Here is a 243,343-nt window from a genome sequence, read left to right on the forward strand (position 1 = left end):
CAAGACAATAGGAGGTCATCAAAGAATGCAGGGCTTGTCTAAGTTGAATTCTGGGCGCAAGGAAATACAAAATCCTTCATGCATCGAAAACTACAATGACGCAATGGATGTCCTTTGGACAGCTGCATATCCTGCTTCATACACATCGCTTAACACCTGACTCGTCAGGATCCGAAAAGATATAGCCTCAGGTGTTCCCTAAATGTTTTTATGCAGTTCGATAGATTTACTCATTGCAATCCTAACGCACCAAGTCCTTTGCAAGGATTTCGCTGAGATAATGTTTTTTTATGAAAAGGAAATTCTAGCATAGATTAGGTTCGTAAGGACCAATTCCGTGCAGCCACCCTTTGATGTAATTTTCATTCATATTTATTGATTTCTTTATACGCATGTTCATAATACATAATTGCATATTTTATGACTTAATATAATTATATTCCACAATTGTAAATACATTCAATGTGTGTGTGTATGTATGTGTGCTTCAATTGTTTAACATTATAAATGTGTATAGCATATTTATCATATTCGCTTACTTTGCATGTACCCGATCTATGTGTATGTGTGTGTGTTTTATATTATATGGTATAGTTCTGATAGGTAGGACGTGCATGACAACTCGACATGGATATATCCACGCAGTTAACTTAAACATAAAACAAGCTTGGCTAAAATTAGAGGGCTAAAAGGGAAGAGGGTTGGGGGGCAGGTGTTGAACTAAAAACGATTTACAAATAATTAGAAACTATTGCGGGAACTAAATAGTGTGCTAAATCTAATTAGAGTTTAGCTCTGCCAATATTCATGTATATGTGCGTGTGCATTCGTGTGTGTGTGTGTGTGAATGCATGTATGTATGCATGTATGTATGTATGTGTGGGGCTATGATTAATAACTTTTCAACACTTAGATGCTAGTGCAAAGGTGCGGCCTGCCAATACTAAATGTTTAAATATTTAGCTTATTATTATTATTAGTTATAAATTATTTGCGACACTTTCATTTAACGGGTTTTGCTTAAACAGTGTAAATGCCTTTGCCTGTTGCCTGTTTGTTGCATTAGTTGAGTTTTTAAATGTGGTTAATTGCTAGTAATCAATGTTAAATGTTGCACGTTGCATGTTGCACGTACTATTATGCAATAAAATCAGCCTTAGTTATAATAATTGTTACTTGTGAATACGCATTTCTGTGGGTTCATTTGCGGCAAGTGCCTGCAAATACTTGAGAACCTCTTTCAATTTCAAAATTATTATCGTTATATTTGAATTATATTATCTTTATGTGTCTTTCAATTTTACTTTGTAATACTTGCGCAAGTTAAAGATTCTCTCTAAAAAACAATTATACAAAAAGGGCGTTAAAAGTATAAATCTGTAAATTTTACTACCAAAAATGTACGCTTACAAAAGTTTTGCCGCTCGTTATAAGTTATATTAAATATGCTTTTTAAAAATGCGTTCAATTGTTAATTAGTTAATTACTTGCAGTGATTTAGTTAAGTATAGTTTACTGTATTTCATTTGACTCGACTCGACTAAATGCCCAAATTCAAACTCTATTAGTATCATTATTATCATTATTATTATTATTATGATTACTTTTGTTCCTCTAAAAAGTAGCACTAAACTTTAGATTAGATGTGAGTGTTGAATGGTTTGTGCATTCGAACGCGTGAATATTGATGAATGGATGGATATTGAAATGCAGTTGAAATGCACTTGAAACAAAGTTCTAGCTTCTAGTTAAACACTCGATGCTTAGGCTAATGATTAACGCTTGTCACGGGCATTTGTTGTGGAAAACCATAATGCAAACATTTGTGATTGAGCATTTCCACAACAGTTGCCAAAATTTCCACTTGTGCAGCTCGAAAACAAACTGAGTCTTTCGTAATAGGTTCAGTTTGTTTTCAATTTTAAGAACTTAATGTTTAAGATTTACATAGATTGAATTTTACTTAAATATTGCAAACATGTTTCGAATGCTCGATTAAAAATATTTCAATATTTTTGCTTCTTCTTTTCACTTTCCTCTACTTTGCTGCGTTTACGCCGCAAACATAAATTTATATCACACGCAATAAATATAATAAAATAAAAGAACAATTCTTTCTTTTGTTTTTTTTTTTCGAAATTAAACAAATTAAAAATCGTGCTCGTGCCATATTGCGTTATTAACTAATTACCTTTTTGTTATCGTGATTTTTTTAGTATATGTTTTTACATGCTTTGAACTTGAATGTTATTTTTTTATGCTTTTCAATTAAATGTTAATTTTACTAATATACATCGATAGCATTTGCATACATGTTGCAATTAAAATTGATTCGAAAACATGTTGCTGGCAACATGTTGCCAAGGTGCGCATGTGTGTGTGTGTGTGTGTGTGTGTGAGTGTGTGTGTCGTAATTTCGAGTGCAGCTATTCGTTGTGAATGGCAATGACTGTTTGATGTAATTCTAGTTAACGTTTTAACGTTTTTGGCAAATTGTTGAATTATCGATTATATACTATATATCGATTGCTTTAGTGCAGTCTGTGATGATTGGCCTTGGGCATGGCGCCGACAATGCGCACACGGCCCAAGGTGCCCACTGCGCCAGCGCCAGCGCCACCAGACAGCCGCTGATGCTGCTGTTGTTGCTGCTGCTGCTGTTGTTGCTGCTGCTGCTGCTGATGTTGTTGTTGCAGCAATTGCAGTTGCTGCTGGTGACGCTGCTGCTGCTGCAGTAGCTGCTGCTGTTGCTGCTGCAGATGTTGCTGCTGCTGCTGCTGTTGCTGTGGATGGTACTGTGGCGTGTGTTTGGCATCGTTGCAATCACAGAATTGCGGCGGCGGCGCCAGTACCAGATTCTCGGTGCACAGCTGCAGATTGTTGTTGCCCGGCTGCGGCACAGCAGCAGCAGCAGCAACGGCAGCAGAAGGCACAGCCACCAGTTGGCCGCTGGGCAGCATGCCCACAATATGCGTGGCCATCTGCTGCTGCTGCTGCTGCTGCTGGTGGTGCTGTAGATGTTGCTGCTGTGTTGGCTCACCGTCGCTGTCTGCCTCGAGGGGCGGCGGCAACTGGACCAGCGAGACGGCGGTGGTGCGCGTGGCGCCACGCTGCATGGCAATGGCCGCCGCCTGTTTACGCGTGAGCGAATTGTGGCGCTGAAAGGCCTTGGCCGGCGGCGACGGACTTAGCTCGCCGTCATCATCATCCAGATCGGAGCGCTGCTCTAGCTCCGAGTCGTGGCTCTTGTGCAGCTGCTGTTGCTGTTTGGCGACCAGGGCGGCAGTGCTGGCGCCACCAGCGGCCGCTGCTTTGGCTTTGAGTATCTGCTGCAAGTGTTGCTGATGCGCCAGTTGCTGTTGTTGCTGCTGCAGTATCTGCTGCTGTGTGGCAATCAGCTTCAGATTGGGATTCGATTGATGATGCAGCTGCTGCTGCTGCTGTTGCTGCTGCAGCTGTTGCTGGTGATGCACATTGGGTATGCGGCCCAGCACTTGAGGACTGAGCACCGGCTGATTCGATTTGATTTGAGCTGTTGCTGCTGTTGCTGGCAGCTTGTTAGCAACAGTTGTAGCTGGCTTGCTGCTCAGCTGTTGCTGCTGCTGCTGTATGACTGGTGCATGTTGCTGCTGCACTAGTTGCTTAACTGTCAGCGTTGTTGTTGCTGCTGCTGTTGCTGCTGTGTTGTTGCTGCTGTTGCTGTTGTTGTTGTGATTGCCGCTGGCATTGTTGTTGAGATTGCCAGTGGATGTGGACTTGGTGGCCGCCTCGTAGGCAGCAGCAGCGTGGGCTACATTTGTGCCCGCGTTAATGTTGCTGCTAGCTTTTGTGTTGCCAGTTGCTGTTGCTGTTGCTGTTGCTGTTGCTGCACCAATACTGATGGTTGTCTTGGCCAGGGGCTTAGCCGGCGGATCGGGTATGGTCTTGGGCTCTTCGACAATGGTCACGCTTGGCTTCTTCTTGATGGTATCCGTGGGCTTGCCAACGCCCGTAGCCAGTAGCTCCTGATCGCTGCTCACGCCGGAACTGCTGTTGTCGCACTCGTCCTCGCCAGCAGCAGGCTGTGGCAGCAACTGTTGCGGCTGCTGCGCCTGTTGCTGCTGTTGCTCGTCTTCCTTCTTGAGGAAGCCGTTGGGCGAGGACTTGGAGGTCTTAAGATTGCTGCGTATGCGCTGAATTTCCTCCACGGACAGCGAGTGCGAAATGGAGGCACCTGAGCCAGAGGCAGAGCTGCTGCCGCTAAAAAGGAGCAAAGAGAAGGAGTGAGTGGCAGGAGTTCTGTTAACAGCTATTTGTGGCACTTACCTGGCCTGACTGTTGCCGCTTGTTTCCGGCACATCGAAAAGCGCAATTTTCTCATTGAGCTTCGTGTTGCGCGCCACCAGAATCGAGTTCTCATCCTCGCCATCCGACTCGCTGCAGCTGTAATCCGGCTCGGGAATGGGCGGTGCCGCGCCAGCTGTGGCACCTGCAACAGTTGCCGTTGCATTGCCATTCGCCTGCTGCTGCTCTTGTGCGGCAGCTGCTGCTGGCGGTGGTTGTGGCGCCGGCGGTGGCGGAGCTGGCGGCGATTGAGGTGCTGCTGCTGCTGCGGCTTGTGCTGTTGTCGGCTGTGGCTGCTGTAGCTGTGGCGCCGCATAATGGGAGCCGGCTGAAGCAGGTGCCTGGGCACGCAGCTGAGTGGGCGCCGCATATTGACTGACATGTTGCTGCTGCGGCTGCTGCTGTTGTTGCTGTGAGGCGGCTTCCTGCTGCGGCTTCTCCTGCGCCTGCCGTAGCTTCCAGGCCATCACGTTGCGCAGCTCCTGCGGCGAGGCATAGATCTTGGCATTGGCCGATGGATTGAAGCTGCTCTGGACGCCATCGATGGCCGCCGAGGTGACTGCGTCGTTCTCGGCGCGCTTCTTCAGCTTCTGTTGCAAGGATATTGTGCTCTCGTACTCCGATACGCTACTGCGCGTCTCCACCTTGACCACCTGGCCGACGGGCGGCGGCGGCGGTGGGTGATTGGGCGGCGGCAGCACTGCTCCACCAGCAGCAGCAGCAGCAGCAGCAGCTTTGCTCTCCTCCTTGTGGCCCGCCGTGTTGAGGCGCTGTAGCGAGGCGTGCAATGTGGCCACGTCGTCCTGCGAGTGGTGGCCCTTGCCCGCCGCCTGCCAGATGGACGAGGCGGAGCCGTGCAGCTGCGGCCCGTGCAGATCGGGCGTTGAGTGGAAACGCTTCAGATCGCGACCGCTGCCAACAATCGCCCCACCTACTGTGGGCGTGGCCACTGGCTTGCCGCGCAGCGTGCCATTACCGTGCTTGCTCCTGGCCGTCTTGCGCTTCATCTCGGCTACGCTGCCATAGACCAGCGGCCCGGTGCGCATGGGTGAGCCATTGGCAGCTGGGGGCGTGGCGGCACCACTGTCCGTGCCCGACTGGAAGCGCGAGCTGGTCATCATGGTCGCATAACGGCTGGCGCTCGAGGCGCTGCCCTCGCCCTGCTGCCGCTGGAAGAGCTCCTCCAGCTCGGCGGCGGTTATGCGGCTGGATGTGGGCCGCGCCTTGATGCTGGCCGTGCGCAGCTGTACCGGTGTGCCCGGATGTGTGGGTGTGGGCGTTGCAATGGACTCCACCGAATTGGATTTGGTATGCGGCACCTCGTCCTGCTCCTTCTCGCCGCCATTCTCCAGGCCGGCGACCATAGACTTGGCCCTGGCACGTCCCACACTAAGCGTCGTCTTGGGATCACGTCGTGGCGGCATGGGCGCCATGCGCACGCTGCCACCGCCGCCCGAGGCGGAGCTGCCGCTGGCATGACTGCCCGGGCCCATGGACATCTTACGCGGCAGCGTGGCGCACTGGCGGTGCGCGCTCTGCGGCGTGCTGGGTCCACTGTTCAGATGTTGGCTGCCGGCGCGTGCGCCACTCGGCAAGTACTGAGCGCTAGCCTGCATCTGGAGCGGAAACTGTGGCGAGACAACGGTCATGTTGACCAGGGCGCCCGCCGAGCGTATCATCTCGACGACCTGTTCGTGCGAGGCGGCGCTGACATCTTCGCCGTTGATGGTGAGCAAAAAGTCGCCCGGACGCAGTCCGGCCATGTCAGCGACACCGCCGGGATCCACGTCATCCAAGTACTGCAGCGCCGGAAAGCGCTCGGAGGGACGCAGCTGCATCAACTGAGAGCTGGCCTTGGCGCCGCGCAAAATGAAGCCAAAGCCGCGCTTGGCTCGATGCAGCACCACGGAGCGGGGCGCATTGTAGGCCCTGAAAGATTCCAGTATGTGGATTAATACGTGATCTGACATGAATAAGAAAACAAACCAACCCTTTCTTGATCCGAGGCGCTGTGGCGCTGCTGTATTGTCCAATGGAGTTGTTGCCCATGTGGCCGCCATTGCCCTCCGCCAGATGTTGCTGCTGCTGCTGGCAGGAGCCGTTGCTGGTCATCGAGAGCGAGGGCGACTGATGGGGCTGATGAAGCAGCGTGCTAGAGCTGCCCGAGTGCCCGCCCAGGCTCAGTTGGGGCGAGCCCTGGTAGGAGGCGGGCTGTGGCTGCAGCGGCTGCTGCTGTTGTGGAGCAGCCATGCCCGTGCTGGCGGTCATCACATTTGTGATGTGCTTCTGGCGCAGATTCACCTCCTGCACGCAGTCGGCGGGAAAGAAGCCCGACTGATTGGTGCCGCGCACATAACCTTCGAGCAGGCCGCAGTCGGTGCTGCCCACCACCTCGATCACATCGCCCGGCTGCAGCCGTATGTGACCCACTGTATTGCCCGCATAGGGCTCCATGCACACCACCGTGGTGCTGGGATGCCCGATCGAGCAGGCCGCCGAATCCGAATTGGTGCCCACGCCCGACGAGTCGCTGATGATGTCGCTGGTGTCGCCCAGCGATTTATCTGTGCGGATGGCAAAAGCGGAAACTCAAGTAAGTCGGCAGGTCCACGGACAAATGATGCGACCAGCTCCGTGCTGCAGCCGAAGCCACAGCCGGAGCTGGGAGCTGGGCAGAGACAACATTGAGTATGACGATTACATGCGAATGCAGAGAGTGGAAAGTATAATACAGGCGGAAGGAGAGGTGAGCACAAGAAGCAATGCGTTTCGAGACATTTGTGAATGTGGCTGTAATAATTGCGTGGCGAATCGCTTAGACATGGTCGAAATTGCGGGCGACTCATTATTCTGCAGTGTGAATGTGTCTTTAATTAATCTTCAAGTGAATGAGTTGTTCTATTTGCCTGCTATTTGGTAACACTCGGCGTTGCCCGTGCAACGTACTTTTCATATGATTAAAGTCTACTTTCCACCCAGTTTCCGATTCTTGGGGTGAATTTCTCACCTCTATTTATTTGTTCATTATGTCTTAACTGTCGGCATTAAACATCAGTCAGTCAGTCAGTCAATTAATCGGGCAGTCAATCAAACAGGACAAACCGTCTTATTGGTATAGTTAGATATATTAAGTGTAAATATGACTGATTCGCATGATTCACTTGGCCTAATGAATCGTTGAACAAGCTATCGATAACTGAGTCACAGTGTGAATTTGTAATCAATTAAAAACGTGCTTAAGTATATTGATAAAATCGATAAATATCATAAACTGTTTCTTTTAAAAACAGGTAAAAGACATGCACTTGTGGAATTGGATTACATAAAAAATAAACTATATTCTTAAATTAAACTAAAGCTAATATGCATGCTTGAATCGTTGCAAATTTAATACTTGACCTCTTCTTGGGTTTATACATTGATCATTATAGTAAAAGCAGAAAATATGTACAGTAATACCGAAATATATTTGTGTGTTTGTGGCTCTCTCTTAGTAAACCCTAATCCTCAATTGATTAGGCTCCATTTTTAAATTAATTGAAATTATAAATAAACTTAAGGAGAACTTAGGTAAAAGGCGAAATCAAAGTAAATTCCATTACCTGTCACAATGCTGATGTCGTCCTCGTGAGAGCGGTGTCCCGACGAGCCCTCGGATAGGCTCGAACTGGCCGAGCTGTAGGCGCCCAGCATGTGCTCCGATGGACAGGGCGAGGGCGGGCCGTGCAGCTGCAGATGCGGCTGCTGGTGCTGGTGCTGGTGGTGCAAATGCTGCACGTGCTGGTTATGGTTATGGGGCTGGTTCTGGGTCTGGTGCGGCTGCAGCTGCTGCAGTTGCTGGCGCGAGAGCGTGCCCATCAGACTCCCGCCTCCGTTGCCATTCACACACATGCCGCCACCTGGCCCGGCACCAGCGCCCCCTGCACCATCCAGCCCACCGGCAGCCGCAGCAAGCAGCCCAGCGCCAGCGGCCCCGTTGGCGCTCAGCCAGCCGATGCCCGAGCGGCGCTTCGGATTGTAGCGCGGTGGTCCCCGGAAGGGTACTGCGATGTGGATAGTAAGGATAGTTTGCGATTTATACGTGTATATTTGTGTGTGTGTTGTGGTTATTGTTCTTGTTGTGGGAAGAGTTTTGTCAGTCGCAGCTAAAGAGCTGAGTTTATGTGTCGCGGTGTTGGGGGAAAGGGCTCTGATACATATATTTTTCTGTTAGCTATGGTTATGTATTTTTGTCACATTTTGTGGCCACGTTTGTGGAGAAACCATCCAGATTCCAGGTTTATGATAATGGCTTATGCGGGCTTTGCTAGGGATGAGCAAATGTTCGATAAAAGACTGTCATTAGCTAACAGCTGTTAACTAACATAACTGACGCATGTTAGCCAGAATATGTTATTGCTCAACCCTAGCTAGCTCTACTCAATCTAGAATCTAGAATCGGGCATACTCTTAATTAAAAAAAAAAAAAACAAAGAAAATATAAAGACAGAAAATAAAGGAAAAATTTCCTAGACCATTTCCTATGGATGCTAACACTTGGGATCGATACACCAAAGGTTCTTCTGTTACTTACTGTACTTACTGATCTGCTGTATGAATGTGGCTCAAGGCAATTGACCGTAGGATAAAGCAAAATGTAGCAAAAAGTTGACATTCTAATAATGTGCAAAAACAAACTAGCTAAACAATATGATGTATAGGTTATGTATGCTGTATGAATACATCGATAACTATATTTATAAATGGATAACGGTAAAAATTTAACAAAACATTGAAAAAGACAGCCAAGAGAGACACAGACAGAGAAAGAGAGAGAGAGAGATAGAGAGATATATAGACGTGGCAATGAGGTGTGAGAGTCAACCGAGTACACGAGCAAAAATTGAAACAAGTTACAGTTACGAATAAGAACTATGCATATATATATATATATAGAAAGAGAGGTAGTATATATAGAAAATATATCTCAAGCAAATGCAAAAATATGCAAGGCAAATACATATAAAATCTTGTACATATAGCGTTTGTTATATAATAGCAGCCAAATTTGTATGTTAAATAGATATATGTATATGAAAAATGATTTACGATTCGAGGAGACCTAAATGATGAAATGATTTGTTGATATATGATTTTGATATGAACAGTTTAAGTGTCTTTAAGAACTTAACATTTTTTAAGGGATTTTGGGACTAAAAGTGATTAAAACAGAGCATAAAAATCGATTGGAATTGATCTAGGCTATAGATACTATAGATTGAGCAGAGGAAACTCGAGAAAAGTAAAATATAAATCAAGGTGTGACCAAAAAAAAATGGGATTAACTGAGCGGTAAACGGGGCTGAGTATGAGTAAAAAGTACAATATGGCAATGTCAATGTCGAGTACGAGTCGATTGGGATTGGTCGATGCGTTTCAGGAACGTTGATATCATGTTTATTATGCGAAATTGGTCAAAATCACTTTGGCCGTTTTCCACAAATTTGTTGCAAAAAAGTACTCTAGCTCTTACAGTTCGGGCTGAATATGGCACATCCATCAATCGAGTCTGTCATTCGTTCTTTAGATTACGTGAAATGATATCAACGTTCGCTGATTTGTGTGAGTGCGAATGAATGTTTGTATGATTACGATAGGCTCGTTAGCACTCACCAATATCCTCAGATTTGTAGTTCTCAATTATTTCGGCAAGTTCCAAGTTGCCAGCGATGACAGCAACCTGAAGAATAAAGTTATATTAGCCCAGAATGAAACCAGAAGCTTGGCTAGGCACTAAATTCGGATTGACTACAAGCAAAAACTACGTGAAAAGTACCATGAAGACAACTAGTATCTTATAAGTATATACGAGTATATTACGATTAACTGTAGCTAAAAGTGTGTCAGACTTTAATTTGGATTCGTTTTTGTTTTAAATACCTGATAGGGAGTTTGGTTGGCAAAGTTCTGGGCACCGCGTTGTGCGCCGCGAAAGAGAAGCATTCTAGCACAAGCCTCTTGGTTGTTAACAGCGCAAACATGCAACGGGCTGTTACCGGACGCATTGCGTCCATCCATGTCAGCACCGTAGAACAACAAGTGTTCCAAGTGCTGCACCAGGCCATGCCGACAGGCCTGAGCACAGTTTAACAATAGTTAGGCAAGCGTTTAAAGTTAGACAGAAGAGAAGTAAAAATCAATTAGCAAACAAATTTTATATCTTTCCCAGCACCAGCACCAAAGTTTCTCTCAATTTGGATAGGGAGCGGGGGCTTTCACAAGAACCAAAAAAAATATATATCAATAAATAGAAGTCGTAAAGCTATCTGGACCGTCACCGACTTACCTGATGCACCTCGTTCCAGCCCTGGCTGTCCTGTATGCCCAGCGTGGCGTGATCGTGTAAAAGGCTCTCCGTGATCTTGGCCTCGCATTTGCGTGTTATGGAAATGTACAGGGGCGTTATTCCACGTCCGTCACGATAATTGGGCGAGGCGCCCAGCTCCAGCAGTGTGCTGCATAAAATACATATGACAATTAATTAAATGTTTAATCAGGTTTTCGGTCATTATTCGATTCTAAGGTGGGAATATCCCGCTTCGTAGCCAGACAGTCAGTCGGTCAGGAGAAATATATCCCAAATAGTAATAGAGGCCTCACCTAACTGCCTCGAGCGAGTCATGTTCGACGGCTCGATGAAGCGCCGTGGTGCCATCCTTGGTGCGATAGTCCAGCAGAGCACCGCCATTGACTAAAGCAATGAGCAGCTTGTTGGGCTTCTTGGCGCCGGTGGCCACGGAGAGCGGCGTCTCGCCGCTTTCTGAGCAATGAAAATTGGGATCGAGGCCCTTGGCACACATCTTGGCTATCTTCTCGACATGCCCGCCATTGATGCACTCCAGGAAGCGACGCAAATTGGCGCGTGTGTGCAGCGCCTTCAGCTGGCGTTCGTCCAGGGTCAGCATCTTATACACGCGACGCTTGTACTTGAGCTGTGGGGCAAAAGGAGATCGGGTCAGTTGAACGTAAAATATGCAACTGCTGCAACTTACCTCCAGATAGCCAACTGGTCCATTGAATGGATAGTCGCCCAGGCGTCGTTCCTCGTCCAGAAATTTGCCCGCCTTGCCATTGGAGGGCGGCGCAAAGAGGCCATAGTTGAAGCTCTCCTTAAGCTCCTGTAAGATGACAAAGGGAAATAGATGAGTCCAAGTCGCGCTGCAGTGTGAACTGAGTGCTGCTCGTCCATCAGGTGTGCCATTCACGTGCTCAAGTTGTTCACTTTACACACGCACAGCCCCTCATACACCCACACCCATCCGAACACCCACACACAAAAGACTTCCTGCTTGCGTTGGGTGTAGCAGCAGATGCGGGCGCCTCACAATGCTGTCGCTAATGAGCGCGTGACAACAGCGCCATCTAGCGTTCGGCATTGCATGTTTAGTTATACTCTGTTTTTCAGGTGAAAAGGGGTATATTGCTTTCGAGCAATGTGCGTGTTTTAAAGTTACAGAATATAAAGAACGTTTATAACTGCCTTGGATTAAGTATTTATAGCCTCGACAAGTTTTTTTACTATAAACAGAGTATCACGCAGTCGCTTCCACCCGACTTTAACGTTCTTACTTTTCTAACGTTGCCTTTAAGTGGCAATTTCTTCTGTTAATTATACAAAAAAATGCTCTGGCACTAACAAGCAACACAGCCAACTTCCGTAACATTTTCCAACGCAATGGGAAAACTCTCACTCCCCCTGCCGAACCCCCTCTATATATATATATGTATAGGTACTCATGTATATCATTCGCCCTGCAGTCTCAAGTGTGTAACTGGTGACATTGCCAGTGCATTAATTATGCAAAGTGCGTGCTATGTGCACACATGTGTGGCCAGAATTGGGTTCGGATTAGAAATTTGGTATCTGGTTAGGAGTGGAGACCTGACTGTTTCCCTTAGGCAAAGCCCATAATTCGTAATGTGACAAATGTGGCCGTTAAATGTGGCATAGCAAGTGCTAGGGATTTTCCTCTTTTGCAGATGTTGTGTAGTGTTGTCAAAGCATTTTAAAAATGAGAAAACTTTTTATGGTCCCGGAACAAAAATCAAGTAAAAGGTTGGGTTATATATGACGTCTAATTAGACTATGACTATTGTTGTATAAGATGTTAAAGAAGAAGAAGAGAGACAAGATTCCAACTGAATAATTGAGTGTGTGGAATAATGTTGAGATATAGAATTAATCTTAACAATATAAAAAAGTTGTTAGCTTTTGGCTCTTTCTAATTCTTGGTTCTATCAAACTTTCACATTTCGTTTTAAGCTAATTCTATCCAGCTGCCATAAATATGTAAAATGTTAAACTAGCCACACGTAACTCGTCATACGTAAGAGTTATTTCCGGATCTTAACTGCTGCTATGTAGCAACAAATCGTAGCTATGCAGCCATGTCTGTAGAATTCGCCACCCTCGGCGCAATCATAAATTTCCACCACACAAACTAAAACGCCCCCAAATGCCGGGCGCACCCTTCCACCCCTGCCCCTATACACATTAACTGTTGTGCGCCAAATGGGTTTTATGGCGCCCCTCGTTGTCGCTGCTGCTTCTTCTTCTCCTTTAACTTTGGGCAACTCCCCCGTGACATGCGCCACATGCAAATTGCAGACACGTCTCGCCCCGGCCTAAAGCTGCCATCGGATTTGGATTATGTACTTCGACTTGGGGTTTCCTTGCAGGGGCTGTTTGCGGGCGCCCTGCTTAAAGTCAACTTGTTGGCGCAAATTGCATTTTTATGAGTTTTGATTTCGATTTTGCAATCCGCACGGCACGACTTACGGCCCTGGCCCTGGCCCTGGCACTGGCCCAGAGAGCGAGGCTAAAAAGTAATTTAGAATTTTTGCTCATTTTGTTGCGTTGCTGCAGCTCGTAAATTCCGCTGGCTGCAACGAAATTGGGGCACATGGAATATTCCTCTTTTTTTTTTATTTTTATTTTGCATTCGATGTATTTGGTGCTTTGGTGAAAAGGCCATAAATCAATGCAAAGTATCCCTCAACAACGAAAATGGAAAGAAATGGTAAGCTGGCCGAAGTTTAAATACCCTTGCAGACACGTCCACTTTAATGCGTTACACGTATTGTTGTTAAGGTATCTTATAAGAGTATCCGAGTCTGCAAAATAGCCCTCAAAAAAAAAAGGAAAGAAATGGCAAGCATTGCCGAAGTTTGTTTAGGGATCGAACCCACGTAAAGACAAAATATATATTTTATTATTTTAAATAATGCATTTTTTATTTATTCTAGCTGACAATAAATTGCAAGCAACATGCAAATGCAGCCAGCGGGGTGGGAAGTGGGCTTTGATTTGCCTCAGCTGTTTTTCTCAAGAGCGCCAAGAGCGTAAATGTCAATGCGATGCGCACTTGCAGCAAATAAGAGACTTCCTGTTCCAATAAGAAAAGGCAACGCACAATGGCAACAGCGACAATAACAACAGCAACAACAGCAACAGCAGCAACAAAAGGCATTCATTGATAAATTGTCAAACAGTAGTTGTTGCCGGGCCTGTTGCAATTGTTTGCAAAGACGGACAGTTAGATGGAGAGACAGGCAGACAGACAGTCGAAAGGACGGACAGACAGACGGCACGGTCAGCAGGTAAACATAAACACAGTGCCAGCAAAAAGTAAACAGCCAGCCAGTTGGCCAAGTCAATTGCAATTGGGTCGCTACAATTGGCGGCCATCTGTTGCAGTTGCCGCTGCAGTTGCTGCTGCTGCTGTTGCAGTTGCTCGTAATCTCATTCTATTGCAGCAATTAGAGTCGCTGTTGCATTTGCCGTCGCCGTCTCGCGCCACAGCCTGTGTCTTGTGGCAGGCTTTACATTTATGGTCTCATTAGCGTCAGCATTTGCTTTGCTTTAGGTTTTCTTATTTATTTTCGTATTCTATTTGGTTTTGGCATTCACATGCACAGTTTGACAGCCACAGCATAGCTTAAACTTCGGTTTCATTTAGTTTACTGTACGGCCAGGCCACAAACACCCACTGCAAAAAGGTATCGAATTACACGGCACGACCAAATGCCTTGACAAAGTCGACAAAGCCCCAAAGGGAAGAGTCAACCAGATGATAACGGAAAAGATGTCGCCGCACAGTGGGCAAAAATACAGTTTACATGCTGGTTAACATTTTCAATGCGAGCTACTTTTAATAAACCCTCTTAGTCAAAATGTATCTTGTCTAAAATCTGTTGTAAATAAAAATAAATAAATCCAAGACTATTTCAGATCGTATACAAATAAATTGCATTAGGCTGCTCTGGCAATCCTCTGACATTTTGCTTAGATGCATACGAAATCCAGCCTCGTATTTTGAAAAACTTCCAACATTATTTTATTATTATGCAAAAATCGTAGGACGCACCTCGTGCGTGGACCTGAACTGGCCCAAACAAACGCAGCTTTAGGGCTTAAAAACCTAATCGTTCAACCCGTTTGCTGTCTCATTTTTCAAATTAATTCTTGTTTTAGCTAAGCCTTATTTCATCTTCTCTATAAATAAACTCCAAAGAGCTGTTCTTCTCTGACTTCTCTTCATATTTATTTACCATTTCCTGTCCCAAACAATTCTGCTGCGACCTTCCCTGCAAAATCACTTGTGCAAATTTGGCTATCAAAATGAATAAATTCCATTAAGAGTGTCAATAAATTAAAATTAATTTGTTAGTCAAGCAATAAACAAAAAATAAACCATCTGGTTTTAGGTCTGGGAAGGTCAATTAAAGTCTGATAAAATTGTAGAAAATGTTGAATATTTATTATTTATTACATTTGATGGCTGTCAGGGGCACATCATCTTCATCGTTGGGCCATAAACTGGCTATTATCTAATTATATAGTAGACACTCTACACACTCTGATTATCATAATTCTGGGCAGAAATGCCTTTTGATGGCCAACTGTCATTGCCTGCCATTGTGGCAAGCAGAGCCGAAGGCGCATTTAACGCTTCGCTCTGCAACATTTTGCGTCTGCTGCAACGTCTCAAGTTGCGGCCCAAGCGGCTTCAACATCAATTTATGTAATCTGAACAATACACAGAACTGAACAGAACCGTATCGGGAGCAGGGGGAGCCGCGATCGGCTGAATATGCCAGGCACATCATCTTATAAATTTTGCTCGTTGGCGAAGATGCCTGTGGTTAACCGCAAAGCGCAGACGGCAGGCAGCACGGTCGGAGGGGGTCAAAGGGGCTGCGAAGCATCGGAGGCACTTTGAATTAGAGTAAGTTCTGCGGCCAAACAATGTGCAGGCGCAGCCAGAGCCACAGTCCAACACAGTCAACGAAACTAGAGTTGAGCGCGTGTCGTGTTGAGCACAAAATCCAATTCGTGTTTGCAATAAGACTCAACACAAAACCAAAGATCAACAAACTGCTGCTAAATTCCTGCAGTAGCTTATGACAAATAAAAATGCAAAACCTGTGAAGCTTTCCGTTTTGAGAGCTTTCACTGTAGTCCCGACACTCGTGCAGACATCGAGCACGCGCCCATCTCTAGCACAGACGCTCAGCTCAGCTACAGCTCGAGCTGGAGCTGCGTCCTCCCAGCTCGAGCTGGAGCTGCGTCCTCCCATGCTCTTTCCTGCATCCTCCATGTTCAGTTGTTGCTGTCGCGCCATAAAAACGGGTTTCGTTTTCGGTTTCGGCGCTTTGAGTTTAATTGAGTTTTGTTTTGTTGTTTTCTTTGGCTGTTCGCTGTTAGCTGTGTGCTTGGGCGCATTCTTGACCAGCTTTTGGCCAGAATTGAACTTGGGTTGCGGCGTGGGCGTGGCATTGACAGTTGACACTCGCTTTGGGCTCGAGCTGGGCTCTGAATTTTGTTGGTTTAATTTATGCGTGCATTGGCCTCGCGATTGCTGTCATTTTATTCGGCTTGGTTGCAATTTTGGCAGCAGCAGAAGCAGCTACAGTTGCAACAGTTGCCGCTGCAACTGCAACTTTTGCATCATCCGCCTTTAAGTTGGGGTCAATGACGCGTTGCCGCCTGCAGAAGACAAGCAGCAGCCGCCTCAAAGCCCTACAGAACACTAGACAACACAACACAATGCAACAAAAACAACAACAACAACAACAACTTTACAAGCAAAGCAGCCGCCTGGCTGCAAGGATGGGCCTGGCCCAGGGCCTGCCCATGGTTCGCTCCTTGTTGTTTAAGGGGCAGGGCAGTCAGTTCTGTTCTGGGCTTAGTGCCTGTCTTTTTGCTTATCATAAAAAACTAGTTTCGTTGCGCTGCATTTCGTGTTGCAACATGCAACAGCATGCGGCATGCGGCATGCAGCATGCAGCATGCAGCTTGTCATGCCCACCTACAGCTAGCGCTGGGGCCAGGAGCATCTTCGTCGTCTTCTGATTGCCAGAAGAAAGTGTTGCAAGACGCTTTGACTAGTAAATTGGAGGCCGCTCTGCAGAGGCGCTGACTAAACATTTATCAGCGGAGCCCATAGGTGCATTGAACTCCCCATCCAGTAGAATGTGAACGTATGCATGTACACTCGGAGAAAGACACAAGTGTTTTGCACTCAAAGCAAATATAAACGAGGACAAAAGCTGCTCAATAAAATTCTTGTTTACAGAACTTTTTTAAGCCAAGCAATTTCTAAATACAAGACTCGAGATATTTTAAAATCCATTTAAAACGTTTTACCTATTTTTATTTATTCTTAAAACATATTGAAATCTCTGCCTGTCTCACTTGTGGCTGTAGCGCTTTTTCTCTAAGTGTACCTATGCAATTTATTTGCCCCCAGAGCTGTGGGCGTGCCCGCCGCCCATTCGCCATTCATATTTTTACACTCGACTGCATTTAGACAAACATCTTCCCATCAGGTCTGTCTCGCTTCGGCCCACCCCGCACCACACCTTGTCTACCTGCCTCCCTGTGTCGCTGTCTTTCTTGCTGTCTCGCTGTCGCCCTGGGCCAAAGGACATTGACAGCAGCCGTCGAAAGGTAAACTAAAAGTGCAGCAAGTAGTTGCCAAAGGATGCGGACAACATGACAGTCACATAGCCATCAGCCACGAGCCATGGGCCACGCGCTGTAAATGCGATTGCAGGCGACAGGCATTGCAATAAAACAGAAGAGAATGTCACTAGTCTCGGTAGAGAGAGTGAGGGACAATAGAGAAAGGCTTTAAGCAGAGCGGGTGCTAGATTGGCAGACCTTTCAGATATTAACTGTTGATGCCTGACAATAACATCGCCTTCCATCTCAAAATGAATGGAAAACAGGATGGGTATCTAGAATTCTTTTAATTTACACTTGTGCTGATATTTTTTATATGTTCGTCTAACACAGCTCCACTCAGTTTTTGGCCAATTGGGTGCTATACGATATAAAGCTGAAATATATTTTTTCAGATGTGAGGAGCAATATGAGGCACCAATTTGATATCTTAAGATAAAATGGAGTTTATTTGGATCGATAGTAGAAGAGATGTATACTTTTAACTAGACTGTTATTCCTGATTATGAATGGGGTCGGTCAGCGTTATTCATTTAATAAAGAGAAATTGGATTAGTCTCAGCTTGAAGTTATCTTAATAATACAATAAATTAAATATCACCATGCAGTTATTATCTAAGCTGCACTTAAGCTAAACTATCTGAAATTGTTTGCAGTTAGAGTGTAAGCGGTTTTCTCTCAAAATATATGGTCACATTCAACATATTATTTCGAGCCGACTGAAATGTGAACTACCTGCTATTTCCACAGTGTTTCACTGTCGTTTCCCCCTCGCTGATATACCAGCAATATGTATTTTAGCTTCAAAGGTTAAACTAATGCGGCTCACCTAAACAAATTTCTAGCCTGCTTTCTCACATTAAGCATACCGAAAACAGAAAAAATAAAATCAATATTTACACAGACCAACAAGGAATGCTGCTGCAACAACAACAACAACAAAAACAAATGTACACATTAAACAAAAAAAACACACATGTATAACGGTTATGATTGTTGACTCCGGCAATTTTAAAAGGGGAACAGAAGCTGGAACTGGAACTAAAACTGGAACCGGTATGTGAGCGCCGGAAAGTACGTTACAAATTTGTCTAGGTCTGCGCGACGACAACAATATAAGAGTACAACAGAAACAACAGCAACGATAACAACAACGAAGAGACGACAATAAACAGGCGACAAAAGCTGCCCATTTGGCTAAAGCCAGGGTCTGGGGGCAGGGCAGGGCTGGGCACGGGAGCGGCAAAGGGATGTGAACGAATATCAAGATATGCGTCGTTGTTGTCGTGGGGTTAAAGTACCGTTGAAATGCTTTCAGCATTTTTCATATTCATAACACAGCGACAGAGAGGAGGTGCGCCTTGGGGCGAGGGGAAGCGAGCGGGGACGCATTTCTAGCAAACAAACTGAAAATAAATAAAAGGCATAAAGACGTAAAAGCAAAGTAGAAAAAAAAAAAAACAGAAGCAATACGCCGCCAGCAACTCAAGGGATGGTCACAAGCTGCAAGGGCTGGGCCCTCCCCAAAGGTACGGGTGCAATGGCATGTGCTTAAGCTTTGGGGGAGGGCAGGGCAGAGCAAGGTGGGCTTGGAGCAGGCTGGAAATACCTTTAGTCTGCTGCTACTCGCTGCTGCACAGTGAAAGGCCGCTGTGACTTTCCAAGTCGGATCTGCGGCCTGTTTCTATGTCAAAGTCATTGGCCAACGGTCAATGTGGAACAATGAAACGACACACACGACGCAACAACAAAAGCAGCAGCAGGCAGGCGACTGACCGACTAGGACATACTCTGTTACATTTCAGAAAGTCATCTACTCTAGTTGTGTATGGTCTAAATGATAATATACCTAGCTAATTTGCTCTCTCCAGATAGCATTGTACATAAATATTTATCAAATTGAGGAATTCGAAATTAACTATAGTTTAGGGCTGCGTATGATATAAAAGAAAATGTGCTTTAAATTAAATCTCAAACAGACGGATGTCGCTAAAACGACCGTCAGGTCATTCAGCCGTTTTCAATGTGTACAGGGTATTTGAAGAACATCAGACGAAAGTCAAAGCACGCTTAGCATGTCCAACTGCTCATGACTCGCGCTAATCGATTTGATGGCAAACGTGCAACTGCAACAGTCGCAACGATTGGCCAATTCCTATTGCCACTTGGCCACATTGGTTCTGACCACTTGGCTTTCTAACGTCCAACGTTCTGCGTTTTGCTATTTATGTCAGCCGTGTGCCTGGCCACTACTACTACGGGCCAAGCTGATCCGCCCCGCTGTCTATTCTCCCCGCTCTGTTCTGCTCCCACAGCTGCAGCAGCCACCTTGTTGTCAACGCGACGATGATTTCTTGAGCAAACTTTTCCAATTGCTCGCCATGCACAAGCGAGCATTAGACATTAAATTAATTATGGCCAACCGTGAAAAACAATTTACCGACATCTCTATCTCTACTTCTCTCTCTCTCTCTCTCTCTCTCCCTCCCACTGTTTGTTATTTACGCCCCCAACTGGAAAAGTAACCACCCTCCAGCAGCCGCGCAAGCAGAAAATTAAACATGTTTCGTCTATTTTTATTTTTGTATGAAACGAAATGTTTTTGATTACACTCCAGAAATGCGGAAATGAAAACCTGAAAACCTGAAGGAATGCAAGCAGAAAGACAAGCGGCTTAAGAGCTGAACTAAATAAATTAGAGATGGAAATTCTCTAGCTTTAAACTATATATTTTGTAACCTATTTTGGTCAATGACTGATTAAAATTTTTCTAAACCTCTTTGCCCTTTTCTATGCGATTGATTGTGGCAGCATCTGATCCGATACTCGATAGCAGCTATTTGCTGGGTCAATCATTCAATTTGATTGAGCTAAAGCAGTAAATGTTACTGTGTGTGATCAACTCAAGATTTAGTCTGATTAGACTCGCCACAAAAGCGCATTCCCCAATGGCCTGTTTAGCTGGCAATGCTGTTGGTCAGTGTGGCACGAACCGACTGAAGTTCGTTAGCCGCTGGCGTTGCCAGCCTTTCGCCTTGTAGATGCCACATACAAACGGACTGTAAACAAACGAAACTTCCGTCTGGTTGCACTTCAACACGCTGCATGCTGCACGCTGCAGGCGCTGACCCAAATAGCCAACTCGCTGCTCATAAAAAGCGCCCCGGGAAGGTGTGAGCGAGCGGAGGCAGCAACAAGCAGCTGGGGCCACTCTGACAGGCGGCAGGCGAGGTGCAACAAAAAGCGACTGCAATAATGTGTCACCAGCAGGCAGCAATTAAGTGCCTGCAATTGCCATCGATGAGAAATCAAACCGAGCAGCAACAAGCGTAAAGTTGCCCTTAAGTCGTTTGCCAGTCCCACCTCCAATCCACTCGACAGCGACCTCCCTCGAGGTGTCGAGTGGCAACCAGTTCCACTTGCAACACTCAAACAGTCCATCAACTTGGCCATCGACTGTCGCTTATTATGAAATTATAGACGAACACGCATTGCCAACAGTTATTATAGAAGAAAAAAAAAACGAACTAAAGATTGCGTATACGTCACGTTTGTCGCACTCAACGGCAATTACCCGACTTGCTAAAGCGCTTGGGGAGCCGCCAGTGAATGGAAGGGTGCGAGGTGCAGCCATCGGAATGGAGTCGACTCGAGGCGGCGCCGAACAATGCGAAAATATGGAACACTCAACTCTGCAGTTTCAGGTGTGAAAAACAAAAACACTCGTAAATACAATCAAATTCGTGAAAATGGAAAAGCGGAATGGAGAGAAAGAAAAAAAAGGGGGCATCAGTCGAGACTAGCAAATACCCTGTATATATTAGAGATTTTGCAACTGATGACATGTGCGTGTATCAAAAAAATTAAGTCAGGGCTGGAAATCGATGTTTATCGATTTTAAGCTAATGGCAGGCCCTATCAAAATGAGAGAATATTTAGTTAATATTTCTTATGCTTATGACTGTCTAAATCAACTCAGTCTGTTACATAAACTTGCCTAGATGCAACAAACTCTTTACATTTTTTTGGTGTGCAGGGTATACAAATTGCAGATAGACACATATGGGATATGGGATTTGGCATGTGGCATGAGGGGTCTGGTCTGGGCTGGTGTTGCCGCTGCTGATAAAAGCCACCTGGCTGGCGTTACCTTTTTATTGTACGCCTGCAATTTAAGACAAGTCAGTGGCAGGCTAACGTGGCCTAAACGAGCTGGTAGCTGCATTTGCCAGCTGCTGCTACTGAGTTCTTTTTCATTTTTTTTTCCTTCTGTCTATCGGTTAGTTGAGTCCCAATTCACGCAGTCGCCTCAATTTGAATCTCTGCGCTGAGGCGAGCGCCACTTGGCCTGCTTCACTGGCGAATCGCAGAGAAATGCGCAATAGAGAAGGCGGCTGCTTGCCGAAAAAAAAAAAAAAGGAAAAAGAAAATGTGGAAACAAATTCGCGTAGCGCAAATTTGTAGCACAGAACTTAACGGTAAATGTAAAAAGGGTGGCCGCAAAAGGTAAAAGCAACTTGGGATGCGAAATTTATGCGCGCTCAACAGTGGAGGCAGCTGCCAAGCCAAAGTTTTTCCAACATTTTCTTCTCGTTGTTGTTGTTGTTGTTGTTATTGCTGTTGTTGCTGGTCAAAGCAGTTAGAAAACTGACCGCAGCCATATTTGACAACGGCAACGGCAATGGAACGTGCTCAGCTCAGCTCAACTAGGAAGCCAGCAGCTTGTCCGCCCCGCCAGTGTCCATGGCCAATCTGAAATCCCGTTCTCAATCCCATTCCCATTCCCGTGCCGGTTCCGCATTAAATCAATCGCCAGCGAATCGCAGTTTCAAGAACTTTTTTCTTTTTGCCCACCATCAATCGAAGCACTTTAAACGGGAGTGGAAAATGGCAAATGGCCCGTTTGAGGTGCCCTTTTGGGCACGAAGAGGCGGGTGGGTCGTATTTTATAATTGCAACTGCAACTGAAACGAATCCATTAGCAAGTGACAATAAAGAGCTTGAGAAGTATCAACTGAAAAGAATGGTCGATACAGATATAAGAATGTATATAACTTATATGGTATTGATATTTGTAACACAGGCGATTCTCCCTATGAAGTGATTCTCTCAGTGGTTGAACTTTTGTTTGTTGATGACGAGTTAAGAAGTCTTAAGAAACAAAACAGCCTCAACTTATCGTAATCATATTTTCTGAAGATATGTCAAACTATGTTTGCAATCAAGTTTCTATCGGAAATTAATCCCTCAATTAAAACGGACAACTCATTTAGCCTGCGGCTAAATGTCCAAAAACCTGAGAGTATGGAAACAGAAAGCCTGTCTTTCTTATAGGCAGCATTTACTCGACTGTTAATATTAACATGTATATATAAGTATATATAACAAATTAGTTTTCTTTGTAGAAAGGTGCATTGGTAAGTAATATTCTTTGTAAGTACGAATATTTTGTATAACTCCTTGTAGGAATTTCATAAGGACTATAAAAATATATACCTAATGCTCATTAAGCATATGTCTTCTTCTATGTGTTACACAATGCTATGCAAAATTAAAATAGTTCTTTAAAGGCGTAAAGAGGTGCATAGGTAAACAATATTCTTTGTAAGCAGGAGCTTTTTTAGAACCCGATGCAGGAATTTCTTGTGTAACAGCTCGGTAGATTAGTTAAGTGGCTTTGGCTATCAGCTGGCCATCGATGGCGCACAGCTGGCTTGGGGCCAAATGTGGGGCCTGCCGCCACAAAAGCAAAAAGAAAAAAAGAAGCAAATACACATGCAATTTGGCAGGCCATGCACAAAATATCACAGCTCGTAAATCGACAGCACAGCTGAAGCCCCCAACTCCCCCTCGTGCTCTGCCTTTGAGTAGTCAATGTGTCCTCTGTGCTGGTTTGGGGCGTTTTTTGGGGCGTCGGCTGGCGCGCGAATTATGCCACCAAGCGGCAACAAATGAAATGAGCACCAAGACCAAACAAGAAGAAAAATCTGTGGATTGTTTTTCATGCATTGCCAAATTGGCCTGGCCTGGCCTAAGCTTGAGATGCAGCCTTGCAACGAGTTGCCATGTTGCAAGTTGCCAGTTGCCAGTTGCCATGTTGCACGTGCGCCTTGCGCCTGGCTTCCAAACGGGTTTTGCGCTCTGGGTTTTGCGCGCACTTTAATTTGCCAAATGGCAGCAGCGGCAAAGATAACTAAAGCCGCGCTTTGGAGACGGCAACTGGGACTAAGACCACGTCTACAACTGCGACTGTGCTGAAGGACATTTGGCGTCTGGGCAAATGAGCTAGAAAAATTGCGAAAATGCAGCCGCAACAAAGTAGAAAAACGCAGCACACAAATTGTGGCCATGCTTTGACTGTCAGGCCAAAAGGTAAGCACAAAATGCGCGCACACAAAAAAAGCAGAGCCAAGAAGAGTGCTCGACTAACACATACCCTGTTGCCCGGCGCTTTTTAAACCTATGCGTATTCTTAGCCCTATATTCTTTATTACTATGTAAATTAATAAATCGATCGTGTTGAGAGTTTCAACGCTTTAAGATGCTATTCATTAATTCAACAATCAGTCTTTATAAATGTTTATCATAGAACCTAACTTTAATATACCCTTTCTTACACATTTTCAATGCTTGCAGAGTATCGAAAAAAAGAGGCTAAAAGGAAAGGCAGCTCAGCAAAATTGTGGCTAAGTATCTTTGGCTTGTTTAGCTGCCGGCTGAAAGTTGTTGTCGTTGCTGTCGTTGTTGCTGGATGCGCTTGTGCTAAAGTCAATTTTACAAGCAATGAACTCGAAAGATATCGCTGCAGTAACTCCCCCCCCCCCCCCCGCCACTCCTCTCGCTATCCGCGTTTCTGTGGCTGCAGCCAGCGCCTGCAGATAGCTTGCTGGCGTCAAAGTTTTCTACTAGGGCCCTGCCACGCCCACTAAATTGCTAGCATATTTGCAACGCTTACAATAACAAGCAGAGCACAAGGGGCTTCAATTCGCAACACCCAAAGGGGACCTGCTTGGTGTCATTTGGTGCCTTGGCACAGCACTGAAATAGCTCGCGATGGGCAGAGAGAGGGTGAGAGAGAGAGAGAGGGGCGCACCAGCAGAGAGCAAAGGGGCTAAGAATTATTGCGTGTTCTAGTGGGCACTAGTGGGGGGTCTTCCTCCCGAACGTAAACAGTTATGGATCCCCAGTACACAACGATCTACTCCAGTCTGGAAATCTGTCTGTCTGTCTCTGCTCAGTTCTCAATTCTCCGTATGACTTCTTGAAGTGTTTGGCCGGCCCACGCCTTTTGACACTTTCTGGACACGCGATAGGCCTGAAATGTGCCGTTCCACTCATTGAATGTGCCATAAAACCGGGCACTCAACTATGCACTGCGTGGGCTGAAGCCGGCAAAAGTATTCACGAGTTTGATTCGATCGCGTTATGACTATGTACTCACAATCGCACTCAATTAGGCTAGAACACACACTCACAGTTGCTGCGAATACTTGAATTAGCGTTGACGTCTCTTACCTGCAAGTAGAAGGAATGTCGTAAATAGAGATTAATAAAATACTGCGAGAATTCGAGAATTATATTATATTATTACTATAGTTATTAGCTATAGAAGTAGCTATTAAGGCTTTCCACTAAGAAAATTCTACAGCCAAACACTAGTCAGGGGCTTGAAGCGCGAATCTTCGATTGACTGAGTCACTTTGACAGCTCATCCGGCAAGGAATGTGGATTTATAATAAACCCTACCTTATGCTAAGCTTGAACTCCTACTTCTCTGTCAAAGTTAAATAATATTCATGATCTTGGTCATTGTTTATCCTCTAGTTAAATTTAACATTTATGTTTATTTTCCGTTCACGCAAATACAATTTAAATGGCAGCGTTGTAAAACCTATTTAGTCCATCATAATGCTGGTTGAACATCATAACATTTATATATTATTAATATATCCGTTTCTAGAGAGATCGCATAGACCCGCTGCAACATTCATTAGTTGTTGGCACCATTTATATAAATGCGAGCATGAGTATATACATTTTAAAACAAATTGATGCAGACCAATGAATATAATCCACAGAATGTTTGCACACTGGCACACATACAGATACACACACGCACACAGCCACAGACACAAGCACATCTGGTAACCGGAAATGCTTCATTGTTGTTCAACAAAAACAACAACAAGAACCGTAAACACGCCCGACAACGTTGGCGTCGGAAATTGAAAAGCAAACCGAAGCCAACATCAAATTTAAATGGGAAAAATTTGTGCAAAAAAAAAAAATGAAAAATAAGTGAAATAAATGTAAAACAAAATAAAAGTGCCATTAAAAATTTAGTTGGAGGGCAGCTCAAAGCGGCACACACATGCGCAAGTGTGTGTGTGTGTGTGTGTGTTCGTGAATTGAACTTGTGATGCTCAATTTACGCCCGCAGCTAAACAAACACACACTCACACCAACAGACAAACACCAGCACACACACTCGAACGACTTTGGCGCGATTTAAAACGCCCGCAAACAGTTTGACAGCCACTGGGCTAGTTGGGCTTTGTTGTCTAAGCCAAAATAACAGCAATTATTTGCCATTGTGCCAACGGTAAATACTCTGTTGTCTCTTTTGTGTGTGTGTGTGTGTGTGTGTTTTGACCCCGCCCCTGACAGCCTACACTCTTTAATAGCTTTGGCTTGTTTTTTCCGCTTTTGCGCTTTTGTTAAAGCCAATTATTTAGCTTTATGCAACTTTCATTAAAAAAAGCGCTTTGACAATTGTATCGAGCCACAAAAAACGACGTTCAGAGTCAAGGTCATTTGCAGGGCTTGTGAGAGGTCAGCATACTCAAGCTGACCTCTAATGGAGTAATGAATATAAGTATGTTAATTTTTTTGCTGAACCGGATCAAATGTTTTGTAAATTTATTACGTAATCAATAAACAGTTGAAATTAAAGAGAACACCAGAACAAAGCTCTGCCTTTGTCTAATCAAGTTATATTTGACTCGAATTAACACCTAGCTAAAATTTATGGGCGAATCCTAAAGTCATATTTAAGGCATAAACAGAATGTCACAAGTTTATCACAAGATCTTTCGCAACCATAACAATTTTTGCCCCGTCTCGCAAAAACAGACCAAAATTACTTTTTTGAGTTTTGCTGGCCGTGGGGCTAATTGTAAATTGTGTTATTTTATTTTGACATTTTTGGGGAGCTGATACGAGATGACAGCCATTAAGAGAAGCTTTACATTTTTGTACAGAACATGGCTGAAATATAATTAGCTCTGATAACAGGGCAGAAATCATGGAAGCTATAAAAAAAAAATAAATAAATATAACAACAATTGTCAAATGCAAAACAACTGTACAGAACTCGAGTATGAAGTACACTAAGATACCCTGTAAACAGCTCCAAATGAGAGGGTCAAATAGTTATATACGGATTGCCAAAGATAAAATACAACTGCAAACCTATAAGAGCCTGGCATAGCTTATCTCATGTAGCATATTGGAGCTTAAGTTTAAACTGAGATACATTTAACTAATACTCCTCGAGTTTTATTGCACATCTGACACCTCTACAGGGTATGCAAAACACCAACAGCACTTGAACGCCCAGTGACAGTGAGACGTGGACGTGCCAGACAACAGACATGAGAGTCTCTCTTTCTCTTTCTCTCTCTCTCTTGGCATCGGGTCCGCACGCTCCATTTGCTGTGCCCGAAGCGCTAAAATCTCTTTGCATTTTAATTGAATTACAAGCGGAGCAGGCTGACATCCCGGGAAGGGGACAATGGGTAGCAGGAGGAGGAGGGCGGGTCCTCGTCGCGTGTATTGCTCCTGCCCATAAATTTTTTAACTGTTTGCTGTACTTGACACATTTCATAGTTGAAGTTGGAGTAGGAGTTGGGAGTCGAGTGCAGTTCGTGTGTGCCTCATAGACACTACATGGAGGCACACACATACACACACACACACACACACACATACACACACACACACACACACACACACACACACACACACACACTCACACTCACAAGCGCACACATGCAGTTACAAGCGCAACAATTTGCATAAATATTTACGTAGGTGCTTTTGCTCAGTTGTTCAGTTGTCGCGACGTTGAGAATTTGTGTAAATTAATATTAAACTTAAATTAACAACTAAATAAACAACAAAAGTAATAAACATATAAGCAAGTAGGACGTAAAACGATTCGCAGCTGTAATAGCCTAACGGCAACATAATATTAGTTGTTTTCCTTATTTGTTTGCTTTGCTTCAATTACACTTTAAATAAACTTGAAAGTTTAATTTAAATATAATTTTGTCTGTTTTTCTCTTATTAAATTAGATAAACAGGACGAAGGTAACAATATAAAAATATTTAATCGAAGCTATTTTTATGTGCATCCTTAGTTTTTTTCTAGATAACTCATTAGTTTTCACTGTATGCACTTAAAACTAAGTATATATTATATATTTATTTATATAGAAAAAATGACCGACACCAACCTTAAACCAGAAAGCCACCTTTTCCCCATTGTTGTCGTTGTTGTTTGTTGTTGTTGTTGTTCATGATGTCAATTACATTATTTTTATTGTGGGTTCACATTGAACGTTAGGCAAAGGCCCGACGAAAGTGCAAGCGGCCATTTAATGTCATTAAGTATCGCATAATGCCCACAAATAAGTATCAATATCGTAAGCATATACGTATGATTGTGTATATTTGTGTGTGTGTGTGCGTGTGTGTGTGTGTGTGAATTGATTGTTCAGTTTGTTAAATTGTGACATCATTTTTCCATCATGTTTTCATCAGTTTTCATTGCGGATTTTCATTCAATTATAAACGTCGGGCAAGCGGGTCAACGTTTAATATCGAACATTGCGCATTCGCCGCGTTTGCCAGGCAGCATTTCAGCCGTTGTTGTGGTTGTTGTTGTAGTTATTGTTATTAAATTAATTACGCATTTTTAAGAAGTCAAATGTGTTTGGCACGCGGTTCGTTATCCGAACGCAGAACATTGTTTGTTTTTGCATTTAATTAAACGAGAAGTGCGAGCAGCAGCAGCAGCAGCATCAAAAAAATGTGCGTGAAAACAAAACATTTTAATTATTAATAAAAAGCAGCAAAAAATTGTCTTGTTGTTGTTCTTGCTGTCATGCTGAAAAGTCATGTTCTTTATTTTTTTGGATGGAATTATGTACGAAAATCCTGTGACATGTACATGTTTAGCATACAGATAAACAATATTCAAAATATCACGCATACGCCGAGGCTGACAATGCAAATGTCTTTACAACATGAACATGCTTTTATTGGGCTGCTTTATGAGTTTACTGTGGGTGGGTGGGACACATTTTATTTTCAGTATGCAAATTACATTTTCAGAACATGCTGTGAAAAGCGCGCATTTCAAAGGATTTGAACATAAAATAAATAACTTTTTTAATCTGATCGTAAGTCGAAATACGCAAATATGCAAATATACTTAAATAAATTAAAAACAAAATAAATTAAAGCTAAACTTAAAAGAGTTCCCAAAATAAAAGATAAATTTAGACCAATTATCACAAAATAAATAAATGATAAATTTGGCATTTATTGCGCTCCATAAACATGGGCAGGTTTTTTAGTCGGGCATATATCAAAGCAATTTATGAGCATGTACTGCATTCCGTTTATAAATCACAACTCTTCCTATCTAATGGCAATCGGGAAACTATGTTTTACGGGCCTGCTACGCGTCTCTATGTCATCTTTATCACTTCATTTGCCTGACAAGCCCAATCCCCACGTTCTCTTATCTAGCCGAGAAAAGAATTCTCCAACACTGGAGAAAGAAACAGCAGCAGCTGGTGGAACCAAAGAGTTGCCACAAGCCGCACCCCAACTGAAGTAGTTCAGTGCGGTTACGTTGGCGCCTTATCAGTGCCATCTTTATTGTGCCAAGGCGATGTAAGTGAATGTTCAGTACAAAAGCTGCGCAATTGAATAGACGAGGGCGAGGAGTTAGTATGCCACAGAACTATGCCATACTAAAAATCAGGCACGTCGCAGGACTCGAAATGTTCTTTGAAATAGGAGAGAGACGAAAATTATCTGCTCGGGATGCCAGCTATTAAATACCCTTACGAATACAAAAGAGATGTCTTAGCAAATGAATGATTATCATATCAATTTTATATGTAAGGAGCAGATATTGTATAGTAGTAGGGCCATGCTGATAATATTTTGTTCTACGATAAGCACATGTGGTGTCAAAACCGAAACACCCTCGGCAAGGGTATTTGTAATGCTAAAGAACGAGGCGTTCGCTTGTGGCAAGTGCCAAGTTAAGTTGACATACAAATTAACGGTTCAATAGAGAGCGGCATACACACCCACAAACACACACTCGTAAGTATCTCAAACGGGGTCTCTGTGGTACTTGCCACAGGCTCCGGCTGAAGCTCTGGGCCAGAAATGATGTCGTGCGTGCGCAAACTATGCGCTGTCATTAAATCTAACGAGTGTCTAGGGTCTGCGACTTGTCTTTACATTTTGGTAATGGGATGGGGACTGGGATTGAGACTGGGATTGGTATTGAGATTGAGATTGTAGCTGGATTTGGGTACATGCAAAATGTCTATATTCTACATTCTAAGAGACAGGCTGCTAGCTGACAACGTGGTTTTCACATAAGCTCGAGCATTAGCCGAAGCATTAGCTTTGGCTTAATTACACATCTGTGACAGCTTCTTCTTAAACTATTTCTAGGGTACCCATAAATTATGTCCTTATAATGGGCTGGCCAAATTACAGGCTCTGATTTATGGGCCAATTCAAAAAGACAAACATTTAAATTGATTTAAGTTTAACCATAAAATAGCCAGTATCAGCAAAGAAATGTCTAATAAGCTGCTGACTGAGTCGCTGATTTCAAAAGGACAACAAGGAAGAAAATTAAATTCGGGTTGCCGAACTTGAAATACCCTTGCACACATATAGTAACTATATCAGCTGTGGATATGGTATTTCGATTCGACGAACTGCTTATATACAAACTTTTAATAAAAGCCAAAATGCCTTCTGCAATGCCATTCAAACTTGGCCAATAGCAGTCAGCCTTGCCATTACAGCCCGCTCTGGTATGGGACTCTCCGTCAGCCCCTCGCATTTGCTTTGCCACAGAAAGTCTGGCAGCGCTTCGTTTTCAATTGAGCTCAAAAGCTTAAAAGCCAATCAATTCCCAGCGACATGCGTTCTTTCCCTCTTCCTCTCGCTCTCGCTCTCTAGGGGCAGCATTAAGGCAAGTGGCAAGCATTTTGAATACTCTTAGTTTACTTTGAATTTATTATGAGACTTTATTACAGCAAATCCTTAAAGTGAGCTATATTTGTAATTGATTTAAAGGTTTCTCGATACTATTTTCTTTACTTAGATTAATCAAGTTATATTTAGGTAAGGGCATACAAAGTTTCTCTAGTCATTCGATTACTTGTATACATTAGCGAACATGTTAAGTGTGAGTGTACCTGTACCTGATGCCAAATCGAAGTTCAGGCCATAACAGATGGCTGGAATCAATTAAAGTTGCGCATTACACGCAAAACAACTTAGAGCGAACCGGTAAGCTCTATGTGGTCCGCCCACCTAAAAATAAAAGCAGAAAGAAACGAGAAAAAATAAACCCCCATATAGCGATTAAATTGATTAGCAGGCGGAAATCAAGACCAAGACCAAAACCTGACTAAGAACCAAACGCATGGCCCACACGCAGTGCTCAGTCATGCAGCTACAACTGGAGCATTGATTGACTGATTGACTGCCAGTTCGACTGATTGATGATGTGAACTCTAATTGAAGTGCGCTACTCTCGCTGCTGACAAAGGCAATTTGTGGGCCACTCATCAAATTTACGACGATTGCGTACAGGCGCTGGCGATAAGGCAAAGATAGTCTGCGAATCAAGTGGGGCCGATAACACAATGCCCGATAAAGCAAGACAAGTGCTACACACGGCGAAAAATCCTTGATACTTTATTTACATCAGGAGCAAACGTTGCTCAAATCCTAATTTCCGTTTCTTTTGAAAGTCCCACCTAATTGCAGAATATTCAGGAAATATAATATAATAGATGGACAAGTTAGAATTTAAAACAGAGCTTTTCTTTCAGTGTACTCTCATCACCTCTAGCACATAAAATGTGAAAATAATGCACGCTCAACAGATATTTGTCTTGGATTTGAAAATAGCCACTCATAAAGCTGTTAACCAAACAAATGGACTCATGAGCGAGGCATCTGGATGAGCTGGCAGGGCAGCTGGTGAGTTGCAAATATTTGTGCGTTGATAGCACTTCATAAATACCAATGCGAATTGCGTGTGAGCATTATGAATTGTATTTTATAGCACTTGTAAGTGTTTCGATAAGATATATACTCAGGTAACGGGTATAAATATATAGAACAACTGCGTTCTGGCGGAAGTACAGATTAAAATCAATCAACCCATGCTTCTAGATCGAATTCCATAATTTAACTTGTAAAAAGCACACGCCAAGCGCCTGCTTTGGGGGTTCGAGCCCAGCTTTTTGTCAATTCCCATTCAATTCAAACTAAATACATATAGACTAATTGATTCATTAATGCTACCAGACTTTTGTGCCTCTTCTTTGCCGCAAGTAGAGCCCAATCTCACGCCATGCTCAAACAATTTACAGTTTGGGGCCATGTCATGACTTGGTCCGCATGCGTCGCACTCACACGACACTCACAACACTCACGTTTCTCATATGTGATTGGCACTCATTTAGCGCTGGACACCCACATGCCGTTATGCAAAACTAGCGCTTGGTTCCCAGCGAACCGACTCTGCAATGGGTCCAAATACACTTGACAGAGACACCCAAAAAAAAAAAACACCCCCCAACCTGTGCCCCTCACTTGGGCACAAACAAATGCAACGCCCGTCTGTCACTTGTTGTTGCTTGTTGCTGTTGTTTTATTCAGTGAACCCGGTCCGTGCAATTAGCTGGAGGTTGTTTGTTCGGCCAACATTTTGGCTGCATATGTGTGTGTCTGTTGTGTTGAGATTGAAATGGGTGCGGAACGCTGCCCACGTCAGGCAAGCGGACAATGTTTTGGCCACAATTTGTTTAACAAATTGTTATTAAATCGTACAATGTCTGCCAATGATTGGCCATTGTGTCAAGTTAATTGCAAATGGGAGGCCCAAGATTCAAGCTGAAACTGAAACTAAGTTGGGCTGCCCACATTTAGGCCAGCCAGTTTCTGGGCCCTTTTTGGATCCAACCAAAATAAAAAAAATTAAACGAGTTTTCGGCTTTTGCGCAGATTTTCTTTGTTTTTCTCTATTTTATTTTTTAGACAAACTGTCATTCAATTGTCAATATCTGCGCGGCTCGATCGTCGATCGTCACGACTTGCTGCCTTCTGGCTGTCGGAAATTGGTTTTGCATTGAACTTCAATTGAAATTTGCTGGCTCGCTGGCAGCTTGGGCCACGGCCATGGGCGTGGCGGCTGCTGGGGCACGTGGCAGCTGTGAGCGTTACATGCAGCGCAATATTTCAAAAGAAAGTTCAACTACATAAAATAAATCTAATTAATTGTCGCAAAATTGCATTTGGGCATAGACTTTCAAATTGGAGCGTCAGATTCTGTATAAACATATAATATTGGCATGCATGGCAGATTTTTCGACTCAGATACGACTATGACGAGATATCGTTCATACTGTAGATTCAAATTTAATTGTTTTTGGGTGCTTGACACCTAAACTCTTCGCTCAGTGTATCTTCCAGCCCTTACCGTACAGTCAATCAGTCAAGAGACACTCTTACATATAAATTGATTACATGTGCATGTATTTGTTTTCACTCAGTAAACACAGATTCGTATTCTATCTAAAATTTGTCGACTTTCTGAATTGCTCGTCATCAAAAGCAGCGTCAAAGCTAAGCATGAAGCTAAGTAGCTGCTGTTGCTGCTTGAGCTTAAGAATGGGCACTACATTAATATCTTTGATAACGGCTCTAATGTATGCCTCGTCTATGGTGACTATGGCGCTCTTTCTGGCTAACAAGCTGCCAGGTAAGTGTGGGCAACGCCCATATCATAAAGCACATGGCACATCCTCGACTGTCTCTCTCTCTTTAGCCGAGCTGGGCAACGAATATCTTTGCCAGGATACGCAACTTTATGTGCTCATTGCATCATCAGTTATGCTAATAAGCGCTCTCTTGTTAGCCTTTGGCGCACAATTGGTAAGGAACTGTATCTGTATCTGTATCTATATCTGTATCTGTATCTGTAGGAAATTCCGTTCTTTCGCCCTGCCCTGGCTGCTATTCGTTTGCATTCACATCGTTGCTGAGTGCATAACATTAATTTTGATTATTCGCTACGGTGGGCCTTTATATTTGATTCTTATAACATTCACAGCCTTGAGTGAGTGAAGGATATTTAAACCAGGGCTGCACACCCAAGTGTTCGACCTTTGGCTGAGTGTGAAAAATTCCCGTTCGAGCACGTTCGGTTCAGATCCGGTTTGCAGCCTTGATCTTAACCAAGTCCTTAATTACTTGTAATCAAATTTCCTTTCAATTGCAGCTATATACACTTATTTTTGGCTGGTTGTTTTATTCTTTTTTAAAGATATATTGGCCGATTGATGTTCCATTTTTACTATTTCATATTTCATATTTCACATTTCACTCAACCCTGCTTCGCATTCACTGTCAAAATTTTTGGTACACTTAAATACGTATACGTATTAGCACTCTTCTCTCAGCATAAACTTGATCATGATCTTTCGGCGATGTTGCTGCTGTTTTCCACTGCGTTATGGCAGCCTGACTATCGGCATTGTATTTACCTGTCTCTTCTTTGCCGAGATGGCTTTCCATGGTGAACAGTGTATTTTTATATGTAAGTCTTTATATATACATATATATTCCTTTATTCATCCAACATATGGTTTCTACACTGACCTTTACAGATACTAAAACCAACGACTGGAATTTTTTGCAGTCGATCATTTTGGCAACTGGCATTATTTCCTCATTAATGTTGATCTATGGCGCCTATAAGGTAACTTACTCCACATCTACATACTTGTCTTCAAAGAATTTAATAACGTCTTTTACAATATCTGACTACTATTGGCAGCAAAAACGATGTCCCTTAATAGTCTGGATGATAACCTTCCTGATCATATTCGTATTATACCTCGTGATGTCCATATTAGATATAGTATTGTACCATTACTCAATTGAGGGTATAAGCATGCAAGTAATTATTCTACGTAAGTTTGCTGTAGGAATTATCTATTCTATCGTCTATTGTACATTTCAATCTCACTTTATTTACTCCTTTATCAGTAAGTATTGCCATCTCGCTGATGTTTGTGCATTCCCACTTCAGAGAATTCTCGTTATAATGCAGGAAATTATATTCAACTGTCATAAATTGCGTACGTGTTTTATCATTTTTATTATCCATTTTATTGATCTGTCGTTTAAAAATCGATATAAATATATGTATAAAAGAGTGTGACTTGTGACAGACTTACTGACTTTTCAGTTTCCGTTTGAAAATGTGCACCACGCTGGAGTTTTAGAAAACTCGTCCTTCAATAAGGGGAGACAATGGTTAAAGCTTGTATGAACACAACCTCAACAAAAATGCTGCCAAATTCCACAGCAATTTTCAATTTTGGTGTTTGAGTAGAATTTTGTAATATTCTCAGAAGGAAAAGATAATTTTCAACAAATGAAAAGAGAAATATATTAAAAGAAGGCCAATGAAAAGGCGTGTGTCGGAACGAATTTCCCAACTATTTTTGATGCAGTTTGCAACGAAGGACTCTAATTAATTTCTTTTAGTACATATAGATGCATATATATTTTAGTTATTCGTTTAATGTTTGGCTTGAGCAATCGAGTTGACCTTTTGTAAAATGTTATTGTATATCAAATTTGAGGGCTACCATTTACAAAAAACTGAACTCTCCACAGAGCTTAACTTCAAAAAAAAATATAACTTGATTTTTCATTTCAAATATTTCATAATTCCAAATTACGTGAAGACCGGGAGGATCATAGCATATCGAATTTTCTTCTTTTCTGGTTTATTTATAGATACTAACCAAGATGGCTTGTCACTGCAAGTACTTTATAAAGATTTTGAACAAATGCTGCTTCTGTTTCTCGCTGCGCACGGGCACATTATTGTTGGGCTGCATATTCTTGACCTGGTTCGTTTACCTATGCCTAGGCAGCGCTTTCATGATGCGGTGCATCTTCCCCAATGAATATCAGCGTGAGGTTTTTGGTCCTCCGGCAGCCCCAAAGACAACAATGGTCTTCTCGTTCTTCGGCATCATAGCCGCCTCAATGGTCTGCATTGGAGTGCATAATGTGAGTAAAAATTCAGAAAAGCCTGCCGAGCTGCGTATACCCTAGCAATAATACTTCTATGGAGGATGTCACTGTATGGGCATCCCGCATTCACAATCCAATCTTACAGAATCCTATCTCCCACAGAATAACGAACTGTTGTTTGTGCCATTTCTGGTGCTCACTCCTTTCTATATCCTCGTGCACATAATTGCCATGATAGTGTATGCCTGGGTCTGGGTCATCATCGCTCTCTTCATAATTACAATAAGTGAGTGTGTCAAGTTCGGCTGATTCTCTTCTAATTGGTTTTCAACTAACTTACGCAGTTGTTTTAATCTATGCCTGGGTGATAATCTTCTCTTACTTTTCGGAACTGCGCTATGCCTACGATGATGAGCAGCCACACCACACCTACATCTAAGACACAAATTGGTCAAAACGGTTTATTTATGTTCTGCATGTTTTAATTGATTTGCTGGAGTAAAAATTGTTCAAGTGAATATCTCGTTTTAGTCGCCAGTCTAATGAAACTTTTCCATTGGAAAAGAGAGTTGCAACTGTTGTCATTGAAAAATTTATCCCGTGTGTGTGTTGGGAAAATGATTGCACGAATATATTTTCTTTTGTTGTTTCGATGTACAAATTCTCTAAGATCTACATTTCTCAAATAAATCAATTTCATTATGTGGAAATGGATATGGATGCTCAATGAAAATGGAAAATATCAAAAAGATACTTGGCTCGGGGAAATCTGGAGAATAATATCTGATATAATGGCATACACGTATGATTCGGGCTTATCTTTTACACATTCTATTTACACGACTTTCTGGCTGTCATGCATGATGCGTCATGCGGGTTGATCTGGTTGTCTGTAGCTTAAGAGTTGGGGGTCTGAACTTACCTTTGGCAGTGAGGCGAGCACCTGCTGTTTGACATCCCAGACGAGACGCTCCGATGGGAACTGAAGACACTTGTAGACATTCAGCTCCGGCACATGGATGCGCACCAGTAGCCAGCCATCCCGGGGTTCTGGCGGCGGCTCATCGTCAAACGCACCCGGCCCGGATGTGCTGTCCATATTGGCCGGGTTCTGTTTGACTTTGGGCGTGGGTGGGTGATACGTCGTAATTTTGAAGGCTTTTCGCGCACAGCGTCACAGTTTACAAAAAAAAAAAAATTAATTGGCTGAAGAGGCAAGTTTTCTGCCTTCTCTATTCTTTACTGTCCTTTATGCCTATTAGTTTGCTTTGCAGCTCGTATTTTTCGTTGATATTTTAGAAATCTTGTCAATGGCGCATTTATTTGATTGAGCTGGACGTTGCCAATTGTTGAAAAGCGTTTCGCTCAGACATTTCCTCGGGGCTTTTCCGATGAATGGACAGCTTATCAATTGGAATGTGCATTATAATGCTGCTAAAAAGAGAGAAAGGTTTCAACATTGTTAATAAGGTTTAAAAATCAGAGAAAACCAAAATAAGAAATACGAAATAGTTTATTCAATAGTAAAGTTCATACACTCGCTTGTTACGCAGTTTTTGTCTGAGTGTAGCCAATCTTTGCCTCTTTTAGAGCCCAATCTGTATCTGTGAGTACTTCAGTAACCACGCGAGACGTTAAATATGTTGTCACAGCACTTGGTTGACGCAAAAAAAACTTAATTTGTAAATTGGTTTACAATTTTTTTTAGCGACTACATAGTCGACTTGTCCGCACCCCCGCCGCTTTAGGCAGTCAGGCAGTCTGTCAATCGGTCGCTGTCATTGTGTCAGTCGCACGGACACTTCCCCATAAGCCCCATAAATTGCCAAGGCGGGCAAAAAGCAGACACATTCAACATTCGCTGTTGCTGTTGCTGCTATTGCTGATTAGTCGCTGATATTGACATTTTATAGCCGCAGCAGCACACTCACTGCTGCAGTCGGAGTTGGGTTTGCAGTTGCAGTTGCCGCAATTATGCACAAATTAAATTCACACGCTAAGCTCAAAAGCGAAAAAAGCAAACTGGAAGGCGGTTTTTATGGCATCAGCCAGTAAATGTGTGCCAAAGCGAATAGAGAGCGCGGCAGGGGCTATGAGGATCAGGCATTTTATGGCAGCCGTGTTGATTGTTTTAGTAATTGGCTCAGAATGGTTACTAATAAAACTTGCGGGTGGCAGATTAGCTGAAAGCATCTTTAGCGGGAACAAAAAGTGATAGGCGTTCATTTACAGATTGGGTCAATCAATCTGATTGACGATCAACACACAGCACAATGCTAGCTATCTAGGATCTTGTTTGATTAACGAATAAGCTCTCAGACTGCATTCTTACCGCCAGGCTGGAAAGTTGATCAAACAAATTTATAAAAAGCAACCTCACCTTCTCACGCGAGTCTTTTGCTATGCCTAAAACACACAATTGTAGTCGGAACAAATCTTTACAGCAGTGCTCAAGCATAGCTCAAAGTACTTCGAGTGCCACTTCTCTTAGAACACTTAAACAAAAAAAAAAAAAAAGCCAAGTACAACACTCAATTATCTCGCTCGTAAATCATTAAATTGCGCCTAAACGATTCAGATTGTTGCAGTCTACTTATTTCCTAACTACAAATATATATGGCTTAAGAACCTACAAGTAGAAAGCACATTTGAAAGTGAGTTGAGTTTTGTTTTTTTTTTTTTTCTTTTTTAATAGGAGGCAATGCAAACAGAACACACACAGAAATATTTATCCAGTTCAGTGCACTCGAAAAGGGACCCAGAAACACGACAATTGAAAAGATGTCACGGTCAAGAAACTGCGTACACTTTGCCGAAATACATAAATTAAATAAATTTAAACAAGTGGACTGAAAACAAGAGCCGTTCACCTTGACAACCCACCTGTCAATCAAACAGGCCAAGTGAAAATTATCAACAGCTCAACTGCGACTCCAATATTTTGGGACAGATAATAACATGGCCAAGGCAAAGGCAAAGTCAAAGGCAGCTGATTTGGCTAACGAGCAGGCACGACTGTTTGATAAGCCCTCTCTCTCTCTCTCTTTCTCTCTGATAAGAACTGGCTATGAATTCTGGGGCGTTAAGGTAAACAAAACTTTTAATTAACAGCAATTGTCGCCGCATACATTACGCATACGCATACGCCACGTGGTCACAAGTCATTCAACTTAATTAAAAAAGCAAGCGAAGTGTGGCATATCTATGCAATAATCTTTTTATGCGCCTCAAGCTTATCAGCACCAGCAGAAGAAGAAGTGGGAGCAATTGGAATTCAATTATACCCTGCCAAAGGGTATACTAATTCCATCACGGCATGTGTAACGTGTGTATATCCATTATTGCCGTGTCCCTCTGCTTTTATCCGAACTCATCTTACTATTATCCTCTAGAATCCAGATATCATATAGCTGGCAATCGCACTTCCAATTAAAGCTATATTGTTTATCAAGAAAGCCATATGATATGGTTGCTATCTGAATCAGAGAAAATACATAAATATATTGCCCAACTGCTAAGGTATTTAGGACTCAATAAGCTGAAACAAAACTCTCCCTCTCTCTATCTGCCCCTTTCTATCTCACTGTCTCTTTCTCTTTCCTTGTCTTGAATTGAATTGAATTTCAGCGCGCTGAATCTTCGGGTCTTAGCCCAAAGTTTAACGCTGACATTTGCTGCGCTTTTTATGGCCAATCGCTTTTAATTGGAAAAGTTGCGAAGCGAACGTTTATTTTGCAGCTGAATACTTGCCCAGCCACCCACTTTGCTGCGCCTTTCCATCCAACAACTTGGCCAATACTTTTTAATCGCAGTTTAAAGTGCGCAGTGTTGATTTATGAATAGCGCAAAGCAGCAACAACTCAATTATCGCAATTATGGTGCGAACTGCAACACTAACAACCACTAAAGCAATAACATTTGATTATCGCAATTTCCATGCCAGCTAAGTGCTGCGATTTTTCACTTAAAGCGCATAATTTTGCACAAAAAGCATTTAGGCTTGGGGCTGCGCAACCCCTTTTCTGTTGACTTTGATTGAAAAATTATGTTTGACCTTTGCGCTTGTGACATGTGCACAAATCATCATTTATGTTTGCTCTGCTCCTCGCTCCGTCCCCCCCCCGCCTGCTGGTCATTTCGCTCCAATTGTTTTGTCAGTACCTGACAGCTGTCAGTTTGTCGTGTGTGTATGTTTCTGTGCTTCGACCACCAGGTGGCGCAACAGCCAATTCTCGCCCTCAACCCTCAAATCCATCTGACAGTTATGTGCTCTTCACGCCTGACAGGCAACATTCATTGCCGGGGGGTCTTTTATGCGCCCCAATTTCGAAATAAGCTACCTGATATATAGCTGATTCGGCGGACAGCAAATCCCTGTAAAAATAAACAAAAATAAGCGAGGGTGCTTTAATCGAGATTACTCTACTAATAGATACTCTGTGTCTGGGACATTTCCTATAAAGGAAGTAGATGAAGATGGATCCGTCTTCATGCTATATTTTCGCAGCCATTTTTAGGCAGAGGGTAAAGTTCAGTTTTTCCATTAATGTCCACTGTTTCCTTTTTATGGTCTTACATTCATATTTTACGCATTTAGTGCAGACTTTTTGCAACTTAGTTGTTAAACTTGCAGTCAGGTTGTAAAACATGAAAAGCTCTTAAATTTGGACAACCCTGACGCCCACTTGAGCAGCCTCTGAGCTGTATGCACTCGAGTGCGCCGGCTGTCGCAAAGTTCAGCTCAAGTATTTGTGACACTTTCTGACAGCCATCGAAATTTGCCAAAAAGTAGATGAAGAATATTACAAGGAGCAGAGTGTGACTGGCAGAGTGGCCGCCTGCTGTGGCCTAACCCAATGCCCCACAAAGTGCAGCTGCGGCAAGTCTGGGCACACTTGAAAGACACTCAGCTGAAATGATGCCACATCGAATGGATTTTAGTGAAAATTAGTTCCCTGACTGATGGACGGCTGACTATAGCCCAAGGGGCTCAGCGGGCTCAGCGCGATTTGTGGGTCAGCGTGCAACAAAATGTCACTCAGTTGCCGCAGCACTCATGAGTGTTGCGGCATTCGCAAGCAAATACCCTTAGTCATGCATATTTTAAATTGCGTACAGCTTTAAAGCAAATTACTTTTGTCATTTTAATGGCTGAGCTTTAAATGAGGCACTGTGATTTCGGCGACCAGCAGCCTGGGGTGGCAGGGCTGCTGTTGCGTAGGGGTTGGCTTGGGTTGGTGCCGGTCCGCAATTTTGTCGGATGTTGCGAATTATTTGCCTTGGCAACGCAGCACCAAATTGCCAACAAACAGCTGCAGCGAGGCGGACGGCCACGCCCTCACCCACAACTTAATAAATACACAGCCATTTTTCTCGAGCAGTGGCACAGTGAAACGTAATGGGAAAACTGCAAAATGCTAAGAGTCGAACCAGCTTCCCTCTTTATACTTATTAGTTGAATTCCTGTATATCTATTGTCCTAGAGTTTGTGATTTTAGCCAAATTCTTTCATTAAACTGAACCAGCTATTTAAGGCTTAAACCCAACAGATTTTACTTTGGTTTTTTTTTATATATATATATTGTCTCACTGTGCAGCTTGCAGTTTGCAAATCGAATCGCCATTTTGTTTGCGCTCTGCTCGGCTCTTGGTGCACTGTGTTGTGTGTACCGGAAACGGAAATGCGCACATAATTCTGTTAGAAAACGTGGTACAGTCCATGAGCAAGCCACAGGCTCCGCTTGCCGTACTTCATCTGGAATTCCAGAGACGCGCACTTTAATTAAATAATATTAAATACAATTATGCTCTGCGCCTTTCAGCTGAGCGCAAGTTTAAGCTGAAATCTGAAAGTCAGGATAGATTTTAGTCTGTTAGCACAGCAAAACACGTCGCTCAAGTTTGTGGCAATGTCAAAGTTTCTTGGCTAATTTATTTTTTACTATTTTTGTATTTCCAAGGCAAAGAGGAAACAACAGCATCAGCATCAGCAGCAGCAACAGAAAAACAAATCTAAAGAAATACAAAAAAAAAAAAAAAAAAAGAAAAGAAGAACCGAAAACTTGTTTTCCAGTCACGTTCATTTTCAATCAAGTGGCATCATTATATGCCAAACAATTCAGAGAGAGAGAAAACTAATACAATAAGAAAATTAACTCTGACCCATGCGGCTGGCCAAGCCAGCGGCCACACATATGTGGCACCAATGGCTGTTGCCCTTAACCCTTCTTTTGCGCCCTCTCCAAGAGCCGTCAATTGGCCGCCGGTCGGATTCTTTGTCTAGTTGCTGCCTGTGGGGAATGCCTGAATGGTTTCTGAATTGAATACAGTTCAGTTGATGGCAGGAACCACAGCAAATTACGCTAAACTCAAGCTCCAAAACCACAAACTGACTTCCTGTTCTGTGCGAGTCGAAACCTGGCAAATGTTGTAAAACAAAAAACTTTTACCTGCCACTGACAATTTGGGCATCGAGCATCTATTTGATTGAAATTGTTTGATTGTTGTTTCGGTTGCTAAAAGATAGTCCAAAAAGTTTGGACATGAAAATGCAGCAGAACGTTAAATGCACTTGAACTAAAATCCAGACAGTCAAACAAAAGTTGGTTTTGGATTTGAAATCATTTTCGTGCTTTTGTAAAACATTTCCGAAATGGAGTTGCTTTCAGCCTTGGAGTTGAGAAAAATTTAAACTAACATTGATTGATTTTCTTTGATTAAACAAAATAGAATTGAGGTTTCCTATCTGAAAGACTTTAAATTGAGCCACTTTAGATTCAAGTTTAGTTTAAATAATTTTGCTATATTTTAAAATGCAACATAATTTCGCACAGAACGCATTCAATTTAAACAAACATTTTATAAAGGCTTTTACGGCACATGTCAATTGCAGTAAATGCGCAACCAATTGGATTTCACAATATGAAGTGAGTTTTATGGCCAAGTCGCTTACCAGACGCCGCACACACAAATTTCTCGCTAATTTCAGCAGCCGAATTACGTCACTGCGCACAAAATGCGCCATTAAGTCAGAGTCTCAGCGAGATATATAACTATATAGAGATACAAACATATAAAGGTAGTATGGCTCATATGTTAGCTTGTTGCTGCAATCAATGGAAATAAATTAAAACGCCGATTAAAAAAGAACAAAACTCTATGCAAATGCGGCGACTGCTTCGACCGGTTTGAATGCAGCGCAGGTAAAAACAAACGACAGACAGCAAGCACACACAACACACACTCGCACACTCATTCGCAATAACATGAAAATAAATATATAATAAATGAAATCCAAAGCCATTTAAATGCAGAAAAAAAAAAAACTTTATTAAAAACCTCATGTTCAATTTGCAAGCACATGAACGCGTTTTACTTAATAAGTTCCCCTGCTGTGCTTCGCCTCAAGCATGTGCTTTTAGGCGAGTGAAAAAGGGAGCCAGTCTGCGAAATCATCAAAATTTTTAGTTTTTTTTGGAGTTCCTTAATTTCTATTTAACGTGCATATATTTTTTCCTGTCAATTTACTCGATAAACGTAATTTATTTGGCCAGCAGCAGCAGCAAACTTCAACAAGGCTAATTTCATATTTTGCGTCTGGCTTCCCTCCCTTCATGCTAACCAATACTGGCTGCAGGGCCATCAATCATACGCCATGTGAACAGCAGACGCAGACGCAACAGCAAATCAATGAACAGACGCCCACCCCTCCCCCAAAAGAGCATAACATAGTGTTGTACAGCGCACTGCGTAGCCAGCTGTGGGTGGCTGCACAACACACAAAACAAACACAAGCACACACGCGTGCAATGTTGTACAACGCCCACAGTCGCCTGAAAATTGCATGCCAATTGGCAGCAACGGCTAACAAATTTTCGCGCTGGCAGAAAAACGACAACAACAACAACAAGTAGAAGAAGAAGAAGAAGGAGAAATAACAGCAAATGTCTTTACTTGCGGGCAAATTAACGTGCAGCCAATCGAAATACACTTCTGTGGAGCGAGACACAACGCTAATTGGATATAGACAAATGTTCGTCCAGCCTGACTGATTGACTGATTGACGAATAACACACAGCTCCAGATGTAGGAAAATTGGTGAAAACAGTTCTATACATTTTTGAAATGCATTCAATGCGTGTCTCATACTTTTCCAAGGTGTTTTATTGAACAAAAAAAAATTACATTAATGCGTGATTCATTGATTTTTGAAAAGTGAATAATACTTTCCCGTTCAAGGCCGGGTAATACTTGCCAGTATAAACATGAAACACAACGAAACCTCAATTTACTTTATTGAAAATGTAATTGAATGCAGATTATTACTAACCAAAACAAGAGCTGTTCGTATATGGATCGCATAACACACAGTTTAGGCTGAAGTAAACAACATTTGATGCCAGTTTAAATCAAACAATATAAACACAGAGTATTTATAATTCGGCAGGCGTTTAATCTGGCATAAGCTTAGCTAAGTTTTCTTATTTATAGACCCACTGGCGTTGTCAGCGTTGTAATCAGCGTGGTTGTTGTTGTTGTTGTTGTCTTTGACACCAAACAACTTTATAGAAAGACCTCGCTCAGTGCCATTTGAGCCCAATCGCTCAATTTGTGAACCGGGCCTGAGGGTTGGGGGAGTTCGGCTAGTGTTATGTAAATGCTCGTTGAGTGTGGCATCTCCTTGGCTCGGCCACAAGTTGTAACAGCCTCGACTACATAGATAATAATTAACAGCAATTTCGGCTAACACACACACACACACACACAGACACTCGTCACACACACACTCGTGTAATTAGGCTGCAATGAGTGCCAAAAATGGTATGGCAAAAAGCTGTAAACGCTTTTGGGCAACTTTGACTTTTTATGGCCCCAGAAGTGGCAGCTTGGCTAACCAAAAAAAGTGGTCAACAAATGATTTTTAATAACTTTGACACTCATTAAACTCAAATTACATGCATTTTGATTACGCAGGTTTTGCATTTGAGCTCAAGTTAAGCCGCTTATGTTTCTTCATCGGGCCACGTCTCCCCATATGGTATATGCTATATGGCCATAAGACCGAAACGGTAAAATGTCTAGTTACTCTCACACATTATGGTCATTATAAATGAATTTCGATGCGACCAGTTGTAGCCAAAGCTGGCCAAGACTTAAGGCAGGTTTTTGAACAGCCTCCCCTTAAGAAAATCCCAGTGCTTGAATACATTATTCAAGTTGAGATTCTCACAGCTAGCTCCAAGTTTTATACTCTACCAGCGCGCATCTTAAGTCCCATAAAATTTATCTATTCTTGGTCTGTATGCATGGCAAAATAGTTTTTAAATTTTCCTAACAAGTATATATATCGCATTCATCGGAATCAGATTACCGTAAAAGGTATTTGAATGCATTTTTGAATAGGTTCGGTGCATATTGTCCGATCGGGCTTGAAGTATGTATATCTGTATGTATATCTTGTATATCTGACTGCCAACATTTAAGCAACCGCGTATCTAAACTGAAATTTATCGATTTTATTGATATCAAGGCGTTTACTCAAGACGAGATCAACTCAGTCTAATGGCCAGATCAAAAATATTTATTACGTACTATTAGGAACTTGTGCACAGAGCTATCATACCCTTTTCCAGAGCATAGCAACCTCATTTAAATACTCTTTAAAACAGTGATAAAACCTAATCAAATCATGTGGTTAATTAGTTTTTAATTGGCTCAAAAGCGGTCTCTCCCTCGCCTCTGTTGGGCTCATTGAACTGTTTACATAAAAATTGAATTGTTTTTCGCGAGCAAAAACAAGAAGAAGACGAGAATGAAACTCATTAAATCAACTTAAAGTTCTCAAGACAAATGCCGCCGCGATTCTCACCAGCTGTCAGCGACAAGTTATCGGGCCAGGGGTGGGCTCTGGGCAGGAGGGGTGCGGTACTGGGGCACTGGCAGATTAAGATGCAGTGCGTCGAATTAATTACGCATTTCATTGTGGTTTTTATTTTACTGTGTTGTTGCCGCTGGGCACATTAACTTTGACTGGGCCAAGTCGCATTTAAAAAAGAAGCACTTTAACTGACCTGTTCCCAACCTAACCCCTCGTGCAGGCATTACGCCTTTGTCTTTATTTACGTTTTTTTTTTTGCCCATAACCCTGAACTTGACATTTATGAACTCTTTGCTGGACTGGAACCTGCCACTTGGCAGCTGCTCTTTGCATTTATCGCTCGTGTCGCGACCATGTGCTAAGTTCTTTTTAATTGCCCTGCCCCCTGCTAGATTCACACTCCTCCCCCAAGCTGACACATTAAGGTGTGCTACTCGTTATAGTTGTTGTAGTTTTTGTGCCATCGTAAACTTCTTTTTATGACCCATTGCGATCTGGTACGTGCTCGCGGGCATGGAAGTGCAATCTCCTCACCGTCCAGCGTCCACACAAAGTGCCTGATTCTATTAGGCCCTCAACAGCTGTTCATGAATTAACTGTGGCTCACAACGGACTCTTGGGGCCCAGACGGTAGCAACAAAGAAGAAGAAGCGCGACACACCTTCAAATAATATAGTTTTGACTAGTTCTTGGTTTCTCATAGAAGAAAAGTATTGCAACAACTACTTATATATTATGTGCTCTCTGTGCAATCATATTGATTTCTGACTGTTGCTTGAAGATTATTACATATATTTCTCCGATCTTTAACATAGCTTAACCTAAAGAGCTGATGTTCTGCCATGTATCAAGATTTGTAGAGGCGCAGGCAGTATCATAAAATTCCATGTTAACGTCAGTCATCGAGCTGAGAAATGTTTATGAGCCAACAGCGACTAAATTATGACCCGAGCGTACGACAAATTGTCAACTGCGATTATCGTTGTAGAGTTTAGCAGAGACTTTTCCACTTTTCACGTGAATGGGAAATGGGAAATTGTAGCTGGTAAATGCAAAATGCTGACACAAAGAAGCAGCTGTAAAATTGATGGGGCTTCTGCTGCTTGGGGCCTGGCGAAGCACCGTTGCAATGGACCAACGCAAACTCCACTCAGCCCAAGCACATGACGCAGAGAATTCGCAGCACTCAAACCTGTCGTCAAGTCGCGGAATGGCCCAGCAAATAGAATAGAATAGAACCAACCTGAACAGTAGCTAGTTGGCTGATGAAGACTCTTGGCATAAATCTTGATATCGGTACATTATTAACGTCAATTAATTCTAACTGTTGGTATGCCACACGGTATGCTGCCCGCTGGGGTGGCCATTAAACAGTAGCCAAGCAATCGCAGGGCGGGGCTTGCAACAGACGAGACGCGGCTGCCGGAGCTACAGGCCACAGCCAGCAGCGAGAGTGAAGAGCCGCTGCCAGCTCTGATGGATAGCTGCCGAGGAAGTCAAGAGTTCTAATCACGCCAGAGAAGAGTTGCACGCGTGAGTTGCAATCACGGGTACTTATGGGTGGGCTGTGGCGGTGCCACATAAATTTTGGGTGCAGTAGATGTACGTTTCCTAAATATGAACAAAGTAATAATGATGCACTACGGGACTGTAAGGAAAATGGGCTTTAGAGTTTCATAATGTTCCTTTAATATAATTTCCCCTACTTTTTTCCTAAGAACTCGTATCAAACAGTTCCATAAGAAATTACAGAGGCGTTAACTAATTGCAGAATCTGCTCACTTATGATTAAATTCTGGTCATGGTGAAGTACTTTCCGGAATTTCGTGCAGCCAAAATTTGCAATGACTCATTGAGTATGCCAAAAGTATTCGTAGTACGCTTACTTACTCTGACTCAGATTCCTTTATCTATATACGCTTTTAGTGTTTGTCTGATATCTGATATATAAAATATAAGCATATATATCAAGAATTCACAACTCAATTCAGTTTTCAAATCAAAACTCACGCTACCAACGACCCTGTTGTGTCTGTCACGGTCTCATCTCTAGCCCTCAGCTGTTGCAATTGTTTGTGGTATTTTTCTGCATTTGCTGTACTCGCTGTTGTTGTTTTTGTTATTGCTGTTGTCAACCTGTTTAGCCGTCGCTTCCGCAGCAGTCAGACCAAGTGCATCAGCATTTGTTCAAGTATTAGAATTGGCTTCAAGTATTTTGCTGTGGTGTCTGTGTTGGCATTTTGTGCCTCCACGTTGGGCCGCCGCACGATTCCAAAAGCCGATTAATATCAGCCTCACGTGAGTGCAGGCTTTGTTGTAGCTCTTGTTGTTGTTATTGCCTTCTTCTTTTTACAGTTGCTTCTTCTTTGGAAAATTGCTTTGAACTTGAAAATTTCCCACGTGACAGCGACTGTCGCTGTTGCCACTGCCCCGACCCATCGCCCCACCGCCCCTCCGTCCAAATCATCACTCAGCATGTATTTGTGCCACATGTGCGCCTTTTGTTTTTTGCTGCAAGCATACTCCCCTTCCTCCCCTGCCACCCCTACTCTAGGTTACCCTTTAGCTGCACTTTGCATATCATCGTCAGCGTGTCGCCTCCGCTAACGGATTGCCTCTTTATTGTTGTTGCTGTTGCTTTTGCTGTTTTGGTTGACTGGCAGATCTTCAGGTTTAATATTTGCCCAACGTTTTGTGGCAAGTGTCGAGCGTGTTGCATTCGGCCACATTTAATTGGATGGATTTCGTGTGGCATATCTCGCTGTGTCCATCGATTGTTTGCTCCATTGCGGCCGTTTAGCAAATTGTAATTCTCAATATATCGTGAGCAACATTTTAATATATCATTTTATTATAATTGTGGGAATACCACAACGGAGAATGGTTGGGGAAGCCGAGAAGAGCATAGTTTGAACAGCACACAATACAGGATGATTATAAAAAATACTGTAAGATGGGGTTCTCACGGATTTGCAAATATATCGCGCGCAGTTAAATATACAATTTCGTTTTTACAGTTTGAGCATCATGGCAAAGGTTGAACAGCACTTGAGAGAAAGCCCAGTAAGACTGTGTTCTCTTAATTCACAGTAAGTTTACTTGATTATTGAACTGGTGATTCTCAAACTGTAACTGTAAGTGGCAGCCAAACTGTGACTTTAAAATATATATATTTTTTATACACGGTCAATATAGCTTATACCCCCTCTCACCCTGAAAACAGAGCAAAGATAACTTTGAAATAATTAAAAAAAAACAGTACAAGAGAGTTAAGTTGAGTTTGCCACAGGTTTTCCAAACGATTTACATTGACATTAAAATGCAATTTGTTAAATGACAACGGCCACTCGATGCTTTTCCAGCATCTGCACCACCAATTGCACCACTTTCGCCCACTCAGCAGCACTTCCGCAACGTGAAAGCCGCTCGCAAGTCTCTTGGCCACTTGGCCACTTGGCTACTTGCCCTGGCCATATTTTGCTGGACTACAAAAAGCTTGAGTGGGTGGCCTGCTTTAAATACCTGTCAGATGAATGGACTGGGCTACCATAAATAACAAATTTGCCGACAACTTCATGAGGAGCTTCTGCACTCGGCGAAACTTTGTGTTTCCAAATTCCATTACTGAATGAAAGTTCAAGTCCAGCTTTTAAAATATTAAAGATATTCTTGAATAATGCATGAAGTATACTAAAATAAGCAAACTTGATTTAAATAAAGGCAAAACTACTTTGTGCACTTGAAATAAGTTCTTTCAACGGATGCTTACAGTTTCTTAGATGGAAATTCGTATGGGTTTTTCTCTGAGTGTCGCATATAGTACAAGACCTGCCTGCAAGGCGCACACACACAATTAAAAATGGAGCCTCTTTAAATAACTTGAGCTCTGAAACTGCTCCCTAGCTAGCCAACTTGTATGCCAGCCCCCTCTCTGTGGCCCCTATGTAGACCTGCCCGCCTCTGTCGTAAGTCTTTCATAAATATTTGAGCAATCGCTAACCCAAATACAGTTTGCCAGCCAGCACACGTTTGGTGTGCTCGCTGCAAACAAAGGCACAAAAGGGGGAATCACTCGAGAGTTCCTTTAAATGCGCCCATATAATGTTTTTGCCAATAGAACGACAACTGTTGTAGCTGGAACTGTAACTGTAACTGCAACTGCACTTAACGTTCTCTATTATTTACTATATGGCGCGTCATTCTTGGCACCTGCTCGTAATTTAACCGATTGAAAGCTGTTCGCGTGGGCGGCATCTGCTGGCAACATTCCACGGCGCTAATTACGTGAAGTTTACTTTGAAAACAGCGCAGTTGCAGTTGCAGTTGCAGTCAATGTGCCTTGTCTTCTATGCCCTACAGCTAAATGCCCAAAAGGGTAGCTAATGCTAAAAAACTGTATAGCTAGGCCCAGAACCAGCAAATTCCAGAATTGAAATCATCTTATCCCCTTTACTAAGCGTGAACCTGTTGAGAATTACAAGCGTCGAGCAACAAAGCAGTGGCAAAGCGAGCAAAATCAAAATTATCTACCTGTGTGTTTTGTTTGTCAATTTTGAAGATAAACTTGATTGTAAACTTCCTATAAAAGATGAATTCTTGGAGTAAAAAGAGTTTGACTTTCAGAATTAGTATACAAACTAAAGATACATTCTTAAGGTCTGCAGGTTTGTTTTAGAGTGACATTTACTATGATCGACACATCTGGGCCCCTTGTGATACCGTGGACCTGCCCTTAAGCCCTGATACTGATTCAGTCAGCTTCAGCTGACGCTACCTAAAGCAAAAAGAGAATCCGGTTTAAGACAGGACTAATTTGACGTAATTTACTTCATCTGATCTCAGAAGTCGATCTCTTTATTTATCGAGCCTAGACGCTATCAATTGTCGTTCTCTTTTTTTTTTAGCAGGGCATCTCTCCGCCTAGCACTCGCGATGTTTACCTTTTTTTTTTTTGGTTGTGTGCATCTGTAGCGAGTGAATCGAAGCGCCAGTCACTTGTTCGTCTCGTCTCGACTCGAGTCGTCTGCTCGCTTCCTACACGCATTCATTACATGCTGTTATTTTTGTTGTGTTTTTGCTGCTGCTCTTGTTCTATTTTGTATCTGGCCACTTGTATCTTGTATTGTAGTTATCTGCAATTGTAGCGGCAGCTCCTCCGCTTTCACACACACACATGCGCCCCATGGCCAATTGTCTGCATCTACTGCTGCTGCTGCTGCTGCTTCAGTCTTTGCCATGTGAAACTCAGTCATTAATTTGGACGCCGTTTTACTTTGAGCCAGCAGCAGAGAGAACGTGGCATGCAGCAAGCGCTTAGATTTTCTTCTACTCATATTTTGCATGCTGCTCTGTTCTTGCTGCATTTCCATTTGCTGCCATTTCCTTTTGTCTTGCACAATTATGCATTATCTCTTGCATCTGAAGACTTTGCTGTCGCGCTTGAAGCTTTGCATTTAATTACTGTGCACATTTCTCAAATTTCACTGGGGGCTGTCCCGTTGTCATCCTCCTGCTCTCAGGTGTCGTCGCACACACATACACACATAGACACACATTATCATTATCGTGCCGAGCACCAACATTATGCTCATTATATATTTCACTTTGCATGATATTCTCTCTCTCTCTCTCTCTCCCCTCACTCTCTATCTCGCACTCACAACTTTACATTACAGAAAATACTCCACTCTTTCTCCAGCTTGGGAAAGTTCTGCTGCTGACATCGTTTTGTGATTTTTATGGCAAGCTATTTGATAAACGTTTGTGAATGGAACGAGTGGAAGGTGTGTTAAATAATGATTTTCTTCAATCATTAAAAAAACCACAGCTCAGATCTACACAAGTCTTTAGGACTCAATGAGAACTAATAACCATGCCAAATCATAAATTTTTGCTTTGTAAACTCAAGAAAACTTTCATGAAGGGTATTAACGATGGCTGCTAAGACCCAACAAAAAGTGGGATCAATGTCAGCTTTACTTTGCTGCAAGCAAGTTGGCAAATAAATAGCCAACGTGAATAGCCCAATAACAAAAATTGCGAGAAATCTTTTTAGCATATTTTTGTGTGGTAATTACCAAAAAACGAGTTGTGTTCCAAAATTCACGAAATGGCGATTCAGTTAACGTGAAGCGTAAACGGATTGGATGACACGGCGAAGCTATGGCAATACGATTTGCTGATAGATCACTTTTCGCTTAAATCCAGCCAATTACCTGGCCAGTTTAAACTGTTTTTTCCACTTTTAATTATGCGCAACTTGAGCAACTCGAATTGCAGCTGGCAGCAAAGTGCAGTCGCTGCTGGTGGCAAAATGTCCATGTCAAGACAAAGACAACGTTGAGTTGCAGGTGCAACGGCAGCAGCGGTAAAAAGCCATAAAGAGGCTACGCCAAAAGGGGCCGAGAAGCTGCACATGCAAAGTGCCTTAGCTGGTTGCATTTTGTGTGTGCCTTAATTAATTTTGATTGCAGCCAACAACAGCCAGAGCAACCAGATAGATGCAAACCTCAGCGGAAATGTTCATCACACGCCGCACGCTGCAAGAAGCCTTAGAAGAAATGCAGAGTGCTGGCTGGACTGGTAGACACCCTGTACCTAGCTGTAGTTCTTTTTGCCAAGCTGGCTTGGAAAATTCCTTTTTGTATATCTTCTCTGTTTATGCTCGGATCATTGTGCTCGACAGTCATCTACCCTTTCTCAGCCATTTGAATGCGTGCAGGGTATAAAAGTATATGCTAAACGCCTGCTGCTGCACGGCTAGCTAATTAATTGAATTAAATGAAAGGCCGCCAGAGCGCTGAGTGGATTTCCCAGCCCGCATCGGATGCACTCTTGTACTCTGCTATTAGAGGCCACTCGATGCTCTCCACTCGCATGCAAATGAGCCCACTTGCAGGCAGAATGCAGGCCGCAATGCAATTTGGCTTTAATGACCACAAATCACTGAGAGTTACCCTAATAGAATTATTAACTCCCAAATAGTGATAAATATGTTTGTTGCAACTGCTAAAGTGGCATCACGATTTAAGCAACATTTGTCTAAATAGATGTCCATAATTTTGGCCAGAATGTCACATCACATTCGCATTTGTTCGATATGACAAACGTCAAGTCACCGCCCTCCCCCGCCCACATACCCCACTTGCCCTAAGTCTATTTATGGGCATAAGCCGCAATTGGAATGCCAACAGTTGCCCAAAAGCTTTGCCCCAGCTCTGACAATGCCTCAAGCGCTCGACGTGGATGTCGGTGCCTGTCCATATCCATATCGCTGGCAACGCATAATTCGTGCTTGGTACACAGTGCACAGTGGGCGTAGTTGCCAAAATAACCATGTACCCTACGAGACTTCCAACGCCGCCAACTATGTCAAAAGCCAACAGATTTTCGTTAATGATGAAATGTTGTACTCTTTTAATCATTGTTAAAATTGAGCAAAACTTGTCTACGTGTGTTTTTCTATGCATTTCTCAGGTCTTGCTCCACTGTGCATCGCTGGTTGCATTACTGCTTGCCCTGCTGGACACCAACATCACCTCGCTCTCAGTCCATTCCCTCTACACGAAAATGCTGAAATATTGTTCGCTAGCCAACACCTTCTACTACTCCCCTCCTACCCTCTGTAGTTGGGGGTGGGGATGAGAAGTCGCTGCTCGTGCTGGGTTTTTCAAAAATGGGTACTCATTTATTTACGTATTATTTAACCATTTTCAGGAGGTTGCTCTGCCCAGCTCTCAGTTAAGTCGGCAGAGCACGGGCTTAGTTTATAATTTAATTAGCTTTGTCGTCGCTGCCTTATCGTCCGAATCCAGCTCGTTAATTAAAGCGGAGCCCGGCTCCTAGCCGGCATTTACGTAACGAGTTCAAAGTGAAGCGGTCGCAGGTGGGTCACAGTTATCCTGGTCACACCGGGGTTAATTGCCTGCCCTTTTGCCAGTCACGAACTGAATTCGGCAATCAATTTCAATTTGAAAGACGCTCCCAGAGCCTTTCTAACAGGAAATCCGTTGCGCTGTCAGTGGCCACACAAATTTATTTGGGGTCAAGCAGCAAAAATGACCCACTAATTCATATGAATAGATTTCACAGCAACAATTTCGCACCTATGTCAAGACGCCAAGATGAGTCGTCAAATGTTTATGCAAATATATATTTTTAAACACGCTAAGCCAGACACAGAGACCCACAATTCAACGAACAGAATTTGGATAAAGGGCAGTGCAGAGGGGAGCTGCGCTTAATTAACAACCCAAATAAAAATTAAGCTGCAAATATATTCGCTTCGAGCTCGACGCAAACGTGTTCGTGATTTCAATAAACAACCATCGAGACAAAAGCCACCCAGCGACCTTGTCAAATTAGTGCCAAAAACGCCAAAAATGACAAAAATGCCAAAAGAGCGCGTCCCAAAAGACGCGACAAAAGAAAAAAATCATTTGGAGTTGGCTTTTGAAATGTCGCGTTTATAAAGCGTATAATAAAACGATCGTTTATTATGAAAAGCATAAAAAGTAGTTCAAAGTGGGCCCGAAATGTTGGCTAAAGCAAAAGTGAACTATTTAGTTTGTTGTAATTCGCAACATATTTTGACGGCGATTAGGCGAAGCACTATACAAAATTGAAAATGCTTCACAAAATATATTAAAAGAAAATATCAATATTATTGCAATCAACTGAAAAGCATTACGCTCTATTTTTCTTCTAAATATTTATATCTTGGAATTAATTTTCCGAAAAAACATTCAATAAATCTGTCAGCATAATTATCTATAACTTTAAATTAAACATTGTGAACATTGTGTGTGACAAATTGATATTTAGTTGCCCATCACATTACTTTATAAACGAGCGACAACTCTTAAGTGATCCAATAAATTGATGCTCTGAAGGCCTCCCGCTGCTTGCAGTGGCCCCCAAAATTAACTCCACCTGAGCTAATTGACAACACTTAACTTCTAGTGGGGGCACACGAGCCAAATGAGTTCATTTTGGTAACTTTAGGAAGCCATTAGAGCCACATTTAGTTCTACGAGTCAGCCGAGCGTAAGCTGTACAAATAGCCAATTGTGTGGCCGGGCAGCGTCTCCTTTTCAGTTTCCCCAAAGACAAACAAAAGACGAAATGCTAATTCTAAAGTCACACACACACAAATCAATGGCTAAAAGAACCTTCAGTTCTCACTGTTTGCATGTCAACTGGCTGGAAATCTTCAGCAGCTGAATGCTAATTGAAACTGGCTAAAGAACTTGACGCCTAGCCTGATCTATGACCTGAGAGCGTGAGCGAGGCATAATCATGTCATAATGACGGAATATGTGAAGCTAGCTTTCTGATTAACAAACGGGCTACAAGCTATTACCTATTAACTATTAACTAGACCAAATGCCGGCAGATAATAGCTAACATTAGGCTGCCCTTTGGTAGTGAAAGTTACACTGAAAGAAAAAACGCAGTAAAGAACATAATCCAGTAAAGATCAAATCTTTTTAGCCAGTAAATGAAATGAAATGCTTTATTAAATCTAATAAAGAACTTCGTTTTAAAACTTATATTTTAAGAAAAATCAAAATAGTTTTTGATGCAAAACGTAACGAATTGGAACCTACTCATGGAACTGTTGTTTAATTTTTGTTCGAGTGCACCAAATGGAGTTTATCACCTGAACTAATCAAGTTAATAACCGCTTTTCTAACCAATAGGTATATAATGCTATCAAGCCAAATGAGAAGAGTCACTCGTGGCTGTTGCATGTCTGGGCCATATTAGACACAGGAAATGTTTCGGCCATGAAAGTGTCGAAACACAGCATGGGGATAGTTTATTCTAAGCCCATTCGAAAGGTCATTAACTCTGGGCCCCCCAGTAATAGCCGAATAGTGAGCGCATTGCATTCTATAGAGACATTAACAAATTGGACATCGTAAAGTGCGGTCTCATGTTTCAACGAAACCTAACAAAAAATTAAAAAGACCCTCCGCCAGCCCCTTGGCAATTTCAGCAAACAAAGGCGAATGGATTTTATGCTTTTTACTCGAACTTTTGTTTGCCATTTGGCAACGTTTTTAACGTGTTCTGCGCATTTTAATAAATGAGCCATATTTATTTAAGCCAACCCACAATTTGGCTGGCTTAATTCCGCGAAATTGTTGAAAAACATCCGTTTATTTACCTGAAAGAGATAGAAAATATGGCAATTAGTAAAAATAAAGTCTCAAGTGTTTTACAATAAATAGAATAACTTGATTTATTTGCCTATATCCAGAAATGGAAGCCGATATTCAAGTAACAACAGAAACGAGGTAAAGCTTTTAAAATCGCCATTAATAAAAATATACATATATATTCATTCCAATATTTAACAAAGCTCCGATTTTCGAAGCTTTATAGAATCATGTTCTTTAAGCTGAGACAATATATATATATCGATTATTATTGATTCGCGTCAAAGTAAATGCTAGAATGGACTCTTTTCTGTAAATCTTAGGTGAAATATATTAGAATATACTCAAATCTAATTTATATTTGCAAATTTACCGACAAGTGCCGATAATATCAAATTAAGTGTCGATTAAAGTTCTTCATTTAGCAATTGATAATGAAATTTACATTTTTATCGCAACTTCAACTTTTGCAAAATGTAAACAAAAATCAACTCTGACCCGCCGGATTGAACCCAGCCTTCAGTGCTTCAGAGCCTGTGCCCGTTCCATTGGCTATTTAGAAATTGTGGCCGGAGCACGTACAGCACAGCAGAGCATGGCGAAGCAGAGCAAACAACGGCAGGGCAACTCGCCAAATCCTCCACATCAGGCTGCCCCCTGGCAACCCTTTCCCTTTGGCTGGGCTCGGCGGCATCCACAGACACCCACAATTACAGAAGACTCGTTTCCATGGCAGGGTCGTCTGTTTATACAGGCGCTGTGCATTCTCATGCGCTATGCTAGATGCAATTGCCTTCCTTCCCTAACCAGCACCCGCCCGCTCTTTAACCCTGACTCGCTGCTTTACACGGCTTTTGTCGCCAGCCGTTTGCTTCGCTTGGTTTTTCCTGGCTGCCTGGTTGGGCTCTCTTTGCTCTCTGTTGGGCATGTTAATGACCCTTGCTGCCTAGAGATTTCTATTTACATATGTATTGTGAGTGTGTGTCTGTGTTTATTCGTGGGCCGCTGCCAGTGCCTGTCAAACTGTGCCCCTTTGGCAGAACGCCTCGTTTGCTGCCGCCTCGCGTCGCATTCAATTTAGGCGTCTGCGCATAAAATTGCATCGCCAGCCGCATCCACTGCAACAACAACAACAACAAAGTCAACCGCATTGGACGCCCCTTTTTTTTGCTAATTTATAAAAATAATACTTGCAGTGACTGCCCCGCCCCGCGGCTTCCCGCATCTCTGATGCGCGTGTGAAACAGCATTAAGAGTTCGCTCAGCTCAGATCGGTTCGGCTCGGTTCAGCTTCATTTTGCCTATGAACTTGACATAGCCACCAGACACGGACGCGGCCAGTGGGTCGACTCAAAGTTGTTGGCCAACAAACACATTCGAGCCATTCCGAATAACTTGTATCTCGAGTGGCCTGCTGCGATTTCATAACTCAAGCTCTGATGGAGCGATATCTGACGCTAAAAAAGTGCTTCAAATACAACTTTTTTTATATTGTTGTTGCAACCACAAACAGCAATCAAGACGAGCCAGAGTGCAAACGACTGAAAGATACCCTGTAAGTGGACAGAAGTATCCAAAAAGTAGACAATTCTGAATGTGTCTTTATTTTACTGCATATTTATAACAAACTTGATATTTCTACCTATTGTCATCCTCGACCAAGCAATATTTAGAGGCGTTTGCTTTGGAAAACCAGCGTTCCAAATGTGAATATACCCTGTTGAAACGAGCTTAGGGTACATAACAAGGTAGACCCGTGCAGCAAACAACATTTGCAACTGTCAGACTTCATGTCGACACTTCAGACTTTGGGCATCCGTCGCTGCACTTCGCTTGTTAATCTCTCTCTCTCTCTCTCTCTCTCTGTCTTTTTCTCCGGAGCCTGGCGTGGGCGATGGCCTGACTGCATCCAAGCAATACGTGGCGCAAACAAAGTGAGTTGTAAATGAGCCCACACATGGCTAAACTTGAGCGAGTTTCATAGCTTTGGCATCTGCAGCATGCATTGCTCAACCAGATTCAGTTCCAGATACAGATACAGATTCAGACTCCAGCTCCGACTCCAACTCCGACTCCGGCTCAGAGACAACTTCACACGCAAATTTCTGCTTTTGCTCTACCCGCTGCAACAACAACAAGGATTTTCAACAAGGCAGCTGGCGTGTTAATTGGAAAATTCATTTGGCTCTGACAATTATTATGGTCATATACATATACTCCTGCAGCCTGTTCAATTTGTTGATTGCTGATTGCTCGATCTATTCGATGATGTCTGGCACAAACAACACTGAGACACATTTACAATCACATATTTAATGAGTGCTGTGCTGCCTAAAAACTGATTGAAGTTGGGTATGCAAGTCGGCAAAGGTAAAGATGCTCTTGACGAGCTGTCATGCCAGTTGCCTTGCAAGACACTCTGCATGACTTGTCAGCAATTATGTCTTTTCTCATGACATGTCGTCATAGTAACTGATTTTCATCAGGTTAGTTAGTCTCCTCTGAGCCCTAAATCTCTCACACACACACACACACACGTGTTAGGCTTTCACAGCTAGCCTTAAACTTCATTCGGTCTATTCAAAGCTCACCAATACGCAGGCAGTTAAGTAGATTTGCTGTAGGCACTGCATTCAGCCTGGAAACCCGGTTCTTTCTCACACCAGGTTAAAGGCCTTTCCCATTTCACGCATTTTAAAGAACCTGCCAGGCATTTAAGCCACTCATATAATTATTTTCCAGCTCTTTTTCCCCTCATCAGCGACTGCATTTTATGTTTTAGTGCCTTCACTTGAGGCAACTTTTCAAAAATAAAAAATAAATTAATAAAATAAAATAAATGTATTGCTTTTCGCCCAACTTTGTTGCAGCAGTTTTCAAGCATTCAAGCATTCAAGCTGTGTGCAACATTTTTGGCCTGTCAATTTTAATTAATGCAAATTGAAACGCACACACACACACATACACAAACATGTGTGTGTATAGAGACACACTCCCCTACACAGGCAATCACACATCGTTGTAAATTTGCCTTATCGACATAATTATGCAATTCCGACAATTGAATGAAGTCGGAGCGAGTGTCTGTTCGGGTTAATGTTAGTTAGTGTCAAAATTAAATATATACATATATTGCATAATCATAATACACATCGGCGTGTTTAAATGCAGCCGCTGCATTCAATTAGTGCAATTTGGAATTTAATTAAATCAGCTGAAATCCTTTTTGCATGCCAGTTTAATTAGTTACATATTTGTGCAATGCAATTAGACGACAAAATCGATTGCATAAGCTCAACCAGCTACAAAATGGACAACTAATTTCTAACAATAATAATAAAATAATAAAAAACACTCAAAATCCCCTGATCAGGGCCGTCAATCAGCGATCCACTTGTTGTCGCGAGCGGGCGGGGTAGGATTACTCGAAAGAAAACATAAAGAAAAAGCGCAGCTCAAACATAAATAACTTAAATGAATTTCAATATAAAACGAAATGTAAATGCTGAGCCATCAAAGCCCACAAAAACGCAACCAGCTGAGCCCAAAGACAGAAGAGGAAACAACACACAGATGCAGATACAAATACAGGTGCAGGTACAGATACAGATATAAATTCGGATTCAGATACAATTTGTGATGCGAACAATACTCGAATAAAGCGAAAACGAAACCAAAACGTAACGAAAACGAAAAATGTCGCTTTAAGCTGGAAAATCTGGGAACAGCAACAAAAAATGCGCAATATGCAAAAGTCTCTAAAAAAATAAACGTACACAAAAGAAACGAAACGAAAGCAGGAAAATGCGGCAGGTGAGGTAAGGAGAAGTGAGGTGAGGTAAGAAGCAACAGCCAGTAGCTGCAGCCAGCTGAAAACAAAGCGAGAGAGTTAGGAAAACCGAGGGGCGACGGGCAAAGGAGGAAATCAATAAAAGCTAAATAAAAAGCACAATAAATCATAAAAATTACTTACTCCGCATGAGAAATGAATTGGGAATTTTTAGAAGAGCGTGTGAGAAACGAAAGCGAACGATCGAACGAATGGGTTAGAAGAGAACCCAACCTAAAAGAAGTGCAGATACAGAGGAAACGGCCCGAACAGTGAGTAATGTGAAAACAAAGTGAGAGAAAAGACAATGAGATAATGAGGCTATGAATAAAGGTATTTATGTGCAGGCCAGCCAACAAAAAAATAAAGGCAAATATTTCGAAGAAGCAGCAGGTAACAAATCCCCCCAACTGCATGTAGAGTATAAATTGTTAGGATGAATAAGCGAATGAGGACACAGAAATATTAGCATGGGCTGCTGCAGATCTAAAGATTCAAAAGTTATCATTTAAGAGGCCTAAAAGACACTTCCAATACACAAGACACAAATATATTGGAATATTTCAAAAACAAGAAGAGCCAAAAACTTTATACTCAAATCAATTTAAGTGTTTAAATTTCAAATAAAACATTAAGCAAAAAATATTGATAGCAAATACTTTAAATTTCACACAGCCCACAAAAATTGCCAATCACCCAATTTGTGGCTTTCGTTTCAACAAAATTTGAATTCAATTAAAAAAAATTCCCAACTTGGCAAATTGATAATGTGAGATCGTTATGTAGAAATGTTTATAATATGCATTGCGACAATGGGGCGACCTTTTTCTGGTTCGTTCAACTTCAGCGTGGCAGACAAATTGAATTCGGCTGCAGACATGTGTCTCTGCATCAATTGGAGCACACACACTCCACACACAGACACCATTAACTAGCAGAAGGTGTTGTCGTAAAACGGTGTGCTAACGGTACTCGGACATGTAAGCGAGGCGCTAAGCGCCAAACGTTCTTCTAATGGCCCAAAAGAACACATTACGCACATTACGTGCAAAGAGACGAAGCACTCAAAATTGATTCCAAACAGAATGTTGCCCCCTTCGACAGACATCAGATTCGTGCCAAAAAAAAAACGTGGAAAACCGGTTACCGACCTTTAGGAAAGTTGTTTTTTTGAAGCCCAACACAAGTTGTCTGTTGTTGTTTTTATTTTTTTCTTACGACTTTTACGCGTTAATTGTTTTGATTAAAGATTCGTGGCGAACGCAATTTGAGCATTGAACTTGTTTTTTTTTTTCGAATGTTTCACACATGCTGAGGGCAACCCTGTCGGCGGGCTGACAGAAAGCTGCCTGCTATGCGCGCAACGCATTTAGTTTTGTGTACATGTCTAATCAATCAATTCGCTAGATATATGAAAACACAAAAATATTAAATAATTACTTATTGGACATTAATTGTCGACATTTTATTTGGCAACAACAACAGCTCAGCCATTAAATGGGAATGCACAAAAATGGAGGTACGAAAATTTGTGCAACGCCTACGAGCGAGCTACCAAAAAAGAAATCAATAAAAGGCCAAGCCGTCTCTCATTTATGGCCAAAACAAAATTAAGCTGAAGTTTCTTACTCGCATGCGATTTATACACATGTACACTCAGAGAAACAACCAACAACTTTTACTTAAGTCAAATGTTAACTTTGTCAAAATTTACCCAAAACGAAGTTTTTATTTTGGGAGCTTTTGAGAATTAAGCCTATTTTCAGTATGCTAATTCCGCAAGCAAGTATTTTATGCCTAGGAATATTAAAAAATGAAGTACACTTAAAATCTTAAGAGCAAATCTAGAATTTATAATTGTGTTTTTCTTTGAGTGTACTTGCATTACGTTTATTTATTTTGCAAGTGGTTTTTGTTGAGCTCGTGTTTCGTTTTATTTTTGCATTTGTCAACTGAATTGAAGTGCACAGCTTTTTTTTTTTTTGTTGAAATATTTATTTAGTTTATGTTTGGTTTTTAGTGCTTGCCTTTCAATTTCGTTGAACATTTTTTTTTTTCGCCGACATTGTGGATCTGGAAAATTGAAGCTCAGCTAGGCGCCTGGCTGGAAAAATATATATACACATGTACAGACATTCATCAATATTTGGTTGTCGCCCAGACTCGTGCGGCTTTTCGATTTCATTTTCAAGGGGCTTGTAGAAAACGGCGGCCATTTTGAAATGCTGAGTGCCTCAAAGTGAGGCAGCCACAAAAAATAAATATATTTATATACATATTTATATATATATATGTGTGTGTGTGCGTGCTTACATATGTTGAATATAGACACAACACACGTGCGAGGGCAGGTCAAGTTATGTTCGTGTTCAGAATGCTCAGCCTTTATAATGGGCGCACACAATTGCTTGGAATTTGTAAATTTATGTTAATTTCTAATAACTAACAAGTGGCAACAAGTTTGAGGAGCAATTAGAAGGAGCAACAGGTATCCAATGAACGTCTAGAGAGTTCTTTAAAAGTGGAATGCAAGAAGATAAGCTGGAAAACAAAGAAATTCCAGCTTTCATCCAGCAATCATCAGTCAATCAGTCAGAGCAAAAAGTATTACATAAAAAAAGCAAAAATACCAATTAGAGCTGAAAATTAACTAATATGCACAATCATTTATTTGCTTTATTCTGGTTACTCAGAGAACTGCCCTCATATCTATCTATACCAAACTCAAGCTAAGGTTTCTCTGATGCCTTTTATTGTATGCCACGCCGCTTAGGCAAATATTTGAGGCCTGTTTCAACAGCAGGCAACGACAATGATGATGATGTTGATGTTGATGATGATGATGATGATGATGAGACGACGCCAGCGTCACCTCTGTGGGACCCGCTGTTCATTCATTTGCGCTTTTGTTTGATGATTTTGACGCACTTGTCTTTGGCTCTGAGTGCGATTTTTGTTGCTGTTGGTAAGACAAATATCACACACACACACAGACACACGCACACACGCATATATATGCACATATATACATTTGTGCATATAAATATATATTTGTATTAGAACCCAAAATGTGTTTCTGAACTTATCAAAAGAGTTTTATTCAAAAGAGCATTAGACAATTGTTTTATTGTTGTTTTATTTATTTCATTTCATGCTATTTTATTTAAGATAGATAACCGGATGTTTTGATAGATAAAATAGCTCCTTGGAGGCAGCTCACATAGTGCATAATCAGACCGCTTGCTGAAAGCCAAAGGCCTAAACAAGCAGCCTTGTTAGAGCCCAAAAGATACAACACAAAACACACACACACACATACAACATCAATAGGAATACAACACGTAATTATGTGCGCGTAAGTGCCTAAAAGTATCTTTTTTTCTTCTGTATTTGTATCTACGTGTGTGCATCTGTATCTGATTACGTATGTATGCTGCCTGCTGGCTGTCGGCCGGGCTCAAATTGCCAGGGCCCATAAGCAGCCAACGGCGTGATTTGCATTTTAATGCGAGTGTGTGCGAGTGTGTGCGAGTGTGTGTTTGTAAGTGTGTGCACAAATATGCCCCGTGGTTCTGCTCTACGCGCAGTTGCCCAGCGTCTTCTGCGCCTCTGGGAAGCTTATGACCCTGGCCAACTGCCCAGAGACAATTTTGTGGACGCAGTAAAAATAAAACAAAAAAGGAAGGCTGGTTCGATAGAAATTCCTTACGGACTTCACAATTTAAACCAACATTTCATTTTAAGTACACAATTTATCAAAAATATAACAACAATTTCCCATTCACGTAACGGTGCGTAATTTTTTTGCAGTGTATCGCACATGTGCTCCAACACGTTGAGACTTGCTCAATGTTATTTGGAATTTATGACAATGTGGGCACAACAACAGTTGTAATAAATGTGGTTTTCATAATTTGCCACAAAAAGCCAAAACCCAAAGCCAAAGCCAAACACAAATTCTGAATCCAATTCGATCTCGATGAACGAAATTTTGTTAAATGAGCTGCAAAATAATTGCCAGAGACTTGTTCACAGTTCGACAATCATTGAGCGACAGCCAGAGGGAGGACATAAAACAAAAAGCTACCAACACAACCCCCTTCCATCCACCAGCCCCACTGTTACATACCCTGAGGCCCCCCGCCTGCTGCCCCGCCCCACTTGCTGTTTATTGGGATTATTATCATGCAGCTGCGAATTACGCAATTTGCTGTTTAATTTTGTGAAAATATTTGTGCTCCGGCGGCTTAGAAGTTGTCTTTTAATTAAAATTCTGGCTGCCCCTGCCCCCTCATTAGTCCGGCCACTGATTGATTACAGTTAACTTGGCTAACTGTTGTTTAACTGCTGCCAGCTTTTTATAACCGAGCAACGCCTCAGAATCTGACACGCCCTTTAAATATTCTATTAACTTCGTTTTAGTGTGAGGCCAAACGAGTTTTCTATTTCTATTTCTCTTTCTATTTAGTGTTGGTTTTCTTCAGCTTCTTCTTGTTCCAGCTACAATCTGCAATCTTCAATCTGGCGAGTTGTTGGCAATGCGGAAGCTCCCTAACACTTATTAAATTTCATGCCTTCGCCCGCCTTGGCCCATTATCTTGGCCCATTCCATCAGACCCGTTTGTGCGGCTCTCATGGCTCTTGATTGTTACATCGCTTGATTGATTGATTGATTGTCGCCCAGTTTGTCGCAAAAGCAGCGCGAAAATGAGTTTAAGCCATCTTCTCCGTTGTTCCCTTCTCCTTCATTTAAAACGATTGCTAACGATATTTTGTACACAGTAAAAAATTGTTGGTTTTAAATTAAAATTATGTCGTTCCCTACTTTAAATAAATTCGTGTATATGGATATGTAACTGACTTTATAAAGAATATGGTAAAAAAAACAAAATGTAATTCTCATTGTTAATTTAAGCAAAATATATTTCAAAATGAAAATTCTTCTGGGCGAAGACTGAAATTCAATTGAATTCCAAAAGCAATCTACATTTAATTTATAGCCTAATTCCATTATTAACATTTCTTAAATTTTTTACGAATGTGAAATATGTTTTTTGTTTTTTCACATTTGCAAAAAAGCAAATCTAATCAATCCGATCAGCTGTTTATTTCACGAAGCGTTTTTTTTGCGATTCACATGTTACCTGCCAATGGAATCGCAGAATGTGAATGTTTGTAAATGTAATATATTTTGAGTACAGTGCATAAGCCGCATGCTGTGAGTTTTTTTGTTTTATTTTTTTTTGTTTTCAGATTCTATTTTCGTTCTTTATGTACGCCGTTTTCACTCTTTTGTTGAACCCTGTTAGTCATGGTTAGCTTACTCCATTTCTAGATCCCACTCTGTGCCAATTTCTTAGACAAATGCCACGCAGCTGTCTTATGAAATATTTAAGCCAATTTTTGTTTTTTTTTTTTCCTTTAGCCCTGGTATTATTCGCTGAGCTGCTTTTGGTCGCGGTGTTCCATCAAAAATTCATTATGATTTGTTTGTTTTTGTTTCTATTGCGGGGACAATATTTAGCTGGCGTCATTAGTTTTAAGTGGTTTTGTTTGATCCCTCGTTGATCCATCATCAATTTTGCAAGCATCCTTCTTGAATACCCTACAAAAACAGCTCTCTTCCTCGCTCCGTCTCCAGCTGGCCACGCCCTATATCAAATAAAAAATTCCTATGCATAGCGCGCTTCGCTTTCATTTTGGCCATCGATTGTATTTTCCATTTCATTTAATTTCTGTGAGCTTTTTTTTTTTTTGGTTTGGTCATAAAAGTGGCATTTGGTATTAATTCAGTGTCATTTGGTTTCTTTTCTGTTTTACTTTCTAAACAAAACAAAAAGCAAATTGAATGCTTTTTGCCGGGAAAATTCATCACCAAGTTTTATATAATTTATTTAGCTTTTTTTGTGCCTCTGCATGTTGTTTTTTTTTTGTTTCTCGCTTGATTTAGCCACATTTTGTTGCCATTTTCTTGAGTTGGCTTTCTTCAGGGCTTAATTCAAGCGCACTTTGTGCTCTTCACAGCGCAGCAATTAGCGTAATTTAGTTGCACTTAGCCAGCGGAAATAAAAATAAAACTTTTTCTGCGTCCCCGACGTTTTGTCGGGTTGAAGAGGAGGGGGGCAAAAACATTGCAAGTGCTTTGAAAATATTATTATAATCGTTTCTCTTGTGGTCTGCTGCTGCTGTAGCTTGTGGTTGGCGGTTTTTTTTTTTCTTTGCTCGTTGGAAATTTCTTCAATACACGTACGTAAAAAAACGCTAATTTAATTATTAATTATTGTTTTCATATTTATTTCATTTAATTTTCAGCACAGCTACACCAAAACTTTTTCATTTCTTATATTAAATTGCCCGCATTTGGCTTGCAGCACACTTTAATTGAATCTCCAACTATTAAGTCCGTCCTCAGCTAGTGTCTTGGCCAAACTTTTGGTGAGCCCAGCTAAGCCAAGTTGGCCAGAGTTTGGCAGGATTTCGCTTAAAGGCGCTGCCACGCCCTACTCGATTGCGTGCTTCAGCTCCTAATGAGCCGCCCCACACTACCTCGAGGCGTCCGCATCTTATTTGGAGCAAACTTTATTGGATTTACACTTGAAGAAAAAAGCGGCTCTTAATTATTGTAAGACTAAGACTAAGAATAAAATTGATAGCATTTTAGGCACAGCTTGTTTCGCGGGGGTTCGAGGTTCTTACTTGGGGTTTTCTCCGGCTGCATTTGGACCTTTGATTCGACGTTATTTGATTTACATAGACAAAAAAAGCTGCTCTGTTGCGAGTGAGCTCAAACTTTCTGCTTGGGTTTTTTTGCGAGTGCATTTGGTCCTCTTTTTTGGCCAAAATTGCGTGTCGTTCGCCGTTAAGTTTCCCTTTCGAGTTATGCAAATGAAAATGTTGATTTGCCCGCACATTTCACCTGCCTTTTAATGGGCCACATAATGTGTAATATTTGTTGTTCCTTTCGTAATATCAGTAATGCCAATTGATTCGCTATTAATTATTCTGGCTCGCAACATTTTGGGCATAAATTCAAGCCCCAATTTTAATGTTGCCCTTATCGAGTTCCCGCCTCGTTTTATTAAAACTCGTTGGGAAAAACTCCCAAATAAATTAAATAAATAAACAAGTTTAAAGTATGCACAAGGGCCAGCCGCAAATTTTTGCATGCACATTTTTGCCAGCAACTTTTTGATAAAGTAACAGAAATAAATAATTTGCACATGAAAAATTCCACAACAGTTCAGCTCTGGATACTGTGATCCGCCCCCGCGTACAGCTATACGATTTATCAACAAATACACAGAATACTTCAATACATGCACATCAAAATATAAACAGTATATGCATTCCGAAATGCAAAAGTAAAACCCCAGCACGATAAGGATTTCCTTCAATGGAAGTAACCGTGCCACAAGCAGCTTATCGAAACACTCTGAATCATTCAGTGCAGCCGATAGCTGGCCTACAATTCTGTACAAAACAATAATAAAACTATGTCACACAAGGCGTTTGTATCTAAGAAGAATATTCTAGTCAAGAGTGCGGCAAAAAAATATACTTTAGCCTTTTAGAATCTATTAACGCCTACTTGATGTCATGAAAATCGCATAGAAAGGCGATGAGTCAATGAGAGAGAGAGAGAGAGCGCGCACTAGTAAGTATATAAATGAGTGTAAGTGAACAAAATAAGAGCGAAAAGTGTGAAATAGACTGAGAAAATTAGTGAATAGGTGAATGATACCCTACATTATTTTCTTAGATTTTAATCTCTGAGAACATGTCCTTTGAATGGACGGACAGAAAGATCGACAGACAATATATTGCCTTAAGTTTCATACATAAATGTACTGTACCTTTTATAACCCTTGCTAAAAAAGTACGGGGTATAAGAATCAGCTAACAAAAATGCCGGCGGGCTGCAACAAAAGGCTGTTAATATAATAGCCGCAACTTCTGTTGACTTTAATATTAGATAAGTTAAGGCAAAACAGTTGGCAATACTCGCTTTCTACAGCTGTATACTATGCGGATATCAATTGGTTAAATTATAAGAAATGCATATGGCATAACAACGATATAAATTATGGAATTGGAACTGGATTTGAAGCATCTGCGAAGGTCGTTTCTTCTTGCTGCTTTGTGCAACAATGCGATGCGTAGTTGCGATTTTCCTCATCTCTAGCTGGCATTAATAATGCAAAAGCTTCATTCTGTGCATCATTTGTGCGGTATACACTTGCCACGCCCACACATTACGCCCGCATTTCATATTTGCAAACCGAGGACCTGCTATGTTTATTATTATCCTTGTGCCAGATTGATTTTAATACCTCGCACTTGCAGTTTGTAAGAGTTACGTTGGCTGCGACTTGTAAATAGAAGAGGGTATCTGACAATATATCTGACTTTCAGTGACATTATTAGAGCCTTCGGCTAGGAAGGCAGGTGTTAGTAGAAGAAATGGTGTTCTTAATTAAATATTAAAAATAATCTTAATTTACTATATTATTTAAGAAAATACAATAAATAGGCAAAAAGAGAAGGATCTTGTTTGATGTCTAGCCAACTCAAAAGACCCACTCAATTATCGGAGCAGGGTATATTACAGGCGGTCTTAGCTTGTATTAGCAGAGCCCTAGTAGCTGTTGTTAGTTTAGTTGTTCTTGTTGCTGCATATTATGTTCGTTTTTCTTTTTCTTTTTTTTTTCACATGCTTCCCTTATTGATTTTTCTTTTTGCGTTGGCAAAGCGCACAAAGAGGAAGCAAAAGGAAAAGCAAAACAAAAGAAAATGTTTTTTAATTGCATTATGCAGGGCGCATTGAAATCACAGGCATTTCCCTGCAAAAGCAGTGGCAAGAGGCGAGGGGCGACAAGTTAATTTCATTTGCTGCGTCGGGCAGGATGCATGTGGGCAACTGGATCAGACTGCGGGGCGGAGGGCGGAGGATGGGCTCTGTGGTTGGAGGCCTCGGCATTGTGGACTTAATAGTTCGAACTTTGATTTGTACTCAGCGAGAGCGAAGAGAGACAGAGAGAGGGGGAGGGAGAGAGAAAGGAACCTGATGGCTTTTCACATTTCCGTTCATTTTCATTTGTATTGTTTCAGGCCTTTACTTGAGTGCGTGTGTGTGAGAGAGACAGAAATTAGTTCAAGGATTTGCCAACGTTTTTGGGATATAATATAATTGCCTTTTATTGCACGCACAATAGCAAAGCCGGCTCAAATCAAAGCCGAAATTTTTAGCCTGAAAGGCGCCCAGTGCCGAGCAGCTTTCCGCCAAGAGTTGGCTAACAGAGTAGCCGAGAGTGTCGGCTAGAAGATATCCTGGAGGTGTCATCCTCAAGAAAGTTTATGCTTTATGGATTGGAGGATGCCTGTTTCCTTCCCAATTGCAATATACAAAGATTATACGAGAGAATGCTCCCCTTTAACATATCCTTTAAACGAATTGCCACTTTTATCTGCTCCTTTATTCGCCGGTTCATAAATCAGCTCTTCTTTCTGCGTGAGCATCATCAATTTGAAGCGCTTAAGGGTGCTCGCAGATGAGGATGGCCAGGTGGCAACGGGGGAAAGCCTAAGACCGCCCGCACGCCCGCAGCTCCAGCTTAACCACACGGAACATAAATCGTTGACGCGGCACGTGGCCCGTTCTTATCGCGGCTATCAGTGCAGCAGCTGGCAACAGGCCGCATCTCAAGGAACTATTAACAAATGGCAGGCCAATAAACTAAGGGCTCGGACAGTTCAATTAACTTGCAGCGCGGCAGGATTTATGCGGACTGCGCAATGCGAAACTACTTCAAGGATTTGCCCGAAAAATGCTAATCATCTGCTCATTAAATGCGCATCAGGCCGCGCTGTTCGTTCCAGCTCGTGTTAATGGCAAGACACCAGCCACGCCCACTCCAAGCCGAGGCCCTTGGCCCGGACCCGGGCCCGGGCCACAGCTGTTGAAAGTTGGCTGTTGGCTGAAAGCTGAGCAAAAATTTGGCACACAGCAAATGTGGGCGGGGCGGGGCAAGCGGCGAAGGCAGGCGGAAGGACAACTGAGGGACGTTCGTTGGGCTCTGCCCTTGGCTGAGCGTGCACAGTGAGCCCTCGCCCTGTGCGAATATCTTAACTGACTGTGAAATGTGTCTCAGCCCGCCTCCTCCTGCTCCTCATACTCATTCCGGGCGTTCAGCTAGCAAAAGATACGGATACATAACTGAAAGGCGGCTGCTGTCAAATCATCTGTTTTAAATCGATTTTCCTTTTGTTTGTTGTTGTTTCTCCGGGCTACTGTGTGCCTGTGTGTGCCTGTGTGTGTGCGTGTGTATGCATTATGGGCGTTCTCTTTTTCCCTGATTTTATGAGTGAGAAAGTGGAAACTCGACCGAACAGAACTTTTCACTGCAAAACTTTTGTTTGCCTGATGAATGCAACGCGTTCAAGAATTTTACCTTTAGAAAATAAGAACTCAAGTCTGATTAGCCCGAAAGGCAACGGCCATACAAAAAAAAAAAAAAATGGGACAAAAGCAGCTGAAAGCCGCGAAAGAAACGCTCGGCAATAAAAAAAAAATGAAGTATAATAATGCGCAAAAAGGACATAACATTGAAAGATGGCAAAAGGAGGATTAAGCAGAGAAAAGAGGACATCAATAAGCGGAGTTGGGGAAACTGAGACTTTGGGTAGTTATTCCAATAAAGATTTTTGGGCAACATTTAAAATCAAACATATATACCGTTAAGCTGGCATCAAATCAAATCAAGCGATTTCAACGAATTCGCGTCGTCTAATTTAATTGACCCCAAAAAAGCAAAAAAACAAAAAGCAGCGCCGAAAATTGCCTCAAATTTGTAAGGCACAAAAATCAGCAGCAGAAGAAAAAAATAATCTGACCAACAAATTTGAGTCCAAATCGGAGATCTGCGACGGCCGCCTTCGGCCGACAATTTTTGCTCATTAAATAAATCAAAATTGCTGTTTTTGCGAGTTTTTTTTTTTGTTTTTGCAATTTAAATAATCAATTTATGCAAATTTGGTGAAATGATCAACAAAAATAATGTCAATTTGTGGGCCAAGCAAATGTGGCCCAAGAGTGGCTGTCAAACTGTGACAAACGCTTGACGTGTACTTCAAGCTCGACTAAAAAAAAAAAACTAAAAATAAATCCATGTCTTTGACAAATATGAACTATATGTTTATTATCTGATTCGAGCTGATCAAATCTGAGTCGCAGCTGTACGTGATGTGAAAAACAGACGAAAATTCCTCAACGAGGCTGCGACGAGCGTTACGTGACCCGAAGCACATGTGTACAAAATAGTTAATTGGCGTGTTAAAATCTGATAAAAAAAAAATAAATAAATAACTAAATACTAACTCATTTAAAAAGCCAAATATTACGAGCAAACACGCAAGATCTTCAATATCGCTGTTATGCAAGCCAAAAGGCGGGGGCGGATCGGGTGACGGGTTTCGGTGGAGGCCAAGATCAAAAACTGAAGACTCTTCAAACAATTTTGTATTTATAATTTGAGCTGAGCCCGAAATCGCAGCTGTTGACTTTACTTTCACATCGAGTAACTTTTATTTTTCGCTATCAACTAAAAGTGCCGATAAGAACAGCTTCTATCGCAATCTTTTTGTTTCTTTCTGCCGGCGCCATAAAATCACAAGGGAAGGTCACAACTGAAGAGCTATAAAAAGTTGTTGTAGTGTGCGATAAGACCGAAATTTTGGAGAGCATGAATGATCAGCACTGGCTTAATATAAATAATGGGAACACATTTAGTTTCCTGCACAGTTATTTTGCAAAGTGTTCCCAATTCTGTTAAAGTATATGGACATATTTAAATAAAAGAAAACTAAATCACAAGCGAAGGTCACAACTGAAGAACTGTAAAAAGTTGTTGTAGCGTGTATGGCAGAGCATGTACCCCAAATGGTAGAGCATGAATGTGGCTTTTAACGGGAATACATTATTTTAAAGTGTGCCCAATTCTGTTGCCTCCCACACATGTTATTCGTTCAAATGTATGGCATATTTTATATGATTTAGGCTCTGCTGGAATACTGACCTTTTGCTTAGTTGTTGTTTTTTTTTTTTGCACAGATTGTTTACTTTTTGCTTTGTGACGCTCTTCGTCGTGTTGTTATTGTTTTTGTTGTTGCTCTTTTTATCGGCATTCACAGATTTTCGTCAAGTTTTCGTTCTCGCCTGGTTGCTTTCTGGTATTTTTGGACCAAAAGGACGAAACAGTGTGCGTTCTCTCGCGCTCTCGCTCTCTCTCACTCTCTCGCTCGCTGGGCCGCGCACACTCAGCAAATTGATTTTCACTTTTGGCCAAGACTGTCAAAAAAAAGACAACACACACAGACACAAATACACTCGCAACGCAGGAATTTTCACTTGTGCCACTTTTTTCGCTTGTTTTGTTTTGCTATTATTGTCGTTGTCGTTGTTGTTGTTGTTGTTTTTGTTGTTGTTGGCTGCTGCTGCAGGGGAACAGGTTTGCTTTGGCTATACAAATACAAATTCTTCGCCTGGGCCAAAACCAAATCGCAGCAGCAACGGAGCCGGCAGCGGCAACAACAAATTCCAACTGCCTTTTCCTGCTGCCTTTTCTGCCTTGGACGCAAACACACAGAAACACAAGCGGACACACACGTACGCACACGCACACACTCTCACAGACACGCAGAGAGCAACCAAAATTCTTTCGCTGCCTTTGGATTTGCCTTCCTTTGCTTTGCTCTTGCTTTTGCTTTTGGTTTCTTGCTGCTGTTGTTGTTGTTGTTTTTGCTGCTGCAGAGGCGAACCGGTTTTTGTTTTTGCACTTCACTTTGTATTTGGCTTTGGCTGCTGCTGCTGCTGCTGCTGCATTTGACAACAATTCAAAAATTGATTAAAATTAATTCGCATTGCAATAAATGCGCTTCAGTTGCACTCGGCGGTTTTATTTTTCTTTATGGTTGGCATGCGTATGCACCGTTATTCCGTTTTAGATTTGCTTCCCTTTTGCACTCCCACACGAAAGCACTTCTTTTTCTATTGCCGTTTCACTCGCACTCGATTTTAAGCCGCTTACATAGCCGCGACACGTAGACACCAACCGTCTCAAATCGAAGTTGTTTGCAGACTGAAACATGCTCTTATATCGGCGGTTCAAAGTGCCACTGCTATACTCAGAATGGCATCACTTAACAGTGGCAGTAACAGCGTCACGTCGCTCTCTTAGACGCGCGCTCTATTTGTTATTAACAGTGTCGGAGCGAACATTTCTGCTAATCGGCTGTGGACTCTGAATGTCGTCGTTAAATTTAAAATCTTTTTTTTTTTGTTTTCAACGCATTAAAATATATTGTGCTCTATAGAATTTATTAAATACATTTATAAATGTGTTAAGCTAACTTGTATTTTATATATACAAAGGCACATTTACGAGGTGCCCGTTAAATATATTTAAATAACTACATTTCATTGAATTGATATCAAAATATGTTTTTGTTTTTATAAATGTGTCTTACAATAAATTAAACAATATTATATTTTAAAAAACAGTATTTACTGTTGTCGAGCAGTTTTCTGAGTTTTACTTATTATTTATTTACAAACAGTTGTCGAATAAAACTTTGAATTTGCCACTTTGCAAATGGAAAATAATTTTCTTTCGCTTTAATTCTAAATATTAAAATATTTTCTATGCCACTTTCGCTTCAAAAAATAGATTCTCTTTAGTATTGCTTTACCCATTTACCCATACTCTGCCACAATTGAAGGCTTTTCCCGAACCCAACTGGATTGAAGGAACACCAAGTACAGTGAAAACTCCCTTGTGCACACCTGAACTACATTTGGCCAATTTTTACAATTCAAATCTAATATCTTATATTTTAGGTTTGTGAAAAAGCACCTTAACAATTTGAAGAAAAATTATTTTCGTGCAAAAGATTTTTTAAAACAAGTTTAGACTCATCTATATTCATTATAATATTTTTTTTTTTTTGGTTAAAATTATTTTAATTGCAGCTAATTTTCTGGTACTTTGCTTAGCAACTTTTATCAGCGTGAGTAGACTTATCCTTAGCACACATAATAAAATGTTGTTAAAGATTTTCAACAAGACTTTGCCCTAAGCGTCCATACTAGGCAGCTTTCACTGTACTTGGCATTTTGTCGGCAATACAACACCTTTTCTCACCCATAGACTGAACCTGGCTGCCCTGCACTGTGATACTTCCGGGATTCTTCTAAATGCATCTACACAAATGCCGGAAGCCCCTGACTACGGATAACTGAAAGGAAGATTCGATCAGAAATTGCATGGCATATACAAAGTAAGCTCTGCAAGCACTTGGGTCTTACATGAGAGGATCGTTGGCAACACCCGCTGAGTGGTTGGGTGGTTCATCGTGTGGCTTTCGCTGTTGCTGTGTGCGTGCGGGTGTGTTAGAGCTCTTGCGTCGCCGCTTCCACCGGCAAAAATTCGACTGGGATCAGGCGAAAGGCTTCGCCCTCGAGTGTTACATTGCAGTAAACCTCGCCCGGCTGGGGCCTTGACTGCGGGCTTAGGGGCGTCACCAGTTGCAGCACGGTCACCGGACCCTCGAGAACCAGCGGCGGCTCTTTCTGTTGTGACTGTGGGGTGTTCTTTGGCTCTTGCGTTGGCTCTTTCATTTGTTCCGTTGGCGACGGCTTCATTTGCTTTTCCGCCGGCGTTTCAAAGTCCTCGTAGGCAAGCACAGTTAGATCATGGTTGGAAATATCCTCCGTCGGGTGCTTGTTGCCCATGTGCCGCTTCAGATGAGCCCGCGTGGCGGCCGCATAGGCGCAGCAGGGACAGGGAAATCTCTTCGAGCGCCAGTGCTCCTTGCCGTGCGTCTTCTCGTGGCGCTGCAGGTTGTACAGCCGTTTGCTGGAATACGAGCACTTCGGCACGGTGCAACGAAATACAATTGCGTATTTTTTCTTCTTAACGTCCTCCATGATTTAATTGTAGTTTACTGCAGTTAAATCTGCGTTAAATGCAATATTCGCGTAAATTAGTCTTTATTATGATGCGCAGCCGATAATGTTATCCGATAAACTGTGGCGGCCAGTCGATATATTGTCCACGCAACATTGCGACAGGCGCCACTATAAAATATAACCATTTTCTACCATTAAAAATTTAATTGATTCCAATTTTGTCATTAATTCAAATGAAAAATGTCAATTATGTTAGGATTAATTTCTTTGTCCATCATAATGTAATATAATTTTAATAATAATTTGCAGTTATGGTATATTGCTACGCTAAGAAAATACCAAATCACACCATACGCGCTTACATTCATAGTCTGTTAAAGTCTCTTGAGTGCTATTTATTTACATAAGCTATATTGCTCTGTCTCTCTACTTTTAGCTATTCTGTTTATGGCTACTTCTGTTAAGCTGTTAAGTACCATTGCTTGAATCTGAGTAGCTGTTAACATTTTTGCTACTACAACCGGCCGCTGTTATTAGCTCTTATATCCTGTTAGTCAATAAAATTCTAGAAATCAGTTTTACTCTTTTCTGCAGCGGGCACCTGCTATGTTGATAACAGTCTGGCAAAGTAAATAACTGTTAAGCTTGCCTTCGCCGCGCTTTTATTGGTCAGCGTCTCATTGAGCAAAAACATCAAAGTGGACACAGCACCCAACACCACCCCCTCGCCCTTTTTCCACATCTGACCAACAGGCGCTCTGCTACAACAAGTTCTGGGTCACTTGGGCACACTTTTCCATTACCTTTAAGGTTTTCCCCAGCAGCTGTCGCTTAACGGCGAAGGGGATGGGGGAGGGGCGGTACTTTGAATTGGTTTTTATTGTTGCGGCGACAAAAAAAAACAATTGGCAACATTTGTCGCCGACCCTTTGCCACATTTGTCACAAAGGCGGGACCGTTGTTGTTGTTGTTGTTGTTGTTGCTTTTCACATACATATAATTTCTTTGGGCGCCAAAATGCCCGTTATAACTGTTGTTTGAATTTTCTACTATTTTTAGCTTTTCAGCAATCAAATTAAACAAATAAAATACTAAAAAATCTTTCAGACGAAATGTTTGATTTTAACGTTCAATAAAAGTAATAAAAACGGAAAGAAAATATTTAGAAAATTCTCAAATATATTTCGTTTTATTTATTAATGTTTATTTTGTTAGTTTAAAGCTAAATTGTTACATAGAAAATTTGTTACTTCGATTCGATTCTCAAAGCCTGACTTACCTGCTTTTGGGCCAAATCTCATTTTTATGTAAATCATTTTTTGGTTTGGCAGAAAATGCAATTTTTGCCATAAACGTGAGCCACAAGCTGAACCCAGGGGGGGGGGGGGGGGTCAAGGGGTCAAACGCAAGCGGGGCGAACGAATGGACACGAAATACCTATGAAAATGTGCAACGCGGCATGCAATGAGTTTTATTAGCCCCCAATCGCAACCCTCCTTCCTCGCCTTCTACATCATGCACAACCCCCCTCATCTTCTTTCTGCACAGCTCTGCAATTTTGCACACATGAATTTGCCACGCAAAGCTTTCAAATTTCACGCCCTATTAGATCACATAGTCGCAGTGGCATGTGGCTGGGGGGTTGGCGGGGTTAATTACCCCCCCAAACCCCTATCCAACCCACCATCCGCCAGTCAGGTTCATTGACTGTGCAATTATCAGCGCCTGCTCCTGATTAGAGCCCAAAGGCTCTTTTTGGCCGCCAAATGCGCAATGTGATTCGATTGCAACTCGATTCATCGGCTTTCGACTGGAATGCAGCAAAGGGAAGCTTTCAGTCCGTTTCCGTTTCCGGCTGGCAAAGGCAAATATATCGAAAGGGAATTATGCGGATTAATGAGCGTGAAGGAGGAACGTATAGTTCCCCCTATAGTGGACCGATCCGTGCAATCCATAAAACCCTCTATGAATGCAGGCTATGAATGCTGATCGAGAATATATAACATATAAATACCTGGCAAAAGTATTGCACATATTTTAGATCCGGATCCTCTACGCTAAGATGGAGGCTTACTTCTCTAAAATGGAGTCCATCTCTTCAGCGCATACCCTGCATTCTGTGCTAAACTGAATCTCCTTTATTATGAATAGTCTGAATTGAGGCAATAAACAAAAATGTCTGCGAATGGGTAAAAAGGCGACGACGACGCGTGTTGTGAGCTTGTACAAGAAGTTCTTGTTGTTGTTGTTATTGTTGCTGTTGTTGTTGCTAATCTGGTTGTTAAACAAGCAAACAAAATGTGGCCAAGTGGCCGAAGCGCCCATAAAGTAAACGGCACAAGACATCAGCTCAGTCGCCAGACGATCAGCCAAGGGGGGGGAAGCGGGTAGGGTTGTGGGGCAGGGGTAGGGGCTTGGCAACCCAGTGAAGTGGAAGTGAGCTGCGTTTCGTTTTTCACAGGAGACGCGTCTCGGGAAAAAGGTTGAAATTAGCAGAACGCAGCTGAGACACCAAACGAAGACGGAGACGGAGCTGGAGGCGAAGAAGGGGATGCGGAGACGAAGAAGGCAGATCTTGTTTATTTTTGTTATTTTTATTTGTTGTTCCAAGGAAAATGCCTCCGCTGGCGGCTACTCCAACTATTGTTGTTGCTGTTGGGGCAGCCTGGTGCTATCGTCTTTGTGAAATCAGCCACGTGAGGCAAGCGGCGCACTGTGGGAAAATGCTGGAAAAGCTTTTAACAGTCTGCACATCAATTTGTTACTACTGATTGAATGATTGATTGATTGATTTTTAAATAATAAAACTGATTGAATGATTGACATACAAAGCCCTAGCAAAGTCTTAATGGTTAGGAAGCCTTTAACTCTGTTGATTAAATGATTGATGACGCTGATTGAATGATTGAAAGATAAATGCACAACGCACAGCCTAAGCCTTTATAGCTAGGATGACGCTGACGTTGATTGACTGAACGTAATAGAGGGGATGATAGTGCTGATTGAATGATTGACTGATTGATGAACATGTTAAGTCGAAGAATCAATAGCTGGGCAGGCGAATTTATTACATTATTTGTTTTTGATGTTGCTGTTTGATTGATGATCAACCTAATGACTAAGATGAAAGTGCACATGGAATGATTGACTGATTGATAAACATGTTAAATCGAAGAATCAATAGCTAGGCAGGCGAATTTGTTGCATTGTTTGTTTCGTCCCCGCTGTTTGATTGATTGACTGATTGATGATCAATGATTGATGAACAACATATAGCCCAAGCCCTAACATCTAGAAAGTTACATTTTTGTAGATTAGTTGCCTAGTGATTGACTGATTGACTTAACTATTGATCAACTTAATGACTACGATGACAGTGCTGATGAAATGATTGACTGACTGATGAACAGCGCTCAACGCAATCCATAACTGCGAAGAAGTTGAATTTGTTATAGAAGTTGCCTTTTTTATGAAAATGAAGGGTGAGAAATTGGTTAAAACATAATTTTCTAATACTTAATTATAAGCTAATTGGCCAATCGTGTTATTTTTTGACTTAATATGTTCTAGTTTTGCCCACTGTGCGATGGCATAAACATATGTAAATACAAATTTGATGCGAGGTTGTGGCAACAACAACAACAACAACAACAACAACAACAACAACAACTAACTGGCAACGCGCTCTAACTAGATGCAACTGACAATGTTTTTGCCGTCTTCTTCTTCTTCCTCTTGCTTGTTGTTGTCGGGTCGATGCTTATCCGAGCATGTAAGCAGCCTCTTAGCCGGCTCCACGGCACTAACAATACACCTCACAGTTTGGCAGTCACTGTTGAGCTCATTATGCGATTTATGGACCGGCAGCTGCAGCCAGACATTGCGTGAGTGTGTGTGTGTGTGTGTGTGTGTGTGTGCGTGTGTGTATACATGCCACGCCCCCCCTCCGCCCATACGGTCGGCAAGCACTCGTCAGCTTTCATAATGTCCAGTCCGATAGAGCAAAAGTAGCAGACGAACAGACAATAAATAACAATCAGGTAGCTGCCAGTGGGTGGAATGTGCGCCAAAGGGGGTGGAGGGGGGGGGGGGGGGTCTGTTTGTAGTGCCACAAAAGGCGCAGCTGCGGGCCAACGAAATGGAGCCAGCAAGTGGCAACGGGGGCCACCCGCGTCATCATGAGGAAACATTTTTGCAAAAGTTTATGATGTGTTTGGGATTTGGGAATGGGGCTTGGAATTGGGATTGGGATTGACCGCAGCGCAGCCAAGCCGAGAAGATTGCAGGCGGCACAGTGAAAGTCGAAATTGCAAATGCTACATCGGAGATGCACACAGTTAGAGATGGGCGTGTGTTGCACGTGCGAGTAGCATGGCACGACACGAGCACGAACAAAAATTACTCAAAAATAATATCACTACAAGTTTTATTTAATTTAATTGTAGTGCTTGTTTTTTATAGCATTTCTTCGTGTCAGACAGTTCGTGCTCGTGTCACGACACGCTCACAGCTCACAGCTAACAGCTCTAGTGTGATGGCTGTCAAACTGTAAGACATCCACAGCCCGGCTCACGGCTCACTAACCTCGTGATTTACTATATTAACGAGCCGGGCCGGGCCAGAAACTTAAGACAAACCCAAAGCTGGGCCAGACAAACCGGCTGCAAGTGGCAGTGAGTGACGGGCGGGGGGCGTGGCATGCGTTTTAACATAATGAAAATGTTTGGCAGCAACAGCAGCAGCAGCGACAGAAGAAGAAGCAGAAGAAAAACAACATTTGCATGAAAATGCATTTGCATTTTCTTTTTGCTCAACTGCAGGAAAGTGAAAATTGCATAAATAAAAGCCAAAGTATCAGTAAAAACAACAACAAAAATGATATCGAAGCAGGTCGCCGCCAAATGAGCGAAAGTGAACGCCAAAGGGGAGCGGGTGAAGTGGGGGAGGAGGGCTCAACTTGTGGGCAGACGAAAACAGAATCAAAAAATCTGAACAGGAAATGCTGCAGCATTTAGCAATTGGCAGCGCCTGTCAAACTGTGATGCATGACAAATGGCAAAAGTAAATTTGGGGAATAAACGAAACGTGAAGAGTGATTGCCAAAGGAGCACTACATATATATATATATATAGATGATATATATAAATATAGATGATATAAATATAGATGATATATGGGATGATGGGAGCTGGTTTTAGATTAGGTTTGATCAATTCTAATGAATAAAGATTGAAGAAGGGCTTTACAAAAATACAAGACGGAAAAGTTGTCTTTGCTATGCCGAAGAATAAATACCCTAACCCATATAGGGCACATACATGCGCGACATATGTTTATATCAAATTTAGTTCCAATCACAAAAAGTACTAAGGAAACTTAATATATACACTTTCATCGATTTTTGAATTATTTTCAGTTTCATTATATTATTATTAGATTTTATTATTAAGATTAAAAAATATAGAAGAAGAACATAGTCCAATCGTATTAAGAGCAAGCTCAAATGTTTTAAGCATATGAACTTTGAGTTCTCACAAAATATCTTGAAAAAACAATTAAGTTGTGCCCAGTAGAACTTACTTTCAGTTCGGTTTAACTGAAGAAGTTTATAAACTGCTCCCAAAAATAGACTGAAAAATAATCAAGTGGCTTCAATAAGAGTTGAACTGAAATAAATTATTTAAATGTTGACTACTTTTTTTTTTTGGCTTCTTTCAAGTTGCTGCTATAGAAGTTAAGCTTAAATATTTAATGAATAATTAATTGATAAACAATAATTGGCTACTTTTTGCTGCATTTTGACCTTAAGATATCTTGCAAATCAATCAAGTTTTTTCTGCTCTACTTTGTAATCGCTTTTTGTTATTTATGCAAAGGTATTTGCATTTGATGATAAGTTTAAGATTAGTTTAAGCCTAACACATGTTATGCTGGATTCACTTCGGAACAATCTGAAATCAGTTAGAATCAAATTATGCACAAAATTGAGCCAACTAAGGAATTAAGTAATAAATTTATGTAAAATTCCAGATACCAGGCTGTAAACTGTTGCGTTGTCAGCAGAAACAGACGTAAAAACAACTCGACGGCAACAACAACAACAAGAACAAGCAGATGGAAAGGCACGTAGCTGGCCAAGCGGATGATGATGGGGGCCAAGCACTTAGTTACACGAATTTCGCGCTGCCAAGCACATTGTAATTCATATTATTCCAGGAGCGACAGAGTCTGACGAGCTGCTGCTCCATTTCAAATCCTTGGGGACACTGTGGATTGTTATTTTTAGCACATGGCGGCTGCCGCAAGGTTTGTCTCGCTTTGGGTTTTGTGGTGTCGCCGCTTTTGCAGACCCTGCCACCCGCTCACCCTCTCCCTCGACCACGTCGGTTGCGCTTGTCAAACTTTTTGGCCAGAGCTTGCCAAACGGATGCAGCAACCGAGCACTAGAGATGAGCTCGTGATTCGGGACTAGACAAACAGAATTTACCTTAAGCTAGCAAAAGTTCTAACTTCTAGACATTTGCTGTATCCACTGCACGAGGATTCGAGCCGGCAACCATCTTGATTTGTGACCTGGAAAAGATTGGCATCACTTTGATAAAATTACGGTTCAATGCTTGTCAAACTGTGTGGTATATATGTGTATACTTTGATGGTTGATCGCATGAAAATTTATTTTTAATTAATTTCAACTTAAAATTTTGACTTGTTCAGTTCCTGTCAAACTGTATGGGGTTTCTCTCATCTCTTAACTCTTCAATTTGAACATATTCCTAAATGCTGATCAATCCATTGCTTGTCAAACTGTATTCCGATGCTTGATCAACTTCAATTATAAGTGCAGCATGTGAATGTTTTCCTAGTTCGATTTGTTTAGTGCTTGTCAAACTGAAGAGAGTTTCTCTCAACTTTACTTACTCTTAACTGTTGATCAATTCCTGTCAAACGGTGCCTCGATGCTTGATCAATTTCAAATAAAACTGAGCTTGTGAATGTTTTGCTCATAGCTTATACATTACATAGATTTGCCTTTCGGCTGGTTCAATGCTTGCCAAACTGTAGATTTGACGCTCATCTTTTCACCAAGCTGCCAGCATTGTCCTGATATTTGACAGCTGATTGTTTGCCTCTTGTGACAGCTTTGCGTTTTTGTCATCTTTTTTTTTTGAGTTTCCACGTCAACCTTTGGTTAGTTAGCACTTCGCGCTGTGGCTGCAAACGTCAGGAATGTTCCACTACGTCACATCACATGAAATATGAAATGAACGCAAAACGTTGCGGCGCCCAGGAAAACAAAAGAAAATTGTATTTTTCCCAAGCACCAGAGCCGGCTGCGTTTGTGGATCACGTGACTGCGAGGTAGTGGCCAATTCCCGAATCGTTTTTCTCATTTTCCTTTCTTCTCTTGTCGGTTAATATGAGTGGAAAGCGCCTGAATCCTTGTCGAAAATCTTGCGCAAATCCTTTGCACAAATACTAATAAGAGCGCCGTCGACGGGGCAGCAGCTGGGGGAAGCTATTCAGTTGGCAAAATCGCAGATAGTTTGTTTTACAAATGCGGCATCAAACCTAAACCCCCTAACCCCTCACCCTGCCCCTCGCCAATCGGAGCGCAGCTTAATAAAATGCAAATGATGTGAAAATGCAGCGAAAAACGTGGGCAGAAACCCAAATGCCACTTACATTTACCCCCCATTCACCCTCCCCCCGTTGACCCCGCGCAATCCAACTATTTGTCCTGATTTCTACGCATAGCCCGTGCACAAATGGGGGCATTTAGGGGTTGTGTGGGGACACTCTCAATATTTTTCATACGCAAATGGCAGCATTCGCTGCCAGGCGACCATCTGATTATGCGCCAATGATTGAGTATTTTCCCCAATTGTCCCCTGCCCCCCAGAATGAGTGGGGGCAGAATGTGGGTCTGGGGTCTGGCAGCAGGAACACGCTGGCATTCTTATCAGGCATTCATTTGCCCAAGCGACTGCCAAATGTGGCACAATTTAAAGGTTAAGAAATTTAATTTGAAATTCTAAGCTGATTAAAGTAAATAAAGATTGGATCGTAACGAGTTCAGTGCCAAGCAGGAGGTGAGCCTTGAAGAGGAACTAACAAAGGGAGCCGACTTTTCACCATATTCACTTGACTTTCAATTAATTGAGCAAGCTCTGTGCTTGACTAGCTAATAATAAATCACTTGAAACGAAGTGCTTCCTGCTGCCAGAGCCGGGCCGATACGTTGTCAATCATGGAATAGATACATATATCATGTGCCCGGCTGTTCGAGCTGTGCCAAGTGCTTGCAAAGATTATGTTAAAAAATTAATTTCAAAATTGCGAACATGTCCAAGTCGAAATTTGAATTGCAGTTGCAGTGGGGCAGCAACTGGCAGCACGGCGGCAACAAATGGGCGCAAATTAAACGGCTCGAACCGCAGGTGGTGCAGCAAATGGCCAAAATATGTATGTATTTATATGGAAAATAAAAAGTACAGCAGCCCAAAAGTCATTTGAAAATCAAAATCGATTTGCATTCGGCTTGGTCTGAGCCTGGCATTTGGCTTGCATCGAGTCTGACAATTGCGTAAGCCAAAAATATCTGACTTAGTCTTGAATATGAAGCGAGGGCAAAGATACTTTAAAAGTTTTAAGATTTTCAATCTTGTACAGGCTTTCGGATGACACTCTAACACTTTGTACACTATATGCGCATCCTGGTTCTGAGCAACTTGCTCCACACACGTTCAACTTGGCCGCGTTACTAAAAGCTGCCCTCGCAGCTCGCAATGATGATTTAGAGCAAAGCCAAAAAGGCAGCGACGTCGCCGTCAACTGCAGCACACAATATGTATAACTCCACATTGTGGTACTGTACATAAATGTAATTAAATATATGTCAGCCCATTTATGTGTGTGCATGTATACATTGGCGCACATGGCGGAGACTCAACAAAAACCCAACTCAACTCGCCTTCTCCTGCAGCGCGTTCAAAATCAAAATTTGCTGATCAGTCCAAAAGTATTGACATTAGCTTTTGTTGTAGTTGCACTTGTTGCACTCCAATGAAACTTTAGACATCGCCGCGTGCAACAGGCATAGGGCCAGGGGCCAACCGACTCGGATATATCCTATTTAATTGAAGGCTGCAAAAATTAAGGGATCGCTGTTTGAGGCGTTTTCATTCAATTTGATAACATATTATCTTGACGAAACCAATATACCCCATTTCGAAACAAGTAACAGTTTCTAGTCGCGAGCTTCCGACTAGGGGATACCCTGAACCCTTTTCTTCCAACATCAAATGCATATAAGTATTTTATTAAAGAAGCTATATGTCAAGTTTGGTGACTCTAGCTATTATTATTTACCAAAATTGCCAAAAAAAAAAAGGTTATCGATATCGATTTTTATCGATTGCTTTGAAAAGGAATAAGTTATCGATTATCGGAAACAGACACTAGAAGCACCTACATCTAAGTCTCTAGCTCTTATAGGTCCTGAGATCCTTGCGTTCATACATACGGACAGACGAACGGACATGGCTAGATCGATCTGCTGATCAAGAATATATATACTTTATGGGTTCGGAGATGCTTCCTTCCGCCTGTTACATACATTTGGATTTTGCACAAATACAATATACCCTTATACCCATTTAAAATGGGCTCAGGGTATAAAATTATATGCAGCGCTCAGCGAAAAAATGCTTCTAGTTGTCCACAGTTTGACAAGCACTAACCCAGTGCAGCGTGTGAAACGCAGCTTACGTAACGCAGACGCCGACCATCAAATAAATATGCATATAAACTTTTTAATTGTTAGCTAAATTCCGTTTTACGCATTCGAATTCAAGATTTTTTATTTATATTTATTTTTACCTGGAATTCGTGGCCTTTTGTCGGATTTTTGATAGTGCTGCGGATTTCTCACGACTTCATTTCCTGTGCTGACGCCGACGGCGACGCTGGCAGCGACGTTGACGGCGACGGCGACAGCGCAGCCAATGGGAGTCAAGCTGAAAGTAACTGAAAACTTCAGCGAGACGCTCAGGAATTTGCACAAGTTGCTATATCTATTTACATACAATTTTTATATATGCATATGCCAAAATGCATTAAATGACATTTGTTCTATTCCCGCTTTGGCTCTGGAAAATATATTTATATAACACAGCTCAAGGCCACGAAATAATGTACAGTGAAAGCTCCGCTAACGAACAGTTTTAATTGGCCAATTTGGTTATTATCTATTTCCAAAACCATGTTCAGACAAATGGACAATCATTTTTTCTTAAACAAATAAATAATTTGTAAATTGAACTTTTTAAAAGTTCTCATACATTTCTGTTTTTAAAGATATTAAAAAACTTACACATACAGTAAACTTTAATTAGAATATATACATTTATTCCTATTCGAATAAATATCGAATAGCTTGGGCGTTCGCTCAAAAGAGCTTTCACTGTTCGCGTAACAAATGCTGATCATAAAATGATTAAATTCTGTAAATGTATTTGAAGATCAACAAGGTCTATTTACACAGCTCGTATAATATAACTTATGGCATATCTTGAGGATTCTAGAGTCCAAGTACTATATCTAAATGTAATGTAAAGTTAATAAACAACGCGGGAGGAAGATGCTCAGCAAAGCGCGCGGCACAGCTACTGTTCCAACGCCTTGCTCTGCGTGAGCGTTCCTATGGTGCCTGTCGTCGTCGTTGTGGGCGTCGAGCTCGTCGGCGTCGGCGTCGACGCTGCTTTGATGATCTTCGAGTCCTTGATCGCATGGGCGTTAACTGTCACAGTGGTTGGCTTGGCCATGGCGCCAATGTTTAACACGCGACGCACTGCAGCGCCGCCCGGCGCTATGGCCGGTATGGCCGGCGACCGATTGGCCAACATTTGCACGGGCTTGAGGCCCGTCGCTGATTTGAAATAAATATTGCGCAGCGGCTGCTTGCCATCGCCTGCTATGCTGGTGTTAACAACTGGACTGTTGATGACCTGAAACTGCGGATAGGTCTTGTTGCCCAGACGCAGCGCGCCCGACGAGACAGGGTTTAGTACGGGTGTGCCCGCAGTTGTCTTGATTGTCTGCAGATTAAGCGTCTTCACATTCGCCGCATCCAACAACAAGGAGCTGCTCGTTGTGGGCGTGCCAGCAGTTGGCGGCTTGGGGCTACTCACAATGCGTATAGGCAGTGCTGTGGCGCCGCTTGGCAGACGCGCTGTCGTCGTTGTGCCCACCGGCTTCATGGTGCTGCGATTCAAGTAGACCAGCTTATTGCCACCCCCCATGGTGGTTGGTGTTGTGGTAAACAACTGCTGGATGCCTTTGTTAATCACAATGCCCTTGCTATTGGTGACAATGCTGTTGGGCTTGATGGTATTGGGGGCCTCCTTTAGGATCTTCTGGCTAATAATTAATGGGCTGGCGCCAGCGGCTAATGGAAGAGCAAACAATATGCATTAATAGCTGGTAGCTTTAGTGGGTTCCAAATCTAGTTACCATTTTTCATGGGTTCCACTTGTTGCAGCTGCAGCTGCTGTTGCTGCTGCTGCTGTTGTTGTTGCTGCTGCTGTTCGGCAAAGTTGCCTTCGTTGTCCGCAAAAACAATGGGCATGTCTATGATATTGGATAGATCCATGCTTGGCGATGCCGCCGGCATATTTTTGGTCATTTGCAACATTGTTATGCCGCTGGCATTCTTAACCACCGTATACTTTTGCTGGGCCGTCGCTGGAGTTGAGCTGGCGGCGCCGGCGGGAGCAGCGGTCACAAACTGCGTCGTTTGGCCCGTGGGAGTTTTAAGCGTAAAGATCTGCTGGCCACTGGAGGCGGGCAAGGTCTTCACAATGCTGCCAATGCTTGTAGTGCCCGCCGCTGTGGGGCTGCTGCTGCTGGTGTTGCTGTTCTTGCTAATGGTGTAGTTGACCAGCTTGTTCTGCGTGGGTAGCGCCTTCAGCTGCACAAACTGACTGGAGGGTATCATCTTGATCTTGGTGCCTGCTGACAGCGAAACGGTGGTCGGTGGGGGCTTGACCACACTTGGCGTTGGCTTCACAACAGCTGGCACAGGCATTGACGGCTGGTTATCATCATATTCAAGTGTTTCCTCCAAGATAGACTCAATGGACATGTTCATCTCCTCGTTGCTCAGCGAATGCTTCTCCGCCATGTTTGGCTTGATCGCAGTGGGCACGCCACCGGGCAGTGGACGCGTGCGTGGGCGCCCAACTGTGGAAATGGTTACTGTTAGTCGATGAAACGGAGGAATGATCAGCATATTAAGACAGGGACCGTAAATATAAATCATGAGTATGTATGAACGTTAAAATTATATTAAAAATAAGGCGAACATTATGCATAATGGTTAGTTTGATGAATAACTAAAAATGATGCATACAAATACAGTGAAAGCTCTCTAATACAGACACTTATGATATTAAATAAAAATATATCATTACTTTAAACTAATTATAAGCGCTTTATATGAACTTTGGGATATTAGGGCATCAAAGTCCATTAGAAGAGCTTTTACTGTAGTTAGTTGAACATGCAAGGACTCATAACCGTTACGGTCCCTGATATGGGAAAGAAGCCAGCTATTGTCTCTGTCGCAGCTTTCACACTTTGGATTTACCCTTTCGCTTGACCGCAAACGGATCAATGAGTCGCGGCGGCTTTGGTTTGGGCAATTTGGGAGTGCGCACTTCTGTTTGATTAGTGGGGTTAGTGGATTGGTGCAAAATGATTTTATTGAGGGATGTTGGGGGGAGAACGTGCAACGTGCGGCAACATGCAAAAGGAAAACGGTTGGATAACGGGTAGGCAAAATAATTAATAATGATGTTAAAATGATGATCAAATGTTTTAAGTGCAATTTAAAGTTGAACATTCTACTCACTGTGCGGCACGATTTTGGATTTGGTGGCCTGCACACCGCCCTCCTCTTGCCCGTCATGGGCTTTGCGCTTTCGCGCTGATGCGAGCGGCATCTTGTTGATAGTGCCATCAGCCAGGATATGCTGCTGTTGCTTGGGCTGTCGCTGATACGAATTGCTGCCCAGCAGTGAAGTGGGCATGCGCGGACCCGGCGGATTGCTCAGAGTCTTGTTAACAAACTCGTAGACCTCATCCTGCAAAGAATTGCGGATAGCGTTTATATATCACAATGAAAATCATATTTATTTTTAGAAGACCTACCACTACCATGGAATCCACCATGGCTTGAGTGACACCCTCAATGCGTCGCTTGCTTTTAGGCACACGAAGCGCATCATCCGCACTGCCCACGACGACCAGCGAGGATTCGGATTGCATGCGCTCGCGCAGACCCTCCATTTCCTCCTGGCTGCTGCGTGCCGCATTCTGACCGATGACAAATAAAATGGGCGCCTTTATATCCAGCAAGCGATCATCCGGAGCACCACGTGGTCCGCGCAACGTATTGTACGCAAAGCCCATACAAATGACGCAAGCAACGCTTTCCGACATGGCAACTTGAAGCGCCAGAGCTGAGCCGGCATTGAAGCCAATCAGAATGATTCCACGATTGGGATTCTCTGTGCGTAGCTCGTGTATGCGTACACGTGTCAGCGAGACAATTGTCTCGGCCACTTGATCCAGATTCTGGCGTCCAATACGGTCATCTGTGCAGCATAAATTACAGAATAATAAGAAAATATGCCAGGCCATGCGAACAATAAGCTACTTACTCGTATTGGGCAGCGTGATTTGGACAATTTGCGTTATGCTGGCCAAGGATTGATACCAACTTTGCATGCGTTCCGGCACTGGGCCACTGGTGGGCAAATTAGGCACCGCAACCATTATGGCATTGTGTGCCAGATGTCGCGACTTGGCCAGTATCTCCGGTTGCCAACGCTTTTTCATAACTGGGGCAAGCAGCTCTTGGCTTGTGTTTAGCGGCCGACTGAAGAGCATTTTATCAATGAGTGTGGGCAGCTTGCTTTTCAGAGTTTGTATAATGTCTAGATAGGAAGCCATATAAGAAGGTGGCAGCTGTTCCATGAGCAGTGCATGCAGCCACTGCGTGGTGCGTGGCTCCCAGGCAATGCTGGCCAAGGCGCGACGCATGCGTGAACTGGATTTGTCAACGGCCACACGCCGATGCACTGCCTCATTTTGGCGCTTATCATTGGCAAGTCGCGCCAATTGATCCTGATCCAATATGGTCGCAACTTTATCAAACAGTGTTTCCTGCATATGTGTCCAGCCAACTCTGAAAAGGGGAAATAGTTTATAATTTTATTATATTATTTAGTATTAAGGTTCAATACACTAACCTGTTAATGCGTGCCTGCCAATCCTGCTCGTCGGAATTGCTATTTCGCACATATTTGGCAATGCGTGCGCACTCGTTCATCAGCTCCTTTGCCGCAATCTCATCGTATGGCGGAATATGTGCCGACTGCTGCGCGTCACCAGACTCTTCATGAGCTGGATACGTGTGGCAGGTGGGGCACTGAGGCGCGTGGCGCACCAGAATGGTGCGCGCCGGTGCCAGGCCATTGTTTATGGTGTTGTCCGGGCGCGGAGCATCGCGCATATAGGTGTGCTCCATGGGGGCTGTTTCGCTAGGTGCCGAAATTGTGCTGGACTGCAACATATACAACAAATATTTAGAAGGAAAGCACAAAAGACAATTAAGATTACAAGATAATTTAGTAATAGATCAAATGGAGTTGGATGCTAGTAAGGATTCAAGTGTGAGTGACTCATGCAGGACAGATTAGTGCGCGTGCTTTAGAATCTGAAGTGAGGAGTAGAATGGCGTATGACGTATTATTACACTCTCTGTTGAAATCGGTGCAGATGCGGCTGCCGCAGCTGCTGCCGCCGCCGCCGCTGCTGCTGTTTTGGGTGGCGAGCTCAATATGGACGCGGCGCTACCCAGCTGGCCCGCCTTAACCACATAGTACGAGGTGTTTGCGGCTCCAGCTGTGGGTATTTTGGCCGTTGCTGTCGTTGTTGCTGCTACTGCTGCTGCTGGAGCCGACGCTCTGGCTATATGTGTGTGCGTGTGTGTGTGGGTTTGTATTTTTGTGTATGGGTTGCCAGCCCTGGCAATAAATTTGCTCGGGCTATATGTAATAATCGAGGTGTTTGTGTTGGCCGACTGCATCTTTGGTTTCTTTTCGACCACCATAATTTCATTTTTACTGTTTTTCGTTTGCTTTATTGGCAGCATTTTGTGTGTAGTTTTTGCTTTTTAATTATTTGTTTTATTTGGTTACTCGCTGGCTGCAGGTTTTCTTCTTCTTAGGCTGCGTTGCAGCGCCCTTGGCGGTGTTTTTTAATATACACAAACTATTAGCACTTGTCTATTGCAGAATCAAAATTTTAATCGATGTCGCGATATTGTTGATTTTTTTAATTCCTTTGTTTTTTAAGTTTTCCTCAACAAATTAGTTCCTGCGTCTTTGCAATTAAAACATGGCGTGTGCTTTGGGCGTTGCCAGAATGGTTCGAAGAAAAGTGTATGTAACTGTGCGCATGTCTGGCAACGCCAAACACTGCTAGCAATTGCCCCCTAAGTTAAGCAATTTCGCTACCATATATTTAACTACAACGCAACATCCGCGCTCTATCACCAAATTAAAACTTAATGATAAATCTATCTACTTACTGTATCACTGGGTGTAGGCGTTGCAGGCGGCATATTAGTAATATTCGGCGGAAGATGCTGTTCGCTCTCTTCATGGGCGACATTCTGTGCAACATGTCCACCGCTTTGCACGAAATTGTTGAAGCACTCGAAAAACGAAGACATTTCCGAAGCGTTTTGTAAACAATTTCTCACTTGAACTCAAACGTATATTTTGAAACTTATAAACAAAATCCAAAACATTAAAAAGCGAGCGTAGCTAGCTCAAAATATGTCAAGAGTACAAAAGTGTTGCCACCCTATGTACTAACGGCGTTTTACAACATTGCCAGCAAAACAGCTGTTTCGTTTACGTTTGATATGAGCGCAAGTCGTGTTACTTTAATGTGGGATAATGTGGATATGAATGAAATAGGGTACAGGCAGGTATGTACGATGTTTTTCAGCAATAATTTCAGCAATGGTTTAATAATTTTTGCCAACAATAAAATGAATTTGTATTTAGAGTAAAGTATTTAAACAAGAGTCCCATATAGTTAATCAAGTATTAGTTTTGGTACATTTATGCCGCGATTGGTAAACGAAAAGCTATCGTATCTTGTTTTGCACGAGCTCATCCCTAGTTGGCGTGCTCATTTTGCTTAACTTTTCTTTCGAAACGTTTTGTGTCTGTTTTATAAACTTTATTGAATTATTGTGGCAGTTTTTTGCGTTCATTTTGCAAAATGGACGAGCTGCAGCAGCTGGAGTACCTGTCGCTGGTATCGAAAATCTGCACAGAGCTGGACAATCACTTGGGCATCAATGACAAGGACCTGGCCGAATTTATCATCGATCTGGAGCACAAGCATCGCAGCTACGATGCGTTTCGCAAGGCGCTCCTGGAAAATGGCGCCGAATTTCCCGATTCGCTTGTGCAGAATTTACAGCGCATAATTAATTTAATGCGGCCCAGTCGTGCTGGCGGCGATTCAAAGGCAATGAATGGAAAGGACAGTAACAGCAAAGGGGACAAACAATCGCAGCTAATCAAAATGTTTCCCGGGTTAGCTTTGCCTAATGACAAATTTAGTAGCAAGCTGTCGGAGGAGGATGATGAGAAAGAGGACCAGGGTGTCAAAGAGCCCAAACAGAAAAAGAACGAAATGAGTGACGTGGATGCGGCCATGCTGGAACTGGAGGCTCTGGCACCAGGCGACGGCCAAGAGCAGAGAGATGGCAAGGAGAGCAGGCGGCGACAACGATCCAGCTCACGTGAGCGGATTAAACGCAAAGAGCGCAGTCGGAGTCGTGACAAGGAGCGGGATAGGGACAGGCAGAGAGATAAGGATCGGAGTAGGGATAGCCATCGGGATAAGGAGCGGGAAAGGGATAGCAATCGGGATAGGGACAGCAATCGGAATAAGGAGCGGGATAGGGATAGCAATCGGGATAAGGAGCGTCGTCGCAGGCGGAGCAGATCCCGGGAGGATCGAGATCGGGATCGTGATCGTCGCAGGCGTCGTTCCAGCTCACGGGAGCCGCATCACGACAGACACGAACAACGAAGACGACGCTCTCGTTCTCGCTCCCGCGAACGCAGTAGCCGCCAGCCGCAGGATAAAATGCCGCCGCCGGCAGCTGTAATGAGCGATGATCCCGAGCTGGGAAAAATCTATTCCGGCAAGGTGGCCAACATAGTGCCATTTGGTTGCTTCGTGCAGCTGTTTGGGCTGCGCAAGCGCTGGGAGGGTTTGGTGCACATCTCGCAGCTTCGCGCCGAGGGACGCGTCACCGATGTGACCGAGGTGGTGGCCCGTAATCAGACGGTCAAAGTTAAAGTCATGTCGCTGACGGGCCAAAAGGTTTCACTTTCCATGAAGGAAGTGGACCAGGAGAGCGGACGCGATCTCAATCCGCTATCGCATGCACCAGAGGAGGATGCGGTGTCTTTGCGTGATCGCAATCCTGATGGACCCTACAGCAGCACATCATCCATGCTCAATCTGCAGGGCAATAACATTGATGGCGATGAGCACGAGTCCCGCAAGCGCGTCACACGTATCTCCAGTCCGGAGCGTTGGGAGATTAAGCAAATGATTAGCTCCGGTGTTCTGGATCGCAGCGAAATGCCCGACTTTGATGAAGAGACGGGCCTGCTGCCCAAGGACGAGGACGACGAGGCGGACATTGAAATAGAAATTGTAGAAGAGGAGCCACCGTTCCTTTCCGGTCATGGACGTGCACTGCACGATCTGTCGCCCGTGCGCATAGTCAAAAATCCGGATGGCTCTCTTGCCCAGGCAGCCATGATGCAGTCAGCGTTGTCCAAGGAGCGGCGCGAGCAGAAAATGCTGCAGCGAGAACAGGAAATGGAAGCTCTGCCCAGCAATCTCAACAAGAACTGGATCGATCCACTGCCAGAGGATGACAGCTCACGCCATCTGGCGGCCAATATGCGCGGCATGGGCGCCGCACCCCAGGAGGTGCCCGAATGGAAGAAGCATGTGATTGGTGGCAAGAAGTCCTCCTTTGGCAAGAAAACGGATCTGACGCTCGTCGAGCAGCGCCAATCGCTGCCCATTTACAAGCTGCGCGACGATCTCATAAAGGCCGTCACGGACAACCAGATACTGATTGTCATTGGCGAAACGGGTTCCGGCAAGACCACACAGATTACCCAGTATTTGGGCGAATGCGGCTTCACGGCACGAGGCAAAATTGGCTGCACGCAGCCGCGTCGTGTGGCCGCCATGTCCGTGGCAAAGCGTGTGGCCGAGGAGTACGGCTGTCGCCTTGGCCAGGAGGTGGGCTATACGATACGTTTCGAGGATTGCACCAGTCCCGAGACGGTCATCAAGTACATGACAGACGGCATGTTGTTGCGCGAGTGCCTCATGGAGGCGGAGCTGAAAACCTACTCGGTCATCATGTTGGACGAGGCGCACGAGCGCACAATACACACGGATGTGCTCTTCGGTCTGCTAAAGACCGCCGTGCAGAAGCGGCCGGAATTGAAGCTAATTGTCACCTCGGCAACGCTGGATGCGGTCAAGTTTTCGCAGTACTTCTTCGAGGCGCCTATTTTTACAATACCCGGACGCACGTTTCCTGTGGAGGTGCTGTACACCAAGGAGCCGGAGACGGACTACTTGGATGCTTCGCTAATAACTGTCATGCAAATCCATTTGCGTGAACCACCAGGGGACATACTGCTCTTCTTAACGGGTCAGGAGGAGATTGACACAGCCTGCGAAATACTCTACGAGCGCATGAAGAGCCTGGGACCAGATGTGCCGGAGCTGATCATATTGCCCGTGTACTCGGCGCTGCCCTCTGAGATGCAGACTCGCATCTTTGATCCAGCGCCCGCCGGCAGTCGCAAAGTGGTGATTGCCACAAATATAGCGGAAACATCGCTCACAATCGATGGCATCTTCTATGTTGTTGATCCCGGCTTTGTAAAACAAAAGGTCTACAACTCCAAGACGGGCATGGACTCGCTGGTGGTCACGCCCATTTCGCAGGCAGCCGCCAAGCAGCGTGCCGGCCGTGCGGGCCGCACTGGACCCGGCAAATGCTATCGCCTCTACACGGAGCGTGCGTATCGGGATGAGATGCTGCCAACGCCAGTGCCGGAGATCCAGCGCACCAATCTGGCTACCACAGTACTCCAGTTGAAGACGATGGGCATCAACGATTTGCTGCACTTTGATTTCATGGATGCGCCGCCAGTGGAGTCGCTGGTCATGGCCTTGGAGCAGCTGCACTCGCTCTCCGCGCTAGATGATGAGGGTTTGTTGACGCGTCTCGGTCGCCGGATGGCCGAGTTTCCGCTGGAGCCAAATCTTTCCAAAATGCTCATCATGTCCGTGGCGCTACAATGCTCTGACGAGATCCTAACAATTGTGTCCATGCTCAGCGTACAGAACGTGTTCTACAGGCCCAAGGACAAGCAGGCGCTGGCCGATCAAAAGAAGGCCAAGTTCAACCAGGCGGAAGGTAAGCTCTTACGTTCAACAAATTTGGGTGAATTTGACAATAAGTGAATGAACTTTCAAAGAGGATAAAGAACAATTTTCTACCCTACTCCATTACAATAATTTTTACTAATTTAATTATTATTCCTGCAGGTGACCATCTGACGCTGCTGGCCGTTTACAACAGCTGGAAGAACAACAAGTTCTCGAATGCCTGGTGCTATGAAAACTTTGTGCAAATCCGTACGCTGAAACGTTCGCAAGATGTGCGCAAACAGCTGCTGGGCATCATGGATCGCCACAAGCTGGACGTGGTGTCTGCGGGCAAGAACTCGGTGCGCATACAGAAGGCCGTCTGCTCGGGCTTCTTTCGGAATGCGGCCAAAAAGGATCCGCAAGAGGGCTATCGCACCCTGGTCGATTCTCAAGTGGTCTATATACATCCATCGAGCGCGCTTTTCAATCGTCAGCCCGAGTGGGTCATCTACCATGAGCTGGTGCAGACGACGAAGGAGTATATGCGCGAGGTGACCACAATTGATCCCAAATGGCTGGTAGAATTTGCGCCATCGTTCTTCCGCTTCTCGGATCCCACCAAGCTCAGCAAATTCAAGAAAAACCAACGGCTAGAGCCGCTCTACAACAAATACGAAGAGCCAAATGCTTGGCGTATTTCGCGCGTGCGGCGACGCCGCAATTAAGTTGGACAGTTTGTGTCTAATTCGTGTTGTATTTAGTAAACGCTAATTAACAAATAAAATAAGTTTAAAGTTTCCAGAGACACGATGTGGCCGTTGTTAATAGCCCTTGTGGCCGCGAAAGCGTTGCCGATTATCGAGCTGGAACGATTTATATTACTTTGAGTTACATATGCGGCTGCTGGCCACTCACCAGCGAACGTTTGCACTCATAAAAGGTGTTTCGCAGCACCTGACACTCGGGCGGCACATTGTTGTCCTGCAGGCATTGTCGGGGCGTTTTGCGATCCAAGCGACAACAGTCGCTCTCCAGCAGGCACATTTTCAGATCTGCACGGACGCCAGCACAGGCTGTTTCATCCGCCAGCTTTTCGTTGCCCTCGTAGCGCATCATTTTATAAGAACTTTGAGTATTACAAGTGGTTGTTTTGAATTTCTATGCACAAAACAAAATTTGTTATAAAATCAGCCAAATCAGCTGTTTATTGCGGCTGGTTGCAGTGTTGCCAGACATCCGATTGGGCACAGAAATGGAAAATAATGTATTCATAGATTGTACAACACAGTTTTCTTGCTTTGCTGTTTCCCAACATTGATTACCAAAAACAATCGAAATAGTGATTTATCGATATTTTATACAGAAGTTATTCGTGCAGCCAACTGCGATTCCGGCAATTTGTTTAAATGTAGTTTCCAATTGGTTGAGAATGCACCAAAATAAAATGGTTTATGATGAACGCAGCGATGGCAGCAGCTCGAGCGATGCACAGGAATGTTTTCAGCGCAGCATGTCAACCAAAATGGGCACACAGCAGGTGACAATGCCCAAACATATACCCTTTCCGGAGCACGCAACCACATCCGAATGGCTAAGTGAGCTTATTATGTGCGCCTTTACCATGGGCGCAGCCATTGTGCAATTCATAAACATTTATCGCACAAATTGGTGGATGCCACAGTTCCAAACGCGGCACATGGTGGTAAGTGTATGTTAATCATAATTTGCCGCAGTCCTCAAATAACATTGTCCACTTGCAGAACATTGAGCTTATCGATCCATATTTACGCTATCTCATTCTCATACTGAATACTCGACGGTTCCTGTACTGCATGCTGCTGGCCAAGTGGAAGAGCCACGAGCGTCGTCTAGTCCGTTTGGGCATCAAGTATGGCTTTGGTGGCCTCGTCCAGCTGGGTCTGTGCTACTGCGCCTTCAGGCTCTATCAGCAGCACACCTACATGTTGCTCTTCTATCTCAGTTATCCGTAAGCAGCTGCGTACTTGGCCCACTTCCTGCTATATGTAGCTTTTTCCTTTTCAGTGTGGTCGTGTATCTAATCATCTTTGGCTTTCAATTGGAACCGTTTCTGCGCACTAGATTCGAGGTGCCCGGCGTCTATATCAACGACATGCCCGTGCACAGCTGCACCACAAATGCTGTCCAAATTCGCGACGAGATTGAAATCCTGCGGCATGACTTCAATAAGCGCTTCAAGCAGTTAATTTTCACCTGCATGCTGAATGCCTATCTTGTGCTGATACCCTGTCTCCTGGCACTCAGCGTGCAGTATAATGTAATGCGCGCCGCCCAGCATTGCATTATTGTGTGCCTGGGTGCGTTTAGCTTGTCTGCGGTCTTCCTGTACCCAGCCAAATACAGCGATACTCTGCATCGTGCCACGCTTCATCTAGGCAGCTGGCAGCGTATGGACCGCGATACACCGGGAGTGCCGTCGCAGCTTATCGTGGCAGCCAATGCTCAGATCTGGGCAAAGTACACAGTCTACGGTCATGGCACCGTGGTGAAGCACAATGGAGCTCTCTACCGCAGCCATGGGCTGGTGACGGTGGCCACGCCGGGCAACGCCAGTCATCTGCGTTTCTATGTAAGTAAAAATATGTAAGCAGGAACTCCATTAGTTCACATGTGCATTTACAGAAACTGTTTCACAATCCCACTGTCATCTACTCCACGTTGGCCACGCTGCAGGCAGCCGTGCTGCTGGTGGAGATTGCTTCGTTAAGCGCGGCTAGCATTGAATGGCATTTTGTGCTGTCCATTAGCTTTGTGGCCTTTACCAGTATGGTTGCTTTCTTTAAACTGGTGCGAGATTATCTCATCACCAAACATCTCTACAAGGCAGAGTGCTCCACCATCTACAATTAAGCCATCTACAAGCAGCTAAGTGTAATCAAAGAACTCCTAGCAAAGTGTCATGCCAAAAAGCCACGTTATCAATGTATATCGAATATACGCTAGACTTCAATATCAATCTATATAAAACATTTCATTCAGATTTACTTATTAAAGCTATATTTTCCATAGCTTATGCACTCGAACCAGTAAAAATATATCGGGCTGAAGAAATAAAGATTTTTATATAACCTATAAGTTACAAACTATTCTGGCTTATTTCAAATGACAGCTAATGTTATACTCCAATTCGACAACTATACAATTACTAATTTAGTTTCTGCTACTGGAGGCGCTCTTTTGCGGGTTGTAAACCCAGGAGCTGCCCTTCTTGTGATCGCGAACACTGAAGCCATGTCGTTGCAGGAGATTACGTAGCCTATCACATAGGGCCAACAATTCAACGTTCTTGACATTGCCATTCACAGCCTGCTCCCGCAGCTGGCAACGTATGGCCAGGACGTCCGCAATCAGCGCATTGATGTCGACGCGAGCTGTGGCATCTGCTGGTTGTAACTGTTGCTGCTTAAGCGCAGCCAGCGGACTGATGCCAAAGTTAAGCATGGCTACGCTGATAAAGTTGCCCGCCGCCAGCAGCAGGTCTAGACAGTGGGCCGGATCCTGTTGTGCATCTGCCTGTTGCTCGTTGATGCAGCGACTAATGCTGCTCATCTGATCTAACAGCACGGCAATGCAACGTGCCGTATCAAAATCATCGCGCAGGCTATTATCGAACTCCTGAACCATGTGCTTTAGCTGGGCCTGCAGCGCGCCCTGGTCGAGTAACTTGAGCGGCTTCTGGAACTGCATGTAAGCACTGAGATCGGCGTGGAAGTTCTTGAATTTGCGCAGCGTTTGCCGTGCTGTCAGCATCAGCTGGTCACTATACTGCATGGCGTTGCGATAGTTGGACAACAGGCAGGCCATGCGAAACTCATCCGCTGTGTATTTTTGCAGCAGCTGCTCTACGGTTACGGTGTTGCCCAAAGATTTGGACATTTTCTGCTCCTCACCTTGCAAATGCAGTTGACCGGTATGCAGCCAGTAGTTGACCCATTGATCGGTCTTAAAGTGTGCACAACATTGTGCCTCCTCGTTCTCGTGATGGGGAAAGCGCAAATCAAGGCCACCCGCATGGAAATCCACTTTGTTGCCGAAAAACATGCTGGCAATAGCACTACATTCAATATGCCAGCCAGGTCGTCCGGCGCCACCCCAGGACGCAGGCCAGCTGGGCTCGTGCTCCTCCTTTTGCGCTTTCCAAAGCGCAAAGTCCGCAGCATTACGCTTGCCCATCTCCGCTACCGCATGCGCCTCTTTACTAATCTTCTCCAACTTGCCGTAGTTCGCATATTTGGATACATCAAAGTATACAGAATTATCCTGGGCCACGTAAGCCTGTTTATTAACTAGCAGTTGATCGATGAAGCGCTGGATGACAGGAATATTTGCGGATACGTGCGCGCGCAAATTGGGCGGCTTCACGTTCAGCCACGTCATGTTCTCCTTGAACTCTGCATCGTAGGCGTGTGCTAGCTCTAGCCAATTGCGACCTGTCTCCCGGCTACGCTTGATGATCTTGTCATCCACGTCCGTAATATTCATGGCCGTCACCAGATTGTACTTAAAGTGGTCTCGCAGTATGCGCTGTATTATATCCACCTTGACATAGGTGCTAGCATGCCCCACATGCGTCTTGTCGTACACCGTCGGACCACAGGTGTACCAAGTGACCATCTGGGGATTGCGCAGCACCAGCGGCACTTTGCCGCGCACACTATGATTGTAAATGCGAATGCCGGTATCCTCCCCGCAGGGCCTTTGCCAACCGCCAAAGGCAGATGCAGGCGGTGCCGGTTCGGCGCCGCTGCTGAGCTTACGAGGCCACCATTGGGAGCTGCGCAGCTGCATGCATTCTTCTAGGCGGCAGCTGATGAAAATGGTATTATCAGCGTCTGGAACGGATCGGCATTGGTCTAGCAATCTACTTACAGTTTCAACATATTCTCTGTTTCTGAACAATAATTTTAAAATGTTTGATCTACATACGAACAAAGTGTCTTGCTTAAATTTATAATAACAGCTGATAAACGATTGACAATTGTTGCGCAGCGGCGAAACTATCGATACTTTTCATGCTTAGCGCGTTTAGCTACAATCGAAAACTATCGATATAAAAAGCGCCCACGCCCAATTTTTTACCGCGATTCGTTTGCTGCAGCCCCTGGTTTTTAAAAATTGGTGCTGATAAATTTGTATCGCCTACTTCTTTGATGTTGATTATAATTAACAATGAAACTGACTCTTACGTTACGAATTGATTTCCCAAAATAGCTTTCCATCAAGATAAGAATAGTTTCCTTTTACCTGGTCAAAAGTTATAAAGAGTTATCTATATTATGTGTTTCTATTCCTTCCTATCCATCGCATTGCACGGACTTTAGTCCTTCCTAAACTTTAACCCTTTATAGTTCTAACAAAACTAAATACCTTTTGGTTGCTTTGGTTTGGCACAAAGTTTAGAAAAGTATGTTCTTCAAATACTTACTGCGATATGCGTCCATGGGAGCTGAGCGTCAAACAAGCGGACATTGCCCAAACACAAAATACCTATTGGGCGTAGAGAATAAAAAGAAATTATTGCTTAATAAATCATTTAGTTCCACAAGTAAAAAGAAGTTAAATTATGCCAGTACAGTTCTGTATTAGGTGCCAAATCAATAAGAGAACGCATTGTTTGGAAAATGGCAAAAATCATACGCACCATGGTCCAAGCGTTTGCCAAAGCTTCAATGCGTAAGCAAAAATAAAACGAGTATTGGGGTCAAGGATATTAGGCACAAGGCACAGGTGGGAGGTCAAAGGGAAAAGTAGCGTAGTATTTTCGGCAACTAAATTAAATGTGATTTAGGCATTTGCTTTTGACCAACAAGCTAAAAAGGAGGTTAAGTTAAATTGCCAACAAATTAAAAAGGAGTCACAATGCGCCACTGGAAATTCCCATGGAGCTTGTGCCAATAGAAAACAGCGCATTCTGCCCGTAATAGGAATTTCACAGATTTCCGACATGGGCTTGGTCAAACACATTGCTCGCTTCTGAGCAATTGATATTAATTTATTGGCCGTGCTTTAAATCGGCATCGCGTGAAAACATTTGTGCGCCCAGAAATTAGCATGAATAGCTATCAGCTTGTTGCAAGTCGCACCCAGTGCAAGGTGCAGTTTTGAATAATAGAAATTAGTTTGAAAGCCTGGCCAGGCCAAATATGATTCTGGGTTTGGTACCGCTGATTAAGGTCAGCGCAGCGATTACGCTAAGAGTGTGTGGCCCGAGCAAGGAAACCCAGCCCCAAAACGCTTTCAAGCCGTAACGAGTGCCTAAAAGCTTAAACTATTTGCGAATTCTAATTCCCAACTATTTTGTTTTTGTCTAAAAAGAAGGAGCTACCCGGCTTCGCCCGGTCAACCTGACCGTTCGATACAACTTTAAATCATTTTGCATTCATCTTGAGTAAATTAAGTTCTTTCGAATGTTTCAATTAGAAACAAATTAGCAAATACTCGACTAAGTACATCCTTCTGTTCTTGGAAACTGCGGCTGTTTAAGATAAGTTCTTGTATTAAGACGTTCGTGCTTAGCTTAAGCACTTCGACCTTGGCCGAATTTTGACAACGTCTCAGATTTGGACAAAAGATCCGGTATATATTTTTCAGGCTGATATTCTGCAACAGAAAAAGAGAAGAAAGAAGAGGGAGAGGGAGAGGGCGAGGGAGGGAGAGCAGAAAAACAAAAATTAAATAAAAAAAACTAAATTCATATCTATAGCCATAGAATGTCAGTCTAAGAACAACAACAACAACAACAACAACAACTGGTGGGCCGCAACGCCAGTGGCAAGTTTTCATGTCCAAGGCGTATTTATGTCAACCGGAAGTAGGTTTACTGACCCACGTATACGTTTCAGCGACGGGCTGCCGACCGACTCCGGTGGCCACTTCGGCTGCCTAATAACATTCAGAGGCACAGCAACTGGACACATCAAAGAAACGCTGCCTTAGCTTGGCTGGCCAGGAGGACGACGACGACGTCGACGACGACGACAACACGTAGTATAAGAAGGCATTTTCTTTCAGCGGTTTAGTTTTCCAACGAACGGCAAGTGCATCGGATCGATGCGAAAAGCGCGTTGTGCTCTGCCTCTTAATACGATTTAAATAATTGTATGTACACACACACCTGCCACACTTTAAATAAGCATTGCTCCACATTTAAGTGTAGCCTAAGGTGTAAAATTTAACAAAGGAAACCCAACTGAAATTCAAATGCGTCAATTGAAAAGTCCTGAATTAAAGTCTGCATAAATTAAATGCTCAATAAGTCGGAAGGAAATTTAAAAAAAATAAACAACTTATGTTGCAATTCGCAATTGAATATAACAAAACTTTAATCCCAATACTACAGTATTTAAATCTTAAAGAACGTGAACTTTTAAGTTGAGTGAAAACTTGTAATCGAAATTCGAATCGAAATAAAGAAGCAAACCTTATATAAAACTGTTGAATTCCGTTTAAAGAAATCTTCAATTCTTCTGCCAATTTATTTTTATGATTTCTCAACAAAAGGCAACATAAATAAAAATTGCTTGAGGAGAAAAACTTAAACTTGAAATAACGATTTCCTAAAGCGAAAACAAAAAAAAAAAGAATGTAAATTCGGGAATAAAGTTATATATAAAATATAATGCCCTCTTTACCCATTTTCAATGGGTTCAGTGTATAAAATAACAATTTCAATTTCTCAAGTTTAAAGCTTGAAATAAGCTAAAAATCGAATATTCCGAATTTAATTGAAAGTAACGAAATTTTTCAATTCTTAAAGCAAAAGAAAATTGCCAAGTCTTAAGCTGAATGGAAATTTGCCATCACGACACTAACCAAGGATTTTCTTTTAGCCAAAACGCCTAACGGAAAACTCCTCTATGACTGTGTGTGTGGCACATTAATAGATGTTGTTGTTGTTGTTGTGGTTGTTGGCACTGTGTGTGCTGCTTTCATGTTGCAACAGTGCGGCGCCAGGAGCGTGGCAAGTCGTTGGTCATTCAAGTGCTGCCTGGTTGTTGACTTGTCGGCGCAGGGCACAAGGCAAATGTGTGTAAAATTGTTGCTATTTTGACCCCCTGAGCCAAAGCCAAGGAGAAGGCAACCGAAGGTGTACCCACTCGTGTGCGCGCGACTGTAAAGTCCCATGCCTCAGCACACACACACACACACACACAAGTGCAAACACGTGTGTATGTGTGTGTGTGTGCTTGTATTGAAAATAGATTTCACGTCATTTTTAAGCCAAAAGTTTAGTTCGCCTGTGCGTAAAGCCTTTTAATATAGGTTAATCAAATTGTTTTCTGGCTTATAACGCATGCAAAAATTGTAACTGTAACAGTGCTCCACATATACAGACACACACGCATACATGTGCATATGCACACACACATCGAATGCATATCGCGTGTCATACCAACAGGTGCCCACGCGGCAAGTGAACAAACAAACACACACACACACACATATACATACATACACGAAACTAGCATGCGACGGCAGCGATTCTTTGCGGCGAAATTCGACGGCGAATTCGCGCTTGCTACTTGACGTAGCCAATTTGCCAACTCGAGTGTCTTTCAAAGCAATTACAAATTTCGCTTTGATTTCGCCTTGGCGAGCGGTTGACACTTTAGTCGATTCTAATTGGATTTAACCTAAAAACGAAATAACTTATTTTTAAGTGATTTTCTTTTTGTTTATGGCAAATGTTTGCTGCGTTCTCATGTAATTGACTTCACAAGTTAAAAACATTTTATTATATGCAATGATATATTTATTCTTACAATGCTTATTGTGGGGTTTTAGTCGAAACAAATGGGAAATATCCTTTTGTCTTATAATGACACTTTAAGCCGCAGTCAGTGATATTTAAGCTGAAAATATATTTATCTCCAGCTTTAAGAGAGTTCCACCCACAAGCAGACCTTTTGACTTTTAAAAAGCAACTGCCTGAAAACTTTAATGATTTCCATAAATATTACTGTTTAGTTTCGGGCAAAACACTTTCACTAATTAATTTAAGACAGGTACGAAAGATAAGAGAGGAGATTGCTTAACTACAGTTAAAGTCATTGCAAAGTTTTGCTGGGAATTCGGTGGCATTCGGTGCAGCTTTAAAGTGCAACATTATTCAGCAATTTGCAACATGCAACGCGGGGCACAGCCATAATCTAGACACGCACAAGTTATGCTCTCGTTAGCGAACATCATTTGAAGGCAAATAAATAATAAGTGAAAAGTAGCATATGGCACGACATTGAAATACCCTGTAAACATGCAACTGTTTAGATGTATTCAAGAAGTTTCAACATTCACTAAATATTAAGAGTCTTTGTACTTGAGCTGAGTGTGAAATTGAAGACATTTGAACGTACCATCTATACCCAACACAGCCCTAGTACAGGGTATAAGCACTCGCTGGACTGTTAACTGCAACCTGAGGGTACATTGAGCTGTCTGTTGCTTTATCAGCTCAAGCAGCGCTCAATGGCAATGGCAGTGAAATACTAGATATTAGAAAACCCAGTAGATATAATATATTGTTGTAAATAATAATTACTATTTTTCGCAACTATTTTTTTATTTTTTTTATGCTCCGCATATCGGCTTTTCCGTTGCACATTTGCCCGGGCTGGGGCCCGTCTTCAGTCGGCCTGCGGAGCTTCGCGTGTTTGGTGCACTGACATTGCATTGGCCAGAAGGTCTTACTGACAGTCTATGGCTGTAAAATTGGATACGTAAGTGCGCCGATTTAGTTTTAGTTGCCTCGCGTCACTTGCTTTACTTGTGCAGCCGAAGGACTTGAGTTTTTTATTAAGGCTCTCAAGCGTACATTTATAAATAAACAACAATTGTTTTCTGATGAGTTTGGTAAATCAAAGGAACAAGAAAAGTTGTGCTGAACAATAAGCTCAGGCGAAAAATTGAGGGTTCGAACCGGCAATTTCTCATTTAACAGAAGAACGCCTACTGGCAGCACGCACTCGCAGGAAATTAGAGAGGAAGGGAGCGAGAGAGAGACAGAGTATTCAAATTAAGATTTCTTATGCTTTGAAATTGTGTGAAACCAATTTAGATCGAAATTTGGCCTTCATTTAGGAAAAAAATTGAAATTAATGCCTTAAATTGAACTGAATTGAATTGAATAACCCAAGGCACATATGTATGTTGACCCTTCATACTAAACGCATTCTTCATTCTTGTTACAGAGTTAAGAACAATGGCACTTCTTCCAGGCAACAACAATTGCAGCTCACGTTGAAAGAACGGCGTGCTCCCACTGTAGACCTCTGCATTTGCCCTCAAGGAGTTTTTCGCTTAGCATCAGTGTAGCATCGGGTGGAGAGAGCAGCACAAATGAAAAATCATGCAGCAAACATTGTCCTATTCATCATCGCCATCACCAACACTCATCTCGACAATAGCCCAGCCAATAAGAACGCCCACGGACGCAGACACAGACACAGCCGCAGCTACGCCAGCCATAATATCCGTCGACTTTAGCTACGATCCCGGTCGTCTAATGTCCCCATCTGCACAGAGCAATGGCAGCTATAAGCGCAGCTCAGAGATCGTCTCAGAGACGCTCTACATGGAGAAGACGTCCGCGAGCAATCAGCCGTACAGCAGCCTATTTGGTGATCCAGTGCCCCCACCGCAGCCCGAGGATTATTTCGGCACGGCCGCCTTTGAGACGATACGTGCCGGATCTATGGACATGCCCAGTTCCGAGGAGGATACACTTGTGGCTGCCGTTGCCCTCAACACCCTCATGGGCCACCGCGAGAGTGGACGCCGGCTCTTCTCCAATGTGCCCTACAGCAGAGCTCAGACTCAATCCATACCGCGCCTGCAACCGCCCGACATTCAGATACTGCCCAATTCGAGTGGTGGCTCCAGCTCCGAGCAGCTTGACTCGCCGAATTTTATGCTGCTCGCACCGCAGGACATTGTCAATAAGCCGGATGTTTATGAATGTGAATATGAGCAAGCAGCCCAGGCAGCCCAGGCAGCTCCGGAAAATACATTCGACGAGCTGGAATCACAGACCGAGCATAGGTAAGTGGAGCAAGACCAAGAGCAAAGAGTATAAACTAATAAATTTCCAAATTTCTAGGCCCATATCAGGCTCCTATGCGAGCAGTGGCTTGGATTGGTATCGTCCAACAGCTCAGCACTTCGCAGAGTTCAGTCGCATACCAAAGCTGCGGCCAAGCTCCAAAATGGTGATGTCCATGAAGCACGAGGAGATGCCGTTGTCGCCCCTGGCCACAATGCTGCAGGACTCGAACGGTTCGAGCAGCGGCGGCGAGGACCAATTGCTAAACAATCAAGGGCAGCAAATGCGCGAATCTTCACAAGCGATGACAAGCACAACACCCACCATGGACAGGAATCTCATATTATCGCCAAAGCAATATCTGCAGCAACAGCAACAGGAGCTGCTGCTCCATGAACGACAGCTGCTGGAGACCATGCGTGCATACGGCCTGGACACGCCACGAACACCCAGTCAGCCGCCTCCAGCTGAATCCAGCCTTGATATCACGCCTACGCAGGAGCAGCCGCCATCGCAGACCATGTCTCCAGTGGTTATCAAGGACTCGGTCTCAACGGGCGGTGAATATCGGTAAGGTTGGCGGTGAATAGCCTTAGCTCTCATTTCTCATTCCTGCTTTTCTTTCTTCAAAGCGTGGGAGATACTCGCCTGCACAAGAAGTCCGCCTTCACCATACTCTCGTTGCGCTCACCCAAAACCTCGCTTGGCCACAGTCCCAGCGCCACGCCTGTGTCGCCGCGTCGTACACGAGTGCCCGCAGCTCGACATCCCTCCCTACAGTCAACCACTACCTCTTCCAATACAGCCCAGCCGCAGGTGAGGCCGCGGCGCAAGTCGCTGACTGCATCTCGTTTGCCGCAACTGCCGACAAGCGCTCACGCGCCCGGCAGCCAGCTGGCCAATGATGACTCGCCACGCCCCTCTGTGCAATTTAACATGAGCGGGCGCTATAGTCCAAGCAAATTGGCCATGCCCACCAAGGGCATACTGCAGCAAAGAGATTCGCTAACCTCATCGGTGGACACGTATACGCCACGTGTGCAGCGTCGTGGTTCCATGAATATGGGCTACTCTCCGTTTGGCCAGCGAATCAAGAGTCTGGAGGCGTTGCCCTTGATAACGGATCCATATCGCAGCGCTATACCCCGACTACATAGATCTTCCATGGAACTGGACAAAGAACCTTCGATTATACCACCGGGTACACTGCCGCGTCCTTTGAAGCCAAACCCGAATCCAACACGCAAGCAGCGTGGACTGCTTGGAGTCATAAACAGGGCAGACGACTTCCCTCGCAACCCACCCAGCTCGAACTGGTTAAGTTTGGATGACCTGACGATTGGTACGCATCTTGCGAAGTCTGCGTTTGATCCAATGCGCATCCAGGCGAGACGACGTTCGAGTTCCACATCGCCCGAGCGGCGCAGCTCCACGCAAACCGCTTCCGATCGTCGCAGCTCCAATCTGAGCAGTATTACCACCTCCGACTTCAGTTTTCGTCGACCATCGGCGCTATCCACACTGCCAACCACTACACAACGTCGCAGTTCCGTTTATCAACCGCCGCGCAAGGAGCGGAGCCCAAGGCGTCCGCCCTTTGCCAGCAAGGATACAAAGCGTGCCAAGATTGCCAAGCCAAGCACTCTATCGCCCATTATAGGTACGCCAAACAAGGATAGCGGCAAGGATAGTCCACTGCATGGGGATGCCTATGAGGCTGCTCACCGCGATACACCTTCTGAGTTGTCGATGCGTCGCGATTCCATATCACGCATACCAGTGCGCAGTCGCCAGGATTCCTATCCAAACAGTCGCTCCAATTCACCACTTAAGGACTTTGCCAATTTGTCCAGCTTGTCCGGCCGTAACTCCCAGGCGAGCAACAGTCGTTCACCCTCACAGGCCACGATCCGCAGTAGCATTGACAACCAGGGTGCGCTGCTTGCCGACAGCAGATTGACGCCCACTCGCTTCAATGTCAGTCGTCCAGTTTCCCGAGGACCACCTTCCAGGCCCTCCTCACGCATAGCCCAAGCTAAGGATACATCTCAGGCTAACTCTCGGGCCAACTCGCGGGCCAACTCTCGGGCTAACTCACGGGCAGATTCCCAGGCCAACTCTCGGGCTAACTCTCGCGCAGATTCTCAGGCTAACTCGCGGGCTAACTCTAGACTGAGCGTGCGTTCATCCCTACGTGCAACAAGCATTTCACCGGCGACTTCAGTCCGCAACGATCGTCAAGCGGATACTGCTCCTAATCGCAGAAAATCCATTTCCACGAGTCCTAAACGCCAAACAATAAAGAGTATGGCTGCGCGCCGCATGTCACTGAGTCCAGCGGCCAAGCAGGCAAAACCTTCGCCAAGACGTGATGGCAATAAGACGCCCTTGAGTAGTCAACGCAGAAGCTCACGCTCCCGCATACCAACCAGCACGAGCATTAGTCGGAATGCGTCCAAGTCCAGTTCGCCATCCAAGAAACAGGCAGACAAACCCTCTGATAAATCAGGAACGTCAAAGGGCAAAAAGCCAGTACAAGTACTGTCCAAAAGCAGCCCCAAGGCAAAGACAAACAAAGCTGAAAGTGCCAAAAAGAAGACCTCGTCAATAAGTAAGCCGGAGCTGAGTGTCAAGCGCAGCGGCGGTAAAGTCCTGGCGAAAGCCACACCCAAAAACCAAGCAACCAAGCCAAAAACTCCAACTGCAAGGCCGCAGAAACAGGAACCAGGACAAAATGGCGGTAAGGCAGAGAAACTTGCGACCAAAACTAATGGAGCTAGCGGCTTACCCAAGCCCCTAGCCCGCACTGGATCCCAGCAGAACAATAAGAAACCTAACGAAAGTCCACCCACGAAATCGAAGCAAAAAGAGTCACCGGAAAAGGTGGAGGCTGCTGCTGCTGCTGCTGCTAAGGATGTCCCGGGGGACAGCATGAAGCCGCTAGCAATGCATGTGGGCAACGCAGTAAATGCGGCGGCAGACGCACTGCCCGCTGTCCGCAGCGAGGTGAATGCGACTCCAGCCAAAAGCGGCGCCGTCAAGCGACAAGGCTCAAACATGTCCACGCTGATCCGCATGAGCTCGCGACTCAGCATGATAAGCAACAAGAAGCGAGTCGATTCTGCGCAGAATCGCAAAGTGGCAACGGTGCCGGAGCAGACTCCGGAAGTCGAGGGTATGTCCATTTTACTAAGCCCTAAGAGCAGATGCCTTGGCTGTCTGTTGTTTCCTCTTGTAACAGTTCAACTCTCTCTCTCTCTCTGCATTTTATACACAGGATCTAACAGCCAGGCGGATCCACTGGCCGGCAGTGATAGCTTGGGTCCGACTGCAACAAGTTCGGAGGCTTTGGAGGCCACACAGAAGTCCAACGCAGCGGCCACCACCGAGGCACACAAAACAGTTAATGAACATTTAATTGACCATAAAACGCACGAAAACGAATCAGGACTTGCCCCAGTTACTGGTGCCTCGCCCACCCCAAGTGGAGTCACAATGCTGGCCAAGCCCCACGACGCCGCCCCGCGCCTGGACACGGCCGATGGCAGCAATGCCCAGCGCAGCTCCCCCGCCGAGACACAAAAGTCCCCCCTGCCACCGACGCAGCCCATTGAAGCGTCTATATCCGTGCTGAATCCAGTCGATGCGGACGCGGCCAGCGCTCAGATCAGTGCACATGGCGTATCGGCCAAGCCAGAGGCCGACTGTGATATAGCCAACATGCAGGAGGAACGCGCTGTCAACCTTGAACACGCAACATCTGCGCCCGGTCTCGGCGACGATTTCCCAGTGGATGACAAAAGACTTTCGCCCGACGGACAGGGTGGCTCGACGGCAGGCAGCGGGGGAATTGCCAAGTAAGTAGACTGACCCATTACCGATTAACCCAAAGCGTTACACAGCAATTTGTCAATGTATGTAGAGCTGATTGAAGGACTGATCTCCTAAACTACTTCTCGACAGACTAACTGCTAGTTGGACTGATTTACTAATCATTAGCTCGCAAAGCTTTAGAGGAAGATAGCTAAATTTGTATATCAATTGTTTAAGTAAAGGGTTAAGGTTTCATTTGATTCGCTTCAAAATAATCACTGGATAAATGTTTTACATGTTTAGGAAAATAAATGCCTCCAAGCTAGAAGGTTTTGTTTGTAAAAGTTGTATCATGATCCAATGGAAGTCAAATTATTTTACCCGAGGTCCAATAAAAAACAATTTGATGGCAACTGCTTAGTATAATATCTTAACCGATTACGAAAAATCTACTTGTCTACGATTAAAATTTAATTTTCCCACGGTCGGGAAATGTGAATAAAAACGCTTGGCCCTGCTAGTTGGACGCGTCCTCTAGGGTGCAACAATTTGTATACCCTGAGCCCATTTAAAATGGGTATATTGTATTCGTGCAAAATCCAAATGTATATAACAGGCAGAAGGAAGCATCTCCGACCCCATAAAGTATATATATATTCTTGATCAGCACCAATAGCCGAGTCGATCTAGTCATGTCCGTCCGTCCGTCTGTCCGTATGTATGAACGGAAGGATCTCAGAACCTATAAGAGCTAGAGACTTAGATGTAGGTGCTCCCAGTGCCTGCGCAGATCGAGTTTGTTTCCGATAATCGATAACTTACTCCGTTTCCAAGCAATCGATAAAAATATCGATATCGATATCTTGTTTTTTGGGCAATTTTGGTAAATAATAAAAGCTAGAGTCACCAAACTTGACATATAGCTTCTAAAATAGAATATATATATGCATATGAAGGAAGAAGAGGGTTTAGAGTATTCCCTAGTCGGGAGCTTCCGACTGGAACCTCTTACTTGTTACTATATAGTAAATAGAAAAACGAGCCGCAATTTGCCATAGTTTTTTCTTTATTTGTGAAGTCTACTAACTTTTTGCCACGTCCTTAAAGTCTCCAAGTAAAAACAATTGCCAGCCATACACCCCCTGGCCAGGAAATTTACATAGCCGGAAACTCGCCGAACAAGAACCGTGCGGGCAAAACTTTAGACCACCAAACCACGTAGCTCCACACACAACATTTATATGTATATAGGAGTATGAGTATATTTATATACATATATATATATAAAGGGGCTAGGGGCCGCCAAGCCACTCATAAATGCGTCAATAAATTTACGAGCTAGTTGAGGGTTTGGGGCCCGGGCGACCATACGAAACGCCTTTAAGGATATCCGTTCGCTGGCTTGTCGTCCCCAACGTTGGTCGTGAGCGGCGGCGTCCTTCAATGCATATACATACAGGCCTACATACGTGCGGGTATATGGTATTGCAGGTCCACCTGGCGAAAGGTGTGCACACACTAGCTACATAACAATCCGCCAGCTTAGTTAGTTTTCGTGGCATGTCCAAAGTTTCATGCCGCAATAACAAATCAGTTACAGCCGGACAATCGCACCAAGCGCAGCACAAAACTTACGCCCAAAAATATTCAAACGCAAACGAGTGATTCGTAACGTTTAAGTATATTCAAAATGTTGACTAAGAAGAAAAAGAACTCGGTCATCTTTCACATAGATCTACCGCAGAATTCGTTGATTGATGCGGATAAATATCTATTTAGGTAAACCACAAAAAAAAAAAAAAACCAAACAAAATATCATGTTAGTTATTTGGGTGTAAACCAAAAACGTGCTAAATCAAACTGTGTTTTATATATATCTATATAACTGATTGATCCGTTTGGATGAAAAGGGCTCCTCTAGCAAAGTTTGTTTATTTCCCTTATATACTACATTTACGCCAGATTAATTAAGTAGTTAATGCGTCAAAAGTTGGGGGAAAGTACAAAACTTGTGATTTCTTTCACTGGCGTCAAGTTCTCGACCTCCAAAATAAGTTTGGTCGTTGGCTCGTGCGGTCGTTGGAATCTTATTTATTGGCGTGTAGGTTTTCTCTCTGTGGCACGTGGTCGACTGCAAAATTGTGTAAGTTTGGACTAATTTATGTTAAATTAAACTGGCCGAGTTGGCCTTGAACTTAAAGTGGGTTTAATAACCCAGGCAATGCGTGTGTGCGTAACAGTATAACAATCGGTTCCATGAATGAAGTATTTATTATATGTATATGCTCTAGGGCCAACTTTTGACCTATTAGCTGAAATATGTGCATACATATGCTAATCCAAGTGCTCTCGTGCAGTTCATCTTTATCGTATTGAATGCAAAAGTCATTAAATATGCTAAAATGCAAATGATGGGCGAATGCATCGCAGCCGCAGGGCACGAAATCGATTTGCATAATAAATGTGGCCCATGCAAATTGTGTGCAAATTATTTCCATGATATTACAAAAAGGACAAGGTCTACGGTTATGACCCACAATGATTATACTCCGGCAATTTCCGATAGACAGCGAATATCTATTATAGATCAAGGTTCGGTTCAAATTCCCTTTCGCAGTTGCCCATTTTGTTCTTAAGCCTTGCCAAGCAGCTGTCTAAGATGGCTTTTCTAAGCCGTCTTCTTTTGATTATCTTGTAGAACCAGCAGTCAGGAGTTCCTCAAGGACGATGTGGGCAAAGGTGGCTGCTGCCGCTGCTGCACCACGCTCTGCATGCGATTCCGTCGCTCCCGCTGCATGCGCTGCTGCGGTGTGCGAAAGGAGCGTCTGCATGACGCCACTGAAGAGCAGCAGCCTGTACTCTCGAGTGCCCGGAGCAGCGCCTCGACCACAACCACACAGCTGGAGATAATTGATGAGTCCAAAAACGCTAAGAAGTCGCGCTGTTGGCCAACATCCAATTGCTGCAAGAGCTGCCGCAAAAAGCCAAAACCAACTGCGAGTCCTGAACACAAAGCGACCAAAATGAGCGTGGAGCCAATGCATCAATCCACTTCCATGCGACCAAAGCAGCAGCAGCAGCAGCAGCAGAGCAAGTGCGGCCTGTGCCTGAGAAAGATTTTCTGCTGTCGCTCCGTTAACAAAGTCGATCCCGTAACGGGCGACGAGACGGAGCTAAGGAAATGCTGCTTTTGCATACCCTGCCGGCGGCAAAGAGCGGCCGCCACAGAGCCCAAAGTGGCCTGGCGCGATCAGGATCCGGAGCTGGGCATAGCTGCCACAGATGCGGCTGTACTGGAGGGCACATCAGTGGCGCCATCGACAGCGACTGTGGCCGAGGACGTGACCAAGATGTAAGTCGAAGCGAGTATATGCGTAGCATATATTTAGATATATCATTTGTGCGATTTCAGGAGCTGCTGCAGGCGTTTTTGGCTGATGCTGCTCTGCTGCCGCAAGAAACCGCGACGCGGCTCCGATGCACGCCGACAGAGTATTAAAGCGCCACCAGCCAGTGAAGTAAGTCCTGATTGATTGACTGACTGACTGATGATCGGCGCGCAGCCTAAACCGTAAGAGCTTCAAAGCTTTACTTATTACAGTAGCCTTTTATGACTTAAGACTAAGACAGCGTTTCTGGAAATTTCACTTAAAAGGGTGGAATACCTATGAAAAACAGTTGCATGAAGTTTTTCGTGTTTCCCCCGCCCCAATTCGATTCAAAGTTATTTTTATTAGAAACGAGTTTTCAAATCGTTTTCAAATCCAGTCCAAATAGTCGGGAAATGGAAGAGAAACTTTTGTATAACAATTTTTTGAATTTCATCCAATTGATTTTACCTAGAGATCTTTTTAAATCGATCAACCAATCGACTCACCTAGGTGAAAAGCTAGCTAGCTTCTGCGCCAGGAACTAATCCTAATACTACTAAGTATATATATATATGTATCTGACTGTTTTCCATATTTGTTTGCTTTCAAACTTTAGGAAACGCGTCGCAAGCTGCATAATGATCTGGTGGAGTATACTTCCAAAATGAAGGGTGCCATACCCGTGCTGCCGCTTTACCTCGCCTGGTTTTGCGCCTTTTGCAATGTCATCTTTCCGGGCTTAGGTTAGTTTTTTTCCTATATCAAATCCTTATACCCATTTGAAAGCGGACAATTTCTGTAGGCACCCTGCTCTCTGGACTATTCTGCTTGTGTGTGGGAATTCCCCGTTTCTCGCAGTTCGACAGCGCGCGCGCCCGCATTGGATCCTTTATCATAAATATTATTGTCGCAGTCTCACAATTCTTCTGTGTGCTCTTCTGCTTTGTCGGTTGGGGCTGGTCGATCTGGTGGGGCACCATTATGCTCAAGTGTGCAAGTGAGTTCAGCTAATAGGGTTATTTGCATGTGTGGATCGCATTGACCCTGGTATTTTCAGGAAAACTGAGCAAAATCAAAAAGGTGGAGCGTCTCGAACTGGAGGAGGAACAGCGCCAGGCTGAACTGGCGGCCGCTGCGACCGTTGCGGTACGTGGCGAGACGGAGCCGGCAAAGACTTAAAGGCCTTGAAATACCAAAACCCAAATGCTGCCATTTGGGTATAAATAAAAAGTAGCTTCCACATACTACGTACACACACTTCCAATTAAACTTCCTAGACAAAGTGAGATGGATGTGGATAATCCTTTTGGGAATTAACAAAAATCGTCAAACTTCCAGTGAAAAGTGGCGTACGGTACAGGGGAGATAAACAAAATTCACTTCCATATGTACATATATACATATATGTATAAATAAGTATTTATATAAACTTTTCCAAATAAGTGACCTTAAACATAGTCATTTAAAAAACTTGAGCCCAACAACAAATCGGGATTAATAAGAAATATAAAAAAAAAAATAAAACATTTTATTTACTAATATAAAAATTGCATTTTTACTGGATATTAAAAGGCTTTACTTAAATACCTTTCAACTGGAAGCCTGCTGGATCGCCATGTTTACAGTTAGTTGTGACCTGCTTGCCGCGCAAAAAGTACCGTTTCTACTCAATGTGGTTTCATTTGCTATTACTATTATTTTTTCATGCAGTCTTATCTCCATTGTATGCTTTAACATATGCGCAACTAACTTTCAACTACTTATTACTGCATACACACAATTCCGCAGCGTATTTCATTCATTATTTTCAATACAAACAAATTGAATTTTTCACTACACCAAAATAGAAGTAACGGCAGCTTTCTCTAACTGAACACTGCTTGCTGTAAACAACAGTGCCAGGGCAGCAGTAAAGTTTGCTGGCTAATGTGAGTCAGTCGTTCGATTGAACGTGTTCCGAACAATTCAATACAGCTCTGTGTGGAAAATAACTTTAGCATCGCCACGCGAATATTGTTTCGTTTATTTTTTTGCATATAAATTATACATCTACTACTCAAAATCGCACATAAACCAATATGGCACACTTGGTGAAAATGGAAAACGGCCAAAGCCAGACCATACAAGAAATGTTGGGCTGCATTGAGCGGTAAATTGTTCACCATTAATCACCGCAGTCAAAAAATACACACAAACATAACCTATATTTTTATGTGTCCAGCTACAATCCGGATCATTTAAAAATACTGGAATCTTACGTCCAGGACCAGGCCAAGAACAATACCTACGATCTGGAAGCAAATCTCGCTGTACTCAAGCTATATCAGTTCAATCCGCACATGCTCAACTTTGACATCACCTACACGATTCTGCTGAAGTGCCTGACGAACTTGCCCCACACTGATTTCGTTATGGCCAAGTGCCTGTTGCTGCCGCAGCAGATGAAGGATGAGAATGTCCAGACCATTATCGATTTGGCAGACATACTGGAGCGCGCTGACTTCACTTTGTTCTGGCAACGCGCCGAAGTCAATCGTACCATGTTCCGCCATATAACCGGCTTCCATGATTCCATACGCAAATTTGTCTCGCATGTGGTGGGAACCACGTTCCAGACGATCAAGAAGGATTTGCTGAAGGAGCTGTTGGGCGGCATCGAGGACTCGACACTGGAGAACTGGATTAAACGCAATGGTTGGAAGCATCAGGGACACGATCTCGTCGTCGTCGCAACGCAGGACGATAAAATCAAGACCAAGAACATTACGGAGAAGATCGAGTTCGAGAATGTGGGTGCACTGATGGCACAATGTATCTAAGCTTAAATAAGGTTTAAATTTTATACGGTTAAGTGACGCTCTATATATGCCAATAAAATCCAGGCACACCTTACAACATATATATATACAAACTAAATACAGTTTTATTTGGCGCTCACACAGAGACATCTTAACTTAATACAAATTACAATTAGTCAACTTTAAGAGTTAATACCCTAGAAAACTACATGTGCTTAGCGATGATGAAGTAGGCCTTATGATTGCTTCTTGAACTTTTTCAAAATTGGAAATATCTTGTCGAAGGCATCGTATATCTCCTGTCGCACTTTGGCGCCCGTCAGCACTACCTTACCTGAGACGAAGATGAGAAGCACAATGCGTGGTCGCACCATGCGATAGATAAGACCCGGAAATAGTTCCGGCTCATAGCTGCTGAAGTTGCAATGCGTCAGGACTAGACCCTCGAGGCGTATGGGGAATTTGACATCGCATGAGCCGACCATATTTTGTATCTTAAAGTCAAGGAATTTGGCCTGAAAGCGAAACAATTCAATATCAAAAGTCCTCTAAGATACCCTCTACTCAGCTACGAGCTGCCGCCTACAGGGTATACACTTACCGGAAAGCCCAACTTCTGTATGATGCGCGCATACTTTCGAGCTGCCAGCCTAGAGTCATCTTCACTCTTGGCCCCGGTGCAGACCATTTTTCCAGAACTGAAGATCAATGCGGTGGTACGTGGCTCACGAATACGCATAATTACGGCCGCGAAACGCTTGGGATTATATTCAGCGTTGCGCGCATGTAGAGCAATTTTCTTTAAATCCAATTTACAGCACAAGTTGACGGTGGACACAATATTTTGCAGTTGTGGCACAATGCCCGGATCCGCCGAGCCGGGCGTGGCAGGCGTCATCGGTGTAGATGGACCCATGGTCTGATGTATGTTGCTGAGGGATGCATCCCCGATGGAGCTGCGCTCCGTCATTGGCATCATGTGCGACATCATGCTCTGCGGCGTCTGTGGCTGCATCAGAGATTGGGGAGTGGTGCCGCCCGTGTTGCTGCTCTGGTTCTGCTGCTGCTGCTGCTGCTGGTACGAGGCAGACGGCTGATAGCTTTGCATTTGTTTGTGGGCCAAGGGTATTGACGGCTCATGGCCAAACAAGCCGCTGCCACCGCTTCCATCGGCAGCACTTACTCCATTGTTGCCGTCGGGCTGCTGTTGCTGCTGCACTGTTGTGGCAGCTGTTGGCGTTGGATCCAGTGCGGCTGGGTGATAGACCTGATGTGGTAATGCTTCAATTTGTTGATCGGCGTCGAGGCTGTGGTGTATCGGCGTTGGTGCATGCCCAATGCTGGGTATGGAAAAGTTCGGGCTCATAATGTCATCCATTGTGACGTTGTTTTATTTAATTCTTGGAGCCGCAAATTCGTATTAATGCAAAGCTGGGTGAAAATTCAACAAAAATATGTGAGCGTAAATGGAAAGCCGCGTCGCTCCTCAGGGTTGCATTCACACTAAATGAATTTCATGTGTGTGTGTAGTACCAAATAACACTGAATTAGTTCCGTTGTTCCCATATGTTCGTTCATTTGATTATTAGTTCGTTTAGGTATTTTTATCGATATACACAAATATCATTAGTTTCGATAGTTCTATTTTCAAAATTTATCAAGAAATCGAAAAAACTTCGACGCATAACGGTCAACACCTTTGAAAAGTAAGGCAATAAACACAGTTGATTTAGATATGTACAAAGAATGAAATGCTTCTAACGGCTTTATTTAAGTGTTTCTGACTTAATAAATAATTAACAGTTAGGATACACATACACATTTAAGTTATCATATGCAGCATATATAAAAAAATAGTAATGTAAGACACATGTAGAATATATATATTGATGCAATAATACCAGAAAAAGAGTGTGTGGTTTCACAAAAGTTTCAGTTAACATTGTTTTTTCTTGTTTTTTGTTTATTTAGTATGCTTAAAATATGTGTTTAAATGATTTTATTCTTTGGCCCTTTTACATACATAAGCTTTCATAGGTTTCAGGTGTTGCTTTAACTAATGCATAGCCATAAATACAATAGCTGCCGTTATCTCTCGATTTATTTAACTCTCGAGAGGTTTTCAATTGCCCTCTGGTTTGGGTAAGTTCGTGTCATAGGCGCGTATGACTATAGATTGCGGCACAGCACCGCCTTCCTCTTGGGAAAATGCATAGCCATCTGAGGAAAAATATGTATATTTTGATATCAGATACAATAATTATACGTTGCACATGTTGGAGTTGGGTGGGGTTTGCTTTTTAATGAACATGTGGATGAAATGTGTTTTTGCTATGAAAACAATAGTTACTGACACACCCCCCCCCCACCTCCCACCGCCCGCGCAGTACGTTTGAAAAATATAAAATCAAAAGCCATTTCTTTAATTAACCGATACGCTACAGCTGATAACCGTGGCTATAAGCGTGTGTATACATATACTCAACTAGCCCATTAAAAAATGAAATGCTGCCACCAAATGTTGGCCATTTGACCAAACTGTACTAAAAACAAACGCCCTTGGGGGCACACTGTACCGTGCAGACTGTACACATTGGAACTGATTGATATATGGGTAGTACTCACGCGATAATTCTAGATCCGTTTCGACTCTTGTGTTGGCACGACGGGTGAAAACATTGCGTAGCAATCTCGCAGTTTCAGTGAATCTGTAGAATTAATTGTTTATGGTTTTTGGAGATTCGCAGGACGTTTAGTATATAAATATAAGAGTGGATGGTTCTTTGGTTCTTCAACACTTTTCGTGGCAGATCTTAAATTTTCAATTTAAATTGTTAGCACTCTACGGCCATTAAAAAAAAATAAAATGATAATTAAGCACAGGTCGCTACATTTAATCGAAGTTGACCAAATTAATGGAGCATGCAAATTTTTGGCATTATTAGTTAAAACTAAAGACTGTTATTCGACAAACGGCAAACATAAAAGAAATGGCAAAATCTTGAGAAAAATATAGAACATGCAATGCGTACAAACTTGATAATCTGAGGGATAAAAAAAAAAATAACGAAAGAAGTAAACCTTAAATATATTTATTTATTTATAAACTCGGTGCTGTTTACCTTTGCCCTTTTATACAGAAACTACGAGTACCTAATAGATATCCTTGAATTGCAAATAAATTCGTGACCTATTTTAATATCGTGGATGTTTGTGACTGTATATGATTATGAGTTGGACTTTATGTATATATAGTATTATTATTTTTTTGTTTTTGGTTTTGATTTACACATTTGATCTATGAATTACTTACATCGAATAATTGATCCCAAGGCATACATAGTACTGCGCACACACATACAAGTTACGCAAAGAAAATATTGATGAGAATTTTAAAATACATATTTGAAAAAATTGCTTTGAGTTTTATTTTATAAAGGAAATTAATTTGCGTTTTTAATTGTTGCTTTGTGTTAGAATTAAAATTAAAACAATAATTAAAGTGCATTGCATTCAGCCAAATGTCAAATGTGCGCCGAACTGTTCTGTTAGTGGACTTCATTGCTTTTTTTTTCTTTTTGTTAGGGTATTAAATTGCATGCGAATGATGAAAACTAATACATAACTTATATAGTTAATAACATATTTTATTCAGTTTTCACATAGATACATAAAATTAAGATTCTCGTTAACTTTTGCTCAGCTTCTTGAATCACTTTCTTTCAGGCTGTATAAAATATTTGCCATATATATTCACGATGCTCTTTTTAAAACGCAGTGTATTTTGAGTTTAAATATTCATTGAACTGGTTGGGTATACAGGAAGGTTTGAGGATGGGTTATACGCCGGCTTAAGCTAGTGACTATGTTTATTCAGTTAATTGACTATATACAAATATATATGTATATTTCACAAAAAATAACAATAACATAAAAGCACAACGCTCTCTTAAATTATAGTTCTTGTTAACTGGATTCCATACAAGTTTTTGTACATATACTATAGACGTTGGTATAGTTCATTGTAGAAAAGGAAACAACTGTTTGTTGGCATATTAAGTTTTAAGTAAAAGAATGCTTAATAGTAGTAGAACAATCAGCTTAGAATATAAACAACGCGTTATTTAAAGTTTAAAACATTTTCATAATTGCACACAATTCATTTGCTACAGTAATCAGTATCACAGTTGGATCAATTTTAAGAGTTACACCTGTACATTTATGTATAATGCAGATTTCTAGCATGAATACTACAAGTTTTGCTTGGAATGGATATGGCTTTGTACGCCCTGAGCACATACAATAAATATGTATATAATATATATTAAATGAGCCCTAATTTATATAATTTATTTATGTATATCAAGACACAAAACAATAGATTCTCTGTTAATATATATTACACATACAAGCACCTGACTTATTTTATAGATTCTGTTCCAACAGCCTGGCTACATATGCAGAGTCGCACTGTCCACGCTGTCCGCATGATGGGAACCACCCGCCAGTCGGTGACTTCGACGTTGATATTGCCGCTGCTGTTCCCGGCTATCCAGCTCATCATCATCGATATCCCAGTTTTCGACGCGCAAGTGACGAGGCGCGATATTCCTGTCGGTTATGCTCCGCCTGCCTGAAGCCTTACTCCGATTCAACATATTCTCCATACGTCCGTGCTTAAAACGAAAGTCCCTTTTATTTGCCATTCATCATGGAAGGAGTCGGCGGAAATACGTAGTTTTTGACAATTATCGTGGATTAGGCATGAGGAGTTGGGATTGATTACAATGAGTTTATGCGATTTCATATTTCGGATCGAGCATTATGTTTTATGTGTTCGAAATGTGTGTGTCGATTGTTAATAAAGGATAGAGGATAGAGAAAATTACATTTGTTGTTGGGTGTTTTGTTGGTTTTTGGTTTCAAAATTATTGTTTGCTAATAAGTAAATAATATTACCAATTTCGGTATTTGATACTCAATATTTCATTTCAAATTTTGCCTCCTAATTTAATGCAATTGTGTTTATTTGCTACTAAAAAACGCACATTTTTGCTAATCAACTCAATTTCAATTCATGACTAAATAAATACGTAATTTAATCCAAGCATTTGTTGCTAAAAATATATATTTATAATACAAATATGCAATGTTTTGTGTTTTTGCTAACAAAAAAAAAACAACTTTCGTCGACTATTTAATACCCTGTGCTGTGTTCGTTTTTCTTTGTTTGTGTATAATTAATGCTTAACAATAAACTTTTGAGTATTCCCTGTAAACAGGCGAAAGACTCAGAGTCGGGCAATTGAGCCTGGGAAAATATCAAGGAGCGTCCAGTGTTGGACAACGCGCATTTTTCGACTGAACAGTTCTTTAGCTTAGATATATGTTTTTACTTGATACAAGTAAAAAAAAACTTATTCGAGTCCATTAATATACATTTTTTTCTTCAAATATATATAGAGCTGCTTTACGATTTGATATGAATCCACGTATATATATATATATATATATATATTTAAGTGATAAGTATTAGTTTTCGTTCGTTATTTTTGCCGCTAATTGCAACTAGTTTTCTAAAGGCTCGTGTTCTTTGTGAGTACAAATTGCAATAGATTTGCTGACTAACAGTTAGGCAATCAATAAAAGTTCAATAAAAAATGGCAGATACATAAGCAGTTACACACATGAGTGTCTGAACAGTTGGACAAGTGACTAACAGATTAATTAAATTAGGTGATTAGTTAAATGCAAAATGATCTAATAGGTAATAGCTTTAGCTATTTGATAAAAAGACGTCTCACAAAATGGTGCAGACAACTACAAAACGAAAAAATGCATACATAAAAGCAGGGACCGAAAGGAATACTATATATATATATATATATAGTATGACATTCACAGAGATATTATATCTCGTACGATTTCCAAACGGTCCGTGCCAAAAATAAATAAAAATAACTACTAAATAATAGAGAAATGCACAACAATTCAAATTGAAAATGTAGAGTAGCATATTTTTGGTTTTGCTCAGTTGATGCCAAATAGTTAACCAATTGATAGGAAAATAAATCCAGAAATATTGCAAATACGTAGTGTATATCAATAGATTCTCTCTGTCAACTGAATACTTACGAGGAGCGCGACTCTTCCATCACCTGCGAGGGATCGTGACGCTGTATTTCCGACTCACGCACAGCCTCGGTGAGCGACTTAAAAACGGTATTATGTATTCTACAAGCAATCGAACAATAATTAATAGCTGCATATACACCCAGATTTGTTTGGTGTCGCGCAACTTACAGCTTACAGATGACATCGATCAACAGGCTGGCGATGGGCACCAGCACCAGACCAAACCAAAAGACGGGCGTCGACAGCAGTTGAGTGTCCATGCCCGCAAAGTTGCTGGCAAAGCTCAATCCCGGCCAAATGTGGCTATATATCAGAACAAACACAAACCAGAGCAGAATGGAGCCCCAAATGGCGGCATGCGTTAGCCAGGTCCAGGAGCTAGTGATGAGGCCAGCTTTCAAGCAAACAGTTACAATAACATACTGCAAATATACAAACATGTTATTCCTACATTTGAATAAATTCGTGTATTAACTCACCGTGTAGACCATATTGCCCAGCAGCAGATAGTCACTTGTTTTGCCATCCCCCCAAATGGCTTCCTCTTGGAATGCGAAGAGCGGCAGCCAGAAGAGAAAGACCGAGTGCAGCAAAGCATTGAAAATCCAAATCCAAAAGACTCGCACATTGAAGAGTTTGGCATTCTGCGAGGGTTTATACAGCAGCGGATACTTAAGCATTGTCTCGGCCGTGCAGAACTTCTCAAAGAGGCCAATTGCAAATGGGGGCATGGCGGTGAATAGAACGTTATACAGGCCAATGGTCCAGCGCTCAAACAGAATTTGTCCCGACCAGCCCGAGTAGAGGGCGAACCAGAGCTCAATGACATATAAGCAGACATTTTTGTAGAAACTATAGAGGATCAGCTTGCTGATGCGTGCATAATTCCAGGCGCCATGGACGAGAATCAAGCGACGCAAATATCGAAACTGGGCAATCGAGTAGTCTGAGGCGCAGGATGCCTGCAGACCTTCCACACCCGAAATGCCAATGCCAACGCTTGCCTTTTGTATCATGGCCACATCGTTGGCACCGTCGCCAATGGCCAGTGTAACTGCCTTGGTGCTTTGCGTAACCATCTCGACCACCTCGGCCTTTTGGATGGGCGAAACGCGACAACAGATGACGACGCGGCAAATTAGGCACAACTCCTGGAAATCGCCGCGCAGGTCACAGGTCAATGCATACTTTAAGGTCTTGCCATCGATGACGAGCGCCACATTCGCATCCCTGGCCGAGGTGCTCTTGAACTCGCCAATGTGCCGCAGAATGACATCACGAGTGGCCTGCAAAGCAAATTGAAATAATTGACAAATTTTTATTGCTGCACACAATGCAACTTACGTCCAGACTGCCTTCGTTGAGTATGATAATGTCCATGGTGTGTGTAATCAGTTTGCACGAGTAACCAATGTTGATGGCCGTTTCCTGCTTGTCACCGGTCAAAACCCAAATGTATATGCCCGCTTCGAGCAGGGCGGATATGGTCTCTGGCACGCCGTCCTGTAATTTGTCCTCAATTGCCGTTGCGCCTAGCAGACGTAGATTGGTCTCGATTAAATTTGCGGAATCTTCCAGCTTGCTGTGGCGGTACTGCAATGATATCGACGCCTTGTGGTGTGTCTCGTTCCATTCCTGGTACACTTCTTCATCAATGTCGGCCACGGCCAAGCACAGCGTTCGCAAGCCCTCGGATGCAAACTCCTCTAAATGCTGCAAAGTTGCCTCCCGGTATGACTGATCTCGCGGCGCTAGACGCTCGTATATGACTGAATCGGCGCCCTTGGTGAATAGCTTTATTTTACCCTCTGGCGTACGCACAATGACCGACATTCGTTTTCGTGTTGACGTAAATTCGAGTACATTCAGTACCTGGAAGCGCATACGCTTCCCCAATGCATTTATTTCCACGTAGTCAGGCGTGCGTGTGTCGAAAATGTAGCCAAACTTTCGTGCACCATCGACCAGAGCACGCTCATCAGGACTGGCGGCATGGTAGATAATGCTGCCATCTTCCTTTTTCTCCGGTATCACCGTATGGCACACGGACAACAGCACTAGAAAGTCCTCAATGTCCTTGTAGGAGTTCTGCCTCCTAAGTATATTCTGGACCAGGTCCGATTCCTCGGGCGTGCGTTCGGGCTGATAAATGCGCCTAGCTATGGAGCACTTCTTGAACACCATCACGTTTCGTGTCAGTGTGCCCGTTTTGTCCGAAAAGATATACTTAATCAGGCCAAGCTCTTCGTTGAGATTAGAGGTGCGTGCACTTGCCGGCATATTGGACTCCTCGTGATACATCTCAATGTCATAGTTAATGAAGATAGCCTGTAGAAAACGCACCAATTCGAGGGTGACCTGCAGCGATATGGGTATCAGATTGTTGTACAGAATGAAGAACGTCAGCAGATTATAGCCGAGGCTCATGCTCTTAAAGTCTCCAATGGCCAAATACCAGTCCGTTTGGGAATGTTTTTGCGTCCAAAACAAATTGCACAGCCCGCTCGTTATGCAGAGAGAGATCAGTATCATGAACAACATCAGGATCTGTGTGTTCGTCAGTTTGTCGACAGTGGATCGCTTAAGTGGCGCCGAGGTCGAGTTCTTCATCAGCTTTGTTTCGTGTCCCGAGTAAACAACAATGCCGAATATCCAGGCCGTATTCCTTAACATAGCGCCACGCTGTAGCACCTGATCGCTGCCAAGTGAACAGGCACTGCAAAAGGATAAATCTTTGTTTTTAAATCGGAATCAATCAGCCATAGCAGAGATGCACTTACGGTTTACCATACTCCTTCAGCACGCCATTAAACTCGTACAATAGCCGGTTCGGCAATTCACATTCGAGCTTGCCCTCCAATTGCAACAAGTCTTTTGTTTCCAGTAATTTGGCTGTCGACGGCAAACCCTGTCGAATCTTCAAGTTCGTCTCGCCATCTAAATTTGCCGTTTCAATGAAACACATGGCCTGCGGCTCGCTGCAAAGATAAATATGGTGTGTAATCATATAGATATGTGTATATAGTGGCTGCTCACCTTGACGACAACAATATTAAATCGGCAGGAAAGAATGTATCGATGACCACCTTGATAATATCCCCGACTGTCAGCTCAGACCAGCGCACCGTGGTCCAAGTGTCATTTTCTAAGCGTTCAATCAATCGATGATTGATTTCATTATCTGCGCGATGTCGTTTCTGCAAATAAATATATAAAAATATATACCTCTCTGAGATGTTGCTGTCAACACATTTACTCACCAAATCCTCGATGATTTCCTTGATGGCGCTTACAGAGAGTATAAAGAGGAGTGGCACCAATGTGGTGTAGCGACCCGTTGGCGACACATCCGGAATTTGTTGTAATAATGCAATTAGTAAGAAAAATATATTGGAATAACGCCGGAATTGCTCAAAGAGGAACGACGGTATAAAGGTGAGGACACTGTGTGATAAATACAAAAGCATTTATTAATCAATTAGTATTACAAATGGAGGTCATATCTTATCAGCGCAAGCCGCGACCCTTAAATAGATCATAGCGAATAAATGCGTCGACTACTCTGCTGATAATCGTTGCCCATTCGCATTACTCACTTATATTTAGCCGTGGATATACGGTTATTGCAATATTTTGTGGGCTGTGGCCCGTTCAGCGTAATGACGCGCTTTTCCGAGTCATTCGGCTCGTAACCATTGAAGTGCGGAACGTCATCCTCATCATCTGGAACAATAAAACAGCAAATATGTTAAGAAAAAGGTGGATATTCGAAGTTGCCCGATCAATGGACAGGATTATTTAAAATCAGCTAAGCAACTACACATTATTTTTGGAAATTAAGTTTAAAGTCAATCGGTGAATACCCAAAATCAGTGAATAGTCCCCTTCAATCAATCAATCAGTCATTATGGATAACAATTTGACAGAGCCTTGCCTTTATTATCGATTTTTATTAAAACCAAAAGCAGCAGCCAATGCTTACTTTAGTACAAATCATCGTCCTCCCAGTTGGCAAAGAAGAAATTGATAGCGATGGGGTTGCCCAGCGCATACTTTTTGGCAAATCGCTTGATGCTGAAACAGGGCCGCCCCTCGTAGCTACTGCTGGGTATGTATGGCTCGTCAAAGTCCAGCTCGCAGTGCTGCCTGAAGGCCAGGAAGACGTAACGATGCCGGCCGGTCTTGGCGGGCGGACGGCTGCCAATGTAGCCCACCAGCCGCTGGCCAAGCGCCACATCGCAGCCGTGTATGTTGCCCACCAGCCAGTGAAGCCACTCCCGTTTGGTGGGCGAGGCACGACTTGGCGCATCCGGGTCAATCATGGCCAGCGTGTGCAGCTTGGTAGGATCTGCCAACCACCTAATGATTGGCTCGTGTCTCACACTCAGTGGGGTTAGGTGACAGCCCGGCTTGACACCGGTATCGCAAGGATAGAGCACATCGATGATTATATGCGGCCTGCAGGTCACAACGTCTGGTATGATCCTGTGCTTCTTCATCAAGCGGCCCAGTTCAAGGACTGGATCCACCTCGACACAGGTTACAAACATGATGTTCGTTGAATTTTGAAAATTCTAAAGTTTTGAGCTAATTTTAACTAGCCTAAAAATGTGACTTTAAATACGTAGCTACTAGAACACATATTACATTGGCAACGCTCTTCCTCTACTTCCACCCATTCTGGTGAATTTACCGAATATTCACAGGGATCTGTAATAGCAAGTGGATAGACTACCGACTCCAACGAAAATGACTAAATGCATTTACGACTCCAACTTATACGGAGCGCTCTGTAAACTTTGCGAAATACTTAGGCACTGCATTTGAAGCGCACTTTCCCCCACTTCCACCCATTCTGGTGGATTTACAGAATTGATCTGTGAAAAAAAACTAGGCGGACTTACGACTCCAACGAATACGCAAAGCTCTGTAAACATTGCGAAAGTTCATTCTGGTCCAGCGACGACCGCACTGCCTCACGGATGGTCTCCGTCGTCGGCTTGGACGCTTTGTCACGTTCAAGATACGATTCGAATCGTCGTTGATGTCGCCAATTAGCTCCGTTGCGGCCGTCTCAATCGATTCCAGATCCGCTGCGTCCGTCACGTCCCTCTCCTCAATGCCCGAGCCGACGGCCTGAAAAGCAATGCTCTCCCTGCTGCCTGCCTTCGTTTTCAGTATGCCCTCCAGGTTGACTGTGTTTGTGACCGAATGCTCTACTGCCTGCTCGAGTAAGCCACAAGTGGGCGTGCCAGTGGGCGTTTAAGGTGCTTCACAGAGCCAGCGCTTGCGCTCTTAATTTTGGCCACATTTCGTTCAAATGCCGTTTGCTCGGGCGGAATAATTTCTTCAACTCGCATCAACTTTGACATTTTGCCAGGTACATCAGGAGTTTAAATTGTTGTATATTCAGGTGTATATATGTTGCAAGAATTGGAGTTTTTGGCTAGGTAGACTTGAAGGAACTCGCGAGAGATTCAACACTTGGCTGCAACTCACTCGGCCAAGTGCGTGAAAAGTGCGCACTATCGATTTGTCGCACGTTGAACGCAGCGACTGCCACGTGATGCGCTCGACAATTGTGCCACAAGCCGTTGCAACTAACACTAAATCTTCACAAACAAACGACAATTGCCAAATATTGCAAAATATGTATTTGCATACACACAATTTAGCTGCACACACACACACACACACACACAGAGATGTTTTCAACCGAATTGTTGGCCCAGTTTGTTGCGTGCTGCGTGTTGTGCTCTCTTGCAGCTTAACGTTGCGACTGAAACCAACACGAGAGAGCCGAGCCGGACTTGGCCACGGTAGGTAATAATGAGCTAAATGTTCTAGGCACTCGGGGTCGGCCCAGGCGGAGGCGATTTGCGTCGTTCTGATTTGTATCCTTTGGGGTGTCTCTCAAACCCTTGAAGCAGTCAATAGCATGGGCATAAACGAGGGGCATAGCGCAGCTGTGCAAATGCATGTAACAGCTTGTGGAAGGCAGCATCATCAACAGTTGTGCGTCTCGGTTCACGTTGAATTAATTTTGCAACACATTTCAAGAATATTTCACACTTCGAATAGCCACAGTTGAGAGAAACTGATTTGTGGCATATTCACGCATTTGAATTTTATCTTTTCTGCAATATTTTTTTAAAGTTGAGACCATAAGGACTGTAGTTATTGAGGCATAAGATTAGATTTTCGTGGCCAGAATAATTATACCATATGCTACGGCAACTCATCAGTGAGTACAGGGTATCTCAGAGTTGGGCATTCGAGAGAGCTTCTTTGTATTTGGATATCTGGCAAATGTAACTCGCCATCGTCCCTGGACGGTATTTACAAAGCGAGTGCAATTCTTAGCCGCATTGGGCCAATAACGATTGAAATCTATAAAATTGACTAGACGTGCGTGCTAGACTAGGAGCTACCCTGCACTTATCTTCTCTGACTGATGTCTGACTGATTGACTCAAAAATTGATTGACGGACTGACTGAAAGCTGAAATTTTCACTGCAGTTACCTTAAGACGGGGTTTCGACAAATTCCACCCGCATGTGTGGAAAATTCGCGAAAAACTTTGCATGTTTACAATTTGATCGGATTCAAACTCACTTTCAAAGATTCACACTATTCGAAGTGTTTCACACTGTTCGCAGTATCAAGCTTCCCTGATGAAAAGTGCTATTCTAAGATTTGAAACTTATTTTGTTAAGCTCTCTCTTGGTAAATAAGTTTTTCAGCGATTCGGCAAATTCCACCCGCAACTGTGGTAAATTGGCGGAAACCGTCCGATCGGCTTTAAAAGCGTTTTGAAAGATCTTTATATGAACTGATTCCAACACTAGGTTCTTTATTCGATGCACTTAAAAAATATATGTTTAAATAGAAAACAAGATGGGTAGATGTCAATTTACCACTGAAGTGTAGCTAGTGGAAAGCTAATATCTATCTATATATCCATATATCTATAGCTACATCAAGGTTGGGCAATACCCGCATGTTGTACGTCTGTACACAATTATCAACTCTACACTATTTAACTGCCTTATTTGACTTTAGATTGTTGTCTCTGGCTTAACGATAAGATTACAAAAAAGATAAACAAAAATATATAACAAATAATACTAATACAACTGCAGTACTCAGTAGATGTAAGTTGACCAAGTGACTCAGACTTTCGGCCAACTGAACAAGGAGGTAACTTGTTCAAGGGAGTGCCATTTAAAGTATACCTGAACTGTTGGTAATAATAATAAAATAGATAGATATACACCTTCACATTTGCGCTTCCTCAGGCCCGTTCTTTCCAGGAACTTTCGCCGGGTGGTCGAGAACCAGCTCGGCTGCGGCTTGGGCTGCGTCCGTTCGTTTTGGAGGCGCTGCGCCGCTATGGAGGCATCCACTTCGGTTGTGCCCGCACTGCTGGCATCGGAGGACTCCTCGTCTGGGCGTCGTGTATTGGTTCCCGCATCTGGGGCGAAGCTTGTGGGTCCCGTTGTTGCCGTGTGTCGCAAGGCTTCGCCCCTCAGCCGGCGCAGGCAGTCCTTGCACCACAGGCGCAGCTGTGCCGGCACAGTTGCCAAAGCCCGCGGGTTGTGGAATACGTAGCCGGTGCCGGGTGGATTCATTGCAGTGGAGCTCGGATCTCCAGCCGCTTGTGGCTTGTTGTTGCCATTTGTATTATTCCTATTGGGATCTGTCATGTTGACATGATTCTTCTATATGCTATTTTGTGTTTCTCTCCAAAATCAAAGATGGGTTCGATGGGTTTAGTTTAGCTCGCACACACGAAATTTGACTGTACTTCCGATTTGACATTTAATTATCATTTTGAATACCCTTTCGGGGCGTGCCTTTACTTAAACTTTTGTTCCTTTCAATGCCTACTTTGGTTTGACGACTAATTATTCACACATTGAGTATTGATTTTGGGCAAGATTCATTAAAGCAATACGACATTCACCCTGGTTAAAGAGTCAACGACCTTCCACATAATATTAGGGAACTACTCAACACTGTTAACCTGTCTGTCGACCATTCACAAATCATAAGTAAACACTCACATTTGCGCGTGTCCCAAAAAACATGCATGGAATGGGTTGGCTTGTATGTGCTTTGGTATGGTCTATCAGGGGCTGTCCTTTGGCGTGTTTACGTTAGCTACAGTAAACACTCAAATATAATTATGCCCTTTCAGTGCTGCTAACTTTAATGCATTGCTTAAATATTTAAAATTAATAATTAGTGAAAACGTGGCGGCAACAAGTGTTTGGGCATTGCACAAATAAATCACAAGCAGAAATTGGCTAGAGCAAAAGGTGCATTCATTTAAAGGGAGAAACATATGTGTGATATATTTCTATATTTAGTTAACCGACGATTTGTGAGAGTTTATTGGATGTTTATTGGGGGGACAAATAAATCACAAACAATCAGCCAACTTAATTATTTAACAGACTTTCAGAGCAATTGGATAAAGTAAAAGGTATTCACTTTGAAAGAACTAAAAGTGTTATTTTGACTTGGTCAAAGATTAAATACTCTCCTATATATATATCTATATTTAGTCAGCCGACGATTTGACGGACTTTAATGGGGCTCGTTCCGGAAACCGTGTACTAAATTACAGGGAATATATCAATACTAGAGCAGCTAAGCAGGTAGGGGCCCCAATTGGGATTGCATGTGGAGGGGCCCACTGGGTCGAAATTGATCATAAATATTAAAAAAGGCGCCGCGCTAGCCTGGTCTGGTCTGGCCTGGCCTGGCCTGGTCGGAACGTTGTGAATTTTCGTAATTACAGATGACATTTGTGCTTGTACAAGGCCGCGCGTATGTTTACAGAAAGTAAGCCCAATTAATAGTAATTTCTTTTCATTGTTAACTTTCAAAGGAAACCAAAAATAACAGCAAAAAAATAAAATAAAATAAAAGCGGATGGAGTCTGATCAGAACTGGCAACGTTTGGACTGACATATAAATCGGTCGCTCGTCTTTATTCCGCTTCTATAAATAACAGCATAAAATAATACATATTCTCTATGTATATTTGCGTATATTTTGGATACATTCCAAACAGCTTTACTTGCATATTTGTGTTCGCTATTCAAGCGTGTCCACTAAAAATACGCATTCAAATTGCAATTACTGGTTTCTGATGAGTAAAAATGGGCTAATACAAAATTAGCAACAACTCAACTGGCTCGAAACAGTTGCAAAGTTGCTGCAAAAGCTACAACCTGATGTTGATTCACCAATCAGTTAACGCTAAATGACATATTTCACAGCAGCACAGCACTCATTGTATATACACATACCTACATACCTTTGTATATACATACATGTATATACAGTATATACACATGTACCGGTACAGTCAACACTTGCGCAAACATTTAACACTAAGAAAAGGCAAGGCAATGACAACACCAATCTACAACTCATGTAAATTTGAGTGGGAATTTTTCAAGTCCGTTTTCGATGAACTAGTTCATTGAGTCGTGAACCAAATTAAACGTTTTATGCTCTTCCTAAAGGAATCAGTTAGTTAAAAATAATGTATTTTATTAACTGTTTACTGTTATTCGAAGCAGCTTTAAAGTTGTAAATTTCTTATTATATGTTGTGATATGCAAAAATACACAACAGCAGCTTTTTAGCTTGAAAAATGTTTCGGTTCACGAGCAGAAACTTCACTATTTTGCTTGATTGGATACGCGCATTTGTTTTTAAAAACTAAAAGTACAATGGAACTTAACGAACTTTAATCAAAATATTTGCCTTGAATGCTCTCTCGCTCCCTCTCTCTCTCTCTGTTTTTCTCTCCCTATTCTCTCTATATGTACTACTTGTCCCCAATCAAGAAATTTAGTATGGAATATACCGATGCCATTTATGGCAAGCCCACAGCACTTTTTAAGGTTTTTCGAATACGGGTACTACACACAAGTAAAGGAAATTTGTCATCAGTTCGAAAATTACCTATTTGCATACACATACACATGCATATGGCCCACATAGGTGCACGCGTGTGTGTGTGTGCATTATATCATTGTGAACAAAGCTTGGTTGATTGCAAGGTCCGTAACAGTGTTGCCAAACGCCATTTAAAAAAAAAAGTAGCTAAATCCAATGTTGAAAAAACTTCCAGTAACTTTCTTTCCTCTGAAAAGAGTCCAATTTAGCTTGAAAATTGCAAAATTGCCAATATACATATATATATATATATATATATATATATACAACAACAGTAGTTGTTACTGTGGACAATTGTAAAAAACGAATCAATAGCAAATTATTGTCAATCGAACAATAATTGCCTAGCCGCAGCCGGGCACATTGTTTGAGAAGTGAACGGAAACGACTGATCCAAAACAAAATAAAATATAAAATATAATTTGGAAACGATCAACAATGAACATAGTTGGGATTCTTATTTATGATAAAGCATATGTAGATCAGGCAAAAATTTCAGATTCAAGCGAATTTTAACATGCTTGATTTGGGATATTTTACAAATATTTCTCGCTGCTGCTTACATAAAAATGTACACACATTTATTATTTATATTTATTTTGCCACTTCTATAATATATGTACATATGATGACGTTTTTCTTTTATTTTTATTTATTTGTTTTTTTGTGAAACAGCATTATAATTATTTTGAAATTCAAACGTAACCGATGTATAAATAAATTGGAAAAAAAATAATATACACAGCATTTGGCAAGCATTAAATGTATAAAAATACGAATATAACAAGAACTTATATATTCCATGACATTTCGTGAACCTTTATTATTTAATGATATGCAACAGTTTTAGGCAATTTACCTTCCGCACGTAGTTTATGTTTACTTTCTGCACAATAAATATTCAACATATTTGCTTCATTGAAATAGTGGGAAATTAATTTAACCCTTTTCAACATTTATCAAACATCAACTGAAATGTGCAACACAAGGCTTGCATTGAATTTACAGAAAAAACAAACTGCAAATAGCATGCGAAAACAAAACGCTGATAAACAGGGGGAGGCAAAATCATTTAAAACAAAACCCGAAAAAAAAAACAAAAACAAAAACACGAGGAAACTAGTTTGAACGACATTTGTGTACACACACACATAGCCAATATTTATGTATGTATGTATATTTTATACATATACACATGAGAAAACTACAATTACGATAATGCAACAATGGAAAAGAAATAAACGGCGAGAAATGCTAAACAAAATATAAAACAAGACAATCGCCGCTGACATTTTCGCGCGAGAGAGGGAAAAAGGTGTTGGATAGAGTAAAACAGAATTAATAGAGAAGGCGCCAACCCACACAATCTTGGATATATGTAAACACACAATTTGCATGCATGTGTGTGATTGTGCGTCTGATTCTATCAACATTAGATTGGTCATCGATTTAACTTATCTACACACACGCACACACACACACACAACTATATAAAACGTGGCGCATAAGAAACCAACGTTAAGCCGCAACTAGTATTACCAATACCATTGCAAATGTATTGCATGTAGAAGTCATGTGTGAATAACTGTTGTCGTCAAAAGCTCTGTAATTTACATTTATCTTTCAATGCCGATTCACTGGGTATAGAAAATCAAAGTATTTAAGGGGGGGCATGCTTAAAGGCATTGTTCCAAAACAGGATTTTATCGCTTATCCAAATACGTTTCTACGAAACACAATGTATTTATTATTCACACCAATTAAGCACGACGAGTTTGTTTAGCAAGAAGAACGCGGTTCACGTACTTAACGCTCGCGAGTTTAGAAAGCAACTGAACAAATGCCGCCATTGACTAACCTGTGAGCGCTCAAGAGAGAGAAACACACATGGATATTGCTGAAGAGCGCTAAAACACCGCAGATTTCACCAGCTGAGCGGTGAATTCACCACTAACAAAACTGGCGCGAAAATGTCAATGCATTCAAACTCACAAGGCCACCAGACTAGAGTATACTAACAACAGCTGCTGCTCTTATTGCACTGTTAAAGCTCAAATGATTCTGTTGTTAGCCCTTGGTGTAGTACTTGCAATCAAACATATTTATTATTGCTAATTTCGTTCACATAAGATTTAAGTGCGACAAATTTTCTAGGTAAAAAAAATATATTTTTATTGCTAGTAACGAAAAATAAAATATTTGCTGCCGCCCCCGGGTGGACTCGAACCACCAACCTTTCGGTTAACAGCCGAACGCGCTAACCGATTGCGCCACGGAGGCACTTGTTGAACTGTTCGATACAATAGCATTTAGTACGTCTGTTGAAAAAGTCTTACATTTTTATCCCTTCTGAATTAAATGTCCTGGAGTGATTCAATATTGTTATGCGAAATTCTGGGTTAATACATCAGGTTATAATTTGTTATAATATTTGTTTAAATTATTTTATTCTTAAATCCACATTATAGATAGAAAAAAATTACTGAAGTTAACTTTATCTACTGTTTACAATTTTTGTATATTTATTAACCCTTAATACTTAAAAAAAAATAAAAAAAACTATTGTCAGAAGTGGGATTCGAACCCACGCCCTCAGAGAGGACCAGAACGCTCATACGAACCCCTGTTTGAGAGGCAAGATTTACAACCTTGAGTCTGGCGCCTTAGACCGCTCGGCCATCCTGACACTTGCTAACAGTCTGTCGCAAATCAAACTTATATGATACGAGCGAGTGTGGAAACAGTAAACTGTTATAATGCGCAGCAGATGTCGCTGCCGCTGTAATGTTATTGTGTTTTGCTGTACCCGTATCATGCGATTTGTTACTGTTACCTGCTCAACGTCAAAAATAAACATATCACAAATAAATAAAATTGCACACCTTAATGTTTGAAAATATATTTTTTGTTTCTTTAGAATTACATAGAAATGCATCTATGTATAGGATACAGCAAAGCGAATAATAGCTTTTCATTTTTGAATGTAAAGTCAGTTTTTTGCTGCCTGTGCCCGACATACGTATTGGCCCATTAGCTCAGTTGGTTAGAGCGTCGTGCTAATAACGCGAAGGTCGCGGGTTCGATCCCCTCATGGGCCAAGTTTACATTTTTTTTTTTATAATTTTCCACAACAGTTTAAAGGTATCTCAGAGCATATTAAATAGTTTTTTTATTGCTCGTATGTGTACTCAAAGGAACCGGAGTACACGGTCACATGTTAAGGCATTTTCATTGATTTTTTTTTAAGCAGCGGAAAACCTGAAGCAGCCTCAAACACCACAGGAAATCGAGTCGTTAACTACCTCTATCTAGCAGTATATTATATGGACATGAAAAATAGAGTCTGAAAAGCTTTTTGCAATGACTGGAAAATGTCAACGTATCCGGCACAATCACAGCAAGTAATATACTTTCATGTCGGGCACATTAGGCCATTATAAGGTCGGTCCCAACCCCCACGACGGTGATGTCATGAGAATGAAGTAAGAGAAATCCAAGCAAGTACGTTAATGCTGAGACATTGATGATCTCAGAGGCGCAGCCCAGGTCAAATGTCATTTAATTTCTTATCTAAAAAGATTGCTGCACTAAAAGGTTTTGCCACCAAACGCTTTTAATTACATTTCCAAGCCGGGCCCCAGTAAAGTGCAACAGTTGGGGAATATACAAAAAATTATACTTGGAAAGACGTTTTCTGGTTGAACAAATAGAAGTATTTAGCAAGCAGCTGTTTTTATATCACAAGTAAAAAACCCTTTTCACAATTCAAATCAAATAAAATGAATACAAGCACTTCGAAACTGGGAACTGGAACAAAGACGATGGGCTGTCCAAAGTCGATACTCATCCTCAAGGATGCGGCTGTGGACGAAGTCAAGGTAAATGGACCGAAACAGTCCAAAAAGCACGTTACCTTCGATCGTTTTACCAAATATTACTCATATACGGAGAATTGGCAAGTGAAACTGGAGAAAACGTGCCCGCTCTCGAATGATGATTGGGTAGCTCTTAAATATTTATGCTTTACATTTGACTAACAAGCTGCCTTTTAGGATCTGAATGAGGAACAGCTTAATGCAGTATCAGCCAGGGGAAAGCGAGAGCAACGTTTATGAAGTTTATATTTTATATTAGTTGATTACGTAATAAATTATAGAGACAGCCCAGTCTACAAAGCGTGGCCGGAACCAGAAAATGTTTTTATGTATGCTACGTGACAGTTGACGAACCCTCTTCAATAAACCACTTTCAATTAGGCTCAATTGGCGCCTTTTTCTAAGGAACAAGCTCTAAAGTCACAAAAATAGTATATTGTAGTTGTTATTTGAAAAACCTATTTTGATTTTCGAGTTGTTAACGAAACTCTATTAGTTCTTCCATGCTAGCAACATGAGTTCATATTTAATCAACATCTTATATAAAGCTGCCATGGGATGAGACTATAGGAAATTCTTTTTGTCCATGAGAAACTTTCTTGCTTTTGTGATATTTGAGCCAAACTCTAAAGCTGAATGGATACAGAACTTTGGGCGTACTATGAAAGATTGCTGTCGTGGGAACAGTTGACAATTCTGTGGCTGGGAATAGAAATAAATCGCTCAAGGGATGTTCGATTTTTAACCAATTACTATTTTTATATCTCTATATATAAAACTGTTTGTCCTGACTGACTGACTGACTGACTGATTGGTGATCAACGCACAGGGCAAACCGTAAGAGATGGGAAGCTATCTATGTGATGAAGGTGCACGTTAAGACGGGGTTTCGGGAAATTCCACCCGCAAAAATCGCTAAAAACGTTTTTATGAAACTTTTTTGTTTACCATCCGATTGGCCTCAAATTCAATTTCAAAGTTCTTTGTTCAAATTTATTTGTGGGGTATTTCACACTCTTCCAAAAATGTATTTCTCCTTGATGGAAATGGGGGTCAAGGATTTGGCGGCTGGCCTTTTGCCTTCAAATTCATTTGCAAGGAAATACATAAAAATCATTTGAGACGTGTTTCACATTTTTGGTCAAAATCTAAGCTCCTTCGGTGGAAAGTGCATTTTAAAGTAAACTAATTTTCACAAGTTCTATATAAGAATATAAGGAATACGTGTTTCAAGGATTTAGGAAATTCCACTCGAAATATTGGTAAAATATTGGTTGGTTTCAAAATCATTTTCAAAGCTATTCGAGAACATTGATTTTATAACATAAGTGACACGGGCAAGGCCGGGCTATGCCCGCTAGTACGTTATATAGAACAAGCAACAGGTTTTTTCTGCATGTCTTGGCATTTACGACAGGCAAAACCCAAGCACAACAGGATGAGAGCTTGTTAATTTTGATTACATTACCATAAAATCAAAAGATAATGACACTAAATAATTGTCAGTATAATAGAAATTAGAGCTTGAATGAATAAGTTCCTTTAAGAGATCCTGAGCCAATATATCATTTTGGTAAGATATTGCTTGTGAAAGACGACTGGAAATATCAACGCAGGTGGGCCTAAAGATTATCAGTCTGAAGTGAAAGACCTACGGCTGTAACTGATGATTATTTACAGGGGATTGTAAATCTAGTTGGGAGTGTGCGTCAATAACAATATCGATAGGGTTAATCAGCTGCAACATATATATAGAGTAGACCAGCGAACTAAATGCCATTGGCAGATTCAAGTTTGGACAGTAAAAATGTATTGCCAGACCTTAATGGTGCTGCTCGGCCTGCTGGCCGCGGCCAGTGGGGCCATCATGCCGCTGGGACTCAGTCCACAGCCGGATGGACGCATTGTGGGCGGCTCGCCGGCTGCAATTGGCGCGCATCCTTGGCAAGTTTCGCTGCAACGTTCGGGCGCCCATTTCTGTGGCGGCAGCTTGATCAGCCGGAATCTGGTGGTCTCCGCCGCCCACTGTCTGATCAAGTCGACCGTGACAGTGTCCAATTTGCGTGTACGCGCTGGCTCCAATTATAGATTCTTTGGCGGCACACTGAGCGCCGTGTCCGCCTACAAGGTACACGAGGCCTACAACAGCAGCACAAAGATGTACGACATTGCGCTGGTGCGGCTGAAGACCAAGCTCAAGCTGGGCACCAATATCAACACCATTCCATTGGCCAGCAGCACGCCGCAACACGGCGCAGCGGCCACCTGCACCGGCTGGGGCTCGACTAGCTACCAGGCATCCTCCTCCTCCACGCTGCTGTACATCAACACACGCATAGTGGGTCGCGCGGAATGCGCCAGCTCCAGCTATGGCTATGGCGGCACGATCAGGGCGACCATGTTGTGTGCGGCGTCTAGCAATAAGGATGCCTGCCAGGGTGACTCCGGCGGACCGCTTGTATCGGGCGGCAAGCTGGTCGGCATCGTGTCCTGGGGCAGAAACTGCGCCCTGCCCAACTATCCGGGCGTCTATGCCAATGTGGCCGAGCTAAGCGCTTGGGTCGCCCAAGCACAGAAAACAATTTAATAGCATTAAGGAAAAATGTAAGTCGTGACCAATTTAAGGTCTTAAACGACAGCCAAGTAATATTAAAAGGTCGGATATATAGTTAATAACTATTTCGTATACTAATAATAATAAAATTTAAGAGAATGCAGAAATTAGAGCTCTACAATGAAATAGACAAAACTCTTACAGCATCTCCAGCATGAGGCAAAGAAATTCTCAATCGCACTAGATTCGCTTAGCTCAGAGCTAATCCAGAGTTACTTTAAGATTTCTTTGAACCCACATCTTGAACAGTTCATTCTGACTCATATAGAGCATGTAAGAGGTTCTAGTCGGGAGCTGCCGACTAGGAGATACCCTGAACCCTCTACTTCCAACATCAAATGCAAATATATATATTATTACTTGTCAAATTTGGTGACTCTAGCTCTTATTATTTACCAATATTGCCCAAAAAACAGGATATCGATATCGATTTTTATCGATTGCTTGGAAACTGAGTAAGTTATCGATTCTTGGAAACAGACTCGATTTGCGCAGGCACTAGGAACATCTACATCTAAAGTCTCTAGCTCTTATAGGTTCTGAGATCCTTGAGTTCATACATACATTCATACATTGCTCAAATACAGTATACCCTTATACTCATTTTTAATGGGTTCAGGTTATAAAAACAGCACAAAACTAGATTTTCCATAGATTTGAAAATGTTCCATACGGGCATAAATGTGATTCATCCGGCTTTACTCATAGAAATATCAATAGAAAGAGCAATAGACAAACGACTCGTTTTCTAAAGGACTTATTTTAAACAAATTGTTACATTTTAAATAAAAAAAAGTTTTGATATGGTATTTTTTTTATTTTTTTTTACTTTGAAGTTCGTCAATTTTTTTCCATAAATATTTAAGTCTAGAAAGCTTCATTAGAAAAGAATATTTGTTGGAAAAAACTCTTTTATTATTTAAAGATATATTGAAAAAAAAAACTTCTTCCATGTATGATAAATCTTTTTTCAACTTCGGATTACTATATATATATATATATATATATACATATATAGCTTCGATAGGAACAATTGGCTAATTGAATCTGATAAATATCTGCAAAGGTCTTCAAACTAAATCAACTTAAAGACACCTTTTCTTTATTGTTTTCATCCTGATTCGTGGCAATCGACTCACCTTCGTATTCCTTGCGTTTTCTGCGTAGGAATGATGTGGTCATGCGCAGGCCGCGTGCTGCATTGGATAAGATAGAGGCTCTGGAGTCCTTGCGATGTCGCGACTTGTGCCTGGAGCCATTGTCGCCGCCAGCTCCGGAACCGGTTCCGGCTGCAGCCGCTTGACAGGAGGAGAGTGTGCCCGCCACCGAATTGGACAGCGGCGTGATGGGCGTATTTGGTGTGTCGGAGTCGATGAAGCCGAGATTGCTATTGGCACTGTTTAGGTGTATGCTGGTGTGGCTCAGAACGGGCAGCTTGCCGCTCAATGAGGCCGCCAGCTGCTCATCCAGGCCGTTGGTCGTCTCCTGCGCCTGCAGATGCTCCAACGATTCAAAGTCCCGATTAATTGCCGGCGGCATCGAATGACGAAACCAGGACTCCTGCCGATGCTGGGCTGCCCGCTGTTGCCGCCGTCGCTGGCTGGGATTGCAGCTGGAGGTGGTGTTCGTTCGGTTCAGCTCCACTGAAATGGTGCGCGTATTACGGCTGTCCTGTGGAGCCTGCAGCTCCAGACTCTGGCGCTGATAACAGCCGGACATGTTGTGTAGGGTTTTGGGGGGAAAGGGGTCAGAACCCAAGGCACTTAATAAATAGCACAAGTAAAGCGTCGTTCAAGGCACCTTTAAAGCAGTTTGTTGTTTATTAGATCATATTTCAGTTACATAAGGTCTTTAACCTCTGCGGGTGGGCACTGTGTGTGGGACGACTTTAAAAGACGGCTAACAATAGCCTTGAACTTAAGCTCTGACATGTGTTTGAGAACCAAAACAACTGACAGCCACAGCCAATGCCAAGAACTGGCGCCCTTTCGGGCCGCCGTCGCTGCCGCCTTTACTGACTAATTTTTAAAACGAAAGCAATGTCAGCTTTCGACCAAAATGTATCTACTTGCTTGCAGTCAAAACATCAAAAATTTATAATATTCGAAAAACATATATGTAGTTTATTCCCGTCACGCACATGCATTCGCTGACAGCGAATGCTATATATGGCGGTACGGGGCGGGGCGGGGCGGTGCGGTACGTGTTATATGCAGTAACAATCAGAATTGTTGATTTTCCAAAAGGCACTTTACACATCTCTTTTTCTTCTTCAGACAGTTGGTTTGTTCATTTCATTTGTAATTCGTAAATGCACAAGTTAAAATTAGCGAAAGCCTTCAAATTATCGAACTGAGTGCAGTTGGCGGTTTAGTTAGTACAACCCACTTTTCTTTCATTTCGCACTGTCTACCGATAAAGCTGTATGCTATATCTATATTACTTCAGATCAGCTCTGATTTTCGCGTTTTTAAGGGGCGGCACAATTAATATTTATTTATTCCATATTGCTTGGGCATACGCCCTGCCAAATGCGACCGCTGCGTGCAAGAGCCGAAAGCCAACTGCGGGCAAGCCACAAAAAAAGGACACTCAATATTTCGTCCTTCGTGTGGGGGTCGCCTGCACGAAGCCGAAGCGTAAGTTGTCAACTACGAAACGGCAGCAGGTCGTGACATATAAAACATATAACCGAAAATCAAAACAAAATTGTATTAACGAGTACAATATATTTCTTAAAATATGCAAAAAAAAAAAAAAAGAAAAATAAATAAATAAGCAAATGAAACGTTTTATTGATTTCCATTGAATGTTAAGTCAATAAAAAGAAACCTCTATTTCAATACAACGTCAAGTATTTATGTTATATGCCGCCTTGGATCTAACATAGACAATGTGGCCCATTAGCTCAGCTGGTTAGAGCGTCGTGCTAATAACGCGAAGGTCGCGGGTTCGATCCCCCCATGGGCCAGTTCTTCTTTTTTATATTTTTATAAATGAAAATTTTAGTGACCATACCCTTAGTATATATTCTTAAGTCTAGCACACATATTTGCACTTCACATGACAACAATCTTATCAAAAGTACCGCAAATACAAAATGTTTAACAGAAAGACTGTTCATTAGTTCATTATTAGATATCTATCATGTTTACCTATGAATGAATCACTTTGAGACTATGATTTTCACACACACACATAACAGTATTTTTAGATAACTGAGAAATGTTTACTTACGTGGTTGCAAAAGACCGGCAGACTCAGGCCTAGAGTATCGACTTTGTCTAGGTGCGGGTGCTGGTGTGGCATCCGCATCTTCCTCGTGTAGCTTGTAACGGGACACCATGTGTGTGTAGGGCTTCCGGCAGAGGGCCGCAAAGATTGGAGCAACTGGTGTGAACAAAAATTACACACAAGCGCACGCACATAAAATCACGCGCGAACGAACGTAATAATACGAAACTACACCAATTCTGCGTAACTAATGCACTTTTAGCTGTTCTATTATCTTAAACCCATTTTGTTATTGTTTTAATTATTGATAAGCCGAAACAAAAGAAAATAAAAACAAACACATACGCGCAGGAATGAGATGTAAACAGACTGGCAAATAAATAACAGATGCAGAACATTACGCCAAACTGTTAATAACATTGGGCCAAATGTAAGGGGGCCGTAAAACTGCCGATAGCTGTTGCTTAATAAATACTTAAAATATCTTCTAATAGACTAGAATTTTAAATTGTAAGAGAAAGCTTTATTAAAAACAATGTAGCTTATATAAACAAATTTAAAACAATTAATAAGCAGAAAATCATTGTTTTTAATACTGTTAACAGAGCTCTTACCGAAACAGCTGTTTCTAACATAATTGATTACGCTACTTAACAGAAGCCCTACAAGTGCTAAAATCATTTTAGATTCAGGGCCGCAAAGACAAACATCTGGCAACGCCAAATAGAAATACATAAATGTTTTCATTTAAACGACCGACCCGCGAATGCAATAAATACCCATTACGAACCAATTTTTAAAACGAACTACAAATGTATTTTATTCTATTGCATAATGGTACAAAACGCTTAGGTCTATTATCTTTACAGATTATACAAATTGTACAGCAGAAAAATTAATTCAAAACAAATAAATCATAACATTATTTCAATATCCGTTCCAAGTGTTAACTGAAAACGAAAATTCATAGCAAAATTTGGGATAAAAAGAGATTAATATTAATTCAAGCAAAATATTATGTTTAGTCTTTTATTTGTTACAGAACATTTAGATTGATATGGCAAGAAATGGCATTCGGCATCAGGGTTATCCAAGGGTTATTTCTAGCGAGCTATAGGTGTTTATGATACTGTTCAGAATCGGTTAGTAATGCTCTTAATTAACTATGTATTTTAAGGTCATTCAATATGAACGAATGTGTGTATGTGTGACTGGTTAACTTAATACCAGTTAGGTGCAGTTGGTGGAAACTTGCATTTTGTTACATATACATTATATATATTTTTATTATACACAGTCTTTTTTTAAAAAAATGCAAGTATTAATAACTCGTTGCTTTCGTGCCTTATATACAGACATTTACAAGAACATTTAAAAGAAACAAGAAAATTGGTAAAAATGAAAGAGGAAATTGTAAGAAATGAATGGTATTTGTGAGTCCACCTGATGATGATAATCAAATCAAATCAAATCAATTGTTATAACACATTCTCCATATTTGAGCGAACATTTCGCAGTACATTGTGCGTCTTAAGTATTTGATTTTTAATGTCCTTTTCGACTTGCGCTTTAGCTTTGTTAACCACACGTAACTTTTCATAGGTGTCTTCAAATGCGCGCTTGGTGCGTATTAGTTTACGCCGTAAATCGGCATTTTCTTGCTCTACCTTGGCGCAGTCGTGGATGGGCGGCAACTCCCCAGCGCTCGATGCAACAGCCTCTGTGTCGGGTGAAAGGTCTGCTGTCACAGAGAAATCTTCTTTATTTTTGTACAGCATTGCGCGCTTCACACACTTACCCTCCTTCTCGTCCAAAATATCAGCAACTTGGTTCGAATTATGCCCACCTAGCTCCACCGTTTTAAGCAAGGTGCGCTGCGCATTGGATAGCTCGACGCTCAGGACACGACCAGTATCACTCTCTATGCCCAGATCCGGCGAGGGATTATTAATGCGGCCAGCTCTCTGGTGAGCCACACGCAGCGGCACCTCCTCGGACGTGTAGCCGGACTGGTAGACATCGCTGGGCTGTGGGCACTGATGCTGTCGTTGCTCCTCCTGCAGCTGTGCTAGTTGCACTTTAAGCTCTTCCAGCCGTTTCTCCAGCTGCAATTTGTCATTGTAGGCCTTGGTACGCTCCATGATAGCCTTGGAAGCCTGCAGCGTGCTTTCATCCAATTCTTTTTTAAGCGAACGCGCCGCCAACTCATTCTCAACGAGCGTCTGCTTCAGCTCTTTTTCGTTGTCCTGATAGAACTCTAGCGAACGTTGCACGTCGACCAGCTGGCTCTTAAGCTCCTCATGCTTGGACACCGCAATCCAGTCGCGTTCCAATGCCTCCTGCTGCAGACGCTGCTGTGCCTCGAAACGTTGTGACGCCTCCAACTTGAATTGCGCCAGCTCGTTGCGTGCTTCAGCGAGCGCTGTCTTATGTTCATTTTCCATTTCCAGTATTTTCTTTTGGGCTTCCTGCAGCTCAAGCTCTGAGATTTGTGCATCCGCCTGCAGCGTATTGTGCAACATTTGCAGCTGTTCCAACTGCTGCGTCTTGAGTTCAATACGAGATTGCAACTCGGCAATTTCCTGATCATCTTGGCTGCCGATCGCACGCAGATCCGCGTGCAGCGCCTCGTTTTGTGCACGGAGCTGTTCCAGCTGTTGGGTTAACTCAATGACACGCAGCTGCTCCTGCTTGAAGCGGTTATCCGCGTCCACCAGTTGACATTGGGCCTGCAGTATGCGCTCGTCCCGCTGGGCTATTAGAGCCTCCAGCTGGCTGATACGCTCGCTGTGGCGACTGCGCTCCTGCTTAAGCGTATTGGCCGAACATGCGTGACCCTCACTATCCGATTCGCTCAGATGTTGCTCGCCCACCATGCTGTTCGAGGTGTCTTCCAGACCGATACGCGCCAAAGATACCTTACGATCGGGCTCGGACCAGGCTTCCGATTCGCTTTGATTGTCTGGCTGTTGTTGCGGCAGGGGCAGTGAGCGTCGCTCTTTTCGCTCTGATTTCAACGCCTTGTTCTCCGTCTTTGCTCCCTGCAGGTCTTCGTGCGAATTGTACGTATGATTGCACTCATCCGCCTCGGTGTACAATATTTCCGAGAGTTTGCTAAGTTGCGCGAGACTCTGATCAGCAAGGGAAACGCCAGTTATAGACAGTGTCATGTTTAAGCTCTTGGACAAGTCTAAGCTGCGATCCACCGCGCGGCGCATAGCATGCCGACGATCCGCTGCCAACACGCCCAGCACGTCCTTGTGCTTGAGCAGCGAATTGAGGAAGCCAGCTAGCTCTTCCAAACGATTGGTCAGCACGCTGCATACATCCGCGCACTCCAGACGCCACTTGTTGGCATTCTCCACATCCAACTCCATGGTTTGTACCTCCTGACGCAGTTGTGCAATAAGTTCGCTGTCCTGCTGCGCACCATCCAGACGCTGCAGCAGCACATCAACCTTGCGCTGAAGCAATTTGTTGCGTTTGAGAGCTTTAGCGAATTCTGCCTCCGAAAAGGATTGCTGGGAATCGGCGCCAACTGTGGAATCCTCGCCAGAATGTTCCACGGACTGTTGCTGCTGCTGATGACTGCTGCTGACCAACTTAGTTAGGCGCTCAACTTCGCGATTCTTCTCCCACAGCTCCTTGTTGACGAGATTCTGCAAATTGGCCGTCTTCTTTTTAACATCCGCCTGCAGCTGCTTGATTAGCTCATCCTGATCCGCAATTTGTTTTTCATAGCGCTGCTTTAGGCTGCGCGAAATATCCACGGCACAGGACTCGCTGTCGCTCAGCGAATGCAACCGTTTGCCAGGCGAGGACTCTGCGCCTGATTTACTCTGTAGAAAAATACATGTTATTTATTTATGGCCTTTAAGGCATCTAGTTGGCATTTCTATTTACCGTCTGCGCCTGCTGCTGCTGCTGTTTCATTCGGTTGATTTCCTTCTCTTGGCTGCTCAGTTTCTGCATCAGCTTCTGAATGGTGCGACAGGCCTGTTCGTGTACTCGCTCCCTTTCAGCCAGTTTCTCCTCGGCGTCCTGCAGCTCACAGATCTTGTCGGCCAATTGTGTGCGCAGCTCTTGATGGGGCTGAAAGTATATTTAATTATAAAGATTATAAGCCGACTGACTCATTGTAAAAGCTGCTGCTTAAGCACACACTCAAATTGAAAGGTTGACATGTTTCCACCTATGGTAGAAAATCGTTGGAACTGATTTTCAAATATAAACGCTTAAAAACCATCTGATATCGATCTCTGCACATCTCAAATTATGCCCACTATTTTTTGTTATTTTTATTTTAATTACATTTGTAAGTATTTAATAACGAGAAATTTTTGCATAACTACCAGCGAATATGTTGACACTCTATGCTAACAATGTTGAACTCGACATAAATAGAAACAAAATTGCGACGGCCGGCGTATGGTGTGTATATTCTCATCAGATCATCAGAGCGAATAGTGCACTGTCCAGTTGAGCCATGCTGCATTTCAGAGACAAGGTAGACATCAGCACGGTGGCCGGAGCAGGCAGACACAGTGATGCGCGCCTCTGTCTGGAAACACAGAATGTCGCATTGCAGTACAGTGCAGCTATTTGGCAAGGTAGGAACATCAGTTTGGATGGTGCGTGGAGCACCAGCACCATCGGCACAGCAGCTCACGCAATCCATTGAACGGCGGCAACGAATAGTTGTAAAAGGCCGTGCTAGGTGCGGCAACGGATAATGGCATTGGTACTGCCCTGCAATGCTGCGGATCGGGGAGGGGATTGAGTTGATATACACCACAGAATTTTTGGTCAAATGGTTCACCTCTGGCATTGAGAAATATAAACGCCTGACGTGACTGGCGCCGGAGAGATCCTGATTGCCAAGCAATACGCTGATCGCTGAAAAGTTGGAACGATGCGAACAACTGCTGGCACAACTTTGAAAACAACTTTGAAATTTATCAAAACGCATCGGCTGTACAATGGCAATCCGCTCCAAGCAATGCAGTCTATCCGTATATTGCAATTTATTGCTCAGATCCTGATAGAATTGCTTTTCGCGTCGCACCATATCAACCTCGCAGCTCTGTTTTCTAATGACGCTCTCGTATTCAAGAAGCCGTAGATATAGACGCCTGTGCGCAAGGTCCTTATCACTGATCAGGTCCTTGTTTGCGGAAAGTTTCGATTAGGTATCACACCGTTTTCCTGCTCGTCGCACATACTACTTACTTCCATCACATTTATTGTCTTGCGCTGAACGTTCAATATGGTCACCGCCTCGACTACCCACATATTCTTGCGCTGGATTTCTTGCTCGGCGTCTTTTAGCTCCCTGAGTAGACGTTCACTTCCCGCTAGGGAGGCGCTTAAATCGAGCTTCTGGCGACTTATCGTTTGCTAAGAGTTCAAACCACTTATCAATCCTCATCTCACGTGGCTTCCACCAGGTCCGAAAACCAATTCACCCACACACTATGATTTATATACACTACAATCTAATTTACTTACATTTGCTAGCTGCTCGATTTCCGTCTGCTTTTCAAGCTGCTCAACCAATTTGGCATTTTTAATTGCCAGCTCCTCAATCTTGGCTTCGCATGCCACCAGCGTCTCCTGGCGTTCGGCTAGATCATTTGTCAAGAGCTCCTGCTGACGCCTAGACTCCGTCTCCCGCAAATCGGCCTCGAGCAGTTCGTTCTCCAACTTAAGCACCTGTTAAGGGCGAAATTCACATTAATATAATTATATACAATTGAATTTTTAGCTAACATCAAGGCGCAACGTGACTAAGACTAACCTCTGCTTCCAAAGTCTTCAATTTTTCAGCATTCAGCGTATCAATCGACTTTTTGGTTGCCTTCTGCGTGGCGGCTGCCTGCTCCAAGAGAAATCGTGAATTCCCTTTCAATTTATAATGGAAAATTATAAGACTTACCTCTAACTGATTTATGTATTGCTGCATTTGCTCAATCATCGCCTGACTTTCCATGTCTGCCTTCTTTTGCATCTCCTCGTGCTGTGATATAGCTCGAGCCGCATCCTTTAAGAGTTCGGTCTTCTCTTCCACTCGCTTCCGTAGTATTTCGATTTCAATTTTGGAATCTATGAGCTGCTTGGAGGGGGACTCGGCGACATTTTTGCCGCCACGTGCGCCATGCTGACCCTCCTCCATAAAGTAAATTCGCAGCTTCAAATTGAAGTTCTCCTTGCGCAATGTCGACATCTGCTCCTCTAGCTCGCGCACGGACCGACCCTGCATCGGCGAATGAATACCTCCCGGTGCACGCGCTGCATCGAAGCTGGTATCTACAAAAAGACAGAGAAATATCGTTAATTGAATCTAGCAACTTGTCTCAAACCCATGAATCGTTTGTATAACCATCAAACATGCGTAAGCCATTTGTCGTGGATGTCCGTGGCGAGACCGCTGATAGTATGCCGTTTTTGCCCATTCCGGCAATAAATAAAAAAATATATAAAAGGAAACTGAGTGACTGACTTGCATATAGTATTTACGGGTGTGTTTCCAAACTAAACTCTAATAAAATAGATGTGTGTGTTGACATAATACACACGGACAAGTAGCTTAGACAAGCCCAATAAATAGTTGCCCCAAAATGTCAAAAGAAAAGTTGGACAGAAAATCCAGAACGAAAACATGATACCCTCAAAACATAGTCTAGTCGATACGCTTGTAAAACTAACTTGATAGTCTCTGCTGGAATTGTGATTGTGTGCCAGGGTATTTCACATTCGGCAGCTAAAAAAGAAATGTTATTTTTTCTTCTATACTTACATGAATTTTCCATGGTTACATCGTGAATACCGCCGGGACTTGTGCTGCAAATAAGAAACCATCAAACCAAATTAGAACTAGAAAACACGTAGCAGGAGGTATTACAAGAGGAATAAAAATAAATTCAACTTTATTCAATCAAATGAATTCAATACGAATATCAAAAAACCGACTGGATCGGTTAACAAGTGAAAGCGTCGTGATGATTGTTAGAAAAACAATTGGCTCGGGCAACGCCGGGTAACACCAGCTAGTACTTTAATATATATCGTCTAGAACTTTACAATAAATGTTGTCTATTGGCAGTGATCAATCGACACGAAATAGGTGCTTAATCCATTTCCGTTACGACAGTCGTGATTTCTATTTCCGGATCAGGCGTCAGAGTCGTTTCTGTGGTTTCCGGTTGGAAACAGTTTTCGGCGTCCGAGAGGGTTCCATTGCAGAACTCCTCGTAGACAGACCAGGCCGTCCAACCCTGCTGCTTCTTGATAAGCCGGGCACAGTGCACAGCCGTTGTGATATTATCGCTCAAGAGCTCTGTGCAGTTCACATTGCAGCCATTGAAGGCGTGGTAGGGCGTTGCCTTTGGGGGCGCACACCAGAAGCGATCGCTGATCTGAAAGAGACCATAGTCCCTCGAGCCATCCGAGTTGCCCTGTCCGACAACGTGTGTGTTGAAGCGACTCTCGAACTCGGCTATGCACAGCCATTGGCCAAGTTCCGTCTTGGGCACGTCCAATATATAAAGCTGTCCGGCCAAATCGCAAGGCGTCAGACGTATCGCCAATATGGGCGATAGCACCAGCAGGCACATCCACATGCCCAGGGCGAACTTATCCATTTTAACTATTTTTACTACTATGAGCGACAGTTATCCGGCCAGCTTTCAAGCACGATTTAACTGAGCAACCAGCTGGATAAGTCACAACACCTGTATTCCACGGCGTGCAGTAGAGGTGGTCGGTCAAGCCGTGACGGTCTAAATCAACACGAAACAAACATATTTCGGCCGATTCCATGCAATTCATGATATCTTATGTTCTATTGCCACAATACAAGTTCCTACACTTTACGGCTCTGCGCCCTAAACACAATTTCAAATATTTTCTAGCCCTTTAGGGCTTACACATTTGCATTCACTTTTAAATCACGCAACCATCTCTAGTCTGGAGGTCAATTTAAACAGGTTTGAATTGTTTTAATGCTGCCTCAAGCACCTATTATTAACTGCTAGTTTATCAACATGGCTTGTACATACAAACAAACATATTTGATAAGTCTTATAATAAATCGTATAATATTATAGCTGCTCGACGAAAAGATACCGATTACTAAGCTCTGTACTCGATCATAGGCGGGCTTATATCGCACCTTATGAGATATTGATAAGTGAACAACGAAAAAGTGCAAATGTAAGAGAAGACAACGTGCGAAATTCTGTGAAAGAGAGTGTTAGAGCGACATACGAGTGAGTTTAAGTAGGAGAGAGTAAAAGAGAGTTTGTGCTTGTGGAATGTATCTTTACAAAAGAGCGGACACATCGCCGTTCTATGCGATTTTCATGAACTTAAGCCATTCGTGCAGTTCGAAATGGGTCTCTACGTGCTTTTAAAGCAAAACCCAGCGACATACGCGGGTTTATATCGCACCTTATGAGATATTGATAAGTGAACAACGAAAGAGTGCAAATGTAAGAGAAGACAACGTGCGAAATTCTGTGAAAGAGAGTGTTAGAGCGACATACGAGTGAGTTTAAGTAGAAGAGAGTTAGAGAGAGTTTGTGAAAGATATATTTACAAGAGAGGAATAAGAGACGGGGATGTAAAATTGTGAGTTTAAATGTGCTTGTGGAATATATATTTACAAAAGAGCGGACACATCGCCGTTCTATGCGATTTTCATGAACTTAAGCCATTCGTGCAGTTCGAAATGGGTCTCAACGTGCTTTTAAAGCAAAACCCAGCGACAGATGGTTTCAAATATGCATACATATGACATGCAAATAAGTATCTAGTACATTTATACGAACAGCCGAAAATTTGGACTAGAGTTAAGTGAAGCGTGTAAATTCTGTAGTAGAATAGAAATGGCACACCTAGATGTTTTTTGTTTTTAAACAAATGGAACTTCTGATGTCATTCAAGTCAATTAATGTAAAATGACGACAATCTTTTGAATTCAATAAGCAAATAATTTTTTTAAATAACCCGTCTTGGCATGGCAAGAGGATAGAATTGTTATTAAGGTTTCAAATGCGTAGAAGCAAGCAGAAGCAAGCGCGCTATCTAAACTTGATACAAATGCAGTTTACTTTAGCAAACTGAAAGAAATTCAAAACCCGCGCAATCTAATCTTTAAACATACTACTATATATATTTATTTGACTTAAGGAAACTTACCAAAAAGTGGCCCCAGCTCCAGCACAAACTGAGAACCGTTTAAATGGCGATCTTGGCGATTCATTTGTGTTGATCATAGAGCTTGTGCGATATAGGCCTGCCATTATAATGTTTTTTGATTCTTGGCATTAATATGCAGCTTCAGTTTTAGGTATTCTTCACTCCAGTACATTGAACATACTGACGGTACAAATATGACTTTGATTTAGTTAAAGTCGAAACGAATGCGTCACCTCGTTGTTTGTTTTTACTTTTGCTGTTGTTGTTGTTGTTGTGCTTATCCTAAATAACTTGCGGCACACCAGTCTATAAATGCAACTTCAGTGCAGGTATATAATTACTCTGGGGTTACACACACACACACACACACACACACACTTAGATGTGTATGTGCCACGTCCTATGCGTCGATGAGTCATTGGCGCGCCAACTTTCCGCTGCCAGCCATGGCGCATGTTTTGGGTAGGCAAATGTCCCCGAAATGATGGCGCATCACATCACTCAGGAGCGCCACATAGCTGCACACATGCGTATATATTTATCTGGGAAGGGTATATTTTTGGGGCATCTGCTGCATCCAAGACTACGCTAGATGTGTATCTTGTTTCTTGTTTTTTTTTTGTTTGCTTGCAAATTTGCGAACCGGACCGGACGCAGCACCGGCGACACATGTGGGCCAAGCATTTCACGTGAGGGCCTCTTCAATATGAATTATTTTGGGAATTGAGCAAAAACACAAATACCAAATGCAACTTATGCTGTGAAATAATATTGTTGGCCTGAAACTGTTGCTGTTACGCTTTGTTTTGACCCGACATAGCTATGGTTACAATGGTTTCCAGTGGTAATCAATGGGCACACACAGCTGCCGAACATATGTGCAGATTTTGGAGGAGTAGCCAAGTTCCACTTTTAGCACACAACAGGTGTTCAAATTGTGACCCACATAAGGATGCACATGTGTCTGCAGTTGAAATTTGCAATATAGAACGATTTAGTTACACGGGCTACTGATAAAGGGGCTTAGATAAAGATAAAGTTGCAATTATCCTTCCACACGTGCGTCTGGTGAGAGCGATAAATTGATAGGCATATATATATATAATGGGATCTATGTTGCCTTCTGGTAATGAGTGCTATGTGTTTGCGAGAGAATACTGTAGTTGCAACAGCTGTTGCACGTGCTGTGTCCATGTGCCACATGTGTCCTGTTCGGGAGGCTCACTACCTGAACAATTAGCAAACAGCCGTCAGTGGAACGTATCATATGTCTAACATTTTAAGGTTCTGGAAATAATTAACAACAATTGGCGCCAAAAGACTATGAAAATGCAGTCTAAAAACAATTCCCCGCCCGGGTCCCCCTCCCTATTAGATGGGGCTTGAGGCTAGAGCGTAAACAAGATACTTGATTGTGACGCTTGCCCATAAATGAATGCATCTTCGTGTACAAAACTGAACTCATTTTGAAAAGCCGTGCACTGTGAAAAAACGGATGTACATTTGTGTAACTAAATATGCACATATCGATGTACAGACATTAGAGGGATAAAACTAGCATTAATAAAGAAAACTGTACTCTCAGCTGAATCGTGGTGGTGGTGCAAAGCGCAACTTGAGGGTATTATAACGGCGCACTGCAAGCGGGGTGAGGGGTTCAAACAAAGGTCAAACAGCCGCAAACGTGTGCATATAAACTGAACAACTTGCCACTTAAGTACAAGTACATATATCCTGCTTGTATATACAGTGAAAGCTCCACTAACGGACAGCTTACCTGGGTGAACATCTACAAAAGACGTTTACATTTTGTAAATATTTTTTTTTAAACTCTTTTTGTAATGGAAAAATCCCTAACAAAAAATGAAATTTAAGCGAAAATACTTTAAAATTTGATTTTTTGAATACATAACTAGTTTAGTTTATAATATTAGTTTCAATTTTCAATTTTTTGTGATGTTTTTTTATGTTCAGGACTGAACATCTAGAAGTACGTTCCCTGTAAACATATTTGCTCGATTTATCGAGCATGATAATACGCAGTTATAAATATTATATGTTTGTACATATATCCATAAGATGCTGTGCTATATTTTTCCACTACTAAATTTAGATGCAGCAACAACAACAACAACGACAAAGGAAATCAACAACAAGATGAGGCGCGCACCCGTAATTGCACACACACACACACACACATGCTCATACACACAGTCATGTACATGCATATAGAGACACGTCTGTAATTTATATAAGAATATTGTCTTTTTACACTGTTCGAGAGCATTCATCGAGCATATTCGACAATTTTTATCTACACATATAGCACACAGTGATTAAAAAATAAACATATATATTATTCTCACTTTTGTTGCTGCATACTTGCACATACATATACGCATGTATGTGTACGCGCGGATGTATATATTTATTTGAACGCGAGCCGCAGTGTATGTTTATTTGTTTGCTTGTATGTATTGCGCAAAAAGAAAGACTGATAGGCGTTAAGCGAATCACAATCACAACAAACGAACAAAAATACAATTGAAAATACTAGAATTATGGTTCTCTTCATATACATATGTCTAATTGAACCGAAAGCCAGAATAGTACTGAAAATGCGCATCAAGATAACGTGAGAGAAAACCCCCAAACGGCAAGCATCATCCGTTCATCTCATCCAACCGTATGTTTGTTCGCTCCGCAAGGAAAATGCGCTCAGCAAAACTCACACAAATGCACGGCAGATGTTGCTACTTTTTTCCGGAGCGCGCTCGCCGCTCACCCACCATATGACCAATGCGGCTGTGTTGGGTTTGGCTCTCCCACAAAATGGGGTGGGTAATGTACATACATCATGTGTACATATATTCTCACCAGCGAGTGAGGGGAGTTTATCTGGGACCTGCCGCTGAGCGCGTACGCACAGCATTTGATCTTCTGATGCAGTTTTGCTCACTTTGTGCTCAGATGCGGATGGTTGAATATTGTCATTAGTAAAAAGATATGTGCTGCTTTCATTTTTATGAATCCAAATATAGTTTTGGATCGAAGCCAAAGTGTGCGTTGCACTTGCAAAATTGCACTGCCAAACAGAACTTCAAAGGCGCAACTACAACACACACATAGACACAATAACCGCAAATGTACGCACAATAAGAACATATTTAATTAGTACTCACTCGTCTATGCTGATGCGTTTCGAAAGCGCCTCGGCCAAGTCTTTTAAAACCCTTGGATCGACGTCGGCAGCACCGTTTTCTTCTAGGAAACTGGTCACAGTTTCTATCAATGAAATTTCCTTTAAGGAGGAGGTACAAACGGCGTCACTGTCACAAAAGTCACGCGGCGTTTGTTTGGAATAATCCTGCTCCATTTTTGTTAGCTCGTCTTAATATTCCCAGGCTGTAAATTAATAGAGCTGCTTGAAACTTAACTATTCAAATATTATATTAAACAATTATAAGAATTTAGCGCGCTCGACTCAGATGTTTTTTGGCGTCTGTTTTTTATTGTTATCGATAAATCGCGAAGTACGCCACATAGGTGGCAACTTTCAATTACTGTGCTGCCAGACTTGAGAACATAACAAAGTGGCAAGCTCCACTTGCACGTAGTGCTATAAAAAGAAGAAGCAACATATATAGACTGCAAATTTAAATAGATTTACATTTACATTTCATTGATAAGCACATGCACAAGAAATACCCTAATTGGAGCAATGATATAAAAACAACTAGCCGTAACGCTGGTGTGCCGCATCGCGATAAACTGAATACGCTTAGTTGAGTCAATAATTACAATAGCCAACGGCACGCAGGCAACCAAAAATGTTTGCAACGCTTAAAAACAAAATTAAGGAGGAAACTGGAGAAGATGTGTCCACGTCGGCAACCCAGACGCATCAACGACACAACAACAACAACAACAACAATAATAATTATCGCATACGCAGTCGACGTGTGAGCATTAATTCCAACGTAGCTGATGATGTGGGCGGTGGCGGAGTCTACAGCGAGGTGGGGTCAAAGCAAACACAACATTTATATATTTATAATAATACTGAGAAACATCTGTTTATATTCTAGTCCGAACAACTGTGCCAGCTACGAAGCCAATGCAACGAGCTTGCGTCCAGAGTTAGCTGCCTGAGTCAAAATTTACAAAAATTGCAGGAGGAGAAGACACGAGTGGACAAGACAAATGAGATTCTATTGGAAAGCGTTCGAGTTGCTCAGACCCAAAAGGACATCTATTGCGAGGAACAGGAAAAGATACAAAATCTGCAACAAATTGAAATTGATAAGCTGAAAAGTTTGCTCGGCTTTCGCGAGCAGGAAGCCGTTGATCATATGAATGCCATACGCCAGTATCAGCAGCAGATTGAGAATTTTAACCAGGAGCTGGAACGATTGCGCTCCATTGAGCCCATTGCTGAGGATTTGCGCGATGAACTGGAGCAGTTGCGCCATGCCACACAGCAGGAGAAGAACCATTTAACTACAACTCTGGCTGCCGTGCAGGAGGATAATCGCAACATGAAAATGCGTATGAGAATTATTGAGGAGGCGCGTCTGGAAGCTTTGCCCCAACTAAATACCGAACAGCAAGTGCAGGCACTTGTGCAGGAGCACAAATTGTTAGAACAGCATCTCGAGGAGGCGCATTTGCAGTTGGCCGACATCAAGAGCTCTTGGAGTGGCCAGAACTTTGCGCTAGAGAAACAAGTGAGTCGCCTGTCCCAACAGGTGGCCGAGGAGACCACCGAAAAGCGAAAGGCGCTCAAAGCACGTGACGATGCTATAGAAAATCGAAAGCAAGTCGCATTCGAGCTAGAAAAAGCCAACAGTGAGATCAAACAACGAGACGATAAGGTAAACACACCATACTTAACTAGCTAGAGATGTTTAATTCAACTGTTTGCATATAGATTAAACTATTGGAAGACGAACTCAATGAGCTGAACATTGCATTAAAAGAATGTCGCGAAGAGAATGAGCAGCAAATTCTATTTGAGCGCAACAAATCCGTGAGTATCCCTTCTGACGTTGGCGGTTAGCAGTGGCACACACAACCATACATACACACACATAATACACATTTATTAATGGCATGAATAATTATTTATATAACTAACAAATTCTATTAGCAAGTAAATTAACACTTTCCTCGCAATTGTTTCATACAATGATAATATGTATTTTATACTTTGTTGCATTTCTTCTTATTTAACAATCTGTATTATAATCCAAGAAACTATTCTTTTTCTATTAAATTGCTTTTATGGTTTACAACCAAAAACAAATGTTACAACTTATTTCAACTAAACTTAAACTTAGGAAACGCTGGCAGCTGAAACAAAAGATCTCAAAATGCGACTTGATACCGCTGACGAAAGATTCAGTGAATATGTGAAAAATACTGAGCAAGTCGCTCAAAAGCTGCGCACACAACTTACCGAGAAACAAGATCTTTTAGGCGATACACAAATGAAATTGGAAGTTGAGCGCGAGGAGAAACTGACTGCCTTGCTACGCAACGCGGAGATCTCGCAGAGCGAAGAGCTGCTGAAGAAGGAGCTGCGCATGGAGCAAACCGAATCCAATGATTTGCACGACAAGAACAAGCAACTGGAGAAGGATGTGCAAGAGGCACGCCAAGCATTGCAGTTACTCAACGATGCGGCCCAACAGAATGCAATAGAGCAGGCAAAATACGAGCTGACACAACGAGAAATTGCTGAAAAGAATAAGGTGAGCGTATCCAAGGGATTTATCCTTTTGTGTTGATTATAATTCTAAGTTAAAGCATTGAAATAAGAACTCATCTATAAAGGTAGCCTGTGCATTCTGTGCTGTTTGTATCTTTATATTACAAAGTTCACTACAAATATTGTCATATCTCTTATGCAGACAATAAAAACGTTAAATCAGCGCTTGGGAGACCTCAAAAAGACCTTGCAAAAAGAATTTCGAAGTTCGCAAACAGCTACCATCGATGTTGACACGGACCAAGTTATACCCGCCTTTAGAATTTCCAATGCACCAATTGAGAGCTTTCAATCGGACAACAAACCCAATTGCATAATTATGGATGAAGTAAATTTTAAGTATCTAAAACATGTCATCGTCAAGTTCTTGACAAGCAGAGAGGTATGGATTGATTTAAATATCGATAAGAGTACTTTAAAGTAAACCCTTCTTGCAGGTCGAGGCGCGTCATCTGGTGCGAGCCGTTTCCACGCTGTTGCAGCTATCCCCGGAGGAAGAAAAACTGCTGCACGATACGCTTAATTGGAAAATGAGTTGGTTTGGCGTGAAACCCAGTTAAACTCGATCGATGACAAGTGATAAATGCATGCATTTTCATGTGCAATAATTAGGTACATTCATATGTACATATACACATACATTCCTACATTCATATATAATTTAGTTTTTCATTGTGAACCATTTGTACTATGTACATATTACATTGAATTACATTGTGATTTTAAAATTTCTGTATACATCTAACATCTTACCAAAAAAAAAAAATTACAAATGTATTGCTTCGAAAAATGACGACGTTCTCTACGCGTCAGTTATACTGTGGTAATTATATTGTTGATTTAATTATTATTTTGTTTATTAATCTTATTATTTGTTAAAAATTTATAGTAACATTTTTACACATAACCATAAACATATTCGTACATACATACAATTAGAACGGTTTGTGATGCACTGTCAATAAAAGCCTATTCTTAATGCAATTTTCATAAACATTTTCAATATTAACAACAAACTAAGAACACTTACCAGTTGATATAAATAAATTTAGCTTACAATTAATTTGAAGCTAAAATACAACAGCACGCTAGCACGAATTTGGCCGCGCAAATTAAATATCGATAACTCTTGTTATCGTAAAACTTCACAGTAATGGTATTTTCTGAACTTGGTATTTTTGTGAGGAAATTTAGGTATTTCCACATGTGTCAATAGGCACAGTCACACTGTGTCTATTGACAATGCCGCTTGGAGACGCTGGGCGAATTGCTGTTTGTTGGTTTGTAAAATACGTGCATTAAAAAAACACGTTGTTACGTTGTTAAATTAAAATTGTGTGTTCATTAGGGCATTTTTAACCGTTGGTGGAGTGTATGCATTTGTATTGTCAAAAAGATCAGTAGAAGGCCGCAGATTCGAGACATTACGTGTGCGAGAGCGCATGAAAAAGGCAAACCACGGTGAATACGATCACACAATTTCGGACAGGCGCTTCGACTAGAAAACAACTGCAAATACAATCAAATAAATAAAAAATATATATTTATTTATAACCAACTTACATTAGCAACTACATATAATACATAACAAAAATGGCTATGCCACAAATAAGCGTGGCCGACCAGGCAAAATTGCAGCTGATGCAAGAAATGGAAATTGAAATGATGTCGGATTTATATAACCGCATGACTAACGCCTGTCACAAGAAGTGCATCCCGCCGCGCTACGGCGAGTCAGAATTGGGTGAGCTTTAATTCATAGGAATGCATTTCCAGTTCTTATTATAATAATCAACAAATTTGCTGTTTGTAGGCAAAGGCGAAATGGTTTGCATCGACAGATGCGTTGCAAAATATTTGGACATACATGAAAAGATTGGCAAGAAGCTAACGGCCATGTCCATGCAGGACGAGGAGCTGATCAAAAAAATGTCTAGTTAAATTTTAAGTTTCTAGGATTTGGTCACATTGACCCGAGCCAAAGCGCATTTCAATTGTTACGTTTTACACACACCACGACAGGCACACACACACACACACACAAACACAAATAAACATAGTACGCAACAACTCTATTTGAATTATCTTAAAATGTTGTCACAAAACGAGACATTTCAGGCAGCATAACGCTTAAATCCTCAATGGTATTCTCCAAGTTGCTTTCATCCGAACTATCCAATTGGCTGGTGCGTGCGCTATTAGCCCAATCCGACGAGGACTCCTGCTCCTGCTGCGCATTTGGTTCTTCCTCTAAATTGGCACTTAACCCGTTCGCCGTGACTCCAGCTTCGGGCAGCAGCTCAATCACCGACTCCACATAGATGTTTGTCTGGTTCTGCAAATCACAAATTATTCGTATGTAACAGATCAAGACTAACTTTTGTTTAACATAATGTCAGTATCTGAGCGGGATTTGCCCAATTGTAAAACTCACCTGCGCCAGTTGCTGCAGCGCAGGTAGCGTGCTAATTGGATTCTTTGATAAATTGAGCATACGCAAAAAGGTCAGTTGCTCCAGCTCAGCGCGATCGGGAATTAGTTCAATGCGATTTTCATTGAGGAACACGAATTTCAAATTGGGCATGGTAATTAACATGCATGGCAGACGATTCAGACGATTGCCCTTCAGATTCAAATGTATTAGATTTTGCAGTAATCCAAATGTTTCTGGTAGCTCGTCAAGCTCATTGCTCTCCGCCGTAAACCAGCGCAGCTCTGCCAGTTTGCCCAGTGCATCGGGTAGCTTGCGCAAACGATTTCCACGTACACCCAGCGTTTGCAGGCGCTCGCAATTGGATATTTCAGTTGGCAGCCTGCGCAGTCCCGTATTATTGCACCAGAATGTTTCCAGAGCCGTGAGGTGTCCCAGTTCCGGCGGCAAACGGCATATATTGTTGCAACTGACATTCAGGAATTTCAATCTGACCAATTGACAGATGCACGCAGGAAACTCATCGAGCTTGTTGTAGTCCAGCGCCAAGACTTGCAATCGCATCAAGTTGCCTAGACTGGATGGCACCTGTTTAGTTTATAAGCAGATATATTAACTGTGTACACACATCTCTGTACCATTGTCCTACCTTGGTTAGTTTATTCTGATTTAGAAATAGCTTCATCAGCGTTTCACAATGCTCGATAATATCTGGTAGCTCGGCCATTTGGTAATGCGATAGATTTAAGGAAAACGCTTTCTTGCATATCACATCCTCACAGTTGGCCAATATATAATTGGTGCGAAAAAAATGGCAAACTGCGTCCATCTGTGACTTTTCGTTTTTTCTCCTCAGTACTCGAGAATTATCTCTGACAGTTACAATTTAGACCGAATATTTTCCAAATCTATAATACATTTTCGAAGCACAGGCTGGGCGACAAACTAAAATGCCAGTACAAATAATTTTGTCTAGTCATCTATATATATGTATATATATCTATATAGAATCTATAGTGTAGAACCCTCTGGCATTTGCATATACAACACAGTCCTGGGTTTCTAAATTTAAAATTGCGTTGCTCGCCAAATAAAATTGCAATAACAACGCAAATTTTATGGCACCGAATCTAATATACCCTCACCATATAGGTGAACAAATAATTAATAGCCATAGAGACTGCTCAGATTTCATCATTAATTTAGAGTTGAAATCAATGTCAGCTACAATTTAAAGATCATTTAGCAACCTGGATCAATGTGCCGGGCTATCTATCAAATTATTTGCTGGCAAACAAATGAGGGGCACACAACCAAAAGTATTATGCAACGGGCGTGTTCTTCTTTTAACCTGAACCCATTAAAAATGGGTATAAGGGTATATTGAATTTGTGCAAAATCCAAATGTATGTAACAGGCAGAAGAAGGCATCTCCGAATCCATAAAGTATATATATGCTTGATCAGCATCAATAGCCGAGACGATCTAGCCATGTCCGTCCGTATGTATGAACGTAAGGATCTCAGAACCTATAAGAGCTAGAGAGTCGCGACTAGAACCTCTTGTTTAATAATTAGTTCAAGTATAACCAAATATATATCTGAGCATGCACTCAATTTGAGTTAGCTCAGCTATAAAATTTTCCTATCCGGCTTTTCCCAATGACAATGATTGGTAAGCGGTAAGAAAATGCTTTATTTGGGGTCTAAAACTTATGTGAGGGTTAAACTTTGCATGAAAACATTCAATTTTTTTTATTATTAAACTTTCACTTTAAAGAAAATTGAAAAAAATATGTTACAAACTCTAAAATTGACAAAGAAACGTATGTATTTTAGTGCCACCTGCACAACGCCGGGTAACTTTTTGGTGACTACAAATTACTTAGCATTAATGTACATATCATTATCGGCATAATAGAGTTCAAGACACACTCGTTCGATCTCGACTAAATATTCGCTTGACTTAATTATTTTGCCATCTTCAGCGATTTGGACGGATTCACTTGAGTGCTTTGTTCCAGGCTTTTCCAAATCGAAACACTCTCGTTCGGAGTGAGCGGAGCCAGAGCCGAAATTAGGCTGGGGTATCGCAGCACCGTGACTCACAACTACGCTGCGAGTGCCCCTATAAGCCCGGACTGTGGGATCACGATCGTGCCGGGTAGCTGAGGGTATGGATATGGTATTCACAAATGGTATTCATGCTGATCATGGGATTCACCTGATTTGACGGCGCCATTCTTATTATGCACGTAGATGTTGCCCTGCTCGTCAGTATAGCTGTGCAATCCACTTGCAGGCATGTTCTGGAACGTGCCAGCCACACCAGGCACCTGGTAGCTGCCTTCATTTGGACCGCGTATTAAAACCGGCTGGCTAGGTGCACTGAGCACGTGCGGACCATTGCTTCCATCGTAAGTGCTTTGTGCATCAACTGCTGGAGGCGAAATCGAAAGCTGATGTAAATTAAAAAAGCAAGAATGCAAATCAGTTTAGTTACCGATACAAAGCCAGCTCAATCCAAGTATAGCTCGTAATTCCATGTTGCCTATTCCGCAAATGATCTGACCGGAAAGCTCTTTCAGCATTTATACCAAGAATCTGAGCGCGCGCCAATCGGGAGCGTAATTCCAGATCTCAGACGACGACACTCGGCTTGATCGGGCTCGGGAAATCGGGAAAATCCCCATTCAATCCAAACTAGTCTTTATGCTGACAACTTTCATATATTTCATTTACACATGTACATTAATTTTCATCACCTCTCACCTGTGACTTTTTCTAGCTATCTGCTAAATTTGACATGCAACAAAAAAAACTGAAAAATAACACTATTTAACGCGACTTTACAGGCGCTTACTTAACGATTTGATAGATTTAAAAAAAACATGCATATAGTATACGAATGAACTTAGCTTCGGCTCAGAATTGCACAGAATGAAAGAATAACTTTATTCAATATACGACAGGTCATGTTAATTGGTTCTCAGAAAACACTATATGTATTGTTTTTAGTTAAATACAAATCTTGCTTGTAAAGTTAACAATAAATACCAGCAGCCTTCACCTAACATGAAATGCAAAAGTTCTACAACAAGTATTGATTATTTACAAGACCGCAAACTGGTTTTGACCCGGCTTAAGTCTGAACTAGAGGGTAGCTTTTTAAATAATTAATTCAATTATAAAAACAGAATATAGGTCGTTATTTACTTATTTATTTGATTTAGGAGTTAACTAAGCAATAATAATTACTGCCCTATTTTATACATTTGATTTTTACGATTGTTTCTCCATCTAGGATTAACCGGAATACTGCAAAGAATAAAATTATTCAATGTTTTCTATTTGTTATCTATGTTATGTATCACTTACGCGTTGTGGACCACGTCCATTGGGGCTGCCTGAGGTGATGACGTTGCCATTGCTGTCAATGCTAACTGTGCGTCCGTCCGGGCGCTTCCAAACAGAGACACCATCGTTCCAGACTCCAGCTTGATCATCGCGTGCCACAAAGTTTTCACCTTGGACACGAGCGCGTCTTTGACGGGAGTGGGCGACAGTGCGGCCATCGTGGCCATTGACAATGAAGCCGCCTTCGCCATAGCTAACAGAGCGTCCATCCGGACGGCTCACGTGCCCAGACTGGGGGCTGCGGCGCGCTCGTTGTATTACAAAGTCACCGCCAGGGCCGCCATAGTCGACGGTGCGATCCGGGCGAGCAACATGAATGTCGCGACTACTGCGGCCAACGTAAACTTGACCGCCGCCGCTGGCGACAACACGATCCGGACGGCTCACGAGCACAGACTGTGGGCTACGACGGCCTCGTTGTATAACAAAATCACCGCCAGGGCCGCCATAGTCGACCGTGCGATCCGGGCGAGCAACGTGAATGTCGCGACTACTGCGACCAGCGTAGTGTTGACCACCGCTGCTGACGACAACACGATCCGGACGGCTCACTACGACGCCTCGGCGACCACGATATGCATTCGCTGCCGGTCCGCGCTGGGCCACTAAACTCGGTCCACTTATGCTGTGGGTAGCTAAGGGTACGGCTTTGTAGCCATTAATGAGGTTGAGGCTGATAAAGGAATTTACCTGGTTGGCCGGGGCCATTCTTATTATGCACATAGGTGTTGCCCTGCTCGTCTGTATAGCTGTGCGATCCACTTCCAGGCGAGTTCTGGAACGTGCCAGCCACACCAGGCACCTGGTAGCTGCCTTCATTTGGACCGCGTATTAAAACCGGCTGGCTAGGTGCACTGAGCACGTGCGGACCATTGCTTCCATCGTAAGTGCTTTGTGCATCAACTGCTGGAGGCGAAATCGAAAGCTGATGTAAATTAAAAAAGCAAGAATGCAAATCAGTTTAGTTACCGATACAAAGCCAGCTCAATCCAAGTATAGCTCGTAATTCCATGTTGCCTATTCCGCAAATGATCTGACCGGAAAGCTCTTTCAGCATTTATACCAAGAATCTGAGCGCGCGCCAATCGGGAGCGTAATTCCAGATCTCAGACGACGACACTCGGCTTGATCGGGCTCGGGAAATCGGGAAAATCCCCATTCAATCCAAACTAGTCTTTATGCTGACAACTTTCATATATTTCATTTACACATGTACATTAATTTTCATCACCTCTCACCTGTGACTTTTTCTAGCTATCTGCTAAATTTGACATGCAACAAAAAAAACTGAAAAATAACACTATTTAACGCGACTTTACAGGCGCTTACTTAACGATTTGATAGATTTAAAAAAAACATGCATATAGTATACGAATGAACTTAGCTTCGGCTCAGAATTGCACAGAATGAAAGAATAACTTTATTCAATATACGACAGGTCATGTTAATTGGTTCTCAGAAAACACTATATGTATTGTTTTTAGTTAAATACAAATCTTGCTTGTAAAGTTAACAATAAATACCAGCAGCCTTCACCTAACATGAAATGCAAAAGTTCTACAACAAGTATTGATTATTTACAAGACCGCAAACTGGTTTTGACCCGGCTTAAGTCTGAACTAGAGGGTAGCTTTTTAAATAATTAATTCAATTATAAAAACAGAATATAGGTCGTTATTTACTTATTTATTTGATTTAGGAGTTAACTAAGCAATAATAATTACTGCCCTATTTTATACATTTGATTTTTACGATTGTTTCTCCATCTAGGATTAACCGGAATACTGCAAAGAATAAAATTATTCAATGTTTTCTATTTGTTATCTATGTTATGTATCACTTACGCGTTGTGGACCACGTCCATTGGGGCTGCCTGAGGTGATGACGTTGCCATTGCTGTCAATGCTAACTGTGCGTCCGTCCGGGCGCTTCCAAACAGAGACACCATCGTTCCAGACTCCAGCTTGATCATCGCGTGCCACAAAGTTTTCACCTTGGACACGAGCGCGTCTTTGACGGGAGTGGGCGACAGTGCGGCCATCGTGGCCATTGACAATGAAGCCGCCTTCGCCATAGCTAACAGAGCGTCCATCCGGACGGCTCACGTGCCCAGACTGGGGGCTGCGGCGCGCTCGTTGTATTACAAAGTCACCGCCAGGGCCGCCATAGTCGACGGTGCGATCCGGGCGAGCAACATGAATGTCGCGACTACTGCGGCCAACGTAAACTTGACCGCCGCCGCTGGCGACAACACGATCCGGACGGCTCACGAGCACAGACTGTGGGCTACGACGGCCTCGTTGTATAACAAAATCACCGCCAGGGCCGCCATAGTCGACCGTGCGATCCGGGCGAGCAACGTGAATGTCGCGACTACTGCGACCAGCGTAGTGTTGACCACCGCTGCTGACGACAACACGATCCGGACGGCTCACTACGACGCCTCGGCGACCACGATATGCATTCGCTGCCGGTCCGCGCTGGGCCACTAAACTCGGTCCACTTATGCTGTGGGTAGCTAAGGGTACGGCTTTGTAGCCATTAATGAGGTTGAGGCTGATAAAGGAATTTACCTGGTTGGCCGGGGCCATTCTTATTATGCACATAGGTGTTGCCCTGCTCGTCTGTATAGCTGTGCGATCCACTTCCAGGCGAGTTCTGGAACGTGCCAGCCACACCAGGCACCTGGTAGCTGCCTTCATTTGGACCGCGTATTAAAACCGGCTGGCTAGGTGCACTGAGCACGTGCGGACCATTGCTTCCATCGTAAGTGCTTTGTGCATCAACTGCTGGAGGCGAAATCGAAAGCTGATGTAAATTAAAAAAGCAAGAATGCAAATCAGTTTAGTTACCGATACAAAGCCAGCTCAATCCAAGTATAGCTCGTAATTCCATGTTGCCTATTCCGCAAATGATCTGACCGGAAAGCTCTTTCAGCATTTATACCAAGAATCTGAGCGCGCGCCAATCGGGAGCGTAATTCCAGATCTCAGACGACGACACTCGGCTTGATCGGGCTCGGGAAATCGGGAAAATCCCCATTCAATCCAAACTAGTCTTTATGCTGACAACTTTCATATATTTCATTTACACATGTACATTAATTTTCATCACCTCTCACCTGTGACTTTTTCTAGCTATCTGCTAAATTTGACATGCAACAAAAAAAACTGAAAAATAACACTATTTAACGCGACTTTACAGGCGCTTACTTAACGATTTGATAGATTTAAAAAAAACATGCATATAGTATACGAATGAACTTAGCTTCGGCTCAGAATTGCACAGAATGAAAGAATAACTTTATTCAATATACGACAGGTCATGTTAATTGGTTCTCAGAAAACACTATATGTATTGTTTTTAGTTAAATACAAATCTTGCTTGTAAAGTTAACAATAAATACCAGCAGCCTTCACCTAACATGAAATGCAAAAGTTCTACAACAAGTATTGATTATTTACAAGACCGCAAACTGGTTTTGACCCGGCTTAAGTCTGAACTAGAGGGTAGCTTTTTAAATAATTAATTCAATTATAAAAACAGAATATAGGTCGTTATTTACTTATTTATTTGATTTAGGAGTTAACTAAGCAATAATAATTACTGCCCTATTTTATACATTTGATTTTTACGATTGTTTCTCCATCTAGGATTAACCGGAATACTGCAAAGAATAAAATTATTCAATGTTTTCTATTTGTTATCTATGTTATGTATCACTTACGCGTTGTGGACCACGTCCATTGGGGCTGCCTGAGGTGATGACGTTGCCATTGCTGTCAATGCTAACTGTGCGTCCGTCCGGGCGCTTCCAAACAGAGACACCATCGTTCCAGACTCCAGCTTGATCATCGCGTGCCACAAAGTTTTCACCTTGGACACGAGCGCGTCTTTGACGGGAGTGGGCGACAGTGCGGCCATCGTGGCCATTGACAATGAAGCCGCCTTCGCCATAGCTAACAGAGCGTCCATCCGGACGGCTCACGTGCCCAGACTGGGGGCTGCGGCGCGCTCGTTGTATTACAAAGTCACCGCCAGGGCCGCCATAGTCGACGGTGCGATCCGGGCGAGCAACATGAATGTCGCGACTACTGCGGCCAACGTAAACTTGACCGCCGCCGCTGGCGACAACACGATCCGGACGGCTCACGAGCACAGACTGTGGGCTACGACGGCCTCGTTGTATAACAAAATCACCGCCAGGGCCGCCATAGTCGACCGTGCGATCCGGGCGAGCAACGTGAATGTCGCGACTACTGCGACCAGCGTAGTGTTGACCACCGCTGCTGACGACAACACGATCCGGACGGCTCACTACGACGCCTCGGCGACCACGATATGCATTCGCTGCCGGTCCGCGCTGGGCCACTAAACTCGGTCCACTTATGCTGTGGGTAGCTAAGGGTACGGCTTTGTAGCCATTAATGAGGTTGAGGCTGATAAAGGAATTTACCTGGTTGGCCGGGGCCATTCTTATTATGCACATAGGTGTTGCCCTGCTCGTCTGTATAGCTGTGCGATCCACTTCCAGGCGAGTTCTGGAACGTGCCAGCCACACCAGGCACCTGGTAGCTGCCTTCATTTTGACCGCGTATATATACCTGCTGGCCAGGTGTTCCAAATACGTGCGGACCATTGCGTCCATCATATGTTTTTTGTGCGCTAACCGCTGAAGGCGAAATTCAATATAATGTCAATTTAAATGGAAAAAGCAAGCGCGTATATCAATTTAATTACCAGCACAAAGCAAAAGCAGGCAGCTCAATCCAAATATCGCTTGTGATCCCATGTTGCCTATGCCACAACTGATCTGATCTGAATGCTATAAGCACCGTGCTTCTCCAGTATTTATAGCAAGAGTCTCGGAAGGTGCTAATCGGCAGTAAATTTCCCCAGACGACGACATTCGGTTTGATAAGCACAGATCGGGCTCGGGAAATTCAGAGGCTGCCAGCAAGGCGCTAATAACATTTACTTGCCTTTGAGCTAACAAATCTCATATATTGCCACTTTGCATCTCTGACATTTCCAAGACATCCATCTGCCAGATTTGACCCCAGTAAAACGGATAAATATGACTATTTAACTGGCGCCCACCTTACGTTCTCATCTAACTCAGGCGCATATGCACATAGTACATGTTTATAATAAGATCACATTGTTTGTTTTCAATAGCTTTCAGTTCTGATTACACAGAATAATGGCCCGGGCAATACCCAACGAACGAACAAGTTGAATTAATCTACGCCAGATCAAATCGATTCAATGCACAGCATGCATATTAGTAAATACGCATATATGTATGCATATGTGTGTGTGCGTGTGTGTATTATAATTTAATTCCGAATCATGCTCGTAAAATAGGTAATAACAAAAAGTAACCTCCACTTAATAAGAATTACAAACGAGTTTAACAATAAGCTTCAATGTTTTTCTTGTATACGTTTTTTTATTTAAATCAGGGATGCAGAGTTTAAGCCGAACCGATGTGAACCTTGAATTCCAGGAACTTTGAAGTGAACCGAACTCTGAACCGAACCACTTGCGCAAGCAAGATTCCTGAAACAATTAAGAGTGCTCTAAACAAGAGTATTCGACTGGAAAATACCCTGTGTACTGTACATTAAGCTGCTGTACATCATACCCTCCAAAGGAATTCGCAATTTTTAATGTGGAATTGATTACATTTCAGGACTGGCAACATAATTTTTATAGATTTTTTGGGTATTAGGCACACCTTATGCATGTTTCAAGTCAATATACCCATTATTACCAACTAATGAGAACAGGGTATAACAAACTACGTACTGCTTGGTTTAAGACATAACACTGACTATTAATGAAAATATATATTAGATTTGATTTTATTGTGGGCATGTCTCTCCAGACGATATTGAACTTAAAACTAAATGGAATTCCTCTTTCAAATACAAAATAACATTTAAAAATTTGCAATCTAGGTGGCCGGTCTAGCATTTGTACTGGCTTCTATCTATCGTTAACCAGTGGATGGTACCAATAATTCTTAATCCTCCGGCACCTTCCACTGCAGCTGTTTACCACGATCGTATAGATTCTTCAATGCTAGCGTAAATTTCTTCTCCGCTTGCAATTGCAGATAATGTTTATATAGCTGAAGGGTTGTGCGAGCATCCTCAATGGAGTCATGCGTTTCAGATTGTATTTTTGTGCCTATCAAAATTGAATGTGAATAATGATTGGTAAAACCCTGTTAAATTGTGGAACTTACCCAAAAAATGCCAAGCCAAAAAGCGCAATGAAACCATGCGATGATGGGGAAGATGAAACAGGTGCACCGTGTCGATGATTTGATCGGATGGTACGTATATATTAATGACCCTTTAAAGGTAACAAATTCGATAAAATCTCACATGATATATATATATTAAAATTACATGTTATGTTTATTCAAATTACCTGAAATCATTCTTTAAGCCATGACCCACAAATATAACGCCAATATCGACAAGAAACTTTAATTTCTGATACGAGTACTTCAAGGCAGTCAAACGTTTATTACTAAAGTTTGCATCGAGGTCGCCGGGTTTAATGCCAGAAAATTGTGTAAGGTAATCGACAACCTTCTCTTGTGTCGAAATGTAATCATCTATGAATGGTACACCTTCATCAGGGCCTTGCCTAATATTAAATAAGGTATTAAGTAATTGATCCTCTTGGATGCTACGTACACAAACTTGCCCACGAATACAGGATATACGCGCCACACTCATATGACAGGGTTTTATGGTCGCCGTTTTGCCATCCGGCCGTATTTCGTTCTCCTCCGGGTTTAATGTTACAAATTCCGCATCCATGGCAATTAAGTCGCCTGCCTGTGGCATCTCATTTGATTGCAGTGGTCGCAAGGTTGCATCAGTGCCGGGTTTTTTTGATATCGGGTTTAAGATGTCCTACAAGCATTTTAAGAATTAATAAAATAGTGTTATCTAGTTTATTTGGTCAATACTCTTACTTGCAAGAATGGATTGGTTGGAGTATTGGTAGTTGAATCGTTGGTTTGTGTGGCTGTTACAGTAGCGGAGTCTCCCACGGTTGGAGTTGTGTCTGTTTCATCCTCTACACTGCGATAAAACAGCACACACGGCACCTTCCAATCCAATGTGAACCAAACAGATTCTTGTGGTGAAACAGGTGAAATGCTAAAATCATTGAAAATATACCACTGCGACTGCGTCTCATCAATTGCATCCGAGGTAGTCGCCTTCATAGTATGATATTTTTGGCGCACATTTATTAGGGACACCAAATTCTTTTGGGTGCCATCGTCAATTTGACAGACAACTGCATGGAGGGCATACATTCGTTGGATGTGATTCTTGGGCAGCGTTTGCTGTTGTTGCTGCTGCATTAGCTCCTCATCTTCCGACTCCTGTTCCGTTTTGGAAGCGTGTGTGGGTGATAACACGCTCAGCTCACCTGTCTCACTGATGCCCATGTTGAAGGCCAGTGGAAACCAGGATTTTTGACGCGCACTAGGTGAGCTGTTGACATTGCTTGGCTGATTTGTGTGAGAAGGAGATTTTCTATATAGGTAGAAAATATTAATTTATAAGTCTTTATACACAAAGAATAAATCACTCACCTATCCGGATGCATAAAATGGCAATCACTACGCGAACAGTTGATGCCATAACGGCACGGCTTGCTGGTACTTAAAGATGCTGCCTCAGCAGTTGGTCGATCGTTGGTACGATTAAGCTGGCGTTTCAAGAAGCTGATATCCTTTTCATTGTTTAGCCCACAGTTGATCGCCAATACTTGCGGCAGCGATGTAACCTAGTCGATAAATAAAAATTCAATTCAATGGCTTAATATAATATTTATATTAATCGATATGTTACCTTAACGCTCTGATTAGTTGGCGAAAACTTCTTACAGCTCTCACAAAACGCTTGAATATTTTTCTCAGAGCTCAAAGATCGCTTCAAAATGTTACCAAAATCAAAGTGCTGCTCATTGTCCTTTATATGCGTGGGGTATGATAAGTTGCAAGCCAGCAAAATATTTTCTTTTGATTTCTGTTAAAATGTTATTGATAGAATTAATTGTATTTTATAATTTTAATATTCACCTCTGCCTGACACTTGATACATCTGTTTATGCATATCTGTTTAGTTCCAAAAATTTTACTTATATCCGTTTCGGCGTTTATTTTACAACGTTCCCGTTCCTCCTCCTTTGTGCTTTCGTCTGTAAGATGAAAATGATTAAATTTGAACACAAAAGCATGCACGAGCTACACTTAATCTTAAAACTGTAAAAAGTATACATTGTTTTAGGGGACTTCTTAAGAGCAGTTACTGACCAGAGATTGATTCATATAACTCAGTAGCCGTGTTACTTTCTGTGCACATACTTTCTGCTAAAATATAACTTGGTGAGAACCCAATTATAATTGAAATACAAAGTAATTAACATTTACCGACAAATAATGCACTTTGAGGACAATTCAAGCCAGAGTTTTTGCCAGAATCCAGAATTTCATAATGCATTTGATGCAATATAAACCGATTCCAGTTCTGTAAATAAAAAAGTTCATAAGGCACACTTAATTTGCTATCCCGATGCCGATATAAATTTCAATACTTGCCTGAATTAGTGTAATTAGATTAACATTTGACGATCGATCAGATAAAATCAAACCTAAAGCAGATGCTTCAGGCACTGTGCGAAACGAGCGCAGAAAATTGCTGGCTTGGCAAGGAGTTGAAGCTAAAATAAGTTTTGCGTACATCATCTAATAGCCATTTACTTGTATGCGTACTAAAACCAACCAGTGCTTTTGTCCAGCATATGAAAGAGGAAACCCAGTTCGCAGGATAAGCAAAACTCCTTGGAGCACGTGTGTCCAATTAGCTTCATTCGTAAAGGTTCCGTAAAGTACAAGATCTAATGGGAAAGTAGGTTTAAATCAATTTTCTTGCCAGCAATTCAATTAAGGCTAGCTTACCTGTAGCATGGCATTGCAATAGGAATTGGGCAAGGTCGCTTCGAGTCCGGCAAAACAAGTTTGATTATGCTGTTCGAAATCAAAATCTTGCGTACCCAGTTTGCTATATTTCAATTCCACTTTACGATATCGCCTGGGTATGATTTTAACGCCGCTCTCGGTTTTTGTAGCCGTCGTGTTGCCATTTGCATTCGAGTTGCCGCCACCGCTCTGTCCCTGATCAATGAGGAAGTAGGGTATTTGATTTCGTCGTGCTGTTCGTGGGTTCGGTGAATATCCAATGGGTCCTTGCATTTTCATGCTAGTAAGCACATCTGGATCTATGGTCTTTGGGCGATGATACCCATAGCGCAACAGGTCCTCTGGCCAATCAGAGAACCAACGCGTGCCTGTCGTCAAATGCGGCAGCATAACCGATGACAGTGGAAAATTTGTGTCTGTAAATGGTACCATTGGCAATTGTGGCACAACGTCCGCGAACTCAGTGTTTCTCGAGAACGCATTAAACTGTGGCTGTGGCGTTTGTATGGAGGCAATAGTATTAATATGACCCGATTGATCGCCAAAGGCCATAGCTTGCGATGAGGAGCTGATGTCAAAACTCAAGCATTGGCTGCCATTCGTATTAATTTGGTACATGGATACGCGTGGCTCGCTCAGCTCCACAGTGTCAACCAGCTGAAATTGACCATAGCTGGACACGACAGCGAGACGGGATGTAAGCGATGGCAAAAACTTCAGCATTTGTGGATCAATCAGAACTTGTATGGGTGATATTAGTCGCAACATACGCAAATCGTAGACCATCAGAAATCGATCGATTGCCAAATTATTTTGCCTGCCACTATAACCACACGATATAAGATAATTGCCCTGCACATCGAAATCTGAGAGACTATTTGTATGCGTTTTGATTGTATGCTCCACGCTTAGGGTGTTCAAATCTCTTAATGTGACTGTGCCAAATTGGTCACCTGCAAATAGATACCGGGAGTTCTTTCGCAACACCGTGCATCCAGCGGATCCGACATGCTCCAACCGCGTCTCCTTCAGACTGCGCATATCGAAATCTATGAGCTCCTCCTGCAAGCCAGCCATAACTAAGCGATGCGGGGATAACTGCAGCATGCACACCATTTCCACCATGTTATTGGATCTGAATGGTAAAATATTTATACATAAGTGTTACAAAAGAACAGAACCGTTGTCTTCGGGTTGCCGAAGATTAAAGACCCTTGCATAAATTTGGTATACATATCGTTTTGCAAGGGTATGAAAACGAATTACGTTAAGCCCTCACTTGTGCGTAAACTTTGGCAATCCTCGACGTATCTGGTGTCGCAGTGAAGTCTGTGTTAATACTAGAACTCCCGAATCGATGGTAATTATTTGCCGCACTATATCGCTGGCGTGTACTTGGAAGGATGTGTACTTTTGCAGGGAGCTCGTGTAGTACGAGGTAACATGTCCCTGTAAAAAGTATATTAAAAGAAGTTTTTGATCAAAGCAGAGAGCAGACTTAAGTTTAAACGGATGCTGCTTACACCTTGATTTCCCATCCAAAGCAATTCTTCATAGTCATCGAAGGCTACCGTTGAAACGCCAAAATTTTCCCCGCCGTCAGCAAGAATCGGAATTGGGCTAGCGACGTAGTCGGCATCGCTGGAACCAATATTGAAGCCATTGAAACTTGGTGAATAATGCTCAGAGTTACGCGGGGGCCCTGTATCGTAAACACCTAAAGCAAATATAAAATATAATACATGTATATGTATATTTCAATAAAAATGGAGAAAGTTGGAAAAATACATGATACATATGCGTTGTACAGACAAATACAAATACAATTTTATGTGTATATTGGTTGACGTACTTAAAATGTCTTCGGACGCTCCGATTTGATCGGTGCCGCCACAATAAACGTAATCCATTTGCAATATGAACACTCTTTATCTATTGTTTATTATTATTATATTTAACAAGTTCTATTTGCATCAGTTGTTGTTGCGTATATATATTTATGCTCACGACTCATCATTGTTTAGTATCAAAAAGTTATCGATATGTCGTAGCAATATTAACATCGATATTTGGAATTCCAAAAAGCATTAATTTAATTTTAGGCAAATTATATACATTTTAAAGAGAACAGAGCTAATGAGATAACTACGTTTCGGGGCAATCCAAACTATTTATTCAAAATTTAGGGCAAACCAATATATTATTAAAATGATTTATTTAAATGTCAAATTATTTAGACGATGCAGCAGTGTTGGCAATTCAATTTTCTAGCCGAATTTGGTCAATTTTAGGACGATTTAGCTTTTTTTAGCATGTCGATGCCAAGTTCATATGAACCCATTTTATAGGCAAGTTGCGCTCAGAAAGCCGATTCAGCTATTTTAAGCTTTTTTTGCAGCGGTAGCTAGCAACACTGTTTTGCAGCCCTGGTTGTCTCAACAATGCTGCGTGCCACATGCAGAATCGCATTGAACCTAACTGGAGATCAGTTCAGAAAAAGCGTAAACATGGCTGCTTTTCAAAAAATTGTTGAAAATAATCAACGTGCCGAAATGCTGATTGACTCACTAAAGGAAGAGGTAAAGTAGATGAATGCACCCAAATACCAAAAACTTTACTGATTAACAACTTTAGATGGCGGCATTACAAAACGAGATTGTCCAGCGCAAAAAACAGGAGCTGATTAAAGAGAACGCTGTGCTGGCTAAGGAAATAGAAGCAGCTCTGGCGCAGCTAGTGGCGCTTGAAGTACGCAATGGCAAGAGGCAGATACCGGTGCCCGGCAACCGGGGCATTTGCACCACAACTGAAACATCCGATGCACCTGCGCCTGTTGCGAGTGAGTCCAAAGCATCCGCAGCTGCTGCTACTCCCAAAGAGAAAAAGGTCAAGGAGAAAAAACCCGCCGCTGCAAAACTAAGTGCTGTGGCGGAGGCTCCCGTGGATGTCGGACGCCTGGATATGCGCGTGGGTAAAATTGTTGAAGTCGGGCGCCATCCGGATGCGGACAGCTTATATCTTGAAAAGATCGATTGTGGCGAACCAGCGCCGCGTACTGTTGTCTCAGGGCTAGTTAAATTTGTACCGCTGGAGGAAATGCAGAATCGCATGGTCGTTGTACTGTGCAATCTAAAGCCGGCCAAGATGCGTGGCGTCACCTCTGAGGCAATGGTTATGTGCGCCTCAACACCCGAAAAGGTTGAGGTACTCAGTCCCCCAACTGGCGCCGTGGCCGGTGATTTAGTGCATTGTGATGGCTACGTACGCCAACCAGATGCGCAGCTCAACCCGAAGAAGAAAGTGTTTGAAACGTGTGCTCCAGATCTTATGACCAACTCAGAGCTGGTGGCTTGCTATAAGGGTGCACCGCTCCATGTGCCAGGCAAGGGTAATGTTGTGGCACAGTCTTTGAAAAATGTTTTGGTTAAATAATTGTTTCGCATAATGTTATTTGGCAATAAATGCGTTATGTTTCTGCAAGTTATTTATCATTCTTTGTTTATTTTGACATCTTGTTTAATTTTCACTAGGAATCCATAATATAACAATGTTAAAGCCCGGTTTCAGGAAACGATATCTTTCAAACATTCAAAAAACGGACTTAAGACTAAGTTCATAGGAGTAAAAGAGATATGAACTTTGTATGCTTGGAAAACATTTTTTTTACATTTCTTCTATTTACATCATAATAGGAAGAAAATATTTGTGTCCATCTGACAAACATGAACTCAGACATTTTATGGTTAACAAAAATTATAAAATAATTTGTTGTTTCTGCTATGCCACGGTCGTCTACATTTCTTTACAAGATTTGGCTTTATATATAGATGTGTGCCGCATCTTGTGTCTGACTACTGCTGATGTGGGCGTGGCACGGCGGGCGGCACAACAGGTGGAGCTGGATTTCGGTTTGACTCGACAACTATGGTCTTTGTTATAATGTCGTAGGCTGTGCGATTGTTCTTAAAGAAAACCATAACGACACAAATGGGAAAGAGTAGCGTCATGACCAGATTCTTGGCTAATGCGCGCATCAATGCCCTGAGGAAGCTAGGTGTCTCAGCGGGATAGAGCACAGCTCGCAACGGTTCGCGCTGAGCTTGGAAAACAAATTGAGGCATTATAGGTGGCTGCAGCGGCATTACGGCCTCCACATAGAGTATGCGAATCTTCATCAGCGATTTGCCAGGTGTTGCACCATTATAAAACACCGTCCAGAGGCATTCATAGCAGCATACCAACAATTTTGTCAGCAACTCGATTAGTATTAGATCCGACGATAGACTTATGAAGTCCATGGAGATGTCCAGAAAATTCACAAAGATATCGTCGTCCTCCAATGTCTTACGCATCACATCCTTGTCGAAATCCAGATCAAAAACGTGAAACAGTGAAAAGGTCACAATTATTTTCAATATGAATAATATGAAAATGTCTATGGCCTCCGCAAAGGCGCGTTTCCAAAACGGCGCCACAACCATCTCAGTGCCACCAACTCTTTGGATAATCTCTTGTTGCTGCACCTCGTCAAGCACCCGAAAGCGACTGAAGCTGGGCCTAACAGCTGGCGGTGCATTCGCCTGCGCTGACTGCTGCTGCGGCTGTTGGGTTTGGCGATTTGTCTGCAGCTGCTCAATGCCTGGCGGCGCTGCGTATGGCAATGGAGTTTGCAACAATTGTGGATAGCTATAATTGGCGAGCAGATAATTGGGAAACATTTGCATGAGCGCTGCCTGTTTCGCCCATTCTGCGAGGCTAGCAAAATATGCCTCCTTTGTTGACAGCTCCTTGTTTATGTCTGTGCACTTGCGCTCTCGGAGCTCATTTGAGCTTCCATCTGCCCCTTCGCTGCTCTCCATCTTACTTATTGTTTTGCAATCAATTATATATTATTTGATTTTTTCAAATTTTACTTTTATTTGATATACTTTGTTGTTGAAGTTGACGTGTTAAACAATAGACGGCGGCGGGGTGTGCAGAAATATCGGAGGTATTTATTTCATTTCAGGGTTGCATTAAAATACCCAGTGGGATAAAACGCAAGACACAGGCGTGCTACTTCTCATGCTTTTCACTGCTAAAAAGTTTATATGTAAGCAATGTAACGGCAACATTGAAAATGCATACATTTTAAATTTAATATTAATTCAGAGTACAAACCATGTACAAAAGTTTATGCGACCTTGAAATTATAGAAAGTTACTCAAGAACTTTAAAATAGTTTAAAATAAGTAAAAGCTGTAGTTAAATTATTTTATTATATAGTTAATGAATATTTATTTATTAAAATGGTATCCACTTATAAATAGAAGTACATACGTATTTCATACTGCGGATGCTCAATTAGGTATTGAATGACATACATACATAGTTCAGCTAAGGATATAATATAACTTACAAGTACACTTGCCAAAAATCTCACTTACTTCTTTCCAGTATTGGTGGAACGTACAATACGTATGGCTGGATGAACATAGTAGATAAGTACATAAACATGAACATCTACAGCTATGTGGTCAGAACTTATCAATTTGTTATCGTTAGTTACATGTATGTATGTTTTTTATGTATTATGTATGCATGTTCAATTCGGAAACATGTACGTACGTATATGAGAGTGCATATGCATACATATGCACATACCTACACATGCATTATCTGTGTATGTACAAACAGTTGTTACTTACATACAAGTACGTATGTATGCATATGCACCGACATAAAGACATATGTGTATGTAGTTCTTTTTGTTGACAATAATAGTTTTCTCTTTTGTACAACATCTTATAAACAAAAATAAACAGAAAGGGTTGGGCGGGGCGCAGAAAAATAAAATACAGAATTCATCTATTAATACAATTCAACACAAACACTGGCTTCGGCGGCAAGTAGGTACAAAAAGTTATACATTAACAATTATAACTTATTTCAGCTTATGGACCTTCGATAAAGGAATGCACAGGAGTCTTCATTTATTGCCAAACATTACCGATATTTAAATTGCCAAATTGCTGATTTAAGTTTGACGTCACGGACGAGGCGGTGGTACCAGTCGCAGCCGGATAACCAGTTGAAGGCAACCCACTCGACATAGGCTGCATCAAGTTCATCCCAATTCCCATTTGTTGTTGCTGCTGTTGTTGCTGTGTTGTCGCCTGCGGTGCTCCAGCGGCACCAAATAGCTGCATACCACTGAGCAGATTCTGATTTGTCTGCATCAAATTTGTTGCCGTGCCCTGGCCGGCCGCCAGACTGTTGCCCACCAAATACGGACTGGCGCTGACATTGGGAAACTGGCCACCGCCAAAGGCGACATTGCCCACCAGATTCATGGCGCCGCCAGTGGGCGCATTGCTGAACGCATTCGGTGCGGCCATGACGGGTGCATTGTACATGCTCACTGAATTGGGAGGTGTCATGAACTGATGATGATGATGTGCCTGTTGGGGCACCTGCTGCTGTTGCTGGTGATGCATGTAGCCGCCAGGTGCCATGCCCGTAAAATTACCAAAGCTCAATTGTGGATTGTGTGTGGTTGGTGCATTGCCATACAGCGCCAATATACTGTCCTTGGACATTTTGCCCGACTGATCCTTATCGCTGGCACCCCCTAGTGTGCCCTGATTGAAGAAGTCCTGCTCCTGTTGGGCTAAAGAGTTCGACTGCTGGCTGGGCATGTTCAGCGTAGTATGGTCGCCACTATTCCCATTTGTTTTTTCCGGAGTTGTTATGGCGCTCACATTACTGCTGGCACTCAGGAAGCTAGTGAAGCTATCATTCTGCAAGTCCTGTACTCCGCTGTGGGCGATTGGCTTTGTGGGCGAGGCGAGACCCAACAGATCACTTTCGGCAGCACTTTGGGTGCTATTGTTATGCACACGATGCGATGTCTTTGGACTACAGCCACCGACCTGATTGGGCTTGGGCTTGGGCAGTGGCGCCGGCAGTGGTGTAGTTTTCGCTGTTGCTGTCGCCGAAGGGCGTTTATCGACGGACCCGCTGTTGCTGCTAGTTATGTTGCTAATGCCGAGACCGGTTTGAGCCGATTTCTTTTTACGTTTCTGCCGCTCCAGCTCCTCATCTATCTCCTTGGCCCAATCGACCTTGGGTGGCGAGGGCGGAACCCATTCGCGCGCCAAATACTTTTTATGCTCGTACTTGGCCCGTATAAAGTTCTCCAGCGCCGTATCTGTTTGAGGGCGTCTGAAACCATCTGGCAGCTGCGCCTCATAGACGGCACGTGCCCGGGAATTGCCCATTTGTTGCAGCGATATCACCTGCTCTGGTGTCCATGCATCCAGATTGACGCTCTTCACGCGCGATATGTGTACGCCCAAGTTGCGATGGATGCCAGCGCAACGAATGCACAAAAACACACCCAGATTCCATGATGCCCAGCGGGGACCTGAAAATTTACAAGACCCAATGAGTAATTTGTATACACAGCAAATAAACAAAGCACCAATAACGAATTATCCATCATTTGTGCTTATCTGGAAGCCTTACTTATAAATACATGTATATGAGCGTTATAGAGGAGGCGGTTAGCCACAGAAGTGCTGCGTATTTAGCTATTTTCTGGCTAAACATCTATCTAACCAAGTCGTTTAAACAAATTTTGCCGTTTTTTTAGGGTCTTAATGCGAAGTTTTGTGCAATTTGTGCTCACAAAACTAATCCTGCCATGTGTTGCAGGATCCCTCGTACTCGATCCCTTTTGTATTTGAAAATAAAATCTTTTGTTTGCGAAAGGAAGGTTGGCTCACCCAAGGAAGCTGTCCGTCCGTAGACCTTTAAATGTATATTATGTACAGGACATTGCGTGGTTGTCTTAAGCTGACCCTGACCCTAATTAAAAAGGGAATACTCTCTAAACATACTGGTTGCGTGCGCCGACATTAATTAAATTATGCCTTATAATTAAATCAGATTAATAATAAATGTATGTATGAATGTGTGCATATGCTTGTACATAATGTGTTGTGTGTTGTATATGTACGTATGTACTTTTTGTGACAGTGTACTTACCCTTGGCGTCGCAATCCACACAATATTTATTGTCATCGTCGCGTAGCATTTGGGTTAACAGGGTTTGACATTTTTCCTGCATCAGTTTGGTGCGCTCCGTTTCCTTACGGCTTGCATTTGACGTGCTCATTTTCTTGCACTTGTCGTTGTGTACGCGCTGCACGAAATTCTATGTCTGAAATTGTGTTTCTAGTTTTCTAATAATGAGTCAAGCAGACTGTGAGACGTGGGCTTGAGTGTTTAAGTGATTGGCCGTTGTTTAGTTATTTTCGCATAGATCTTAGTCAATTTTTTTATTGGTTTAAGAATACTACAATTTTTGCTATCGAAAATAGTGTACGTCTGCGTCTGTACGTCAGACTCATTTTAAAAGTCTGGCAACAATAATGTCAAAATGCAAATGGCAGACAGTGCTGCCAGATGTTCAAATGGCAAGCCACTTTTTTAAAACCTTTGTAGTGTGTACTTTTCTTTTTATGTGCAACAAGTGAACTTTTAATTTCATATAAATATGCAACCATTGAGAGAGAAACTAGATGCTTGCCTACACATGCTAGATTGTGGTGGATCCACTAATAAGGGCGATATAAACTGGCTTAACGTAAACATAAACATTACCGGCGTCCTTTGCAGCTGTTTTTTTCTGTACATGAATTTATTCATTTCAGGATTTCTGTGCAAAATTTTTGGGTTTTGTGAGTACGCTGCAAAAGTGCTTAAGCAACCAGCTAGAACATGATTGTTTGGAAATAATTTGCCTATGCTTAACGCAAATTTTAATATGTATTCGGCACTTGGAGTACACAATCCAAACCGAAGCAGCAAGTGGCACAAGGATTCAGGTAGATTATCTAAAACCATTATTTGTGTCCCTGCATTATTAAAATCCTTTGATTTTAGGCTAGTCATCACCATTTTACTGACCGCATCACGGTTTGCCTTAAAAGACTGTGCGTCTGTCTGCTGCCTTCGACAGGACCTTCAGAGAACAGCGCTACGGAAGGCGTCTCATTTCTGAAACTACTGGATTCTGTGCTAGATTCCCTCTCAGAGTTCACCAGCGAGAATGTAGACAGAAGTCTTCTTATAGATTCACCGGCAAATGTGCTAGCCCTCAGCAAGCAAATAAAGTGCCACATAGATTTACTTCTAGGCCAAACATTGTCCTTTGCCAATGTGGCATTGCAACAGGATAAGAAAGCGTTAAGTGCGCTATGTCAGAAGGTATTTCCTTTTGGCCATATACGAAATTAACTTAAATTGATCCTACTATTAGCTAAAATAAACATTGATTATTTTATATTTAAAAATATTAGAAGGAAACCAACAAGTAAAGGCGCCAAAAATTGATCAGATTGTCTGTATTCCTATTGCAAACAACTTGTCCTCCTTTCGATGCTTTACCTTGTTGGGAATGTCCTGTGTCCATTTTGTGTCTGATTTACCCTCAGCCAGCAACCTGTTACCTATTATACATTTCTATTTATACTAAATATATCAATTGTAATATGTATAACTCTCTTTTCAGGTCATGCGCGATTGCAGTGCCTTCCAAGAGGAATGCCAACTGGCAGCCACCAACTATTCCATGCAAAAACTTAAAGCCATGAGCTTAGAGCAGGCTGTTTGCCAACTGGAGGACCACGTAAACGAGTCTCTATTGCGTTTGGTATTCACCTGTTTTCTGGACTTCCAAAGAATTTCAGTAGATAAAATACGCAATATATTGCGTAACTCAAGTACTGCGGACACCGATGCCACTGCTGATGAATTCATAGCCGATTTCGATGTAAATTTGGATCGCGCAACACAAATTGGCATTTTTGCAATTGCCTTTGCGCCAAACTTAAAAAGTATGTGTCTTTAATTCAAGTTTCTTATTGTTTACTAAAACTAATACGCTTTTTAGTAAAAACCATGGTACGCAGCTGTCTCGCCTCATTTGAATATTTGGATACCAGTTTAATACCATCGCTGCAGTCGAATGCCTCAGACTTGCACTCAGAACTGTTGGAACAGCACTTTAAAGAGGAAATGTCTAAATTTAAGCAGGCACTGCAAGAGATAATGGACAGCCGTGCTTTTGTCGGCTGCTATTTGCAAATTCTTACAACTGGCCTTAATGCGGCTGAGAAAAAGTTTGATAAAACTCAACTGGAAGACTTGGTCCAAATGGGCTTTTCAATACTCGAACACTTTCAGCTGGATACTAATCAAAAGGTTGTCTTACAGCCGGGTCACGAGCACTTGCAAAATTTTGTGCGAATCTTGCGGGAATGCAAAGCCATACTCATGTGTGCGTCCCAGGTTCAGCAAGAGCGTATTATTAAGAGATTCAAGATATTACGAACTATTCTGCGCAAGCTGCACAGCCAGATTACTGGAGATCAGAATAAACCTGCTGCATTTACAGAAAATATAAAGCATACCATAATGGAGTATTCAAATAACTGCACGGATGAAGGTAATCCGAAAGGCATACTGTGTTCGCCATCACGCAGTATACTTTACGCAACTCGTAAGGATCACAGTAAAGGAACCACTTGTATGCCAACAGATCTAAATGCTGAACAAATTCATTCGGAGTGTCTTAAGCCGAAGGCCCACAACTGTCTACGACGGAGTAAGTCATTGCATAGGATTATTCGAGTGCAATACTCTTTCGGAAGGTCTTAATATTTTGTCAGAAATGTATGAAACACAATCACCTTATAAAGTGCAATCAAGAGCCTGGTCTATATATCCATGTCCAATTGTCTGTCTGCTCTCAGCTCTGAAGGATAAAACTTGGTATAGATTTGCCTTTGTGCTTCACGATATAACCGATTTAGGGTACTATCCATCGAAAGTAGAGTTCTCATAGGAATTACTGATGGATTTTGTAGTTCCTACCAATTTTTGCAGTTATAAGCTAACACTTTACTTTGCTTTACTATGCTCCGCATAAGAGAGAAATCTTAAAACAGAGCAGATATATCGAGTGTCCTTAGGAATGCTAAAAAATCTTTGCTTTTTTAAGATATGTTTAACCATAATTACGAGCATTGGCATCTGTTCTTGAGATCTTAATCTGTTGAGATGTTACTTTAAGTTGCTAATTCTGACATTTAAAATTTTGCAGAGGACAGTCTTCGCACAACGATGTTCAAGCGCCAAACTGTTTTTGAGAGTCTCCAACTTCATACAACCAGCAATAGTCAATCCGCCAGTTTAGAAATCAGTGGTATGACTAATAACTGCAACAACTTTATAATTTATAAATAATATTTCTATTTTTTCATAGAAATACTCAACCAGCTAACATGCCTAACGTCCAGCTTCAGCAAGAGCCTGCAGGGAAAGTAGGTGCATTTTTTTTAAAATCTATTGTGAATGCCGACAAGACATTCGCACGCGCTGTAACTCGTATTCATATTCATACTCGTATTCGTAGTGGTAGTACGCGGTGTTTTTATTTTGCGAATCTTTAAAAGATTTAAAAAAATAATAAATAAATTATAATATTAGAAAATATTTTCGCTACAAATTGCAACAATAAAAATTGTTTTGGTAAAACAGCGAGATTAAGTACATAATTGTATTATGCCAAAAGTTCGACTATCGATTTTCCCAAGCGACTTGTAGATACATATTTGCGCGCATATGAAATATAGTTTCGTTATTTAAAGTTTTAACTGAACTGGGGTGGCAATGCAAAGGGAAACGAAAGATGAAAACTCCACAGTTGATAGAGTTAGGTTAAGCGATGAAAACCCAACTGAATGGAGCGACTGTCGGAACAACAATCATCATGTGGTCCCTATAGGCATTCTTATAGTGCTTGTCACAGTCTATCTCATGATCGCAGGAGTGCGCAATAATTACAATGGATATGTAAAACCAGGAGCTGTTGCTTTAAAGCTAAGCAAACCAAATACCAACATCAATGATAAAAATGTACACGCTTATCGAAAGGAGTTGGGTTTTGAAGAGCAGCCACTGTGCAGAAAAATTGAGGTTTTTTCCAAGGAATTGTTTACATTGAAGAAAGCCAATGAGTCCACAGGTCAACCCATAATGTCTAGCAATCTACTTATAAAACGACGCAAACAGATGAAGTCCACTAAGTCCAAGTCGGACTCTGCAAGGAAAAGGGACAACTCCAAGAAATCAAATACAGCTGAGCCCATTATTTATCTCTTTGCATTGGTGTTCATATATCTATTGCTAAAAGCAGCATCCGACATAAATCAACATTACAAAACGGTAACAATTGTTTAACCATCATTATAAAATGGTATATATATATTAATACATCTTTATTGTCAACAGCAGAACAAAGGAGATAAACGACTGCGTCGCTGTTCCCTCCAATCCTATGCCCAGAAGGAGCAAAGACACAATCATCAAGATCGACGTGCTTCAAAAGGTATTTCAACAAAAAGTTTGCCAAAATTTTAAAGAGGATCCACATAAATGTAACTGTATGCTTTTCAAATAGGGAACAAATCAAAACTTTAAGATAAAAAGTAGTTTTTATTGTCATATATGTGTTGTGAGCTAAAACTTGATTTTCTACTATATCGTTGTAAGACATATCCTATCTACTACTACTATTTTTACCCTCAAACTCCACTTTGAAGCTATTTCTGTATGTGAATGTACTTTGATTCCTATAAATATATATAACTTTAAGTGTTATTGACTTGTATGTTTATGTGCCTATATATATAACCTATATGAATCTGTGAAATGTATGTTAAAAATAAAACTCTTCTCTGCACTCCTGTGATGATTTTACAAAGTATTATCTTGCCACAATGCAAAAGCTTGCGTTTTATTTACCTTCCATTCTCAAATACTCTTTAAATCGTTCAAGTACTGATACCCATTTTATATTTTCAAGCCCACAATGCAGATTTGCCATTGCACACTAGACACAACATTTTTACAGAGGGCCGTTCCGTATCGCTGGATCGTTTTCGGCAAGAAAAGGTGCCCAAAGAGCTGCTGAGAAGCGTGCGCCACCAAACTTCAATTGATGACCATGCCAGGACTTACCCATTCAAGCCCATCCATCCAGCCGTAGGCAAGCATTTCACTAGCGATGCGCTTTTGGGTAATGGATCAAACTTCAACTCCATCAAAACAAAGATTTATCGGAGCTAAGTTTATGTTTTCCTATTCTAGAGCCACGTATGAGCCGCCGCTTATCGGTTCCGATCAGCATAAACTATCAGACTGTGCACGTCTCTCCGCTTGCGCATCCCGAAATGGCAAGACGCGGCTCAGTGGCAGACATGGTGATTCCAGGTCTGCCTCCGACAGTTCCGAGTGTCCTGCCAACACTGCAAACACCGGACAGCAAGCGTAGGGTCCGTATGATAAATCGCCACTAAGCGAAATCATTTTTAAAAAACGAATCAGAAAAAACTTTCAACGAATTTATATGCAATATCTAGGAGTACTCAGACTCATCCAAACGACTATTACAGATGTACCTATTTGATAAATATATATTAAAACTCAAATTGCAGGTTCAAACTAGGTTTGAACCATGGCTAAGGAGTAGCTATGCTAATCGACACAAATTTGAATCTTCCCCAACGACTGGAATTTGAAATCGAACACAAATCATAGAATATGATCTTAATGTTTTTGTTTTTTGCTTTTAATTAATAAGTGTAGTATTATTAAGGCATTTTAAACACAAAATATATTATAACTACGCCCATGCAATTATTAAGATATACAATATACACACATTTAATAAATTGCACAGATGAGCCGTATTACCAAAACGTCTATATGCTAATAATCTACTTAACGGCAAGATTTAAAACAATCTTAAGCTAAATTATTGTATTGTTTTGTTTTAGAATGGAATATCGAGTATCCATGGAAAAAAAGAGTTGATTTACAGTTCAATATGCATATGATTTGAATAAGTTGTCAAGTGTTCTCTTTATGTGTATTGCTTAGATTTTAGGTTGAGATGAATTAAAAAAGAGTCTATGCATGTTCTCAGAGTACAAAGAGTATCAGTACATTAAGTATGTGACAAATCTACAAAACGTTCTTGAATTTTGTGCTAGTTTTCTTCTATTCCTTTAAATACAAAAATAAATTACGTATTTTAATTGCATAAGGCTTGTGTGTGTGTGTGTTTTTTTGTGTGTTTGTGTGTGATTAAACATTATCTTTAACTAAGCTCATTGCCCTCGTACAGACTCTCGCAGCTCTCCAATAAACGCAGAACCGGCGATATATCATATGGGTAGAGCTGGCGCGACACCAGTCTGGATATTTGCAGTCGGAGGCGTATTAGTACTCCCATAGCTTCGTCGAGCATGGCATTGCCCATGCCAAAGCTATGGCAGCTGTGCACAAACATGGTCCAGTTCATGCGTATATATTTGAGCAGACGGAGCAAATACAAGAGGAAACAGGTCTCATTGCTGACGAGCAGATCCAGCAGCAGGTCTGAGCTATTCGATGTCATTTTGAGAAACTCAAGAAATGTATATACAGGATTCAACATAGCGACCAGCTCCGGAAATGCATTATTACGAAACGATATGCCAGAGGTGACATCCAGAGTGCAGACCATCGCCTCAATTAGATGATCGTCCTGATCATCGAAGAGATGTATCAATATTTTACTAAAATGACATTCCGGATGAAACTCCAGTGTTTGCTTAATGAACGTTTCCAGTTTACTAAGCACATCCCGTATGGAACGCTCGATAAGCTGTATATCCTGAAACGCGTCATAATCGGTTGAATCAATTGACGAATCTGATGAATCGCTGCGTATCTCCTTAACAGTCACCGCAATCGATTTCAGCACCAGAAGCACCATCTTTTGCAGCAATGTCTTATCCATTTCTATGAGGTCGACGCCGCCAACAGCTACAGCCGCTGCCTGTATCGAATTATGGAGCGTGCCTGAAACATAATTAACGGGCGCACCATTATAACCAATTAATCCGACAATGTTCTCGGGCTGGCGACGTGGCAGGGATTCTAGAATGCGCAGGCTACGCACATGGCATACAATCTGATGCGCCAGCTTGCACGTCTCCTCCGGCAGCATGTCCTGCAGCGCCAGCGTGGAGCCATAGCAAAGAGCCTCATTAAATAGGCACAGCATCTGTTTATAAACCGTGCAGGACAAATTGTGATTGAGCAAAAGCTCAAATTTATCCAGTTGCGCATAGAATGGTCGCGTTTCGTCTATCGAGAGATTCGCCTTGACCGATATAATGTTCTCCCACAGCTGCAAGAAATTGAGCACACAATGCTCCGCACTGTCCTGTTGTGCCGGCGTCATTAGCTCCGACATATTCTTCACAAGCGTTGGCCATTTGTGCTCCAATTTCTGTATGGTCACGCATTTCAGATGCGTTGTATCAAAGCTTTCAGAGTCGGTAAGGGCGACGACATGACAGCCATTAGGCGGCATATAATTAGCGGGTGTATTACTGTTAGCTGTAATATTGCTGTTATCATAAAGGTCCGCATCTGTCGGATCTGCGGTTGCATCACGAAACTGCAGCGCAAAGTAATTATTTGCCAGCGGCTGATCCTGCACCGGGAAATGCATAAAGCTAACGGACGCATCCGCTGTTACAGTGCTCGTGACCGTGCTTGCTGCCACCGTGTAGTCATCGTCCAGCGGATGTAGCTCCACATCCTTCCACTCAACAATGCGTTTGATTATATCTAAGCTAAAGTGTATTTTCTGCACGGCCGCCACATCCAGCTGCACATAGTTAAAGAGTTGGTCGACAATCTTTTGCAGCCACTCATCGTTCAGCTCCTGCTTGGCAATTACCAAAAATGCGGCCAGCACACGTGCCGCCAGAAATTGCACATACGAATTATTATAGCCGGCCAATACAATAATCTCATCGATCAACTTGTGATCGTTGCGTATCAACGCATCGCAAACGTCCATAATCCTTGTGCAGATGTAGCCCTTGGCGTTTTGCTTAAGGTAAATATCGAAGAGCAGCTGCAGATTGGACAGGAACTGCAATAGCTTATTGGTGGGCCATTCGCGCAGATACGCAATGCGCTTCTGGCCATTCGAGTCGTGTGAGTAGTGCGACTGAAAGGGCTTCCTCAATGTACGCTCCGAAACCCCGCACAGGCACTGCCGCGTCAGTGACTGCTCGAATTCCAGCATATCATCGATGCTAGAGCTGGAACAGCCAGTGTTCGTGGTTGTGCTGGTTGTGGTGGTGCGATCACTGCAATTCGTCTGTGACGCATCTTTTGTGGCAATTAACAGTTCGGTTAGCTGGGCAGCACGGTCCACTTCGTCCTTGGCGACGCTTTCACTATTTTGTGGCATGATATTGTTGACCAGCAGCTGCGCATAGGAAGCGGCACGCGAATTGCATGGCGTATTTGTGGGTGAATTGTTTGTGCTGCTGGACAAGGAATGTGTGGAGCATGAGGAGGACAGTGATGAGCATAAATGATGGCTCTGATTGTTGCCGTTGGCGTCCATAACATCCGCTTCAGCCAGTATATCCGGCGGCGATTTGCTGCTCACCAAACGTATTTGTTTATCGATTTTCTGCCGCTTTGTCTGCGGCTGTTCGTTGTGATGATTTGTGGAGATACCAGGACATCCCGTGCTGGACGCGGTACAGGGACAGCCAGCATTTCCGTTGCTTCCGCTGGTGCTGCTGCTTGAACTGCCGCTGCTGCAACTGCTGCCCGTAGTTGGGTCCATGTTGAGTTATACCTGACGTACCCGACGTCTTTTTGTTTAATTGTTTGCTCGCTGTTTATTTTGTGCGCTGCAAGTAAACGTAAACCAATAATTTTAATTGCACACCAAAAATACTCGAACCAAAGCCCAACCAAGCCATGCCACAGCTACTGCGAGTGCTACCGAATTACGCGTATTCACAAGGTTACGTGTGCAGTGTGGCTGCATTTAATTTTATGTATTATGGCAATACAGATATTTTTTAAATATTTACACCGTTTTCAAAATGTGTATTGTTCGTTTTTATAGCACAATTTATTGTATTGTTGTTTCTCAATATTTTTAATATTTGGCTACTTGTTGCTCATTTACCTTTGCAATGTTTGTATAAGTTTCACTTCACTCTTATTTTCCCAAGAAGCTTGCATTATGATATTGTAGTGCACTTTTTTTGCATGCAAGACTTGCATTATTTTGTTTACATTATTTATTTCATTCTATTTAAGGTTTGTGAAAAAAAAAACAACTGCCACTGTTAATTAACAAGTAGCGAGCGCGTCGCCATCTTTATAGTGTTGGGTTGTTCATATGCTGGCCACTGGGCCACACACGTTACGACTCAAACGGCCAGCGATGTAGGCGTGCGCCGCACACGTTACGACCATATGCATGTATGGTTATCATGTCATATATTGAATTTTTTTTACAAAAATTAATAACTTCAGCTATCGTAGTGTATTAAATGGAAAGGAAAATTCAAATGAATATCTAAATTTATAATTATCCTACAAATGTTAGCCTCATTATGGTAATACTAATTCGCCTTGTCTGGCACCTCTGTTACTCAGAGCTGCCACATTTTAAAATATGAAAAAATTAAAAATATTTTATGTTTTAAACAAAGCCACATGCGTATAAACACTTTTGACAATTGATAACACATTTTGCATTTAAAATTTTTGGAGACAAAATCATTTCTTTTATTTTGGTACGAACACAAATTGACAACGTGGCAACACCGCCACTTGTTTTTCATTTGACATTGAAGGTGAACACATTTCCAGCTGGTGGGTGGAAAAGGACTACCATTGCGGTACCATACAGGCAATTAGTATAACAACGGCGCTTTTGTGGAGCTACGCTGTGGGCCGAGCTGCCCAGTACCGATTATCAAAGAACTTATGCTCCACTGAGCCAAAAACAGTAATAATAACATTTAAGTAAAGTGTAAACTCTGTTGCGAGTGCAGTTCAATTTTGTCTTTGTTTGTGTCAACTTGTGTTAACGAAACCTTCAAAAGGAAAATGGCTGGTAATCTGCCTCCGCTGAATCAAGAGCCCATCTTTAAGAAACTCCAGGAGTACTATGACACTCACCACAAGGATCTGGTCATTAAGGATCTGTTTGTCAATGATCCAAAACGGTTTACCAAATATAGGTGAGTTTTCACGGTCATCTATGAACACTCGCACCTATGCGCACATGTATACCGATTCACCCACATTTTTACATGTGTGTGTATGTGTGTTATCATTGATATACATATTAATTTTAATGTATTGATTGAGCGCCCAAATCAAAGAGCATTAAATTAGGGAGTAAAAAAGTGTTGGTTAAGGCTTAGCAAAGAGATTAGGTAAAGGAATTTAATTGTATTCAGACAATAATATTTAATTTAGTAAAGTTATCGGATTATCTTTGTCCTTGCATAAGGTCAAAGCAACGACATTTATACTTTCACTGCGGGTATTTTGATAAGGTCATGAAATGTGTAACGCATAGGAGAAGCTATCTCGGATTCCAATAGATACAAATTTATATTTATTATTGATCATAATCAAGTTGGGTCTATATACTGTTTTATTTTTCTTTATATTTTTTGACAAGCGTATTTAATCGTCGGCTGGCCGTTCTTTCCATTTCATATGCCAATTTATACTTGATTAAGGTCAAATAAATTGATTTTTTATCAATAATCAATTAACTTTACTTTCAGCTTGCGTCTGCCAACGCCCTGCGATGGTGAAATACTGTTGGACTACTCAAAGAATCGTGTGAATGAAGATGTTTGGCCTCTGTTGTTGGAACTGGCAAAAGTGCGACGCGTGGAGGCGGCACGTGATGGCATGTTCTCCGGACAGCACATCAACATTACCGAGAATCGTGCCGTTCTGCATACGGCATTGCGTAATCGTGGCCTGGACCCGGTACTGCTGGATGGTAAGGATGTGATGCCCGATGTGCGTGCCGAACTGGCGCACATGAAAGAGTTCACCAACAAGGTCATTTCTGGCGTTTGGCGTGGCTGCACTGGCAAACAAATCACCGATGTGGTAAACATTGGCATTGGAGGCTCCGATTTGGGTCCACTCATGGTCACCGAAGCGTTGAAGCCTTACGGCAAGGGCCTGCATTCGCATTTCGTGTCCAACATCGATGGTACCCACATGGCCGAGGTCCTGAAAAAGGTCTCGTATGAGACAACGCTGTTCATCATCGCGTCGAAAACATTCACTACTCAGGAGACCATTACGAACGCCACATCGGCCAAGGCTTGGTTGCTGGAGCACGCCAAGGATGTAAGTGTACCGATTCGCGAGAGAGAGGCTGCATTTCGGATTTAATGTGATTCTTTTCTAGGAGGATTCGGTAGCTAAACATTTTGTGGCTCTGTCCACAAACAAGGAAAAGGTTACCGCCTTTGGCATTGACAGTGCCAACATGTTTGGTTTCTGGGATTGGGTGGGCGGACGTTACTCCCTGTGGTCGGCAATTGGACTCTCCATTTGCTTGTCCATTGGTTTCGAGAACTTTGAACAGTTGCTTGAGGGCGCCCATTTTATGGATACCCATTTTAAAACTGCACCACTGACCAAAAATGTGAGTGCATTTTTGAAAAATTTAAATGTTTCATTATAATATAATAATGCAAATGTAATTCCTTAGGCACCTGTTATTCTGGCACTACTTGGCATTTGGTATTCGAATTTTTATAACGCCGAGACACACGCTCTACTGCCATACGATCAGTATATGCATCGATTTGCGGCATATTTCCAACAGGGTGATATGGAGAGTAATGGCAAATTTGTCAGCAAATCGGGAAAGAAGGTTGGCTACAATACGGGTCCAATTGTTTGGGGTGAGCCGGGCACAAACGGTCAACATGCTTTCTATCAGCTGATACATCAGGGCACGCGTCTAATTCCTTGCGATTTTATCGCGCCTGCACAGACGCACAATCCCATTGCTGGTGGCAAGCACCATAAGATTTTGCTGTCGAATTTCCTAGCTCAAACCGAGGCACTAATGATGGGCAAGACCGCCGACCAGGCCAAAGAAGAGCTGTCCAAGGCGGGCTTGTGTGGCAACGAGCTGGACAACTTGTTGCCACACAAGGTGTTTGCCGGCAACAGGCCGACCAACTCGATTGTAGTCAAGAAGGTGTCACCATTCACTTTGGGTGCTTTGATTGGTAAGTGGACTGAAGCGGACCGATCCCGATTATCTCTGAAACATCTCAATTATCGTTTCCATTTTACAGCACTCTACGAACATAAGATCTTTGTTCAGGGCATCATTTGGGACATCAACTCGTTCGATCAATGGGGCGTCGAGTTGGGTAAACAACTGGCCAAGGCCATCGAACCAGAGCTTGATCATTGCGAAGAAGTCTCCGGACATGACAGTTCCACGAATGGCTTGATTAATTTCATTAAAGCCAATTGGAAATAAACCGTGCAGCCCAACAACATTGACAATTAGGTCTTTTACTTATTTATATACTCGCGCTACCAATCCTATTCTTGGTACAAAATTAATATATATGTAACCATATATACTTACACTATATTTGCATGCATATTGAAATTATACGTAAAGCATTTGTTTGCAAATTGGCAAAAATCTCACTATCGGTAGTTACACTATTACACAGATATATGTTGTTGTTTGGCAGTAGTTAATTACATGTAAAAAACAAAAAAAAAAACTAATGCATGAAATTTGAGGCATAAAATGTATTTGGAACAAAATTGATTAAAGTTGCATCTATTTTTGGGCAGGCGAGAAGGAAAATTCTTTTGTTCAACATTAAACTGAGACGGAAGAGATGAGTTAACCAGCAGATGCATCTGTGTCTGTAGTCTCTGCATCTTCGTCTTCATCTGATGAATTCTGTGTCATTATCAAATCCTCTTCATCGGCTGCTATATCGTCGTCGGCCTCCATTTTATCATCATCATCGAAAGCGTAGTTTGTGTTATCCTGCTCCTCCAAATCGCTCCAATTGTTTTCGGCCAGTTGCGTAGAATTTTCATCTGCTAAAAGTGTTTATTGTTTTTATAAATGATAACAATAGATAGTATATGCATTACCAGGATCCTCGTCCACATATAAAACATTGTTTTCATTTAAATGATTGTCCGTGTTACGCTTCATTTGATTTATAATCAAGTTAACACGTCCAGAAACTCTGAAATACACAAAAACAAGCGTTTAAAACAAAAGCAAAAAAAACTCAATGCGCAAATCATAATTATTTATACAAAATTTTCCATTCCCAAATCTGGTTGTAATAAATATTCTGCAAATGGCGCCAATAACCCATAAAGACTCTGCAACAGAAGCTGAAGGGAACGAACCAATTATAGTTGAAAACTTTGGGCTGCCATCCAGCGAGAAAGTCGATGGTGTGCATTTGCCAGAACTCGATTATCTGATTGAATCCGTAGCCAACTGTCAGAAGCCTTTGTGCGATGACGCTGATCTGGAGTGCGTCAGTAATATGGTCAATGCGACCATCTGTGAAGCGATCAAAATAATTGAGTCGGATCCGCGCGGACTGTTCTGCTACAAGTATCCGAAGACACTGTATAATGCCTCGGACGAATTTCAATATCCAGTGACACCCTCAATGGGCTTGAGTGACATTTCAAGTGATTTTGTCCAACAATGGTTAAAAATTGGCGAATTTGAGTACAACAATGTGCTGGCTGTGATTCGGGACTTTATTGGCAAATGGCAGCTGTCCCCAAAAACGAAATGCGTGGTGCTTACAAATACTCGACGACACGATGTGGCCCTAAAGGGCACCATTTACTTTGTCGATGCACACTTTTCACGACCCACACAACGTTGTCCCAATCCCTTGGCAGTTGCCAAGGTTCGTTTTATAATCACGGTTTCCAGTGTCATGCAAAAATATTATCCCGTGATGATAACGTACCGCTTCGAAGGATATCGCACACTATATTACGCTGTGGGTGATCGTGCGCTGACTTTGAATACATTTCAAAGATTTTATATTGATACCATACTACACACAAAACTGAGTTTCTACGCTGAGATCTGTGAGTGTCGCCATGGTACCGTCGACAAGCCCAAGAATAACGTTAAGTCTAAGAATGTTAAGAAAACGAATCAATAAACGAGGTGGGGCTCTAACAAAAACTCATACGGGAAAAGTTTGGTTGGGGCTTCAATTCGATCTTTCCAACTACGGCATATGTACTTTTTGAAGCAAGCAGAATGCTCTATGTCAAGAGTTCCTTAGCAATAGAGGGACATGTGGAAATAGAGATGAAGATAAAGCTGTATGTACACTTACTGCAGTGCTTCTGTAATACAATGCAGACGTTGCTCCGCAATGCCTAGGCAAATGCCTAGCTTGTCGCGCAATTCCTCCTTATCCTCTGACATCATGACACTCGTATGTGTTGTAGCTAAAATCTGCAGCCAGCGTAAGGCACAAATTACCCTTAACGAAAAGATAGATTTACTTGACATATACAAACATAAGATATATTAATAGTTGCTCACTTGGCCGCCTTTCCTTGCAGCAGCACCGATAGCTCATTGACCAGCGGGCTTATATACTCAAGTGGCAAACGATCCAATGTTAATTGTATTGTATTCTCATCGTTTGTGCCCAGCACGGCCTGTAACATGCTTTAAAGAGAACATGCAATGAGTATGATTCGATGGCCATAAGTTGAATATCTTACGTTTGGTTCTGGCTGTGTAGGGCTTGCATCAATAATTGCGTCTTACTCTGGCTTTGCAGCTTGCCACCTGGCAACTTGGTCGCCTGGATAGTCAAATTTTGCAGTCGTGCCTCCATGGGCACATCGTTCTTTATCTTCTTCTTGGACTTGGGCAAGGCGCTGTTGTATTCCACGTCATTGGGACGCACGACAGGTGTTTGCGACTTGAGCGCAGCTTCTGTGCTGTGCTCGATGCGCTGCTTCTTAGTGTACAATTTTTTTGGGTCGGTGCGCACAATGACGTTCAGCTTCTCAGCGTAATTGGGAGTGTATCGTTCGAACTGCAGCTGGCGGCGACTGCCATAGCCAAAGAGTATCTCGTGAGAGCGTTGGGCGTCATGCACAAAGTGTGCGGCGACAGCATAGATGGGTTCCACAGTGTCAGCTCCATCTGATGCAATTTGCAGTGAAACCTTAGGCTTAATATACTTTTCCGCTGACAGGCTGTAGAGTGTGACAGAATAATTAATTCGTACAAATATTATGTTAATTCTTGTCTTGTTACCTATCCGCATTGAGTAAGTATATGTGTATGTTGCCATTACGCGTCACACTTGCCACACGCAACTGTCCATCTTCGCGCACCTCGCACGCCAAACTATGGGCCACATCCTCCATTAAAAGCGTGCACACCGATGCCTTATTCCTGCCTTTTCTATCAATTTTCCAGAACGAGATGACCCGCTCCATTTTGGCCGTCGTGATAATGTATTCATTATTGTTGCATTGAAAGCGATTAATTGCATTTATTTCTCCCGAGTGTCCTGTGCATGTTTCCACCAACTCCTTTTTGTCCACATCAAATATTTTAATTTGGCGCGAGGCGACGGCCAGAGTGCGGCTCTTTGGCGAATAAGCAATATTCAGCGGCTTCTCGGGCCCAACTGGCCACTCGCCAGTGCAGCGTTCCTCGGCTAATGACCACACCAAGGCGCGGCAATCTGCGCCCACAGTGTACAGATGCCCATCGTTGTCATAGGCAATCGATGTGACAGGCCCGTCGTGGCTTTCATTTTCCAGTATGCGCTCAATCTGCAAAGCAAGAAATTGATTATTTTTTTTACAACATAAGGCATAGCCTGAGATAACAAATACCTTTCCCTCTGTCACTGAATAGAGAGCGACTGTTCCCTTAACCGTACCGAGTGCTAAATAAAGCTTGTCGTCGTCTGTGGAAGTCTTTTGTGGCTGGGATTTGCGCGACTTCTTTGGACGCTGAGCGCCAATTGTTACCCACGTGAGCGCTGTGCAGTGTGCAGCTAATTGAAGGTTCGGTGTAAATTCCTGTTTTAATGCATTCGTCTCGGTGTCCCATATTCGTAATGTGCCCTGCTCATCAATCAATGCAAATAGTTTTCCCCCATTTGAGGAGAATCCCAACACGTGCTTCTTGACCAGCGACATCTCTTCAAATCGGTTGGAACAAAAAACACCTTTTTTAGTGTTGGTTAACAAAGCAAATATAATGACCAAATGTTTTGGTAGTTTTCTTGGTATGCATTTTTTCATAAAGAGTAAAATGCCATGAAAATACTAAAAACCTTTTTCTAGCATATTAAATGCTTAACCATAACGTAAGTATTGTATAACCTAAATTTTAACGATTGTTGAGTAGTTGCAAAAAACTTTGTCAATTTAATGTCAATAGAAAACATCATTGTAGATATTTTTGAAATAATTTTGTTATCCGATTAACTTAACGAAACTACATTGGCAGTATTTTGTACAAAACAGAAGCAGTATTTTTTGCTAGCTACCAGTGTACAATCCAGAATTTTCGTTCGCCTCACTTTGAGGTTAAGTGCACTACCGACTGATTGCCTTGCTTTAGCTGCTCTTCGTTTGTTAAATATCTGTGCATTAAAATGGCTTTATCTGTTCCAAAAGCCCCGGGAATGGCCCAAATGCTCAAGGATGGCGCCAGGGTAAGTGAAATATATATGAAAATCAATAAATTACTAGTTTTTGGCATAGCTTTAATTGAAATTGTAAAAAAACCGGCGGTCCTCTACCGAAGCGCGTGATTAGTCATCGCATATGTTCATTTATAATGATTGGTTCCATCACATTCTAATTTTCTAGATGTATAGTGGTCTCGAGGAGGCGGTCTATCGTAACATCAGTGCCTGTAAGGAGTTCTCACAGACAATGCGTTCGGCCTACGGCCCAAACGGCATGAACAAAATGATAATCAATCACATTGAAAAGCAGTTTGTAACAAGCGATGCGGGCACCATAATCCGCGAATTGGATGTTGAGCATCCAGCGGCCAAGCTGATCGTAATGGCTAGTCAAATGCAAGATGCCGAGGTTGGTGATGGCACCAATTTTGTGGTCGTGCTGGCTGGTGCGCTGCTTGAATCAGCAGAGGAGCTGCTGCGCCTGGGCATCACCACAGCCGAAATAGCTGATGGATATGAGAAGGCATTGAACAAAGCGCTCGAGATTCTGCCAACTCTGGTGTGCCATAAGGTGGAAGATTATCGCGATGTCAACAAAGTCAAGGAAGTCCTACGCTCGGCCATCATGTCGAAGCAGTACGGCCAGGAGGATTTCCTTACGGAACTGGTGAGCAAGGCGTGCGTGTCCATATTGCCCGATGATGGCACCTTCAATGTGGACAACATCCGCATCTGCAAGATTCTGGGCAGTGGCATTTACAAGTCGGAAGTGGTGCGCGGCATGGTCTTCAAACGTTTTGTCGAGGGCGATGTTTCATACGCTGAAAAGGCAAAGATCGTTATATTCTCGTGCCCGGTCGATATCATACAGACGGAGACGAAAGGCACGGTGCTGATCAAGTCGGCGGATGAGCTGATGAACTTCTCCTCGGGTGAGGAGGGCTTGTTAGAGAACCAAATCAAAGCCATTGCCGATACGGGCGTGAAGGTTGTAGTAGCTGGTGGCAAAGTCGGAGACATGGCCCTGCATTTCCTGAACAAATACGGCCTGATGGCGGTTCGCTTGAACTCCAAATTCGATTTGCGTCGTTTGAGCCGTGCCGTAAATGGCACTGTGCTGCCGCGCATCACAACACCCAGCCAGGAAGAGTTGGGCTATTGCGACAAGGTCTGCATTGAGGAGCTGGGTGACACCGCAATCGTGGCGTTCAGGTGCGTACCAAAGCCTTACTGGTGACTTAATCAAATATAAATGTGTGCAATTTGATTTACAGAAATGAGGGCAAGGACTCACGCATTGCCACCATTGTGATTCGTGGTGCCACTGACAATTTCATGGATGACATCGAGCGCGCCATGGACGACGGTGTCAACAATTTCAAATCCCTGACTCGCGATGGTCGTTTTCTGCCCGGCGCAGGTGCTACTGAAATAGAGCTGGCTACACAGCTGTCTGCCTATGCAGACACTTTGCCCGGTTTGGACCAATACGCTGTGCGCAAATTCGCCAATGCACTCGAAGTCTTTCCCAAGGCTCTGGCCGAAAACTCTGGCTCCAATGGCACAGATATTGTCAATCAGCTGTACCTGGCACACAATTCGGAGAAGGGCAAGAATATTGGTTTTGACATTGAAGCAGAGAAAGCAACGACCCTCGACGCGGTTGAGGCGAAGCTATTTGATTTGTATCAAGCCAAATTCTGGGGTCTCAAATATGCCGTCAGTGCGGCTGCAACCATATTAAAAGTGGACCAGATTATCATGGCCAAGCGTGCCGGAGGGCCAAAACCGCGACAGGCGGCTGGCAGCGATGATGAGAGTTAAGCTTATCTAATATTAAACTAAACGATTCGATAAAATGTAAAGCTTAATTATTTTAGTTTCAAAGAATCCTTTACATGTATTTTCACATATTCTTTGTCACACATGGAAATTATAAATTTCATTAACACACACACACACACAACTCACATACACAGCTTTGTATTAATAAACTAAAACCTTAAAAAAAAAAACTAAATGCACTTCACGCCGTGTTTCATTGCCTGAAAGTGCAGTATCTAAGTGAATGGAAGCGACGTGTTTCGTGTCCATGCCTGTAAATTAAACGCAGAAGAAGAAAAGGCTTTTTGCGTCCGCTAGATAACTCATCTAAGCTTTTTATTTTTGGAATTCAAGCAAACAATTATTTGTTCATTTTGGAGTACATTACATTATTTCAAATGCGTATGCGCAGATACAATTCAATATTTGGTTCGAATAAAATACGATATCGTTGTCGTTTTCAAATTGAAGTTTAATAAAGTTCTTAAAGTGTTTTCTCATTCTTGGTATTCGGTGCTTTATATATCCATTATTTCGTGCATGCTTTAGTTAGTATAGTTGTAAATACGTATATCATTGAATTGATGTTTGTCTCTGAAAGCAATCGAAACTATCCGTGCTCCAGTGGATAGTTCGATTGTTTTCAGCACACTTCAATCTTTATAGATCCAATCAATTGAAGAACAAAAACTATAAATCAAAACGGGATATCTACATGAAACTTGCAGGAAATTGAAAATTGTGCCAAATATTGTTAGTCCACCGAAAATAGTTGCCTCGTAACCAACTGCAGTTTTGGTTGTTTTTGTTTTTTTTTGGAAGCGACCAGAAGAGTCTACTCTTAAGGTAGGAAATTTTCAATTTTGAACAATTTTCTGCTGAATGCTCACGACAGCAGAACAGAGTTCAAAATCTATCTGAATGTGTTGGAAAACAAATGCTTTCAGTAAATATGTGTGATTCCTTGTTCAAATAATTTACTTAAATGCAAGAATGGAAGAACCGATTCAATATTAAATGTTAACTAGCTGTGTCGACAAGGTAAATTGTGGGTTGTGGATTTGTTTTAGATGTGAATATGGAAATTTGAATGTTTCTCTCGATGGAAGAACCGTTTTGTTTCATTCCAATACCATACAATTTTTGCCCAATACCATGTTAGAGTGTAGAAAAATAACTCAGCTTTAATATATACTTTGCCACTCATGCCAAATACAATTTGGTTTGTTTATCCTTTACAAAAATATAGGCTCAACCGTGCACAAATCATTTGATAGATATGACATCATGTGCTGTCGTGATAACACCCGATTTACAATGTCAACATTAGCTTTAATAATATGCAAGTATTATGAGTGACTTATTTTTTTTTTCATTTCCTTTCTTAATATTTCGTTTACTTAGCACAGAATCACACATTGTTACAATTTGCTTTAGCCAGAAATTGAGAGACACAATTTTCAGTTTCGTGTCGAGTTTCATTGAGATCTAGAGATTTATAAAATAAATTATCGTTCATTTTAGCGAGATAATATATTAGCATGAACTGCCAGTTGATAATCAAAAAGACGAAAACTACTTTAGAGATACATATATATATACTAAATATATATTTGCATTTATATATTTTTGTCGCGTTACTGCAACGAGCTTTAATATTTTTCTAAGAAAAAACTTGATATTAAACACACTAAAGTTGAACTAGCTTGTTATGGCCGTATTTCTGCCTGCATTTAAAGCTTTTAAAGTAATCATATAGTTTGAATCCGCATAGCTGGGATTTATAAATGTATATAATAATATATTCTTGAATATGCATACTTCATAATTGAGTATGTTTAACAACGTGAACAGATTATTCTTGAAATAAGTAGGCAAAATAGGTGTTGTTTGTGTATGTTGTATTTATTTGTGTGTTTACTATGCTTTAATAAATATATTGGATTGATATATTAATGTAGATATAGATTTCATAGTTTTAGGTAGTTGTTGCTAGTCCGCACATTAATTGTCCTTTAAGTTGGGATATTCGTGTACACTGGTTGCTCTACTATATGCTGATATTACCCGAATAAATGCCAAAGGTTAAGAGTTTTTGAAGAATTTAAAATTTGCATTTGTCTGTTTCTATATTGTTATGTCTTTTCGTTCTAAGTATTTACGACTTGGTACACATTAGGCCCTTTTACGGATTTCTATTCGTTTTGTTTTTGTTTTGTAATAATATTGCTTTTTATAATTTGCGTTTATATATATATAGATATATGTATATATTTTTTGCACAATATTTAGCTGGTGGTGTTATTGTTCAGGTTTTTATTCATCATCTTTAATTGGGATTGGGTGCTTGATGTTTATAAAGAACTTAATAACGAAAAACAAATATATTATCCGATTCGAATCGGCTTAAAGAGCAGTGCACGAGGATTTCTCGCGGAAGGGATTTACCTTCTGGCTGGTGAAACCAGTCAATAGGTAATCCTCCTGCTCGTGCTCCGATATATATTTCTTCATTTTGTCGCAAGACACAGACACCGACTGCCGATCTATGGCCGCCTCCCGACGCAGCTGGTCAACGACAATGCGCTGCTGTTGCAGTGATGATGACATTACGTCCATTACGGCTGTCTCGGATAGGCCTATTGTTGAAAATTTACTCAGATACGATATGCAAATACAATAGTAAGTAGTAGTGCTGGTTGTGTGTTTAAAATGCTTTCAAAATAGTTTAAATTTCTTTTTGATTTTTTTTTTTTTTTTGGTAAGGTTTCTCGTTTTTGGATGAATCTGTATTCAGACGCGCGCGCTGTAAATGAAGTAAAAGAAAACAGAGCAAATGCCACAAAAATAATTGTTTAAAATATTTTTGAAAATTTCGCATACTGACACGGACAGTGGATACGACATCGAGTACATACACAGAAAGTTGGTACAGCTTGAAAGGAAGTATGTAAGTTCTAGACAAGATTGTGTTAGTTAGCTCTTAAGAAATGCTCTATACCGTTATAGCAACGGTACACTCATGTCCACCGATGCATGCATGTGTGTGAGTAAATACTAATGACGCGAAATATATTGTACGTATTATTGCCTAATTATAATGTAAATTTATTGCTCATAAATGATTCACTTTTTAACTCATGAAATCGAATGTTATTTATTTGCAGTTGACTGCAACTGTAATGTTTTACATTTAAAAATTGTAAATTAAAGGTTTTTCAATTCTAGCCAATTGATTTTATTCTCCCTTGACAAAATTTGTGGGCATGGGCGCACACATACATGCATACGAATGTCAACACGTACACGTTTATGTTTTGACTACACTAATAATTTTAAGTTAGTAGAACACACACAAGCACAACTACATATTAATAACGTTATGTGTACAAAATTTACCAGCTTTATGTTTAATATTTTGTTAATATTTCCGACAAATAAGTTCAGGTTCGCCTGACTTGAACAAAAAGATACACACCCAAACCAATGGAACGTGAAGTTGGCTGCGAATTGTGAGCGAAGTAATCGTTATCGGTTATCGGCATATTACATGCGGGTGTTTGTATGTGCTTCCATCCCTGAGTGTCCGACTCTAGTGCAATGATAATGGCGAAGGACGAATGGTCCGCGGAAGAGGAATTGCAGCTCTTTCATGCAATGGAAGGCTTACGACCTGTAGGCATAAATAAACATTTCTACATGTCCTGCATAGCGGAACGTCTCTCAAAATCGTTAAACCGCGAAATGCCCAGTGATCTAATCTGGAGGCACTTGAGCACAATGTACAAGCTAAAAGAGCTGGATGATCTTGAGGGGCTGCCATTTCCCAATGAGGAGCGAGAGTTTTGTTTGCCAGAACAGGACTACGCCACGTTCGTAAACAAAAAGACTGTTGGAGCCAACGCTAGCGAAGAAACAACAGATACACATTCTTCCCTTGTACCAGTAGTCGCCGCTCAAGCAACCGATAGCAACAATAAAGGTACACTATTAAGATTCCATCTATATTAAACACAATATTAATGCCCAATCTATAGGCACAAAGTTGGCAGTAGTGCAGGCGAGAGATAACGAAAAGAAGATGACAAAAGTTTTGGATATGCCAAAGAGACCAGCTAAACGAACTCGTGGTTCAATGTCAAATGAATCGATTAGCCCCTCCACCACACCACCCCCCTTGCAGAGCAGCAAACGCCGTCGTATTTAAAATGCATTGTTGGAAACACATCAATGCTTTAAGATCAAATAGTTATTTTTATTAGTTTTAGTTAAATTGTGACCAAAACTTTGATTTAAAAATTAAGTGTATATATAAATGTTTCAATCTTCGAAGTCGCTGCCCCCTGATTCGGTTTCAGTTGACTCATCCTGCGGTTCGATTGCGGATTGCATCGAATCCAGCAACGATTTCAACAAGCGTTTATTTAGGTGATCCGTTTGTGTTAGCTCGCGTACGGGCTGCCCCTGGTGTGGGTCGTCCGCTTCTGCCGTTGGAGCTGGTGGCGTGTTTACTGTCATGGCTTCAATGTTCTCTAGCAGTGGCATATTGGCTTTAATATTTAATTGTTCAAATTGTCGGCTTGTAGGTAACGCGTTTGTTTTTTTTTTTCTATGACACAGCTGCTAGGGCTACAGTAAATTTTATACATTTATTATTCAACGAGTCTCGCTTGTACACGGCCCTGGTTAATAGCAGCCCTGCTCGCTTGCGCAGTGCAATTTATGTCGCGCCCGAATTCAATTTCAATAAACAAATAGAAAATGTTTGAAACAGAAGATATGCTGCCGCGATCGGCTCCCAGGCCCAGCGCGCCAATACCGCTGGGACATACCGACGAGATAGTTAAGCCAACTGTCCCTGAAGTTTCCATATTGTTCGGGCAGGCCCCTCAGCAACAAGCTCAACTACAACAACAACAAGCGCCAGTTCAACGTCCGGCAAACAGTTTTGCCTCCTGGAAGAAACAAATACTTCCTCGTGTTAACTTTTCCCCAGTGCTAACAACAGAATTGGGCCCAGGCAACCCGACGTCTGCTACGCCCGGAGCAATCAGCACAGCCTCCGGTGGCAATGAATATAATTTTCTGCCGCGCACTCGCGCTTTTGATGAGCGCATAGCCCCCGCGCATTCGGTGGGTAGCAATGTGAATCTAGGATTTGCGGTGTCTGGACCTAACCAATACACACGCGAAGCATTCGCCACAGATGATTTAGTGCCAAAGCCGCGTTTGCCCCAATCAAATGCAACTGCAGCCGATGTGCTTACAATCTGTGCTAGCACCCAGACCGAACCAGAAACTATATCTGATTTAAAGGATGCCAGGCCTGAGCTGACCAATTTGGCAGATAAAAAGGATATTAGAGAGCTGTTAACTCTATTGGAAACAATGCGCCAGGAGCAAAAGCAATTAAAACGCCTATGCGAATCCCTGGCTCAGCAACAACTGCAAGCAAGCACCAAGACTTTTAAAGAAACGGCTTCCCAGTGCGCGATTCTAGTCCCAACTAAGGGTAAGTATTAAGTCAAATCATAAGTTTAGTTATCTAGAAAACCTTTGTATAATACGGACTGTAGGCAATGCTGCAGTTAAGCGAATTACGCCCATTGTTCACGATTATATAGTTGAAGAAGATGAGCTTGAACTACCAGCGAGACAACTACCACAATTCCAATCGCCACACGCTGCGCCACCCGTAGCACAATCCACTGGATATCGAGCCAACACGCCGCAGGGCAAGCAGTCGCCGGTGCCGCAACTGGCTGCATCCGCGCTGCCGAAGTCGAACACAGATAAAACTTTGGTAATGAATGAGCTGGCTCTGAAATATTTGCCGCAGCGGCAAATCAACGAACTAATGGAGGACCTGCATGTATCACCAAAAACAGGCAACGATGTGATGGTCAATGCGGGCTCCAATTCAACACCATTGCGTCAAATTGACAATTTCAGCCCGAGTCCCAGTAACATGTCAAACGCTTCATATAAATATCTCAAAAAATATCGATTGTTGCCCGAAGAGCAATTGGGCTATGATCATCATATATTATCCCCGCAGGCAGTGCATAAAATTCCACGTTCCGGATCACCTGCAGCCGCGCAGCACCAGGAGCCCATGCTGGACTTGGATAATATACGAAATCAGCCAAAGCTATTATAGCTGTTATTATAGCCAATGCTGTATATTTATGTATGTATAATTTTAGAAATCCTTTATAATAACTGCATCTAACAAAAAGCAGGAGTACACAAAATCAAATGGAACAAACATAAACGCGCTTTTGATTTAGACACACAAACCACAAATAATCGTAAACTAGCGCAAAACCAGGTGCAGCTCCGCTGCCGATTGAAGTAAAACTTTTAGGCCCTGCATGAAGCCCGCACACTGCGAAAAGTCCGTGCCAAATGCAATGCGTGTGTGCACCTCCAGGGCATTTGCATAGTCGGCTATTTGTATATACTGCACAATTTGATTCAGATGTTGCACAGTTGTGGCCGTTAGCTAATGTGACAATGGGAAAGATTTTATTAGGCTTTTTATATTATTTTAAAATTTCACTGTAAGCTTACCCGTCCGTCGCGCAAGCAATCGTAGAGATTTTCCAAGCGTTTCACCACATCCACAAATTTTCGTTTGGTGCGCTGTAAAAACAGTTTAAAATTTCAAATTGTATTATGTTTAACATGAATAATTTGTTCTCATTGTCTGCTTACCGGATCATTAGTTGCGCTCAAGCATTGATTTTTCAGTTCCTCCAAAACGGTTTGCAAGTAAATGTATTCCTCCGGGAGTGGGGGCTTCTCCTTGGGCGGCTCTGGTTGGCGCTGTTCTTGTATTGGTGCTGGCTGTTCGGTGTAGCCGAACGATTGCTGTTGTGGCTGACCCGGCCAGTATTGTTGCTGTTGTTGATTAGGCACCGCCGTTTGTTGGAAATTTATTTGCTGTTGTTGTTGAGGTGGAAAGGCCTGTGGATTATTATTGGCAGCTGGATTGTAGAAAGATGTGGCACCTGGCGGTGGAGCGCTCTGAAGAAAAAATTGGATTAGGCAATGAATAACAATCAGGCAAACATTTCTTATTAGTACAGGCTTTTCGAGCTTATGGTACCTGATATTGGTTGGGATCCATAAGGCTGTTCTGATTCTGATTGGGATCAACGCCGTATAGTGGATGAAGGATTGGTGCTGCAGTTGATTCCGCTGTTGGTCGTGGCTTTGGCTAAAAGTTGCATTAAGTCATTAAAAGGGAAATGGAAAAATGAATTCGTCAACACTTACCACACGTGAAGATTTCAAAGCTGGCGGATCATTCCAGCCAGGTGGTGGCGTAGGATTACGCTGTATATTCTGGAGAAGAGGTGGCGGTGCATTAGCCACTGGCATTGTCTCAATGGGTGCAGCACCCGACAAGTAGTTGCTTTGTGTGGCCCCAATGAATGGAACTGGGTTATATTGCTGAGCCGTGGATATGGGGTTGGTGTTGAAGACGTTGCTATTATAAGTCTGTGGTACACTGGCAGGCTGTGAGACAGGGGCGCCACCGAACGGAACTGCCGTTGGAGCTGCAACTGGGTTATATGCCATACCATATGCGCTGGTAGGCGCTGCCACAGAAGGATCTAAAACGTATTTAGAGCGCGAGTGGAGGCCAGATCCGGCTCCAGACCCAGTTGACGTAGCCACCGGGGGCCCGCCCGAGGAGCTAGCATTGCTGTGGGGTCGTGGCGGATGCGTTAAGGGTTCTGCTTTCATTTGAGGCGGATTGTAGATTTGTGTAGGTTGTTGAGCTGCCTGGAAAGGTACGTTCGGCAAAGGCACAGCTGGCGGTGCTGCTGCTTGCTGCCAGCTTCCATTTGTTGTGGCATTATAGGGGTTGTACGGCAGTGGATTGGCTGGCTTTGAGAAGGAACCACGCGGCTCCATTTGACGCATATAACCCATGGGAGCGGCAGCGGCTGCTGCTGGTTGTATAGGATCCACATTGACAGCATTGCTAATGCGTTCACGCAACTCATTCAGATCTTCGCTTTCCGCATTGGCTTTGCTTAGCGTTGTTATATATTGCAGAGCAGCGGTCAGCGCACCCTGCGAGGCCAACAGTCCACTATATTCAGATATAAATCTGGCAAAGCGTCCGGCCAAGTCGACAGCAATGCCTTGCTGCTCCAATGACTTGGTTAGCAGCATTACCACCTCGGCTAGCTCCTGCAGCTCCGTGGTGTTGAGCTTGTAGTTGTTATTCTGCTGCTCCAGTTGCTTTAACTGATACCAGGCGGTTACCAGCTTATCAATGCTGCCGGCACAGATATAGCATAGCATAGCATTGCGTGTCAGCTCGATGCTGTTGGCGGACTCATTCAACAGGCGATCGCCGAGCCTCTCACAAATGTCGTCCAATTTGCGCTCGCTGTGCTTGAGCGCAGCTACTAGAGCCTCTTTCCAGGAGTCGACGGTGCAGCGATTGACAAAGTCCAGCCAATCGCGCGTTACCAATGCCGATATGACATTGGACAGCTCGTTTTTTTGCTGCAGCAAATAACGGGTCTGAGTGCGTGTTAGCGTCTCTATGCCCGCTGTTGAAGCTATGATCAGTGCCTCCGGTATGCGCTGCGCCTCCAGGCACAGTTCCACGGCAGCCTCAACATTGCCCGTGAGTATGGCTTCCGTAATTAAGCTGTCGGTGTCTGCAAAAAAATGAATTGAATTAGGAAATGCCATCAAATTCTGCAAAGGGTATAATCGGCCTTTCGAAGATAACACTTTTCTTTTCTACTTACGATCACCGTTTGGTATTTTGAACTGAGGTCTAACATAGTCGTTTTGCCGGTCAATTGAGGCGCCATCAAATGGGGTTTTGTTGTCATTCGTTTGCTGGAAATGGATTTATTTTAATTAACTCTTACAAAATAAATTAAAAGTTAGTTCGATTTCTTTGTCGCGAATGATTAATTGCATATACTTTTCGTTGGGCATCCAATTTCTTACCGAATTATCGGTGCTTGAGTTGGTGCTTTGGTCGCATTCAACCTCAGATGAGTCGCTCTATTTAGAGCAAATGTTAGGCAAGCATGAAAAATTGTTATCAGAAGAATATACAAGGAAAGATGAACAAACTGAAGCAATGCTTAATATTGATAACATGTTGTAGCATACACATATGTTATTTCTGTTCTTAGAGATAAGAGCTGGACCGAGCTGAACAAATAGAAAGCCCATAGCGGAAACTCACATGTGTAAGAGTTGATATGCGGGTCGTGAGCGTATCTACGTCAGACTGCGAGTTGCTCTCGGCCTCTTTGATGAACTTTGTAAATTTTCCATCAATGTCGTCCTTGTTGTAACCTTAAATAAAAAACCTTTAAAGTGATCGCTTTGAAAATGAGCTCTTGGCGCTTACCCAAAAGGTTGAGCATTTCTTCTTTGGGATTCAGTTCAAAGTTTGCCTTAATGAAATACCAAATGTAGCGACCGTGCTGATCCGTTGATTTATCTGCACGCTGTCGACAATAATCTGCATAGTTGGCCTCGGCCAGAGACAACTCTAATGCATTCGCACGCTCCACAAGACCTGGCTCGGTTGTTAGCTGGGATACCTTCACAGTTTTCGATGTTGCGTTGAAACTAACCAGCTTGCCGCCGAACTGTTAATGAAATTGTAATTAATTGGGCACAGTTCTACGTGGATTTTCTTTAAAATACTAACACCAAACGCCACGCCACAGGGACGCTTCATCCATTTGGGAGCATGCGTCAGATCGTGATAGACAACTTGAGTGGCTTGCTGAGGCAGTGGCGCCTGGGCAAATTGATCCATTCCTGGAAAGGAGTCGGCTATTTTCTCGGATGTTTGCACCAAATGGTGCGTGCCGCCATTCAGCGAGTATATCGAAACAGCTCCCTCTAAGCTGGCGCTAGCAATCAGTGCAGGATTGCGCGGACAGAACTGCACATCCGAATACCAAGAGGCCGTGGTGGCTACCTCTGAAAGTATTTCGCCTTCGGGTATTTTGGTATTCGGATTCCAGCAGTAGATGCGATTATCCTTGCCACATGAGACCATCAGATCCGTATCCTGCAAGCACCACGACATGCCAAGCACTCCACGATCGTGTATCTGATATGTTTTTGCCGGTGCGGTGGCGTAACGCAAATCCCAGAGCTGCACAACCGGTGCCTGATCATCCTCCGATGCCAGCCATACCTGTGTGGCCACCTCAGGATGCCATTCAATGGCATGCCATCTAACGCGCGACTGCGTGTCTGACAATTTGATAATCTGCTGACTCTTGCGCAAGTCCCAAATAACACAGCGTGTGCTGAACACAGATGCCAATATGTGCTGAACTTGCCGGTTCCAAGCGACATTCTTGACATCCTCCAGCGGCTGTGTCTTTGCGCCTGGATTCAGAGGACTGACCGGGTTGTTTAGATCCCAGATATAAATCTCCGATTCAGAAGCACATGACGCAAGCAGGTTGTTTAGAAACGGATTAAAGTCCAAGCCGCTAACTGCGCCGGTATGCTTGTCCTGACGCGCTAGCAGCGACTCCTCGTTAGCTAGAAGCTTCGCAGCCGAATAGACATTGATATGACCAGCCTCACAGCCGCCGACAATCAATCCATTTGCATGCGTGCCATTTGCACCGTGCGGACTCCAAATGAGTTTCTGAAATCTATCAAATTACGTTTATCTATAAGTTCTTACTCAAATAAGGCTCTAACTCACTTAAAATCGCTCGGAACGCTGGCCTTAAGCTCCAAATCGTAGCTGGCATCGCCAATGCTTGGTGAATATATCTCCAATGTGGCACTTGCATTTGAATCGAACTGCTGGGCCGCTGTGCCGGCGGCCAGCAGTATTTGTTGCTGCTGCGCTGGCGACCAGGCAATGTTTACAGTCTTCTGTAGCTCTTTAATTTTCATTTTTTCGCCCTGCAAATTCAATTAGATTATTAGCTTATGGCTCTGGCCAAATGGAATTTAAACGAAATTGTGGCACGTCCAATTGGAGCGCGCCCCGTCATCACTTTTTTTTCTCAGTCGCTACAGCATTGGCGTGGCCGGAAAATGCTGCACCTTATGTTTTGTCATGTTGTAATTACTCTTAAACTGTACTTACACGCAATTAATTTGTGTTTATTGCTTGAACAGTATGTTTAAATTAATTAAAAATATATATAAATACGTTTTTTAATATTTTTATAAGAACTAAAAGCTGTCGCAGAATCGATGATACTATCGAAGGCAGCGACACTACGGTTGCCAAACATTAAAATATCGATGAATCGATAATTAACTTGTGCAAGGCATCGGTATTTTTATGTTGCATACAAATACATACTGTATGTATTAAAAGCAAGAACTCGCGCCATATTTGAAATTTTATATAGGGTATGCTGTCTGGAACGGACACCAGTGTAAATACATTTTCATATAAAGTACATATGGAAATTCCAAGCGTTTGCTTTATTGATACAAATAAATATTTTCATTCATAATTGGTATAATTCTAGTCATGTGTGCTAGACATTTTAAATATCCTGCCCAATTTACTTAGCGCTGGTTATGGCCGCAACACGCTGTTCAACTTTAGCCATTTTCGTGTTGATCGTTTCCAGATTTTGGGCAAAAGTCTCCTGAACTGAATGAAGAAGTTCCTTGTTGTTTACCAGGCTGGTCGTAATGGTGCCCTGTTTTTGTTCGATTTCTGCAATGATCTTGGCAAAATTGTTTGCTGAAAGGAAAGAACCTGGCGTTATCTAATCACTAAGAAAGGAAATCACTGATTCCTACCATATTTATGCAAAGCCTCCAGTGCCTGCATGCGTTCAATGACATGTGGCAGCATTTCGACAACTGGTTCGGTACGTTTTGCAATATCATAGAGCTCGGTCACCTTTTGGTCACGTTTAGCATCCTGTGTGCTGCCGCTGGACTTCTCGGCAATGGCATCCATTTTGCCAGCCAAAGAAGTCAAACGCTGCTCAATGGCGTCCAGTTTTTCTGGCTGGAGTAGGGCCGCCTTGGTGCTCAGATGTCGCACAGCCTCAAGCACGTTGGACGTGTTGGTGACCGCTGTCAAGCGACTTAGTTTCTCTGGGTGCGCCCCGACAGCCTTTTCCAGTTGATGCAAACGTTGTTCGAGATTCGCGACACGTGCTGTGGACGCCAAATCCGTGCCTGGCGTCGGCAGAGCTGTCAGCACACCAGACTGCTTAAATTCCTCCACTTGGGCGACAAGTGCTTTGACCTGCTTATCATTGGGCGTTTGCTCCTTGCCAAGTACTTGCTCTAGCTTCAAGGTATCCAGCACTCTCTTGGCCGTGCTAATCACAGTGGCAACCGCATCATAAGATTGTTTCTCTTCTTCGGCGATTTTTCGATCCACTTGCAGGGCTGCAACTTCATTGAGCAGCTCATTCATCTCAATTTGCAGGCGCTGACACTTTTGCACCGGAGTTTCCTTTTCACCCTGGCAAACCAGCTCGTATTCCCCGCCGCGCACATCGTAGCCGCGGCACACGCGACGTCCAATGCGATCCGTGAAATCAACGTTGCCCTCGAGAGTTGAATTACTAAAGCGTTTGTGTGCTGCGCTGGGCGAAATGTGCATTCGCTCAATGGCTTCGTTTTCCGGCTCCTCTTCGTAATAGTCGGACGTATCAGGCTCCGGATCGTCGGGAGTCTCAAAAACATCCGGCTGGTCATAAGCCTAGGCAAGAAATGAGTGTACATGTTGAAAATATGAAAGTTTGTATGCTTACAATGCCGGGCAAGTTTTGAAATTTCGGATCTGCCATAATGTTGGGCACTGCGAGTTATGTATTTCGACAGCGTTTTGATGTTGTAGATTATTTTCTAATTGCAGAAATTTGCAAAAAGTTTTGCAAAACAAAAATGGACAGCAAAGCTAAAACTGATGTCATAGACAAAGTGTGACCGTCGAAATAAAGCAAATTCTACTAAAGCATAAAATCAGCTGTGCCTATAAAATACTGACTTGCCTTTTTGTACAAATAATTTACTAAGTATTGTAAATTAATTTAATCTCTCTTGCCTTTTGAATTTTATCAAGAAACGATTTTTTATGTAGCTAACTTCAGTATTTGCTTAACACAGTGCGGGTTAACAACAAAACGTCTATTAGGCATGCTTCAAATTACATCTAGGAATACCATTATTATTATGAGGCAATGGTATTTTTCAGTATACCCAATACGGTCGCACTGCTTAATAGTTATAGTTAGCTTAGTATTGCGGTAGTTGGACTATAATTAGGTAAGATATTCGGTGTTGGGATCGTTGAAATAAATTGAGAATGTCGTCCTCGGACTATTACCCATACAGCTATAGTGAGCTACCGTTAGAGGTATGTATACGTTGGTTAATAGCAAGTTTTCCACTCGTGACCTCAAGTCAGCTGACAATAATTGAATATACGATTCTTACACACAGATAGTGCTGCATATATACAAGTATCTGGGCTATTCCGATCTATTGGCAGCTGGCACCACCTGCCACCGTTGGAGAAGCGCCCTATATCAAACTGAATTTATAGCCCGAACACGCGTACGTTTCTCAAAAGTTGTGCTATCGGATCAGCATAGTCCCGCTGTTGATTTGATGAGATGCGAAAGACGCTTTCGTCACTTTCTGTTCGAGGATGTGACCCTCGGCCAGGTACCTGAGCTGATGGCATTCATAGGACAATCGGCGCATTCGTTAAGTCTGGACAATGTCGATCTGAATGATAAGCAGTTCTATGGCATTCTACGCCTGCTGCCACACTTACAAGTCCTGGCCGTGACACGTTGTTTGCCCCTGTTCATGTCGGCTACCTTCTTGGATTCAAATGCTTGCGATTTGAATGAGATCTCGGCACATCTCTCCAGCATACGGGAGTTGACTATATGCAAGAATCAGTATCTCACCGATGCCATACTGTTGCGCCTGACTGCGCTGATGCCCAAGCTGGAGCTGCTCAATATGTCCGGGTGCCAGATCTCGTTTCATAATGCCATACATCGACGTTTCTATCCCCAGGAGCCGAGCATGCCAAGTGAATCGGTGCTGACATTCAAATACATCTTGAACGTGCTCACCCAGCAGCGTCGGATGCTGCACACACTCGACTTTAGTCACACGCTAATCGGACATTCGCTGCTGGCACTGTGCGAGCTCAGCCAGGCGGATGAGAATGGCCAGCCAGGCTTGCAATTGCGCCGTTTATATTTAGCCGGCTGTAGGCAGTTGAATGCAGCTACCATTAAAAGCTTTCTCAGCACGCAACGGCAATTAACTGTGTTGGATTTATCGGCCACGATGTGTCTAAACGATGAGTGCCTGGCGGCGATTGTACAGGCAAATCCACAATTGCAGGATCTCAAGATAAACGCTTGCTCCGGCATCACAAACTTGGGTGCCGCGAAGCTGCGGCATTTACCGCGCTTACGTCTCTTGGACATTTCCAATTGCGACGGCATTAGCAGCAATGGCATTATGGAGGGCGTGGCACGCGAAGAGAACACCGTGCTGCTGGAGCTGAACGTCTCATATTTGACTATCTGTGAGGAGTCCATTAAGTCGATAGCTAGAAATCTGCGCGCTCTGCGCTCCCTTCACTTGAACCACTGCGTCAACGCCGTCACGGACGAGGTTATGCAGCTTATCATAAGCCAGTTGTGTTGGCTCCGTGAGCTATCGCTGGAGAGTTGTTGCCGGGTGAGTCAGAAAAGTCAACATATAGCTTCCTTTGACATAAACTGATTCGTAATATAATGATGAGTTTGCATACTTAGACGGTATATATTGTTTACTAAGATCCGTGTTTTATACTATCGAAAACCGCTTTCAGAATGAATATGGGGGGCAAAGATTGAGTTGCAACTCATCTTAACTTTTTTCGATTGGCTAAAAACTTATATATTATAATTTTGTTTGAGAGTTGTGAGCCAGAGCAGCAAGTCCACATCTCTAGTTGAAAATGGGGTGAAAGGATTAAGCTTAACGCGACGAAAGTAACCTTTGCCTAGAGAAATGAATCTTATGTTCGTTTGTTTTTGTAGCTAACTGACGCTGCGCTTACTGGCATTAATATAGCCAAGCTGGAACTGAACCGAGCCTCCTCCATTGGAAATGCGTGCCCACCGTCAGATAGTTTTACCGGCTCATTGCAGTCCATTAAGATATCTTTGCGCAGCAAAGCAGAAGAGGAGATTGTACGTGATGCCAAACGCAAGCAGGCAATGTTTGCGGCCTACGAAATGAATCTAATCAATGACGAGGATTTCGAGGGTCATAATATACAGGAGCTCCGAGGATTGCGCTCTTTAAATTTGCGCGGCTGCAATAAAATAAGCGACGTCTCCTTAAAATATGGCCTAAAACATTTGGAGCTGAATAGGCTGTTGCTCTCCAATTGCCAACAGATATCATTATTGGGCATGGAAGCGCTAGTTAACAACTGCCCAGCCATAGAGATGCTAGATCTGTCCGATTGCTACAACATTAGCGATCAGGGCATCAAGATTATCACCGAGAAGCTACAACGACTGCGTTCCCTGGACATCAGCGGCTGCAGCCAGCTGACGGATCACACAATCGATGCAATTATTGTGAACTGTGCCTGCCTGGAGACCCTCTCGATTTATCGCTGTCGTCGAATGTACACGGATATCGAGGATCGGATGTCAGATGTGCGCACTTTACGCAATTTATATATGGATAACATCAATAGCATTGACAATGCCGAGTTCTTTCGCTTAAAGAAGCGACTCGATTGCTGATATTTTGCGGCAATTTTCGTTGTATTTATCCTATATTATTTTCAATTGTACAATTTTCGCTAGTCAAAGAAACAAAAAAATACCTAGAATATATTTATATGACAGCCTATGAGGCAACTAAGAATTATTTTATAACCAATTGTTAAATTTATTCATATCATGACTGCAAATTCCAATAAAATTGGAAACTGGCTCGAATCAATGCCCGGTTGACCAGCATATCTTGCAATTCCGGATTCGAATCGAATCGAATTTGCAGCCATGATATATATATATATATATATATATATATATATAGGCTATCTATGTGAACACTTGTATATATAGCGCACAAATATGAATGTGAAAAATATGCTCGATAAATGTCCACCAAGAAATTAACATAATTTTTAAGTTAGCCAAATTATAGAAATTAGAATAAATTAGTAGCTGTGATTTATGGAAAATTTAAAAAAAAAAGAAAAGAAAAACAATTTATGTGTATTGCGTGTTATGTGATTTGTGGTTTTACACTATAAGTATATATTTATAAATGTTATCAATGTGTCCTTAATAAAAGAAAATAACAATACCTTCGGTATAAATGAATCGATTTATTTATTTGAGTTAGGAGCATTCTAACTGTACATGCTAGAATCATCAACATCCATCCGTCCAAATATATGCAAAATATTCATACATATAAGTACTTAGATTATATTAAAATTATAGACATAGCAAAAAAAGAATTCAAACAAGCATCATTATCATATCGATATCAACCATTATAAATTGTTTTCAATTAAAAATGAGAGAATCTAGACTATGGGCAGCTAGCCGCCACCACCACCGCCGCCAGAAAGCTCATCCTCGTATTGCTTGCGGAAACAGTCGCCGACCGGGAAGAAGTCCCAGCTGCGCTGTTGGTACATATTCCAGACGTATGTCTCCTGGCCGGTATACTCCGTGTCCGGTTTATTAATCAAATGCATCAGGAAGAACATATAGTTGGCCAGATTGTGCTCTTTCTGAACATGGGTATCAAAGCCGTGCGGCACTATATCAAAGAAGTCCTTGCCCATGCCGCATATAAAGCAATTAGACTCCATGTTGTCTTTGACCGACTCCAATTGATCACGCAGCTCGCCAAATGCGTCGATAATCAAACCCTGAATGATGGCCAACAGGATAACAATAACGAAGAAGAAGAATGTGATGTCGAAGATAATGCGATAAACCTCATAATCATCCCCATCCGGATCACCGATTTCATCACCAATGCCACCGCCTGCTCGCACGCCCTTATACAAATGAAACACGAAGCAGGTCAACATGTCATGACACTTTTTGTCCACTTCCTCGTCCTCCTCTTGTATGTAGAACTTGCGGAAGAAGTTGAACGCAATTACCGTATATATATACACTATAATCGTGAGGAGCATGACTGTCAGTACCAGCTGTTTGCCATTGTGGGTGACAGATTGTAGAATAGTGCGCAGGGTCTTAAAGCCGACAGCCACATCGAGCAAATGGGCCGCAAAGAAAAAGTTGTTAAAGTTGCCCATCACCGAGAAGCTAAAGTACCACAAGGAGTAGAGGAAAGCGTTGTCGGTGAAGGTAACGCCGGCTTTCCACACTTGGTAGCGCCAGTCGATGTTCATGATGTACCTTAAGATGCCCGTCTCCTCGCTCTCCTGTGCGGTAAATGCGCTCTTTTCCATACCCAGCAAGTTGGAGATTGAATCGAAATCATAGGTTTCACTGTACTTTTGGCGCACCTTCTTTTTCACAAACTTGTCCCAATAGTTGACCGGAAAGCTTTTGGCCGAGATGACCAGCTTGTCCCAATGCGACTTGAAATCATCATCCTCCGGCTGTTCGGCAATGAATAGACCATCAAATTCCAAACGTCGTGCGATTTCCTTCTCCCGCTTGAATATGGCCAGCGGTACCTTCAAATGGTAATAGGCGATCAGCATGGCCAATGAGACAAGGGAGTGGAGCAATGCGGCTATTCGTAAAACGTGCTCCATGTAGAAGAAGTCCTCATCCACATGCACAAGTTCCGGTATATCGTCCTCATCAAAATCGCCATCGCCAGAGCCACCATCACCCGAACCACCCAGGCCAGAGCCAGCTACGTCTGCACCACCACCCGAGCCCGATCCTAGAATAAGTTCATCCTCACCAGATCCTTCGGATTCCTCGGGGTACGAGGTAACCTTATAGAAGAGTAACATAAAATTGATGCTGAAGGCCAAGACCAGGGCAACATATTTTAAATTGTAAAAGTTTCGAGCCAAAAAGCTGACAGCGCGGTGCGTATATTGGGAGAAGTCGATCTGGTGCACAGCTGGTGTCTCCTGTGGTGCCGCCGATGACTTCTTAGCCTCCGCCTCGATGGAGGCCATGGCCGCCTCTTGGGCCTTCTGTGCCTCCTGACGCTCCTGAGCCGCTTTCTTAGCGGCCTCGCCGCCCAGCAGATCAACTATTGAAATGGGCTCCTGATATGGTTCGCCTTCAATAAATTCGGCAGTAGCAGCTGCGCCATCTTCTGGACTGGATTCGCCGCCCTCTTCAACAGAAGAGCCCGCTGGAGACTCGTGCACCACCACCTTATACATGCCGTTTTCTTCCTTGTTTATGTCCAGGCCAAAGGCCTGAACAGTGCCCGGCGGCTCTTCCAATGGCAACGGTGGCAGTGCACGTCCAAATGTTTCCTCTTCAACAACAGCTTCTTCCTCCTCCTGCTCAGGCGCGGGACCGCGCATCAAATTCAATAGAATACCAAAGATATAGCGGACTACACAGTAATGTGCATAGCCCGTGTAGTAGAACATATAGAATATGATCTTGAAGAATCCAACAATCAGCTCAGGTATAGATTTGGTTTGCATAACTCCGATTTGATGCTTGATGTTCGATGGACTCAGCATGTGCACTCCGAACTTAAGACCCTCCTTTACTGCGGTAATTGTGCGTCTGATGGGATCGCGAGCGGCACGCTCCTCCTCCTCTTCACTCATATAGGAACTATAAGCGGTATCACGCTTCACATTGCTGCCACCATCGTCCGTAGCCATCAGGCCGGAGGCATGTGTCATTTCAAAGATTGCGTCCTCACAGAAGTTAACAAACGCTTCTAGTTTCTCCTTATCGCCTCCCTCTGTGACAATGGAATAGAAGAAGGCTCGTTTTGATTCGCGAATCTGCGGCTTCTCCCATTGTTCGATATTGGAGTCTTTGATTTCAAAGTAGACACGTTCAATACGCTTTGAGCTGCCCAATATCTCGATGCGACCCAGGAAGGGCTCAAAGTAGTTCAGCACAGAGCCGGCCGTCTCTAGGAAGCGCGCCAGACGCGGCTCATTGGGCATGTGTTCGCTTAGGTTGGTCAGTAGCACAGCCAGGTTGAAACCGATCTCCTTTGATGGCTCGTGGAAACGTTCGACAAAGGCTCTATAATCAATTTTACCTTCGTGATTGCGTTCACAGCAGGCCAAAAGGAAATCCATTTCTTCCCTAAATGCGGTTAATTTAAAAACACCGTAAGAAACTGGCTGTAAACAATCTGTTTTTTACTTACGGTGTGTAGTTCTTGGATTGCTCCATTTTCTCTCTGAAATCTTTGGGTATAACCCAGCCTTCGTTCTTCATATCAATCTCATGGAAACTGGGCGACTCAATCAAGTCCGCCAATTTTAGGAACATGTCGAAATACTTAAGAATCAGTTCAACATTGCCCGCAGACTCAACAAGGGTATCCACCATCTGCTTGCCAATAGTGCCTGAAAGGAAAAATAGTAATTAAAGACTTTTGTATTATATTGGTTACAAGAAATTTAAGGAAATACCATTTACTACATTGCCTTCCAGCATGGACAACATCATGGTGATCATATCCTTTTGCAGATTAAGCAGCTCTTTTAGCAAGTCCACCTGACTCGAATGCTTGGAGAGTTTGTCCTGCATGTGAGAAAACAGAAATAGGAATCCACCAACAGCATCCCATAATCTGGAATGGGCCAAGGCTTGCTGATTCAAAGTACATGGACCCTGTATGACTTCAGTGAGGGTATTAAACACTTGACTGGCCACTCCGATGGCCTTGAAAAAGTTCGCTTTGCCAGCAGGATCAATGATTTCCTTACTGGAATAGTGCCAGTAAAAGTCCATAATCGACTCCTGTAGACGCAGCAAATAATCCACAGTGCAAATTACCACATTGACCGTGGTCGTGTTTCCCGCTTGTGTGCGCAAATAGTTCTGCCATTCTATGAGAAATTAAATATGAGTACATGCACATGTCAACTTGCTTGATTTATTGTCACCTACCCAAATTGTGTCCCTCACAGGTGAGTTGAATGAACCGGAAGAGAGCACATGTGAACTCGGCATCGTGCATATTCTTCTCACCGGCAGCGCCCTCCGAGCCGACACCAAGACCTGCACCCGCACTTGGAATATACTCTTTGTTGTGTTGCAAAAATGTTGCATTGGGATTTACAACGATAGCGGGGATCAAGTACATATACGGGATTGGTGGTGGTGATGGCATGCAAGTATGTTGGGTGATTGGGACAGTAGTCGGAAGGAGAGACCAAATTAATAATTGAACTCAGAATAAATGCAGGAGACGGTGGTGCACGATGATGCCACAATAACAATAATCATAAGTAAAGAGGGCAGCAAATTAAAAGCGGGATATTCACGATTCAGGTTGTCATTTCCCGAAATTGGGAGGCACACTAACTTACCCTCGGCCTTCGTGTTGCGCTCAAACGCGTCCAAGTCCAGCACGCTGCACGAGTTCATCAGCCCGGCAATGGATGTAAAGAAGCCCACATCCTTCTTCTCCTTCAAATGATTCAGCATGCCCATCTGTATATCAATGTTTCCGCCACGCAATATGGCGATGCCCAAATTGAGTGTCGTCATGACCATCTCCGAAGGTATACCTTTGGAGGCGGATATGTGCAACAGCACCATTTCGGCAACGCCACGATTCGAAAGACGCGCTTGATGGAAGAGCAACTTCTGTTTCTCCATTTCTTGTTCCTAACGATAATTTAGAGCATTTGATTATTAGCACATAGGTTCATATATAGAAAAGTGCAACGTTAATGGGCTTTGTTATTAAAGTTAGCTCAAATAGTTACCATTAAATGGGACATGCGACACTTGCAATCAAATTTGATTGATTTGAAAGCATAATTGGGTTACGTTTGATTAGTTCTGCATTTGGGACTTAATTATCGCTTAGCTTACATGAATACTTGTGCCTTCGCCCTCCTCGCCGCCTTCGCCGGCTTCGCCGTCCTCACCGCCCTCCTCTTCTTCTTCGCCGCAGGATTTTGCCGCTATTTGCGCATACGACATATACAGCAAATCCTCTTGTAGGGCACCACTGCGCTCCGTCATGGCACCGCGGCAGAAGGTGGTCACCAGCTGGGTCAAGGGATCCGGCTTACCGTCAGCTTCTTCTTCATCTTTTTTGGACTTTTCCGACTCTTCGAATGTCTGAGTCAGATCCTCAATCATCACCTCCTGGCCGACGTTTTCCTCCTGCAGCCATTGCTCGTAGTAGGTGCGTGCAAAGATATTGCAGGCACGATGTCTGTAGGCAATAAGAGATCACGATTAGAAATATTTGAATTTATCAACCGTCAATGTTAATGGGCATGCGTTTAGTATTTAAATTTAAAAGCTAAACATACTACGAAAATAAAGCTAATCGGTTCGCCGAACGTTAAATATTACCCTTGCAGGGTTTTTTGATTATTGTCATAAATAATATAAAATATGGAAATAAACGAAATAAGATCGATAAATTCTTTACAATTTCACAATAAGTAATAAGAGAGACCATACATTAAAAATATGATAAATACACGATTCTGCAAGGAGTTAAATACTAAAAAATAACTGAAATCAGTTAAGCGATCACTTGCACATACTTATATACATGTGTATAAGAGTTTTTTTTTTTTTTTGTATACATTTGAATACTACTCGTGTGTGTATAAGATATTAGTATTTTATGTGGCTACCACCTGCTGAAACGATATAGATGCTTGGCGCGTAAGCTTGAAATAACTGCCTGGCGTCGAGCGACCGAAATTTTCGAAGTCCAATGTTTTGTTTTGTTCTTGGCGCCGGTTGCCTATATGGAGCGTACAATAGCAAGAGCAAGAGCATAAAAATATACATATAATACAACAATGGGTGTAGAGCACTATGGTCACACTAAGTGGTATTGCGCGTTAGTACAATTTTGTTAGTTGAAATACATATGTAAGTGGAAAATGAAAACAAATAAAAAAAACATAAGTGCGGAATGTGATAGAAATTATAAATAATAACAGATCAAATAGGTATAAAGGCCTATCGCTTGGTCCCAAGTATTAGCTGAGTATAAGTAAAATGTCTTGTTCTAGCAACTAAATATCTTATTTGTTAGCATCGTTTTCGCAGAGTACCGTTACAGTGCATACATATGTACATATTATATCATATGTATGTATGTATGTTAGCTTGCAGTAGTTAATAAGTTGGTAATAACCTGGGTAGAGAATGTAGCGATGTCTGACGGAAACATGCAATGACGGCACGTTTCCTTTGGATCGATACAACGCTCCTGTAGACATTTTTGCTCTGCTGTTGTGGATGGTCGATCTGTAATTGTTTGGTTCACGATTTGGTCAGCATATTAAACCGTTGAAATTTAATTGTTGTTTAGCGGTACGTTATATAGTTGTTTTTTTTTGGGTATCGTATCGAAAAGAAAATTAGAAATGTGCAAAGTTCAAAAAGTATAAGTAAGTAATATCAATTGGCATTGAAAAATAATATTGTACATAAGTGAAAAGAGATAGATACTTGTATACGAGTACATGTATTTGCAATACCATATATAGGTTTGTATTACAAACATTGTCATAAGTCCGTCCGTACTTACCATATGCAGGCCAAATAACACCTTTGCCATGGCCACAATGCGATCGACGGTCTCTGTTGTCTTGTCTTTACCCTTCTCATTTGAATTGGTGTTAACCTTCTCCAGTGCCTGCTCATCGACAGTCTCTTCGGTTTTGCCCAGTTTCGAGTATAGATAGTGCTGCCAGGACATCTCATCCGAGGGATCCAGTTTGTCGGGTAGCGTTAGTTGATTGCGTGCAAATTCTATGACATCATATTCGGGCATTTTTTTCAAATATCTGTCCTTGCAGTGCTGGACCAGCTCTTGTTCTCGTCCCGCGAATAGATTAAGTCCAACGGGCAGTAAACGCTTCAGACAGGCAACCATAAGACTTGCCTGCACCTCCTTGTCCTTGTCGCGTTTCTTATCCCTGTTCTTTTTCTTCTTTTTCACCTTACCGCCCACTGCTGGCACGCCCTCCGAAATGGCCGAGCGTCGTGTGGCCGTGGGCATTATTAGGGCCATGTTGTCAATTTCATTAGCTGATATAAAGTTCTGTTCCTCCTTCAAGAAGTATTGGCTCTTCGACCAGATATTAAAGATTTCTGCAACGTGATTGTAAAGCTCTTCGGCTTCTGGAATGTTATCCTTTAGCCAATGGTTGCGCTGCAAGTCCACGTACTTGATGAGTAGCGGATAGAACGAGTATATATCGCGGACTAGCAGATTCCAATCTTCTTGAAGCTGCGTCTCAACTTGTGAAGTATCATCGGTAGCTGACTTGATAAAGCCCCGCATGCTTTCCTCCTTGTGAAGCATATTTTCGGTACGCTTCTTGACGCGCTCGGCCAGCGGCAGAAATGGATCCTTCAGTAGTTCCTCAGATGTATTGATGATTATCTGCTGCGTGTAGGCCGCAATGCGCGTCATCCAGGGCGCATTATCGTTGCCAATATTTTTCTTGATCATTTTGAGCACATTGCGCAACAGCGAATTCATGTGATCCGCTGTGACCATGGTCACATGGTTGCCACTAGTTGGACTCACGTTGTCGGGGCCCTGGGACCACCAGAAGGGCAGATAGGCGCATAACAGCGGAAGTATGACATCAATAATATGCGGCGCATCATTGTAAGTCTTATCCGACTCGACGAATTGGTCCACTTCACTCAGTATCGCCTCCAAATTGGGCATACAGCTTTCCATTTTAACCATAATGTCCTGTGCCTCCAGCGAATGATCAGCAATGCGATTCAGCAGGGAGTACTGATTGTGCTTATTGAGATGCGGCTCCAGATAGGCGACCGGAAAGCACGAGCTGTAAGCGCCCAGACACGAGCCCAAAGCAGGTCGATGTCGCTCGATTTCGGTTTTAAGATACTTCCGATCATGCGTTAAGGTGGCATCGGTGCCCAAATGGTATAGAGCAGCCAAGATCTTGTAAGAAGCCACCTGAATTTCGTCCAGCAGCAGATCACTGCCATAATCACAGGCGGCCAAGTGGTCAAACATGGCTGTTAGCACTGGCAGCACAACCTGGTTGACGTAGCCCAGCGATGTGGAGGTCTTCAGGTGTGTGCCACGCAGGTGACTATACTTGCCGTCCTGTAGATTCATAATGGTGTTGCCCAGATCATCGGACGTTTGATTGAAAAATGTTAGCATAGATGTGCGAATAAATTCGGGACAATTTTTGGTCAATGTCTTGGCGTCAATGCCCTTGACAAGCACCTGCAGGCAGCGCACAGTGATGCGTACATCCGGTCCAAAAGCGCTTAAACGATTGCGCAACAATGCGGCTAGCTTACAGAAGATAGACGCAACCATTTCTTTCTCCTTCAGCGAAGCGGCGCCTATGTTGTTTGTGGCAGTGGCAATGGCAATAAAGTAATTGCGATGGGTTGAGAAGTACTTTTCCATCAGAGGCAGCACCACCTTTGAGAAAAACTTGATGTCTCGCGATGCCGTCTTAAATGAGGTTCGTCGACTAAACGTGGTCGATGGCTTCAGCAGCTTCATGTTGATGGTCGCACGATCCAGATATTGGATGAGCTTCTCCAGCAGCGAATAGGAGAAGCGCAGCTCAACGGCAGCCTGTGTGGCACCTCCTTCCTCAACAGCGCCACCCTTGGAGGGTCTATAAATAACAGGAAGACAGGGGTTTTCAGTAAGGATGTTTAGTTTAGTTACTACTCGTTACTATTTACTTGTGCAATTTGTATCCCTGATACTGCATATATTTGAGGAACTCTTGCGAGCGCTCGCGATCCTTTTTCTTTTCCTTGTCCGTGAGCAAATCATAGGGAACCAACTGTGGATGTATGACACCGCCGCAACCGTCCAGCTCTTCGTTCTTCTTCTTTGCCCATATGTCGTGTGAGTTCTCAGCCAGACGTTCGGCCATGTTCTGCATTTCTCTGCTTAGTGTCAAGTTGCTCATGTCCACAGGATGTGGATTATAGTTGAAGGGGCTGCCTTCATTCTGAAAATCATGCTATTTGTTTAAGCGCCAGCAGTGTGAAAGCAAGCGTGTGTTTTCAAGGTTTTCAAGTACAAGTGGTTTGGCCAATTGTGTTAGGGGTATTCCATTGCAGGCGGAAGAAATTTTTCAAGAGGCGTTAGAGAAATATTGGGAAATATATATTAGTCAATAGTGTTGGGATACATACAATTGTAGGCTTCGATTGACGACGTGTAGAGCCGCGATGATTGAGTGGTAAATCCATTTCAGAATGCTCAACGGTCCAGCCAATGGCCAAGAGACCCTTAAGGCATTCACGCACTGGATCACGGTAGCGCTCACGTTCCTGAAAAGATCAGTTAAAAATATTAGATAAATGGTTCTCAATATTCTTAGAGACACATGTAGAAGATGCATATGATTGCAATTAACGATGAGTATGGCCATTAGAACGAGTTGCTCAATATATAGATACTACGTACATATTCGCTAAGCATATTGTAGGGTTTGAGGCGTGGATGTTTGCGATCGTTATCGGACCGAACTTCGCCATATGTCCAGCCACCTTCCAATCGGCGACTGGCCCAAGCATCGTGATAATGTTCGCTGAACTTTTGAACCAACGAATTCAAATCATTGTCCAAATGTACATTGTTGGTATCGATTGGATTTGGCACATATTGTGGTTGATCGGGTGCGCCCATTTGTCTGCCATAGTAATCCTCGTCGGTATTTTTCGATAGACTGTAATCTGGTGGCAGGGCACAACCGATGGCTATTAGACAGGGCAGGGCTTTACCGAACAGTTCCGGGTCATAGTCCATGTTGCTCAGCGAGTCAAAAATGTTCGAGAACAGAAGCATTGTTAAACGCTTCTCCTCATCTGACGAAGCCCCATATGAGCCCTGGCCTTGAGTCGAGCCATAGTACTTGGCGCAGCGATCGAAGTGCAGTGTGAGCAGCTGTAGAAAGGAATCAGTTTATTAGTCGACTAGTGATTAGGCTTTCCCCGCAATAATATATATGTGGGTATAATACTTACCCTGAGTGCGACCGTCGTGTATTCCGATAGCTTGGACACATCAACAGTCAACTTGCGCAATAGCTTGAGAAGCATGGCAGGTTGCATTTGCGATGTCAACGCCACTAGGAAATCGGATACTGCCTCACGTTGCCCCTTGGTTAGCATACGGTTCTTGGATAACCTATAGACCGTGTGCAGTGTGGCATCCAAGAGGCTGGCATAGTTTTCAGCCTCGTTATAGAACTTTGAGTGCTTGATGAGCAATGGCAAAATGGAGTTGCCTATATAGCGATTCATGGCCAAGGCCATGTCGCTTTCGGAACCATCACTCTTATCCAAAATAGTGGCAGTACGCAGATCCGGCAAAAATGCATCTTCCAACAGGCGATAGAAAAGATCTTGCGTTTCGATGCCGTATACACGTTCCAAAAATAACACTATGCTCTGCTTGTTATTGGGTAAGAGGCCTGAGGGCATATCCGATTTCGGACGCTCCTCACCGGGAGCAGTTTGTGTGAGCGTAAACTTTAAGCTGAGCACACCCTGAAGGTCTTCCAGTGGCACAAGAGATCTCAAAATAGCTCTAGCTCTCAGTGATTCGTTCTTGCCTTGCTCGATGACAGACACGTCTGGAGCGCATCTTCCCAGAAGGTCAACAAGCGTACAATAGAAGTTCAATATGGCGGCACCGGTATCGATGTAATCCTCGTCTTCATCGCCTTCCGGCAACGGATGCGTAAAATTAAGTCCGGCTATGGTGCCTTCGGCTTCGTCTTGCATTTTACAACGATCTGATATGCGCTCCGACATACGATTGGCCTCGACGATTGCCCGGAAGAGACCTTCTCCTTCTCCTCTTAGAGCCGGTCCCAAACATTCTGGACGACGGATAAGAAGACGAATGACAAGGTTAGCATTCTCCTCGACACTCTCGCCGTTGACCCAAACGCAATAACGCAAAAAGTCCAGATATCGTTCACCCTCGACTGGATCCCAGCCCAAATCGGGGTAGCCCTTTTCAACAAGCTCCGAATTGCTTTGCAGGCCACATCTGGATAGATAAACGGCAATTTTCTCCAAATAGTGCTCCCTAAGTGCCAGAGCTAATTCTGTGTTCTCCATTAAACTCGAATATGCCACATCCAATGGTGTGGAACCACGCAGACTGGGTCTGGCTAACAATATATTCGCATTGTCCAGCAAAAAGTCAAAATGATCGAACATGGCCTTTTGGTTTTGACGGCCGGTACGGCAAAAGTAACATAGGAAGCGGCAGCAGGCCACGACCATTTCGTGTGATGTGTCTTTCTCCTTGGAGGGTACACCCTCGGCCCCCTCGGTCTGGGTGGGGGCATCACTCTGGGCTTGAGCACGGCGGCCTAGAGTATTCATCATGACGGCCATTACGTTTTCATGAACACGCAGAATGCGTATCAAATCTGGATGCTGGAAGAATGTGGCATTGTTGACCAATTTCCAGAGACGCTTACGCATAAGCTCCTCCTCTTCCTGGCTCATTTGGACGGGCAGCAATGCACGAATCTGGCTCAAGCCAACCCACATCTCAGCGACATCATCTCGTGCTCGGTTGTTGATCACATAGGTCTTCTCCAGAGCTCTTACCAGCTCACCGACCGTATCGTATTGCCGTACTAGTAAACTGAACATCTCGCGCACTAACTTTGGATTCTCTATTTGCGATTCTTCAGCCCAGCTGACGATGGTTTTGATTAGGACTTTGCGGAAAATCTCTTCAGGTGTCTTTTTCTCAGGCTCCTCCACTTCTTTGGGTCCCTCTTCTAATTCCTTGACGGTATTGATAAAATTATAGATTTTTGTTATGGGGCCAGTTTTGATTTCTTCGATTGCATTGCTCTCGGTACCATCAGGCTCCTGCAGCGCATTCAGCGACACCTTTTGCATTAGACAGTCGTGGAATTCGCTTAGGCGACTGCGCAACTCAAGACCACAGGTGCAGTTGTCCTGATCGTCAACCTCAAGATTCTTAAAGCACAGAATCTGGTTCATTTGTTCTCGGGGTGGACAACGGAATTCCTTAGTCTTTTTGGCCGCAACAGCACTTGGCAAATCGGATTGTTTAATCTCGATATAACGGCGCAACTGATCGGTTTGTAGATCGCCCACAAAATCGTGCGAGAACGCAATTATGCTCTCCACCCGATGCCGAAGTTGAGTATCATACAGATGGTGCAACAAATAGCACATTTGTAGCTTTGCTCCCTCGGCCATTTTCATGGTAAGCAGGCCTTTGCGGTGCTCGTCTTTCCCCTCTGCAAAAAGGTAATTTAACGGATTAGATAGGACTTTAACAAATGGTGTTGATTTTTTTTTAAAGCTTCTTGTATAAGTTTCCATTAGTCATTTCCCACCTTTCTCGAAAGTGGCATCCCAAGTCTCTGGGTCCACCATTACCAATAGTTTCTGAACGTCCTCATCAGTAAGGACGCCCACTAACAGTAGGCGATCCGTAAGCTTAATAAGTGGTCTAAAATTAAATTCGTAAATCGTTTATAAAATATAAATACACGATTATGCATCTGCATACTTACAAAAATAGGTTCTCATTCGTCCAACCGATGGGATCACGGTTGTGCACTTGATTTATTTCCACAGCATCCTTTAAAGCTTCCATTACAAATTCTCTGACTACTTCTAATGGGAACTTCGGGGAGTACAACTGATCGATGTTGGGTATCGGTTCGCTAGAAACACTTGGCATAATAGATGTTGCAATCACAGGGGGTCTGAACGGTGGGAGTTGTTGTTGTTGTTGTTGTTGTTGTGATCGGTATCGGTATCGATTGGTGGTGCATAGAGTGTTGGATCAGTGCAGGTGTTTTGATTGAAAGTATTGGAAATAAAATGGGTTATGAGCAAACCACAGATGCAATATGGATAATGGGCCACAGAAAAGAGAACCTTTCATACTTATGCCTGTCGTTAAAATGTACAAGTATGTAAATGTGGTCTACTACTGTGTGATAATGCAAGGAAGTAATCTTAGGAGCCGCAGCTAATCTAACACGATTGCACTTACGTGATTTCCGTCATGCGCAGCTGTGGGCGCACAGACTCCGTGACTAGCGAACGGAGCGAGTGACGCATTTCATCTTCAGCGTACAGTTCCTTCAGTTCAACACCCAAGGGTGTAATATACTCATTTTTGCATACCTCCATTGTGGTGGCATGCGACTCCAGATGCAGGGCTATGAGTAGATCATAGAAACCCTGACGCAGCGGTCCACTCATGTACTCCGAGCGTATGGCATAAAGCAGCTGCTTCTGATCGACATGCTGGCAAAGTGCATGTGCGGCTCGATAGTTTGACTGATAGCAGAGCGCGGCATAGAGTGTGAGCGTGTGCGCATGAAAGGAGAGCAGCTTATCCATTTCGATAAGCTCCAATATGTCGATGCAACGATCCTCCTCGGGTATGTGTAGTGCCAGCATTGAGATTGGATCTTCACAGAGCATCGACCAGCCACGTATGTCAGAGAGCTTAAGCGCATGCACCTGTAGCGATGTGTTGGGAACACGTGCCCACTGATGTGGCCGCAGGCACTGCACCTTCAATCGAGGTGGCGATTGTGGATTAATGTGTTTGTCGCTGGTGGGCAACACGGCCGCCGACAGGGGAAGTGTGGTTGGTGTTCGACCGAGCTCAATTTGTAGGATTTCCTTGCTGGTGGCTTCAACGAAAATGGCTGGAAATAGTTTCGTATCTGGTTCCATCATCCAGCGATGTGAGGTATCCTTGCCCTCGCAAGTGAAACGTATTATGCCTGTTGCTGTGTCCACAAAACAGCCCACAAACATGCCCTGCGATGCGCCTTTGCCCGAAGCATCTTGCGTTACCTCGTTGAAGAGCTCATCCGCGCGTACTACGTAGCAGCTCTGACGATCAATGCGCTCGATGGGCACTTCATAGTAATCTTCAATGTATACCGAGCCCCGTCGCACCTTGCTCTTGTTGAACTCGCGACTGTGCAGATGATACTGGGTGGTCACCCAGCCCACGTAAACATGTGTGGGATCCTGACCGGGGAAAATGCGCACACCGTAAAAGTATTCGTTGATCAGCTTAAGGCACTCGGCATCGAACATTTCATTTCCAGATGATTCGACGGGCGGCTGGCCCAAGTTCGATGAGCTCAACTGCTTCGGACCCTGAGGCACTGGGCTGGGTGGTATTTCGGCCTGAAAAAGGTTTATGCATAAACGGCTTTAATAGAATACGAATCTTTTCTACTCACATTATTTAGTCGTAGCGTTGGTGTTCGTGTTGTCATCTGCTGGTTAACCACATTCCTGCCATGGGCCACTGTGTTTCTGCGTTCTAGCGACGCATCTGCAGTCCTTGCTCCATTTTTCTCGCGGCTCTGATCACGGGATTTCTTCGAAAAGAACTTAAATGGACTACGACCACGTTTCTTTTTGTCATCCAAGTCGTCACCTAAGCCATTTATATCCAACACCGAAGACGAGCGCTGCATTTCATCTAATGCAGCCGTCATATCGGACTCAAAGGTTATATTACGCGTCAAGGAGCCTTTGCGTGATGGTCTCGAGGGCACACGCATCATATGCTCTGCCTCTGCCTCGGCGTGGTCATCGAAATTGCGTGTCAAGCCCTTGATGTCGTTCATGTTGAAGCCGCCTTTGAGCATGTGATCCATATGTGCCACTGTTTGGGTTTGCATTTGTGCTGCCGCCTCTTGTGCTTCTCGCATTAAGCGGTATTGGCGAATTTTGATTTCTTCCCAGCGCCTCGCCTTCTCCTGTTCGCTGATGAAGTCACTCATGCAGGTAACAGGCAGGGAGAGACGCAGGAATTCCCAGTTCGCCTTTTCCATTGTCTCAAATGTATTATGCGAGATTTTCAAATGAGGCGGAGTATCGGCACCACCAGGAATACGCGTCACATCGATGCGGCAATCGGGCATTTCCTCAGTGTTCTCAAATATTGGCTGATCTTTTGTGTACCAATGCGTAACTGGGCGTCGCATATTGCTGCAAATGGGACGATTAATATTTTAAATTCGATCATGTTTCTCATTTCGAATACTTACACACAGAATGGCTCGTAACCTTCCTGTAGACCACACGTGGTGAAGAACTTTAGGGAGTCCACATCTTGACCGTAAATTAAACGCGCCTTCTGACCCACGCCCAAGGTGCAGGCGGGCACAAAGCCCACGCCCTCGGCAGTGACATCGGCAAATGTTGTCTCGCCACCCAGGGCATCCATGAGCAATTCTCCGTTCAATGAGAAGCCTGTATAAGGTTTTGAATTTGGTTTAGTTCTTAATCAGCAGAATTTGTACGTATGTTATGCATAAACGTATCTAAGCGAAGCCGCTTTGAAATAAATTAAGAATTCTAATCAGGCCGTAATCTGCACTGGATCACAAAATGTGCTTACTAATCGATCCGTAATGCCTTGACTTTCTAAATAGAAATCAAAATTCACCAAAAAGTCACATCGCACTAGAAAAACAAAATAAATTCCTATACAAAATGCGTGCGTGTTAAATTGCTGGCAGTTCACTTTGCAGTTCTTGGTTTAGTTGCCACAAAAGAAAAGCGGATTAAACAGATTCAACTGTTAGCTATCATGCCAAATTGTTATATAATATTTTGGTGGGCTGATTGAAATCGTAACCGAAATTTGACTTAGCCATTATGAAACCAGTTTCGATTTCATTCTTTAATTAGTCAATATTGAAACTTAATACTATGGATGTAGTTACAGGCAATAATTAGGTAATAAGCATTTTAGATGAGCTGATGTGTCACCTTTTGCTCAGGTAGTCCTTCGATATTATGCAATAGTTAGGCTTTGTGTTCAAAGTAACAAAAATCAGGTGTTAGGGCATGGGACATTTATTGGACTTATTAAAAAAAAAAAAATAGCAATATTTATAATGGACTACAAAATGTTTCTATAAATGCATTTTTTTTTTTGTATATTTAACATTATCCGATTTGTATGTGGTTCGAAATATGATGCCCTGCTTCGAATGTCGACTATATAGTATATTTAATTTTTTTTTTTTCTATTTCACAGTACATTTTTGTTTTGTCGGTCGTTGAGTCTATGTTGACAGCGTTTATGTGATTCACTGAATATGCATATGTATTGTACTTAGCTGTCGTATAGCAGGGACCTTGACATTTAGTAGATATCAAAAGCACGGATGTACATATCTTGTTTGGGGGTACATTACAACAAACGAGCATGTAGAGGAAATTCTTACTAATTGTATGATCGGCTAGATCTAAAAAGACTCCGACTATATCCCCGGGTCCACACTGTTTACCAAAGGATTCACTGTTGCCACCGTAGACTTTCTCTTCCTAAAAAGTTGTAATATTATGTTTAATGTACAGATTGATCTTGTGATCTTTCAAAGCCCCAATTATACACATGTATCTATGTTGGTTTTGGTTAATGATCAGATGTGAAAGAGTATCGCTAAATTAACAAAAAAGTATTGATTAGAAAACAAATTATTGAATGATAAAAAGTTGAGAGAGTTAAACAAAATGCGTTCGATCATAACGAAATTTCAATAAGTAAAACAACGTTAAAACGTTGACAGTGCAGCTAGAATCCTTACTGATGGTTTGCTCCTTAACATCGATGAAACAACCAATGACGTCACCAGCCTCGTAGCGAACACCAAAGTGCTCGATCGTTCCGGCATGCATTTTTGTAACCTATAATCATGTTTGGGTTTTGAGTTGATCTTGATCATTAAAGTCTAACCTATCGATGTAAACTGGACATCACGCTACCCCCCGGAGGGCAGGCACAATGGAACCTTCGTTCAATACATGAATCGTTGGGTATAACGTAGACAGATCCTACAGAACAACCCTGGAAACTTGCATACTCACATTGTGACCATCGAACGCCCAGCTGGTGTCCTCACTGCCCAGCATCGCTCCCGGATAGCAATCGGCGCGAGCCCAGCCAACGCGCATTGGACCCGCCGTCAGAACCTCAAATTCAAAATACCATTTGCCAGAGGTTACAGCATAATTGCGCTCCACTCGATACGTCCGGAATGCGGCGAATTTCAGGCGTTGTGCCTCGGCCAGCAGCGCTTCAGTGCCCTCGCCAGTGGGTGGATCCAGGACATAGCCATAGACCAACAGAGTACGCACCGTCTCGGAGGCAGTATCGCGATTTGCCTTCTTGATGGCCTCATCGACCTTGGCATACGGCACCAGATGGGGACTACGATGATTCTCGGAGTCTTCGTTCAGACCATAGGTCCAACCCTGTTGGATGCGTTCTCGTGCCCACAAATTGTGCGTATTCTCAGCCAACTGATCCACAAGCTCCTCCAGCTTTGGCGTCAGCGTCACGGCGCTCAAGTCAAGCGGTGCCGGCTTGTAGCCATTGGCTTGCATGAATATCTCGTTGGGCAGGCGGACGGGACGTATGCGTGCCGGCGGCTTATCCATGGTTATATAGTAGCCCAACGAAATAATGGTTCTGCAAAGCGGGAGCAGAACGTTCAAATTAGAAAAGTATTCGAGAGCATTTAATTGTGCTTACTTTAATGTTTGGACCGCTAGTTGATTGTCATAGCGCTTCTCAGCAGCTGGCAGTTTCTCGAACTGGGTGAGGCAGGGGTGTATGCGATGATAATCGTCTCGATGTTCGCCCCAGGTCCAGCCAGCATCGATTTTATTTAAGGCCCACATTTCATGTATATTCTCTGCAAGCTTCTCCTTAATTTGGTCCACAGAGCTTGGCAGGGAAACGCCTGTCGTATCCACGGGCTTAGGCACAAACGGTGTATCATCCTCGATGAGCCAGGGTCCGGCCAATACGTTTTTGCTTAGATTGCCAAAGTAGAAGCAAGGATCCAGGCTTAAAATCTGATGCGGCATCAGGCACTGTACGAGCGCCGAAAAGCCCATAGGTGGTGCATACTTCAAGCGACCATGATCACCACCAAACAGAAAGCGGCAACTCAGTTTGGATGAGCAACTCATCACCGGGAAGAACATGCCATCCAGATTGAAATCCCTGAAGCAGCCGCGCACCTTGGCGCCATTGAAGGTGAACGTTATGACCGGAACTGACAGATCTATGGCCACGCCAATGACATCGCCCTTCCTGATGAATGGTTCTTCGGGCAGTGCATCCACGACAAGCGATTTGCGTCCGCCAGTCCACAGGTGGGCGCCATCGAAGCCAAATGAGTAGAGGTCATCGCCGACGCCATTGCCGCCCCATTTTTTACCGCCGCCGGGATAGGGCACATAGCCAGACGTATTGGCCCATCCGATGCGTAGATGGGGCATTATGTGCGTTGTTTGCTCAATGTGATCCATGGTCACCTCGAAGTACCACTTCTGGTACATGGACGAGCCGTCGACACGACCAACAAAGATATTGGGCCGTATACTCGCCACATGATCCACCAGCAATGTTTGCAGCAGTAGATTCTTGCCGGGCAGCAAAAAATCGCATATGTTATTCTGCGAAGAGCGCACTGCAACTCCGTTACCCACACATAGAGAGCAGAGGACATCGAGAACTTTGGGGTCACGTCCGTGCTTTTCCAGCAGCGATATAATCACTTTGATGTGCTCATCGCGCATCATGTTCAGCGCCTCCGGAGAGTCGATGAGCACACAGTGTAGCACATCTAACATGCCGGATCCTTCACTGGACGCCTGTGAGCCCAAGCGAGAGAAGAGCCAGTTAAGGCGATTGCTGTTTGCAAACTGGGCGCAGTTCGTGTGGTTGCCCTTGATGATGGCGGCCAGCAGTTGGTACAGGTACGTGGAGATTAAATCCCAACTCTGGCCGGTCTCGTCGCCGGCCAGAAAACTGGCTAAAAAGCCTTGCGAGGTTATAATGTTTATCTTGTCAATGGCTTCCAGTATGAGATTGAGCACGCCCTCTTCCTGGAACAGATCCTGGCGATTGCGCAAGGCACGAAAACGGTTTTGTTTCTCCTCGTGTTCTAAATTGTTTTTACAAAAAAGGAAGACAGTCTTTAATATACTTTAAGCTACTTAAGCTACTATTGAAGCATACCCATATCATCTTCTGGCTGCGAGAAGTAGTTGATTAAATCTTCCAGGCACATGACCATCTCATTCAGGTTAACTTTTTGGAAAAAAACTGAATGCCGACGATTGGACTGCAAAGTTTCCAAGGCGCTGCAAGTTGCAAGAAATTGCTTAAGTTATAACCACCACATTCTTTTCTTTCTACGAGAATAGGGAGAAGATAGAGCTTACGTTATGAACTGAGTGAAGAGGCTGCTACATTTTCGGATGACGCGTGCCGTCTTCGATTCCTCCTCCTGCGAGCGCGAAAAGTCCAGGCAATCGTCCATTTTGCCTTCCTCGTGTAAAATGGCCTGTTTCTCCTCCACCTTGCCGACACCCTTCTTTTTTGTCTCGTAACTCTTGTAACTGAGCCACAGGCTGGATTCACAATGCTGTACAATGACCGTGGTGTCACCATATTTGATGATCGGCGAGCCGATTATTTCTAAGTCTTTGTCCTCGAGTACTTTCTTTTCGTCGTCTTTTTCTTGCCTCAGGCAGAAAGTCGTCGTTGCAATCGATGCCTCCTCCTTTTTGACCAGGATAAGCTCGTTGCTATCGTTGACGCCCAAATAGCGTCCCGTTGTTATATGACGTATACGCATGGGATGGTACCAGTTTATGAAGCCGCCCGTCCACTTGGTGCGCGCCAACTCCAGACGCCACAGAGAACGCGCTTGTGCCATGACCACGCCGCCCTCGTATATGACAATGCTGGTAGTTAATGATACCTGTTAGTTTTACCTCAACTTCGATGAAGATTGCATTTAGATGCGACTTACTTTTGACCTGCTTCACGGCCCCACGTGCTGGGTATGGTCAGGCACTCGTCGCCGCCGTGGAAGAAACGCAAGACATCTCCACCAAACACATAGCCGACATATTTCATGCGTGATATGCCAGTGCCGTATGGCTGCACGGACCAGTGGGTCACATGGAAGCTGGCATTCACAATGGACTGCTCGTTCTCCTTCGTTGTGTGCAGATACCGTTCGGTGGCAACAGATACCAGAATTAAATCATCGCCGACACGAACCTTTTCACCTTCTGAACGCTGTTTGCTGGCCGGATGGACGGTCCACCAACAGGCCTCACCCTGGCTATGCTCCTGCAGGCCCACATCGAAGGAGAGCTTATCATTCGACGATGAGGTTGACAAGCAGGCGAGGTACTGCAAGGATATAAATATAATCAATTGGAAATATCTATTATCAAAACTTTCAAAAGTCCAGCTTACCATATCGCTGTTGTGATGCCTGAGAAGTATGGCATTGCCATAGAGTAGTGTTCTATGGCCAGATCCAGTGCCTTTACCCTGAAGATTTGAAAATTAATAAGTAAGCAGCCACAAAATGATGTTCGAAGAGTATAAGGGGAATTGCTTGGGTTTCTTCAGCTACTACAATCAGTGTATAGTAAGAAAAAAAGGATGAGAATGAACAACTTGTGTATGTGAATGCGCACTGAGAGAAATATAACGTTTTATATTTTAGCATATATTTAGGTAGAAAAGAATTGAAATATGTTAAATAAGCGTTGTTGTCAAAGCGAGTACAAAATCTGCTAGATTGAAAAAATTAGATATGTCTGGTATTTAAAATTGTTGGTACGAAATATTTCTTTAAACTAACATTCGCTTATTTCGAATATTGACAATTAAACAAGATTCTTGTATTTTTCTCTGAGTGGTGCATCCCAAAGTGTTGATAATTAGCATTGTGTAGTTGAGAGTTTTGCACTTGAAGTTAATTGAGAATGCCAGGTTAAGTTGAATGATGCTTTTGTGGGTAGAACCGAGGCAAAATTCACTCTAGATGAGTAAGTCAATGAAGTTGTTAAATGCGGTAAGAGCAGTCGATTTGTGTTTTAAAACTGAATCCACGGTCTGGTTTTTCACAAATCATAGAAAAACATATACAGAAAGAGACAGACTGACAGAGAGAGAGAGAGAGAGAGAGTTACACATATTAAAATGCTAATAGATTAAACTAGCTGAAGCCCGCTGGACGAGACAGAGAAGCAAATGTAGCGGCAATAGCAATATAATAATTATAACAATAATAATAGCAATTATAATAAGAACAACGACTACATTAGACTGGCAGAGTGAAATAGAGAAAGAATAGATACAGTAATAGTTATAGATTAAGATAAAAAAGAGAAAGAAGCGCGATTTTAAAGTCAAAATACGAGTAAAGAACGTTCTTTATACTTACAACTTGACTATCCTGTTGTGTATTTAGAAAAATTTTGAAAAATAACGAGAAATTTATAGGTTACAATTTGTGTAAAAACAGAAATGGAAATTATAGTGAGGTCATGCAGTAGGAGAGGATTTGTAGATACGTTTTTTTTAAAGATGAATATATGTGAACTTCTATTTAAGAAGGAATTTAATACATGGACTACATGTCCACATGGAGGTGGAAAGAGGAAACAACGGAAGTAGCATACGACATAATCGGGAAGAAGGTAGAAGTGGTTCTTATTTTGTCAGACTAATCTCATGCTGATAAGTTACTGTCTTATAATCGATATAATAAGATAATCAATTGTTAATGGACTTACGGTCTCTGATCCAGCTGCTGTCACCAGCTCTTGAAGCGCACGCACGGATAGGGCTTGCTCAATGACAAAAACGCATTGGGACAAGTCGGGCGGTACATTTTTATCGGCAATATTTTCGAGAAAACAATGCCGGTTACCGAATCCCTCAGCGGCCAAGCAGACACGTTCTCCAGTTGCTGTGCAGGAAAGCGTGACCATATCTTCCTGTAAATTGACAGATCATAATATTAATCACAGTGTTTATGGTAACTCACAAGCGACAGTTTATTTCAATTGCACCGAAAGTGCGTTACGTTTGCCCCTCTTTTGGGCGACGAGACAGCATGCATGTCATCCAAATACCAATTGCCAATTGCCAATTGGTTTACCCAAGCGCCCTGAATGACCAGTCAACCAAAAGCTAAGCACCCGCAAAATAAGCCTGACTGAGGACATGAATCGATGCAAAGGCTACGCCTGCGAGCGTGTTGCCGAATTTGAGGCATCCTCATCTACGACCACAGCGCCCAACCCTAGCACTTGACCAAGTCAGATGGGTGTGTGGCCAGAATTATTGTGTGTAGTCGAAGTTAAATGAACGGTAATGGATTTCAAATCGAGCAATTTACATATTTTAAATGGGAATGAATTGCCAAACGCAACATCCTAGTCATTTGGCTGGGACAATGAGCTTAAAATTACAATCTAGGTGCAAACATTTGGAAGGAAGGTTTCGGTTCTGCTCGCGTTGCTGTTGCTCGTTATAATTCACAACGAGTTTAAGCTATAGTCGATGCCAAAGCGAAAGATTCTTAAAGTTTTTAATACTCATTTTACTCATTTGTATTCCATTCTACTAGGTCAGACATCCTTTGGGAAGCTATTGCTATAAATTTGAAAGAATTATCGTTAAGTCTAATTTGACGGCAAACAACTAAAAAGAAAAACCCAAGAAAATTTCTCCCCTGGCGTAGTTGTCTTGGAAAAACAACAACGCCCCCCAGCATTTCCTGGCCACAGAACACACAATATAAAAAATGGTCAAAGTAGAAAAACACTTACTGTGTTTCAGCCTATATTTGGAGCATATTTATTGAATTTGAGCATCGGCAAAGCCGGCGGGCAGCAAAGTAATAGATACGCTTACAAAGCATAGGAGAATGTTTATTTATTGCAGGCAGGTGCCCAGGCTGACCTCCTTGGCCCCTAGGGGAACCGCCAAGGTTTACGGGCAACACACTGACCAAGGGCTATTTATTTACAGACAGATTTAACTATACATATTTACACATAATGACTGTCATTTTCGGCGCCAGGTGTAGCCTTTGATACAGGCAGGTGTACGCAATATACGACTTTATATATTAAAAACTATTTGTCCTGACTAACTGACTAACTAATTGGTGATCAAATCACAGTATAAACCGTAGTTACTTTAATTTTATTTTGAATTAAATAATTTATATTTTGGAATATCTTTGTTGAAAATCCATTTGTCATTGTTGGGAATGGGGTCAAAGATTTGGTGTGTAAGTTTTTGGCTTCAATAATAGTTCCAAAGATTTTTATGAAAATTCATTTAAGACTTGTTTCAGCCTAGCCTGTTTGGTTGAAATGTATGTATTTGAATACATTTATTTATATGTGTGCGTATATTAAGCTGAGCTAAAGATGACCCAAACATTAATTCATAAATACTGCTCTATTGCGCGATTCTTACTATATTAAACGATATCTCTACTTTTTCTGTTCTTTCAGTGATTTGTTTATACAAGTTTGACGATAAGATGATTATGCGTGTGAATTTACAGGTAAGTAAATATGAAATATATATTTTTGTATAAATACGAAAACATATTTTACATTTATGGATAGAGCCGAATCCAAAGAACGGGGTATAAATACTAAGTTAAATATAACAAGTAAGAGGTTCTAGTCGGGAGCTCCCGACAAGGGGATACCCTGAACCCCCTTCTTCCAACATCAAATGCATATATACTTATATTCTATTTTAGAAGCTATATGTCAAGTTTGGTGACTAGCTCTTATTATTTACCAAAATTGCCCAAAAAACAGGATATCGATATTGATTTGTTTATCGATTGCTTCGAAACTGGGTAAATTATCGATTATCGGAAACAAACTCGACCTGCGCAGGCACTAGGAGCACCTACATCTAAAATTTCAATTCTTGCATTCATACATAGGGAAGGACGGACGGACTAACCGACGGACATGGCTAGATCGACTCGGCTATTGATGCTGATCAAGAATAGATATACTTTATGCGGTCGGAGATACTTCCTTCTGCCTGTTACATACATTTGGATTTTGCACAAATACAATATACCCTTATACCCATTTTTAATGGGTTCAGGGTATAACTAGAAAAGCGCACCCTTAAGTTAAGTTAAGTGTGCACTATTTACATATATATATGTCCAGGTGCATTTGTCAGATGATGTGTTCATTTCCCATTCCCCACCTCGCTGCTGTTTATGTAAATTGAGCCAACAAATCTGGCGAAAGCCTTAAACTGCTGTGATTGAAAGTGTGGACCTGACTTTTGTATTTATTGACAGCCATAAAGAAAGTTGGGGCTGTGTGTCTGAAGACATAAATAAATAGGATTCGTATATCCTTTATGGAGTCCCATCAGCGCCCCTGTCTAGCACGTGTGTGTGTGTGTGCTTTATGACATCAATTGTGTGAAATCCTCGTGATGTTTTATTGACTGAACGTAATTGATTTTAGATGTGCTCTCAATGTGTTTTCTTGTATTTTATTTATTTATTTGTTTTTATTTTTTTTTTTGTACTCACCGTTCTCAGGAATGAGACATCATCCTGCTCGGAGCCACCTTCCGCTTCAGCCATTTTGCCGGTTTAAGCAACGACTGCAGCGTCCAATCCAAGTTTTATGCAATTGTGTGTAGTATTTCGTTTATTTGCCCAGGTAACTCTCAAACAGGTCTCTAAGAGCAATTAAAAAAATGGTTCGAACTAATTTTGATTGCAAATATAATAACAAACATATTCTTTGGTCATGCCTAAACAACAATTTTCTATAATGCGAAAAACTACACTATTTAGTCATGTTTGACCTTGCATGAAGAGATTTACTCTCGCGAGAGAGAACTTTCCATCTCTCTCTCTCTCCCTCTCTCTCTCTCTGTTGCCCTCTCGCTCTCTGTCCCAAGTTAGCGTGGTGGGCTCGTCGGCTTTTACAAGTTTGTCATATGCTTTTGCTTGCCAAGTTCGCACAGCTGTTCTGCCGGTTTTTCCAATTTGTTTTCCCAACTTTTCCTAGTCGCATTTCTGCGTCATTTGTCATTTTGTTTTGCGGCGCCTTCGCGTGCTTTTCAGCATGTTATGTGCGCCTCATTCAGATGTTGTGTATATAATATGGTTAATTGTATAAATAGGTGGATTCTATTTAATATATTTTGGGGCTATGCCAAATTTACTGTGGACTTTTAGCCGCGAATATTTAAATGTTACGTAGACGAACATATGCATCTGAGCATGCCCAACATATTTAAATTAGGGAAACGCAAGGGGACGCTAGCATGACAATAAGAATATGTTAATAATTATATTTTTGTTATATTCCACTCATATCTGTGCAAAGTATAAAGACATTTGATTTGGCATCAGGATTTCACTAGGACGCTCCCACTGCGGCCATCAGTAATCCAGGGTCCGATGGCACGCACGATGGACGCAGCGTCTAATATAATATATATCCGGCACTGGCACCCACATCGATATTTCATTATATCTCTTATATATATAGATATAAGTGTGATACTTCTTTCAATCTAGCCAGAAGACAATTTGGCAGTTTGCAGCACTGTCGTGTGTTTATTTTTGGGTTTTTTCGCCGCACGAACGCGCCCGAAGAGTAAACGAGCGCTTCAGACATCCAGTCCAAAAATATCACACGCAAAGCCCTGGGCAGCACAAAAAACTAGCACAGAATTTGAAAATTTCTTTCAAAATTGTTCATATTTTGAACTTAGATTTAATTGCATTTCTTATGCAATTGCTTATTGGAAAAGCACACGCGCGGCAACTGATTTGTACGCATGGATTTTCCACGTTTTCCACGCAGTTCCATCACATGTAGAACTATGTAAATGGTTATATGCGAACACACTTATAAATTCTATACTCGATTTAGCTGCTGTGGGCCAACGGACAGGGACCCACAGGCCAACTTACTTTTCGTGTCGATATTACTCTCTAGACTGACGAGCACGGTTGAACGGCGGCTGGGAAAATGCCGATTGCCGAATGCCGCCGAGCGGCGAGCGCCGAGCGCCAAATACTGCGGCACGCAGCATACGGCAGCAGCGGCAACCAAAAAGTATCTCAGTGCACAGTGGTTCAAGTATACGCAATGTGCAGCGCACAACAAATTCTTAAGCATTCGCCTACATCAAAGGCTTGGAGACTGAATCGTTGTGAATTCGCAATTTAAAGCTGATTTTATACCCTGAACCCATTGAAAATGCTTGAGGGTATAATGTATTTGTTCAAATGTATGTAACAGCCAGAAGGAATCGTCTCCGACTCCGTGAAATATATATATTCTTGGTCAATAGCCAAGCTGACCTAGCCATGCCTGTCCGTCCGTCTGTCTCTCCGTATGTATGAACACGTGGATCGATAACTTGTTCTGTTTCCAAGCAATCGATAAAAATCAAATTTGGTTATTCTTTTTATACCCTGAACCCATTAAAAATGGGTATAAGGGTATATTGTATTTGTGCAAAATCCAAATGTATGTAACAGGCAGAAGGAAGTATCTCCGACCGCATAAAGTATATATATTCTTGATCAGCATCAATGGCCGAGTCGATCTAGCCATGTCCGTCTGTCTGTCCGTCTGTCCGACCGTATGTATGAACGCAAGGATCTCAGAACCTATAGGAGCTAGAGACTTGCGACTTTAGATTTAGGTGCTCCTAGTGCCTGCGCAGATCGAGTTTGTTTCCGATAATCGATCACTTACTCCGTTTCCAAGCAATCGATAAAAATCGATATCAATATCCAGTTTTTTGGGCAATTTTTGTAAATAAGAGCTAGAGTCACCAAACTTGACATATAGCTTCTAAAATAGAATATAAGTATGTATGCATTTGATGTTGGAAGAAGAGGGTTCAGGGTATCCCCATGTCGGGAGCTCTTGACTAGAACCTCTTGTTTTTTTTCTGTTCTTAATATTTTGGAAAATGTATGAGCCAAAATCCGGCAACATTGTAGTGGAAACGGTTCGGCACACTGTTGCACGAAGGCAATAAGGTCTGCGCTCTGACTAAGGAAAGTGGGCGTGGCGCGATATTGGGCGGCTGGCGGCAGCTTGTTGCTTGTTAGTTTCGCTCTCTCTCTCTCTCTCTCTCTGCGTCTCTCTCTTTTTCGTAGTATGTAGGTTCTAGGCGCACAGAGTTCTCTGCTTGGCCAAGTATTTGGAACAGCTGTTCGAGCTGACTTCGTCTAGATTAAACAAAAATAAAATAAACATTGCGTTAAATTGTTTTCTTGCATAAACTTATTTATAAGTAGTCTCTCGCTGCCAAGACTGAGTACCCAAAATACATATATGTAGGCATATAATATACGAATTTGTAATAGACATGGTAAAAATAACAAATATATATATATATGTATATACCCAGGCATTTCATTCAACTTGAACTTGCCAAAAATCATCTTTTAATGAATGAATGAATCACAAATCCTAGGGTCGTCCCATAAGTAAATGACTTAGTCAGCAGCCGGCTTGGGATATATGGCATATAGAAGTATTCAGTTGGAACAGCTTGATATAAGTTTCTTTCAACTTGTAAGTTTCATTCTGATGCGCAGGATGCGTAATGTGAATTATTGTGCATTTCATTGCAAATCCTTACACCCATACCTCCCCTTCGAGGAGGATAAACAGTGAGCCAACTTTGAGCATAAATTAGCCATGTATGTGAGTCCTTGGGTGGGTGTTTGGTCGTGGGTGGTGGGGCGTGATGGGGCGTGGCGCTCACCACTGCAGTGCAGCGATAAAGTGCTGCATATTAAAATCTTCTATGCCTCGAAATGAATTTTGCGAAATAACCAAACAAAAGCCTCACTTGCAGAGTGGGAAAAGGATACTCTTTCTCTGTTTGGTATAGAAGGCTTACCCACTATGAAGGATTTTGCCATGCGTGTTTGTTTTGGTTTTCCATGGCTGCCGGAATGAATGCGTAACTCCAGTTTCCAGTTGGCTAATGCCCATATACATCTCATAAGTATAACAAATTGTTTATGCATGCGAAACGTGATTTCGTTTCATATGACTGGAGATGTGGGTGAGGCTGCTGATCCTATATTCTTAAAACCATCTCAAAGGCTCTTTAACTATTAAATATAATCATCTTTGTATTAAATAACAAATTGTAGTAGAACTTTTCAGCAGGTTGTGTGTATTGTAATTGTCACAGTACAGCCGAGTCCTTGGAGAGGCTTGCGATTCCTGTGTCGATCAATCCATTAAATAAAGGCTTTCAGTCAAAGAACGACTAGATCATCTTTCCCGCTTAGCCGCCTGGTTAATACTTGACACACTCCTGGCCTTTACCTCCATATATAAAACTGTTTGTCCTGACTGACTGACTGATTGGTGGTCAATACACAACCCAAACCGTAAGAGCTAGGAAGCTGAAATTTTCACTGTAGTTAAGAAGGTGATGAAGGTGTACGTTAAGACGATGTTTCGGGAAATTCCTCCTGCAAGTGTGAAAAAATCGAGGAAAACGTTTTTATTAAACTTTTTTGTTTACCACCCAGCTGGCTGCAAATTCATATTTAAAGATCATTGTTCAAATTTATTTTCATTCGAAGCAATGCACGCTTCCTTGGTGGAAATGGGGGTTAGAGATTTGGCAGGTGAAGTTCCGCGTTCAAATTAATTTCAAAGCATTTATGCGAAAAACTTATTTGCATGCGTGTTAGCGATTTGGGAAATTTCACCCGCAACAGTGATAAATTGGTGGAAAACGGTTGCATAAAAGTTTTTTGCCGATCGTTTTTACCATGGTTTTACCATACGATGGTTTATACCATCCGATTGGCTTCAATATCAATATATTTGTGAGAATTTATTTAATACGGTAAACGAAAGAATATATTTCAGCACCAAAATTTGCATCACAAGAATAACATTGGCAGAAACCGATGATGCCAGCACTTGGTTCTATATGCGATGCACTTTAAACATACTTGAAAATAGAAGTGGAGATCAGGATGGGTATACTTAGTGGAAAGGTAATATCTACAATTCTAAGAACAAAAAGTTCCACTAGCCAGGCCGGAAAATACCCGCTACTCTATTATATATAATAATACTTACATTCATTCCCGTCAATAGAAGCTACTTCTTCTATTCAAGATTATTTTTAACCAGTTGGGAGCGTTTCATCTGTCGATCTATGCGTGTTCAGGTTAGTTGCCTTTATAGGATCTGACCTTACTTGTCCGAGCTGTATACCTTAATGTCTGGGCGTGGGCAATGCGACTGATAACTTGCAAATTTGCGCGTCAATGGCCGTGACAATGATTATCCCCCGCACAAAAACTTTTCGACCGCCATGGCAAATACTTTTGTTTCGTGGCCTACCATCATTTTGACCAGCTGCAACGAATCTTCCGGCGTTTTCTTTTCAGTTTGCTGTTGGTTTTTTTTTTCTGTTTTTACTTGCTGGATAAAGTTTTGGCCAAGGTGGCGTACTAACAAAACTTTTCCATTTACTCAAACAGATGAACTGGCTGCGCTAGGAGGTTGTTGAGAGTGTTCTTTTGGGTGTGTTAATCCTTTTAGAACTGCGAGAGTCGCGATTTACAAATAGCAACGTTTTTGGCTCGTGAAAGGATTCGAGCTACGGACTAACAAAAGGCTAGCGAATCTTTGCATTTTATTCAGCCAGCTATTTATTGAAAGAGCCACAAAAGCGAATTCCCTCACCTCAGCTCCCTTTATCGATGTTGAGGCTGAGAACGCAGCCTGCGGGTTGGAGGCGTGGCTGTAAAAGTATTTACACACGAAATTGTGTGCGTGTGTAAAGGAGAGCTTTATTTGGCAGTTTGGCGGAACTAATTAACTTCAATTTAAATGAAATACGAGCTGCGATTTGGCCACAT

At 42.6% G+C, this 243,343-nt stretch overlaps 43 protein-coding genes and 4 non-coding genes across 96 annotated transcripts; 20 read left to right on the top strand and 27 right to left on the bottom strand.

Annotated features, from left to right (window-relative positions):
* Positions 1-560: 560 nt before the first annotated feature.
* On the bottom strand, positions 561-72,739 carry Prosap (SH3 and multiple ankyrin repeat domains prosap). Of its 8 annotated transcripts, none has more exons than XM_070210202.1 (12): positions 71,663-72,738; positions 36,645-37,153; positions 27,847-27,864; positions 11,355-11,480; positions 10,963-11,294; positions 10,649-10,817; positions 10,243-10,437; positions 9,976-10,042; positions 7,926-8,366; positions 6,314-6,887; positions 4,306-6,252; positions 561-4,239 (listed from the first exon to the last, which is right to left on the bottom strand). In XM_070210202.1, the coding sequence occupies exons 2-12, from the start codon at positions 36,819-36,821 to the stop codon at positions 2,532-2,534; spliced, it is 5,754 nt and encodes a 1,917-aa protein (XP_070066303.1). In that variant the 5' UTR covers positions 36,822-37,153; positions 71,663-72,738; the 3' UTR covers positions 561-2,531. The 8 variants fall into 8 exon arrangements, with proteins under 8 accessions (XP_070066303.1, XP_070066302.1, XP_070066305.1 ...); XM_070210201.1 differs by having other exon boundaries at positions 36,645-37,156; XM_070210204.1 differs by lacking the exon at positions 10,243-10,437 and having other exon boundaries at positions 36,645-37,156; positions 71,663-72,739.
* On the top strand, positions 33,261-36,240 carry LOC6626330 (uncharacterized). Its single transcript, XM_015174046.3, has 10 exons — positions 33,261-33,431; positions 33,498-33,604; positions 33,655-33,788; positions 33,951-34,268; positions 34,339-34,430; positions 34,509-34,644; positions 34,721-34,812; positions 35,480-35,758; positions 35,885-36,008; positions 36,067-36,240. Exons 8-10 carry the CDS (start codon positions 35,492-35,494, stop codon positions 36,159-36,161), a joined length of 486 nt encoding a protein of 161 aa, XP_015029532.1. The 5' UTR covers positions 33,261-33,431; positions 33,498-33,604; positions 33,655-33,788; positions 33,951-34,268; positions 34,339-34,430; positions 34,509-34,644; positions 34,721-34,812; positions 35,480-35,491; the 3' UTR covers positions 36,162-36,240.
* An 839-nt stretch (positions 72,740-73,578) lies between the features above and the next one.
* LOC6626328 (uncharacterized) lies at positions 73,579-74,677 on the bottom strand. The gene is made up of 2 exons (XM_002048906.4): positions 73,951-74,677; positions 73,579-73,880 (listed from the first exon to the last, which is right to left on the bottom strand). Exon 1 carries the CDS (start codon positions 74,569-74,571, stop codon positions 74,035-74,037), a length of 537 nt encoding a protein of 178 aa, XP_002048942.1. The 5' UTR covers positions 74,572-74,677; the 3' UTR covers positions 73,579-73,880; positions 73,951-74,034.
* A 10,371-nt stretch (positions 74,678-85,048) lies between these two features.
* On the bottom strand, positions 85,049-90,481 carry Rcd1 (Reduction in Cnn dots 1). 5 transcript variants are annotated; one of them, XM_002048905.4, is made up of 8 exons: positions 90,209-90,481; positions 88,866-89,179; positions 88,275-88,801; positions 87,763-88,208; positions 87,464-87,695; positions 87,200-87,271; positions 86,065-86,793; positions 85,049-85,999 (listed from the first exon to the last, which is right to left on the bottom strand). In XM_002048905.4, the coding sequence occupies exons 1-8, from the start codon at positions 90,350-90,352 to the stop codon at positions 85,218-85,220; spliced, it is 3,246 nt and encodes a 1,081-aa protein (XP_002048941.2). In that variant the 5' UTR covers positions 90,353-90,481; the 3' UTR covers positions 85,049-85,217. The 5 variants fall into 5 exon arrangements, with proteins under 5 accessions (XP_002048941.2, XP_015029650.1, XP_015029647.1 ...); XM_015174164.3 differs by lacking the exon at positions 90,209-90,481 and adding an exon at positions 89,372-90,035; XM_015174161.3 differs by lacking the exon at positions 87,200-87,271 and having other exon boundaries at positions 90,209-90,480.
* A 321-nt stretch (positions 90,482-90,802) lies between these two features.
* Positions 90,803-94,927, top strand: pea (ATP-dependent RNA helicase pea). The gene is made up of 2 exons (XM_002048904.4): positions 90,803-94,168; positions 94,300-94,927. Exons 1-2 carry the CDS (start codon positions 90,913-90,915, stop codon positions 94,845-94,847), a joined length of 3,804 nt encoding a protein of 1,267 aa, XP_002048940.1. The 5' UTR covers positions 90,803-90,912; the 3' UTR covers positions 94,848-94,927.
* Positions 94,857-95,376, bottom strand: LOC6626255 (cytochrome c oxidase assembly factor 5). Its single transcript, XM_002048903.4, has 2 exons — positions 95,038-95,376; positions 94,857-94,985 (listed from the first exon to the last, which is right to left on the bottom strand). The coding sequence occupies exons 1-2, from the start codon at positions 95,236-95,238 to the stop codon at positions 94,944-94,946; spliced, it is 243 nt and encodes an 80-aa protein (XP_002048939.1). The 5' UTR covers positions 95,239-95,376; the 3' UTR covers positions 94,857-94,943.
* Positions 95,377-95,466: 90 nt separating this feature from the next.
* On the top strand, positions 95,467-97,236 carry LOC6626254 (transmembrane protein 39A). 2 transcript variants are annotated; one of them, XM_015174047.3, is made up of 4 exons: positions 95,467-95,830; positions 95,883-96,109; positions 96,166-96,730; positions 96,784-97,236. In XM_015174047.3, the coding sequence occupies exons 1-4, from the start codon at positions 95,552-95,554 to the stop codon at positions 97,009-97,011; spliced, it is 1,299 nt and encodes a 432-aa protein (XP_015029533.1). In that variant the 5' UTR covers positions 95,467-95,551; the 3' UTR covers positions 97,012-97,236. The 2 variants fall into 2 exon arrangements, with proteins under 2 accessions (XP_015029533.1, XP_002048938.2); XM_002048902.4 differs by having other exon boundaries at positions 95,471-95,824.
* On the bottom strand, positions 97,205-99,160 carry CysRS-m (cysteine--tRNA ligase-like protein, mitochondrial). Its single transcript, XM_015174160.3, has 2 exons — positions 99,031-99,160; positions 97,205-98,968 (listed from the first exon to the last, which is right to left on the bottom strand). Exons 1-2 carry the CDS (start codon positions 99,039-99,041, stop codon positions 97,312-97,314), a joined length of 1,668 nt encoding a protein of 555 aa, XP_015029646.1. The 5' UTR covers positions 99,042-99,160; the 3' UTR covers positions 97,205-97,311.
* Positions 99,161-101,179: 2,019 nt separating this feature from the next.
* Positions 101,180-113,869, top strand: stum (mechanosensory transduction mediator stumble). The gene is made up of 12 exons (XM_070209586.1): positions 101,180-101,259; positions 103,789-103,877; positions 104,349-105,198; positions 105,257-105,769; positions 105,832-108,374; positions 108,477-109,056; positions 110,684-110,791; positions 111,711-112,364; positions 112,425-112,530; positions 113,000-113,126; positions 113,186-113,380; positions 113,441-113,869. Exons 3-12 carry the CDS (start codon positions 104,507-104,509, stop codon positions 113,560-113,562), a joined length of 5,640 nt encoding a protein of 1,879 aa, XP_070065687.1. The 5' UTR covers positions 101,180-101,259; positions 103,789-103,877; positions 104,349-104,506; the 3' UTR covers positions 113,563-113,869.
* Positions 113,870-114,346: 477 nt separating this feature from the next.
* eIF3k (eukaryotic translation initiation factor 3 subunit k) lies at positions 114,347-115,282 on the top strand. Its single transcript, XM_002048899.4, has 2 exons — positions 114,347-114,532; positions 114,605-115,282. Exons 1-2 carry the CDS (start codon positions 114,462-114,464, stop codon positions 115,200-115,202), a joined length of 669 nt encoding a protein of 222 aa, XP_002048935.1. The 5' UTR covers positions 114,347-114,461; the 3' UTR covers positions 115,203-115,282.
* Tbp (TATA binding protein) lies at positions 115,035-116,695 on the bottom strand. Its single transcript, XM_002048898.4, has 2 exons — positions 115,783-116,695; positions 115,035-115,696 (listed from the first exon to the last, which is right to left on the bottom strand). The coding sequence occupies exons 1-2, from the start codon at positions 116,557-116,559 to the stop codon at positions 115,418-115,420; spliced, it is 1,056 nt and encodes a 351-aa protein (XP_002048934.1). The 5' UTR covers positions 116,560-116,695; the 3' UTR covers positions 115,035-115,417.
* A 470-nt stretch (positions 116,696-117,165) lies between these two features.
* On the bottom strand, positions 117,166-141,342 carry ATP8A (ATPase phospholipid transporting 8A1). Of its 12 annotated transcripts, none has more exons than XM_032437479.2 (11): positions 138,923-139,517; positions 124,913-125,039; positions 124,577-124,760; positions 124,353-124,513; positions 124,097-124,294; positions 122,661-124,032; positions 121,796-122,602; positions 121,485-121,738; positions 121,317-121,415; positions 117,807-117,889; positions 117,166-117,401 (listed from the first exon to the last, which is right to left on the bottom strand). In XM_032437479.2, the coding sequence occupies exons 1-11, from the start codon at positions 139,500-139,502 to the stop codon at positions 117,304-117,306; spliced, it is 3,963 nt and encodes a 1,320-aa protein (XP_032293370.1). In that variant the 5' UTR covers positions 139,503-139,517; the 3' UTR covers positions 117,166-117,303. The 12 variants fall into 12 exon arrangements, with proteins under 12 accessions (XP_032293370.1, XP_032293371.1, XP_070066615.1 ...); XM_032437480.2 differs by lacking the exon at positions 117,807-117,889 and adding an exon at positions 118,495-118,526; XM_070210514.1 differs by lacking the exon at positions 138,923-139,517 and adding an exon at positions 126,221-126,556.
* On the bottom strand, positions 125,215-125,954 carry LOC138911423 (protein D2). Its single transcript, XM_070210515.1, has one exon. It carries the CDS (start codon positions 125,864-125,866, stop codon positions 125,300-125,302), a length of 567 nt encoding a protein of 188 aa, XP_070066616.1. The 5' UTR covers positions 125,867-125,954; the 3' UTR covers positions 125,215-125,299.
* Positions 133,501-133,574, bottom strand: TRNAN-GUU (transfer RNA asparagine (anticodon GUU)). Its single transcript has one exon. It is a non-coding gene; the product is annotated as a tRNA-Asn (tRNA).
* TRNAL-CAA (transfer RNA leucine (anticodon CAA)) lies at positions 133,858-133,980 on the bottom strand. Its single transcript has 2 exons — positions 133,943-133,980; positions 133,858-133,902 (listed from the first exon to the last, which is right to left on the bottom strand). It is a non-coding gene; the product is annotated as a tRNA-Leu (tRNA).
* On the top strand, positions 134,319-134,392 carry TRNAI-AAU (transfer RNA isoleucine (anticodon AAU)). Its single transcript has one exon. It is a non-coding gene; the product is annotated as a tRNA-Ile (tRNA).
* Ser8 lies at positions 136,959-137,908 on the top strand. Its single transcript, XM_002048893.4, has one exon. It carries the CDS (start codon positions 136,977-136,979, stop codon positions 137,754-137,756), a length of 780 nt encoding a protein of 259 aa, XP_002048929.1. The 5' UTR covers positions 136,959-136,976; the 3' UTR covers positions 137,757-137,908.
* On the top strand, positions 140,681-140,754 carry TRNAI-AAU (transfer RNA isoleucine (anticodon AAU)). The gene has a single exon. It is a non-coding gene; the product is annotated as a tRNA-Ile (tRNA).
* Positions 141,343-141,810: 468 nt separating the features above from the next.
* Positions 141,811-153,723, bottom strand: cnn (phosphodiesterase 4D interacting protein centrosomin). Of its 7 annotated transcripts, none has more exons than XM_015174143.3 (8): positions 153,398-153,723; positions 147,814-147,857; positions 146,953-147,323; positions 146,815-146,892; positions 146,526-146,729; positions 144,921-145,109; positions 142,816-144,856; positions 141,811-142,758 (listed from the first exon to the last, which is right to left on the bottom strand). In XM_015174143.3, exons 1-8 carry the CDS (start codon positions 153,589-153,591, stop codon positions 142,496-142,498), a joined length of 3,384 nt encoding a protein of 1,127 aa, XP_015029629.1. In that variant the 5' UTR covers positions 153,592-153,723; the 3' UTR covers positions 141,811-142,495. The 7 variants fall into 7 exon arrangements, with proteins under 7 accessions (XP_015029629.1, XP_002048927.1, XP_032293376.1 ...); XM_002048891.4 differs by having other exon boundaries at positions 141,811-142,755; positions 153,398-153,722; XM_032437485.2 differs by lacking the exon at positions 153,398-153,723 and adding exons at positions 150,216-150,312; positions 152,582-152,799 and having other exon boundaries at positions 141,811-144,856.
* On the bottom strand, positions 147,877-150,179 carry LOC26531446 (lysozyme 1). Its single transcript, XM_015174847.3, has one exon. The coding sequence runs from the start codon at positions 148,655-148,657 to the stop codon at positions 148,145-148,147; it is 513 nt and encodes a 170-aa protein (XP_015030333.1). The 5' UTR covers positions 148,658-150,179; the 3' UTR covers positions 147,877-148,144.
* Positions 153,724-153,802: 79 nt separating the features above from the next.
* Golgin97 (Golgin 97) lies at positions 153,803-156,969 on the top strand. The gene is made up of 6 exons (XM_002048890.4): positions 153,803-154,234; positions 154,304-155,089; positions 155,146-155,244; positions 155,555-155,968; positions 156,128-156,367; positions 156,423-156,969. Exons 1-6 carry the CDS (start codon positions 154,046-154,048, stop codon positions 156,543-156,545), a joined length of 1,851 nt encoding a protein of 616 aa, XP_002048926.1. The 5' UTR covers positions 153,803-154,045; the 3' UTR covers positions 156,546-156,969.
* Positions 156,970-157,196: 227 nt separating this feature from the next.
* On the top strand, positions 157,197-157,487 carry LOC26531831 (uncharacterized). The gene is made up of 2 exons (XM_015174888.3): positions 157,197-157,265; positions 157,334-157,487. Exons 1-2 carry the CDS (start codon positions 157,228-157,230, stop codon positions 157,485-157,487), a joined length of 192 nt encoding a protein of 63 aa, XP_015030374.1. The 5' UTR covers positions 157,197-157,227.
* LOC6625150 (protein lap1) lies at positions 157,333-159,359 on the bottom strand. The gene is made up of 3 exons (XM_002048888.4): positions 159,066-159,359; positions 158,420-159,004; positions 157,333-158,320 (listed from the first exon to the last, which is right to left on the bottom strand). Exons 1-3 carry the CDS (start codon positions 159,243-159,245, stop codon positions 158,072-158,074), a joined length of 1,014 nt encoding a protein of 337 aa, XP_002048924.1. The 5' UTR covers positions 159,246-159,359; the 3' UTR covers positions 157,333-158,071.
* Positions 157,579-158,060, top strand: Tim10 (translocase of inner membrane 10). Its single transcript, XM_002048889.4, has 2 exons — positions 157,579-157,729; positions 157,799-158,060. The coding sequence occupies exons 1-2, from the start codon at positions 157,579-157,581 to the stop codon at positions 157,924-157,926; spliced, it is 279 nt and encodes a 92-aa protein (XP_002048925.1). The 3' UTR covers positions 157,927-158,060.
* An 869-nt stretch (positions 159,360-160,228) lies between the features above and the next one.
* LOC26530667 (uncharacterized) lies at positions 160,229-161,072 on the bottom strand. 2 transcript variants are annotated; one of them, XM_032437449.2, is made up of 3 exons: positions 160,919-161,072; positions 160,640-160,852; positions 160,229-160,583 (listed from the first exon to the last, which is right to left on the bottom strand). In XM_032437449.2, the coding sequence occupies exons 1-3, from the start codon at positions 161,004-161,006 to the stop codon at positions 160,297-160,299; spliced, it is 588 nt and encodes a 195-aa protein (XP_032293340.1). In that variant the 5' UTR covers positions 161,007-161,072; the 3' UTR covers positions 160,229-160,296. The 2 variants fall into 2 exon arrangements, with proteins under 2 accessions (XP_032293340.1, XP_015030233.1); XM_015174747.3 differs by having other exon boundaries at positions 160,640-160,855; positions 160,919-161,056.
* Positions 161,073-161,616: 544 nt separating this feature from the next.
* LOC116651292 (baramicin A1-like) lies at positions 161,617-162,916 on the bottom strand. 2 transcript variants are annotated; one of them, XM_032437446.2, is made up of 4 exons: positions 162,802-162,916; positions 162,523-162,738; positions 161,794-162,467; positions 161,617-161,733 (listed from the first exon to the last, which is right to left on the bottom strand). In XM_032437446.2, exons 1-4 carry the CDS (start codon positions 162,887-162,889, stop codon positions 161,722-161,724), a joined length of 990 nt encoding a protein of 329 aa, XP_032293337.1. In that variant the 5' UTR covers positions 162,890-162,916; the 3' UTR covers positions 161,617-161,721. The 2 variants fall into 2 exon arrangements, with proteins under 2 accessions (XP_032293337.1, XP_032293338.1); XM_032437447.1 differs by having other exon boundaries at positions 162,523-162,735; positions 162,802-162,904.
* A 583-nt stretch (positions 162,917-163,499) lies between these two features.
* Positions 163,500-164,799, bottom strand: LOC6625149 (baramicin A1). 2 transcript variants are annotated; one of them, XM_002048887.4, is made up of 4 exons: positions 164,685-164,799; positions 164,406-164,621; positions 163,677-164,350; positions 163,500-163,616 (listed from the first exon to the last, which is right to left on the bottom strand). In XM_002048887.4, exons 1-4 carry the CDS (start codon positions 164,770-164,772, stop codon positions 163,605-163,607), a joined length of 990 nt encoding a protein of 329 aa, XP_002048923.2. In that variant the 5' UTR covers positions 164,773-164,799; the 3' UTR covers positions 163,500-163,604. The 2 variants fall into 2 exon arrangements, with proteins under 2 accessions (XP_002048923.2, XP_032293339.1); XM_032437448.1 differs by having other exon boundaries at positions 164,406-164,618; positions 164,685-164,787.
* Positions 164,800-165,382: 583 nt separating this feature from the next.
* LOC6624991 (baramicin A1) lies at positions 165,383-166,727 on the bottom strand. The gene is made up of 4 exons (XM_002048886.4): positions 166,573-166,727; positions 166,289-166,504; positions 165,560-166,233; positions 165,383-165,499 (listed from the first exon to the last, which is right to left on the bottom strand). Exons 1-4 carry the CDS (start codon positions 166,622-166,624, stop codon positions 165,488-165,490), a joined length of 954 nt encoding a protein of 317 aa, XP_002048922.2. The 5' UTR covers positions 166,625-166,727; the 3' UTR covers positions 165,383-165,487.
* A 944-nt stretch (positions 166,728-167,671) lies between these two features.
* On the bottom strand, positions 167,672-172,873 carry PAN2 (PAN2-PAN3 deadenylation complex catalytic subunit PAN2). 3 transcript variants are annotated; one of them, XM_015174141.3, is made up of 16 exons: positions 172,701-172,873; positions 172,372-172,565; positions 172,128-172,297; positions 170,828-171,983; positions 170,652-170,766; positions 170,468-170,589; positions 170,300-170,396; positions 170,183-170,236; positions 169,949-170,067; positions 169,719-169,895; positions 169,460-169,653; positions 168,830-169,400; positions 168,556-168,767; positions 168,274-168,495; positions 168,086-168,195; positions 167,672-168,027 (listed from the first exon to the last, which is right to left on the bottom strand). In XM_015174141.3, exons 1-16 carry the CDS (start codon positions 172,756-172,758, stop codon positions 167,861-167,863), a joined length of 3,738 nt encoding a protein of 1,245 aa, XP_015029627.1. In that variant the 5' UTR covers positions 172,759-172,873; the 3' UTR covers positions 167,672-167,860. The 3 variants fall into 3 exon arrangements, with proteins under 3 accessions (XP_015029627.1, XP_002048921.2, XP_015029628.1); XM_002048885.4 differs by having other exon boundaries at positions 170,183-170,239; XM_015174142.3 differs by lacking the exon at positions 170,183-170,236.
* Positions 172,874-173,263: 390 nt separating this feature from the next.
* AIMP1 (aaRS-interacting multifunctional protein 1) lies at positions 173,264-174,332 on the top strand. Its single transcript, XM_002048884.4, has 2 exons — positions 173,264-173,427; positions 173,483-174,332. Exons 1-2 carry the CDS (start codon positions 173,290-173,292, stop codon positions 174,278-174,280), a joined length of 936 nt encoding a protein of 311 aa, XP_002048920.2. The 5' UTR covers positions 173,264-173,289; the 3' UTR covers positions 174,281-174,332.
* On the bottom strand, positions 174,330-175,818 carry LOC6624988 (protein FAM8A1). The gene has a single exon (XM_002048883.4). It carries the CDS (start codon positions 175,705-175,707, stop codon positions 174,700-174,702), a length of 1,008 nt encoding a protein of 335 aa, XP_002048919.1. The 5' UTR covers positions 175,708-175,818; the 3' UTR covers positions 174,330-174,699.
* Positions 175,819-176,097: 279 nt separating this feature from the next.
* On the bottom strand, positions 176,098-179,232 carry LOC6624987 (stromal membrane-associated protein 1). Its single transcript, XM_002048882.4, has 2 exons — positions 178,877-179,232; positions 176,098-178,253 (listed from the first exon to the last, which is right to left on the bottom strand). Exons 1-2 carry the CDS (start codon positions 179,004-179,006, stop codon positions 176,821-176,823), a joined length of 1,563 nt encoding a protein of 520 aa, XP_002048918.1. The 5' UTR covers positions 179,007-179,232; the 3' UTR covers positions 176,098-176,820.
* Positions 179,233-179,285: 53 nt separating this feature from the next.
* On the top strand, positions 179,286-182,451 carry Spt (Spitting Image). Of its 2 annotated transcripts, XM_002048881.4 has the most exons (7): positions 179,286-179,477; positions 179,545-179,718; positions 179,777-180,100; positions 180,405-180,729; positions 180,786-181,499; positions 181,998-182,099; positions 182,160-182,451. In XM_002048881.4, the coding sequence occupies exons 1-7, from the start codon at positions 179,388-179,390 to the stop codon at positions 182,219-182,221; spliced, it is 1,791 nt and encodes a 596-aa protein (XP_002048917.1). In that variant the 5' UTR covers positions 179,286-179,387; the 3' UTR covers positions 182,222-182,451. The 2 variants fall into 2 exon arrangements, with proteins under 2 accessions (XP_002048917.1, XP_015029534.1); XM_015174048.3 differs by lacking the exon at positions 179,777-180,100.
* A 113-nt stretch (positions 182,452-182,564) lies between these two features.
* LOC6626518 (uncharacterized) lies at positions 182,565-184,497 on the top strand. Of its 2 annotated transcripts, none has more exons than XM_015174049.3 (4): positions 182,565-183,121; positions 183,191-183,284; positions 183,762-183,974; positions 184,046-184,497. In XM_015174049.3, exons 1-4 carry the CDS (start codon positions 182,567-182,569, stop codon positions 184,252-184,254), a joined length of 1,071 nt encoding a protein of 356 aa, XP_015029535.1. In that variant the 5' UTR covers positions 182,565-182,566; the 3' UTR covers positions 184,255-184,497. The 2 variants fall into 2 exon arrangements, with proteins under 2 accessions (XP_015029535.1, XP_002048916.2); XM_002048880.4 differs by having other exon boundaries at positions 183,188-183,284; positions 184,046-184,408.
* Positions 184,498-184,771: 274 nt separating this feature from the next.
* On the bottom strand, positions 184,772-188,159 carry lin (protein lines homolog). Its single transcript, XM_015174140.3, has 2 exons — positions 187,953-188,159; positions 184,772-187,668 (listed from the first exon to the last, which is right to left on the bottom strand). The coding sequence occupies exon 2, from the start codon at positions 187,599-187,601 to the stop codon at positions 185,058-185,060; it is 2,544 nt and encodes an 847-aa protein (XP_015029626.1). The 5' UTR covers positions 187,602-187,668; positions 187,953-188,159; the 3' UTR covers positions 184,772-185,057.
* A 383-nt stretch (positions 188,160-188,542) lies between these two features.
* On the top strand, positions 188,543-191,638 carry Pgi (glucose-6-phosphate isomerase). Of its 2 annotated transcripts, none has more exons than XM_032437154.2 (6): positions 188,543-188,800; positions 188,881-189,018; positions 189,577-190,159; positions 190,221-190,460; positions 190,527-191,055; positions 191,125-191,638. In XM_032437154.2, the coding sequence occupies exons 2-6, from the start codon at positions 188,885-188,887 to the stop codon at positions 191,313-191,315; spliced, it is 1,677 nt and encodes a 558-aa protein (XP_032293045.1). In that variant the 5' UTR covers positions 188,543-188,800; positions 188,881-188,884; the 3' UTR covers positions 191,316-191,638. The 2 variants fall into 2 exon arrangements, with proteins under 2 accessions (XP_032293045.1, XP_002048914.1); XM_002048878.4 differs by having other exon boundaries at positions 188,543-188,783.
* LOC6626514 (WD repeat-containing protein 43) lies at positions 191,580-195,053 on the bottom strand. 2 transcript variants are annotated; one of them, XM_002048876.4, is made up of 7 exons: positions 194,720-195,053; positions 194,130-194,656; positions 193,586-194,068; positions 193,401-193,529; positions 193,189-193,338; positions 191,957-192,054; positions 191,580-191,899 (listed from the first exon to the last, which is right to left on the bottom strand). In XM_002048876.4, exons 1-7 carry the CDS (start codon positions 195,026-195,028, stop codon positions 191,697-191,699), a joined length of 1,899 nt encoding a protein of 632 aa, XP_002048912.3. In that variant the 5' UTR covers positions 195,029-195,053; the 3' UTR covers positions 191,580-191,696. The 2 variants fall into 2 exon arrangements, with proteins under 2 accessions (XP_002048912.3, XP_015029625.2); XM_015174139.3 differs by having other exon boundaries at positions 191,580-191,902.
* On the top strand, positions 192,054-193,035 carry LOC6626515 (uncharacterized). Its single transcript, XM_002048877.4, has one exon. It carries the CDS (start codon positions 192,172-192,174, stop codon positions 193,006-193,008), a length of 837 nt encoding a protein of 278 aa, XP_002048913.1. The 5' UTR covers positions 192,054-192,171; the 3' UTR covers positions 193,009-193,035.
* A 241-nt stretch (positions 195,054-195,294) lies between the features above and the next one.
* Positions 195,295-197,939, top strand: CCT8 (chaperonin containing TCP1 subunit 8). The gene is made up of 3 exons (XM_002048875.4): positions 195,295-195,549; positions 195,707-196,737; positions 196,800-197,939. The coding sequence occupies exons 1-3, from the start codon at positions 195,490-195,492 to the stop codon at positions 197,347-197,349; spliced, it is 1,641 nt and encodes a 546-aa protein (XP_002048911.1). The 5' UTR covers positions 195,295-195,489; the 3' UTR covers positions 197,350-197,939.
* Positions 197,940-199,235: 1,296 nt separating this feature from the next.
* Ggamma1 (guanine nucleotide-binding protein subunit gamma-1) lies at positions 199,236-200,871 on the bottom strand. Of its 2 annotated transcripts, none has more exons than XM_015174138.3 (2): positions 200,749-200,871; positions 199,236-200,155 (listed from the first exon to the last, which is right to left on the bottom strand). In XM_015174138.3, exon 2 carries the CDS (start codon positions 199,966-199,968, stop codon positions 199,756-199,758), a length of 213 nt encoding a protein of 70 aa, XP_015029624.1. In that variant the 5' UTR covers positions 199,969-200,155; positions 200,749-200,871; the 3' UTR covers positions 199,236-199,755. The 2 variants fall into 2 exon arrangements, with proteins under 2 accessions (XP_015029624.1, XP_002048910.1); XM_002048874.4 differs by having other exon boundaries at positions 199,236-199,988; positions 200,749-200,864.
* A 78-nt stretch (positions 200,872-200,949) lies between these two features.
* Positions 200,950-201,681, top strand: MrgBP (MRG/MORF4L binding protein). Its single transcript, XM_002048873.4, has 2 exons — positions 200,950-201,331; positions 201,387-201,681. Exons 1-2 carry the CDS (start codon positions 200,950-200,952, stop codon positions 201,554-201,556), a joined length of 552 nt encoding a protein of 183 aa, XP_002048909.2. The 3' UTR covers positions 201,557-201,681.
* Positions 201,584-201,894, bottom strand: LOC6626440 (uncharacterized). Its single transcript, XM_002048872.4, has one exon. The coding sequence runs from the start codon at positions 201,892-201,894 to the stop codon at positions 201,670-201,672; it is 225 nt and encodes a 74-aa protein (XP_002048908.1). The 3' UTR covers positions 201,584-201,669.
* A 145-nt stretch (positions 201,895-202,039) lies between these two features.
* ana2 (anastral spindle 2) lies at positions 202,040-203,623 on the top strand. The gene is made up of 2 exons (XM_002048871.4): positions 202,040-202,861; positions 202,926-203,623. Exons 1-2 carry the CDS (start codon positions 202,111-202,113, stop codon positions 203,507-203,509), a joined length of 1,335 nt encoding a protein of 444 aa, XP_002048907.1. The 5' UTR covers positions 202,040-202,110; the 3' UTR covers positions 203,510-203,623.
* Sec31 (secretory 31) lies at positions 203,504-208,610 on the bottom strand. 2 transcript variants are annotated; one of them, XM_032437152.2, is made up of 12 exons: positions 208,472-208,610; positions 208,079-208,284; positions 207,056-208,025; positions 206,750-206,993; positions 206,582-206,694; positions 206,338-206,394; positions 206,130-206,223; positions 204,631-206,036; positions 204,461-204,571; positions 204,067-204,378; positions 203,923-203,994; positions 203,504-203,854 (listed from the first exon to the last, which is right to left on the bottom strand). In XM_032437152.2, exons 2-12 carry the CDS (start codon positions 208,273-208,275, stop codon positions 203,666-203,668), a joined length of 3,765 nt encoding a protein of 1,254 aa, XP_032293043.1. In that variant the 5' UTR covers positions 208,276-208,284; positions 208,472-208,610; the 3' UTR covers positions 203,504-203,665. The 2 variants fall into 2 exon arrangements, with proteins under 2 accessions (XP_032293043.1, XP_002048906.1); XM_002048870.4 differs by lacking the exon at positions 206,338-206,394.
* Positions 208,611-208,799: 189 nt separating this feature from the next.
* Positions 208,800-210,296, bottom strand: DCTN2-p50 (dynactin subunit 2). The gene is made up of 3 exons (XM_002048869.4): positions 210,117-210,296; positions 209,146-210,064; positions 208,800-209,086 (listed from the first exon to the last, which is right to left on the bottom strand). The coding sequence occupies exons 1-3, from the start codon at positions 210,150-210,152 to the stop codon at positions 208,902-208,904; spliced, it is 1,140 nt and encodes a 379-aa protein (XP_002048905.1). The 5' UTR covers positions 210,153-210,296; the 3' UTR covers positions 208,800-208,901.
* A 225-nt stretch (positions 210,297-210,521) lies between these two features.
* On the top strand, positions 210,522-213,623 carry LOC6625936 (uncharacterized). Its single transcript, XM_002048868.4, has 3 exons — positions 210,522-210,721; positions 210,808-212,073; positions 212,418-213,623. The coding sequence occupies exons 1-3, from the start codon at positions 210,671-210,673 to the stop codon at positions 213,135-213,137; spliced, it is 2,037 nt and encodes a 678-aa protein (XP_002048904.3). The 5' UTR covers positions 210,522-210,670; the 3' UTR covers positions 213,138-213,623.
* An 89-nt stretch (positions 213,624-213,712) lies between these two features.
* On the bottom strand, positions 213,713-239,441 carry RyR (Ryanodine receptor). 10 transcript variants are annotated; one of them, XM_070210472.1, is made up of 28 exons: positions 239,393-239,441; positions 237,992-238,143; positions 235,191-235,394; positions 233,860-233,937; positions 233,405-233,793; positions 232,812-233,336; positions 232,606-232,730; positions 231,109-232,531; positions 230,442-231,045; positions 230,162-230,261; positions 228,611-228,815; positions 227,795-228,551; positions 226,579-227,738; positions 226,091-226,243; positions 225,911-226,026; positions 223,539-225,811; positions 222,979-223,458; positions 222,705-222,842; positions 222,243-222,517; positions 220,075-222,172; positions 219,170-219,279; positions 218,385-218,733; positions 218,276-218,296; positions 217,874-218,174; positions 217,452-217,562; positions 216,971-217,390; positions 216,703-216,904; positions 213,713-216,638 (listed from the first exon to the last, which is right to left on the bottom strand). In XM_070210472.1, the coding sequence occupies exons 2-28, from the start codon at positions 238,043-238,045 to the stop codon at positions 213,950-213,952; spliced, it is 15,360 nt and encodes a 5,119-aa protein (XP_070066573.1). In that variant the 5' UTR covers positions 238,046-238,143; positions 239,393-239,441; the 3' UTR covers positions 213,713-213,949. The 10 variants fall into 10 exon arrangements, with proteins under 10 accessions (XP_070066573.1, XP_032293350.1, XP_070066572.1 ...); XM_032437459.2 differs by lacking the exons at positions 218,276-218,296; positions 230,162-230,261 and adding an exon at positions 229,799-229,898 and having other exon boundaries at positions 217,452-217,586; positions 222,243-222,529; positions 226,091-226,285; XM_070210471.1 differs by lacking the exon at positions 218,276-218,296 and having other exon boundaries at positions 222,243-222,529; positions 226,091-226,285.
* Positions 239,442-243,343: the final 3,902 nt, after the last annotated feature.

Source organism: Drosophila virilis, chromosome 5 (assembly GCF_030788295.1).
Source record: "Drosophila virilis strain 15010-1051.87 chromosome 5, Dvir_AGI_RSII-ME, whole genome shotgun sequence".
Lineage (NCBI taxonomy): Eukaryota > Metazoa > Arthropoda > Insecta > Diptera > Drosophilidae > Drosophila > Drosophila virilis.

What these genes read in the sequence shown, in the direction of transcription:
- Sec31 (XM_032437152.2), bottom strand. Translation starts at nt 208,275, where the DNA reads ATGAAAATTAAAGAGCTACAGAAGACTGTAAACATTGCCTGGTCGCCA. An exon ending in CAAAATACCAAACGGTGATC is followed by an intron (nt 206,037 to 206,129) that starts GTAAGTAGAAAA and finishes ATTTTTTTGCAG; the next exon opens with ACACCGACAGCTTAATTACG. An exon ending in TGAGCGCAACTAATGATCCG is followed by an intron (nt 203,995 to 204,066) that starts GTAAGCAGACAA and finishes CTGTTTTTACAG; the next exon opens with CGCACCAAACGAAAATTTGT.
- LOC6626518 (XM_002048880.4), top strand. Translation starts at nt 182,567, where the DNA reads ATGCAAAGGGAAACGAAAGATGAAAACTCCACAGTTGATAGAGTTAGG. An exon ending in TAAATCAACATTACAAAACG is followed by an intron (nt 183,122 to 183,187) that starts GTAACAATTGTT and finishes TATTGTCAACAG; the next exon opens with CAGAACAAAGGAGATAAACG. An exon ending in AGATCGACGTGCTTCAAAAG is followed by an intron (nt 183,285 to 183,761) that starts GTATTTCAACAA and finishes TATATTTTCAAG; the next exon opens with CCCACAATGCAGATTTGCCA.
- RyR (XM_032437459.2), bottom strand. Translation starts at nt 238,045, where the DNA reads ATGGCTGAAGCGGAAGGTGGCTCCGAGCAGGATGATGTCTCATTCCTG. An exon ending in ACAATATGCTTAGCGAATAT is followed by an intron (nt 222,843 to 222,978) that starts GTACGTAGTATC and finishes TGATCTTTTCAG; the next exon opens with GAACGTGAGCGCTACCGTGA. An exon ending in CATCTATATCGTTTCAGCAG is followed by an intron (nt 218,734 to 219,169) that starts GTGGTAGCCACA and finishes TATTGCCTACAG; the next exon opens with ACATCGTGCCTGCAATATCT.
- LOC138911423 (XM_070210515.1), bottom strand. Translation starts at nt 125,866, where the DNA reads ATGTTTGTAACCTGTGTCGAGGTGGATCCAGTCCTTGAACTGGGCCGC.
- LOC116651292 (XM_032437446.2), bottom strand. Translation starts at nt 162,889, where the DNA reads ATGCTGAAAGAGCTTTCCGGTCAGATCATTTGCGGAATAGGCAACATG. An exon ending in ATTGAGCTGGCTTTGTATCG is followed by an intron (nt 162,739 to 162,801) that starts GTAACTAAACTG and finishes TTTCGCCTCCAG; the next exon opens with CAGTTGATGCACAAAGCACT. An exon ending in GAATGGCCCCGGCCAACCAG is followed by an intron (nt 162,468 to 162,522) that starts GTAAATTCCTTT and finishes CCGTACCCTTAG; the next exon opens with CTACCCACAGCATAAGTGGA.
- LOC6626330 (XM_015174046.3), top strand. Translation starts at nt 35,492, where the DNA reads ATGGCTTGTCACTGCAAGTACTTTATAAAGATTTTGAACAAATGCTGC. An exon ending in TCTGCATTGGAGTGCATAAT is followed by an intron (nt 35,759 to 35,884) that starts GTGAGTAAAAAT and finishes TATCTCCCACAG; the next exon opens with AATAACGAACTGTTGTTTGT. An exon ending in TCTCTTCATAATTACAATAA is followed by an intron (nt 36,009 to 36,066) that starts GTGAGTGTGTCA and finishes TAACTTACGCAG; the next exon opens with TTGTTTTAATCTATGCCTGG.
- LOC6626440 (XM_002048872.4), bottom strand. Translation starts at nt 201,894, where the DNA reads ATGCCACTGCTAGAGAACATTGAAGCCATGACAGTAAACACGCCACCA.
- LOC26531831 (XM_015174888.3), top strand. Translation starts at nt 157,228, where the DNA reads ATGCCGCTTGGAGACGCTGGGCGAATTGCTGTTTGTTG. An exon ending in GGGCGAATTGCTGTTTGTTG is followed by an intron (nt 157,266 to 157,333) that starts GTTTGTAAAATA and finishes TGTGTTCATTAG; the next exon opens with GGCATTTTTAACCGTTGGTG.
- eIF3k (XM_002048899.4), top strand. Translation starts at nt 114,462, where the DNA reads ATGGCACACTTGGTGAAAATGGAAAACGGCCAAAGCCAGACCATACAA. An exon ending in ATGTTGGGCTGCATTGAGCG is followed by an intron (nt 114,533 to 114,604) that starts GTAAATTGTTCA and finishes TTATGTGTCCAG; the next exon opens with CTACAATCCGGATCATTTAA.
- Pgi (XM_032437154.2), top strand. Translation starts at nt 188,885, where the DNA reads ATGGCTGGTAATCTGCCTCCGCTGAATCAAGAGCCCATCTTTAAGAAA. An exon ending in TGCTGGAGCACGCCAAGGAT is followed by an intron (nt 190,160 to 190,220) that starts GTAAGTGTACCG and finishes ATTCTTTTCTAG; the next exon opens with GAGGATTCGGTAGCTAAACA. An exon ending in CACTTTGGGTGCTTTGATTG is followed by an intron (nt 191,056 to 191,124) that starts GTAAGTGGACTG and finishes TCCATTTTACAG; the next exon opens with CACTCTACGAACATAAGATC.
- LOC6626514 (XM_015174139.3), bottom strand. Translation starts at nt 195,028, where the DNA reads ATGTCGCTGGTCAAGAAGCACGTGTTGGGATTCTCCTCAAATGGGGGA. An exon ending in TACTTACTCAATGCGGATAG is followed by an intron (nt 194,069 to 194,129) that starts GTAACAAGACAA and finishes CACACTCTACAG; the next exon opens with CCTGTCAGCGGAAAAGTATA. An exon ending in CTACACAGCCAGAACCAAAC is followed by an intron (nt 193,530 to 193,585) that starts GTAAGATATTCA and finishes TTCTCTTTAAAG; the next exon opens with CATGTTACAGGCCGTGCTGG.
- Rcd1 (XM_015174164.3), bottom strand. Translation starts at nt 89,770, where the DNA reads ATGCTGCCAATAAAGCAAACGAAAAACAGTAAAAATGAAATTATGGTG. An exon ending in AATCACGCTGCCCAATACGA is followed by an intron (nt 88,209 to 88,274) that starts GTAAGTAGCTTA and finishes TATGCTGCACAG; the next exon opens with ATGACCGTATTGGACGCCAG. An exon ending in GTTTGCGGTCAAGCGAAAGG is followed by an intron (nt 86,794 to 87,199) that starts GTAAATCCAAAG and finishes CCATTTCCACAG; the next exon opens with TTGGGCGCCCACGCACGCGT.
- Golgin97 (XM_002048890.4), top strand. Translation starts at nt 154,046, where the DNA reads ATGTTTGCAACGCTTAAAAACAAAATTAAGGAGGAAACTGGAGAAGAT. An exon ending in GTGGCGGAGTCTACAGCGAG is followed by an intron (nt 154,235 to 154,303) that starts GTGGGGTCAAAG and finishes TTTATATTCTAG; the next exon opens with TCCGAACAACTGTGCCAGCT. An exon ending in AGTTCTTGACAAGCAGAGAG is followed by an intron (nt 156,368 to 156,422) that starts GTATGGATTGAT and finishes CCCTTCTTGCAG; the next exon opens with GTCGAGGCGCGTCATCTGGT.
- LOC6624987 (XM_002048882.4), bottom strand. Translation starts at nt 179,006, where the DNA reads ATGAGCACGTCAAATGCAAGCCGTAAGGAAACGGAGCGCACCAAACTG. An exon ending in TGTGGATTGCGACGCCAAGG is followed by an intron (nt 178,254 to 178,876) that starts GTAAGTACACTG and finishes GTAAATTTTCAG; the next exon opens with GTCCCCGCTGGGCATCATGG.
- Tim10 (XM_002048889.4), top strand. Translation starts at nt 157,579, where the DNA reads ATGGCTATGCCACAAATAAGCGTGGCCGACCAGGCAAAATTGCAGCTG. An exon ending in CTACGGCGAGTCAGAATTGG is followed by an intron (nt 157,730 to 157,798) that starts GTGAGCTTTAAT and finishes TGCTGTTTGTAG; the next exon opens with GCAAAGGCGAAATGGTTTGC.
- ana2 (XM_002048871.4), top strand. Translation starts at nt 202,111, where the DNA reads ATGTTTGAAACAGAAGATATGCTGCCGCGATCGGCTCCCAGGCCCAGC. An exon ending in GATTCTAGTCCCAACTAAGG is followed by an intron (nt 202,862 to 202,925) that starts GTAAGTATTAAG and finishes TACGGACTGTAG; the next exon opens with GCAATGCTGCAGTTAAGCGA.
- ATP8A (XM_032437478.1), bottom strand. Translation starts at nt 139,502, where the DNA reads ATGTCCGGCTGTTATCAGCGCCAGAGTCTGGAGCTGCAGGCTCCACAG. An exon ending in AGGAAATCATCGAGGATTTG is followed by an intron (nt 124,514 to 124,576) that starts GTGAGTAAATGT and finishes ATTTATTTGCAG; the next exon opens with AAACGACATCGCGCAGATAA. An exon ending in TCAACGAAGGCAGTCTGGAC is followed by an intron (nt 122,603 to 122,660) that starts GTAAGTTGCATT and finishes TTTGCTTTGCAG; the next exon opens with GCCACTCGTGATGTCATTCT.
- LOC6626254 (XM_015174047.3), top strand. Translation starts at nt 95,552, where the DNA reads ATGCACCAAAATAAAATGGTTTATGATGAACGCAGCGATGGCAGCAGC. An exon ending in CGCGGCACATGGTGGTAAGT is followed by an intron (nt 95,831 to 95,882) that starts GTATGTTAATCA and finishes GTCCACTTGCAG; the next exon opens with AACATTGAGCTTATCGATCC. An exon ending in CTCTTCTATCTCAGTTATCC is followed by an intron (nt 96,110 to 96,165) that starts GTAAGCAGCTGC and finishes TTTCCTTTTCAG; the next exon opens with TGTGGTCGTGTATCTAATCA.
- LOC26530667 (XM_015174747.3), bottom strand. Translation starts at nt 161,006, where the DNA reads ATGCTGAAAGAGCTTTCCGGTCAGATCATTTGCGGAATAGGCAACATG. An exon ending in ATTGAGCTGGCTTTGTATCG is followed by an intron (nt 160,856 to 160,918) that starts GTAACTAAACTG and finishes TTTCGCCTCCAG; the next exon opens with CAGTTGATGCACAAAGCACT. An exon ending in GAATGGCGCCGTCAAATCAG is followed by an intron (nt 160,584 to 160,639) that starts GTGAATCCCATG and finishes CCATACCCTCAG; the next exon opens with CTACCCGGCACGATCGTGAT.
- LOC6626515 (XM_002048877.4), top strand. Translation starts at nt 192,172, where the DNA reads ATGGCGCCAATAACCCATAAAGACTCTGCAACAGAAGCTGAAGGGAAC.
- PAN2 (XM_002048885.4), bottom strand. Translation starts at nt 172,758, where the DNA reads ATGGATTACGTTTATTGTGGCGGCACCGATCAAATCGGAGCGTCCGAA. An exon ending in CAACTAATCAGAGCGTTAAG is followed by an intron (nt 169,654 to 169,718) that starts GTAACATATCGA and finishes TTTATCGACTAG; the next exon opens with GTTACATCGCTGCCGCAAGT. An exon ending in TTTGGCTTGGCATTTTTTGG is followed by an intron (nt 168,028 to 168,085) that starts GTAAGTTCCACA and finishes CAATTTTGATAG; the next exon opens with GCACAAAAATACAATCTGAA.
- CCT8 (XM_002048875.4), top strand. Translation starts at nt 195,490, where the DNA reads ATGGCTTTATCTGTTCCAAAAGCCCCGGGAATGGCCCAAATGCTCAAG. An exon ending in TGCTCAAGGATGGCGCCAGG is followed by an intron (nt 195,550 to 195,706) that starts GTAAGTGAAATA and finishes CTAATTTTCTAG; the next exon opens with ATGTATAGTGGTCTCGAGGA. An exon ending in ACCGCAATCGTGGCGTTCAG is followed by an intron (nt 196,738 to 196,799) that starts GTGCGTACCAAA and finishes TTTGATTTACAG; the next exon opens with AAATGAGGGCAAGGACTCAC.
- LOC6626328 (XM_002048906.4), bottom strand. Translation starts at nt 74,571, where the DNA reads ATGGAGGACGTTAAGAAGAAAAAATACGCAATTGTATTTCGTTGCACC.
- DCTN2-p50 (XM_002048869.4), bottom strand. Translation starts at nt 210,152, where the DNA reads ATGGCAGATCCGAAATTTCAAAACTTGCCCGGCATT. An exon ending in TTCAAAACTTGCCCGGCATT is followed by an intron (nt 210,065 to 210,116) that starts GTAAGCATACAA and finishes TTTCTTGCCTAG; the next exon opens with GCTTATGACCAGCCGGATGT. An exon ending in GGAGGCTTTGCATAAATATG is followed by an intron (nt 209,087 to 209,145) that starts GTAGGAATCAGT and finishes CTTTCCTTTCAG; the next exon opens with CAAACAATTTTGCCAAGATC.
- pea (XM_002048904.4), top strand. Translation starts at nt 90,913, where the DNA reads ATGGACGAGCTGCAGCAGCTGGAGTACCTGTCGCTGGTATCGAAAATC. An exon ending in CAAGTTCAACCAGGCGGAAG is followed by an intron (nt 94,169 to 94,299) that starts GTAAGCTCTTAC and finishes TTATTCCTGCAG; the next exon opens with GTGACCATCTGACGCTGCTG.
- Tbp (XM_002048898.4), bottom strand. Translation starts at nt 116,559, where the DNA reads ATGGATGACATTATGAGCCCGAACTTTTCCATACCCAGCATTGGGCAT. An exon ending in TACAGAAGTTGGGCTTTCCG is followed by an intron (nt 115,697 to 115,782) that starts GTAAGTGTATAC and finishes TTTCGCTTTCAG; the next exon opens with GCCAAATTCCTTGACTTTAA.
- Ggamma1 (XM_015174138.3), bottom strand. Translation starts at nt 199,968, where the DNA reads ATGGACGTAATGTCATCATCACTGCAACAGCAGCGCATTGTCGTTGAC.
- LOC6624991 (XM_002048886.4), bottom strand. Translation starts at nt 166,624, where the DNA reads ATGGGATCACAAGCGATATTTGGATTGAGCTGCCTGCTTTTGCTTTGT. An exon ending in CCTGCTTTTGCTTTGTGCTG is followed by an intron (nt 166,505 to 166,572) that starts GTAATTAAATTG and finishes TTTCGCCTTCAG; the next exon opens with CGGTTAGCGCACAAAAAACA. An exon ending in GAATGGCCCCGGCCAACCAG is followed by an intron (nt 166,234 to 166,288) that starts GTAAATTCCTTT and finishes CCGTACCCTTAG; the next exon opens with CTACCCACAGCATAAGTGGA.
- stum (XM_070209586.1), top strand. Translation starts at nt 104,507, where the DNA reads ATGCAGCAAACATTGTCCTATTCATCATCGCCATCACCAACACTCATC. An exon ending in GCGGATAAATATCTATTTAG is followed by an intron (nt 110,792 to 111,710) that starts GTAAACCACAAA and finishes ATTATCTTGTAG; the next exon opens with AACCAGCAGTCAGGAGTTCC. An exon ending in CATTATGCTCAAGTGTGCAA is followed by an intron (nt 113,381 to 113,440) that starts GTGAGTTCAGCT and finishes TGGTATTTTCAG; the next exon opens with GAAAACTGAGCAAAATCAAA.
- cnn (XM_032437484.2), bottom strand. Translation starts at nt 153,591, where the DNA reads ATGGAGCAGGATTATTCCAAACAAACGCCGCGTGACTTTTGTGACAGT. An exon ending in TGAAGACTTTGGAAGCAGAG is followed by an intron (nt 146,730 to 146,814) that starts GTTAGTCTTAGT and finishes CGCCCTTAACAG; the next exon opens with GTGCTTAAGTTGGAGAACGA. An exon ending in AGCAGCAGCAGGCGCAGACG is followed by an intron (nt 144,857 to 144,920) that starts GTAAATAGAAAT and finishes ATTTTTCTACAG; the next exon opens with AGTAAATCAGGCGCAGAGTC.
- Ser8 (XM_002048893.4), top strand. Translation starts at nt 136,977, where the DNA reads ATGTATTGCCAGACCTTAATGGTGCTGCTCGGCCTGCTGGCCGCGGCC.
- lin (XM_015174140.3), bottom strand. Translation starts at nt 187,601, where the DNA reads ATGGACCCAACTACGGGCAGCAGTTGCAGCAGCGGCAGTTCAAGCAGC.
- LOC6625936 (XM_002048868.4), top strand. Translation starts at nt 210,671, where the DNA reads ATGTCGTCCTCGGACTATTACCCATACAGCTATAGTGAGCTACCGTTA. An exon ending in ATAGTGAGCTACCGTTAGAG is followed by an intron (nt 210,722 to 210,807) that starts GTATGTATACGT and finishes TCTTACACACAG; the next exon opens with ATAGTGCTGCATATATACAA. An exon ending in CGCTGGAGAGTTGTTGCCGG is followed by an intron (nt 212,074 to 212,417) that starts GTGAGTCAGAAA and finishes TTGTTTTTGTAG; the next exon opens with CTAACTGACGCTGCGCTTAC.
- LOC6624988 (XM_002048883.4), bottom strand. Translation starts at nt 175,707, where the DNA reads ATGGAGAGCAGCGAAGGGGCAGATGGAAGCTCAAATGAGCTCCGAGAG.
- LOC6625149 (XM_002048887.4), bottom strand. Translation starts at nt 164,772, where the DNA reads ATGCTGAAAGAGCTTTCCGGTCAGATCATTTGCGGAATAGGCAACATG. An exon ending in ATTGAGCTGGCTTTGTATCG is followed by an intron (nt 164,622 to 164,684) that starts GTAACTAAACTG and finishes TTTCGCCTCCAG; the next exon opens with CAGTTGATGCACAAAGCACT. An exon ending in GAATGGCCCCGGCCAACCAG is followed by an intron (nt 164,351 to 164,405) that starts GTAAATTCCTTT and finishes CCGTACCCTTAG; the next exon opens with CTACCCACAGCATAAGTGGA.
- LOC6625150 (XM_002048888.4), bottom strand. Translation starts at nt 159,245, where the DNA reads ATGGACGCAGTTTGCCATTTTTTTCGCACCAATTATATATTGGCCAAC. An exon ending in ATCAGAATAAACTAACCAAG is followed by an intron (nt 159,005 to 159,065) that starts GTAGGACAATGG and finishes TAAACTAAACAG; the next exon opens with GTGCCATCCAGTCTAGGCAA. An exon ending in CGCTGCAGCAACTGGCGCAG is followed by an intron (nt 158,321 to 158,419) that starts GTGAGTTTTACA and finishes TGTGATTTGCAG; the next exon opens with AACCAGACAAACATCTATGT.
- AIMP1 (XM_002048884.4), top strand. Translation starts at nt 173,290, where the DNA reads ATGCTGCGTGCCACATGCAGAATCGCATTGAACCTAACTGGAGATCAG. An exon ending in TTGACTCACTAAAGGAAGAG is followed by an intron (nt 173,428 to 173,482) that starts GTAAAGTAGATG and finishes TAACAACTTTAG; the next exon opens with ATGGCGGCATTACAAAACGA.
- Prosap (XM_070210202.1), bottom strand. Translation starts at nt 36,821, where the DNA reads ATGGACAGCACATCCGGGCCGGGTGCGTTTGACGATGAGCCGCCGCCA. An exon ending in GACTCGCTCGAGGCAGTTAG is followed by an intron (nt 10,818 to 10,962) that starts GTGAGGCCTCTA and finishes TATTTTATGCAG; the next exon opens with CACACTGCTGGAGCTGGGCG. An exon ending in GCGCCTCGGATCAAGAAAGG is followed by an intron (nt 6,253 to 6,313) that starts GTTGGTTTGTTT and finishes GGAATCTTTCAG; the next exon opens with GGCCTACAATGCGCCCCGCT.
- LOC6626255 (XM_002048903.4), bottom strand. Translation starts at nt 95,238, where the DNA reads ATGATGCGCTACGAGGGCAACGAAAAGCTGGCGGATGAAACAGCCTGT. An exon ending in ATGAGTGCAAACGTTCGCTG is followed by an intron (nt 94,986 to 95,037) that starts GTGAGTGGCCAG and finishes AAATCGTTCCAG; the next exon opens with CTCGATAATCGGCAACGCTT.
- MrgBP (XM_002048873.4), top strand. Translation starts at nt 200,950, where the DNA reads ATGATAATGGCGAAGGACGAATGGTCCGCGGAAGAGGAATTGCAGCTC. An exon ending in AACCGATAGCAACAATAAAG is followed by an intron (nt 201,332 to 201,386) that starts GTACACTATTAA and finishes CCCAATCTATAG; the next exon opens with GCACAAAGTTGGCAGTAGTG.
- Spt (XM_002048881.4), top strand. Translation starts at nt 179,388, where the DNA reads ATGCAACCATTGAGAGAGAAACTAGATGCTTGCCTACACATGCTAGAT. An exon ending in CAAGTGGCACAAGGATTCAG is followed by an intron (nt 179,719 to 179,776) that starts GTAGATTATCTA and finishes CTTTGATTTTAG; the next exon opens with GCTAGTCATCACCATTTTAC. An exon ending in CTTTGCGCCAAACTTAAAAA is followed by an intron (nt 180,730 to 180,785) that starts GTATGTGTCTTT and finishes TACGCTTTTTAG; the next exon opens with TAAAAACCATGGTACGCAGC.
- LOC26531446 (XM_015174847.3), bottom strand. Translation starts at nt 148,657, where the DNA reads ATGGATAAGTTCGCCCTGGGCATGTGGATGTGCCTGCTGGTGCTATCG.